The sequence below is a fragment of the Heteronotia binoei genome, chromosome 1 (assembly GCF_032191835.1).
Source record: "Heteronotia binoei isolate CCM8104 ecotype False Entrance Well chromosome 1, APGP_CSIRO_Hbin_v1, whole genome shotgun sequence".
NCBI lineage: Eukaryota > Metazoa > Chordata > Lepidosauria > Squamata > Gekkonidae > Heteronotia > Heteronotia binoei.
In genome coordinates this window covers 234,512,143-234,800,500 of record NC_083223.1, presented here as the reverse complement: position 1 = coordinate 234,800,500, position 288,358 = coordinate 234,512,143, and the positions used below count along the sequence as shown (strand labels likewise).

At 44.0% G+C, this 288,358-nt stretch overlaps 1 protein-coding gene and 1 long non-coding RNA gene across 7 annotated transcripts; both read right to left on the bottom strand.

Annotated features, from left to right (window-relative positions):
• Positions 1-9,051: 9,051 nt before the first annotated feature.
• Positions 9,052-9,522, bottom strand: LOC132587503 (uncharacterized). Its single transcript, XR_009556441.1, has 2 exons — positions 9,403-9,522; positions 9,052-9,288 (listed from the first exon to the last, which is right to left on the bottom strand). It is a non-coding gene; the product is annotated as an uncharacterized LOC132587503 (long non-coding RNA).
• A 61,946-nt stretch (positions 9,523-71,468) lies between these two features.
• On the bottom strand, positions 71,469-285,679 carry CCDC85A (coiled-coil domain containing 85A). 6 transcript variants are annotated; one of them, XM_060249465.1, is made up of 5 exons: positions 285,419-285,679; positions 277,364-278,291; positions 122,135-122,211; positions 87,903-88,025; positions 71,469-72,132 (listed from the first exon to the last, which is right to left on the bottom strand). In XM_060249465.1, exons 1-5 carry the CDS (start codon positions 285,668-285,670, stop codon positions 72,043-72,045), a joined length of 1,470 nt encoding a protein of 489 aa, XP_060105448.1. In that variant the 5' UTR covers positions 285,671-285,679; the 3' UTR covers positions 71,469-72,042. The 6 variants fall into 6 exon arrangements, 5 of the variants coding, with proteins under 5 accessions (XP_060105448.1, XP_060105470.1, XP_060105479.1 ...); XM_060249487.1 differs by lacking the exon at positions 285,419-285,679 and adding an exon at positions 280,523-280,611; XM_060249496.1 differs by lacking the exons at positions 87,903-88,025; positions 122,135-122,211 and adding an exon at positions 252,717-252,793.
• Between the last annotated feature and the right edge of the window lie 2,679 nt (positions 285,680-288,358).

Below are 288,358 nucleotides of genomic sequence, written 5' to 3'. Positions count from 1 at the left end.
TCAACAAGAGATTTCTAAAATCTTGAGATACAAATTTAACAAAGTTGCAGAGACTTTTCTGTTGGGATTACAAATGGAAAAATTTCCAAAAGAAGATAGAACTTTAATTTGGTACTTGCTCTCAGCTGCTAGGACATTGTATGCACAGTTGTGGAAGCAAGAAAAAATACCAGAGAAATGGGATTGGATTGTAAAAGTTATGACATGGCGTGAAATGGACAAGTTAACAAGAACCTTAAGAGACTATGATTTAGAAGTATTTAAAATGGAGTGGAAAAGTTCAGAAGATACGTAAAAAAGAGTGGAAAATAAAAGGACATTGGACAATTTTTGATAATGACTAACTATAAGAGGGAGGAGGATATTAATTTTGGTTCTTATTAATTAAGGGTATCTTTAATATTAAGATTTTAAGTATATAACACCAGCGGGGGTCAAGTAACGGGGGGAGGGGTGGGTAGAAAGTAATATATATGGATAGATTTTAAAAAGTAATTATTAATGATGTAAGAAATTGAAATTTATTACATGTTACTAATAAAATTGTTTGAAACGAACAAATGTGCAGCATTAGCACTGAATAGAAGAAAGATCATTAAACAAGAAGACATCAAACATCAAAACACTAGACTTTAAAGAGAAAGAAAAATATATTGGAATTTTGGAAACTGACAACACAAAAAATACCATTGTTAAGAAAAATACAATCAAGGAGTATTACCAGAGTTAAAAAGATACTGCATACAAAATTAAATGGAGACAAAAGGTAAAGGCAATTAACACATGACCAGTCCCATTTCTAAGATACACAGCTGGCATTATCAATTGGAAACAAGCAGGATTAGAAGCAAGAGATTACAAAACTTGCAAGAAAATGACAATGCATCACTCACTACTCTCTAGAAGTGTTATTGATTTGCCCCAAACTGGAGCAGACAAAGCTAGATCAGACACTCCTTCACAAGGCACCTGTATCTCACATGAGGGGTGCTGCAGCACAGTCAGATGGGTGCTGAGCACCATCCTCTTAGTGTGGTTTGAGTTTCTTTTGTTCCTTACATCTCTTTTGTCCTAGAACACATGTCCAAAATGGAGACCATGGGTCAATATGGATAGCTTAACTCTCCTGGGCTAGAGACAAAAATGGCTAAGAGCAACTCCCCAACTCTTTTGTGTCCCTAAAATGTGCAATCTCTGGTTGGGGTGCCTAACCCCTTATTGTCAGGCAGATCGTGAACTCCTGTTCAGTACGCGAACTTACTTGTTCAACACAGAAAGGGTGGATGCAAACTGAGCTCCCTGCTCATTTCCCCATCACCTGAGAGTTGCCTTCTGACCAGCAGGCAGATGTCAATTTAGTGTTCAGCAGCTGTTTGAGTTGCTTGATGCAGTCCAAAGATCACTGGTCAATTCAGTCTAATAATGACTTGAACAAGATAAGTACATGTGCTGAACAGGTTTGCTGAGAAATTCACACCATCCCTTCTCCTCTCAATATTACTTCTAATATAGGCTATGATGTACTGTGCTCACACTTGCACAGTGCACAGATGTGTTAAACAGATCCAACAGTCCAGATCCCTGTACAGAATTACTTCTGGGTAGGGTGGACATGCACTTGGGAATGGGAGTAGGATTGTACATGTTGGCACAGCCTTCACATTCTCTCAACAAAATGTCTCTGCAGGGCAGATGTGTCACTGGAACAATCCTACTTCCCCAGTTTGCACACTTAATCAACACATAAGTAGCGCCCACAAAGAGCTCTAATCTTAAGCGATCAGGTGATCTACATGCATGTGTCAATTGGCTCTTAGGGAAACCTTCTTAGGTGGCGTTCCTAATTTAAAAGAGCCTTGTTCCCCAACAAAATCCTAGTTGAGTTCATTCCGACATTGTTGGAGCTCCATAATAGTTTTATAGAAATACCTAGATACAGTCCTTCAAAATTATCCTATTTTTTTTTTATTCACTGTAACAAGGCTATATTTATTGTCCATTTGTGTCATGGCTTGAGTTGTTTGAGATGTTTGTCAAAACTCAGAATCTCTGGCACTGACACAAGAACAAAATGCTGAAGGGCCTGGCCTGCTTGGGGAGTGACCAGCTATACATAAACAGCTCTCCCAATCAATACTTAATGGTTTATTGAATTGAATCAAACAGCAGTAGCCAAATGTATATTTTTAAGAAGGCAGTGACCTTGGGTTTTGTCTCCTGGATGTTATCTGCTGTGTCAGTGTCTCTCAAATCAGATCAATAACTGACGCTGTCCTTTGAGGAGTGTTGTTATTTAGAAAGGTGATATTGTAAAACATGACAAGACCCCGACTAACAGATGACTCCACATTTCTGGTGCTGTGGCTGAGCAGGAGGACAGCAGGAACTATTGATACCTCTAAAGAAATTGGGGGGAAATCTATGGCAATGGACTGTGGCTAACTATAGCATTTTGTTTTTTTAGAAGATTAATAAACTGTTTTTCACAATGTTTGGAGTGGCTAAGGAAGGCAATCAAAAGATCATTATGGAACTATTTAAAATACCTTCCAAAACCAACAGTAGTAGAAAATACAAAAATTGCTTTACCAAAATTTTGTTTAAAACTTCCAAGTTTAAAGCAGTCCATAAACCATCATTAACCCACCTATTAAGCTAAATGCTGGCTTGAAGGGAGAGGTTTTACACCCCCTTCACAAAGATGACGAAGGAGCTAGCCTTTTTAGCATCATAAACTGTGGTGTGTGAACACTCTCCAATTATTTCTGAAAATATTTTCAGCTTCCTGGAAAGCAATGCTGCTTGTTGAGGAAGACTTACCCACACAAAAACAGAAATGGAATTTTAAAAGGGCAGGATTTTCTGAATTGTTATTTCATACTGTGTTTTGGATCCTACCTAAAATGTAACAGGCTTTCTGGCAGTCTATTTTTAGAAGTCCTGAGCTGTTTCTCATATTTGTTCCCAGCTGAAATAGCTGACTGGCTTGCAACATTGTACCTAGTGCTGGCCTATTGCTAATCAGCATTTCCAGTTTACCAGCTTGCTGTTTCACAGATTCCCAAGCTATTCCTTGCTTGGCTAAGGGCCAAAATATATGCTACAAGTGGTACAAGTTGAGTGGCATAGCTGTCTGACCCAGTTTGTAGCTGCATGCATGATTTGGGGAACTCAAAGTGTTCCACTGCTCCCTTCAGGAGCACTGCATGGCAGGAGGATGGGCTTTGGAGTCTTCTTCCGGCTCCCATGCCATTGCAGAAATCAGTGATTCTAGCAATGCATACCTGAATGATTCATTCATTATTTTTGGAGCCAAAGCCTTAAACCTGTTCTCTGATGCAAATATTTGCCTATGTATCTGCCACCTCCATAGCCTCCTGTGCTATCAGGGTTGTTATTATTAATAATAATCAGTCAGATAGTTGACTGGTGGATGGTGTTCTGCAGTTCAAGATCTAGCCAAGTTCTTGGGAACTGCAGATATATCTTCACAGGATTCTTGCTGTTCCAAGCAACACTGTCTTCTTGCAGCTGAGCTGGTGTTATTTGCTCAATGTACAGAATGTCCATGTGTTTCTTGAGACTTCTAGGCTTTGCTCCAAGGGCTCCAATGACAACTGGAACTGTGGTAACTTCTCACAGAGGTGCAGTAACTATTTGTAGGACTCTTACTATATCATGATCTCCTGTTCTTTCTTTTCTTTTCTTGATAGCCAGTTTGGTGCAGTGGTTAAGTGTTCAGACTCTAATCTGGGAGAACCAGGTTTGATTCTCCACTCCCTCCACATGCAGTTGCTGGTGTGACCTTGGGTCAGCCATAAATTCTCAGCAGAGCTGTTTTCTCAAGAGCAGTTCTATGAGAGCTTACAGGGAGTCTATTGTAGAGAGAGGAAGGAAAAGTAGATTGTAAGCAGCTCTGAGTAAAGGGCAGGGTATAAATCCAATCATCTCCTCCTCCTCCTCCTCCTCCTCTGTCTCCTGGTATTGCAGTATTCTGCCTGGCATTGCAGTGATATGCCTGATTGCAGGTTTCTGGGATTAAAGAAATTTCTAGTGCAGTTTTACCTGCAGCCATTAAGGGTGCAGGAATGGCACTGCATGGTAAAGAGCACAATCTAACACTGCTGACTTGGCCTTTCTGCAAAGTTTACTAGGAGGTGAAGGGAAACCTTTCCTTCTCAAATCCTGCTAAACCCATCAGCCAAGGCAGCATTGGAGCAAGGCAAGTCCAGTCAGGAAAAGCTGCAGTCAATGTCAGGATACAGCCTCCTATCAAGGTCACTACCTCCAATACTCTATTATTTCCTCCCACCCCCCTATAATTCCATCCATTTCCTGCACAGCCAGATCTTGCAATGTGTTAGCCATTTTCATGCTTGGTAGCAAGAAATATATTAAACTTTCATGTTCTTTCCTTACATTTCTCTAGTTTTCCTCCACACTTTTCTCCTCCTTTGTTTCACTCTCTTCCTTTCGCTATCTACCATTTGTCCATCCCCACTTCTAATTTTTCTTTCCCCTGCCCCCCCCCCTTATTTTTCAGTCTCAAATCCTTTTAATCCATCCTGATTGGCAAATAAGAACATATTCAGTATTAGGACAGCCGTAAACCTTTGTTAATATTATGAGCAGAAGGGGGAAGTTAATTTCTCCATAATCTATCAAAGCAGTAAAAAGATGCTTCCCTTGCCCTCCACCCTTTACATGCATGAGAATAAATGTTTGTCTGCCTCATTGGTAACAAATGAGGAACAGAAAATATAATTTATTTATCTATCTATATCTGAATCTCTCCCCAATGGGGACCCAAAGCAGCTTTTAGTATTCTCCCCTCCTCTGTTTTGTCTTCACAACAACCATGTGAGGTAGGTCAGGCTGAGACTGTGGGATGAGCCCAAGGTCACACAGCAGGCTTCCATGGCAGAGTGGTGATAACCTAGGCTAGGATATTCCAATTCCTTTAATTTTTGGCCCTGGAATTCTCATGATCATCCTGAGGTTGTCTGGGAATATATGTCTGAGGGCCCATGGGTGGCTCTTGGCAGCCCTGTCTGAGTGAAATGCATTCAAAACCTTATATTCCTGTCATGGTACTTCTTGGAAAGGGTTGTTCTTTCTCCCACTATAACTGAGCCACTTGTGGGAAGGGCGGGATATAAATCCTAAATAAATAAATAAATACCAAGCCCCAAGCCTACCAGAACCAACACTGACATCAGTGCTATCTGTTCCACTATAGGATATGTCTAGAGTGAGCTGGAAGCTTGCTTTTTGCTCCACTGGCATTCCTGAGGCAATTTTCCCCTATGCTGCAGTCTCAGGAACAGGATGAGGGGGTCTGTTGTTTTATTCAATGGTAGATTATTTAAATGTATAAATCAATTCAACCTTGCTTTTCTCTCTAATGAAGACGCAAAGAGGCTTATAGCATCATCCTCCCTGCATTGCCTCCAGTAGGTTAGGCAGGCAGAGTGAGATTGATCCAAGGTCACGCAGTGAATTTCCACAGTTGAATGAAATTTGAACTTGAGTCTTACAGATCCTAGCGCAGCACTGTTACCACTACACAACACTGAGAAAGAAAGAAAGAAAGAAAGAAAGAAAGAAAGAAAGAAAGAAAGAAAGAAAGAAAGAAAGAAAGAAAGAAAGAAAGAAAGAAAGAAAGAAAGATCATGCATGTGTTAACTAAAGTTCAAAAATTCTCTTTAGTTTATATGACCCAATATCCGACCACCTTTTATGGAGAAAGACCTCACAGTCATTTTGTTATCAAAACACCTTCTCTTGTCAGGATCTCAAACAGCCTTCTTTGAGAAAACTCCATTGAGAGAACAGTTTTGAGGGTTTTGTTTGGGGTTTTTTTTTTGGGGGGGGGGTTGTTTTGGGGGGTTTTGTCATCAAGTTACAGATGACTTATGGTGACCTCCCAGGGTTTTCAAGGCAAGAGACATTCAGAGGTGGTTTGTCTCCACATCCCAACCCTGCGTAGCTTCTAAGATCTGACTAGATCAGGCTAGCCTGGGCTATCCAGGTCAGTTCTTTGTATCAGGCATCACAGGCTTTCCCTGCAGTTTTATAATGTTTCTTTTAAAAAATTTTTGGATAGCTACTGGATATACTGTGAGTTTCCCAGTGCTGCTAGCAGCAAATGTATCATATGGCTCAACATTTTTTGTTGCAATTGTCAGCAGTATAAATGGCATTTCTCTGACAGGCTGGAAATGATATACAGAATAAACAGATCACAACCACAGGATAAGGCGAACATAGAGCTCATCTAGGCACCGATCAAAACAGGATTTTACAAGCTTTCGAACCCTTCAGTTAACAGAGATCTCAAATTGTTGAAGCAAATAAAACCTGCAGGGTTTCCAGCAAGCAAAGAGGCAGGGGAGAAAAATTTTCAACTGGTAGCATGGCAGGAAACCTGAGGGAGACAAAGACATGTCATAAAAATGCTAAGCGACATTTCATCCAATTCCTTTGGAATTGAGAGCAAGTGATTTTGCTGACAATTACATGGTGGCACAAAAATGAGAGGTTAAAATGGTGAGCAGAATTTCCTATGCTGCCAATCCTCAGAGACCGAGGTGGTGCCCAGTAGTCTTTGGTAGCAAAATAAACCGAGCTTGGGAAATGATTCTTGGGTGGCTGCTGGGGTCAGGAAACAGGTTTAGGAGTCAATGTGAGGTAGTAGTTAGAGCAAGGGTCCCCATAATTAGCAAACCTGTGGTGACATATGAAATGTTGAGAACAGGTAGTTTCTCAAATATGCAAAGCAACAAAATGGCTGCCACATGGATGGGACCAATCATAAGACTCTGAGAGGCTCAGGAAAATGTAAGTGGTTCTAAACCAAACTTCCTCCTATAAAAGCAGTTGTTTGATGACACCGTCTGTAAGACATCTTAAAAGGGTGTGACTCTGTGTAGGAACCAGTGTGCTAGAGTGGTTCAGAGTGGCAAATTCTAATCTGGAGAACCAGGTTTGATTTCCCACTCTTCCACATGAGGCCAGCTGGGTGACTTTGGGCCAGTCACAGTTCTCTCAGAACTCTCTCAGCCCCACCTACCTCACAAGGTGCATGTTGTAGGGAGAGGAAGGGATTGTAAGCAGCTCTGAGACTCCTTAGGGGTAGAGAAAAGCAGGATATAAAAAACCATCTCTTTTCTTCTTCAAGAATGGCATTGTGATCCTCTTCTCTGGTTCCCAAAACATCTCACTGACTCTTCTGCTAACATTTTTTCACCCCTGTTTACAGGTATGTAATGAAGTGGGAGTTAACAAAGTGGCTATTCAGTCAAATCCATTCATTCATAACAGGATCCACCAGTGATTAGGATTTCTACACCCTGACCCAGGTTCCAATACTACCTTGTCACACACCAGAGATCAGCACTTCAGTGACTTTATTCATTTATTCATTTATTTCATTTATATCCTGCCTTTCTCCCCAGTGGGGACCCAAAGTGGTTTACATCATTCTCCCTCCACAACCTTGTAAGGTAGGTTAGGCTGGAAGTATGTGACTCTTCCAAGGTCAGCCAGCAAACTCCAGTGGCAGTGTGATGAATGTGAGTCTCCCAGATCCATCCAACACTCTAACCATTACACCATACTGGTTCTTAAGAATTATTACAGGCCTTTCAGGGCAGTGTTCAGAAGCTGTTGGGTGAAAAATTGCTAGCTGTTGCTGCTGCCGCCATTGTGTCCTTTCATGATTTGAGTGAATGTAATTTACAATGCAATCCTAGGCAGAGTTTCTGTGGTCAAACACTCTCTGTAACATTAGTGTGTTAGGTTGCAGGCACAGGGCCAATGAGAATTAAGAATGGCATCACTCCACCTGGCCTGTTGTACACACTGAGCAAGCTAGTGTTATCTGGATTTCCCTCCACCATCTTGAATTTGTTCTGCTAGAGGGTTTAACATTATTTTAAAACTGGCAATATATCAGATGACAGTTGATGGCCATGTTGTGCCCAAGACCCTATTGCCCCCTTCCTAAAGTGACAGAGCTTGCATACAAAAGGTCCAGCCTCGGTCTTCAGTGAAGACTCTTCACTACCTTCAGCTAAAAGCTCTCAGTCATATGTACTGGGAAAGACCATTCTCTTTCTGCGAGCTAGTGTTCACTGAAGGAGACAAGACTGAGCTGAATGGATCCAATGGTTGGACTTCGTACAAAGGAACTTCATATGAACTGTCCTAATTCTGTCCTTCCTCCATGCTTGACTCACCATGAAAAACAACAGCCGGGATGCTTCCCTGTGTAAAAGCCAACAGGAGATGAAATCAAGGAGCTAGGCATGAGGAGCAGAATGAAAGAAAAGTTTGAACAAGGTGTGAAAATGAAGAGGCTTGAGAGAATAGGATGAGAAAAACAGAATAGGATTGGTGGGCTAGGGCAAGACACATGGAGAGATGGAATGCAGAAAGGATGGGACCCAGATGAGGCAAGGAGGTTCCTTTACCCAGTATTTTAATCCATGTCTTTCCATTGATATTTTGAAGACAGTGCAGAGCATGCAACCTTGTAATTTGGTACACACACCAGATTCCTTGTGCACACGGTATAAGATAATAATTTTTCTGCATATTAAATACCCTTAGAAATGGAATTATCACTGGGTTCTACTGGATGAAATCCATCCATGTAAGCATAGTTGTGATGACCCTTTTGGATTTCTGCCTCTGTTTTGCCAAGGTTCTTTTGTAATAGCTTCTCAGTTCCCCCTAGTTACCAAGTCACCAAGCTGAAGTACATTTCCCTCTGTGTAGAACTGTTAGCACCAGCAGTGTCTTGCAGCCTTTGTCTAGAACATCTCTTCTTACTTGTGTTTAGCCCATCTGGTGCCTGCCATACCTCTGTAAACTTGGCTGTTTTTTCATCCCTGCATGAAATAATAATTTTTCTCATTTTTTTTCTTCCTTTTTTCTGCTTTCAGAAACCAAATTCTTCCTCTACTGCAAATTCACAGATTCAATGGTTATCCTAAAAAGCTTGTTAAAAGCATTCATTTCCTTTATGTGTAAAGAGGAGTCCTGTGCTAATGGGAATCTGGTGTAGATTTACTAGGGTTGCCAACCCTCAGGTTATAGTGACAAAATGACTAATATATTACAAAGTGAAACAAATAATACAAATGGTAAATTCTAACGAATCCCTTTTGAAGGTCCATTGTAAAAGGATTAGTAGTAAATGTCTTCTTATCGATGTATCCACTGTGCAAATATCTCAGTGGTAGAATTAGAATTCCTTGGACAAGTCACTGACTTCTGCCACACCTGTTTATCAACAAGGGATATGCCACAGTATCACTACAATGATATAATATATAAATAGACAGACCTCAAACTAATGCATAACATATATAACTAACAGATATATACCGTACTCACAAGGATAATAAATATCACAATCTCTAGGCAAGATTCATAGGGACACAAAGTCTTCAACAACGTTCTCTCTATGATGGCTCACGCTCACCACTGGCTCAAAGTGGCAAAACACTACCTTCTGATGCATGTAAAAAACATTGATCTATTACACCTGGCACTTTTGTTAAAGGACCCATGCATCACATACATCGCAGAGAAACCCAAATACCATTAATCAGACCATACAGTTATACAAATCCATACAGTTAATCTGACCAGAACTATTTACATTTTTATAAAAAAGGTAATTCATACAGTTATATAATTCATACAATTATTCAGACCATAAAGTTATACAAATCCATACAATAAAATGTACATTATTATAAAAAACAGGATAAATCCATAGTTATTCACTTTAGTTTATATATCCAGTGGCATTCTTCCTGAAGCATTCATTTCCTGTATGTGTAAAGAGGAGTCCTGTGCTAATGGGAATCTGGTGTAAATTTACTAGGATTGCCAACCCCCAGGTGGTGGCTGGAGATCTCTCAGTATTGGTCTCCAGGCTACAGAGATCACATCTCCTGACGAAAATTGCTGATTCAGAGGGTGGAGTCTATAGCAGGGGTGTCAAACATGTGGCCGGGGGGGGGGGGGCGGGAATCAGGTCCCCAGAGGGCTCCTATCAGGTCCCCAAGCAACTGGCTGTCATCTGCTTCCTTCTCCCTCTCTCTTGCTTCCTTCTGCCTAACAGCTCAATCGCACAGAAGCTACAGAGCAAAGTCTCTGTTTTCTCCATTGGTTGAGGCTCCTCCCTTGGGGAGGAAGGTGAGGGGAGGCAGAGCTTGCTTTGCCAGGCTTTCTTAATCACACAGCAGAGCTACTGAGCCAAGCCTCTTTTCCTTCTATTGAACGAGGTTCCTCCCCCTCCTGGCCCCCTTGGGGAAGGACAGAAAGAACCAGAGCTTCCTTTGCCCAGTTCTCTGGATCTCATGGGAGAGATACAAAGAAGTCACCTTTAAGACCAACGAGTGCCGATGTTTTAAGCATGTTTTAAGTTTTTTTTTAAAAAAAATAATCTTTAATTGTGTTTGGCTGTGCCTTTTATAATGTTTATATCTCTGCTACCTAATCTTAAATAGGTACACACACGGTCCAGCTCGATATGGCCCGGCCAAACAAGGTCTCATTTATGTCAAATCCATTCCTCATAACAAATTAGTTCAACACCCCTGATCTACAGCATTATACCCTGATGAGGTACATCCCCTCCCCCAAATATGACCTCCATAGTCTCTGCCCCTCAAATCTCCAGGAATTTTCCAACCCAGAGCTGGCAACCCTAAGAATTATCAATATAAATGGGGGAATCCCATACCCATCTTCAAGGCCCTGTTTGCACAGGAGCCTATATGTGTACATCTGCAAGTGCTATCACCTGCCTATGCACAATGCTTACTGTGCAAAATTGGAGGGTACTGTCTAGGCTGCAATCCTAAAAGCACTTTCCTAAGAGGAAGCCTCATTGAATAACACATGATTAGACTTACTTTCAAGTAGACCTGCTTAGAATCGCTCCCTGTATGTATGTGGAACCTTTTGTGTGTAAACACAGAACTTTGAACACAGAGAGATTCTGACTGTGCCTTAATGTATTGTTAGCAGTTGGAAAATCCTTGGAGATTTGGGGAGGGTAGTGTTTGGGGAGTGGAGGAACTTCAACAGTGAGTCTGGTGGCACCTTTAAGACCAACAAACACTGGACTCAAACTTTGTTCTGCTGCTTCAGACAACACAAAAACAATGAAAAGCCCCATGATGACAAGAATTCTAGCATATTCAACCAATATTTCAATCAGAAATGTTCATAATAACTTCAAAGAGCACAATCATTCACAATATTAAGTACATACTAAACAGCCCCACAAACAATCCTCTGCTGTACAAAAATATATCAATGCAGTATCAATACTTGCAAAAGTTGCTCTATCAAAGAAAACAGTCCAAATATGGCTACGGTCCAGAAGACTCCTCCTGCCACTCTGGACTTCAGAAGTGCAACAATGGCTGAGCTGAACCAGTGACTGGTAACATCTGGTTTCGAATATTTTAGTCTTCAGCTAGCATCAATCCCAGAGCAATATTCCCACACCTGGAAACCTCCTCAAAGAGGAATGACATTTATAATAATAATAATAATAATAATAAATTTTATTTATACCCCGCCCTCCCCTGCCGAAGCAGGCTCAGGGCGGCTAACAATACGGTGACCAATGGTGCACCAACAATAAAACAATTACAGTAAAAACATTAAATTAAACATTAAATTAACCTTAAAAACCAGAATTAAACAATTAACTAAAACATTTTTGACGCTATCCTTGACACTCTTCTAGTTGATGTTGATGGCGGATTTCAGTTATTCATAAGCTAATTTAAAAAGGGTGGTCTTGCAGGCCCTGCGGAACTGATCAAGGTTCCGCAGGGCCCGCACCTCCTCTGGGAGTTGGTTCCAGAGATGTGGGGCTGCGGCCGAAAAGGCCCGAGAGCGAGTATTCTGTAGTTTAATTTGTCTTGGCCCAGGGGTAGTCAGTCTGTTCTTTCCTACTGACCTCAGTGCTCTCTGGGGTTCATACGAGGAGAGACGGTCCTTCAGGTAGGCTGGTCCTCGGCCATATAGGGCTTTAAAGAATGGGATTCCACTAGCATTCCATTGTATAATAATAACTTCAGTTCCTTCTCCTAGGCTTAGTGGTGGGTTTTTTCCTGCCTGTTTGATGTTGCCAAGTAAGCCAGAATACATGGTGGGAGGGTGGCATAAAGTTTGGTGGATTATGAACTGTGCATGTCTTTACATGTGTTAGTCTTGAATATAGCTACCTTATATTGAGTCAGACCATTGGTTTATCAAGCTCAGTACTGTCTACAGACTAGGGTAGAAGGTTTAGGGGGTGGGGATATGCCAATAGGAATTGTTCCAGCATATTCTCACTTCTGGTGTGACCCCTCAGAAGTAGGGCTGCCAACCTCCAGGTGGAACCTGAAGATCTCCCAGAATTTCAACTGCTCTCCAGAAATCAGTTCTCCTGGAGAAAATGGCCATTTCAGAGAGTGGCATTATACCCTGTTGAGGTCCATCTCCTCCCCAAACACTGCCCTCTCCAGGCTCCACCCCTAAAGTTCCCAGAAATTTCCCACCTTGGAGTCAACAACCTTACCCCTGAAGGAACACAGCAGAGTTCCAGAATCTCTTTGTGGAAACAAAATTCTCAAAAAAATTCTAAAAGTTCATGAGGGACACCCATGTGTTTCTCCTTCATTTCCCTCTTGAGAGTTCTGGCACCTCTTTTTTTCCAGAAAAAAAGTCCTGGACATCAGCACATTGACATGGCACTCGAGGATTCTCCCATAGAGTTTTGAGGGATTCCCAACACAATGTCATCAGATTGATGCCTATTCCCAATTCCCCATTCTCTCCCATACCTCTACTAAGCAGCATCAAGGTAACCAAGGCTTTCAGCAGAAGGATTTTAGCCACAGAAGGAATCCTGGAAGCCCTAGTGTACTCTGACTGGCATTTCCTCTCCAGGGTCCCAAGCTGAAGTCTTTCACATCACCCTATTCTTTTTGAGGTGGTTGCCTGGGATTGAACCTAAGACCTCCTGCATGTGAAATAAATATTTTACAACTGAGTCACAGCCCACTTACAATTGATCTCCAGGCTACAAAAATCACTTCCCCTAGAGAAAACGGTAGCTTTGGGGTGTGGGTTTTATGACATCATATGTCTGCTGCGCTCCCTCCACTTACCAGACTATGTCTCCAAATCTTCAGCAATTTCCCAGCCTTATCTGGAACCAGGGCTTTTTTATAGCAGAAATTTCTTTTCATATTAGGCCACATACCCCTGCTGTAGCCAATTCTCCAAGAGCTTACAGTAGGGCCTGTAAGAAGAGCCCTATAAGCTCTTAGAGGACTGGCTACATCAGGGGGGTGTAGCTTAATATGCAAAGGAGTTCCTGCTACAAAAAAGCCCTGTCTGTAACTAACTTTAACTAGCTCTCCCCCACCACACTCTTTACAAGTTTTCTGAACAATTTCCTCGCCTGTTACATGAATCATTTCAGGTAATGATTAAAGTTTTATTCTGCCCTGCATACAAGTGTTGCCTTCATGCAAGTTGCACTGCATCATTGGTTGTATACTTGTAAGGCTGCATAAACTACCCGTCTTCTGCATGTGTGTTTTGTTTGTAAGAAATGAAGATTAGTATGAAAAAGTTATGAAATATTGTTACAAGACAAAAAAATTTGGCTCTCATGTATGTGTGTTTGCCTGCCTGATGACTCGGGGCAAAAATGTTAATATATCAAAAGAAAAGATATACTTTGGCACAAAAAGCTTACATGTCAGGAGAATTAAGATATTTCAGTCTGCCAAAAGAATTCCAATTAAGATTTCAGTGTGATGGAACAGCAATACTCAATCTCCAGCATCTCTAAATCAGATGACTCCAAAATGCTTCAAACACCAAATCCAGGACATGACCAGATATAGTCATAGGACCTTGTTACCTGCAGTATAGAATAGGGGTGGCCAACGGTAGCTCTCCAGACGTTTTTTGCCTACAACTCCCATCAGCCCCAGCCAACATGGTCAATGGCTGGGGCTGATGGGAGTTGTAGGCAAAAAACATCTGGAGAGCTACCATTGGCCACCCCTGCTTTAGAAGTATCTTGATTTAGGAATGCTGATAACATGGAGGAAAAAAATGTCCTGTCCCTTTAATACCTGTAAGATGCTACAGAACTTGATGTTCTGTCCTTTTAACAAAGGCTTAATAGGATAGTCTTTACAAGGTGATGCAAATAACTTTTATAATGAAAAGCTACAACTTCCCATTTCCATTTCCACACACTAAGCCTTTGTTTTAGGGGCAAGACATTTTTTTTCCAGCTTGTTGACGAACCACTTATTATAACTGCACCTTCTATGTTTATCCTTCTTTCAAAGTAAGGTTGCCAGCCTTCCCACTACAGTAGGAGGCCTCCCACCACCATCCCTTGTTCCCCCCACTGCTCCAATTAGCAGTGTGACAAAAACAATTTTAAACTCCAACATCATGTCCCTTGTGGTGAAAACCCAAAATTGATGTTATGTAGTTCTAGGAATTGCCAGAAATTCTATGGTTTCAGCACAGAGTTTCCCATGATTCCTAGAATTACACGATGTCAATTCCAGTTTTTCCCAGAAATAACATCATGGTGCACGTGATGCTGGAACCCATGGCCCTGCCCTACAAGCTCCTGCCAATTGCCAGAAACAGCCTGGCAACCCTATTCCACAATGAATTATTTTTGTAGCTTGTTGAAGGCAAGGAGACAGCACAAACTAGAATTCTTAACAGCAGGTTTTATTATTCTGTTCCTTACAGACCCTGCTCTACTTTCTCCTCCATCTTCCTTCTGTCTCTTTAATCTCCTCTTTTTTTTTCTTCCTAGAAGGGGTCTAGTCTGCCCAGCAATGGACTATGTTTTCCTAACAGAACATATTTCAAAACATCAAAAATAAAATCGCTTTCAAAACTGCTATTAAAAGACAAGAGTTATCTACAAAGTTATCTACAGTTTCAGATTCTACTCTTGGTTATTTCTGAATTATGGAATTTCCTCCCAAGGATGATCTGCCAGGCCCCTCTGAGACCATACCTTTTTTTAAAAAAAATCAAACATTCTGTGAACACGGAGTTCAATGAACTTATTTAGATCCTGTTTCTTTTGATACGTTCATTTTAACAAATCAGACTGCAATTGAATGGTTGTTAAATGTTAACATGTTTTTAATGATATTTTATATTCCTGTCCCTGTGTTTTAGTTGCTGGCTGTAAGCCATATTGACTGATTGCCTCACAGTAGAAACATAAAGATAAATAAATGCTAAACAAACAGCAACACAGATTGGTTCATCCACCTCCCAAGATGCCTGAAGGCACTTTCTGCTCTGCCAGTGGTTTTCAAGCTGTGTTCCATGGAACCCTGGGGTTCCTTGCAAAAGGGGAGAGTGTCTTTGGTTAAGAAAACAAATAAACAAAAAACAATAAATGGCAGATAAGATTTCCTGGAAGACAGTTTCTCTACTGTATCCAGTTTTGTCATTCAGATGAAGCCAGAAGATATAGTGAGATATATTTTAGGTTAAAGGTAAAGGTAGTCCCCTGTACAAGCACCAAGTCATTACTGACCCATGGAGTGACATCACATCATGACATTTTCTTGGCAGATTTTTTTAGGAGATGGTTTGCTATTGCCTTCCCCAGTCATCTACACTTTACCCCCAGCAAGCTCGGTACTCACTTTACCAACCTCGGAAGGATGGAAGGATGAGTCAACCTTGAGCTGGCTACCTGAACCCAGCTTCTGCCAGCATCAAACTCAGGTTGTGAGCACAGTTTGGACTGCAGCTTACCACTCTGTGCCACGGGGCTCCTATATTTTAGGTTACTCCTCAGCAAACCTGGGCTCAGAGCCAAACTACACATTGAGCTCCATGATACTGATCAGACCATTGGTCTATCAAGATCAGTATCATCTGCTCTCTGGCAGTGGCTCTCCAGAGTCTCAGACAAAGGTCTTTCATATTATCTACTGGCAGATCCTTTAACTGGAGATGCCAGGGATTGAACCTGGGATCTTCTGCGCACCAAGCAGAGGTGCTACCACCAAGCCATGGACCCTCTTTAACTTTTCCACACATATAAGGCACTTCACTGGATCAAAATGTTCCTGCCTCTCCCTTCCCACAGCAGCTTACTGATCTCCCCAAAATGGTGCTCCTGGGGGACAGCAGAGCCTCGAAATTAGCATGAGAGGCAAAATCAGAGGTCTGAAGCAGGAAGAAGGAATTGGTGGGGATTACCCTACCTCTTTCATTAGTGGACATTTCAGTCTGTCTTCAGCCTCTGATATACAGCCTATCCAGTGCCCCCCATAAACTGAAATGTGCACCCCAGCTCATCATGCTTTTGTGGTGGCTTTATTATGATTTTCCCCTACACATTCTTGACCCCAAAACTGTCTCACAGAGTGGCTTACAAAAATAAAAATCTTGACTAAATATCAATTAAAATATAATTTTAAGGAGTGTTCAGATATAACAGAAGAATACCTCGCAGCAACTGCTTCTTCTTTTCTCAAGAGTAGCAGTTGGTGGTATTAAGGAGAGTATCCTCCTCTACTGCTGGCTCCAGTGGAGGGATACTCAGCAGCTGTCACTTCTCTGTCTGGCCTGATGGCAATTGGCAACTGGGAGACTATGGACTCTCACCTAATAACTTGGGTTGCCAGCTCTGGGTTGGGAAGTACCTGGAGATTTTGGGGTGGAGCCTGAAGAGTGTGAGGTTGGTGGGGAGGAGAGACTTCCATGAGGTATAACACCATAAAGTTCAATTTCCAAAGCAGCCAATTTATCCAGGTGAACGAGATCTTGGGGTCGTGGTAGATAACTCACTGAAAATGTTGAGACAGTGTGCAACTGCAATAAAAAAGCCAACACTATGCTGGGAATTATTAGGAAGGGAATTGAAAACAAATCAGCCAGTATCATAATGCCCCTGTATAAATCGATGGTGCCGCCTCATTTGGAGTGCTGTGTACAATTCTGGTCACCGCACCTATAATATCTCTATAAAGCATTGGAAAAAGTGCAGAAAAGGGCAACTAGAATGATTAAAGGATTGGAACACTTTCCCTATGAAGAAAGGTTAAAATGCTTGGGGCTCTTTAGCTTGCAGGAACATCAACTGGGGGATGACATGATAGAGGTTTACAAGATTATGCATGGGATAGAGAAGGAAGAGAAAGAAGTACTTTTCTCCCTTTCTCACAATACAAGAACTTGTGAGCACTCAATGAAATTGCTGAGCAGTCAAGTTAGAACAGATAAAAGGAAGTACTTTTTCATCCAAATAGTGATTACACATGGAATTCACTGCCACAGGAGGTGGCAGCAGCTACAAGCACAGACAGCTTCAAGAGGGGATTGGATAAACATATGGAGCAGAGGTTCATCATTGGCTATTAGCCACAGCATATTGTTGGAACTCTCTGTCTGGGGCAAGTGATACTCTGTATTCTTGGTGCTTTGGAGGGGAAATAGTGTGAGGGCTTCTAGTGTCCTGGTCCCACTGACGGACCTCCTGATGGTACCTGGGGGTTTTGGCCACTGTGTGACACAGAGTGTTGGACTGGATGGGCCATTGGCCTGATCCAACATGGCTTCTTTATGTTCTTATGTAGAAGCGAGTAGTGAAAGAAGGGCATAAAGTATGACCTCATTGAGCTAATTATTGTGCCAGCTGTGTTTCTAAACTGCAGTGAGAAGTGTTGGACTTCATAGAGAATTTACTCACTTCTAACATCACCATCTGGATTTTTCTACTTTAAAGAAATTGTGCATTTAATTGTGGCAAAGGAGCAAAAAACTGTGGAACTGTTTGAGTGGCTTGGACATTATGTTGTTCAATATATCTAATATAATTTGTAAAAAAAATTCTAAAAATTGTATCACATTTCTTTAGTATTTATTTGAATTTTGTGAGGCTGGATATATGGTAACCTGCGGGTTTGCATTTTTACCACCTGGAGGCTGGCAATCCTATTTCTAATTGTAGGCATAATAGAGTGATGTTTGTCTGCTGCCTCTTCTCCCTCAGATGGGCTCATGTGGAAAAACATTCTGAGCAAGAAAGTCTGAAAATTGCTTTTCTATATTATAAAGGTTTCTGCCTGAGAAGAGCTTTGGCCTAGCTTGGCTGTCCCCTCCTGCTTAGTTGGCTTTGCAAAGCACACAGTTCCTCCAACAAACCCACAGAGTTTAACTTTACCTCACAGCTGCAAAGGAGGAAGGGGGGAAAGATCAGTTTCCACCCTCCAGTTTTCTTGCTTGTCTTTTTGCATCAGCAGAAGTCTGTTGTATTTCACACATGGTGAGAGCAGTTTTCTACCTTGAAAACTAAACTGCATGTTACAGCAGAAGAGAAAGGGAAGCTGAAGGTCAGAAAGGAGGATTCTGCTTGCTCGGGCACATTTCTGCAAACTGAGTCTTACCCCCTGTAATCAGCATCACTGCATGAGGAGATGGAGGAAGCCAGCCAGGTGAGGGAGGGTGACAGGAAAGGGAGAGGAAGAAAAGATTGTTATGAGGGAAATTTAGGGACAAACTCTCCCACCACAGTTAGGGACCTGCCAAACAGAACTAGACACATCTCTTCTGAAGTCAGCATTTATCGGTGAGGAAAGGCTGTCAGCAATACTCCCTCTAAGCTGTGGAGTCTTGTGAGCAAAAATTCTACATTGCGAGCTACTCACATTAAAGTTGTGAGCTACTGCATAAATTAGTTTGCTCTGGGCTATTTTTCTTGAGCTATGACAAAAATGTTTCAGCCGGAGGCTAAAAAACTGTGAGCTAGCTCACACTAATTCAGCCTAGAGGAAACACTGGCTGGGAGAGAGAGGGGACTCATTTGCCCTACCTAAGCCTCCAAAAGGGACAAAGAAAGAGATGAGGCAATTTGAGTCCCCACATATATTTATTCATGTACTGAGAAAATGAATATCCCTCCTATTCAGAGGTCTGATTGAAGAGGTTTACAAAGTAAAAACAAACACAATCAAATTATAAGTAATCCGATATTTCAAAAAAAACCCCAAAATTTCCAGTACTAAAGCAAGTAACTAAAAACAGCATTGGCAGCCTAAAATGATATCCACAAAACAGTTCTCAGGGCTATAAGTAAACCATACAAACAGCTTTTTTAAAAAAAAAATGGAATACTTCAATTAAAAGTCTGTGTAAACAGAAATGTTTTGGTCTGACACTTAAAGAACAGTATGTAGGTCTGCCTTAGGGAGGGATTCCAAAGGCAAAGTGCTACCACTGAAAAAGCCCTGTCCCTGATTGCCACCCTCTGAAGATGGAACCACAGATAAACGGCCTTGAAGTTCTTTATTTGCAGGTTAGACAGTATGGGAGGAAGTGATCCTTTGAATACCTCTGCCCCATGAGTGCCTGCTTAACATATATATAGGGAAAGGTCATTATAATGTACTGAGTGACGAGACGTGTTGAAGGCAACATACTTTATTGGCGAGTACATCACAAGGGAAGGACACGCAGTCCGGGTCTTGATTATATACATTCCCCGGAACAACCCTCCGTCTGGCCAGGTCCAATCCTGGCCAGTTAAACTTCCCACCACATATCTTGATTGGCGGAGCGTATTAGCGAGCTACATCCGGGGACCTGTGGGCTTCCACTGGTCGCCTCTGTAGCGTTCGCTGTGTTGTAACATTAAGACTGAAATGCAAGACATAACACTCCTCCCCCCCTAGTTCAGGACACAAAGTCTTTCAAGTAGGCTGGCACCCTGCGTTCCCTGGTCGACCTCCTCGGGGTTATTTGGGAAGTTGGAGCAGCCGCCGTGGCTGGCAGGGCGGCTGGATCCTCGAGTTGGGGTGACGCCGGAAGAGGACTGTCTGCCGCTTGTTGCTCTTCCGGAATCCCCCCTCTGGGGGGTCGCTCCCACCTCTGTGGTGCTCTTCTGCCCCTATAGTCGGTGCGACCGGCATGGGCTGGGTAGCTTCCGGGGGTGTTGCTGTCAGTTCTTCTCCCTCCCCCAATTTCTGTCAGTTCCTCCGGCAAAGTGCGGTGACGCAGCTGGTTGATATGCCTCCTTAGGATCTGGACCCCTCTGACGAGACCTCATAGGAGCGGGACCCGGTCACCCGCAGCACCCGAGCGGCTAACCACTCTGGGCCGCTTGCAAAGTTCTTAGCGTACACCGGGTCCCCAGGAAAGAACCCCCTAGTGGCTTCCCTGGTTTCGGGGGAACTGCAGAGGTCCGTGGCCCGCTCAGGATGCAACCTGTCTAGCCTCATGATCAACTTCCTCCCCATTAGTAACTCAGCAGGGCTTAACCCGGTGACAGGGTTGGGGGTGATTCTGTTATCAAATAGGAAGGCTGCCAGGCAGTGGTCCCAATCTCCCTGTACAATGCGCCCCAGGGCCTCTTTAGTGGTGTGCACCATGCGCTCTGCTTGGCCGTTGGTGGCCAGATGGAAGGGGGCAGACTGAATGTGCTGTATGAGGTATCTATTCAAGAACTCCCAAAATTCCCGGGAGGTGAAAGCGGTCCCATTGTCCGTGACGAGGGTATCGGGAATTCCATGCGTGCAAAAGACCCTACGCAAGGCTCTGACTGCCGCCGCAGTGGAGGTTGAAGCTACGGGAATAACTTCTAACCACTTGGTGTATGCATCTACAAGAATAAAGAATATTTGGCCCTAGTATGGCCCCGCAAAGTCTAGGTGTAACCGGGACCATGGCCTCCTATTGGACTGTCAGCGGTGGGCAGGGGCACTGGGCGGATCAGGCCGGGACTCTTGGCACAGTCGGCGCCTTCGAATCCACCCTTCAATCTCTTTGTTTCATTCCCGGCCACCATACATAGCTGCATGCCAGGGCCTTCATCCGCACTATTCCCGGATGTGTTTCGTGTAGGGCTTCCAGCACTTGTTTCCGCAATTGGGGCGGGGGACCACCACCCTGCTTCCCCAGAGAAGGCACCCCTTGTGCATGGACAGTTCTCCTCTGAGTGATGCGAATGCCCTGAATTCTGTGTCTTGTTTGCTCGTGGGCTATCCCCTTCCCACCCAGTCTAAAACACGGGCGAGGATGTGGTCTCTACCCGTGGCCTTAGCTACCTCGGTGGCATGGAGGGGCCTCTCCGGTAGAGTCTCTGGCTGTTTTCCCACTGACCTTTCTCCAGAGCGACGTCCCTCTTCACCGCGCAGCGTCTGCGCAGATTTCCCACCAACTGCTGCGCACAACCAAGAAGTGCAGCGGCTTTTGCGTCGCAGATGTAAACCGCTAAAAACCAGTTTACATCTGCAATGCAAAAGCCACGGCTCTTCCTGGTTGTGTGCAGCAGTTGGTGGGAAATCCACGCAGATGCTGCACGGTGAAGAGGGACGTCGCTCCGGAGTAAGGTCAGTAGGAAAACGGCCTCTATAAGCATCACATGGTGGGCTGGGGCCAGGGCCGGGTCTATAGAGGGCAGCAGCAGGCGGCTGAGGGCATCAGCGTGTCCCATAGCTTTGCTGGGGCAGTGGACCAGGGCATATGTGTACGAATTGAGGAACTGATTCCACCGCAGGACGCGCTGTGACAGAATTTGCGGCATCTGGCGGTCTGGGGCGAGGAGGCCCAGTAGTGGCTTATGGTCCATGGTGATCGTGAAACGCCTACCGTACAGGTAGTCGTTGAATTTATGCACACCCGCCACTATTGCCAAGGCCTCCTTGTCTATCTGGGCGTAATTGCGCTCGGCAGCGATCAGGGTCCTCGAATAATAGGCCACGGGAACCTCCCTCTCGTCTGGGAGTTGGTGCCCCAGGACGGCGCCCACCCCGTATGGAGAAGCATCACAAGCCAGAATCACTGATAAGGATTCATCAAAATGGTGGAGCACCTCGTTGGAAACTAGTAGGTCCTTGACTGCCTGAAAAGCGGCAGCCTGCTTCTTTCCCCAGACCCACGGGGCGTTTTTATCTAGGAGCCTATAAAGGGGTTCTGCGATGGCTGTTTTGTGGGGCAAAAATGAATGATAGAAATGTAATAATCCCAAGAAATTTTGTAACTCCGTCTTGCACGTGGGGGCTGGGGTGTGGACAATAGCCCTGGTCTTGTCGGCCGTTGGGTGGATACCCGCGGCGTCTACTGCAAACCCCAAGAACTCTACCCTCGACACCCTGAGGGAACACTTCTCCCGCTTTACTTTATGTCCCGCCGCCTGGAAATGGCGGAGTACCTCATGCAGACGGCTGCTGAACGCCTCAGTGTCCGGGGCAACGATCAAAACGTTGTCGGAAAACGGCTGCACCCTGGGGATCCCTTTGAGAAGAGAATCCATTCTGAAAAATCCCCGGAGCCACACTAACCCCAAATTGCAGCCGCCGCACCCGAAAGGTCCCCTGAGGGTCACAACGATCTGGGCTTCTGCTGTCTTGGCGTCCACCGGGAGTTGCTGGTAAGCCTGGGCCAAGTCCAGTTTCCCAAAAACCTTAGAGCCCGCTAGTGCTGCCAGCACGTGGCTGACCACCGGAATGGGGTATGGATTGTTCTGAAGTGCCTTATTTATTGTGCACTTATAGTCAGCGCAGATGCACACATCTCCATTAGGCTTCACTGGAGTGACTATGGGTGTTTCCCAGGCAGCATAGGAAACTGGTTCTAGCACTCCCTGGGCCATGAGGCGGTCTAGCTCCGCTTCTATTTTTGGCTTAAGAGCAAACAGAACTCGCCTGGCTTTCAGCCTTATCGGTCTCACGTGGGGATAGAGGGGTAAGGTGATGGGAGGCCCATTGAAGCACCCCAGGAACCCATCAAACACTTCCGGAAATTCCCGGCACACATGCTCGAAATTTTGCATTCGCAGCTGCTGCACCCCCACTATCTGAATACCAAGCGGTTGAAACCAGGCCAGCCCCAGTAATGTGGTGAGCTGGCATTTGACAACGAGTATGTCCAGTTTGCCCCTAAAGTTCTTAAACTCTACCCTAACAGTGGCCCAACCCAAAATCTGTACAGGGCTTTTTTTTGAAGTCCCGCAGTATGAAATCAGCCGGTCGCAGCCTGGGCAGGCCACGGGGGCAAAGTTTTCTTAGAGACTCCTCCAAAATTATGGAGATGGAAGAGCCAGAGTCCAGCTCCATTAGGCATGGAGCGTCCTCGATTCGGACCAACACCCTGACCTTATTGGGGGTGTTGAGGGACAAGTTCATTACCTGCAGGCTAGTCGATGCGGTCGAGTAGTCATCGGTTGAGTCGTGGTGGGTGGACTAGCGTCTGTGGGTGGCCTTGGCCCGGCAAGCCCACGCTATGTGGCCCACTCTACCACAGTTCCTGCAGTCTACGTTGCGATAGGGGAAGTCCCGTCGCTCGTGTGGATCCCCACAGCTGGCGCACTTGGTGTTGGCTGCTCTCTCGGTCGCTCATGGCTGATTGGTTGCTCTCAGCCTCATTCTTGGTTGGCGATGGAGCTGGTGTGCCTCCTCCTTCTCTGGGTTGCCCGGCGCCATCTCCTCTTGGTGGACAGCTTCTGCTTGTGGGTTGTGGAAAGCTTTGGTGGCTCTCTTAAACACAGTGGCTTTGTTGAAGGCAAGTTGGAGGGTGAGCTCCTTCTTTGCGAAGAGCTTTTGCTGCAGTCTTTCGTCTCAGAGGCCCCAGATGAATTGATCCCTCAGGGCTTCATCCAGCTTGTCGAAGCTGCAGTTCCCCGCAAGTTGGCGGAGGGTGGCCAGGTAGACTGCAGCCGTCTCTCCTGCCCCTTGATCCCTCTTGTGGAAGAGAAATCGGCAGGCGATAATGGATGACTGGGGCAAGAAGTGCCCGGTCAGGAGTCTGACTATCTCCTCGTACATTTTCTCTGTGATCTTTGCCGGGGCCGAGAGACCCTTTGCGATCTCAAATGTGGCCTCCCCACAGACACTCAGAAGCACATCTCTCTTACGGCTGTCGTCCATGATCATGTTCGCTCGTAGGTAGCAGTCGACCCGCTCCGTGTAGGTCTCCCACCTATTGGGGTTGGCGAGGTCGAACTCTGTAAGGTGGCCTGTCATCACACTTGGGTTAGCCATGGCGGTGGTGGCGGGCACTTCAGTCTCCCTAGACTGCGTGCCTTCCTCGTCTCCAGCCAGGTCTGCGAAGTCCCGCTTGGGGAGTTACCTGGCTAGGATCCCATCCTCGTCGCCACTGTAATGTACTGAGTGACGAGATGTGTTGAAGGCAACATACTTAATTGGTGAGTACATCACAAGGGAAGGACACGCGGGCCAGGTCCCTATTATATACATCCCCCGGAACAACCCTCCATCTGGCCAGGTCCAATTCTGGCCAGTTAAACTTCCTGCCACAGATCTTGATTGGCGGAGCGTATTAGTGAGCTACATCCGGGGACCCATGGGCTTCCACTGGTTGCCTCTGTAGCGTTCGCTGTGTTGTAACATTAAGACTGAAATGCAAGACATAACAGTCATGCATTTCATTCTCCCTCTGAATTGCAATACTTGCCTAGTATATTATGTAGATCAAACCAGAGATCTGGGAAAGCAGTGTCTAACTGGTAAGAGGCAGGCACTCTGGGAAAACTGGGAGAAGCCCAAATTTGTTTCTGAACAATCCTTCCTTTAAGAATATGCAGAATTTTTTTTCTTGCCCTTTCTATATGGCCTTTTTAAAAACTAGAAACGGAGGAAAAAGCACTATGAAGCATTTCTCTGTATTCAGAATACATGTCCAGCATTCAGAAATGCTGAATACTTAACTGTGGTGCCTTGTTACTCCAAAGGCACTTTCATCCATCAGCAGGCAGCCAGCATTAAAGTAATAACAGGTATTTCTGTCAAGACTTCACATACAGCTCTACAAAGCACATGTACCATATGTTTACTAAAACAACTTCAGTCTTCAGCATGTCCTACTGAGGCCTAGACATAGGAGAAGCATTATGTGTGTGCTATAACATTTGTCTTTTGAATTGGCATAGGAGAAACAGCTGTGAGTTGTGTGTGTGTGTGTGTATGGAGAGAGAGAGAGAGAGAGAGAGAGAGAGGGAGGGAGGCCCTTTCAGTACAAAAAGGGGCCACAAGAGATTTACAGGGAAGGACAAAAGCTGTATTTCCAGTTTGGGAGCACCTGGGGAGAAAAGCAGAAACCAAGATTCTTGGTGTCATAATGATGTGAATGAGAAACAATGAAGCAAACTGCAGTCTTAACCAGAGATGCTTGCACTGAAGCACGCTTCCCCTTTGGGAAATTGGCTTACTCGGTGATTTTAATGGTCTTTTTAACTTCTTTTATCTGCTTTGCAAATTTATCTGCTTTGCAAATTCACCATGAATCTCATATTAGGTGAAATTTGGCAGCCACTTAGAGCTGGGAAGTTTCACACACACACCCCCTTCCCTCACCATTCCTACAGATGTTTCACCCATGTAGGACTCCTGAAAATTCAAGCTTGTTCAAGCCTAGACTATCCAAATCAGATGCAGATAATTAAATATTTGTATAGGGTTGTCAGCCTCCAGGTGGTGACTGGAAATCTCCCGCTATTACAACTGATCTCCAATCAACAGAGATCAGTTCACCTGGAGAAAATGGCTACTTCAGAAGATGGACTCTATGGCATTGTACCCCACTGAAATCCTTCCCCTCCCAAAAATCCATGCTCTGCCTTTCTGTCCTCATTGGGGCCACCAAGGTGGCTAACAGAATTCAAACATACACAATAAAAACATAATTGAAATACCATTAAAACTAACAAAACCATATCATTAAAACAATTAAAGCCAAAACTAAGTACACACATAAAAACATAACAAAAACAATTAGAACATAGGGCAGGAATAGGGTTGCCAATCCCCAGTTGGGGCAGGGGATCCCCCAGTTTGAAAGCCCTCCCTCCGCTTCAGGGTTACCAGAAAGTGTGCTGGGCACTCCATTATACTCTATGGAGACTGATTCCCATAGAATATAATGGAGAATTGATCAGTGGGTATCTGGGGCTCAACGGGAGGGGTGTTTTTTGAGGTAGGGGCACTACGTTTTCAGCATAGCATCTAATGCCTCTCCTCAAAACACCCCCCAAGGTTGGACCAGAGGGTCCAATTCGATAAATCCCAAAAGAAGATGCACATATCCTTCATTATTTCCAAATGTAGGAAAGGCATTTAAAAGACATGCAGTCCCTTTAAATGTGATGGCCAGAACTCCCTTTGGAATTCAAATATGCTTCTCACACTGTTACTCCTGGCTCCACCCCAAAGTCTCCTGGCTCCACCCCAAACTTCCCAGATATTTCCTGAATTGGACCTGGCAACCCTAGGCAGGAAGGAGGGTTTACTGAGGGAATGCAAGACAAAACAAAATAGTCTTCCCCCACTGGTGGAAGATGGTAACAGAAATGGACAGACAAGTACTCAGGAACTTGTGGATGTTAATTTCTGAGCCTCTGTCCATTATTTTTGAGATTTCTTAAAGAACAGGTGAGGTGCCAGAAGACTGCAGGTGGGCAAATATTGTCTCCATCTTCAAGAAGGGGGGAAAGGAAGATCTCAGTAACTACTGTCCTGTCAGCTTGACATCTATCCTGGCAAAGTTTTAGAACAAATCATCAGTCAGTCCTTGAGCATTTAGAAAGGATGGCTGTGATAGTGAAGCAGCATGGGTTTCTCAAGAACACATCATATCAGACTAACCTTATATCTTACTTTGAGAAAGTTACTGCCTTGTTGGATCAGGGGAATGCTGTAGACATAGTTTATCTTGATTTCAGTAAGGATTTTGATAAGGTTTCACATAATATTCTTGTTGACAAGTTGGTAAAATGTGATTTGGACCCTATGACTGTTATGCAGATCTGTAACTGGTTGACAGATCACACCCAAAGAGTGCTTGTGAATGGTTCCTCATCCTCTTGGAGAGGAGTGACAAGCAGAGTGCCTCAAGGAACTGTCCTGGGACCTGTTTTGTTCAACATCTTTATAAATTATTTGGATGAAGGAATAGAGGGAATGCTTATTAAATTTGCAGATAATACTAAATTGGGAGGGGTAGCAAATACAGTAGAAGACAGAGTCAGGATACAGGGTGATCTTGACAGGCTGGAAAACCGGGCTAAAACCAATAAAATGAATTTTAACAGTAATAAATGTAAAGTTTAGAAAGGAAAAGCTAAATGCATAATTATAGGATGGGGGAGACTTGTCTTGGAAGTAATTAATATGTGCAAAAAGGATCTAGGGGTCTTAGTAGACCATACACTGATGCGGTAGCTAAAAAGGCAAATATGATTTTTGGTAGTGTAATGGAAAAATGCGGAAGACCTTTGTATCTCGAGGAGACAGGGGTGGTGATATATTCATTCCAAACCTGTGTTTGGAATACTAAGCTGCAAAAGGGTTGATTGCCCTTAACAGGTGAATCATGTTTGCTTCAGCTAGAACTGCTGCGGAGCCCTGCAAATCAGTCCCAGCTGAGTCTGATAATTGAATAGGGTAGGGTTATGTTAAATTAAGCCTAAGTGGGCTGGATAGTGCTGCTCAGCCCTGCTTTGTGGAATAGCTGAAGGAGCTGATGACGGCTTGATGAACAGACGGTTGCGGTGAAGACAGATTCCCTAGCTAAAGCAACAAGCCTTTTTGAGAAATATCTTTGTAATTGAAGCCAGGATCTTATATTGTACTGAAACTTTGATCTTATGTTGTAAACTTTAGGATAGTTTGCCTTTGAGTTAGTGAATAAAACTGCTTTCTGTTTGCAAACCTATTGCAATTGGCCTGAAATCAATTAAAGAACATGAGCAACTACAGGCAGTATCAACAGAAGTATAGTGTCCAGATCACAAGAAGTGATGGTATCACTTTACTCTGCTCTGGTTAGATCTCACCTAGAGTATTGTGTTTAGATTATAGACAAGCTGGAAAGTGTCCAGAGGAGGGCAACAAAGATGGTGAGGGGTCTGGAGACCAGGTCTTATAAAGAAACGTTGAAGTAGCAGGGTTTGTTTAGCCTGGAGAGGAGATGACTGAGAGGTGGTATGATCGCCATCTTCAAGACATTGAAGAGCTGTCATATAGAGGATGGTGCGGTGTTGTTTTCTGTTGCCCCAGAAGTTTGGACCAGAATCAATGAGTTTGAATTAAATCAAAAGAGTTTTCACTTAAACATTAGAAAGAACTTTCTGACAGCCAGTGGAACAGGCTTCCTCGGGAGGTGGTGGGCTCTCCTTTGGAGGTTTTCAAGCAGGCTAGATGACCATTTGACAGCAATGATGATTCTGTGAACTTAAGCAGATCATGAGAGGGAGGGCAGAAAGGGATGCATCAGTGCTTAGTTCTTGTGGCCCTTTCTTACATGCCCAAGAAAATGCTGATCACCACTTTAGGGACAGGAAGCAATGTTCTCGAGACCAGTTTGGCCAGAGATTCTGGAGGTTTTGGGTTTCCTCCCCCCCCCCATCTTCTGGGCATGGAGCAGGGGTCACTGGGGATGTGGGGGATTTGTGAATTTCCTGCATTGTGCAGGGGCTAGATTAGATGACCCAACTCTGTGATTCTATGAATCTAGGTCTCCCTGGGGACAGAGTTTCAAAATTGTGGTGCCATGACTAAGAAGTACTCTCAGCCCTCAGACACCCTCAGAGACCTTTCCACACCTGCATTTCTACAAGAGGAACTGACCTTTGTAATCTGGAGATCAGTTAAAATTCATGGAAAATCCCTTGAGGTTGGTAACCCTACTCAAGGAGGGGCATTATCAGCCACCTAGCAGGCCATAATACATAGCTAGAGGGTTGCATTCTCCTGTGCTTTGTGGCAAGTGTTGCAGGCCTGATTTAGTTCCTCAACAGGAGTTGGAAAAAAGTTTCTTCAGGCGAAAAGGTGCCCTCAGCTGAACCTGCCCAAACAGAATGATTTGAGCTTTTTCCTTTGCATTTTGTATGCAGGTCCTGATCAAAGCAAGGGAATGAGCTGAGCAATGCAGGTGTAATTTGTAGACCTGGAGGAGAGTCAGGTTTCCCCCTGTTTGAATCTGAAATAAGAGCAATAATCACCAATGCCAGCTATTACTCACCAGACTGTCAACTTTAAATGCAAATAACAGGCCTTATATTTACCAACATTGCACGTACTGCCTTCATTGAGCATATTTACCATCTAATTACTTGTCAAGGAAGGCATACATTCTAGTTAGTTGAGGCAATTTATGAGCACAGAGCCCTATGTGGATAATGTTTCAATACTTATTTGTGTTCGTCTCCTAAATGGGTGATCCATTTGTATTATATAATGCGGGTGTTTTCAAACTTTCTCCCATAAGGAAACCATTTCCACATCTGCTTGTTTAATACCAACAGTGTGCCACAGAAGATCCAGGACATGCCGGCAGGTTGTGCACTCAGTTCTGATGAGACATTTGTCAGGCCCATAGAAACTTCCCCATTACCCTACATGAGCCCCCAGAAGGTGACCCGCACTTTTCTTCCACTGTGCCATTAAAACAATGGATCAACACAGACCCACCAATTCTCACCATTTCCCTCATTCACAGCAAACTCCCTCATTCTGTTGCTGCCCCTATCCCTTTAGGAGAAGCATGTTGTGGAGAGGAGTGGGCTGTTTTGCTGTGGGAGATGAGAGACAAAAGTTCTGTCCCACTAATGGAAAATTTACTGAGTAAACACAATTTTATTGATAACATATGGTAACCATATCCATTAATACCTTCTTTTTATCTATCCCATATGCTATTTTCTAGTCCCCCCTCCCCCCGTTACTTGACTCCCGCCGAAGTTATATACTTAAAATACTAACATTTAAAGGTACCCTTAAACCATAAGAACCTATATTCATATTCTACTTTTTTCTCGTATTATCATTATAAAAAAATGTCCAATATCCTTTTATATTCCATTCTTCTTCTACATAACATCTAAACTTTTTCCACTCCTTTTCATACATTTCCAAATCATAGTCTCTTAAGATTCTTGTTAGTTTGTCCATCTCACTCCATGTTATAACTTTTACAATCCAATCCCATTTTTCTGGTATTTTTTCTTGCTTCCATGACTGCGCATACAATGTCCTAGCCGCTGAAAGCAAGTACCAGATCAAAGCTCTATCTTCTTTTGGAAATTTTTCCATTTGTAATCCCAATAAAAATGTCTCTGCTACTTTCTTGAATTCATATCCCAAGATCTTTGAAATTTCTTGTTGAATCATCTGCCAATACTTTTTCGCTCTTTCACAAGTCCACCACATATGGTAAAAAGAGCCTTCATGTCTTCTACATTTCCAACATCTGTCTGGCATCTTTTTATTGATCTTTGCCAATTTTTTAGGAGTCATATACCACCTATACATCATCTTAAAACAATTTTCTTTTATACTCTGACATGTTGATAATTTCATAGAGTTCTTCCAAAGATACTCCCATGTATCCATCTGTATTTCCTTATTTACATTGATTGCCCACTTAATCATTTGAGATTTTACTACCTCATCTTCCGTAGACCATTTTAACAGTAACTTATATATTTTTGAAATTAATTTTTCATTATCTCCAAGCAGAACTTTTTCCATTTCTGTTTGAACTAATGGAAAATTTAGTGTGGCTCCAACCCAGGGGAAAGATTGGGGATGGTTATTCTGCCATTACGAATCCACTTACTGAGAAACTGCTGCTAAGCTTATGAGGAACCCCAACATTTACAGGAATGTACTTGGAAGCCTACAACTATAAATTGCAACAAAATGTACTATTCCAGCACAAGCAATCTCACAAACACAGCATCTTTTCAAAGATCATACACTGCCATGGTTCAAATACTGTTGGGTCTTAGGAGGTTCTCCCAGTTCCAGTTGTGTGGGTTTTAGTGATAATAAACAGAACAAGTGAAAGACACTGGCATGGTTGGCTTAGACAGCCTGTGTGGTGTGTAATGGTTTGAGTGCTGTACTAGGATCTGGGAAACACAGGTCTGATTCCCTACTCTCCCATGGAACATTGCTGGATGATCTCCAGCCAGTCATTCTCTCTCAGCCTAACCCACTTCACAGAGTTGTAGTAAGGATAAAATGAAGGGGGGGGGGGGGGGAGGATGTAAGCCACTTTGGGGTCTCCACTGGGAAGAAAGGTCAGACTGTGAATGAAGCTTAAGTTCACAGCCTGGCAGAAAGCAGTGAACTGGAGACACTGGGCTGATCTTGCACATCCTGATAGTGACATACATGCTTAGTGGCTGCAAAGCATGTCAAGGACAAGAGAATCATGATCTGTTGCTATCCTCAAGCACTCTTTCCACTTGGTATAGTGATTGCTGCAGCATCACAAAGGGTTTACAGGGCTCTTAGTACAGGGCCTACTGTAAACTCCAGCAGGATTGGCTACACCAGGGGTGTGTGGCCTAATATGCAAAGGAGTTCCTGCTACAAAAAAGGAATGAGAATTGTGCAGTAGCTTTGCCATCCTCTTGACAGGACACATGTACAGAAGGAAACTTCTTTAACTTTTGGGGCCCAGCAGAACTGAAGGCTTGCATGACCAAGCTTGCTTGAACCATGTAAGCAGACACTGGGAAGTATTATTTTTAACGCTTTGTCTCTGTGGGTTACTAGCAACTCCAGCTTGCTGCAAACCAATCAGATTCTACTGCTAGCACATTTTGTACTTGGTGCTTAATAGTATCAAGTAGTTTAGTACTTAGTTTACAGGACATTTTGGAAAGCATTCCTTTTTCTTGGCATCTTCTGATACATGATGAAAGCAGATTCATGCACATCGTGCTGTGTGCACATACTAGTTTGGCACAGGCTGGGAGCAATTTTTCCCAGCTTTAATCCGAATCAATGAAAATGAGATAAATGCGTACTCAAAAAGAATAATAAAAAAACTCTGAAACTTCCATATCACTAGAAAGCCATCATGATTTCCCAGTGGATTGTATTCAAGTACTACTTTAATGCTTAGCATATCGGTGGCACAACATCTAATGGAAATCTATTGTTATTTTTCCCCCTGTCAAAACATATCTGAGGGGGGAAATATGTAATAAACAAAGAACGCAGCTAATGTACAGTTTATACAGAAATCATTTAGAAAACATAATCATGTGCTCCTAGGCAAAGGATTCAGCAGTCAGAGTATTATTTTCCCCCCTCCCATCTATAATGGACTGCTTGGGATAATTAGACTAATTATGTTTCCATTTTGCAATTGCTCTGATTTATGAACTTGGCTGTTTAGCTTGTTTCTGTAATTAGTGAGAATGTCTTAGGACTCCAATTCACTACATATGATTTAGAATACATCTCTTTAAAATGATAGGCAGTCAATAGTCTTCTTTGACCTTTCATGAAGGCTATAGGCTCGCTGCTAATTCTTCTACGGTAAGACCAGCAATGCATGCTTTATTGTAGTTATCAACAGAGTCCTCATTTCCAGATGTAATTTGCTCACAGGAAGCCCACAGGAGAATGCTCAGGCTGATGCTGTGACTAGGAGGAGCAGGCCCAGAGGAGGTCAGGACTCCTGTGCTTCAAACAGAGATTGGGTCATTGCAACTTGTTCTGTGGTGTTGAGAAAAGCTGCTGTTCACTTTGGTTACAAGCAATGATTCAGCTGTAAAATGCACAATATTGTATCATTCATATGGCATACTGAAAACATTTAACTTCTGTTAGCATTTGTGATGAACAAGCTCCCATCAATTTTCTTCAATTCTTTTTTAAAGATACCACATTTGGATGGCTGCAGGGAGGGAGGGAGCATTTTGGTGCACCTCCAATGGTCCATGAATCCTTCACACCAATTGAAAGGACTACTGCTAGTTGGGCTGGTGCTGCAGTGGCACAGAGGCAGATGTGTGTGTGTGTGTGTTCCCTGATCATGTTGTTTATGCTGCATTCCAGGTGCTAGAGACCCTGAGAAAGGGTTTCTAGCAACTTGGATGTTGCTGGAGCACTGTTCAAGGTTAGAGAAGAGCTACAGGCCAGAAAATTGATGGTTCACAGAGTTTTTTCTCCAGTCTGGATTGGGCCAGAGAAGAACTCTTGGGTTTCAGAGTGCAGGTAGGCATTATGAGCTGGCAAAGTTTGCCTCCTGAGTCTAGGAATTCTCATTTCGGAAGCATCTCTAATGGTCATAGACATGTGGAGCTGCAATGGATCTTGAGGTCATCTAGCCCAAACCTTCTCAAGAGCTGAGTAGAACTGGTGAGAAACTAGAACACTGTTTGACAGGCAGTTGCAGCCTGGAAGAACCTGGTGGTACAGTGCTGCCTTTCCACTGTGAACAGAAAGAACATAGGAACATAAGAGAAGCCATGTTAGATCAGGCCAATGGCCCATCCAGTCCAACACTCTGTGTCACACAGTGGCCTCCCCAAAAAAATTACACACACACACACACACATATATAGATATATATTTATATATATTGTCATGCCTGCCCCTGACTCAGCACCTGCTAGCTCAGAGCAGGCGCCTTTAACAGCCCTGGACGTAAGTCCTGAGGAGGCAAGCCGGCAGCAGGAGCCACCTGGAACTGATCAGGCCACGCCGGGCCCCAGCTCATCCCCTCCTGAATCTCCACCACCTGTTAGCCGGCTCCGTGAAAGGAGACGGCAGGATCTTAGAAACAGAAGGAGTGAAGCACGCATGCGGGGGAGAAGAGATCTAAGCCCGGCATACTAATGGGTTAACAAGCCAGCACAGTATATCTGCAATCCTGGCCCTTTGGCAAACTGTGCTGGCAATGAACGATCCTCCTGGGACGTGACCACGCTCTGCACCCTCTTGACTCCTGTGAGAACCCGCATATTTCTGACCCGGCTTGGACCTTGGACCTCGGAACTCTGGACTGTGACTTTGCTCTGTGGACTTGCTTTGGTAATTTGACTTCATTCGGCTTTGCTCTCTCTGGGTACCCGACCCTCGGCATTCCTGTGTTTACGCTCTCTGTCTCATCCCTCGGCTCGGACTGATTTATGGTTTTGACTAATTGGACTGTTTAAGATAACGCCTGTGCTGCTCCCTGAAAACCTCAGCCGGCTGCAAGAGTTCTGGCTGACTGCCGGGACGCCAGCAGCCGTTGCCTACCCGAGGCTCGAGTCGTGACAGCTTGCCAGCACCCATAACTCACCAGGCTCCCCCATGACCGACCAAGCAGCAGGAGGGGCTGACCCACTGATGGGTCTCCTAGACCAGGTGCAGCAGCTGACGCAGGCTGTAATCACACTACAGCAACAAACGGCTTCCAACGCTACTGCCCTGGCCATGGCAGCAGCTCCTCGTTCCCGCTGCCCGGTGAGTGCCCCCGACAAGTTTGGAGGGAGTCTGGAAGAATTCCCTGCCTTCCTTGCTCAATGTGAACTGTATATAGAGATAAGGCAAACTGATTTTCCCACAGACAAGACCAAGGTCTGTTTCATTTTGAGCCTGCTAAAAGGGCAAGCAGCCAAATGGGCCACTCCCCTGCTGTTGGAACCATCGCCGCTGCTATCAGACTACCCACGTTTCAAGGCTCACTTTATGGCTACCTATGCCAACCCAGTGCGGCCTGAGACAGCCAACCGCAAAATACGGACGTTGCAACAGGGCCAAAACTCTGTCTCTCACTACACCACTGAATTCCAGTTGCTTGCTCAAGACCTGGCCTGGAATGAAGCCGCCCTAATGGACCAATATACAGAGGGACTCTCTGATGCCATCCTTGATGAACTGGCCCGCAGTGACCGACCAGCCACACTGCAAGACCCGATTCTGTTGTGCCTGCGTATTGATGGGCGGCTGCAGAGTCACCGCCAGAAACAGAAAGGGAGCCACGCTCCAGCAAGGGTCCCCACAGCTGCTCCCGCTCCAGGTACCATAGCTCTTCCTCCAGCTGCGAAACCCATGCAGCTGGGCGTCGCCCGCCCTCGCCTGACTCCCGAGGAGAAAACCCGGCAACGCAACTACAACCTGTGCCTCTATTGTGGCGAAGCCGGACATTTTGCAGGTACCTGTCCGGCCAAATTAAAGCGTCCCACAAGCTCTGCTGCCGCGGTAAAAGGCCAGCCCCAGGTCTAGTTGGAGCTCCCGGCCTGGGGCACTTCTTGAGGTCCTCCAGCTCCGTCTATCCACCACACACCCCGTTCCTGATTCCGATTCGTCTTCAGCTCCCTGACGGTCGGTGGATTTTTGTACATGCCATGTTGGACTCAGGGGCTGCCTGCTGCTATATGGACAACCTCTTCGCCAAGGAGCATGGCATCCCCATCCGGGAAAAGAAGATCCCTACCCTGGTCGAGGCCGTAGACGGACGTCTGCTGCGCTCTGGACCCGTCATTCACGAGACTCAACCACTTGTCCTATGGGTCCAGCAACACCAAGAGAAACAAACCTTTGACCTTGCCCGCATGCCACGATTTCCCGTCATCCTAGGCCTGTCCTGGCTTCAGGCTCACAACCCCCATGTGGACTGGGTACAACGAGACCTACAATTTCCAAGTGCCCCTGCGTCACGATCCACTCTGCATCCGGGTCCGGTTCCTGTGCCTCCCGATAGTCCATCCAGCTCCTCGCTCCCCACCATTCTCCTGGGGGCCGCCATCACACTACCCGCTCCCTACCAGGAGTTCGCAGATGTCTTTGACGAAAAGGAGGCAGACCAGCTTCCCCCACATCGGCCCTACGATTGTGCCATTGACCTGGTGCCCGGCGCCCCGTTACCAGCAGGCCGCCTATACCCCATGGCGGACCCGGAGCTGGCTGCCCTATGGGAGTATTTGGAGAAGAACTTGGCCCAAGGGTTCATTCGACCATCCACCTCACCATTGTCCTCACCTGTCCTGTTCGTGAAAAAGAAAACAGGAGACTTGCGGCTCTGCAATGACTACCGGGCACTCAACAAAATCACCATCTGGAACCGTTACCCTCTTCCACTGATCCCGGAGCTCCTCGACCGTGTAAAAGGGGCTACCATCTACACCAAGCTCGATCTCCGAGGGGCCTACAACTTGGTCCGTATTAAAGCAGGGGACGAGTGGAAGACCGCTTTTGGTACCAGGTATGGCCAGTATGAACACCTGGTCATGCCATTTGGGCTCACCAATGCCCCTGCCGTGTTCCAACGGTTCATGAACGACGTGTTCCGCGACCTTCTGGACCGGTTCCTGATTATTTACCTGGATGACATCTTGATCTACTCCACCTCCGTGCAGGAACACGTCCAACACGTATGACAGGTGCTACAGCGGCTCAGAGCTCACCGCCTCTATGCTAAGCTGGAAAAATGCGCCTTCCATCTCCCGTCGGTCGAGTTCTTGGGTCACATCATCTCTCCCCAAGGGACTCAGATGGATCCAAAGAAGGTTGACGCCATCCTTCAGTGGCAAGCCCCTCAGAATTGGAAGGACGTCCAGCGCCTCCTGGGCTTCGCCAACTACTACCGGCAGTTCATCGCTGGGTACGCCAACCTAACCAAGCCCTTGACTCGGCTCCTCCATCCCAAGGAACCTTTCCAATGGACTCTGGAAGCCGACCAGGCTTTCCGCAACTTCAAGCGCCGTTTCTCCTCCAGTCCCCTCCTGAGATACCCTGATCCCCGCCTACCCTTCATGGTGGAAGCCAACGCCTCCAGTGTGGCCATCGGGGCCGTGCTCTCCCAGCGGGACGACCCCAGTCAGCCATGGCAGCCCTGCGCTTACTACTCCCGGCAGCTCTCCACCGCCGAACGCAACTATACGATATGGGAAAGAGAACTCTTGGCCATCAAGGTGGCTTTTGAGGTTTGGCGTCACCACCTTGAAGGGGCAAGACACCCGGTCCAAGTATTCACGGACCACCGAAACTTAGAACACCTGCAGACCACCCGCCGGCTGAACCAGCGACAAATTCGGTGGTCCCTGTTCTTCTCCCGGTTCAACTTCACCATCTCATACATCCCGCACATCCAAAACCAGAAAGCCGACGCCCTGTCCCGCCGACCCGATTATGGCACTCCAAGCGCTACAGAAGCCCCCAAGGCTAGCATCCTGCCACCTACGGTCTTTGCCGCCACCCTGACTGTACCAGCCTTAGTGGCTGAGATACAGGCCAGTCAGGCTACAGACCCCTGGGCCCAAAAGCACCTGCAGGAACCACAGCAAGATACTGAAGGAGAATTGACCACCCGGGATGGGCTGCTCTACCATCGGGAGCAGTTATACGTCCCTCCTGGGCCTCTCCGATCCCGCATCCTCCACCTCACCCACGACGCACCCCCGCCCGGCCATTTCGGGCAACACAAAACAGCCCATCTGCTGACCAGAGACTTTTGGTGGCCACGTGTCCGAGCGGACATCAGTCGGTACGTGGCTTCCTGTGAGGTCTGCCGCTGAGCTAAAAACATACCTGCCAAGCCCTCCGGTCTCCTGCAGCCCCTTCCTACTCCCTCCGGTCCCTGGGACGTTGTGTCCATGGACTTCATCATGGATCTGCCCCGATCCTAGGGACACACGTGCATCTTCATCGTGGTGGATCTATTCACCAAGATGGCCCATTTTGTCCCCTGCGCCAAAGTACCGTCAGGACCAGAAACCGCCCAGCTATATCTGGCCAACGTTTTTCGCCTGCACGGGTTACCCAAGCAGATTGTTTTGGATCGAGGCCCGCAATTTACCTCCCGCTTTTGGCAAGCTTTCCAGCAAGGTCTGGGGACGGAGCTCCATTTATCTTCCGCATACCATCCCCAGACCGATGGCCAGACTGAACGCACCAACGCAATCCTGGAACAGTACCTATGCTGTTACACCAGTTACCAACAAGATAACTGGGCCTCACTGCTACCACTGGCAGAGTTCGCCTACAACAATGCCGTACATAGCTCCACACAGACCACACCGTTTGCGGCCAACTACGGACAGCACCCCCGATTTTTCCCTCCGCTCGGCCCCTCCGCCGATGTCCCCGCAGCAGACAACCGGATAGAGGAACTTCATGCACTCCATGACCTCCTGCGCGCCCAGCTTCAGCACGCCAAAGACCCGTATAAACTGGCCGCAGATCGGCATCGCCAAGAGGGACCATCCCTCAAGGTCGGGGACTCAGTCTGGCTCTCTGGCCGGTCCTCCAAGTTAACTGCTGGTTTCATCGGCCCGTTCCCAATCAAGGCGCAGATCAACCCTGTGGTGTTCCGCCTACGCCTTCCAGTCCACCTCCGGGTACACCCGGTTTTTCACCGCTCCCTCCTCCAACCAGCAGCTGCGCCGGACCCTAACCGAGATGTTCCACCACCACCTCCACCACCGGTTTTGGTGGATGATGAGGAGGAATATGAGGTCCATCAGATCCTGGACTCCCGGCTGCACCGAGGGCAGCTCCAGTATCTAGTGGACTGGGAGGGCTACCCCCCCGAAGACCGTTCCTGGGAACCGGCTACCCACCTGCATGCCCCTGACCTGCTCCGGCAATTCCATGAGGCCTACCCGGATAAGCCAGGCGGTTTGGATGAGGGGGGGCCTGAGGGGGGGGATAGTGTCATGCCTGCCCCTGACTCAGCACCTGCTAGCTCAGAGCAGGTGCCTTTAACAGCCCTGGACGTAAGTCCTGAGGAGGCAAGCCGGCAGGAGGAGCCACCTGGAACTGATCAGGCCACGCCGGGCCCCAGCTCATCCTCTCCTGAATCTCCACCACCTGTTAGCCGGCTCCGTGAAAGGAGACAGCAGGATCTTAGAAACAGAAGAAGTGAAGCACGCATGCGGGGGAGAAGAGATCTAAGCCCGGCATACTAATGGGTTAACAAGCCAACACAGTATATCTGCAATCCTGGCCCTTTGGCAAACTGTGCTGGCAACGAACGATCCTCCTGGGACGTGACCACGCTCTGCACCCTCTTGACTCCTGTGAGAACCCGCATATTTCTGACCCGGCTTGGACCTTGGACCTCGGAACTCTGGACTGTGACTTTGCTCTGTGGACTTGCTTTGGTAATTTGACTTCATTTGGCTTTGCTCTCTCTGGGTACCCGACCCTCGGCATTCCTGTGTTTACGCTCTCTGTCTCATCCCTCGGCTCGGACTAATTTATGGTTTTGACTAATTGGACTGTTTAAGATAACGCCTGTGCTGCTCCCTGAAAACCTCAGCCGGCTGCAAGAGTTCTGGCTGACTGCTGGGACGCCAGCAGCCGTTGCCTACCCGAGGCTCGAGTCGTGACATATATATACATACATATACATATATATATACATACATATATATATACATACACATATATATATACATACATACACATATATATATACATATATATATGCATACATATATATACATATATACACATATATATATACATATACATATATACACATATACATATATACACATATATACATATATACATATATACACACATATATATACATATATATATACATACATACACATATATACATATATATACATACATACACATATATATATACATACATATATATATACACATACATATATATATACATACATATATATATACATATATACATACATATATATATACACATACATATATATATACATACATATATATATACATATATACATACATATATATATACACACACACACATTTACACACTGTGGCTAATAGCCACTGATGAACCTCTGCTCCATATTTTTATCTAACCCCCTCTTGAAGGTGGCTATGCTTGTGGCCACCACCACCTCCTGTGGCAGTGAATTCCACATGTTAATCACCCTTTGGGTGAAGAAGTACTTCCTTTTATCCGTTTTAACCTGTCTGCTCAGCAATTTCATCAAATGCCCACGAGTTCTTGTATTGTGAGAAAGGGAGAAAAGTACTTCTTTCTCTACTTTCTCCATCCCATGCATTATCTTGTAAACCTCTATCATGTCACCCCGCAGTCGACGTTTCTCCAAGCTAAAGAGCCCCAAGTGTTTCAACCTTTCTTCATAGGGAAAGTGTTCCAGCCCTTTAATCATTCTAGTTGCCCTTTTCTGGACTTTCTCCAATGCTATAATATCCTTTTTGAGGTGCGGCAACCAGAACTGCACACAGGACTCCAAATGAGACTGTAACATTGATTTATACAGGGGCATTATGATACTGGCTGATTTGTTTTCAATTCCCTTCCTAATAATTCCCAGCATGGCGTTGGCCTTTCTTATTGCAAACACACACTGTCTTGACATTTTCAGTGAGTTATCTACCACGACCCCAAGATCTCTCTCTTGGTCAGTCTCTGCCAGTTCACACCCCATCAACTTGTATTTGTAGCTGGGACTCTTGGCCCCAATGTGCATTACTTTGCACTTGGCCACATTGAACCGCATCTGCCACATTGATGCCCACTCACCCAGCCTCAACAGATCCCTTTGGAGTTCCTCACAATCCTCTCTGGTTCTCACCACCTGAAAGCGCTGTGGATTTGGAGGGAGATGTAGTCAGAGACTTTGGGAAAGCTTTGCCAGATGGAAGGAAGAGCTGAGGATGAGATGAGCTCCCTCCCTGATATGAGTGGAGTGGTAGATTTGAAAGTTCCATGAACTCTGAATTGTGAGGCATCCACTTGGGTCAGAGTGTGGCTGAATGTAAGTGAGTGACTGGGAGAAAATGGGGTTTGTGCTCCTTCCCCCCTCCAAGGATTGCTCAGGTCCTCTTTTAGAAACAGGTGAGTTGTACATCCATTTGGGTGTATGGTACCCATGGGAAAAGCACCTCATATGCCAGAGGGTTTTCATAGGAATAAGTCATCATGCACAGGATTTTCTTGCAGTCAAGTCTTCATAAACATGATTTTGCAAGCCTTTGTGGTGATTTGCCAAAAGCTGAATCTACCTTGCTGCAATGAGGACACACATTTGGCCTGCCAGTGGGTAAAATCGAGCATCTGGAGGCCTTTCCTGCACATTCCTATATGACCTGGGACCTGTTTATCTTCGGGATCTCCTTTCCCCATATGAAACCCAGAAAGCATTTCGTTCAGGGTCCCAAAATCTTCTTAAGATCACCGTACCAAAAGAAGCTCAATTATCCATCATCAGAGTGTTCTCAGTAATAGCCCCCACTCTGCGGAATGCCCTCCCCGAAAACATTAGGGCCCTGCGGGACTTGTCACAGTTCCAAAGGGTCTGTAAGACCAAATTGTTTTAACTTGCTTTCAATAGCTATGGGGAGGTGGCTATTATTCCACAGCATCGGAAATCTCACTGAACTCTAAGAACTGAAACTAAAAACATCGGAATGATCAGAATATCAATGCACATCTTTAACATAATGATTGTAAAATGTATGGAAATGATTTTATTGTATATCTTGTTTTAAATGTGTTGTGAGCCACTCTGAGCCAGTTAGGGGAGTGCAGGATATAAATTTGATAAAATAAATAAAATAAATTCCCCTCGCTGCCTACTTATGTGGCCCATTGTCAAGTGAAAGTGGCTGCTGGATTTCACCTGAAGAGAATTTTCAAAGCAGAACTGGAGGTTTGTGCTTGGACATCATATCCAAAGAAAGGAGAAAACTGAATTTTAATATGACCAGCAAATTTTCTGAGGGGGAAGTTCTGCGCTCTCATACGAAGAATCCACTGACTTCTACAGTGAGTCTTCTGCGGAAGTTATTAGCTTCTCATTGGTATTATATATCTTGTTGGGAATTGAACTGGTAAAGAAAATCATCATTCATTTGACAAAGTTTTCTTCTAAATAGACATTTGAATCAAATGTAGTACCTTCTGCCTAGGATTAATCTGGGAAACTCTGAGCACAGCACAAAGAGTTTTTTGCTATGCTCAAAGACTAGAAAAACTCTTCATGATTGGGGTTTTTACTCACATATCCTAGGTCTACTAAATGCATCCTGAAAGTTAAAGACGAATATAATAGATAATATGTAGATCAGGAACCTATCTTGATGCTGCGACAAGCACCAAGCACCTTACAAACCTTCCTGCAATACAGAACATTGGCTGCTCTTCCTTAATACATATGGTGTGTTTGTGGAGGGCTCATACATTGATATCCTTCCCATTATCAAGGAATTAGACCACAGAGGATTAGAATTAGTGTCTTACATTCCTGATAATACTTATCATTAGTCAGGGGAGGGGAGGCTAATTCAGATATGATGGGGTATGGGGTTGCTGACCTCCATGTGAGGCCTAGAGGTCTGGAATTACAACTGATCTTCAGACAACACAGATCAGTTCCCTGGAGAAAATGACTGCTTTGGAGGGTGGACTGTATGGAGTTATACTCTGCTGAGTCCATTCCCAAATCTTGCCCTCTCCAGCCTCCACCCTAAATCTCCAAGAATTTCCCAACCAGGAGTTGGCAACCCTAAGACATTTAAATGATTGTCCAACCACTCCACCACATGACCACACCCTTCACACTCCTTGGTGTATCTGTGACCATGCCAAATCGGAAAGATGCAGAGCTCAAAATGTCATTTAGTACAGACCTTCTCCGCTCACACAATCATCACATCCTTTAAGCCAGATCTAAAACAGGAAACTCAGAGAAGCAGTAAATCTTCTTTTCATTCTCTTTGTTAAAGCTGGAAATCTATTAGACTGTTAGAGGTTCCCCTATAAGCCACTAGAGGTTTCTAAATACAGAATTGCCAAGCACAAGACTTCCTACCACCAATGCACTCCACACCCCTCAGGCAAAAGCCCTTCCAGGCATCGGCCCTTTTGAACTGATAGATGTGTGAGCAGAAGGGAAGTGTGATTCTGTCTCTCAGTCCCTTGAGCCTCATTTGACTTTCTTTTTTCTGCTTCTCATATGAAGAATTTGAACAGCTACAGTAGGCAGCCTCTGATGCCTACGCTGAGGTGGCGGAGGGAGCAGGAGCCTGACTGTACAATTTCATTCTTGAAAATTCTTTTGATGTAAGGTTAAAGAACAGGCCACTTGGTGCTTTCTCTAGATATGAGTTTGGCTTATATTTATATATCATATAATTTTGCCATTTTGGTTTGTCTTTCTTCTACTCCCCCTTCCATCTCCAGGTCAAGACCAAATCCTCTCCTCATGTCTCTAGATTAGCAAACAGCTCTTAGGCTATTGAGGACAGGGGCAGAAGAGGGGGTAATTCCATCATATTAACTGGAGTAGCATAGGCTGCCTTGAGGAAGAGATGCTGCAACAAGCACCTTACAAACCTGCCTGCAATATTGGTTATTCTTTCTTAATACATGATGACATCACTTCAGGGTCTTCACCCAGAGGTGATGTTGCCACATCAAATGATGCTTCCCTCATGACCTGTCCCACAAACTTCCTACTTTGGATCCATGTTGAGATCCTCAAGGGTCAATTTCATTGAGGAAGAGGTGTCAGTGGTGATGTAAAATGATATGTAATTGAGACTTTTGTAAATTACTGTTATCCTATCCTAACTGGGAAGAAACCAACTAGTGAAACAAACATCTCAGGTCAACTGTTAGTCATTAGGAAGGATAAAGTTTGGTCTGTTCATCTTGGATATGGAATAATTATCCTTTTAGAGGGTTGCTTTTTGTCACACCCCTGGTGGCCCCCGCCACGCCACACCGTGGCTGCTGCTCTGGGTGTGCCCTGACTCGGGGCTGAGCGTGTCCAGGCTTCCCAGAGGTCTCAGAATGCGGGAGGGCAGAGCTGGGTTACTTCACCCCTTTGACTCTTGCCCTCCCTGGCTGTGCTTGGGCTCCACTCCCTCTCTCTCAGTTGGCCGCCCATGTGCTGCATCAGCCTGCTTCCTCCTCGACCCCTCAGCCTCTGGCCTTTTATCCTTCCCCCGGCCCTCTCCCCGCCTCCCAGGTCCCAACCCTGGTTAGCTCTGCCCCTGCTCATAAGCGAAGACGCTGAGGAGGGGCTTCCTGGGGCGTGTCCTCTTTAGAGCTGCTGAGGTGGCTGGGGCGTCGGTGCTGTGCTCTGCCTTCCCCGCCCTCTCCGTGGGGTGTTGTTCCTGTCTCCCACTCTTTGCTACCGCAGCCATGGCTCTGCCAGCTCCCCCAGGCCCGGGGGCGGGCACACCGGTATCTTGAGCTGGCGGGTGTTTCAGCCAGTAGGGCCTTGCCGGGAGGCTTGAAGGTATGTCGGGGCCCCGGGGGGTGTGGGTCTCCCAGTGGAGTCCCGTCGCAGCCAGGACGGGATACTTTTGCATCTTGAAGTATTTGAAAAATTTACATAAACCACTTTGGCAGTCTCCAGGATTGTGTGTATGCAACAGTCCTGGAGGTTAAAGAGACTATCCAAGACTGTGTGAGAGATGAGTGGCTTGGAATGTTTAAAGAGACCATCAGCTGACTGAAATTATATAAAGGGACTGTTGAGTTGAAGAAACTGGGATTGCACTTTGATACATTTTGTACATTGTGAAAGTGATAATTAATATTGATAAAGGTTGTCATAGAATTCTTTGTAATAGAATTGAGATTTCTTTAAGAAATTTCGTAATAGTGATTGTGACAGCCTTGGGCTTCTTGTTATTCAGCTACTTTTCACAATCTCTCCCCTGGGTTGACTACCCAGAGGTTGGCAACCCTAGCTCCCTCACTTCCCTAAACTCCACTCTCCCAGGCTCTACCTCTAGATTTACATGAATTTGCCAACACAGTTTTGGTGATTGTATGGATCCATTGACAGATCCCCTAATTTATATGCCCCCTAAAGCCTTTGGGTACCAGTCACAGTGAGAACCATGGGAGGGGGGGGGCATAATTGTCCTGCTTCTTCTGCCTCAGCCATTATTTTTAGGGGGAGGTATTTGTGAGTTTCCTGCATTGTGCAGGGGGTTGGACTAGATGACCCTGGAGGTTCCTTCCAACTCTATGATTCTATGATTTTCTCTGATTGAAGATCCCACATATTAGATGTGATTGGATCCCACATATTAGATGTGATTTGGCCGAAAGAGGAGGGGAAAGAGAAAAATCATTTTCATATATTAATAGGAATATACAAAATCAAATGCAAATGGTCCTGATGTTGCCCCAAGACATTGTTCTGTCAACATTCTGTTCAGCCAATCATGTTCCCCCTGAAACAAATCTTCCACACATTAAATCACAGTTTTATAAGGCTGAAATTTTAATGTCATGCATGAGTTAGAACTACTTACATGAATGGGGCTTGTTCAGCTGAATATAAAACGACAACAGTGGCAATTTGAATTGGCAGAGCTGAGGAACTCACAAAAGCACAATTCACTTTTGTGACAAGTGTGAGTGCTTTAACAAAACCTTTCTGTTGTACTCATTTTTCTCTCCCATATTTACAAAGTCCCCCTTTGAAACAATCAGAGTGAGTTTTTTTCATGCTCATGCATGATGTTCCTTGTCATCCAAGGATGAACTCTTGCAAAAATCACTAAAAGGCGTTTTAGTAATTTGGTGAATAGTTTTATTGAAGTCCACTTAATAACTTTTCCCTCTCAATGTTAGCATTGCTTTCTTTTCCTGAAAAGCCTTTGAATTAAACTGTCATTCTTACAATTCCCTGCATCTTATCTTTTCTTTATGCATTAGGAGCCAGCCGGGTGTAATCCTTAAGAATCCTTAAGAAACCTAGCTGTGTGATATGTGACATTAGTTCAATTGGGGTCCTCTGATCTGACTCACAGTGACATATTCATCATGAGACTGAAGGGAGTCTGCCTTCCTTCCTGTGCCATTCTCACTAGTGGTTGCCCTTTCCTCAGGTCCATCCTGACATCAGGTGACTGAGGACACATGGAACACTAGAAAGGGGCACAGATGGAGATACAGATGCAGACTAGAAAGGGGCACAGATTGAGGACACATGGAGCACTAGACAAGGGCACGGAGGTCCCAACCAATGGCTGTTTCCACCTGGGAATAGGCATGGGAGTAAAGGCAGAAGCCCCTTTTGAGCACCAGTGCAGTGATTGAGCACATCTAGTGATTAAGCAGATTTTAAGGTGAGTCCCCCAATGCACATGTGGCTGTGAGCTGAGACAGGGGACCCCTGACCTGGCTTGTATTACAGATTACATATAGCTGGACCCTCCACTGTGACCCAGGGTCAAAACCCCTCTCTGCTATGAAAACTATCTGGGTGGCCTCAGGCCAATGGCTCTCCTTTACCTCACAGGGTTGTTGTGAAGATATAATGGAGGAAGGAAAAACAGTATGCTAAGCAGCTTTGGATCCTCACTGAGATGGGAAGTGGGGTATAAATATCTAAATAAAATGTGTTACTTAAGCAATTTCTGATACTTTCAGCATGCAAATCTCTCAAAATGAACATGTGAGCATAAAACGTAAGAGCCCAGCTGGATCAGACCAGTGGTCCATCTAGTCCAGCATCCTGTCTCACGCATTGAGACCAGTTCCTCTACAGAGCCAACAACAGGGCATTAAGGCTGAGACTTTCCCCTGATGTTGCCTCCTGGCACTGAGATTCAGAAGTTGACTGCCTCTGAAGAGGAAAAATTTACCTCAGTCACCATGGCTAGTAGCCACTGAGAGACCTATCCTTCCTGAATTTATCTAATCCCCCTTAGTTATCTCTTTTCTTTTCCTCATAGGGAAGGTGTGCTAACTTCCTAATAATCCTGGCTCCAGATAATCTTATTTATTTTTCCAGCACTGCAATGGCCTTTTTGAGATACAGTGACCAGAATGGTACGAAGTATTCCAAATGGGGCTGCAGCAATATGGGCCATTTTATTTTAAATCTCTTTCCTAATAATCTCTAACAGTATGCCTTTTTCACTGCTGCAGCACAGTGTGTTGACATTTTCATTGAGTTATCCATTACTATTCCAAGATCTTTTCCCCTTTTGGTCTCAGCAAGTTCAGACCCCATTAGTCTATACTTGAAACTGGGATCTGTTGTCAAGAGAGGGAGGGAAGGAAGGTTTGAGCCAGTGCTTGGCTCTCATGGCCCTTTCTTAAGTGCTCAGGGGAATGCTAATTGTCACCTTGGGGTCAGGAAGGAATTTTCTTTGGGGCTAGATTGGCCAGGGATCCTAGAGGTTTCCTGTCTTCTTCTGGGCATACAGCAGGGGTCACTGAGGTATTGGGGAGGGGGACAGCTTTGAATTCCCTGCACAATGCAGGTGAACTAGATGACCCTCGAGGTCCCTTCTATCTCTCTGTTTGTTTCTGTGGCATTCCTCTTTTTAAAATGATCTATTTGTCTTCTTCATTTTAATACCTAATTCTTCATTATCACAACAAGCATCTGAATTTGGTCTAGCTCATCTACAACCCATTAAATAAAATAAAAAATTAAAATATATTGTTATAATGCTGAAATTACTAACATCAATTAATAAATATTAACACCCAACCCTAACTCCTTGCTATAAAGCAAATATTGTTAAAACATCTACCCTAAAATGCACCATAATCCTAGATCTTCAGCATGGTCACCAGGGTATATAAATGAAGTGTGAGGAAGATGTATCAAAAGAGGCAAATGGAGGAGGGAAGACAAGAAAGACAAATTACTATCAATTTCCGGCTTCAATAATGCCTCCTTGGATATGACTTTAACAGCATTTGGACAGAAGGTAAAGAGGATTTCAGTAGCGAAGGAGTTATGCAATAGCTTCCATTCACGTTTTTCAGCCATTTGCTTCTGAACTGCTAGAAATATATCCTTTTTGGGTGAGTTTCCATCAGTTGCAGTCACCTAGGATGGAGTTCCAATCTCAGTTGAACAACTTCATTAATATATATAGATATAGATACAGATCATTCAGTAGGCAATGCTGAAGGGCTGAGATGTAATTTTTAATTGAACATGATGAGACACATGCTTATGTCAGCAGAAAGGTAAGAGAGAGAAGAAAAGGATGTTATCAGAGCGTCACTGTCATTTCCTTCCTCCAACTCCCTGATCACACTCCTTAAGTTGTCATTCACCTTGGCAGCCATCAAAAGGGAGGAGAGAAAAGAACAAGGCCAGTGTGGGGCCAGTGTGGAGTTCAGGATGTTGAAGTTAGCCTATAAAGACTGGGATTCACATCCTGGCTCAGCCGTACTTCCTTTCTCCTTCCTTCTCTTATGGTATTACTTAGAGCATGCTGAGGGCAGCATATTGTTATCATTTTGGAACAACTATATTGGCTACCAATATGCTTCTGGGAAAGCAAGGGTCAGTTGACTCGAAGTAGTAGCTCTTCCATTAGGAGTGTGCCTGACACTTCAGATCATCCCAAGGCCTCCTCCTCCTAGCTGACCCCTCCTTTCAAGTTGTCCATATAAGGCCCTATATTTTAGGCAAGTATTTGACTGCTAATTTAATATTGTTATAGATCAGTGGTGTTGCCTATACATCTGGGGTTTTTCTGAGCTGCCTTAATAGGACAGATGGCTTAATCTGGAGATCTCCCAGAATTACAGCTTATCTTCAAACTACAAAGAACAGTTCCTTTGGAGAAAATGGCTGCTTTGCAGAGTGGACTGTATGCCATTACATCCCCCTGAGGTCCCTTCCCTCCCTAAAGAGAGCCAGTTTGGTGTAGTGGTTAAGAGCGCAGACTCTAATCTGGGAGAACTGGGGTTACTCACAGTTCTCACAAGAGCAGTTCTCAAAAGAGCTCTCTCGGCCCACCTACCTCACAGAGTGTCTGTTGTGGGGAGGAGAAGGGAAAGGATATTGTAAGCTGTTCTGAGACTCTGAGTGAAGTTGTTGTTGTTGTTCAGTCGCACAGTCGAGTCCAATTCTTTGCGACTCCATGGACAAAGTCACGCCAGGCCCTCCTGTCTTCCACCATCCTCCAAAGTCTGCTCAAATCTTTGTTTGTTACATCAGTAACACTGTCCAGCCATCTCATCTTTTGCCATCCCCTTCTTCTTTTGCCTTCTGTCTTTCCCAGCACCAGGATCTTCTCCAGTGAGTGCTCTCTTCTCATTTGGTGGCCAAAGTATTTGAGCTTCAGCTTCAGCATCTGGCCTTCCAGTAAACAGTCTGGGTTGATTTCCCTTTGGATTGACTCATTTGATCTTCTTGCAGTCCAAGGGACTCTCAAGATTCTTCTCCAGCACCACATCTCAAAAGCAAAAGTAAAGGGCAGGGTATAAATCCAATCTCCTCCTCCCCCTCTTCTTCTTCCTCTTCTTCCCTCCCTCACCAGGCTCCACACCCATATCTACAGGGATTTCCATACCCAGAGCTGGCAACCCTATGGTATATAAATATTTTAATAAGTAAGTAAACTTAATTCACAGGATTTTTGTAAGGATGAAGAGGGGGGGTGGAAAACCATGTATATGGCTCTGAGATCATTGAATGGAGGATGGGGTCCATCATTCTTCATTTTCTCTTTTTTTGTGCTGGGTAGAATTTTAAGCACTTAATAAAGAATTCTCATACTGATGATAGAATAAGAGAATTGGAAGCTCTACTGGTTCTAAAACTTCAGTAAAGAAAGTTATATATATATATTTTCTTATGGAGATAAAGTTCAATAGTAGAGTATATACTTGATATGCAGTAGGTTCTGGGTTCATATCTCAGGTAGCAAGTCGTGGGAAATGACTGTGGTAGAAAGTGGTGGGAGCATCTATTGGAGTAGATGCTACTGAGTGAGATAGACCAATGGTCTGACTGAGGAAAAGCAACTTCATATGCTCATAGGTCTATTTCAGGTTGTCATCAAAAGAGTGAGGGGCTGTTCACATTTTTAATTTTCACTGTAACAGATATGATGATGCCACTGAACTTTCAAGAAAAGGAATGCAGGGGAAGTAAGTGAGCCATGCAATGTCAGCCCTGATTTCCTTTGAAATCATTTGGGAACCCATAATAAGCCATCTACATAGAAACTGGGGATGCAATAATACAATTCACTATAACTTGAACATACAAAAGTGTGGATCATTATGTATGTGAAATTAAATAACATTCTCTTGCATATTGCATCTTTGTAATCACTGAATCCACCCCTTATAAGCAAACCTTCAAGGAATATGTGCAGTGTGCCATATGTGGATGCATGTACATAGCTTGTAGTGTCTGAGCTATCTCACTTGGAAACAGGAGATTCTGAAGTCTTCCTATGCAGTTTATTCTGTTGTCTAGTTTAAGACCAACATGCTATACCATTGTCATCACAGCTAGTGGTCTAACACTGCATATTCACAGCAGTTGGTATTGCATGTGTTGCCCTGTTAAAAGAAGTTGAAATCACATTGATCAGTGGTTTAGTAAACAGGAGACCAAAACCAGCTTCCTTCCACTTACTGTCCATCCCTATATTCCCCTTCTGAACAGCTAATTGTTGGGATCAATTTTCTTTTAAAGTTTCCATGTAGGAAAGGGGATCAGATTGTGCTGGACACATCCTCGTCCAGCTAAGGATATATGTGCAGGATCCAGCTGGGGTAGGCTATGGAAGAAGTGGAACATTTCTATGTTCTTGTAGTATAAATTGATTGTTTTTAGTCTTGTTCACAGATACCAGTGTGACTACTATATGTAGTGAATGAGCTATGAGGAATAAGCCCTTAATTTAAATCTTGCTTCAGTCAAGAAGTTAGTGGGTAGCCTTTGGTTAGCCACTCTCTCTGCTTGGAATACCCTCCCCTCTCACACAAGTTCAGTTGACTAAGATCTCCTGATTTATCTATGCTCTTGATCTGCACCATTTTTAATTTGCTTCTTATTTATTTTGTTGTTTTGCTGCCATTTATGGTTTGGGGTCATTCATCTGTTTTAAATGCTTGGGTTTTTTTATTGCTTTAATTCATTTGTAAGACACCCTGGAGGCTGTGTAGCAGAAAGGTAGGATAGAAATGCTTTAATACAAAAATATAATGTTGGTAGAAGAATATTGATCTGCATACAGGATTGTTGTATGCAGATACATCTCAGAGAGGCCTGAGAGGAACAGAACAGAGCAGAGCAGCTCTGATAAGCTGAGACAGCTGGAGAAGTTGCTAAGAATTTCTGCGTTTTGAAAGACTTCATTCTGAGGCTTGGGTGACTGCTGAAAAGGCTGAGTTGTGATAGCTGGGGAACTGCTGTACGTTTGGGTGAGTGGGCTAAAGGTGAAAGTGATTGATTGATTGATTGATTGATTGAGAGTAATTGTTGATGATTGCTTAGGAGTGGTCTGCTCCACCCTCTTTGCATTTTAAGCTGCGCCTTGCCAAAGGGCTAAAGGGCTCTTGGCCTGTGGCTCTTTGCCTGGGGGCTTCCTAAGGACCAGGAACCCAGATCCCTGATTTCCTTGTTCTCCCAATAAGGTAAGTTTACCTTCCAGAAGGGGAGCCACGTAAACAACAGCATTTAAAGAGGACTGTATATTTAATATATATATCATGAAGGTAGAATGCCAGCAGGGGGGTGGGGGCTTTCCAGTGTTTTGCACTGAGTGTCACATGTATGACTATCTGCCCACAGGACAGAAGTCTTGGGTGTGTGCTCGATGCAAGGAGCTCCTGGTCCTCAGGGAACGAGTTTGTACCCTTGAGGCCGAGGTGACTGCCCTGGAGAAGCAGAGACGGTCAGTTAGGCAATTGGGGAAGACTCTTGGGGGCGTATTAGATGAGCCCCACTCTGAATGTGGCAGCCCCGTTGCTGCCAGAGAGCGTGAGGGTCTAGAGGGAACAGGGCACCTTGCTGAGGATAAGGGGAATGCGCCCTCAGAAGGGACCTCTTCTTCGGTTGGTGAGCGGGTATCCTTTCGCGCCAAGGAACCATCCCTGGCAGGGGGAGAGGGGGGGTCTTGGTAGTTGGTGATTCGATCCTTAGGCAAGTAGATAGCTGGGTGGCGAAACCGCGTATTGACCGTATGGTGACTTGCCTGCCTGGTGCGAAGGTAGCGGACATTACGCGTGTAGTAGATAGGCTGATAGACAGTGCTGGGGAGGAGCCTGTGGTCATGGTGCATGTTGGCACCAACGATGTGGGGAAATGCAGTCGTGAGGTCCTGGAGGAGAAATTTAGGCTGCTAGGTGGGAGACTTAAGGCCAGGACCTCCAAGGTGGCCTTCTCGGAAGTGCTACCTGTTCCACGTGCAGGGCAGGAGAGACAGGCACAAATTAGAAGTCTCAATGTGTGGATGAGACGATGGTGTAAGGAGGAAGGGTTTAAGTTTGTTAGGCACTGGGATGCTTTCTGGAACAAGCCGGAGCTGTACAAAAGAGACGGTCTCCACTTGTCTCCGGATGGAACCAGGCTGCTGGCGCTTAAAATCAAAAAGGTGGCAGAGCAGTTTTTAAACTAAATCTTGGGGGAAAGCCGACAGGAGATGGAATGTCTCTGGTTCGGGAGGACTCGTCTCAAAGAGATGAAGGGTTGGCTTCTATTTTTCTACCGAGTAACGGATCAGAGTTGTCCACTGTGATGGTGACAAACAGTATGGACTGTCTGCTAGAGTCTCGAGGCGGCAGGAGAGAGGTGGCGGGCCTAGCTTGCTTGGGAAATTATAAATGTTTGTATGCAAATGCTAGAAGTGTCCGAAGTAAAATTGGTGAATTGGAATGTTTAGTGTTGGGAGAAAACATAGACATTGTGGGAATTTCAGAAACTTGGTGGAATGAGGAGAATCAGTGGGACACGGTGATTCCTGGATATAAGTTATATCGGAAGGATAGGGAGGGAAGGGTTGGAGGTGGGGTGGCTCTGTATGTCAGAGAGGATATACGGTCCAGTAAGACTGAGGTCAGAGAATTAGATTCCCTTTTAGAAATGCTTTGGGTTGAAATAGAGGGCCCAAAAGGAAATTTAACTATGGGAGTTTGTTATCGCCCACCAAATCAAAAGAGAGAGGACGATTATAATATGATGGAGGGATTAAAGATAGCGGCTAAACGTAAAAACTGTGTCGTAATAGGTGATTTTAACTACCCGCAGATTGATTGGGTCAATATGTGTTCAGGTCGAGAGAAAGAGATTGAGTTTCTTGATGCTCTCAATGACTGTGCTATGGAGCAGATGGTCTCAGAACCTACCAGGGGTGGGGCGATCCTGGATCTGGTCCTAAGTAATGCCCAAGACTTGGTGAGAGACGTAAAAGTGATTGCGCCGCTTGGGAACAGTGACCATAATGTTATTGATTTCACCATTTGTATAAATAGGGAGTTGCCCAAAAAGACCGCCACAACCACATTTAACTTTAAAAGGGGTAAATTCTCTGAGATGAGGAGGCATGTGAGGAGGAAACTGAAAGGAAAGGTAAATACGGTCAAAACCCTTGGGGAAGCTTGGAGACTATTTAAAACTATAATCCTAGAAGCTCAGATAAAATACATACCACAAGTTAGGAAAGGCACAAACAGGTATAAGAAGAGGCCAGCATGGTTAACAAACAAAGTAATGGAAGCTGTAAAAGGTAAGAAGGACTCCTTTAAGCGGTGGAAAACCAGTCCAAGTGAGATTAATAAAAGGGAACACAGGCAGTGGCAAATCAAATGCAAGACTGTGATCAGGCAGGCAAAAAGGGACTATGAGGAGCATATTGCAAAAAACATAAAGACCAACAATAAAAATTTCTTCAAATATATTAGAAGTAGGAAACCAGCCAGGGAAGCAGTGGGGCCCTTGGATGACCATGGGGTAAAAGGATTACTGAAGGAGGATGGGGAAATGGCTGAGAAGCTGAACGCATTTTTTGCCTCCGTCTTCACCGTGGAAGATGAGAAGTGTTTGCCCGCCCCAGAACCACTAATATTGGAAGGGGTGTTGAAAGACCTGAGTCAGATTGAGGTGACAAAAGAGGAGGTCCTACAACTGATAGACAAATTAAAAACTAATAAGTCACCGGGTCCGGATGGCATACATCCGAGAGTTCTGAAAGAACTCAAAGTTGAACTTGTGGATCTTCTAACAAAAATCTGTAATCTTTCATTGAAATCTGCCTCCGTTCCTGAGGACTGGAAGGTAGCAAATGTCACCCCCATCTTTAAAAAGGGTTCCAGAGGAGATCCGGGAAATTACAGGCCAGTCAGTCTGACTTCAATACCGGGAAAGTTGGTAGAAACCATTATCAAGGACAGAATGAGTAGGCACATTGATGAACACGGGTTATTGAGGAAGACTCAGCATGGGTTCTGCAAGGGAAGATCTTGCCTCACTAACCTGTTACATTTCTTTGAGGGGGTGAACAAACATGTGGACAAAGGAGACCCGATAGATGTTGTTTACCTTGACTTCCAGAAAGCTTTTGATAAAGTTCCTCATCAAAGGCTCCTTAGAAAGCTTGAGAGTCATGGAGTAAAAGGACAGGTCCTCTTGTGGATCAAAAACTGGCTGAGTAATAGGAAGCAGAGAGTGAGTATAAATGGGCAGTCTTCGCAGTGGAGGACGGTAAGCAGTGGGGTGCCGCAGGGCTCGGTACTGGGTCCCATCCTCTTTAACTTGTTCATAAATGATTTAGAGTTGGGAGTGAGCAGTGAAGTGGCCAAATTTGCGGATGACACTAAATTGTTCAGGGTGGTGAGAACCAGAGAGGATTGTGAGGAACTCCAAAGGGATCTGTTGAGGCTGGGTGAGTGGGCGTCAACGTGGCAGATGCGGTTCAATGTGGCCAAGTGCAAAGTAATGCACATTGGGGCCAAGAATCCCAGCTACAAATACAAGTTGATGGGGTGTGAACTGGCAGAGACAGACCAAGAGAGAGATCTTGGGGTCATGGTAGATAATTCACTGAAAATGTCAAGACAGTGTGCGTTTGCAATGAAAACAAATCAGCCAGTATCATAATGCCTCTGTATAAATCGATGGTGCGGTCTCATTTGGAGTACTGTGTGCAGTTCTGGTCACCGCACCTCAAAAAGGATATTATAGCATTGGAGAAAGTTCAGAAAAGGGCAACTAAAATGATTAAAGGGCTGGAACACCTTCCCTATGAAGAAAGGTTGAAACGCTTAGGGCTCTTTAGCTTGGAGAAACGTCGACTGAGGGGTGACATGATAGAAGTTTACAAGATAATGCATGGGATGGAGAAAGTAGAGAAAGATAAAAGGAAGTACTTCTTCACCCAAAGGGTGATTAACATGTGGAATTCACTGCCACAGGAGGTGGTGGCGTCCACAAGCATAGCCACCTTCAAGAAGGGGTTAGATAAAAATATGGAGCAGAGGTCCATCAGTGGCTATTAGCCACAGTGTGTGTGTGTGTGTGTATATATATATATATATATTTGGCCGCTGTGTGACACAGAATGTTGGACTGGATGGGCCATTGGCCTGATCTAACATGGCTTCTCTTATGTTCTTATGTTGTACACAGGGGTGCACTAAACTCCTCCTTTACATGGTCCACTTGGGGGCGGGAATTGGGATTTGCAAGCACTCCTGTACTGTCAAGTGCTCGAAAAACCTTGACAAGAACACTTATGAAATTCAAATGAGGAAAGCGGCTCCTCCCTCTGTATCGGATCCCTTCCCAAGCAAATATAAATCCAATTATTGTTTTTTAAAAGCATCTTCTTTTGCACATAAAGCAGTTTACAGCATGAAATAAAGCAGCAATAAAACAACACAATCCAATAAAACAATCAGCACCAGATATCATGTGTTCAACAGCTCAAAGATAACTTTTTATCCAACAACAAAGAAGCAGAACCAACATGTCACTAAACAATATACCAACAACTACAAGAATCCTGATAATATAATTGAGCAGCTTCTGTAGTCACCAACGATGCAGCTTAATTTCCAAAGGCCTCTGGATTGCACAGGTCTTACAGTTCCAAAACTGGCATAGGAAATTTTTGGAGATTTGGGGGAGGATAGAATTTGGGGAGGGAGCTCAGCAGGACTGTTAATATCATAAAGTCCGCCCTCCAAAGCTTTTGTTTCCTCAGGGGAACTGATATCAATTATAATTCTGGGAAACCTACAGGACCCACCTGGATGTTACTAACCCTCCTTGCCAGTAAGATTCTATATGCACCTCTTCTAGCAGGTTATGCCAAAAGGTCAGTGTCACCACTGAAAAGGCTGTTGAATGCATACCTGAGTGCATGAAACCACTTTATATCGAGTAAGACCATTGGTTAAACATTGCTCAATCAAGGTCAGTATTGTCTACTGTGACTAAGACCAGTTTTCCCAGGTCTCATGTTAGGGTTGCCACCCACCCTCCCCCGGTGGAGGCAGGAGTCCATTGCCACTAGGCCCCGCACCCAGCCACTGAACAGCTGGTCTGCAGGAGGACTTACCAATAGAAGGAGGAAAGTCCAGACCACATTGTTGGCATCAAACTGGAAGTGATATCACCCCAGTGATTTCTGGGTGATGTTCTGGTATTTGGGCAAAAACTCTATGGTAGAAGCCAGTCTCACCATTGAGTTTTTGTCCAAATACCAGAGCATCACCCAGAAGTCGCTGGCCTGATGATGTCACTTCCTGTTCAATTCCAGAGAAGTGTCCAGGACCTTTCTTTTTCTCCTGGTAAGTCTCTGGTTACAAGAAGGGGCCTGGCAACTCTCTCTCAAGCAGGCATCTTTCACATCACCTACTATCTGATCTTTTTAACTGGAGATTGGATCTTGGGCCTTCTGGATGAAAAGCAGATACTCTGTCTCTGAGCCATGACCCTACCCTACTCTACCTCTAACTTTCTAACTAATCGTAACACTTACTCACTCACTAAAAAGAAGGAACCACTGAGAAGCAAATTAATTGTGACAGTGTCCTTTTGTCAAACCCATGGACAATGATGTCAATAATAAGGCAATTTAGAAATGCTGCAATGTATCGGATGCACAGAGCAGTGGATGAGACCCTCTTGTGCACCCTTGCAAATGTTAAAAGAGTCATAGGGTGAGTGCAGCCATTTTAGCACTTGAAAGGGGATGGCTCAATCAGGAATGGGCCCTCAGAGCATTTTAAAATCCCCTCATTAGGCTTTTAAATGGCCTAATCTAGTTTGGGTCTAAGGATAGGAGGAAGCTTCGAGAAGATCAAAGTTGTCAAATTTGTCTATACAGGGAGAGGCTTTCCTTCGAATTTGGAAGGGGGGACTCACCAAGAAGGTTAGCTAGTGGGGAGCAGTTGAATGCTTGCAGTCTGTCAACATATTTTTTTCTGAATCTCTTTTCCTTCTCCAGGCTAAACATTCTCTCAGCCATGCCTCATCATGGAATCAGCCCCAGAGTCACAGTACTCTGAATGTTTTGCTTTCTTTTTAAATTAATTAATGTGATCTGTAGAGAATGAGATGAATTATTCATCTTTCAATTTTTATATAAATGTTTCCTTTTAAATGTTTTAGCAAGACAGTTAAGATGAACATGTTTCCAGAAACCTAATTTACAGTAATAAGTCATTTCTGGGCCATAAAATTAAATTAAAGGCCCCCCTCCCTTGTTTTGTTTTTATTTGTTTCATGCATCACTTACATGTTATATTTGCAGGATTACTGCTCTAAGAAACAAAACAAGGGCTCTTAAATAAGGAGGAGGAAGAGCCAGACTTGAAGAGCTCTCATTATGTGCAAATAATAGGATGTTCTGAAGAGACAAGGATTTGTTTGTTTCATCTTCCACATCTAAAGCTTTGGCCAGTTTCATGGGGTTGGTCAGCTGCCGGCAGAACAACAAGCCTTAAAGCATTAATTCCCAGTGTGGTGTCCATGGATGTGGTGTTCATCTTTCTTCATCATCCTCATTATGATTATGATTACTTTCATTTACAGTCTGCCTTTCTCACTGGGCTCAAAGCAGATTACAAATATGATAAAAACTTTCCATAAGCCGATTACAAAATATGATAACATCAGGCAATCGGTGAGCAGATTAATAGATATGATAACATTTGAATCTAACAGCGAAGAGTCCTAGTAATGTGAAATAATGCAGTAGAACTGAGATTGTAGAATGGGGTTGGGGGGGGGGGGTGTAGGAAAAAAAACCCCAGAACAGTGCATGCAAACATATTTGTTTAAGGCAACAACACAATCAGTGTAGGAAAAACCTTATGCCTAATAGAAGTCTCCTCTTGAGCTGATGCATTACGCTGCAGCTATCCTCCTTCTACAGGAATGCCCTCCAGGTCAATTCAGTTGCACACATTTTGCAAAAGGATAGAAACATGAGGGTCTTCCTAACAATCTGAGGCTATGTGTTCTTGCTGATTTTACCTGTTTGCAGGGTGACACCCTAAGAAAGCTCTGCTCAGATGAACAGAGCTGTCACAGTAAAATATAGTGGGAGAGATGATCCTGCAGGTATATGGGCTCAATGTCTTTAAAGGCTTTTGAGGCACCCTGGTATGTGGGAATTGATTTAGGTATTCCTACCATAAGAGACTCACAAACGTAATGTGCTTTTTAAACTGAGCTCATTTTATCAGATACAATAAGTGTTACATTCAGTTGCCAGAATTATATACATGGGTATAGACAAGCACCTTGACCTGGATGGCCCAGTCTAGCCCAAGCTTGTCAGATATCAGAAGCAAAGCAAGGTCAGCCATGGTTAGTTGTTGGGTGGGAGACCACCAAGGGAGTCCAGGACTGCTATGCAAAGGAAGGAAATGGCAAACCACCTCTGTTAGTCCCTTGCCTTGAAATTGCTATGGGATAACATAAATTGGCTGTGACTTGATGGCACTTTCCACCACCTAAAAAGAAGCAGTGTGGGGAATATTAATGTTATTGCAAAGGAGGTCCATCAGTCCAAAAGACTGGTATTTCACAAATGAGGACAAATGCAAATGAGTCCCAATCAAAAGCATAAAAAAACGAGAGTGTATGTGGATCATTCCCAACTGGTGATGCATTAGAAAAATTATAATAAACATGAACCTCTTAAAAGGATAACTATTTTCTGTAGTGAGCTGTTTCCAGTCCCTGTTGAGACCAAGTCTGACACTGTCAGATCTTCATAAAGAGTTCAAATCAACAGGTTCACCTGCAGTTTCCCTTTGATTTTTTTGGGGGGAAGGGGGGTGAAAAATGGCAATTTTTGTTATTGAATGTGGGGTTGCAGCAAGCATTGCCCAAATATTTTCAAGATTTTTGTCACAGCTATAAGGATTAGTAACATGCTTCCTTTAAAAAAATGAAATAAAATGAAACTGATGACTTTTCAAAAGAACTTTATTCTGTACTCAATACCACATTTTGTTGCAACACTGAAATACCTTTTTTGAATTCATGGCCAAACTATGCTCTTTGCTCCCTCAGAATTTCTGCATCTATGCAACCCCTTACTCTTAACCATATGTTTGCAGGGAAGGGGAAAACACTACTCCACAAAAGAACAATTTAGGATCTGCTGTCTGTTTAGGACATTTATCCACAAAAGAACTGGAGTGGGAAATCATTGTAGCATTGTCACACTGCTAGTGAATCATTACAGAATTCGTTTGCCTGGCACTTATTCAGTAATAATGGCATCTGTGATGGATGCTTTCCATGTAACCTTACTTGCATCTGTGCTCTTTGATGCTCCAAGCAATGCTTCTGGAGAATCTGTACAGAGAGGAGACACTTTGTGGACCACTGAGCTAATACTTCCAGAGGGACTAAAGACAGGGATGTTTCTCAAGATAGGCTGTGGCAGATGCCTGAATTGCTGTTCCTCATGGCAGAAATGAAATGAAATGGCAAAACCCAGCATTTCATATACCGCCCATAAGGAAAAAATACATTACACTCTTGGAACAGTACTAGCCCCCCCTAAATCCATCCCTGCTTTGAATTTATGTCTTTGCTTCTGGAAAGACAATCTCAGTCAAGAAGTAACACCTGCTGTTAGGATTGCTAACACTGGGTAATGAAATTTCTGCAGATTTGGGAGAGGACCCTGGGTAGGGTTTGGAGAGGGGAGGAACCTCATCAGGTTACAGTGCCATTGACTTTACCCTTGAAAGTGACGATTTTCTCTTGGGAACTGATTTGTTGTCTAGAGATCACTTGTAATTCCAAGATATCTCCTGTTTCCTATGCCTAGTTGACATCAGAGCATCACTAGAACCCCACTGGTTCAGACTGTCATCATCAGCACCCAACTAGGGGACCCACAAGCAGAGCATGAAAGCAAGATCCTTGCTGTTTTCCCCCAGCACCTAATGTTTAGAGGTATGCTGCCTCTGAACATGGATGCATCATTAGGTTGAGTTAGTAGCTAACAGACGTTGATAAACCAGAGGGGTTAATCATGTTAGGCTGCTTCCACAAGATAAAACAGAAGTCCAAGGGCTCTTTGAAGACTGACAAAAATTATTAATAAACCATAATTACAGAAGGGAACAGCCATGTTCATCTATTGCAACAAAATAAACCAAAGTTGAGGGGTTCCAAAAAGACTGACTCTCTGGTTAAGCACTCATTTCTGTGAGGAAAAAGCCCCCTTTTTGAACATCGTAGTTACCAGCTTGGTTGCCAGAGCACCTGGAGAAGTAACTCACACACGTCTGGCCAGAGAGTGTGGGTCAACCTACCCAGGGGCACAAGGGACTTACACTGTACAAGCAACCATAAGCTACATAGGCTCTCTAGACTGGTACAAGAGTGCCTACCAGCAGCACGAACGTCTTCCCGTCGTTTCGTGTACCAGCCATGGAGCAGAAGAGACTGCACCGCCAGGAGCTATCCAGGCGAATGGTTATGAAGCGCTGACCATGGAATCCACCGTGGAGGGCTAACACCACATGTAGCCATCTTCCCGCCAGCCTTGACTCCAGTTCATCCCAGCAGAAGGCTTACGTACACACCAGATGTCACCTTTGGCCTACAAGCAACCTACCCACCCCAGAGTGGTTAATAGTCCAACTGCCACTTTCTTTGTTTAACGGAACTCTAGACAAAGACTGGTGCCCAGAAGAAGACAGAAGAAGAGGAAGACCATCTTCAGCCAGACCCAAGTTCCTTTGTACATGCTGGGTGTTACCTAGGCCACAATTAGACTCTATTGTCACCCTTTCAGATAAGTTCCCTAATCTTGAGTGTTCCCCACCCAGTAGTCACTTCTATTCTTCTTTCCAACTGTCACTTTGTAGCCGCCCCCTAGTCTATTTCAACCTGAAAGTTCTCTCAGGTATCCAGGATCCAGGCAAGTCCATTGGTCAAGAACAGGCACCCAATTAGGTGCCACCAATGAACTTTCTATTGGCTACTGCAGTAGTCTAGCCCTTATGGTCACTGCAGAGCCTCCCCTTTCTCCTCCCTCGTACCTCCCATCCCCTGAGGGCTCAAGAGAGTCCTTATAATCTGTGGACTAGCTACCCACAGGTGTGCTTCTATCAGTATCCCAACTTCCACTGCATAGATCCATCCCCGATTCCTGATCAGTTTCGGGTCCCTTCTCCCACTTCCTCGCTTGTCACCATTGGAGCCTTCCTTGAAGACTACGATAGGTAAATATCACCCTGTTTGTCTACCCATGTCTTCATCCATCTATCTATCTATCTATCTATCTATCTATCTATCTATCTATCTATCTATCTATCTATCTATCTATCTATCTATCTATCTATCTATCTATCTATCTATCTATCTATCTATCTATCTATGTTTCCTAGGACTGAATGTGTGTTTTTATGAGTATTTTATCTTGTATGGAAGCCTATATTTTTCTTAATAAATTGTAATTGATTTTACTTAATTAGAGACTTACGCATTATCTTTCTGGACGGTTAATCTTGTATACATAGGTAAAAGATCCCTAGTGAGCCAGGTGCCCACCTGACTATTCCCCAACCTCGTTTTGAGGGCATTTCGGCTTACATTTCTTTCTCCTCTTTCCTTTCCTGGAAGGGTTATTCTCACCATACCTGAACTGTATATACAAGAGACTCAAAAGATCCTTCAGAATCCATTTTTTGCTTGACATGTGGGGGACATTTTATGCATGTGTTAAATATGAAGATAAGTTCAGACCCATCATAAATGAGCCCCTCAGTGTTACAGAATCAGAAATTATTTATATCGCACCTTTATTTGATTATGGGGAACTATGTGGCATGGGAGGGGAGGGGTCTCCCATTTAGGACCAGACTTAGACCTACTAATCAGTCTTCTATTCTGAATTGCAGGCATAGACTAATAGGATCCAGAAACTTGGCCAAAGCCTTGCTGAACTGATATCTGTGGAAACATTAAGGATGTTTATAGATGGACATCATTCTCCATTGTTCTTAAACCGGCTTTTAACATCTAATGGAGGCGTCCAGTATTTCACCACCCCACAGCATGAATATCTTAATAAGAACATAAGAGAAGCCATGTTGGATCAGGCCAACGGCCCATCAAGTCCAACACTCTGTCACACAGTGGCAAAAAATTTTATATACACACATACACTGTGGCTAATAGCCACTGATGGACCTCTGCTCCATATTTTTATCTAAACCCCTCTTGAAGGTGGCTATGCTTGTGGCTGCCACCACCTCCTGTGGCAGTGAATTCCACATGTTAATCACCCTTTGGGTGAAGAAGTACTTCCTTTTATCCGTTTTAACCTTTCTGCTCAGCAATTTCATCGAATGCCCACGAGTTCTTGTATTGTGAGAAAGGGAGAAAAGTACTTCTTTCTCTACTTTCTCCATCCCATGCATTATCTTGTAAACCTCTATCATGTCACCCCGCAGTCGACGTTTCTCCAAGCTAAAGAGTCCCAAGCGTTTCAACCTTTCTTCATAGGGAAAGTGCTCCAGCCCTTTAATCATTCTAGTTGCCCTTCTCTGGACTTTCTCCAATGCTATAATATCCTTTTTGAGGTGCGGCGACTAGAACTGCACACAGTACTCCAAATGAGACCGCACCATCGATTTATACAGGGGCATTATGATACTGGCTGATTTCTTTTCAATTCCCTTCCTAATAATTCCCAGCATGGCGTTGGCCTTTTTTATTGCAAACGCACACTGTCTTGACATTTTCAGTGAGTTATCTACCACGACCCCAAGATCTCTCTCTTGGTCAGTCTCTGCCAGTTCACACCCCATCAACTTGTATTTGTAGCTGGGATTCTTGGCCCCAATGTGCATTACTTTGCACTTGGCCACATTGAACCACATCTGCCACGTTGACGCCCACTCACCCAGCCTCAACAGATCCCTATAATCTGACCCAAACAGAAATGCAAGGCACTCAATAACATCCAATAACATCACAGTAAACAGCGCTAATCAAGAAGTCACCTCAAGATTGGACTACTGTAATGCCCTCTACTTTGGGCTACCTCTGTGCTGGACCCGGAAGTTGCAGCTGGTGCAGAACGCGTCGGCCAGGCTACTATTGGGGCTTTCGAAATGGGAGCACATACGGCCGGGGCTGCGCGAACTGCACTGGCTGCCAATTACCTACCGAGTCCAGTACAAAGTGTTGGTTATTACCTTTAAAGCCCTATATGGCTGAGGACCAGCCTACCTAAGGGACCGTCTCTCCCCATATGAACCCCAGAGGGCACTGAGGTCAATGAGTAAAAATAAAGTGACCATCCCTGGGCCGAGAGAGGTCAAACTTCAAAACACCAGAACACGGGCCTTTTCAGCTGCGGCTCCGGCATTGTGGAACCAACTTCCGGAGGAAGTGCGGGCCCTGCGGAACCTTGACCAGTTCCGCAGGGCCTGCAAGACCGCCCTTTTCAGACAAGCCTATGCCGATATCGACTGCTGAGTTGCTAAGAATAAAGAACCGCCATCTATAATACGATCACGGAACTATCTAAACTGGCAGAACCAGCGCCAAACAATTTTATTGCTGCCAGATATATTTAATGTAATTTGAATTATGTATTTTATGAGCCCGCCTTCTGGTGGGGGAGGGCGGGATATAAGAATAAAATTTGATTTGATTTGATGATTGATTGATTGATTTTAACTTAATTAACTGGTTTTTATGTTTAATTTCTTTTTAATTGTTAAATTTAAAGTTTTATCTATTTATGTTAATTGTGTGAAATGTTGTTAGCCGCCCTGAGCCGCCTAGGCGGGGAGGGCGGGATATAAATAAAATCTATTATTATTATTATGCCATCTAGGGATTAAAATTGTATATGTTCAAGATGTCTGAATAACTTATTGTGATTTTATTGTAATAATGTAATTTTATGTTGTTTTAATTGATGTTAGCCACCCTGAGCCCCTCAGGGGAGGGCAGGATACAAATATAATAAAATAAATAAATAAAATAAATGTTTACCGACCCACATCCAGAAATAATGAGTAGGGACAGTGAGCTACCCATCATCTAATTTGTCAACTAATTTAGAATAACCAGATCAATTCCTTATAAACTGATGGGACATCCAAAAAGTTCATCTTGGTTTGGAATTAAATTAATAATAATAATAATAATAATAATAATAATAATAATAATAATAATAATAATAATAATTTTAAATTCAAATTGCATTTTGAGTAGATGGAAGTAGTGAGTGTGAGAGAGAGACAAAATAAATTGATTTCTAGGGAGGCAGAAATCAAGAGGAGATTCAGAATCATTCTTTCCCAAACACCAAACATCAAGACTGTTGGGAGGTAAGAGGAGCTTAACTGTTCCTCATGAAATGCCGAACTAAGAAAAATGGTAGTCTTGTCATCCACATTTTTAAAAAGGCAAGCTACAGAAAAAGACAACCAAGTGCTCAAGGAATTGAAGGAACTTCCCTACAAGGAATGGCTAAAGGGCTTGGAGCTTTTTGATATAGGTGATTAGTTTGTGGTTTAAAAATGCATCTGCTATAAAGAAAGGAGATAGTAGGCCTTGTTCTTCCTCTCTAGAACATGGGGAAACTGAGTGAAGATGGTGGGATAGACAGACAAAATAAGTTCTTTGTGGCCAAATAGGAAAATTAATGGAGAGAGCTCATTGGCAGAAGTTGTCTTTATGGTTACTTGCATAAACACTTAAAGGGGTATTAGGTAAAATCATGGAGGACAGGTCTTGCAATAGTTTTTAGCCCTAATGCATATAGGAAACATCCATCTACACACATATGTGTGTGTGTGTGTAATTTTTTGGGCCACTGTGTGACACAGAGTGTTGGACTGGATGGGCCATTGGCCTGATCCAACATGGCTTCTCTTATGTTCTTATCTTTAGAGGCAGTGTATCTTGGAATACCAGTTGCTGGGGAGCAGCAATTAGGGTATATTTTGGTGTCCGTACTCCTGCTCAAGGGCCTCTGGAATACTGGACAGATCCAGTTTTGTTATTACACTTTTAGGCTTGGGCTAGGGACATGCTCACGTCACCTTTGTGGAGTGTTGAACTGTTCCTCAATATCTATTTTGTACTAGTCATTGAGAATATGTAGAAATGAGTTAATATAGTTTTCTGTAGTGTCGTCAGTGGACATAAGTAAAATCTGATCACTGCAACAAGCTATACAAGTGTAACACAATAATCTATCAGGTTGGGTTATCATTCACTCAAAGGATCTGAACAGATTTTTTTCTCATAACTTTGCTGAGAGGTAGGTCTTTGGTACCTTTCCTCTCTTGTGACTCAAACCTGATAGAGATGACATAAAAGGAAGTGATTTATGGTGAAAAGCAGTAGGGTAGAGGTTGAAGAGAAGTGGTGACAAGGAGGTGCATAACGCACAGGTGCCTAAATTCCTCCTGTGCATTACAGATCCTGAAAGACTTCTAGATGTGACTTGGGCAATATGAGGCACAGGAAACCCTTCAGCAACCCTTCTTTGGGGCTCTGCTACTCAAAGCCACACATTCACAGTAGTGCAGATTCCTGGCTGCACCCACTCTGTAGAGTCATAGCTCACTGATTAGGCATCTGCTAGACATGCAAAGAGTCTCAGATTCAGTCCCCGACATCTCCAGTTAAAAGGGATCAGGTAGTAGATGATGTGAAGGAACTCTGCTGGGAGACCTTGGAGAGCTGCTGCTAGTCTAATACTGACCTTGGTAAACCAAGTCTGATGCAGTATACCGCAGCTTCATGCATATACTGTTGGAAATATCAAAGGAGCCAATGAAAAACTAGTTTGGCCCTGCACCACAATCAGTTTTGTGGCCTTTAATAAGTTCAGTGTGAACACACTTGGGGAAAAAGATGTCTTAATATCACTGGGAAAGGCATTTATTCCAGCTCACTCCTGAATGCAATTGATTTGGGGGTTCAAAACCTACCAGTTCTCAACTCACCAAGTGGACAAACCTTAAGGTGGAGAGAATGGCAATTTTCAGAAGCAATTTGAGGATCAGAACAAAAGATGAAAACCTGAACCACTAACCTTTACTGATGCCAAATGTGTTTCGTGTGGGTTTCGTGTATTCCTTTCTTTTAAAAATGTATTCTATTGCATACAATGTGGGTGGGAGTTCATATTCAAGAGCTTTCCAATGGCTCATTCATTTTGTTTCTTCTTTGTGCTTCTTTTCCCTTGGGTTCCATTGTAGCTTTTCATTGGGTGTTTTATTTTCCCCCAGTAATGAAGAAATCTGTTATTATATTTATAGCTTTGGCCCATTTCTTTGGGGAACTCAAGTCAGTCTTGTTCCCATGGTAACATTTCTACTTCATTTATGCAAGTCTCCCCTGTGGCTTGAGAGGGGGTGGGCTTGAGAATCCTTATTGTGCTTACGTAGCATTTAGTCTACCCCAAGTGGCTGCTGGGTGGGATGGGAAAAAAAGAAGTGAAGGCAATGCTAGCTGTAATATCAGTATGACAAGCTCTTTCTGTCAAGAATATCATTAGAGCTTGGCTTCTAAAGGTGCAAGTTTGGTATCCATAAGGAAGCAAATATTCAGTCTTGGTTGGCCACAGTCCATAGGGCAAAACCCATGGAAACTTCAGAGTAGAATGCATTGAGTCAAGCTCCTCCTTCTCAGCCATTCCTTAAAGGAGAATCAGGACTCAGAGTCCATTTCTTTTGTTCTTATAGTTATCAGGTGAAAGAGATGAAGCAACCTGTGGAGATCGGACATATGGAGGGGTGGCCCGCCAAAGGGCTTGAGCTATTTGGATGGTCAAAGTTGCTGAAATCTGGTTCGCCATCTGAAGGGGGAATCCCTCTCAGTAGTGAAGTATTTCACTAGCTCATCCCCAGTGTCACGTGAATCCTCTGATCCCTTCTAAGCCAGGACCAGGGATGCAACAGTTGCTTTGTTTCTAGTAGGGGCTACAGCAGTCAGAGGCCAGTACACTTCCACATTTACTCTCCGTCCAAGTTCTATGTATGCCTTTAAAGGCCTGGAAGTGAAGAGCTTCCCATTCCTAATTAGCAAATGTGAAGCAGGTTGGTCTTTGGGCCTACTTAGATCACTGGTTTTCTACTGGGGTTTGAGACCAGAACTGGGCTGTGCTTGATCTAAGATACCACCAATGGCACACAAATGGCAGCACAACTGTTTGAAATATGTAATGAAAATGTATAAGTTTAGGGAAAGGGGATTAAAACCGGGTACTATGTTACAGAGGGTCCCTAGTCTAAAATCCTCACAGGGAAATCCAGAGATCTATGAGAAAGTCCTATCAAGGGAAGTGCTAAAATTGGGAGACCAGGACCACTTGACTCATTCATTCATTTGTAGATACTCTATGATTACTCTTGGGACCCAAAAAACAATAATAGCAATGAGTTCAAGCTGAGGCCCAGACCAGAAGACTGGTGTAATTTTGCATATGATTGCACTATAAGTCTTGTCAGGATCTCACTAATGTACCCATGAAGATTGTAAGCATGGAAGTTGCAACCTGTTTATGCCAGTTCCTATTTGCAGCTGACACTTCCTTTGCTATTAATAGTAAGTACTTGGATCTCCAGGCCTTTGATCTAGCTTCTGACATGCCATGTACTGGTCTGGGCTGTACCTGGCCAGACCAGAAACAGGACACTAGATTAGGGTCTGACAGTTTGGCATCAGCTGTGACCAGGAAGGGACATACAAATGGTCATTACATACCTTGAGCATGAGCTCTAACATTAGGCAACATCAAACAAGCAAATCATCATGAGATTAAATAATTTATTACCATTGCTAAGATGAACACATATGCTTGGTACCCCCATTATATGGTGAATTGTAAAAAAATAGTTTTAATACAGTATCAAAATTTACATACATTTCATGTCAAAAGACCAGCATCTCTCAAATTAGCCCCTACAGAGCTTGGCCTGGATTCAAAGAACTTTTAAACTAGTTGCAAACAGTGCCGAAGGGGTAGGTTCTGGGATTCCACTTTGTGAACAGAAGCCTGTTCAGCCACATAATAAGCTCTTTGTAAGACCAGGAGGTGATACAACAGTGGTATCCACCATCCAATGAAAAAGAAGTTAAAACCCCATTGGGCACATTTCACACAGTTCTTTGGACCCCGGCCTTTGTCTGCAGATACAAATTCTTTGAGGGTTTCTCTTTTCACATTCTGTTCCTCTCATAGTTATAGGAATACAACAATTTAGATGAGTAATGAAAGCAGTGATCTTGATTAGCATGGCATAAGAAATAATAAAAGAAAGTCACCAAGTCACTGCAGCAAATCAACCCCATTGTGACCCCCATCCCCTGCAAAATGGCTGGCCAATTTTACATCGTGCTATCATAGGATAAAAAGGTTGTACTGCTACAGTGCCGCTACATTCCACGACCCACAGACCAATAACACAACATGTAACAAAGCCCACCAAAAGAAAAGAAAAGAACTGAAACCCCAGGAGAATATCAGCTTAGAAACAAATCTTATTAAGAAAAAACCCAAAACCTGGGAATTGTTGCATTCCTATTTTTTTTAATAGTCAGCTATGGTTAAAAGGTCAAAGCAACAGCATTTACTCACAAGCCTGTTGCACATTCATACAAGAAACTGGTGCTGCATTTTGATATATACACAAAATAGCTATCAGAGCATTTCAATACACATGATCTAATGGTATATGCTTTGGGGAGTGGGGTAATGTCAAAGTAAGCTCATCCAGGTCCAAAAACTCAATAACAGTTTTAAGCCTCAGATGAATGGTCATGCTTTCAAGAATATTCAAAGTTTCCTTGGAAAGGATGCAACTGTTGACAAGGAAAGCTTTTTTATAAATGCAGTGCTGTCTTGATGGCTCTTATAGATTCTTGTGACAGTAAAATCTCATGCGGAAAAGTAGATGGAAGAAATTACACCTTGATATTTGGAAAGAACTTGTGCTAGGGCTTGGGTTGGTGGTGTCAATTATTTAGTGTCTATAGCAGCTCAATCCTAAAGCTCCCTGCAGCAGCAATTACACATTTAGACAGAGTTGCATTGACCAGTGCATCACCATGATCCATACTGCACTGATATCATAATCCAGCCTAGAGCTCAGCAATAGCACAAAAGTAGGAGTCAGTGCTATGAAACCAGGAACAGCAGCCATTGCCCACTTGAGTTGGATTTATATACTTTCTACATGACACAAAAATGGGAGCACAGAGAGCTGGGGCAGTTGGGTAAGCAAAGGCACCATCCCACACATTTTCTGAACTATCTACACAGGAACAAATTCAACAGCTAGGACTGGATCGCATGCCTGCTATCATATAATAATGCCAGCTAATAAAGGTGTACAAAATTTGAGTCGAACCAACAAAATTTTCCATGGTATAAGCTTTCATGAGTTAAAGCTCTCCTCAGAAAGTGAAAGTGGTGTGTTCTGAAAATATGGATGAAGGAGGAATACAGATACCAGATTTTGGTTGTGTGCATTTTGTGAATCAAGACAATCCAGGATTTGGCACAACACAGATCTAGATCAGAGCTCTTTGAGGCTACCAGGTTTGGAAGCCACAACCATAATGCAGGCTTCAGGTTCTGAGAGAAACTCTCATTTTTTTTTCTCACTTTGTGCTATGTACCCAAGGTGGTGGGGAGGGCTCCAAGAGTGATAAAAAGGTTGTACAAGGAAATGTGACACTGGAAACTCTTGTGCATGTGATGTACTCAAAGGAGCTGGGCACCACAGCACCTGTAACTCACCTGAGACACAGCTGCTCAGGGAGCCACATTACACATGATCTAGTATACCCAGAGCCCTGGTGAATTTTGTGTCCTGTAGTTAACAAATTAAGCCCCCCTTGCTGCCATATCCTCACAGTTTATAGAGGCAGCAAATATTGCAGTCAAGGACCCAAAGGTTTTAGGGAAGTTCTTGATGTTCCAAAACAACATTTTGTGGGAACTATAGCTTTCCTAATGTTTACCTGCCCTGAACAAACATCCTTTAATCTACAGATGTAGCCCTCTTTTCCACCATGGAAGGAGAGATGGAGAGGTCCCTGTTTGCAAGTTATCAGTCTCCAGGTGCTAGAAAGCAGCAATGATTGTCATCAATGTGCGTCAGGTCTAAACAGCTAAATCTAGATACTCCTAATTGTTTCTGGAGCAGATATAGGGAGGTGGTTCCACCCATCACTTGGGACAAATTAGAGTTAGTGAGATGTGGAAGCAGAAGCCTTGATCAACTGACCAACATGAAAAGTCAACCACAGCTTTTTCCACACAGGGATTTTTCCCCACACAGAAAACAGGAAGCCCATGATTTAAGTGGGATAGTCCAGATGACATTGTACTCATTCTGAGCATGGCTCATAAATCTCCCAGGGCCTTCCCCTTTAGATCAGATCAAAAGAACTCCCCCCCCCCCAATCAGGCTCAATGGTGGGGAGAGGGGAAAGCAGTTGCAGCTAGAGAATCTGTGGATGCTCTACCTGCAGCCACTATGGGGAGGGGTGGAACCAAGCTAACCTCTGCATTTCCACAACACACCTTCTGGACCTTTAATGGGCTGTTCTTCTCTTTTCTCAGGTAAGCTGTGCTGTAGCTTTACAACCCAGAGAAAGGAGAAAGAAGGCTGCTGAGATAGGGAGGCAGAGAGACATGATATTGATCATTTATTTTGCACAGACATGATAAGAGAACTAGTGGAGAAGCAGTTACAAAAGCAGAGTGTGGACATTGTTCCTGCCCAGTTCTATGTCACTTGCTGCTGCCGCCGCCGCCAGAGGGAACACACTTTCACATCCTGTGTGGAAGCTCCCCAAGTAAGGAATCTGACCCATCTCCTCTGCCTGTGTTGTTTTTCAGCACATCCCATTACCTGATTGGTTCCAGTTGCATTCTGCTGAATACATGAAAGTCCACTTGTAACTTTTAAAATGGGCCATACCAAAAACGCAACTGCCAGAGCACTAGGAATACTCCCTTTACCTGTCTCACCAAACCCTGAGGGTCCTCCCTTGCATGCCCCTCACCTTTTTTTTTCAGAGTGCCTCATCAGTTTCTACCTGTGCAACTCAAAGGGCATGACAAATCCCCAGCTAGGCTTGGCAATGGATCCCACTGCAGTTACTGAAGAACCTGCCTCTAAACTACTGTTAGCCTGGCTCCTGATTAGTATGGATCTATCATGTCTTCAGCACACAAAAGGTCTTGCCTATTACACCAGCACATGTCCTTCTGTGCTGTATCATCAAGGTCACTTTAGGAATGGGCTGTAAAAGCACTGCATTTGCTGAAGGGAGTTTACCTTCTCTTTGGAAGGCATTCACTGAAATGAGTGGAAATTAAAAGAATTTTTCCCTTTTGTTGAGGGGGGGGGCTCTGTATTTTACTGCTGCAGTTTTCTTTGCTACACTACTGGCTGGTTAAGAGACTTGAAGGTTTTTAGCACCTCAGAATGCAAGTTTTCTACAAACTGGAAAAGGAAATGTTTCTGCTGCCATTTGCCTATGCAACATTACCTAACATTTGTCATGTTCAAGTGTAAGACTATCAGGGGTAACAGATTCTCCCCAAACTTTGAAGACCAAAGGCACAGTCCATTGGCATCTCTCCAATCTGGTGAAAAGTTCCTGGGAAAATCTTACTAAAAGTCCACTGCAGCTATCAAAAAAATAAGCATTTTCTCTGTGGATTCTTCTTCTGCTTTTCCAGGTTAGATTTTGAGCAGCCTTGATGATATCACCTATATTCTCTTTAGCATTTACACTGAAATGCTCCTGGCAGGATTAAAAGAAGCAGAGTTGGATCATTCTATACATATTGAACACCAGGAGATTTGGACACTTTACAGCAAAGTCTTTGTGAAAAAGTTGTACCAGTTTCAGAATCTATCTAGAGAGTGCATGGAGTAATCACATCGTCAGCGAAGAAATTCCAGTGAGCGGGGGTCAAATCCACCAGCAGTTAAAACTCTTCTTATTCTGGTATCCATTTACATTGGTCCTTTATACTGGTTTCCAGACATGTGTTGTCTAATTCCAGGACACGAGCCTGCAGCATCTCCAAGTTTCCTCCACACAACCTGTAAAAAACCAGGAAATGCGTCAGTTATCTTTCTAGAAAGTCGTAACTAGGTACACAAGGATATGCTTTCCAAAGGGTTTATACTGTACGTATTAAGCACAAATTCTACACAGAGATTTACAAGTCAGTCCTAAACAGAGCTGCACCCTTCCAAGTCCACCAAAATCAGTGCACTAAGAACTCACACATTAAAACTGCCATGGAGGCAATCCCAAAAATTGCAAACCCCACCCTTTCTCCCACTCACATCCTACAACATTTGCAAACTCTTATGAAGTGACACAACACCACTGTATTCTGAGTACTCTGTCCACACCCACAGATGCCATTTATTTCAGATGGGATATTCCATGCCAATATGATATTCCCTCCTCACATACCAGGTGCTATACATGAAGAGAGAAAAAAACTTTCCAAGGTGATGCAGCTACTAGTAACATCCTTTTCATTACATTAGGCTGTGCAGTATACCACAGCAACCTTTCTTGAACCTTTCTGAAGTTAAGCATCTGAAAGTCAAATAAGTGCCTCAACGAAAGACCTCCTAGGAACCCAACATATATCGCCCTGAGTTCTGTGATGGTAAGAAGGTATGATAGACGTGTAATATGCTAATAAACCAGCTCCAAGAGGATGGCTCAAATGGCAAAGTTACCACAGTCAGCTTTTTTAACATGGCAGCTAACTGTAATGATGACTTCTTCATCAGAATGAAAGAGGCCTACTGTAATTTGATGAGCAGTTATGCTACCCTTGTATCTTGTATATATGTATCTTAATGTGAATGTTTTCCTCTTAAATTCTTCTTGGGTATTTTCTCTGTTCAACCAAACAAACTAAAGAAGGGGACACAGTTATAATAGGAAACAAGAGATATGGCGAATAAATTACAGCTACTATTTATTAAGCCATTCTTTAAATGATTTGGTGGACTTTATCAAGGGGATTTATTCAGGAGTTAGCTAGGCACTTTTCTTTCCAATAAAACATCTGTGGAAGTTCTGTATCTCCAAACAGGACTGTGACCATGTTTGTAAACATGTTTGGAGCCTAGTTGGAAGGCTTGGCTCAGTTTTCTTGCAAGGAGATGTAATTTTTATCTAGGTAATTGCTGAATCAATTCTCTTGATGATGACAATTGAAATTCATTGGGAGTGACTTATTCAATAACAACTGTATCTAGTAGACCCTAAGCAATCCTGGCAAGGAGACATTCTACTCATTCTTTTTCCAGCATGTAGCTGAAAGTTATCTGCATAACAATGAGAGGAGGCGATTGGATTTATACCCCACCCTTCATTTGGAGTCTCAGAGCAGCTTACAATCTCCATTCCCTTCCCCTCCCCACAACAGACACCTTGTGAGGTACACGAGGCTGAAAGGGCTCCCCAAGAACTGCTCTTGAGCAGAATAGCTCTGAGAGAGTTATGACCAATTCAAGGTCACTCCAGCAGCTGTATGTGGAGGCATGGGGAATCAAACCTGGTTCTCCAAGATGAGAATCTGCAGACTTAACCACTACACCAAACTGGCTCATAATCATCAGAACATTCTGACATGTTATAGATCCATGATAAGGTCATGGATGACCATTTCCTGGATCAAAGCAAATGTGATACAACTTCCAAGAAGTGATGCTGTCTATTAAGTGTCAGAGTATCCAAGTACCAAGTCTCATTGCCAAAAGGAAACCCTTTGGGATGGTCATCTTATCAGTCACGAACTATGATGAAAGTGAGCAGCAACATGCAGTGCACCCACTTTACCAGTAAGCATAAAAGCACCATCTTGAAAAATGATGAAATCCACCTCCAGCACTAGAGGCCACCACAGCTATTTGTCCACTACTGTGTTAAGCAGTGAAAGTCTGAGGGACAAGCAAACAGTATGGAACAAACCACTAGTTCAAAGAATCGCACTGAATAATTGCTTTATCTTTTTGAATCAGAATCCAACCACTGGTCCATCTTGGTCAGTACTTTCTACTGTCAGGCAGTGGTTCTTCAAGGTCTCAAGCAATGAAAGGAGTCACCTGTTACCTAAGACCCTTTACCTGGAAATGCTAGTGATTAAATCTGACACCTTTTGAATGCAAAGCAGGAGTTCCCACCACTGGGCCATGCTCCCTTCAGCAGAAAGGAATTCTGCTGTACCTGTTATGTGAGATCCTTTAACTTAATGAGAATGAACTTAGGTCCTTTTGTGAGGTCCATGTTACACCACTGAGCCACAGCCCTTTTCTTTGGGTAGACTGGCTAAGGGAGACCTTGTTATGAGACTATGGAGAGATGCTGCCAGATAAGGCCCATTGATGTGACAATATGAGGAAACACACCTTAAAACCATCCAGTGCCCAGTAAGCCATTTTGTCTAGACTAGTCCATTCTTCAATAGTGAAAACAGGTTGCCTATATGTATAGACATATACAGCAGAAGTATATACTGAATTCTATTTTCCACGTTGAAAAAATCTATAGAAGCCAATAGAGATGCTACTGCTTCTGACAAACTCTAGCAATGTGCTATCAAAAGAACCAAGCTATACAACAGTCTGCTTCCTTTTTGTTAACAGGAAAATGTCAGTTTTCATTCATGGGAGCACTTTTCTGATGTTAGTAGAGTCCTCATGCAAACTGTTATTTGTGATGGGTGCACTGGCTACACTATGGGCTGGGCAACTCCACAGGCTTGGAGAAGGCCTTAAAAGAGCTGCTAGAAGGGAATTGGAATGGGACATTGTAGGGATATGAAGAGTGGGGAAACTACTCTACAGTCCAGCCCAACATTACTTTTTAATTGTAATACATGGAAGTAAAGTGGTGGTGTTTCAGCAACCTCAGCTGCCAGTGTGGTGTAGTGGTTAAGAGTGGCCGATTCTAATCTGGAGAACCAGGTATGATTCCCTACTCTTCCACATGAAGCCAGGCGGGTGATCTTGGATCAGTCACAGTTCTCTCAGAGCTTTCTCAGCCCTGCCTACCTCGCAGGGTATCTGTTGTGGGGAGGGGAAGGGAAGGCAATTGTAAGCCACTCTGAAACTCCTTCGGGTAGTGAAAAAGTGGGGTATAAAAACTAACTCCTCTTCTTTCTTGCACATCTGCCACACAGGAAGACAGCTGACAGAGCCGATGGACCATAAGCTATTATCCAGCCTGCTGTGCCCCACAGCCTTTATGCCCCCCACCAGTCCAGGCCCAAATACAGTGACTCTCAACTATCATCAACCTTCTGAGCCCTTTACAGAAGTAGGATTAAAGTTAATTGTAAAGGAAAATATGGGCTCTAGAAAGAGGCTCTGGGCAAGTGTCCTCCCTCCTTGCTTTCTTTCCATCCACCCAAGTGAAGGCATTCACTCCCACCCCACCTCCGGGAGAGCTGATGTCTGCCAGCTGGAGAGAAGTTGTAATTCTGAGTGATCTCCAGCCCTCTCCTGGAGAGTGGCAACAGTGGTTCCCCATGAGAAAATGGCTAGTTTGGAGGGTGGATGCTATGGCATTGTATCTGTCTGAGGTCCCTCCCCTCCTTAAGCCCACCCTCTCCAGGTTTCACTCCTCAAATATCCAGGAATTTTCCAATCAGGAGTTGGCAACTGCTAAGTCACAATGGCTGTCATAGTCTGGCTGCTGCTGAAAAGGAGTACAGATACAAAGAGAGAAGTCACTAGGACAATGTGTAAAAAACAACCTGACAGTTATAGTGACAAAATTTAAACCGTATACATAACAATAAACTATTTCTAACATCATATTATAAAATACATAATTCATAATACATAAATAGTAGAGTTCCAATGTATAGGAGGCCGACTAATTATCTTGAAGTTTTCTTCCAGCAAAGGTGCACTCTACATTAGTTCCACACTAGGGTTATACAACTCCCATAAATTTTACAACATTCCTTTGGAAGGTAACCTCACTCTCTTCCTCCTTCAACATTTAACATTCTTTGTATACAATTTTCAAAATGGACATAATGTCTTATCAAGTTTTACATTCTGGGACCAGCCTTGAGTTGTATTGGAGCTGGTCCCAGAATGTAAAACTTGATGAGTGTGAGGTTACCTTCCAATGGAATGTTGTAAAATTTATGAGAGTTATATAACCCCAGTGTGGAACTAATGTAGGGTGCACCTTTGCTGGGAGTGAACCTTTACTGGAAGAAAACTTCAAAGCAGAATAATTAGTCGGCCTCCTGTACATTGGAACTCTACTATTTATGTATTATGAATTATGTATTTTATAATATGTTATTGTTATGTACATAGTTTAGTAATTTTGTCACTATAACAGTCAGGATGTTTTTTATATGCTGAATAGGCGTAAGCAGCCAGGCCTAGTTAATCATGCCAATTAGGTGGCATCAAGTCACCCAGAGGGTGCTGCCAGGTCTAGGACAGCCAACCTCCAGGTGGAACCTGAAGATCTCCTGGGATCACAACTGAACTCCAGACAACAGATCTCTCTCCCCATCCTGGAGAAAATGGCTGCTTTGGAGGATAGACTGTATGCCATTCTATTTACCTGAGGTTCTCCCTTTACTGACATAAGTTGGTTGCCTAGCAACAGCCTCTGGCTAGGGGCAAGGCTGAGGGGACAAGGGAGAGAAACAGTGACAGGAAAGAGGTGGCAGCCATGGTCTCTGTGGAACCACTTCCAGTGGGGCCAGGTCTTGCTGCCTAGCTGCATTATGGCAATGTCTCCTTGGCTACTTCTGTGGCCTTTGGAGGCTACATGTGCTGGGAAGCCATCTGTGTGGGCTGTTGATGGGGCAGCAGAGATCTGTTGCCAATGATGCTTTTTGTGAGGCTGGTTGACAGAGAAGACAGGAGAAGAGTTGGAGATGTGTCTGTCTCTGAGGTAAGACTATGTTGGTGGTTTTTCAACATTCCCAGGCCTGCAGTAGACAGGGGCAGGGGAGTCAGCCAATGGGAGATCAGAGACGCTGACTGAGCCAAGATGGTCCAATGATTTGTCGAATGCATAGAATGCACCCATAAGCCAATGGGAAAGCTACATTTGGCCACCACCATAGAGATTTTATATATAATGATGATGATAGTCCTTATCAAGTAATTCTGGTTTTCTTTTTAATTTTGTAACTTCTTTTCTACATACCTGAGGAGCCTCCTGATATACTGAAAAACCAACTGTATCTGTAGGTAGCCTGTTCTGCTGACAGCTGCACAGCTGGATATCCTAGTATTCTCCTTTTCATGCAACAGGCACATTTACTGAAGTTTGGGGCTATTTCTTCTTCCTCTTATCTACTCTTTTGTAGAAGGTGTCTTCACTGTACCCATTTGTCAAACTAGCAAACAGCATCCTTACGTTGAGTTGCTAGAGGTACTGATGCTGAGACGAGTGGCTTTGACAAAACTGCTCATTATTCAAGCACATCTCCCAACAACCAGTTTTCTGCTCACTGAGCAATAGAAAATATTTACCAAGGAGATAATGCTGATGCAGCAAGAAAGTGAGAGTTGACACTTTCAATTGCCTTGCTTTCCATGAGAAGTGATGTCCCTTACGCTGATGGGAAGGGATGCACCACATAAAATCTGAGTGCAGACTGAAAGGCATCCACAATTGCTATGAGTAAATTACATCTTTTCCCTTCGTGCTTCCAGTACCCATTTGCATGGGAACAATTATACATGAATCCAAAAATGCCTCTGAAGTTTTAAAAAATGACACATTGTACTGGGAGGATCTTAGCCAATGGGCAAAGGGGGCACCTGGCCCACACTGGGAAGTGCTCTGAGCACTCACAACTGTACCCCCTGAAGAAGGGGAGAAGAAAACAACAGACTCCTGATGCCACTCATGCCTGCCCAATTTGGGCAGCAGGCTTATGGTAGCAGATACAGCTCTCACCTACCTCACAGGGGGTGAGGCCACCCCTTAATTGGTGCTGCTGGGGCAACAGTAGAGAGTTTGCAGTGATTCTGGAGCCTCATCCTGGGCTTTTGCCTGAGACCCCATATATGCTATGACTGCTCTTGACTGGGTATTCAAATTTAGCACTGTGTTTATCTATCACCATGTTTAAGAGCCCCGTGGCACAGAGTGTTAAAGCTGCAGTACTGCAGTCCTAAGCTCTGCTCACAACCTGAGTTTGATCCCAGACGGAAGTTGGGTTTTCAGGTAGTCGACTCGAGGTTGACTCAGCCTTCCATCCTTCCGAGGTCAGTAAAATGAGTACCCAGCTTGGGGGGGGGGGAGGCAACAGCAAACCACCCCGTAAAAAGTCTGCCATGAAAATGTTGTGAAAGCAATGTCACCCCAGAGTTGAAAATGACTAGTGCTTGCACAGGGGACCTTTCCTTTCCTTATCAATCACTATATGACTTCCACTTAATTGTGGAGATACCAAGTTATCCTGCCAGTGCCTGTACTATGATCAGATTTCTCCAGCTACTATTCAATACACAAATCATTATATTCATGAAGGATAGGACTCAAAATCATTTTTGGCCATGGTAGTTAATAGAACCTCTACATCCAGAGGCATTATATCTCCAAATATATGTCAGAGACAAATAACAATGCAGAACAGTTTCTTTCATGCCTAACTTGTAAACTTTATGGAGGCATCTGGCTAGTCCCCGCTGGAAGCTGAATGTTGTAGCAAGGCTATTTTTGTGCTCAGATGCTAAGGAGATGCCACGCTTGCATAGTGGGTTACTGAGAAAAACATAGTATTAGGTTATTTTCCCCAAGGACATTCTCAGATAGCTAGCTGCTATGAGATATAGACAATGGCTGGTAGATCCACTGAAATCCTGAGCTAGCTTTTGATGACTTGGATTAACTGTTGGGAAAATCCAGTTTTAAAGATTTGCTTTTTTCATGTTTTTTAATTATTCTTCCTCTTTAAAGAGAGGTGGGAAATTGAATAGACTGGGGATATTCATGTGGTGTCTTGTTTACATTCCCAGTGGTTTCTGAAAGCCCCCTTTTCTCAGCAGTAGCATTTGAGTGGCATTTTAGGCTGCAGCAGGACAGGAGAGCTACATTCTGTGGGCAGAGACCCCTTCTGTATACGGAAAGCTCCAGTACATCCAAGCCATTATCTGTGTGATGGAGGGGCAAAGAAATTCCATCCGCAAAAACAAATACATTAATAAACTGTGGGATTTGTCGTGTGCTTTGGACAACTACATGTTTGCCTTCTGCTCTCTTCTGCATCTTAGCCTGTCCATTCTTAACTCACAAGGGCACATTCGTGTTCTTGGTTGCAGATGCCAACAAGCTTTATGTTAATGCTTTAAGTGTACACTTTTGTTTCTCTCTCCTCAGTGCTCCTCAGTCATGAAAATGTAGATAAAGACTGTGACCTTAGTGAGACAGAAAAAATGCTATCGTCAGGGAAATGTGCAATGTAATTTTTTCATGCACTTCATTTTGTATTCTCTCTTTGAAGCCCAAAATCATATTCAGAGAAATGTTATGAATTTTTTAAAATGCTGACAATATGATGTGAATGTATTTTAATATGGAAATGAAACCAATTACCCTTTAATTCTCCTGTAGTGTGGATTTACTGACTTAGGAGAACGTGAGAGTTGCTGCGCTTTGGTCAGCTGCGCATGTTGTACATTCTCAGTGAACAGGAGGAGATACGAAGGCTAATCAGTTACCTTTGAAAACAGTAATTTGCATTTTATTCTCTATTTAGAATGTTGAGAAAGAAGGCACATTTAAAGGTGAGGTGAAATGTTTTTCTTTCTGCCTTCATAGTGGAAGAAATATGTGACCTTGACCTTAAGCGCTGGTATGGGACACCATGCTCACATGAGATATCCGTACAAGGGAGGGGGTAAACCTATTGTAGGAGTCTTGTGGCACAGAGTGGTAAGCTGCAGTACTGCAGTCCAAGTTCTGCTCATGACCTGAGTTTGATCCCGGTAGAACTTGGATTCAGGTAGCTGGCTCAAGGTTGACTCAGTCTTCCATTACTGGGGAAGGCAATGGCAAACCATCCCATTAAAAAAGTCTGTCATGAAAACGCTGTGATACAACATCACCCCAAAGTTGGAAATGACTGGTGCTTGCACAGGGGACTACCTTTACCTTTTTAAACCTATTTCGCCACCATGAAAGCAATAGTGCTGGGTTAGCAAATGTATAAATTGTAGCCCATGGTGCAAATAAGACAAATTGTGTGGAGCCACAAAAAGCAGCAATTTCAGTGATTCTGGAGCCTCGGGCAAAACTAGAGGATGGAGCCCCGGAACCACTGTGTGGATGGCAGAATGGCACAGTACCTGCTCAGCTCACTGCTGCCACTTTTTTGAAAAATAAATTTTATAATTTTACAAACACAAAAAATACACTACTACAATTATAAATAACAGACAAATGTGTTACATATGCATAAACACAGGCCTCAGATTCAGCAGAAGCTCATAGGAGTGCTGCTCTTGAACCTTTCTGTGGGTTCCCCCTCTTCCTCCCCGCCTACCTTGTCCATTGAATAGTAGATGCAGCTGTATAACAACCCCTGGATTAGGAAAGCAGGCAGCCAGCCAGCCACCATGAGTTTTGCCACACACCCAGCAGCTCTCGTTAACCCCTGGAGAAGCCCACGCCACCCTTTCTCCACTTCTTATGTGATTTTAGGTGGCAGGTGGCTTGCTGGCCTTTTGACTGGGGGGAAGGGCAGCCCAGGAGAGCCCCAGGCAAGTGAGGCTTGCTTGGGCTGGCTGGATCTCTAGCCAGCCCAATCAGGCCTCACTCACCTGGGGCTCTCCTTTCTTACATCAGGTTGCTTCTGGCTGGGGGGTGGTGGCATATGCTAATGAGTTATTCTAATGAGTCCCAACACCTATTTTCCTATAAAACGACCCCTGCATAAACGTAAACATAGACAATCATCTATGATTATCTCTCTCGGCTTGACTTCGCGAACGAAGATTTAAGAAGGGTGCAGTAGTCCACGTCTGCTGCAGGCTCGCTGGTGGCTGACAAGACCAATGCGGGACAGGCAGATCCGGCCACAGTAGCTGCAGGGAAAAGTCCCTAGATAAGGCTGCTTGGTCGTTCAGGGTGCTGCCGAAAGATGCTTTCGTCTCCGGGTCAGCATCAGGCGACCAATACCCTGAACCGCCTACATGCAGGATCGGGACTGCGGCTTCCAGTGGCATTTTCCACCTGCCGTTTCGCCCCTTGCCCATCGCTGCAGGACTTGGTGTGTTGTGGGTTGTGGATGTGGATATGCCCTTCAGGCCTGCGCAGAGGAATTTTTAGGTGAAGCACAGTGTGCGCGGTACTGGCTCCACCCTTTCACCTTGGGGTCATCTGCCATGGCCCAGTAAGCCGGGACGCCGGCAGCAAGTCCTCCAGGTGGTAGGTGTTACATTAACGAGCTCTATCTGCCCGGGTTATCTACATCATCTACCATATCTACTTCTAACATATCCTACAATACTACAGTAATGTATTTATTTCAATTGTCAATCACAATTTACTTGCTTGCATATGATTTATATATGCTCCAAATTTTTAAAATTTAATTTTATTCTTTTCTTCATTGCTTCATTTCTAACATTTCATTATTACAAACATATATTTGTTCTCTCACCGATGCTATTTAACATCTATATGCGCCCCCTTGCCCAGATTGCCAGGAGATATGGGCTTGGGTGCCACCAATATGCAGATGACACCCAGCACTATCTACTAATGGACGGCTGGCCTGACTGCGTCCCAGAGAATTTAGACCGGGCTCTGCAGGCTATGGCAACTTGGTTAAGGCAGAGTGGGCTGAAATTGAATCCAGCAAAGACAGAAGTCCTTTGCCTAGATCGGGGCGCCCGGGGAAGAGAAATACCTTTCCCGGTCTTCAACGGGGCGCCACTGAAAGCGGCGTGCTGGGTCAGGAGCCTGGGAGTTTTACTGGAGCCTTCACTATCAATGGAGGCCCAGATTGCAGCCACTGCCAAGTCAGCCTTTTTCCACCTGAGGCGGGCAAAGCAGCTGGCTCCCTTCCTAGAGCGTCAAGATCTGGCAACAGTGATACATGCAACGGTCACCTCAAGACTAGACTACTGTAATGCCCTCTACTTGGGGCTGCCTCTGTACCGAATCCGGAAGCTGCAGCTAGTGCAGAACGCGGCGGCTAGATTGCTGTTGGGGCTCCCAATGTGGGGTCACATACAGCCTGGGCTGCGCGAACTGCACTGGCTGCCAGTTGTATACCGGATTTGTTACAAAGTGCTGGTTATTACCTTTAAAGCCCTATATGGTCGAGGACCTGCCTACCTTAGGGACCGTCTCTCCCCGTATGAACCCCAGAGAGCACTGAGGTCAGCTGGGAAAAACCTGCTGAACATTCCCGGGCCGAAAGAGGTGAAGTTGCAAAGCACCTGCAACCGAGCTTTCTCTACCATGGCTCCACGCCTGTGGAACCAACTTCCAGAGGAAATGCAGGCCCTGCGGGACCTTGAACAGTTCCGCAGGGCCTGCAAGACTACCCTCTTCCAGTTGGCCTTCACCGATTAAGAGGGAAACTGCTAAAGAACTCGCCATCATAAATGTAAACGTAATCATAGCACCAGTATATATTTTATTAATTTTATTAATTTTAGAATTTTAATTAAACTGTCTATGTAGTAGTTCTATTGATTGTATGATTAATGTATGAAATAATGTTGTTAGCCACCCTGAGCCTGCTCCAGCGGGGAGGGCGGGATACAAATAAAAATTGTTGTTGTTGTTGTTGATATTGACTACTTGCACTGCTGATGTTTGACAATCAGGCTTAACCTGGCCAGCTCATTGCCCTACCTGCACTGCCTTTTCCTTTTATAATGTTGATATTCCACAAATGGTTAACAAAAGGGAGTGCAAGTGAGCTAACACATTTTATGAGCATTATCAGACTTATTCCAGAAGAAAGCAATATAAGCTTGTGTAGGGGGAAATATATAAATGTCCTGATTTAGAATATACAAACCCACCACCACCACCTGCATTTGCAGAATTACTTTAACACAGCGAGACCACATGGGATTGGGAACTTTCCAGCTTTCTGGTTCATCAAAGAAGGCATAGAAACACCTTGTTTTCATAGATGTTTCCATGTCCTATCGTATTTAGTGAATTATCTACAAAATGATATACATCATTCATATATGTAAAGGACAAAACAGGCATAACGTTGGAGGTTTTGTGATCACTGGACCCAAGTACTTTTTTATCTCCCTTGTGCATGACCTTGATTGAGATCAAGGTCACAGTGCAGAGGATTTAACCCCTCTCCCAGGTGTGTTTTCTCCACTTGAAAAGCCCCCCCTCTGTTTCCACTTCAATTACCAACTTGCCTGCTATTACACAATTTTATTGTTCCAGGTTGTTCAGTGTCATGTACGAGTACCTGACCGACTTTAAACTGACTTAACTACACATGCTCTTCTTTACAAGTCATTTCTCAATTTTTGAAGAAATATATTGCTACTCTCTGTCAGCTGCAAGTTTTGTTTCAGCCGTGGAGGCAAAAGGAAATGAGTATTTGCTGCAAATCCACATTTTGTCCCGAGCTTAAAATGCAGAAAGTAAGGAAATCATACCCAGCAAAAGAATGTCAGACAAGCTCAGGGTTTCTCCACCATCTCAAACTAGCCAGAATTAAATTATTGAGTTTCTATCCACAATTATAGTAGAGACTCTGACATTGGCTGGTTTTCACACCCATAAACTAATGCTCATGTTCTACTCTTAAGGACAATATATACCCATCTTGTTTTGTGTGGCAGTAATTTCTGATGTCCCAAAACACAAGATAGTTATGAGAAGCAAAACAAGTTTGCATTGCATTGCAAATGCATCCAAGCTTGTTTCAGAAGCTCAGGTCCCCTGCAAGGCAATCAGTGGGCCTGCTTTACAGAAATTAATGCAAGTAACAAAAACAGAAGTATAACTGAGATTTTCAATTTAAAAACTATTTGGAGTGCATAAAAAGACTGAGCCTACAGATGTTCACATGAGTGGCATCTCATTTAAACTGGGCTGTTGGTCCTTATTTGCACAGCATTTGCACACCAGGGATTTGTAGCCCATGTGCATGTTGTACTTGCACACTAATGCCACATGTACTGAAGTCAGCCAACAACCCAATTTAAAAAAAGGTTAGGTTGCATGGAACCCCAGGCATGTGTCTCTGAAGTGTCTAGAATCTATTTTAAATCAGGTCTCACAAAAGGCAGAGAAGTTTATAAGAGATCCTAGTGAATATTTATCATTAAAACAGTAATAAACAGTAGCTTTGTTTTAAATTTTCAGCTTCCCTCCTACCCCTCCCAAGGAAAATTGCAGATATTTAAAACATCTGATGTTAATGCAATTGGCCAAGATCCAAAGAGCAAGGAGACCGAAGAATGCGCCTTATATTGAGTCAAATCTTGGGTCCATTTAGCTCACTATTTTCTGCTCAGATTGAAAAGCAGCTCTCTGAGATCACAGGCAGGAATCTTTCCTAGCACTGCTGTCTCTGCTTTGCCACAGAGTTATGAGCCTGTATTCTCGCTAGGGCACAAATCTCCCTACTGCTACATAACAGATTAGCCTTATTCAGTCTAGACCTCTATTTCTTATAAGTTTAGAACAGATGAACATAGTAAAGGGAGTACAAATAGAGAGTCCAAGAATGTTCAAGCAAGTCAACGAATCCATTGGAAGGCAATCTCTTCAAAAGGTAAGGAGTTGAGGGTCAGTAGCATATATGAAATCACCTCCCTGGTCAACTCCCAAACCTGGTCGACTGAGAATGCCCATCAAGGGCTGGAAAATTTTGGCAAGTGTACTTTGTCATGCAACACATTCCAGGAAAACCTGAGGTGGGACTAGAGATGCCGATCTTCTCCTGGCAACCTTGCTCTTTGCCCACTGACAAAAGGCTCCAGCAGGAAGAAATGGGGGTGGGATTGCCAGCACACTTATGTATGGATTATCTAGCACTTTACATAAAGATGCTGCCACATTTTACAAAAACTCTATGATAAAACCACAGAATTTTCTTAAGTGCTAAAGTGTCCACAGATACCACTTCTGATTTTTACTGGAAGGGATGTAAGTGTGCCAGCACAATGCCACTGCTCTAGGTCCCAACCTGTAATTTTTTCCAGAGGTTGGGAGGTACAGCCTGAGTACCCTAGATGAGACATGATTTTACTATTCCCAAACCACTATCCCCAGAATGTAATCATGGTGCCTTTCATCATGCCCTCTAATAAGTGGTGTAGCATAGTGCTTTAAAAACCAAGCAATAGGGTTGTCTGCTGAGAACTGGAAAATTTTTGGAGACTTAGGGGTGGAGGCTGCGCAGGGCAGAGTTTGCAAGGAGGGATCTCAGTAGGATACAATGCCACAGAGTCCATCCTCCAAAGCAGCCATTTTCTTCAGGGGAAATTATCTCTGTCATCTAGAGGTCAGCTGCAATTCTGGGAGAACCTCAGTCCATACCTGGAAGTTGGTAACCCTAGCAAGCAGAGAGGAATGACATCTCTTGTTCAAATCTTACCACAGCCATGGAGACACTGGGCGATAGCAGGTAGCTGCAGTTCTTCAATCTCCTCACTGCAACTCAAATTCTCCAAGCTACCTTCCAGTGTTACTTCAAGGGACACTGAGTCAAGCTACCTTTTTCTTGCTAGGGAAGTTTGTGATCAAATTTCCTCATGTGTGATTTAACCTTAAAAGCAACTGTAGAAGGGTACATTTGGATTGGGGTGTGATGCTCCAGCAGAGGGTAATTCTCACATTCTAGGTCTTCTCCACTTCTCTTTAGCACTTCTACTAGCTTTGGTAAGGAAAAAAGACAGGTTCCTAGTATTGAACCAGCCCCTCTTCCTGCCAGGAGTAACAGCAAATTGGCTGGTGGGGAGGGAATGACATAGATATCAGGAGGAAACAGCACTGGCTAGCCCCTCTGTCCCACTATCTGGAATCCATCCCAAATGAGGGGGTTCTCTGAGGTCAAAGCACACTTTAGCAGATGCAGTCACTGATTATGTCCCCTGAGATAATATATATGAAGTAGCTAAGCTTGACAGCTCAGACACTGAACAGAAGGTGGCATTTGTATGTGTGGGGCAAGGATCTCAGGAAAGGAAACAAAAAGGTTGGGAACCCAGGATACAGTGGATGTGTGCAGTACGCTTCCTTTTTTATTATAGCATTAAATATTTTATTAGACTATGAAATATTTAAAACATTTACAGAATATATTGGAGACTGTCTTCTCCCCAGAAATGTCCCTTATCTGTTCCACCAGAAAAATATAATTAGAGACACTGTAACACCCCACCCCACCCACAGATAATTTTCTCCAAACCCCACTCCTTCAGAAGCACAACCCATTACATGTCATGTAAAAGAGGACAAGCTGCCCCACACATTAATGGAGTCCTATCAAGTACTGTTCTTTGCAAGGCCACAATGGCCATTTCTGTTTGCTTTGGGGTACAATAACCAGATATCTCTGGAAGCCACTAAGTAATGTCACTACAGAAGTGGACAACTAAAACAACAAAGAACTTCAAGCACCTTCCCAACAAGAAAAAACAAGAGACAAGGGATTAATGTTTCAAAGGATGCAAAATGCCCCTCACCCTGAAATCTTGTTAATGGGGAACAAGGTATTCCTAGGAACAGGACTGGGGGGCATTTCTGGCTGCCCAGGAGTGGGGTGGCACAGAAACCACGCTCTCTGGGTGGAAATTCTTGTGCCTGTAGAAATATTAGTCTGGATTCAAGCCAAGATAATCACATAGTGTACTGAACAGTGTAGCCAAGTGAAAATTTTATTGTCTCATTCTATGAGAACCAATGTGATACAGTAATACAGAAAGCCAGACCTGGGCTGGGACCTACTCTCCTGTGACTCAATACTGGGTGACCTTGGGCCAGTCTCTCTCTCACAACTCACAAGTTTCTTGGGAGGATGAGCTGGTGAAAGGAGAATCATGTGCATTGTCCTGAGCTCTTTGAAGGAGAAGGTGGGATAAAAATACAATAGGATTTACAGTAGGATTTGGGGGAGACTGGATTAAGCGGATTAGCAGCAGTTTCAGGGCAGACAAAAGGAAGTGCTTCTTCATACCGTTTAAACTTATGGAGTTAGTTAACTGCCACGAGACATTATCATGACCTGTAACACTGATTGTTTTTGGGGTTTTAATGGATTAGTACATTTCATAGCAGGTCTATGATTAGGTACATGGAAACTCCATATTCAGAAGCAGTATGGCTCTGGACACCAGATACTGAGGACAGATCACAGGAAAGTTTTCATGGCCTGTTTGTGAACTTCCTGGAGGCATTTGGCTGGCCCCTGTTAATGCCAAAAAACTGATATGAGTGCTGGATCAAATGACAGGCCAACTTTCTATATTGCTCTTTTCTAGAGTGATTAGACTCTTCCATGTTCCATCAATCTAAACATAGTTGTGTGAATGAAGAAGCTGGCCACATATAAAGACAGACAAAGTTCTTCTGCATGCCTGTCAGTTGTACAGAAGAGGGAATTTATGCAAGTACAGCTTTTTATACCCAGTATGAGCACACTGCAGCTACTGGCAAGTCAACATGGGTGACATATGATAGCTGACACACGTGGAGAAACGTGCAAGATGACAACAGCACTGGTAGTGGGTCTTTTTTGCTTTCCCTCTGAAATATGTTGATGTTTCAGGTGCAATGGATCATGGATGGTCACAGAACACAAATGGGAGATCTGGCACATACATGGCCACACAGCAAGGCATGTTACCTTGAGGGCATTAACCATCACTTCAGGCTGCTGAGAAGGTGAGGAGGCCTGGTCATTGAAGCTAGCTGGAGGCCTTGGAGAGCAGAAATTCCCATCTGCCCCTGATGGCATCCTAACGGGAGCCTTAGTAGAAAATCAAAAACTATTTAATAGCGGAACAAGTGCCATTCTAATAAAGCAAAACAATTCCCCACCATCAACGTCCTCCCACTCTACTTCAATTCCAGTTCCATTCTAAAAATATCATTCCTGCATCTTAGCACCTGTACAGCGTTTACCTGTCAAGAAACATATGAAGCTGCTTTGTACTGATTCAGACCATTAGCCCATCTTGCTGAGAACAGTCTAAACTGGTTTATCAAAGCTTTATTCAAAGGCTTTTCCCAGCCTTATTTCCTAAAAGTTAAAAAAAAATCTGGAGATACAGTGAATCAAACCTGGACAAAGCATATGGAGTAACAGGCCCTCCAGTGAATTGTTTCCATACATAAGGTCCCAAAATGTTCTAAGTCTTAATGGGCTGATGATAAGCTAAGGGTTTCACCCTAGGAAGTAAAAAAAAAAAAACCCTAGGGTTTCAGCCTAGAAACTGAGTCCCACAGAATTCAGTGGAATTTAAATTGTGCAGTAACTCAATAGTTTCAATTATTCAATGGGATGCCAGTTCTCTGGACTGGGGTCCAGGGTTGTATTCTCAAGAGAGCCAAAGAGACATGGGAATTCAACATTTGTGAGTAGGTTGCAATAATAATGAGAGGTGGAGATAGTCTTACTATCTGGGGTTGCTCTGCACTCTGAACCTCCTTGGTGCATTCATCCTCCTCCTTAACTGGGGGCCCAGAGATGAGGAACCAGGGAGGGAGCAGCAGAAAGCCCTCAGTGTGCCCACGGGAAGGGTGAGCTGAGCTCAGACAAGCTCAGGCTGAAAAGGGGGCTGAGCAAATGCAGCTCAGTGGAAGAGGTGCTCAGAGAATGCTGGCAAGGGCCAGCCCTACCCACTGCTGCTAAATGCACCGGCTTGAGCCTTAGCAAGCCAGCACTGAGCAAAAATGGAAGGGAGTGGAGCCAGGTTTCCCAATGCTCTTGGGCATGGCCAGTGGGAGCAGCCTGGGTCAGGAAGAATGGTGAAGGGATGAGTGAGGGGGAGGAAGATGAGCACTCTAGACAGGTCTTGCACAACTGGAAGGAGAAGAGAAGCAGCATTGAGGAAACAGGGGAAATGGAGGGAGAGCCAATTGGAGGCCATGGGGAAAGGAAATGGAGCAACTACCTTTTAAAGAAGGAAGTTCTTTTATAGAGGAGAGGAAGGTGGTTGAAGGGTTCACCAACATAGGAACCAGCCAGCCAGTTGGAAGGAAAGAACCCATTCTGAGGCTGGGGAAGAGGTTCAGAGACAGCTGAAATCATGACAGGGGGCAGCAGGGAAGGACTGGGTGCAGGACTTAGAAAAAAATCTCAATGCAAGCTACACATATTTAGGCCAGTATCTGTTCAACTTCATACCACACAGAGCACCAAACAAAGAGCCCCCATATAGCAAACATTGCATTTAAATGTGTTCTTAGGCCTAGTTCTCAAGGAGCTGTTTGGTTTCTTCCATCTTTAGACTACAGGTGGAGGCTCACTTGATAAATGGGGCCTCTATACAAAAACATACTGAAAACTAAGTCAATGCCATAGAGAAAGTTAAGCTAGAATCTTGCTTTCAGGCACCCGCGCTGGTTTTCTACATGCGATGATTCTTACATGGACTTGTAAGCAATATGAAGAACAACTATGCAGGTTTACTACTGCAGTGAGAAGCAGCCTTAGGGCTACATTAATCAAGATGCTGGAAATGGATCTTTGGAGAATTTTTTTATTAGTAAAACACAGAGGAGAGGGGCCCTCATTTGGATCAGAGGGGGCAGGGGATTAATGTTTTCCCACTGTGCCATTTTCCTAACAGCCACAGAGTTGATGGTAGTAATAAATTCAGAGAGCTAAGGTACACCATTTCACATATCAATTTACTATAAGTAACCAAAGCTTCTAGTTGCAGTTATAATTGGATTATGTAAGAACTTCTAATCCTGAGGCACTATACACACTCCTCTTTTCTTCTTGAACAAATTATATTACACAGTCTGTGGCTTAATCTCAGATGAGTGGGTTAATCCGTGGTTGTGGGTTAATATGAGAAGCATCCTAAGATTTGAGAGCCAGTTTGGTGTAGTGGTTAAGTGTGTGGACTCTTATCTGAGAGAACCGGGTTTGATTCCCCACTCCTCCACTTGCACCTGCTGGAATGGCCTTGGGTCAACCATAGCTCTGGCAGAGGTTGTCCTTGAAAGGGCAGCTGCTGTGAGGGCCCTCTCCAGCCCCACCCACCTCACAGGGTGTCTGTTGTGGGGGAGGAAGGTAAAGGAGATTGTGAGCCGCTCTGAGACTCTTTGGAGTGGAGGGCGGGATATAAATCCAATATCTTCTTCTATCAATATATCAAGGATGCTGCCCATCACAGGACTGGCCTTAGGAGCTAGCAACTGGAATAGCCCCATGAATAGCCACCTACCCCCTTCAGAACCACAAGGTACAAGAAAGCATGGAGAAGTGGAGAAGTAACAACCGACTGGATGCGGCTAGTCAAATTAGGAGACAGAGGGAGGGTGAAAAGTTAGGCTATGACCTCAAATTTGCTCCTCTAACTCACCTGCAGGAAAATAAGCTGTAGACCAATGGGCTATACTAACATTTCCTAAACTGTAGGTCTTGACTCAGAAAGTGGGCCATGAAGTCTATGAAAATGGGTCCCAGACTTCTGAAGTTTTATTATTTTGTGCATGATGTTTTCTTTTAAATGGTTCACCATGTCAAGTAAATTTGGAGTTTTGAGTCACCATACCAAAAAGGTTGAAAACCACTGTTTTGTGAGGTCTTCAGACACCTTCCAACCAAACTATTCTAACAGGCTTGTTTCAGATGCTCACCCTGAGAAACCCCCTACCCCACCCTGTGCACAATGTATAAATTCTTCATTAATGGGAATTTCCATCTCCCAATTGCCTCAGTGTTTTTCACCAGTTTCTTGCAAACCTCTCTGAAAATAAGGCTCAAGATGTTTCCTGCAGCGTTTGAGGGAGTTCAAGGCGATGCTGCAGTTGCTGGGGCAACCTAATCCAGCTGCCTGCTTTGGCAAAAAGCTAAAAATACCCTTGCCGCAGCTTCACAGAATCAGTCTGAACACCAACAGCCACATCACATACTGGGGAGATGCCAGTGACCTTTTCAAGCCAGACTTGCTTTTTACTCCCCAAAATAAGACATCTCTGCTTTTGTCCTCCTCAGTTTAAATAATGTTAGAAAGGGGAAGAAACTTGTTTGTAAGTCAATGCTCTTTTTTTTTTTAAAGGATGGCTTTAAACAATCAGCAGAACTGAAAAATAATTTCCATCTGGATTGCCAGAGTCTCTGTGTTTGTAGGCATTAATGAAGCACACTGCACAAACTGATAGTCTAAAATTTTGTGGAGGGAGGATCCTTATAAATCTGTGCAAAATAGTTTAAAATGTAAACATTTGGAATCTGCTATTTAGCAAAATAATACAAGTAAAATGAAATTTTATTTTAATAATTTCAAAAATTATATGAAAAGGCAGCAATGCTAAATCTACTTTTTCAATGGGGCTTACTCTCAAGCAAGTGTTCTTAGAATTGCAATGTACACAAAATAAGTGTTAATCATCTTAGAATCTTGTCATTCATTGGCCAGAACACAGGGAGAGGTTTATTTGAACAACTGGCTAGAATCCTGCTTGGATACCTTTATTAGGGTTATAGTACAGGATATGATTATTATAAATAAGTCTGCAAAGTTGGGGGTAGGGGTGACAGGGTACACTGTTTACGAGGTGCTGGTCCTCAGGTGGCCATTAACTAGACAGGTCATGTGATTTGTTTTCATTTGATATTCAGGCTGGGTCTGGGTGTGAACAGAGGCTAATTATTGTTTGGTATCCCATCATGCCTTTTCTGTCTGGGCCCCCACCTGGTGGAATGCGCTCCCGCTGGAGATCTGGGCCCTGTGGGACTTATCTAAGTTTCACAAGGTCTATAAGACAGAGTTCTTGCCAAGCTTTTAATTGATCCAGCGGGTGTTCCCTGAAATCATTGCTTCCCCCAGCACCTTTATCATCTAGGTGTTATGTTATGCTTAACACTACCAGTCTATGTGGTTTATGACTTGTTGCCAATGATGTGAATCATAGTTTCTGTTAATTCTGTAATTCTGAGATTATTAGTTGGATGTCGTTTGTTTGATGTTTTGTAAGGTTTTTTAATGTTGTAAGCCACCAAGAGTCCACTTGCGGGATAGGGTGGGGTATAAATTGAAAAATTAAATTAAATTAAATAAGCAAACTGCTAAAGTAAATGAATGCTGGCTGCCACTATGGAAGTCTCAACCTACTTTAGGCTCTTGAGTAATCCCATCCTTTGGGCCCAACTACCTGTCATATGAAGGAGTCTATTAGAATTTAAGCTTGCCAATTGCCAGGTGGGGCGTGGAGATCTCCTGGAATTACATCTAATAGCCAGACAATAGAGATCACTTCCCCTGGAGATAATGACTATTTTAGAGGTCTAGATCTACAGCACTAGACCCCACTGAGGTCCCACCCCTCCCTAAACCCTTCCCTCCCCAGGCTCCATCCCAAAATCTGCATACTGCCCAACCTAGAGTTGGCAACTATTAATCAGATCTCTGACATGTAATTAAGCTGCAAAGAGCATCTGACAGGGAACGCCAGACATATGAGTCAGGACCATGAAGCTAAGAAGGGGGAATTTAATTCTTCTCTACACCTGGAAATACTCCTTCCCAACACCAGTCACCTGAGAAATGACACTTTTGCAGAAAAGAGTTACCCTCCTTCCCAGCACGATAGCCCTGATTTGTACTTTTGATCCCATACTTTGCCTCCTACAATTGCTTTCTGTGGCTAAATTACACTTGGGAGAATCCCAAAACTGGATCCAGTTTTGGCCTACAGTTCCTGATTTAGTAGGTCTTGCATGCCTGGACACCTACTTATGTGTGTATCTTGGCTGGACTGTGGTAAGCATTCAGTGTACAAGACAAGCGGATCCATGTCAAGGAAGGAGAAATTGAGCTCTCACTGGCCCTCCAAAATGTCCACTGGCAAAAGAACTGTAAGTCAATAAGTACGCAAGCAAAAAGAGATTTTGAAGAGCAGGCTGCTAAAAGCATCAATACAAAGAATGAACATTTTTTAAAATAAAACATTTTAAAAAATATATAGCAGGAAACCAGCCAGAGAAGCAGTAGGGCTTCTGGATGATCAAGGGGTAAAGGAAGATGCTTCTGTGTTCACTGTGCACACCATTCCACAGCCCCTATTTTCAGAAAGGGAGTCTGAAGAAATGAGCTAAATTGAGGTGATGAGAAATGAAGTTCTAGGTCTACTGGGGAAATTAAAAGCTGATAAATCTGAAGCTCCTGAAGGCACACACCCGAGAGTTCTTAGGGAATTCAAATGTGAGATAGATCAATCTACTACCCCATATATGTAACTTATCACTCAATCCAAGAGGATCTCCACAAATTGAGTGAGTGGGTAAAAATGAAGTTCAGTGTTTAAAAAAATCCAACTTTGAGTATAGGCTAATAGGATCTGAACTTGCTGAGACTGAAAGGGAACAGCATCTTGTCTTGGGCTTGCACTGGATAGCTCCATGAAAATGTCAACCCAGTGTGCTGCAGCAGTGAAAAAGGCAAACTCTGTTTTAGGGATTATTAGTAAAGGGATTGAATTTAAAGCAGCTGATATAATGTTCCCGTATAGATCTATAGTGCAGCTATAGGGGGTGGACAAAGGAGACCAAATAGATGTTGTTTACCTTGACTTCCAGAAAGCTTTTGATAAAGTTCCTCATCAAAGGCTCCTTAGTAAGCTTGAGAGTCATGGAGTAAAAGGACAGGTTCTCTTGTGGATCAAAAACTGGCTAATTAATAGGAAGCAGAGAGTGAGTATAAATGAACAGTCTTCGCAGTGGAGGACATTAAGCAGTGGGGTGCCGCAGGGCTCAGTACTGGGTCCCATGCTCTTTAACTTGTTCATAAATGATTTGGAGTTGGGAGTAAGCAGTGAAGTGGCCAAGTTTGCAGATGACACTAAATTGTTCAGGGTGGTGAGAACCAGAGAGGATTGTGAGGCACTCCAAAGGGATCTGTTGAGGCTGGGTGAGTGGGTATCAATGTGGCAGATGAGGTTCAATGTGGCCAAGTGAAAAGTAATGCACATTGGGGCCAAAAATCCCAGCAACAAATACAAGTTGATGGGTTGTGAACTGGCAGACTGACCAAGAGAGAGAACTTGGGGTCGTGGTCAATAACTCACTGAAAATGTCAAGACAGTGTGCGATTGCAATAAAAAAGGCCAACACCATGCTGGAAATTATTAGGAAGGGAATTGAAAACAAATCAGCCAGTATCATAATGCCCCTGTATAAATCGATGGTGCAGTCTCATTTGGAATACTGTGTACAATTCTGGTCACCGCACCTCAAAAAGGATATTATAGCATTGGAAAAAGTTCAGAAAAGGTCAACTAGAATGATTAAAGGGTTGGAACACTTTCCCTATGAAGAAAGGTTAAAACGCTTGGGGCTCTTTAGCTTGGAGAAACGTCGACTGCGGGGTGACATGATAGAGGTTTACAAGATTATGCATGGGATGGAGAAAGCAGAGAAAGAAGTACTTTTCTCCCTTTCTCACAATACAAGAACTCGTGGACGTTCAAAGTACAGAAGAGGGTGACTAAGATGATTGGGGGGCGGGATTGGAGTACCTTCTCAATTAGGAAAGACTGAAAAGTCTGAGACTTTTTGGTTTAGAAAAGAGAGAACCAAGGGGGGGCATGATAGAGGTTTATAAAATTATGCCAGGGTGGAAACAGTTGACAAAGTGAAATTGTTCTCCCTCTCCCTAAATATTAGAATTCAAGGGCATCCAGTAAAGCTGATGAGCAACAGATTCAGGATGGACAAAAGGAAATAATTTCTTTACACATAGAGTGATCAAAATGTGGAATCTGCTGCCAGAGGATGCAGTCACGACCACAGAAATAGACAACTGTAAAGGGGGATTAGATAAATTCATCATGGAATACAGGTCTATCAGTGGCATGTCGACTGAGGTGAACCTCCATATTCAGAGGCAGTCAATCTCTGAATTCCAGTGCTAGGAGGAAACCTCCAAGGAATGTCTCAATCTCTATGGCTTGTTGTTGGCCCTCCAAAGAAACTGGCTGGTCACTGTGTAACAGGATGCTGGACTAGATGAACCACTGTTATTATCCTGCAAGGTTCCTGTTATTATTAACACATGGCGTTCACTACCACAAGAAGGCATGGTGGCTAAGCATAAACAACTTCAAGAAAGGATTTATTTATATAGTCAATTTATGAATTGCCTATTCCCTACTGGTGCAAGGCTCTAGGTGATGTAAAACCAATAAAAATAAAACTGAGATGGTGTCAAATATTGAAATCTGCCTCCGTTTTTGAGGACTGGAAGGTAGCAAATGTCACCCCCATCTTTAAAAAGGGTTCCAGAGGAGATCCAGGAAATTACAGGCCAGTCAGTCTGACTTCAATACCGGGAAAGTTGGTAGAAACCTTTATCAAGGACAGAATGAGTAGGCACATTGATGAACACGAGTTATTGAGGAAGACTCAGCATGGGTTCTGTAAGGGAAGATCTTGCCTCACAAATCTGTTACAGTTCTTTGAGGGGGTGAACAAATATGTGGACAAAGGAAACCCAATAGATGTTGTTTACCTTGACTTCCAGAAAGCTTTTGATAAAGTTCCTCATCAAAGGCTCCTTAGTAAGCTCGAGAGTCATGGAGTAAAAGGACAGGTTCTCTTGTGGATCAAAAACTGGCTAATTAATAGGAAGCAGAGAGAGAGTATAAATGGGGAGTCTTCACACTGGAGGACAGTAAGCAGTGGGGTGCCGTAGGGCTCAGTACTGGGTCCCATGCTCTTTAACTTGTTAGAGACAATTCATAGTTTTCCTTTGAAACTTGTTCATTAATGATCTGGAGTTGGGAGTAAGCAGTGAAGTGGCCAAGTTTGCAGATGACACTAAATTGTTCTGGGTGGTAAGAACCAGAGAGGATTGTGAGGCACTTCAAAGGGATCTGCTGAGGCTGGGTAAGTGGGCATCAATGTGGCAGATGAGGTTCAATGTGGCCAAGTGCAAATTAATGCACATTGGGGCCAAGAATCCCAGCTACAAATACAAGTTGATGGGGTGTGAACTGACAGAAACTGACCAAGAGGTCGTGGTAGATTACTCACTGAAAATGTCAAGACAGTGTGCGATTGCAATCAAAAAGGCCAACGCCATGCTGGGAATTATTAGGAAGGGAATTGAAAACAAATCAGCCAACATCATAATGCCCCTGTATAAATTGATGGTGCAGTCTCATTTGGAATACTGTGTACAATTCCGGTCACTGCACTTCAAAAAGGATATTATAGCATTGGAAAAAGTGCAGAAAAGGGCAACTAGAATGATTAAAGGTTTGGAACACTTTCCCTATGAAGAAAGGTTAAAACGCTTGGGGCTCTTTGGCTTGGAGAAACATCGACTGTGGGGTGACATGATATAGGTTTATAAGATAATGCATGGGATGGAGAAAGTAGAGAAAGAAGTCATTTTCTCCCTTTCTCACAATACAAGAACTCGTGGGCATTCAATGAAATTGCTGAGCAGTCAGGTTAAAACAGATAAAAGGAAGTACTTCTTCACCCAAAGGGTGATTAACATGTGGAATTCACTGCCACAGGTGGTGGTGGCGGCTACAAGCATAGCCAGCTTTAATTGGGGATTGGATAAAAATATGGAGCAGAGGTCCATCAGTGGCTATTAGCCACAGTGTATGTATATGTGTGTGTACACACACACACATATTGGCCACTGTGTGACACCGAGTTTTGGACCGTATGGGCCATTGGCCTGATCCAACATAGGTTCTCTTATGCTCTTATTTACTACCCTGCTCTGGACTGCGCCATAGACTCACAGGCAGGTGAGGAGTGAGCCAAAGCAAAGACAGATGAAGAAAAGGAGGAAAGAGGAAGGTGCAGCTATGATGGAACAGTCACTAAAATATGCATACAATGAATCAGATCCTTGCTCATATATATTTTAATGCACTCCCCCCACCCCCAAAAAAGTAAATTGTAATGTGCAGTCCAAATCTAACCTTCCCTTCTTAAGCAGGATTGCTGTAGCTATTGGTGGCCAGTGTTTTGCATCCTGCTAGTCAGACTTCCATGCAGGGTATGACAGTAAAACTGTCTACGTAGCTTTAATCAATGGTCATCAGATAGAGATCAATAGGAGTAACTGCATCAAATTGATTGTTAGACTTTTTCTGCAACCTGTAATACAGTTGAGCAGAATATGCTGATGGCCCACCTACAGATCCCTTGTATGTGTTCAGTCAGTCAGTCAGTCAGTTTATTGCGGCTCTAGGCCAATCAACAACAACAACAACAACTCATCAATAACAGTACAACACAACACCAAGCCAAAATATAACACAACAATATAAAACTATGTACAACCATCAAAATAGTAATAAAATTATCTGACGTAGGCAACACTTAACTAAGGGCACCTTCTTTCAAATACAAACAGCATTAAGTTTCTTCCTGTCAAGGTCGGCAACATATAGAAACTTAGCAAGATCCAGAGAAAGTTGATCACTCCCATCCCCTAAGAGGAAGTAAATGACTTGGGCCTGATTCAAAGATTTAGCTAGCATTAGATGGTTCCACAGAAGTCTGTACCTTGCCTCTGTGTGGAAAAGACAGTTCAGAATGAGATGGGGAACCGTATCGACCTCCTCCAGGCCGCACGGACAGATCCTGTCTTCTAACGGGATCTTGTGGAAACGGCCACTCAGTACTGCTGTGTCAAGAATGTTCAGGCGTGCCAAGGACAGCATCCGCCTGATCTTGATTGGCTGTATCTTTTCAAGATACCTGGCACATTTAAGATCACTTGTAAAAAAGGTTGGGATATACGTCCCCCCAACTTTGGCCAGAGATTGTTTTAACTCCAATTCCAGTAATCGGTCTCTGATAATTACTTTTGCCCCGTTCTTGAACATGAGGGCTAGGGAATCAATATTCAGATCACATTCCTCTAGTTTGGAATTTAATTTCCTCAACCAATTGCTAACAAATGAGTCATAGAAGATTTGATGTACAATATCATCCGGATTCGCCAGCACCCTTAGAAGGAGACCTTGTATGTGTTACTGAGACTTCTCTTAAGTTTCATTTGCCTGTAGCAAAGATGTCTCACAAGCTAATAAGGTTGCCAACTGATACACTCTGAAATAAAGAATACATTGTGAAAAGTGTAAGAAAATTAAAATATGGATACAGACTAACATTTCTGTCAGCAGAAACATTTCCACTCAGGAAGCATAATTTTCCTACCTCCCACCTCCTAGGGCAGCCCAAATGCTTGACATTGGTGGTTGCTATAAGAGAGGAAGATGGGAAAATTGAGCTCTGTGGGTGGAAATCCTTGCACCTGCGGAAAAAAATTCTGACTCAAATCCACTGTGCATTAGAACAGTCACAGTACTCCTTGTGACCGATTAAATTCAACTTGCTTTTTGCAAGTTACAGTTGATCTCTTCTTTACCATGACCACTACTGTAACAAATAACTAAAGAAGTGTTCCTTGAAATAAAAAACAGTCACACAATTATTATGAGTTTCAGGGCTTTTTTTGTAGACAAAGCTCAGGAGGAACTCATTTCCCTATTAGGCCACACCCCTTGGCATCACCATTGTGTCACACAGGGCTTTTTTGTAGAAAACGCCCAGCAGGCACTCATTTGCATATTAGGCCACACCCTCTTATGCCAAGCCAGCCAAAACATCTTGTGCATTCATGCCCCCCAAAAAGCCCTGGTGAGTTTCTTCATTGTTTGCTTCTTTGTTCAAAGTGAAGACGATCTTGTGGCTTGCATCTGAAAATTACACGATCCATTCACAATCAGAATACTAGCACCCATCTCCAAATCCTGGTTCATAACTATCACTAGAGGTACATTCTTCCCCTCCAATAGATGACATCAGTTAAGAAAACACACAACCTCATGGGTGAAGTGAGTGCTTCATTTGCACAGGTCATTGACATTATGGTGGAGTGCTGTCAGTAATATTTATGATCCTAGTCTCCCCAAGCACTGTTTGTTGGATATCTCATGTTATTTGCCTGCATAATCTTATGCTATGCAATCTGCCTTGAGGCTCAGAGAGTAAGGCAGGCTATAATTAATCAATTAATAAAAATGCAACAGGTGGACTGTCTCAATCACCAGACCCACATAGTTGGAACCCATACACGTTTTGTACCCTCTTCATCCTCACAGCCCAGCCCTGGTGCCCAAAAGAACACATTCAGAATTAAATCAAAAACAGTTTTTTAGAAACGGTCTGATACAAAGGCTTCTCCTTTCAAATGCAGGTTCTTCTGCCCCAGCAATTCTCTTGTATGCTTTTCTACCCTGATGCCACACAAATAATAGCACCTATTCCATTTTTAATTACTATTTTTAACAATATGTTCTAAAGCAATGAGTTTCTAACTTTTATCTGGAGTGAACACTGTTCACATTGCTTTTTAATACCTCTGGCAACTAGCATGAAACCCTCAGGTCTTACTTGAGTTCTAGGACATGATCTAAGGAGCACCTTCCGCCCATTCAGACTGCGAGCTAGACCCCATAAGCCTCAAGCACCCAGTGTAAACTGAAGTTACACCGTAGAATGTACCAAAGTCTGCAGTGTGACTAAGATTGGGAATGGAAGGCAAAGCATGAAATTTCCAGGACCTCCCAAGTTCTTTGGAACATAGTTTGAACAGCACTGTCCTAATATTTCTGGCACTGAATGAAAGAAAATGCTAGATTTGGATTGCTGTTTATGTACTGAAATATTTCTACCCCAAACTGTCAATACCACAGAGTTTCTTAAAGTGGCTTCCAGCTTGTTTTTAAAAATCACTAAAACTAATCATCATCATGCACCATCAAATCACAACCAACATACAGTGACCCCTCATGGGGTTTTTAAGGCAAGAGACAAGAAAAACTAGTTTACCACTGTCTGCCTTTGCATAGTAACCTTGGTCTTCCGTGGTGGGCTCCCACTGAATACTAACCATGGTCAATCCTGCTTCACATCCAAGTTCTTTGAAGGTTGGGCTACTTAGTTAGTAACAAAATAGCCAGCAGTAAAGCAATCAATAATAGTCACATATACAAACCATAATTAAAAATCATTTTAAAATCAATAGCTGCAAAACCACATTAAAATTATGAAGATGGGGGAGAATTAACCAAATGACAACCAAAATGTTTTACTTTGTGCCAAAACATACGCAGGCTTAGAAGGAAGTGCCAATATCAAGGTGCCATCATAGGAAAGACCCTGCCATGCCCTCCCCTCAGAAGATGGGGTAATAGCAGAAGTGCTCAAATGACTTTCAGAACTCAAATTGGTATGACCCAATATGATTTCTGTTGTTTATTTAAGACTGTTATATAAACTTTGATATGGATGGGTATATATAACTGGCTCTCATCTTCTTTTGACACAAAGTTGACAACAGACAAAGCCTAAATTAATAATATTGTGAAGCAATTCTTCATTGCATTATAAGCACATCTAATTCCTGTCACCAACAAGCAATCAGAAGCCGTTCTTAGTGAACAGGAAATTGTAAGCAGAATTTTTTTTTCCTGAAGAAAAAGGTCTTCATATCACTTTAGAAAGTCAGACCCTTTCCCCTAACTAAGATCTTTCTATTCAACTGTAGTCTACTGTATAGTGCTTTTACTTTTTTATCAAAAAGTATAATATACTTTTTTTTATCAAAAAGTATATTATTTTTTATCAAAAATAATATTGTGAAGCAATTCTTCATTGTATTATAAGCACATCTAATTCCTGTCACCAACAAGCAATCAGAAGCCGTTCTTAGTGAACAGGAAATTGTAAGCAGAATTTTTTTTCCTGAAGAAAAAGGTCTTCATATCACTTTAGAAAGTCAGACCCTTTCCCCTAACTAAGATCTTTCTATACAACTATAAAATCTTTCTATACAACTGTAGTCTACTGTATAGTGCTATCACTTTTTTTATCAAAAAGTGATAGGCCAAAATAAGAGTTTCCCAGACTTCTGATAGCTGAAGTATACTTTCTGCATGATTTAGTCTTCAGTGTGTTAAAAGGAAGAAATACCTGCCCTCAAGGCACACTTTTCATGACCATGCCTGAGTACACCATCTGTATCTTCTTCCCCCACCTATATCTTCTTCCCCCACAACAGACACCTTGTGAGGTGGGTGGGGCTGATGACAAGGAGCCAAAAGCAGGGCAAGAACTCAGGCAATGTCACAACAGACAGCCTCCTCTGAGTAGGTACTACTTTTGCTGTCTCTTTACAATTGGGAGAGATTTATCCAATTACACCCAACACAGAGATGAAGCAGAAATACCTGCTTCCACCAGTGTCTAACTGGAAGAATGCTGGACGGCACCAGTGAAGAAGACGACTGCAGATTTATACCCCACCCTTCTCTCTGACAGAGACTCAGAGCAGCTTACAATCTCCTATATCTTCTTTCCCTACAATAAACACCCTGTGAGGTGGGTGGGGCTGAAAGGGCTCTCACAGCAGCTGCCCTTTCAAGGACAACTCCTGTGAAAGCTATGGCTTACCCAAGGCCATTCCAGCAGGTGCAAGTGGAGGAGAGGGGAATCAAACCCCGTTCTCCCAGATAAGAATCCACACACTTAACTACTGCACCAAACTGGCTCTCTGAGTTATGCTAAGTCATGCTGAGATGCAACAGGAATCCTTCACTAGAGAAGTATGTTCCAAGCTGTCAGGAGAGTTCAGCTATTCAACTAAATAATTTCATATCGCCCATTAGTAGTTCTCTGATGTCTAGAAATTCGGAAGTTATTGGCCTCAAGATTTCGTGGCATATTTTTTTTCAAGATTTAAAACCTCATTTTTGCCTTTAAATGAGGCAAAATTATCCCTACATTTGAGAGAAGATTTGGCATGAGTGGAAAAACCAGTGTATATGCCTGGTACGCTGTCTGGGAGGCTGCATTCCATTTGTCATCCAGCCTTTGTCAGAAAGAAGTCTGGCCAGCTGCCGTCTCCCCGAGCACTTTCCCAGTGACATGCAAGAACAGCCAAGAACCAAGCAGACAGAGGAGTACATCCATATCTCCAGGACAAACCCTTCACCCTCTGTAGGAAGCTTCCCAAAAGACACACTCAGCTCAGCCGCTGGGTCCTGAAGCAATTGCTTATTTGGCAGAAGAGGATGTACAGCAAGCAGCCCACGGGGAAACAAAAAGACTTCTGCTACCCCGAATCCCTGATCGCAACACTGAATGGCCGGCCAAGGAGGCATATTGTGTACTGCTAGGCAGCCTGGCATCCCTTCACAATCACTCTTTGGTGCCAAACCCTGTCCCCCTCTCTATCACCCTCCTGCCACAGCTAATTTAACCTTTAGTTCAGCCAAAACAGACCATGTGTCTGTAGACTTGACAACAAAGAGGAGAAAAAGAGGGGGTGGGAATTCATTTGTGCACCCATGCTGGAAGAAGAAGAAGAAGAATGGTTTGTTGGCTGGATCCTTTAACCATTTGTGATGCAGCAGAGCTGACCCTGTAACTTTATGTCACATTTTAGATTACGCATGTGTTGGGGCAAGAGCCTTTCTTTTGATTGTTAGTTTGCAAAGTACCTAACATTAATCTTAATAGCATATTGTCAGGGATGATGGCTCAGTGGCAGAGCATTTGCTTTGCATGCAGAAGACCCCAGATTCTGTCCCTGTCATCTCCAGTTAGTTAAAAAGATCAAGGAGTACATGAAGTGAAAAACCTGAGACATTAGAGACCTGCTGCCGAATCAGACAATTCTGACCCTAGATATGACCTAAGAATAACAAAAGCTAATGGAAGACCCCTCTAAAGAGTGGGCTATTTAAACCACATTTATGTAAGAAACGGTGGATTGGTTTAAAACAAGGTGATTCTTCACCAAGAAAAAAGTTACTTCATTGATTATAAAAACATAACATTCCATTTAATAGTTAGACACTTTCCCAATTAAAGGGCATACTAATTGGTTGCTATAACTGTAAAATGTATCGATCTGGAACGGAATAATGCCACTATGCAACTTCAGGGCATACATTATAGATTTATTACAGTGCAATTCTAACTGGTTATACTCTTCTTAGCCCATTGACTATAACTGTGCAATCCTAGGCATATTTACTCAGAAGTATATTGGCTGACTACTTACCACCTATTCATAGAAACATAATCTTAGGTTTGTGTGCTTTTTTGTTTGGTTTTTTTTACAGAAGTCCAAACAATTATTGCTATAAGTTGGGAAAGAACTAAATGCTTAAAGCATCACATCTTTGCTACATAAAGTTTGGCAAATAGCAAAATTTATGAAATTAGACACAGAAAGCTGCTATTTGGGGGCAGGCAAGCAACAGGTTTCCACCTAAGGATGGCACACATTTCTGCTCCCACATAAGAAAAGTTCATCAGTTAAATAACTATGATAGTTTATTGACAGAGGGGGTTTCCAAGGAATTTCATTGTTCAGCAGTGAAATTACATATCTGATTAAGTCAGCAATGCAAACAGTGAAGCAGTGTCAAGTCTAAATTATCTTTGTAATGAAACTCACAACAAGTTATATTCATCAACACGTCAGTATTAAAACCTGCTGTGAGACAGAACTGCAGCCATTTTCATTCTGACCTAATCACAGAAGGTCTCTTGCTGTGGGCCAATAATTCACAAACAGCCACAAACTTGGCATGTACATAAATTAGTATCATCCAGTGGGAACATCTCACTCTAGATTCAAAGGAGAGGTATATGGGAAAGAACCATTAGTACAGCAGGGACTTGCACTACAATCCTCCCATTTCCCTGAGAATATGCCCCATCAAATAAAATGGACTTATTCTGAGTAGACCTGCTGATGCTTGCTACTACAGTTCCCTGTTTATAGGCTGCTGTACTTCCCTTGCTAAAGAGGAAAGCTATTTCTTCATCTGAATATGTGAATTATCCCATGATTTTTATGATAGCATAATATCTAAGGACGTGTAGATCTGTTAGAGATCTTCTTTTCTATTGTTATTGTTATCTCTGGGAACTCTCTGAAGTCCTGAAGTACCCGTATCTGCTCAGTAACCTGTAACATGGGATTAGTTACTTTCAGTGGTCATAAATAAACTAATCAGCCAAATAGTGGGCGTCCCATTTCTCAACTGCTCAGTATTGCTGCTCAGACAAGGACTCATAGGTCTAAGCACAGGCAGCTGACCAGTCAAATACTGGTCAAAGTATTTTAAAAGCATCAACATTATATGAAAAGCAAAAAAAAAGTTATTTTAGCCATCAAAAAGGTTGACCCTTATGCTTATTACAAAAACAACTTACTTAACCATTACTTTGACATAATAACCTTAACTTTCTTTTCTAAAAAGCATAATATGAACAATTCACTCAGCAGTTCTTCCATTTAGCTTTCATCCTGTAACATGAAAGTTAGCCTTCACTTAAAAAAAAAATTAAATAAAACCAAGTAAGTAACAGCAGATATTAAATATATGCTAATATTAAAAAGGAGTTATGCTCACTTGGTAGCAAGTCAACTGGTAGAGTTTGAAGAGCATCACACAGCCAGTGAGAGAAGGCTTGCCATGCCACTTAGGTGTGTCCCTGGTTGCTGCAGAGTCAGGGGATAAACACCCCTTAATCCTGCCCTTAACACATCACATTATCATGAAATACAAGGAAAGTAAGCTGCCTTCTACATTGCAGCATTCTTGGCTTCTGAGAATACTTAACCACAGTCAAATAACAAGTGGTTTATTGACAATATCTGACGGGTCAATTGACCAGAGTGCCGGCCTTACTTTAACCTGCTTTTTGCTTCCATACTCTGCTTCTTGCTGCCTCCTCCAGGCATAAATCCTCAGCCCAACTGGCACAGGACATAATCAACATTTAGGATTACAGACAGCCTACACAATCTTTCTTGTGATGTGCCTGAATAGGTTGGCCAACACCCAAGCTGTGTCGGCAAGCAGCCATATTCAATCAGCTTCTAAGTGGTGCTCTGGCATTAAGTGATGAAGTTGCGAGTCCCTGGTTCTCTGTAAAACAGAAAGGGAAGTACTCCGAAGATCCAACCACTGTTGCAAGAAAGCAGCGTGAAGGCTAATCGACCATTATCCATCTTGAACTTATACACATTATTAAAACTATGGGAGCATGATGACTCCTTCAAAAGTAACAGAGTATTGTATCAGCTTTCTAAATTGGCCTTTCATTGACAATGCACTGAAGACTTCCTATTCTTAATCTGCCAGTTCTACAAAAGGAAGGCAACACACAATGTTGGTCAAGGTTGGTCAGTGAACCAGTCTAGGGTCAAAGGTGCAAGGGACTTAGCCTCAGAAATATTCTAAGCTCCTCCTCTGAAGCGATAAGCACTATAAGTAACCCCAGTTTTCCCCAACAATCTGAGCTGAGGAAAGAAATTATAGGACCTGGGTTGATTACTTGATTGGGGGGAAGGGGGGTTGAGGTGAAAAAAGATGAAATAGGAAAGCCTCCAGCCCTCCTAACCAAAGGCTAAACAAAGGCTAAACAAAAGCTAAACAAAGGCTAAACAAAGGAAAATATGATTTCAAAAGCATTTCCCAGATCCTGTAGTCACTTTTCACTCTTCATAAATATAACTTAAAATACAAATTGGATTTATTTAATGAGGGGGGATGGGTACTTAGAATAGCAGAAACTCATTTGCATATTAGGCCACACACCATTGTTTCACACAGGGTTTTTTGGTAGAAAAAGCCCAGCAGAAACTCATTTGCATATCAGGACACACACCCTGAAGCCAAGCCAGCCGGAATTGTGTTCTTGTGCATTGCTGCTCAAAAAAAGCCCTGGACACACATATATAGCACTCAAACTTAGACAACTTAAAAGTTGGAACAACAGAGTCTTTTACCGTTTCTCTAAGGCCCTCTGCAAATTTCACATACTCAGTTTCCAGATCTGTCCTTTCAATGACATAAGAACTATCCAGGCAGTGCTCTGTCCAATTATTTAATAACAAGTAATCCTACTCCAGGAGAAGGATCAAGCAAACAGACTGAGGTTGCTGTAAGGAGCAGCCAGGGTCAGCGTGGTAAAAGGAACCACTTTAAATTTTTTGTCACCTTTACCCGATACCTCAGGAATCAGAATTTACCCTTGTCAGAAATTAACGAAACACCAAGACATTAACCAAGACTGTGGTTAAGTCAAAACAAAATATTATATTTATTAAATACATAAGGGAAGGAAGGGAGGAAATAATAATTGTTGAATGTTATGAAAAATCAGTTGGCAGGCAGAAATTATACTATAAAATAAACAAATAAACATTGTTTCATTAGCTCTGGAAAACACTCTTAATCAGAGAAAGATTTATTGAATAGTTTCAGGCTTTCTAAATATAAAAATCCACACACTCTTTGTCATTCACTCAGGAGTCGGACTGTCTGAACTTGTGACAGAACTATCACCACACAGACACTTTCCACTAGCATACAGGTACACTCCAGATGTTGAGTAATACTTAGGAACTAACAACCTTGAGTGCTATCACACTAGCACCTCAATTCCCTGTGTTCAGTCCCACACAGCTAGTATCTCTGTCTGACTTCTGGGATTTCTTCACAGCCACAAGAACTTTTGCCTTCCTCCTAGTTCTACATCTGAACCAGGAGTCTTTCCTTTGGCATTGACAGGACTCCTCAGCAGAGCCTTAAAGTTTTACTCTGCTATGTGACACAGTGTGCCACAACTCAGAGAGTTTTCCTTCAGAGAGAACCTTTAGTTTTGCCCTTCTGACAATTCACTCTCCTTCAGAAAGAAACTCTAAATTTCATTTCTGTCTCAGGAACTGAGCTGACAGTTTGCTCTTCGCTCCTAACTCTAGTCAATCTCCAACTGAACAAAACTCTGAAGAGATCTCCCCCCTCTGCTAGCCTCCTTCCACTGGATACATTTGCCTCCATGGAAGAGGCTCAGCCAATCAGAGTGAGCTTTTCACACTCACCCAGGCAAACTGCTTTGTCCATCACAATGGACTGCTTTAAGTCCATTAAGTGCTAAGCACTGCCTGGGAACTGTTGGGAATCCTAGGGGGCAGGGGCATGAATGGTGCCATTTGCAATGTCATGATGTCACCTCAGGGGGAGGAGTCCTGAAAATGATCTGATGCCTCTCTAGAAACTGTCACAAAGCACAGAGTTTCCAGTGATTCCTAGAGAGGGCTGACATACTTCAAGATTTTTCTCATACGTGACGTCACACTTTTGCCAACAGCCTTAAAAAAACTCATAAGAACATAAGAGAAGCCATGTTGGATCAGGCAAAGGGCCCACCCAATCCAACAGTCTGTATCACACAGTGGCCAAAAAAACCCAGGTGCTATCAGGAAGTCCATCAGTGGGGCCAGGACACTAGAAGTCCAGTAGCAGCAGCAAGAAACAGGAGTTGGAAATCCCTACAACCAGTGGGAAAATGGAAATCCTGATGTGGATACTTAGCTGTTAATTTTATTTTAATCTGTACTGCTGGTTTTTATTACCAGTTCTTGGTTTTAAGTGAATTTAATTTCTCATGTTGCTTTATTTATTTATTTATTTATTTATTTATTTATTTATTTTATTTTGGGGGGTTTTATCCCGTCCTACTCACAAGCGGTCTCAGGGCAGTTTACAGCATGTCATCCAACAATAAAACCATATACTAAAGTAATTCATTAAAATATTATCAGTAGCAGTTAACGTTAATTAACTGATTTAAATACCTGCTGGCTGCTTGGCAAATAGTTTCTTATTTCAGTACAGGCTGAGCTCATGCCAGGGAGGGCACTGACACACTCTAACCAGAATAGGTCAGTCACTCCTGATGCCCATGATGTAATTAGTGTCAAGGGTCACTTCAACCAAAGGGCAGGGACCTGCATTACTGCAATTTTTACTTAAATTGCAAAGCATTGAAATTTTTACTTAATAATAAAAAATAAGCTATATATCTACTAAATCAATAAACTGACAATTTAAACACATCAGACTGTTTATTGGCATGGACTCTGGATGCTTACCTCCCAATTACCTTTCCCACAGAGGGTCATGAACCTTAAGGTGGGACCTGAAGTTCTCCTGCAATTATAACTGATCTCCAGACAACAGAAATCAGTTTACCTCATGGAAAAATGACAACTTCTGAGGGTGGAGTTTGTACAACCTCTGGACTCTGTTCAGAGGATATCACATCCCCACTGAGCTTCCTTCTCTTCCCAAACTCTGCCCTTCTCTATCCCTTCCCTCAAATCTCCAGGAATTTCCCAAGGTTTACTGACAACCCTCTTCCACCAGGCTTTAAACTGATTCAGCAGGCATCCTTTGAAAGTAATCACTTCCCCCAGCACCTTATCACCACAATGCGTACGTTGTGTTGACAGTTACCAGCCTACATGCTGTCGCGTGGTTTTGCTGCCAATGTCTGAACTATTGTTTACTATGTTGCCTCCGATTTGATAGTACCCGTTTTTATGATGCTGTTTTAATCTTGAGATGTAGATTTTAATCTTAATATGTTGCTAACATGTTGCTTTATTGTTATAAATAAACAACTTGTGGGATAGGGCGGAATATAAATAGAATATTAAATTAAATTAAACCCTACCCTCAAAATTTTGCGTTATGGACCTAAGATAATCTCAGAATGATAAGAAGGCTACTCCTACCAAAGAAGCCCATCTCCTTTTGATAGACAATCCTCCCCCCTCCTGTTTATACTTCAGGAAGTTGCACATATTATTCACACTGTTAGACCGTTATATAGAAATGTATAACTTGAAAGCCTGGTTCTATTCAACAGCCTACCTTGGTGTGTAAGAACACTGAACAATCCAGGAAAAGGGGAAGTATACTGAGAGGCTGAAGTCAAAGAGAAACAGAGGCGGAAATTGGAAGTGATAAACTAATGGAAGGAAAGTGAGAAATGGAAAGTGCTAGGGTGTTGAAAGATAAAATAATGTGTGTCTGAGTCAGCCATGCTAACTTGTACCTCCATGTTCCAAGAGTGGAAAAGGGCAGCTAAGCATCTATACAACAAAGACAAAACACACTGTCAAAAAACATCCACACACCCCAAAACATGAGCCAAACAAAAAGAAAAGTAATAGGAAAGGAGCAGAGAAGCAAGAAGGAAAAACAAGGCCGATTCCCCACTAGCCTTGTCCTGGTCTCACGCTCCTCTTCTCTCTGCGCTTCCATCCGATTTTGCACAAGCTGCTGCAGCTGCCGCAGAGCTGTGACTCGCCCAGCCTGTAACTCACCCAGCCTCTTTCCTGCGGCAGGCAAGATCCTCTGAAAATAAGTTTTGGCAAGACAAGTTGCAGCCCCAAGGCAGCTCATGCAAAATCAGACAGAAGCACTGCAGAGAAGAGGAGCATGAGATCAGGACAAGGCTAGTAGGGAATCAGTCCAAGTCTCTTAACAAGTTAAGCCAAGAAGGCAGAGCTTGTAGAATGAGGCATGATCAATGAGTTATCTGTCACAAAGTGAAGGATCTAATATTGCAGAGAGCAAGATACAACTGTGTTAAAAACATTTAGTTCTTAATTAGAATCATAAAATCATAGAGTTGGAAGGGACCTCCAGGGTCATCTAGTCCAACCCCTTGCACAATGCAGGAAACTCATAAACGCCTCCCCCTAAATTCACAGGATCTTCATTGCCGTCAGATGGCCATCTAGCCTCTGTTTAAAAACCTTCAAGGAAGGAGAGCCCACCACCTCCCGAGGAAGCCTGTTCCACTGAGGATCCGCTTTAACAGTCAGGAAGTTCTTCCTAATGTTGAGCTGGAAACTCTTTTAATTTCAACCCAATGGTTCTGGCCCTACCTTCTGGGGACACAGAAAACAATTCCACACTATCCTCGATATGACAGCCCTTCAAGTACTTGAAGATGGTGATCATATCACCTCTCAGCTGCCTCCTCTCCAGGCTAAACATCCCCAACTCCTTCAACCTTTCTTCAAAGGATTTGGTCTCCAGACCACTCACCATCTTCATCACCCTCCTCTGGACCCATTCCAGCTTCTTAAAATGTGGTGCCCAAAACTGAACACAATACTCCAGGTGAAGTCTTACCAAAGCAGAGTAAAGCGAAACCATCACTTCATGTGATCTGGACACTATACTTCTGTTGATACAGCCCAAAATTGCATTTGCCTTTTTAGTCACTGCATCACACTGTTGACTCATGTTCAGCATATGATCCACTAAGACCCCTAGATCCTTTTCGCACATCCTACTGGTAAGACAAATCTCCCCCATCCTATAACCATGCATTGGATTTTTCCTACCCATATGCAGAACTTTACATTTATCCCTGTTAAAATTCATTTTTATTGGTTTTAGCCCAGTTTTCCAGCCTGTCAAGGTCATCCTGTATCCTGTTTCTGTCTTCTACTGTATTTGAAACCCCTCCCAATTTAGTATCATTGGCAAATTTAATAAGCATTCCCTCTATTCCTTCATCCAAAAAATTTATTAAGATGTTGAACAAAACAGGTCCCCGGACAGATCCTTGAAGCATAATTTTCTGGAGGTTTTCTTAGCCTAATAGATACATCAAATACATGGAATTTTTATAGTACACATCACCTTGTCCTAGGATGCAGATCATGCTGATCATCTGTGCAAGTCCAAATATTACTGGAAGGGTGTAGAATGAAGCCACGGAAAAGCAGACCTGCAAATTAAGAAATAGCCCTCAACAAAGAAGGAGAAAGGGAGAAGAGGTAATCACGTTGGTCTGAAGCAGCAGAACAAAGTTTGAGTCCAGTGTCACCTTTAAGATCAATAAATTAATTCACAGTATAAGCTTTTGTGTGCAAGCACAATACATCAGATCCCTAAGGAAGATGAGGTCTTTGTTAATCTGAATGTATCTGAAGAAGTATGTTTGCACACAAAAGTTTATACCTTGAATAAAACTTTGTGGTTTTAAAGATGCCACTGGACTCAAACTTTGTTAGAAATGTAACTCAGTTTCAGATATAGAGATGTAAATCTGGAAATTTTGAAGCCATAAGGAAAAAAGCATTTTCCCCTCCTGAAAAATATTGGGGGGGGGGGAATTGAAATATATGCAATACTTACTTTCCTATAAAACCTAAAATTATTTCACCAGTTTTAAACAACACAAATTGCATCCCTTATAATGTACTTAGTATATAACATTACACTATTTGGCATATTTATGGAATTTAAATGCCTATGTATCTTCATGATCTGTAAGAAAAATTACAAATAGACCCAATACTTAAGTAAGAGTTAAAAACAGATGCAACCTATTTTATTTACTTTATTTCTTTAAATTTACTTTAAATTTATATCCCACCCTCTCCACGAATGGACTCAGGGTGGCTAACAACCTCTGGACTCTGGACTATGCTACAACAGCTAGGGCTGCCAACCCCTCGGTCCGGGTGGGGAATCTCCTGCCCAGGAGGTTCTCAACCTGTCGGCCCACATCGGGCTGGCAAGGGGAACCTCCCCCTGCATCGCTAGCATGATGATGTCACCCAGAAGTGATGTCATCAAAATGGTGGCGCCCAGGCGGGGCCGATCTAGGCGTTTCCAGGAAAACTCTATGGTTTTTCCCGGATGCTCTAGTCATTTGGGAGGTAAAACTCTGTGATACTATAGGTACCATAGAGCTTTAACCTCCCAAATGGCTAGAGCATCCGGGAAAACCATAGTTTTCCCGGAAATGCCTAGAGCAGCCCCACATGAGCACCGCCATTTTGATGGCATCACTTCCGGGTGATGCCATTTCATCGCGTGGAGCGCACACGAGTGTCCCCTGCTGGGGGATGAAGAGGACTTGGCAACCCTAACAATAGCTCACATACAATGTTCCCTTGTTATACAGGCTTTTGGAGTTGTGGGCAGATTTTTTTTTCTTATACTGTAGCTGATGGCTAACCATGCCTGTCTTACATAGATGTCACAGAATGGGTGGCCAATGTTTCCTCAAATAGTGTTCATTGGGAGATAATTCTTGAGAGTTTAAAAAAGGTAACTGCCCCTACCTGAGAAGAGGGAGCAGGTGTATATGTGTGAAGGGGGGAGAACAGAGAATGTGGCAAACTGTTTAATTTTTTTAATTTGAGACTTATACCCTGGCCTATCCCGCAAGGCTATGTTCTGGTATTTGTATTTTTTTAAAAAAATACACCTCCCCCCAAGTTCTCTCTCCTAAGAATACTCAAATTAGTTAGCACAGCCCATTTGTCCTCCAAAGCTATATTTTTACAGCCACAAACTTCAAACATACTTCTGAAGCAAGAACTACGGTAATCTTCCTTGGGCAAGGTAACAGCTGAGATGATTCAGAGGTTTAAGAGTAACTGGATAAAAATAACAGCTGATAAAGAGGCAAAATCCACAATTCTTTATTGAAAAGGAGATCCAATAAATCTTATTATTACTATGTTTTACATAAAAAGCAGGCAATCTCTCTCAAATGCATGTGATAAAATACCATCCTCCAGGTGGTAGCTGGAGATCTCCTGAAATTACAACATATCTTGAAATAAGCCTTGAAATAAGAAGGGCCATGATGTCAGCTGCGAGCATGTTCCACCAGGATGGGACCAGGGCAGAAGAAGCCCTGGCCCTGGTCAAGGCTAAGTGAATGTCTCTTGGGCTGGGGCAACCAGCAGATGATGGTTCCCAAAAAGCAAGGCTCTTCAGGGCACACAGAGAGACAGGCAATCATAAAACAGGTGATGAGATAGATGTCAAGAGAATTCACTGCAATGGAACAAGGAACTTAAAATAAACTGGAAGAAAATAGACATGCTTTAACAGGTGAACTGTCTCCCCCGCCCTCCGCCGATAGAAGAATTATGCCTTTTAAAGAAGAAACATGGAAACTAAGTTGGTCTCTTTGCCTGTTCCAAGCAACACTACATCACAGGGCTATACTGAGAAAGCTACTCTCTTCAGTACCCAATCTCATGTTTATAGCTTAGAAACCTCTGACTGAAGAGGTCAGAAGTTTATTTCCAAGAGTCATGTGAAAACCTTGTATCCTAGCCAAGGATCACTCAAATTTATCTTAAGATTTTAATTTAAAATCAATTTAAGCAGCCTTGAAATAAGAAGGTGACAGTGGGGGGGCACCTTTGGGTGGCATTGGTGGGGAGGCGTCTACCTAGGGCGCCACGGGCCCACAGGGCAGCCCTGCCAGGAACTCAGTTCTGAACACGGCTGCACCATCTGTATCAGAACATTTTCCAATTATGCAGAATCAGATAACTTTCCACTGAATCTCTTGAGAAAATTCCTCTTGCACTTTCAATACATATGATGTCTGCATCATACAAGCAATGTTGCTTCATTTATCCCATCTATTTCCCAAGGAGTTCAGGATGGGTTCTATCTCATGTCATTCACAACCATCTTATAAACTAGATAAGATAGTGAAATCACAACCTATAAATGAACACACATTCAGTGTCACAGGCGAGTGAGAATTTTAACCCAGGTTTCACATCACTGTTGAGAGTTAGTATGCTGCAATAGATAAGTGCATTGGAATGAGCCAACAGAAAACTGATTTCAACCTTCTCCACTGCACTCAACCCTTGAAACCAGCACGTCACCCTGGGCAACTCAATGTCTCTCACCCTTGTCTGCCACCAAATTCTGATGACAGGTAACAGGGAAGGAAAAACTCATCATGAGTTTACCAGAGGAATCTGGATGTTAAAAACAATGAAGGCCTATGCACTTTGTTCTGATCCAGTATTTCATTCACTGCACAGTACTGGTTTTAGGTAGAGCTGAAAGAAAAAAAGAGGAGCCTTGCTGGATTAAACCACAGATACATTCAGTGTAGTATCCCAATACAGTGCCCACCCAGATACTTCTGGGAATCTAAAAGAAAGGGGTGGTTTGTTCCCCAGCAAGGTCAATTAGAAGTAGACTGCCTCTATCCATGGCAGTTTCCTTTGGCCATCACAGCTACTAGCTGAAGACAGACCTTGATATGGAATGAGCTACTTTTCTGTTGTACCCAAAGAAAAGTTCTATTGCTCAAAAGCTCGCCTTTCACCAACAAAAATTGCCCCCTCTCAACTTGCATCCTTTGTTCCCAAGGCCCAGAAGAAAACTGTTGTCTATTCCAAAATCAATAAAAAGAAAGAGACTTGAGTAGGAACTGCTATAACTTGCCCTATTAAGAACTAATTATGAAATATATTTCTGCTCTCTTTGACATAACTGCTGAAAATATTCTCCCCAAAGATATTCTTTTCCCGCTTCTGATTCATTGGCTAACCTCTGCATAAGCACATTCTGCTACTACCTCTGCTTTGTCCGACTTCTGCTGCGTTGCTATGGAAGTTGAGAATTCAATTCCTCCAGCTCCTGTGCATTTGCTTGTACTCTTCTAGTAACAAAGGTAGGATCGTTCTGTTTCTTTCAGATACTGTTGTCTTGGCAATATTCTTTTTACTGGTTTACTGTCCTATTAGGCGGTGGGACTTTAGGGCCAACTACATCACTAGCTTTTTTTTAAAAAAGAAAATAGGCTATTTCTAACAGGTTTTGTCTCAACATTCCCACCTCAAGCTCCCTAAAAAGGGGAGGACATCTAAAAAAAAAAAAATTGGTTTCACAGAAAGTTCATTTTGGAACACTGATAACATCCTCCTCAAATGGATCAGGAAACAATAAATATGTTCTCCTTCCCATTTTCCTTGCATGAACCTACAGTCTCCTAAGTTCTGTTGCTTCAAATACAACTCAAAATACAATTAGTTCAGATATACATAATTAGTTCTTCATTAAGAGCTAGTAGTGCTCAGTCAACACAGTGTTCTCACAGTACAAAGAAAATTTGACACACACTCTAAAAGTGATAAGCAATGAGCGTACAAGAAACATAACACACAAGTCATTTACGGAACTCCTGGGCAATAGGGTGTGGGGATATCCACTAGATCACAGAAATTTAAGAAGTTATTAGCTTAAATATGGCTTGGGACCTGTCTACCTGAAGGACCGTCTTTCCCCGCACGTTCCCCAGAGAGTACTGAGGTCGGGAACACAAAATCTCCTTACTATCCCTGGGCCGAAGGAAGCCCGTTTGAAATCCACCAGAGAAAGGGCTTTCTCTGTTATGGCCCCTACATGGTGGAATCAGCTGCCGGAAGAGGTGAGGGCCCTGCGGGACCTTGTTCAGTTCCGCAGGGCCTGTAAGACGACCCTCTTCCGGCTAGCCTATACCTAGCTTGAGAATTTTAACGTAACTTGCCGGATTTCTTTTATATACAGTTGAAATATTTATTAATGTTTATTGATAACTATGGTTTTATCTGTTTTTATCTGTTTTAAATGCTGATCCCTTTATATGTTTAAATATTGTAATTTTGCTGGATCTACTACCGGAAGCCGCCCTGAGCCACTCGTGGGAAGGGCGGGATATAAATCTTAAATAAATAAATAAAAAAATAAAAAATAATTTTTATCAGTGCTAAAACCCCAAAAAGAACAACCTCCATTTTCAGAGACAATTTTCTTCTGTTGAGCAGAAATTGGCGGTTAGCAATCAACAAGCTGAGGACTCAAGAGGAATGGGGGGGGAGGCCATCTAGAAATTTCCCCACAAACCTTTCCATGCAAGAGTCCATGAACTCAAGAGGGGCTTGATTAGGCTCATTCCCCCTCCCCTCAAACACACACACACACACACTTTCCTCTTTTTACTAACTCTGAGCTGGTTAGCGGTTGCTTCAATATTTCATCACTGTATCTTTGTCTTATTTACAAGCACAATTAAAGCACTTGTAAAAAAGCCAGACACAGGGACAAAACACCTAAGCAACCACTAGAGGGAGCAAAAATATGTATGAAAGGGGGAGGAACACCACAATAGGGCACACAAGCAGCAGGAAAGCCCAGGGTTAGGTCAGCTATTTTGCCATTAAATGCTGTAAGGCCCTATTTGAGAGCTTTTCTGAGAATGGCCACTGTTGGCAGGTTGGATGTTGAGCTAGACAAATCAATTATCTGATCCAGCAACTGAATGCCAGCTATCTATCTTGAGGTCCATCATAAAAATTTATATGTAAATATGTGACAGATGAAAGAGTTCACACTCCATTCAGTCCCCCCACTTTCTAATGACCCTGAAGCAGGGAGAGGGCCTCCAAACTGGGGGATCCCCTGCCCCCACCTGGGGATTGGCAACCCCACAAGTACTGACAGTGATGAAAGGAGTCAGTTTGTACGGCAATCTAAGTTTGGTGTAGTCGTTAAGTGTACGGACTCTTACCTGGGAGAACTGGGTTTGCTTCCCCACTCCTCCAGTTGCACCTCCTGGGATGGCCTTGGGTCAGCCATAGCTCTCAAAGAGGTTGTCCTTGAAAGGGCAGCCGCTTTGAGAGTCCTCTCAGCCCCACCCAACTCACAGGGTGTCTGTTGTGGGGGAAGAGGATAAAGGAGATTGTGAGTCGCTCTGAGACTCTGAGATTCGGAGTGGAGGGTGGGATATAAATTCAATATTTTATTATTATTATTCTGTGGAAATCCCTTTTTTTAGTATGGTTTGATGAATGCATGCCCACATGTGCATGCCTGGAAGTCATGGCAACTTTTGGAGACCCCTATTGGGGCACAGAGAATGTTCAGAGAAGCGGTTTAATACAGCTTGCTTCTGCCTCCCCAATATTCCAACGAGGTCTTCCATCTAAGTACTTGCCACAGTTGGCCCTGCTTAGCTTCCTGGGCTATCCAGGTCAGGGCTCTAAGTGGAAATCCTGATTTATTTATTTATTTTTAAATCTGTATTGGGAAAATTCTAAAAGGTAAATCAGAATGTTGCTTGATATGGAAATGACTGCTAATATGGAACACTAGAATCAGAAATAGGCATTTTAAAAAAAAAGTCAGCTGAAAATTTCAATAAAGCTAAGTTCCCTATGGCCAAGGAACTGGTATATTCAAAATATGATATTTATCTCTCTGTCTCTCTACTCCTCCCTTACCATCTTCTTGGTCCCTGTTGCTACTCTTGTGCTCTTCCTTTTACTTCTAGAGTCCTTTTTCTAGTTCCCAAGCCCCAGAAAACTACTCCTATTCCTAGGGTATGTGTGACACTTTATTTCCAGCCACAATCAATAACTTATACTCCCATCAGAGAAATTTAACTGCAAACATTCTGAAAACTGCAACATTCTGAAAAGATGGAATGTTCATGAACATTTTGTACTATACCATCACATTAACTCAGATGAACAAGGAAGGAGTTTCACAAGCACAATAAAATTATGGACTGTACATTCTTAAATGAGGTCTCAAGAATTTCTGATGCAGTCACAGAAGAACATATGTCAAACTGAATTAAAAATCATCTTGTTATGATGTTGCCCCATCAAAGTGGAATGCAGGTAACCAGACAAGAAGAATAAATATTCCAAAGAAACCACAGTCTTCTACTCCAGACATTTTCAAGATGGTGCCATTTGCAAGATAGTTTCTGCCAAGTGTACTTCTAGCCTCTCTGAAGACAAATTATACTATTTCTATGTATGAGTGTCTTGAGATGCAACAGGCTCACATAGTTTAACACTTGGATAAGCGCTGCCACAAAGTGATAATGCAAAAGTTTCTATGTGGCCAGCCCGTTAACTCAGACATGATCTCTGAAAGAATGATCTGGTGTCTACTGTGGCTCTGGAGAAGAGCCTGTTTTCTTGCTCCAAATCTTCCATTTATGGTCACAGAGAGAAAGAGCTTGGATGCTATCCAGTCTTCTACCAACTAGAAACATACACAATCATTTGTTACAACCCAGCCAATGTAAGCTACAGCATGCCTTCAGGCTCACAGAATGTTGTAATGTTCTGGGCTAGTTCACATACTGCAATTCTCAACACAATTATATATGCACGTCTGACTGCATGTGTGTCTCTTGACTGTACATATAATGTAATATTTGATGCACACTCAATTACAGGGATCATTCCATTTTAAACATCAGATATATGAGCACACAAATTATTTGGAATACATGATGTGAAGGGGCTGTAACTCAGCAGTGTAATGTGCTTTTTGTATGTAGAAGGTCCCAGGTTTACCCCTGATATTTCATGCCAAGAGGATCTCATGGGCAAATCTTTCCTTGGGGCTATGTGACTTCAATACACGGTATGTGGGGCTGCATTTGAAAGCTATCTGGAAGCTACAATAGTTATGGAATATCTATTGAAGGCTATCTGGAAGCTACAATAGATATGTTAGGGCTTGCAGAGAGGAGCATACTACTTCCATTACAGAAAAGCTACACTGACTGCCCATGTTTCTGCATGCAACTCTAGGTCCTGGTTTTGACTTTTAATGTTCTACATAATCTGAAATGTTCTACATAATCAGATTGTTTGAAGCTCCATCTCTTTCCAGGTCATCTCTCCAAGCTGTTTGATTAGTTACAGTGAAATTGCACTCTTGTTCAGTAGTGGCTATACAGTTAAAGCCTCCTCAAGGAAGGACACAGGGCTCTCATGCTATCTGCTTATCATAAGACATGCAAGATCTTTTTTTCCATACAGGCTTTTGAAAATTAATCTATAAGGAGAGTATCGTCTTTTGGGAAAGCTATACATCTCTTCTTTCTTCTTGTCTTTGTATAGTGTTTCTCAGTTATGGGTCTGGGTTCCTACATCCCCAGGAAAGATGGATTATAAAAATATTACTATATATAAATAAAAATACAATGCCTCAGTATGAATCAACTTCATACATTTCTCTCACCTCTGAAGAACACTCAAGAAGAAACAGTGGTTTACACAGGCAGGGATTACACTCTGGAGGGACCACACCCCTATGTGGTGGAAGAAGCATTTATGTGGTACAGTGACAGAACACCTGCTTCTTAATGTGAAGAAGATCCTGGTTCAGCCTCTGGCATCTCCAGTGAAAAGGATTTCAGGCAGTAAATTATGGGAAAGACACTTGGGAGCTGCTGCCAGTCAAAGTAGACAATACTAAATTAGATGGATAAACGATCTGCCTTGATAGAATGCAGCTTCATATTTTCGCATACTTTCCCACCCAAGTCTCACTCAGTTCTCCTCCTTTTGCCGCTGTCATATATGGCTTTTATCCATGCTGGTCCTAACTGAGTCTTTTTTGTCAAAGAGGACCACTCCTTCCTGTTTCACCAGAACAGTTGGTTGGATCTAACCTCGAACTGCCAATTATACAGGTATCTAAGAAGCATTTGTGCAATCTTCAGATACAAACAACACTGTATTTAGTGGAAGGAAAGGCCTTTTGAGGTCAACAGTGAAGGCCTTGAAGCTCAGAGTTTAAGATACTCCAGAAAAGTTTCTCATATCTTTCCAAATTTCTACAGAATATGAAATATGAAACAAATCTGTAAAATCTTTGAAGGTGGCTATTTGTTAGCTTTATCAAATTTTCATTCTCCAGCACAGGTTTGAGCTCCAGTGAGGTTTTGATAGCAAAGTGGGTGGGGGGAGAGATAAAGCATGAGAGAGAATTGAATCTTAACCCCCACTCAAATGTTTGTCAAGGTTCATTAAAGAGAAATTAAAACAAGGAGATGAGAGTATTTGATTGTTGGACTGGGAGGCTTTAGTAAGCACTGAGCTTTAAATGGCGTTTAGTTCTGCTTTCCTGAAAACGCCTCAGTTCTATATAAAAACAAGCCCAGCACTTGCATTACCCAAAACACCAGCATGATCAGTCATCATAATGAAGTTCTGAGGAAGTACAGGTTATAAGGAGCAGGTGGCTTGACCCTAGCTTATACCTGCTGATTCCAAAAAGTTTCTATTAAGACAGAGACATCAGCCACCTTGAGCCAAAAGAAAAAGCAGGGTATAAGTATTTTAATTAATAAATAAATAAAATGTCTAATGAATACAATGAGCAAATGAACTCCCTTGGCTCAATTCAGAACAGTCAGCCTGCAGTGGTAAAGGACCCTAACCCTTTGCCAAAGGACCAAAGGACTGTGTACCATACTACTGTATACAGTTTGTACGGTCTGATACCATAAGCAGGATCCCATTATGTAATTTTTGCACTGTCATGTTAATAACTAGTGCTTTTATTTCAGCTCTGTTCATATTTCTGCAATCCAAATCCTGCCATCTTGTTCACTGGATGCCCCATCCTGTTGATTCTATTGACTTAGTCTGTGTCATTTGCCTTGAATTCCACTGAGAAAGATGGACTATACATACCCTACATGAATAAATAAGAGAGGAGCATGTACTGTTCAAATCCAGTCATCCTTCTCTAATGACAGCATTTGTACTGCAACTAGACCAGAACAGTTTCCCTAGAGCCCACTCTGGGAACTCTGAAGTTCTACCATGTTTCCTTCACATCCCCAGAAACTTACTGGGAAGGTGGCACCTGAAGGCCTTTCTGAAAAACTTTTGTTCCTCTCTGGGAGACACTGCAGCAGGAGTGCCTCTGGCACAAAGAGGAGTGATTCTCCAGAGCACCTGAATCTTTGGCATGGACATCCAGTGCTCAGAAAACTATATCCAGTGCTCAGAAAACTACAAGTTGCTGTTATCTCTGCTCATGACAGTATCCTGCAAGGCACCTTGAGACACTAAGCTTTGAGATGCTGCATTCTGTGGTCAGTAACACATTCATGAGTCTGCAGGGCACATACATAGTAAGTCTACCTCTGCCATCCATCTGAGGCCCTTTGTGAATATGGATGAGAGTATTATCTTCATCTCCAGAAAACTCAGATGGATGGGAAGGTGACAGACTTTGGGGGAAAATATGAGAATTTTCACCTGTGACAATCCTTTTTATGTACATAAGGCATTTTTAACCTATCTGTCTCTTCAAAGAACTCAAGGTAGCTTACAATGTCCATTAAAATACATACCAATAAACCAAAACCAATAAAACAATACAATAGTAAAACTAGTTCAAACTGTCAGGGTTCATAAAATGCCAAACTTACTCATCCACAACCAGTAATCTGAAAAGTCTCTTCTGAACAACTCCATCTTGCAGTGGCATCAGTACACTAGCATAATACAAGAAGACCTTTCTGATATATTCAGAAAGACTGTTCCACGATATAGGAGCCACAGCAGAGAATAGGTCCAAGCTGAAGACTCAGTCTGCCTACATACTGGTACTTTAAGCAGGGCTTGATCAGAAGAGCCGATACACAAAAGTATATTGGGAGAGATGGTGCTGCAGATATCATGAATAAATATGAGCATACATAACTGAACGATAGTTAGCTCTGCTAGTTCTATGCATATATCCTTTGATGGGCATTTTGCTAGTGGAATATAGCACTGAAGAGTAACCTACATATCACATGCACTTTAGTAATGGGGCAAAATGCAAGTTCCTCTGTAGATATTTGGATACCTTTTGTTTCATTTTTGGAATGTCCAACACAGCAGTTCTACTGTTACAAGGCAAGAAGTTTTCAATAAATAAAAACTGGTATTAAACCATAAGAGAATTTCTTCAGAGAAGCTGTCTGTGCTGCCTCATCCCAACTCTAAGCTCCCTTCTCCCTCTGAGCTGTCTCCTAGTGAGAATACTCTACCAAACACACTACCCTGCCCTCTTTCTTGCCTCACTGAAGCCTCTGGGACTCGTTTTTTGGCCTGCCTGGACTATGTCCTTTGCCTTTTGCAGATGATTTACTCCTTTACTGATTTCTAGGGTGCCAATCCTGTTATCACTTGAGACGTTGATGCCCATTCCCCCACAAACTGTGACAGTAGCCCAATTCCTTACCTATCTCACAAAAAGCACTCAAATTTCACTGATGCTCAACCACTGGTTGCAAGTATTTCATATTCAACAGAGTGAGGCCAGTTCCAAGAATGGGCCTGCCCTGACGTTCTAGCTATGGGCCTGAGCTATAAGCTAGTGTACCTCACAACAGAAGTCACCCACCTGGGGCAGCATGCGATTTTCCTCCTCCAGCTGTCTTACTCTTGCTTCCAGCTGCCTAACATAGGACAAGGTTGGTTCTAAAATTAAAAAAGACAAAAGAAAAGAACTCATATTACATACACACATCTACTTGGGCATACCCGAGGCCAGAACCTCCAGAAGGCAGTTTCTGACTGGGTGTATTGACAGCAGTAGCTGCTAAGGCTATTATATAGGTTTAAAATATTCTGTTTTGTTGCTCTCCAGGTATTTATAGAACCATTCAAGAATTTAAGCCATAGTTTGAGCAATAAAACTTTTTGTAGAGAATCTTAATTAGTGAACCTGAGTGGCTTAATTTGGAACTTTCAGCTGGTTTATACAGAGTTATACCTCACAGATTATTTTTTCTCTGTGTATATAGATAACTGCACAGCAAGAAGAGTGCAACATTCAGAGACAATTTCTTTAAATTAGAGAAATCCTTGAAGGCAGTCTCAGTGATTCCGGGGCTTTTGGAAAAAGTCCAGGAAGTGGCACAGAATCACTGCTTAACCCCACCCCTGCTGTCCCCATGAGGCCAAGAAAGGGATGGCTCTCGCTCCGTGTGAGGCGGACAGGAATCAATGATGCCATAGGAAGCCAGATGACTGAGCTCCAGAGAGGGCTAGTGCAAGTGGTGGCAGAACCTTGTTCTTCTTCTTCCCACCCTCTTGAATGAGCAGTGCCATGGGCATTTGGGGGCTCCATTCACAAAGCATGGGGCAGCTGCCCCTGTTGCTCATTGGTTAAGAATGCCCCTGAATCCTTGAGGGTAATGCACTCTGATATTCCTCTACGAATTTGGAGATGCCGCCGGCCATGATTCTGCACAGGCTCTGAGTGGTGCGTCTTTATTCTTTGGCATCCATATGAAGAAAACTGAGGTCAGAGTGGCTGGGGATTTAAGTATGTCCTAGCATGAAAACATGTCTCCACATAATTCATTTCCATGCTATGATCCTTACTTCTGGATTTGAATTTAGAAAGCACTTATGCAGTCTATGTCAGATTACTGAGAGGCTTAGGCTCAGTGCCCATTTCTAAGCAAATAAGTAGGAGAGATCATACCTGCTTGGGAGCCATGATCTCAAACTTAGAAGTCCCTCTCCAGATCTAAATATCAGAGTGGTAGAATCTGCTTACTTGGCAGCAAGGTTAGGCACCTACATATATTCAGAAGTGCATACATTTGTTGTGGTTGTTGTTTGTGTTAGTTCCAAATCTAAGCTTGACTTGGAAAACAGGTTCCCAAGCAGAGGCTGAGCTGAAAACCTTGCTTAGATAAAGTCATCATCATTGCTTCATTTGTCTTAAATGGGAATAAAAATTACTTTTTACACAGAGGTGTTGAAAGGCTGAATCAAGGCCTCTTCTCACATTACACTTTCTAAGTGCACATCCAAGATTTTTTAAGTGCACACCTGACAAATTAAACTGTGAATGAGGCAGACACATTTGCAAACATATATGACAGAGATCTACTCATCAGGCAAAGGATGATAGCTACTGCTATTTAATATACAACAGTGACATTAAAAAGTGAGACAGACACAAATTTGTTCCCTTTGAATAGGGGGAGGGCAACAAGGCATCAACCCTGCCTACTCATTCCTCTCATACAACTGTCAGGTGATTGCAGCCTGATCAAGGAAAGTTACTATCAATTCCACCTCAGCATAGGAGGCAGCCTTGGCCAATGGGCAGCAGGGGCAGTCACCATGGGCTCCATAAGAACATAAGAGAAGCCATGTTGGATCAGGCCAATGGCCCATCCAGTCCAACACTCTGTATCACACAGTGGCCAAAAATTTATACACACACACACTGTAGCTAATAGTCACTGATGGACGTCTGCTGCATATTTTTATCTAACCCCCTCTTGAAGCTGGCTATGCTTATAGCTGCCACCACCTCCTGTGGCAGTGAATTCCACATGTTAATCACCCTTTGGGTGAAGAAGTACCTCCTTTTATCCGTACTAACCCGACTGCTCAGCAATTTCATTGAATGCCCACGAGTTCTTGTATTGTTAGAAAGGGAGAAAAGTACTTCTTTCTCTACCTTCTCCATAACCCATGCATAATCTTGTAAACCTCTATCATGTCACCCCACAGTTGATGTTTCTCCAAGCTAAAGAGCCCCAAGTGTTTTAACCTTTCTTCATAGGGAAAGTGTTCCAAACCTGTAATCATTCTAGTTGCCCTTTTCTGCACTTTTTCCAATGCTATAATATCCTTTTTGAAGTGTGGTGACCAGAATTGCACACAGTATTCCAAATGAGACCGCACCATCAATTTATAAAGGGGCATTATGATACTGGCTGATGTGTTTTCAATTCCCTTCCTAATAATACCCAGCATGGCGTTGGCCTTTTTTATTGCAATCGCACACTGTCTTGACATTTTCAGTGAGTTATCGACCACGACCCCAAGATCTCTCTCTTGGTCAGTCTCTGCCAGTTCACACCCCATCAACTTGTATTTGTAGCTGGGATTCTTGGCCCCAATGTGCATTACTTTGCATTTGGCCACATTGAACCTCATCTGCCACGTTGACGCCCACTCTCCCAGCCTCAACAGATCCCTTTGGAGTTCCTCACAATCCTCTCTGGTTCTTACCACCCTGAACAATTTAGTGTCATCCGCAAACTTGGCCACTTCACTGCTTACTCTCAACTCCAAATCATTTATGAACAAGTTAAAGAGCATGGGACACAGTACTGAGCCCTGCGGCACCCCACTGCTTACCGTCCTCCACTACGAAGACTGCCCATTTATACTCACTCTCTGCTTCCTATTAATTAGCCAGTTTTTGATCCACAAGAGGATCTGTCCTTTTACTCCATGACTCTCGAGCTTACTAAAGAGCCTTTGATGAGGAACTTTATCAAAAGCTTTCTGGAAGTCAAGGTAAACATCTATTGGGTCTCCTTTGTCCACATGTTTGTTCACCCCCTCAAAGAAATGCAACAGGTTAGTGAGGCAAGATCTTCCCTTACAGAACCCATGCTGAGTCTTCCTCAATAACCCGTGTTCATCTATGTGCCTACTCATTCTGTCCTTGATAATGGTTTCTACCAACTTTCCCGGTATTGAAGTCGGACTGACTGGCCTGTAGCTACCTGGATCTCCTCTGGAATCCTTTTTAAAGATGGGGGTGACATTTGCTACTTTCCAGTCCTCAGGAACGGAGGCAGATTTCAATGAAAGATTACATATTTTTGTCAAAAGATCCACAAGTTCAACTTTGAGTTCTTTCAGAACTCTTGGATGTATGCCATCCGGACCTGTTGACTTATTAGTTTTTAATTCATCCATCAGTTGTAGGACCTGCTCTCTTACTGTTGGAGGTCCTGAGTAGTCACTCATACTGTTGGAGGTCCTGAGTAGTCAGAACCCCATTCACTCCAATGGAGGGGGGGAAGGAAGAAAAACATCAGGCCCCCACTGCTGCCTTTTGCATCCATCCCATCCAGGGACTGGGCAACCAGAGGCTTATGCAGCTGGTGTGATTGCACTCTGTCTCCAGATCTAGAAAGGAGGGGTTTACGTTTCACATCCTACCAACTTATTTTGCTGTTTTTGCTTTATACTTTTATTTTTATAATTCAAGTTTTGGGGAGTGATTACTCTTCCAGCCCTCAGGGAGAAAAATGCCTGGACTCACCTGGCTTGTTATGAGGGGATTATAGGCTTGAAGGAACCACAGTAGGCTTGATGAAAACAACTAAGAAACAGATTCAGGTGGATACCCATGTTGGTTTGAAGCAGAAGAACAAAATTTTTAGTCCAGTGGCACCTTTAAGAGCAGGGGAGGCCAAACTGCAGCTCAGGAGTGACATGTGGCTCTTTCACACATATTGTGTGGCTCTCAAAGCCCCCACGGCCACGTCAGCTGGGTTGGAGAAGGCATTTCTTTCTTATGACATCTCCCTCCCCATCTACTTGCTTTCCTTCCTGCCTACATGCCTGCTCTCAAACATCTGGCATTCATGTCTTGTGGCTCTCAAATATCTGACTTTTATTCTATGTGGCTCTTACATCAAGCAAGATTGGCCACCCCTGTTTAAGACCAACCAAGTTTTATTGAAGATACAATCCTTCATCTGAAGAAGTATGCGTGCGCATGAAAGTTTATACCTTGAATAAAATTTTGTTGGTCTTAAAAGTGCCACTGGACTCAAATTTTGTTCAGCTAAGAAACGGGTTTATTTCAGTGACAAGATTGTTTCATTGTTTTCATTTTCTCCAGCCCTTTCAGAGTTACAGTAACAAAGTTTCTGGAGAACTGGGGCCTGGGACAACATAACAGTTTGAAAGCAGGTCTGATTCAGGTTTATAACACAGAGACTGAAACAGCACCCAAACCCTACCTGTCTTTAAAATACCTGAAGTCCCTAACAGACTCCCTACCAAAACCAGCAGACTGTGTAACACTTCTCCCACCAGAAACCAACAAGCCCCTACTCTGTCTGTTGGCCAGCAGTTAAACTGCCAAATGAATCCTCTTTTCTTTTTCTTTTTTTGCAACATTCCAATCCACCATTTGAAGGTGATTGGCTGAGACTCCTGGAGGGCAGAACTCGAAGGTGCATGCAATAAAGAATATCTTGTATGACACATAAATATTTCATACCCCATCCTCCTTCATTAAGAATGTTAGATTTTTTTTGGGGGGGGGGAAGGGGACACATTACTTATTTCCCTATGTTATTTACACTTCATTTCTGAACCATCATTTCCAGGATGAGCCTGCAACAGAATAAGGGGGATCTTACACCAAGAGGGCAACTGTTGTGTTTAAACAGCAGGTCTGTGGGCAGCAAAGCCATGGGCTCAACAGACCTTAGTAGGTCTTCATTTTGCTGCTGAGCTGGCTGCTCAATTATATCCAGATCACCTCATCCGCCAGGCAGCCTATAAAATAAAAATGAATGGCAGTAGATGAGACTTCCCTCATTCCCATTCTGAAGCTCACGGGTGATTTAAATATGCACTCACACTGGGAGTGCGTGTGAATTGCAAAACATAAGAAGGCAATCTAGAGTGGTTTGTCGGAAGTGATTAAAATACAGCGTGATACTGAACTAAAAATAGGTCTGTGGGCCAACAGGGAAAGAGGTGATTCAAGGTACTGTGTGCTCTGCTATACAAAAATTGTTATAGCAAGTGATGGATGAACCTGTGAGGCTTCAGAAATTAGCACACACAGCCTGTGAAGTTTTGCTAAAGTAACACCACTTTCTGGATGGCTTTAAAGCTGGGAACTAAACAAGCTGTTCTTTTGATACCTCTAGGCTACATAATTAAGAAGATCAGTCCTTTATGGTTTCCACTACAGTGCCATTAATCTGCCTGGAGTGAATCAAAGGATTCTCTAAGGGGGAAACCTCATAACAGCTGTGTTTCCCATAAGAATTAAAGGTAAGCTCGAGAGTCATGGAGTAAAAGAACAGGTCCTCTTGTAGATCAAAAACTGGCTAATTAATAGGAAGCAGAGAGTGAGTATAAATGGGCAGTCTTCGCAGTGGAGGACGGTAAGCAGTGGGGTGCCGCAGGGCTCGGTACTGGGTCCCATGCTCTTTAATTTGTTCATTAATGATCTAGAGTTGGGAGTAAGCAGTGAAGTGGCCAAGTTTGCAGATGACACTAAATTGTTCAGGGTGGTGAGAACCACAGAGGATTGTGAGGCAGTCCAAAGGAATCTGCTGAGGCTGGATGAGTAGGCGTCTACATGGCAGATGAGATTCAATGTGGCCAAGTGCAAAGTAATGCACATTGGGGCAAAGAATCCCAGCTACAAATACAAGTTGATGGGTTGTGAACTGGCAGAGACTGACCAAGAGAGAGAGCTTGGGGTCGTGGTCGATAACTCACTGAAAATGTCAAGACAGTGTACGACTGCAATAAAAAAGGCCAATGCCATGCTGGGAATTATTAGGAAGGGAATTGAAAACACATCAGCCAGTATCATAATGCCCCTTTATAAATCGATGATGCGGTCTCATTTGGAGTACTGTGTGCAATTCTGGTCACCGCACCTCAAAAAGGATATTACAGCATTGGACAAAGTCCAGAAAAGGGCAACTAGAATGATTAAAGGTTTGGAACACTTTCCCTATGAAGAAAGGTTAAAACGCTTGGGGCTCTTTAGCTTGGTGAAACGTCGACTGCGGGGTGACATGATAGAGGTTTACAAGATTATGCATGGGATGGAGAAAGTAGAGAAAGAAGTACTTTTCTCCCTTTCTCACAATACAAGAACTCGTGGGCATTCAATTAAATTGCTGAGCAGTCAAGTTAAAACGGATGAAAGGAAGTACTTCTTCACCCAAAGGGTGATTAATATATGGAATTCACTGCCACAGGAGGTGGTGGTAGCTACAAGCATAGGCAGCTTCAAGTGGGGATTGGATAAAAATATGGAGCAGACGTCCATCGGTGGCTATTAGCCACAGTGTGTGTGTGTGTGTGTATTGGCCACTGTGTGATACAGAGTGTTGGACTGGATTGGGCCATTGGCCTGATCCAACATGGCTTCTCTTATGTTCTTATGAGAGCTCTATTAGGTCGAACGAGTCCTGCATTCCATTTCGCACAGTGACATACCAAATGCTTCTGGGAGGCCCAAAAGTAAAGCATGGAGGTCACAGACCTCCCCTAATGTTGCCCTCAAGCAACTAATATTCAGAGATGCAATGCCTCAGAAGATGGATGCTCTATTTAAGTAGCATGGCAAATAGCTATTGATGGATACCTTCTCCAGGAATGTCCTTATCCCTTCCCTGCCTTTTAAAGCCATCTAAATTAGTGGCCATCATCACAATTTATGGTAATTAATTCCCCAATTAAATGCAAGTAGTTAAATGCTGCTGCCACCACCACAACTAATGGAAATCTGTTTTTCTTGTTTGTTTGTTTTTTTAATTAACTTCTCTCAATATTACTACAGGGCTGTTGTTGCTGTTTAAACCATACCTTTCCTACCCACAGAAATTTGCAGATCTTATCCAAATTCTTCTAATCTCATTTGAAATTCCTGTGGATATTTTGCCTGAAAAAGACCCTCCCTGTTTGCTTCTAATTTCAAAGTTCAGTGGCAGTAATGCTCTTATCCTGTGCCACAGATACAATACTCTTATGGGTCAGACTGATGATCTAATGCAAAGCTAGTCTGAAAACAAAAGAGAAAAGAACTCTGAGACATGTTTTTAAAACTGAGCTAGAAAAAGAATGCAGAAGACTCGAAAGGGAAAACAACTCAGGAAAACTACAAGACAGTGTTGACTGCATCCTAGGGTTTTGGTTGCTCCTTATTCCAAGTACTGAAGACCTCACCTTTCCTGTCCCCAGTCTTTAATTGCAACTCCCCCCAGATGAGCATATTTATAAAAAATGTGTTCTCTGCTGACGGGGTGTATCAGCAGCAATGGCAGAAACGCAACTCTAAGGCTAAGCTTATTCATAGTTCTTAACATTCTACAAAGGACTTTATAACTTCTGCCTCTATCAGTCTGATAGTTCTAAACTAATGTTATCCCCATTTTACAGAAAGGAAATGAAGGTTGAGAGATTATGGTTCAATCAGATCTATCTACCAAGTCCATAGTTGAGTGGAAATTAGAGTACAAAGATCACAGAATCAGTCCTGATATCTTCATACTGAATCATACTGACTTAGGAGCAGTCTTACATTACAATAGAGAATATGAACTTTGTGTAGAATGCAGCAATCCATCTCCTTGCTGAGATGTGGAAGTGGAGCTACATATACTGTTAGGCAACTACATTAGCTTCCAATTTAAAGTGCTGAATTGAAGCTGGCGGTGCCGTTCTGGACACAAGGTCAATTTAAGGCTTTGAGTTTCCAGATAATTTTGAGATTAATTTTACAATGGTAGTTTTAACCTTTAAAACTCTAAAAAGCCTGTAGCCTATATCTCTTTGAGAGTATCCCTTTCCATACAGACTTCTCTTCTACTTGTTAAGATTTTCAGGGGAGGCCTGCTCAAGGTCCTGCCAAACAGGAGTGATCAAAGCAAATCTAAGAAAGGGCTGAAGACTTCTCCATAGCCACCCAGCAGCTATTGAGTTAAAGATCCCTACTAGTTTTGGGGTTGACATGGATGAACCAAGCTAGCCCCGTTTTATCAACTCTTAGAAGCCAAGCAGGCTCAGCCCTGGCTACTACTTGGATGGGAGATCACCAAGGAAGTCCAGGGTTGTTTTGCAGAGGCAAGCAATGGAAAACCACTTCTGTTTTTCTCTTGCCTTGGAAACACTCTATGGGGTCAGTTTCCACCACAAATCTTCAGGAGTAACAGGAAGGCCAGGCTTGCCATTTGTCTAGTTCCTCATAGGGTTTTCAAAGAGAGGGGTTCAGAGGGGGTTTGCCATTGCCTGCCATGTGTCACTTCCTTGGACTTCCTTGGTGGTCTCCCAACCAAATACTAATCAGGACCAACTTTACTTAGTTTCTGAGATCTGACAAGATCAGGCTAGCTTGGACTATCCAGGTCAGAGCAATCTAGGATTATCCTCTATGAATATGAGAATCCTTTTTTCAAAGACTCCCAAACCTACAGAACAAAGCAAGAGTCAAGTTGCACTTTTAAGACCAACAAAGTTTTATTCAGAATGTAAACTTTCATGAGCACACTTCATCAGACAATAGTATGGAATGGCAAGAAGTCCTAAATATAGAGAAAGTGGGCAGTGAGTTAGTGAGTTGTTGTGTATATTGTGAGTTGTTGTGTATATTGTTTTATTTGAATCATGGAATGCCATGTCTGTAAGCCGCCCTGAGCCCGCCTTTGGCGGGGGAGGGCAGGATATAAAAATAAATTTATTAGTAGTAGTAGTAGTAGTATACGAAGTCATGGAAATGCTTTTTTAGCAGATTAAAAGAGTCACAAATTGGGGTCTGGTGTTTGCTGGTTTATGTTAACTGGGCTGAAACAACAATGAAGGGTAATTAAGTTGGAATAGCAGATTGATGTCCATGTACTAAACCCATTAAGTATCCTGAGTGTGAAGTGCAATAAATGAGAGTCTGTTGTAATGTTAGCTCTCTAGCAGAGCTCTTTCCTTGCTTGCTGCCAGAGACAGAGAAATTGAACAGGAGACCAGCAATATATATCTATACCACTAAGCCATTGCCACATATTAAGTTTAATTTACTTGCCCCAAGTCCTTGGGACTGGGCAGTATGTAACAATGAATGCAGAAAGGAAGGGACAAAGTATTTCATAACCCAAGAGATACTATTTTAACAATGTTGGATAATACACTCTATCTTTGTTTAAACAAAAAAACTATCCATCATCATGAGGTCAAACAAGGACAAGGATTACATCAACCATCTCATTTTTGCTCAAGACATAAAGAGGATTTCAAGACATTTTGGTAGGAATTAAAGAACAAGCCATCAGCTCACAGCACCACCTTGTCCTACATTCCACTTCAGATCCTCAAGTGTTGTCATACATTTAAATGCCTGCTCATGAAATATTTTATAGTCAGTAGCAGCTTTTTGCTTTTGTCTTCCTGCAAACACAAATTATAATTTAGTCAGTAGACTATAGCTACTTATTTGCCTTAATAAGACTGTTTATAAAAGAACTAGTGTGGTTTGGCATGAACAAGGAAACCTGGGTTCAAGCACTAGCTCAGCAATGAAGCTCACTCACTGAATTGTGGCAACTCACTGCCAATGGGAGGGATGAAATTTCAGGGGGGGGGGCATTACTTCTGGCACAGCAAGTAATAAACACTCCCTTTCCCCCATTTCTCAGGTACAAAGTCTCTTTGTGCCCTCCCCAAGGCATTTTGCAAGGGGAAAGAGTCAGCAGTTTTGGTATAATTTTTTTTTTTTAAGGTAAAGGTAGCCTCCTGTGCAAGCACTAGTCATTTTTTACTCTGGGGTGACGTTGCTTTCACAACGTTTTCACGGCAGACTTTTTATGGGATGGTTTGTCATTGCCTTCCCCAGTCATCTACACTTCCCCCCCAGCAAGCTGGGTACTCATTTTACTGACCTCGGAAGGATGGAAGGCTGAGTCAACCTGGAGCCAGCTACCTTAATCAGCTTCTGCTGGGATCGAACTCAGGACATGAGCAGAGGGCTCTGACTGCAGTACTGCAGCTTTACCACTCTGCACCACGGGGCTCTTCTTTACTGCAGCATAAAATGTATTTTGCTTCTTATTTAATCATGGACTTACAACATACTACAGAAGATTCTACCACAGGAGGAACTGGAGATGACGCTGCTAGCTGGCTAAATAACATCTAGATGATTTTATTCTCCTCTTGCTCCACAGGTCTACCCAGGGGCATTTTCTGGCAGAGGAAGAAACAGGGAAGAGCCTGATAGCTGACTAAAAATATCTGAATAAAATATAGCTGGCTTGTGAGTCAAAGAGCAAGAGCCAAATGATTCTTGTCCTCTGGCTCTTAGACTGAGGCTCACAGCCTTAAACTCATAGAATCATAGAGTTGGAGGGGACATCCAGGGTCCTATAGTCCGTGGAGCACAATGCAGGAATTTCACAAATACCTCCCCACATACATACTTCCCCAGTGACCCCTGCTCCATACCAAGAAGCTGGCAAAAACCTCCATGATCCCTTGCCAAACTGGCCTGGAGAAAAATTGCTGAATGACCCCAAAGTGACAAGCAGCATTTCCCTGAGTGTGTAAGAAAGGGCCACAAGAACTAAGCACTGATACAACCCTTCCTGCCCTCCTTCTCATGATTTGCCTAATTCACAGAATCAGCATTGCTATCAGCTGGCCATCTATCCTCTGCTTAAAAACCTTCAAAGAAAGAGAGCCCACCACCTCCTGAGGAAGCCTGTTCTGAAGAAGAAGATGATGGTGATACTGGATGTATATCTCACCCTATACTCTAAATCTCAGAGTCTCAAAGTGATCATAATCTCCTTTACCTCCCCCCCCACAACAGACACCCTGTGAGGTAGGTGGGGCTGAGAGAGCTCTCACAGCAGCTGCCCTTTCAAGGACAACTCCTATGAGAGGTATGGCTGACTCATGGCCATTCCAGCAGGTGCAAGTGGAGGAGTGGGGAATCAAACCCGGTTCTCCCAGATAAGAGTCCATGCACTTAACCACCATGCACCAAAACCACCACACTCGATCTGGAAATTCTTCATAATGTTTAGCCAGAAATTCTTTTGATTTAATTTCAACCCATAGGTTCTGGTCTGACCTTTTGGGGCAACAGAAAACAATTCTGCACCATCGTCTAGATAACAGCCTTTCAAGTAGTTGAAGACAATGACCATATTACCTCTAAGTCACCTCCTCTCTAGGCTAAACATACCCAGCTCCTTTAACCTTTCCTATTAGGACATGGTCTCCAGACCCCCCACCATCTTTGTTACCCTCCTCTGGACACATTCCAGCTTGTCTATAGCCTTCTTCAATTGTGGTTCCCAAAACTCAACACAATATTCCAGGTGAGGTCTAACCAGAGCAAAGCAATACCATCACTTTATTTGATCTGGACACTATACTTCTGTTGATACAGCCAGTAACTGAATTTCCCTTTTTAGCCACCATATCACACTGCTGACTCATGTTCAGTGTACAGTCAACTAGGACCCCTAGATCCTTTTTACATATACTATTACCAAGACAAATCCCCACCATCCTACCATGATGCATTTGATTTTAACTACCTAAATTAAGAACTTTACATTTATCCCTGTAAAAATTCATTTTATTTGTTTTAGCCCAGTTTTCCAGCCTGTCAAGATCATCCTGTATTCTGTTTCTGTCTTCTATTGCATTTGCAACTGCTTCCAATTTAGTATCATCTGCAAATTTAATAAGCATTCCTTCTATTCCTTCATTCAAATCATTTATAAAGATATTGAACATAACAGGTCCTTGAGGCACTCCACTTGTCACTTGCCCACAGGAAGATCAGTCAGGAGGTAGAGAGGACTTACTCTGACCTCAGAAGCCTCCCTTCCCCACCCCCCAGATTATTTTGCTGTGTTTTCTGTTTTGTAATGTGATCTACTTTGATTCTTCCTCACCAGGAAGAAAAGCGAGATACAAATAACTGAAAAAATAAATGCTTCAGAACAGTTCTTGGCTTGCAGGGGGGCTTAGCCCATGTGAACCTAGGATATCCCTGATTCTGTGGGTGGGTTTTCTCTCACCCTGAAAAGGATGCTTTTGGATACTGATTTTGACAGTGACTGATAGCATACGATGCAAAGATCTGCCTACTGTCCCCAACACTGCATTGTGTGGCACTGCCTTCACAGATTGTCACACTGGGATATGATGACATGGGGAAGTACAGGCTAGATGGCCATCTGACAGCAATGAGGATCCTGTGAATTTAGGAGGAGGTGTTTGTGAGTTTCCTGCATTGTGCAGTGACCATATTACCTTCCATTGTGCAGTGACCTTCCAACTCTATGATTCTATGACATATTTCAGGCCTCCACAAGTCCCTACAATAGACAAACCCTCTTGATCCAGATTCATCTTAATGATGCACATTTAATTATGAGGCAATGCCATGATCCCAGGAGTTTACATCTCAGGTCATACAGAGAGAAAAGAGAGGGGAGGGCAGAAAAGGAAATGAGAGATGAATGGAAGCTAATGCAGTTATGCATATTTGCATACTTGATCAGGTATAAATACATGGGAGCAAGTAATTATAATAAACCTGCAAACCATTTTTGTTAAGTACCACTGATTTATCATCACCTTCAAACTCTGTAATGAATGGACACATCTGCTATCACACCAGAGAGTCCACAGAACCCAAAGTGTGGCACATCCTCCATGTGCAGGAAAATGTTATGCATCTTATGTTATGCGTGTTTTTGTGTGAATGGAAATATGCAGAATTGCAACAAATGATGAATTCCAATGCTGTCTGCCCATGATGAACTAGTCAGGGTTCTCCCAGAACTGCATTTCTGATACGTACATTGTCCGCTTTAACTTTTGCCATGAGATAACCCACTTCTTTCTCGTGTCTATAATTACATGTCTGGGGCTATCTGATTTCCTCATTTCTTCCTGGAACAAATCTACAAATTTAGTACATGGTTAATTTTATAGAGACCAGTGCCAAGTATGTGTCTGTGATTATTGCTAAATGAAGCATTGGCACTCATAAGCTTTATCCTTTGCTACCCAAATTACATTTAGAATTACACTCCACCCCTCTATGCCGATTATCACTATCTGAGTCAAAACAGTTATTTTTATACCCCAGGCAACAGGTGCAGTTTACTCCTCCTTGGGATGTACATGCTTTCAAGACACTGCTGGTAATTATACCTCTCCCTGTAATTAGGTAATTTTTAATCCTGAATTCCTATAAAAGGAATTGACCTTTTTTTTATTATTGCTGGTCTTAATTGGAAATTCTACCTCTTTGTTGCAGTTTAATCTGAGAGGGTTTTTTTTTAACAGCCTTATACTGAATCAGATCATTGGTCTATCAAAATCAGTACTATTGACTCTGACTGGCAGCTCTACCCTTTTGTCACGAGCTGGGGCCAGGCCAGGCGAAGTCCAGGGGCAGTCCAAGGTCTGTAACCGGTAAGCAAGAGTGTCCAAGGTGCCAAAGCCAAATCGTTGTCCAGGTATCGTAGGTCAGAGGTTCAGAAGCCGTAGTCAGGGGGTCCAGAAGTCAAGCCAAGGTCAGGAGGTCCAAAGTCAAAAGCCGAAGTGGATGCTAGGACGTCAGGTAGATGACTAGTTGCTTCCACAAAGCCTCCTCCCAAAGCCTACAGCTATATAGCCCTCTGCTGGCTGTTGCCCATTTGGGCTAATTGCTGGCTCAGAGAGGCAGCCAGGATCCTGTTGCAACTCAAGCATCCTTGCTCTTAGAAGGGCCAGAATCCTCTCAAAACTCAGGGCTCAGGGAGCGTCTTGCTTGTGAGCGTGCCGCCCTCCTCCGATCCCTGAGGTCCTGACGAAGGCGGTCACGCACACGCGCCACCCGAGAGGGCGAGGCAGGGGGGCTGGGATCTTCTCCAGCAGGAGGCAGGGGCACTGGTGCAGGTGGCAGGGGCACAGTTTCTGCTGCAGGCTCAACTTCCTCTACAGGGTCCCCAGCACCCATGACACCTTTCTGGTAGAAGTCTTTCCATCACCTTCTAATGATAACTTTAACTGGGAAACCCAATGGAAACCTTTTTGCCTGCAAAACCAATGTTTCACCACTAAGCTACAGCCCTCCCCACTGTTGCATTCAAGCCAATTAGTGCTTTATTATAGGAATGGTCATACATTGTCTAAAACCACAGGGCTCTAAACTGAGAGTTCATCAAAAGCATTTTACAAGATCCATGATGAGGTCAGTAGCATTAGTCAACCTTTCCTAAAAACCTTGGTCATTATTAAGATTCTAGGGAATACTATCAATTTGAGCAAGACTAGGATGGATCCCCTCATGCTAAGCCAGTGCTCAGCATAACCTGAGCCCCCCCCCCCAATAATCTGCAATGCACACAAAATCCCTGGCAGATACATCAGTGTGGAAAAGGAGCTCCCCGATGGCTAAAAAAAAAAATTAAAATAGGGGTGTGTGGAATTGACAGACATCAAAAGTTATTGATTCAGGAGGACCAACTTCTAAGTCTCAAGAGACAGCCAAACAGCACACATACCTCCTGCAGCAACGCACTGTAGCAGGCGGGCTGTGGCAGCACTTCAGCTGGGTAGGTGGGCCCATCAAGTAAGATGAGGAAGGTATGGGAGCATTCAGAGGGTAGGGGAGCAGGAGTTGTCACTGCCCCCCACCACCACCCTGCAAACACTGCTACTTGGACTGCCAGGTGCCAAGAGGTGCAGATGTTCATGCTGCCATGCTACCAAGCTGACAACATTGCAGTTGCTTCCCACCACCAATCTTGCAATGCTGCAGGTAAGCATGGGGCACATGGGAGTTGATACTGCCACTCCACCAAAGAGTATGATGTGGGTGGGTGACGGGTGGGTGGGTGAAATCACCACTGCCCCCACCTGAAACCCAGCCACTGCGGAAGCAGCCTGGTGACTAATGAGGTGACACAGAAGGGTCGTGGAAGAGGTAAGGAAGCCATCTCAAGGGGAATGGAATCCTCCCCCCACCCCGCAAAAAAAAAGTTTCTTGTGAGTGCCCACTTGTTTCTTCTAAAGTCTAGTTTTCTTTCTTTGGGGCCTTGGAATGGAAGGAAGTTACAAATTTAAATAAAAAGTGGGATATGTTAAAAACCTGTGAAGGCCCACATTGCCTAAATTATTTAAAAACTCTGAACAACAAGAAAAACCATGTTAGCTCGGATCTTGACTTAAATAACTGCCACACAGTTAAATCTCTTGAAGAAATGGAATCTTGAAGCCCCTTGTGGCCTTTGGCAATTTTTAAATTTTAAAAATGAATGTAGTTACCTGGAAAACAACCTGGAGAAACCAAAGCCAAATGCACCAGGTGACAGAAAAAATATTCTCTGTTCTTCATGACAGCTGCATATTTGTTGCTAAAGCAGAGAGTTACTTCTGCATTTACACCTCTGATTCACAGATTGCTTTAGTCCAAGGGCTGACAGATGTGGTGTGATTCTTGCTGGCTCCCTTGCTATGTCCACCTCTCTCTCTTTTGTAACCTTGCTTCTTTCACTGAGCTGAATCCCTTTAAAATGACTAGAATGTTCTGTGAAAATTCATCTCACACCACCTTTGTTAAAACCACAAGTCTGCTGGTTTGTTGCAGAACAAATTGACTCATTCCAGCATTTTCTTTTATTTCTATTTTAGGAAATTTGCCGGCTCATAAGTGTCTAGGGAATCCTCTTATGCCAACATAATTCTCTTTATTTATCAGACCTGAGAAAGCTTTGAGCGCACATGATGCTTGTTACCTTGTCAAAAACTAAGCCCGTATCAGTCTGGTCAGTATCCAGAGAGAGCAGGGGTGGCCAAACTGTGGCTCAAGAGCCTCATGTGGTTCTTTCACACATATTGTGCAGCTCTCAAAGCCACTACTTCCCTGTTGGCCAGCTTAAAGAAAGCATTTCTTTCTTTAAAATTTCTCCAAGCTAGCCAGCAATTTGGACAATGCATTTAAAGTTAAAGTTGCTTTCTTTCCACCTCTCTCTCCTCCTTCCCCCATATGTTTGCCTTCCTTCCTGCTCTCAAATATCCGGTTCCTGTCTTGCGGCTCTCAAACATCTGACATTTATTCTATAATGTGGCTCTTATGTTAAACAAGTTTGGCCACCCCTGAGGCAGAGCAATACCCCAAATAAGCTGGTCTAAGTTTTCAGGCTACCATTCATATTATGAAGAACAAAATCCTCAGCAATGTTCAACCTTTTTTAAAAGTGTATGGAGATAATATTTGTTACTTTTTAAATATCATATAATAAGTACAGTAAATGTTACCCAAGCTAAAGTTACACCTCCTGTTTTAAACAAAGGGATTTGGACACTGGCATGGATAGGCCCATCTCATTGCTGTGAATCAGTGTGAACATCAGTGAGCTGATCAAAAACACAGATTGCACCACAGCTAGATTCCAGTCCAGTAGCTCCTTACAGACCAACAAGCTTTCGAGAGTCAAAGCTCTTTTTGTCAGAGTATCTTCGATTCTAGCTCTTCTACTGCAGACCAACATGGCTATTCTCCTGAAACACAGATTGTACCCATGATCCACAGGGTGGTGCCTGCCAATGCGTTTCCTGGCACCTGCTTACCTCTTCCCCAACCATCTCTTTGTTTCCTGGCACCTACTTGCCTCTTCCCCAAGCCAACTCTTCCCTAAAGCAAAGAGCCTACTCTGGCTTCCATGCTCCACACTGCGGTAAGCAATGCTCTGAAAAGGCTCAGGGACAGTTTTGTGATGCCTAAATCACTCAACTGGAAGTCACCTTGCCTTGGAATCTCCTAACATTCTGCAGAACCTTATATTTTGTGACTGGATTAAGTTCCTATGATATTGGATGCATTCACACACACTACATAATGCACTTTGCAAACTGGATTTTTACTGGGTAAGAATAGCAAAATCCTCTTGCAAACAGTCGCCATGTGAAAGCTCCAATTGATTCCACCCACTCCATGGAAGCCATTTTGTTATGGCACTCACTACCTGTTCTCAAAGTTCCAAAAGTACTCAATAGCATAATGAGGTTGGGAACCATTGGAACACACTTTGCATGGAACACTGGAGGGGAGAGGAAGAGAATGCCATCTATTATTTATCCAAATGGCCAAGCTTCCTTTAGAAAGGACAGGATATAATTAGAATATCATCATGAGTCATCTTCACCAAATATTCTCAGCGTGCAAGAAAAGAATGCAAAATTCTGAAAGGGTTCAGATCAACGGCACCAAGAAATCAATTGTTGTTGTTCAGTCGCACAGTCGAGTCCAACTCTTCAATACTGGTAATATATTTTATTTATTTATACCTCACCTTTCTCCCCAGTGGGGACCCAAAATGGCTTATATCATTCTCCTCTTCTCCATTTTATCCTCACAACAACCCTGTGAGGTAGGTTAGGCTGACAGTGTGTGATTGGTCCAAGGTCAACCAGCAAGCTTCCATGGCAGAGTGGGGATTTGAACCTGAGTTTCCCAAATCCTAGTCTGACACACCACACTGGTTAACTCATCAAACAATAAAGGTAAAGGTAAAGGTAGTCCCTTGTGCAAGCACCAGTCATTTCTGACTCTGGGGTGACGTCACATCACGATGTTTTCATGGCAGACTTTTTATAGGGTAGTTTGCCGTTGCCTTCCCCAGTCATCTACACTTTACTGGGTACTTATTTTACTGATGGAAAGATGGAAGGCTAAGTCCACCTTGAGCCAGCTACTTGAACCCAGTTTCTGCTGGGATTGAACTCAGGTTGTGAGAAGAGCCTGGACTGCAGCTTACCATTCTGTGTGGGAAAATTCTAGCCCAGGTGAGACAAACCCTACCATGCCACACTATTTGCAACTGAAGCTAAGGGTCTCTGTGACAGGTGTTAACTCTGAAAATGATGCTACATGTTTAAAAACTGGCCACCAACCCCAAAATGATGATGGAAGTTGCATATCTTCAACAGACAACATGTAATAAAAGTTTTTAAGCAATCTGAGTCTCTAAAACTCAGATCCCCAACCCACCATGGAAGGCTGCTGAGTGTTACACTCTCTGTCAGACCTACCTCATAGGGCTGTTGTGAGGATAAAATGCAGGAAAGGAGAACAATGCAGCTTTGGATCTCCATCAATTATGGTATTAGTTATAAATCTAATTTTAATAATATTAAAAATATTACATCATTTGTCATAAAACAAAATAGCCTTAAGGGTTTAATAAGAATCCAGCTGGTTTAGACTATGCAGCTTTGCGTCTCGTTTCCAACACTGGCCTGAAGGTGAGAGCAAAAATTCTGTCCCAGTTCTTTCCCAACATTTGGCATTCAGAGGGCTACTGCTTCTGAACATGGAGGTTCCCTTCAGCTACCATGACAGGCATTCCAGAGCCATGAATGATTTTGTCTAATCATCTAAACCATGTTATAATGTGGCAGTAAATGACACACCTGGTGATATTTTATTTTCTAATCCTTTCTTCACAACAGCAGGCCAGAGCAGGTCTCACAGTAAAACTGATAAAACCTCCCAGGTCAGGCGCTCTAATTGATCTGCAAAGCACAGGGACTCTGAAGTCTCATTGCCCGTGACAGCTTACTTCCACCTTGCCTACCACAATCTGACCGGGTCTGACCTCTGTCTCAGTGATGTCAGCTACATAACAGCAGCAGATATTTTCATTCTCAAGAAACTCATAAGATGCTTAACTTTAGTTCTCACCTGAGAGAGCGCTTAGAGCGGAGGTTTCAGAAACCCTTTTAAGTATTCCTTTTCAACTGTATTAAAAGCTGCCTGACCACAGAAACTGCCTGGCCTCAGACCAAGACACTTTAAAAAGCCCTTATATCACAAGGGCTCTGTCACATTACCTACAGACCTTTGAACAAAACTTAGCTCTGCATGGAGTCAAAACAAAGTGTTTTTGTGACGTCCACCCCTTTCCCCCAATTTTTTCAGTCTGGCTATTTACAAATTCAGTGGAATTAAAAAATAAAAGACAAGGCACACATACATTGCATGGGAGGGGAGACTAGAAGCTAGAGCCTAGTTATTATAGGAGAAGGAAGCTTATTTGTATAGCCAGCAGCCAACAAAATCCAAAAGTCGTGGCTAAACTATACGTTACATTTTTGGCAAGTTGAGTTGGGTTCCTTGCAGTCACACAGCAGCTATGCAGAAAGTTGTTTTAGAAAGCCTCCAGTAACCTGATTCAACTCAGAACTGTAGTATAATGGGAACAGAGGCTCCTGTCTTCCCTTCCACTGTGTTTTCCTAAGCTGAAACAGACCATGCAGAGAATTATTTACATAACTTTGAAGCAGCAGATAGAGTATTCCAAGCACATGAAGTTCCAAAGTTAGAGAAATAACTTTCTGCTGGGATTATTTCAGTTTGGGGAAAATGTGGAAGAGAAGGCAGGAGACTTTCTCCCCCTCCCACTGCAGTTCTGAGCTGAATCAGGTTCCTGGGGACTTCAAAATGCCTCTTCCTGTTGCTGCTGTGAGACTGCAGGAAAAGAATGTCAGGTCTGAGGAACCCCAACCCAACTAGCCAAAAATTATAATGTGTATCTTAGCCCTCACAGAGTTGGGAAGGGGCTGCAGCTCAGTGGTCAAGCATCTGTTTGCATGCAGAACGTTCCAAGTTCAATCCCCGTCATCTCCAGTTTGAAGGGTCAGTATGTAAATGATGTGAATGATCTCTCTTCAAAACTGGAGAGCCACTGCCATCAGTATAGAGACAATACTAACCTTGATAGACCAATATGGTGATTCAGTGTAAACCAGATTCACGTACTCAAAGTATATTACACTGAATTGTCAATTGTGATGGGCGGGTTCCCCCTGTTCTCCACTTTCTCAGAAGATGTTCAGGAAAAAAAAACTTGTGACTTTTTTCTGTGTAAGCATGAGTAAACTAAGAATAGGTGAGTGTGGCTCTAGCATGCCCCAGGAAACTTGCTTTACAAAGCCAGTGGCAAAAAGGGCTTGCTAGCAGTGTTCCCTCTAAGCTGAGTTAGCGTGAGGAAGCTCACAGATTTTTGTCTTAGCGCAGGAAAATTGATGACCCCAGAGTACACTAATTGATGCAGTAGCCCCATGTTATTCGATGAGGATTATTCTCAGGAAAGCGTCATTAGGATTGTGTGCAGAAATGAACAACCAGAACAATAAAGTTAAGGAGCTTCATCATGAATTGCAGTGTAGGGAGAGGGGGGAATCTTCAAAGGCTACCCACTAGCACTGAAACATGACCAATTATATTTAAACCAGCTTTATCTGTGCCAGTTTTCTGTGGTAATTTGTTAAAAAAAAAACAAGCAAAGTCAAAAGCATTTCTAGATCAATCAGTATGGGTAATCAATTATTTAATTGCAGATTTTCAGATTTAAAATATGGGTCTTTAATAAGATTTTAATTTGATCAGCTGATTTGGTGGCTGATTTGGAGCCTCTTCCTTGGAAGGAGAAAAGACAGGTAAATGGCATGAAGGAAATGGCAGTTGCTAGGCAACGAGCTTTGCTTACTGCTTTCACCATGGGCCACACTAGAAGCAAAAATTTGATGTCACAGAGGAAGAGAAGAACAATCATCTGCACAATCCTAGAGGGGGAATGTTTACTCAACCATTCAATAGCCTGGTTCCTTGGCTGGGAGAGGATGCTAAGCCAGTTAACTTCCCGCTGTCTTAAGCAGGCTCTGAAAAGTGCAACATCAACAGGCACTTTTGTTTAGTTCCTGAATTAAGAGCACAACCAAGAGAGTGTGATAAGGCTTCTACTCCAGACATGTGCTGGACAGGACTGCAAAGCAGGAATCAACAATCCCTGAACATTAAAATGTTAAGATGTAGAATTATCTTTTTCTAGTCTGTAACAGACATCTTGCCAAAACAGTAAATTAAAAGTTTCATTTCTTAGATGACTGGTGAGGCAGAAAGCAAAGATACATAGCACCATCCTAAACAGATCTACCTGAAAGCAAGTTCCATTTCACTTGATAGGAAAGAGTCCAAGGAAAATGTTCTTAGAACTGCACCCACTGCCACTTCCAATTGTATCTGGACAGCCACAACCATCTGCCCAACCCCTTCTGAACCAATTCATTGTACAGCAGCAGGCCAGATTGGTATAATACATGTTTGGTACTGGGACTGTGGAAACTCAGGTTCAAACTTGCACTCAGCCTACTGGGTAATCTTGGGCCAGCCCTTCTCTCTCAGCCCCACCTACTTTATAGATAACGGTAAAATACAGGGTGGGAGAGCAATGTTGCATTAAACACATTACCACCGAATTTCAACAGGATCATCTTTAAAGATTTCACCTGTTATTATTCATTACCTATTAATTCCTTGCAAATAAATGAGTCCTATGGTGCCTCCTAAAAACTTCTTATGATGTCTCTCCTCACCTCCTCAGTAGCCTATTTTAAAATGTGGAAACCACAATACAAGAGGTCTGGGCTCTTGTAGACAGCAACAACCAGAAAGTATGGTAGCAACCAGAAGATGGCAGTTGGCAGATGGGGACATACAGAGGAGTGAGACAATTTCTTTGATTATGTAAACTATATTTTGTTGATATTTACTTTTTTATATTTCAGATTATTTGATCTAATTGCTATTTACTATTTGTTCACTGCCCTGTGAACTGTTTCATTCGACAGGCAAGGCAGAAGCAATTTAATTAACTAATTAACAAAGAAGGAAGAAATACCTACCACAATATAGGTCTCAGTACAAAAACTTGCTGAAGTGACATGGATATTGGGGATGCTAGACTGCCATTTACAGCTCTCTTTGTTTAACCAGACATTATTAGTGCTATTAACATAGTAAATAACAATAGGAGGAAGGGGGAGGAAGTTTCCTTACTGAGAGATCAGCATAAGGCAGCCTTCCATCTTGAACAAGGATGTACACAGCAAGATAAACTTTCTGAACAAGGCAAGGAGCAACTTCAAAGTGCCTCCTTTCTCAGACCCCCTCTAATAGTAGCAATTACTGAGCACTGAATCAGAGACAGCTGAGATGCATACACTTTTCTCCCCAGAATGACACTAGCATCTGAAGAAAATTACAATTTTCTTTTTTCCTGTATCATAAACAAAACTCAACAAGACTATAATAATAACCAGAGAAGGATGATCAGGCAGAACTGATGCTGAAAAGCCATTTCCTAGTTTGTCAAAGACTAGACTTCCAGTTGTAAACAATGAGCTGCCAAGGAAAGGCTAGACCAATGTTTCCAGAGCATCTCTCACATACACACAGAGCTTCAAATAATTGGGAAGCATGCCCTTGTACTCTAAACACGTTGCCATCAGTGTTCCCTCTAAGCTGAGTTAGCATGAGCTAGCTCACATACTTTTAGCCTCCTGATCACACATCTTTGTCTTAGCTCAGAAAGGATGACCCCAGAGCACACTAATTTATGCAGTAGCTCACAACTTTAATGCCAGTAGCTCACAAAGTAGAATTTCTGCTCACAAGACTCTGCAACTTAGAGGGAATACTGGCTGCCATCTCTTTGGTCTCCAAATGAGCCACTATTCTGGACACCTACAATTTGAGTATTTAACTGAAGATTTAATTTGATACCTTTTTTAGGCCAGGCAGCCAAGAAAGCTGACTGCATGTGGAGGAGTGGGGAATCAAACCCGGTTTTTCAGATTAGAGTATGCCACTCTTAACCATTACACCACACTGGCTAGGAACCATCAACTATCTCATGGATGTATTTCTCAATAATTCTTTAATGTACCCTGATTGGCAATTTCAGGATTACTGAGGTGAGCTTTGGTGAAGTCCAGATTGACTTGTCGATTCATTTAAATGGACACCCTAACCCTGCTCTTAAAGCAGAATAGGCAGAACAACAGATTTTAGCCAACTCCACCCCTTTTTCAGTTTACTGGATGATAGTAGATAATATTGGATTTATATCCCGCCCTATACTCTGAATCTCAGAGCGGTCTCATTCTCCTTTACCCCCTCCCCAAAAACAGACACCCTGTGAGGTAGGTGGGGCTGAGAGAGCTTTTACAGCAGCTGCCCTTTCAAGGGCAACTCCTACGAGAGCTATGGCTGACCCAAGGCCATTCCAACAGGTGCAAGTGGAGGAGTGGGGAATCAAACCTGGTTCTCCCTGATAAAAGTCTGCAAATTTAACCACTACACCAAACTGGCTCTCAGCACACAATAAAACTGTTCAACTGATTTGAGCTACCAAGTTATGCAATCAACATGTATGCTGCTTGCTCAGAGGGAAACTACTTCTGGAACTGAGAATTAGGCTTCCCCATAGTCCCTTTTTGGTGCCCAGCAATCCAGCTCTTGCTTGACCAGTTGATTTCAGGACTGTGTCAAGAGGCTCACCTCTGGCATCAAAGCCCCACTGAGAGAAAAGGACTACCTGCCCCCATATGAATGTTCCCATTCTCTCAGATCATCCTTCAAGGCCCTTCCCTGTCTTCATATTTGTGGCAGGCCACTATTGCAGAGAAAGTACCTTGATTGTGGGAGGTAAACTTGCTCTCCCCCCCACTCTGGTATTATCATAAATACTCACTTTAAAGCCACCAGGGCCTCTTATGCATGGGCAACTTACTGTAGAGCATCTCAGCAGTCAAGCCTTTCAAGTATGCCCCATTCTTTTTTCTCTGGTGTATTCTGTGAATTGATTCTGCAGCTACAACCAAAAAATGCAGTTTTTCTTGATTGTGGTTGGGATGTCACTTGTGACATTTGAGGGGTGGGGTCCATTTTAATGTTAGGCTTCTGGAGACCATCAAAATGGTCCATGCCAAAAAACTGCCCACTGAAGCATTAAAGGGATGTTTTCAAAGCCTTCCAATTTCAGTGTCTCCTTCTCCTACATTTAATGTCAATTTCATTCTGTTCTGAGGATCTCCCCCCCCCCCCCTTATTTTGTTTGCAAACAGATATCTTATTTAAAAGGCTCTGGTCATGTTCAGAATAATCCAGATATGTTCCTGGAAGTTATACATGCTTCTGTGTTTCAAACCAGCACTGTGTTGTTTACACAAAGTTTCAACTTTATCCATTCCCATTCCACCACTTACTCCTTCTGTGTCCACAGTCTCCCATAATCAACTCAGGAGGTTTCTTAGACATTGGCACCACTGCCCTATGCCCCAGGTAGCCACTGCTGCCATGCCCCAGTGAGACAGTAACAGGAGAAGTGGCAGAGCCTGGCAGGAGCCCAAACAGGTGGCGGAGGTGGTGGTGGTGATGCTGGGCTCCTTGTGGAAGAACTGGCACTCCTCGCCATAGAAGCACAGGTAGAAGCATGAGATGGAGCCTGCTACAGCAGCAACAAGGAGGAACAAGGCCACCTCAGAAAGCACCGCCACTGCCAACCTCGGCGCCATAAGGGAGGCAAGGTGGGGAGCAGCTACTGCTGCCACTGACACACTCTGAGGGCTACTGACAGAGAGAAAAGGGAGGGAAAAGGAAATAAATAGGTGCTTCTTTCAAGGGGAGGTCAAGCAAGCCACGATGGTGGAACTGATCAGAAAGTGGCCTGAGCACTGAAGAAGTGGAGGAGATCAATGCAGAACAGAAAACACTGTGTGGACATGAGTAGGCACATTGATGGACACGGGTTATTGAGGAAGACTCAGCATGGGTTATGTAAGGGAAGATCTTGCCTCACTAACCTGTTACATTTCTTTGAGGGGGTGAACAAACATGTGGACAAAGGAGACACGATAGATGTTGTTTACCTTGACTTCCAGAAAGCTTTTGATAAAGTTCCTCATCAAAGGCTCCTTAGAAAGCTTGAGAGTCATAGAGTAAAAGGACAGGTCCTCTTGTGGATCAAAAACTGGCTGAGTAATAGGAAGCAGAGAGTGAGTATAAATGGGCAGTCTTTGCAGTGGAGGACGGTAAGCAGTGGGGTGCCACAGGGCTCGGTACTGGGTCCCATGCTCTTTAACTTGTTCATAAATGATTTAGAGTTGGGAGTGAGCAGTGAAATGGCCAAGTTTGCAGATGACACTAAATTGTTCAGGGTGGTGAGAACCAGAGAGGATTGTGAGGCACTTCAAAGGGGTCTGTTGAGGCTGGGTTAGTGGGCATCAACGTGGCAGATGCGGTTCAATGTGGCCAAGTGCAAAGTAATGCACATTGGGGCCAAGAATCCCAGCTACAAATACAAGTTGATGGGGTGTGAACTGGCAGAGACTGACCAAGAGAGAGATCTTGGGGTTGTGGTAGATAACTCACTGAAAATGTCAAGACAGTGTGCTTTTGCAATAAAAAAGGCCAACGCCATGCTGGGAATTATTAGGAAGGGAACTGAAAACAAATCAGCCAGTATAATAATGCCCCTGTATAAATCGATGGTGCAATCTCATTTGGTGTACTGTGTGCAGTTCTAGTCGCCGCACCTCAAAAAAGATATTATAGCACTGGAGAAAGTCCAGAAAAGGGCAACGAGAATGATTAAAGGGCTGGAACACTTTCCCTATGAAGAAAGGTTGAAATGCTTGGGACTCTTTAGCTTGGAGAAATGTCGACTGTGGGGTGACATGATAGAGGTTTACAAGATAATGCATGGGATGGAGAAAGAAGTACTTTTCTCCCTTTCTCACAATACAAGAACTCGTGGACATTCGATGAAATTGCTGAGCAGACAGGTTAAAACAGATAAAAGGAAGTACTTCTTCACCCAAAGGGTGATTAACATGTGGAATTCACTGCCACAGGAGGTGGTGGCGGCCACAAGCATAGCCACCTTCAAGAGGGGTTTAGATAAAAATATGGAGCAGAGGTCCATCAGTGGCTATTAGCCACAGTGTGTGTGTGTGTGTGTGTGTGTGTGTGTGTGTGTATTATTTATTTATTTATTTTTTGGCCACTGTGTGACACAGAGTGTTGGACTGGATGGGCCATTGGCCTGATCTAACATGGCTTCTCTTATGTTCTTATGAAGCAGGAGGAGGAATCCTTGGCCAGGCTGCTCAATAGTTCAGCATTAAAAGTTTTTACTTTTTTTTTTTTTACAAGCAGTGTAAGTCTAGTGAATGGAGTATTTCATTAGACTTGGATCACTGGAAGAAAAAATAAGCCTCTCTTGAATGCTCTGAAAGGTGGGAGGGAGGGAAAGATAACACTAACCTCAATGTAGGTTCTGACCTTCCAGGGCCAGCAAAGGGGCAGGTGGGAATCCAAGCACTCTTAGAAAAACGATGGTGGAACTGATCAGAAAGTGGCCTGAGCACTGAAGAAGTGGAGGAGATTAATGCAGAACAGAAAACACTGTGTGGACATGCACAGTGAACATGAGGAAAAATACCCATGAATAAAAGTACAGTATTACATAAATGCTGCCAGGTGCCTTGAAAGTATCATATAAAATGGTGGGATATAATTATTCAAATACATCCCCAGGAGGGATAGGCCAGATAAAAGTGGCAGACATGGATATGGGTTCCACAACCTCTGTCCCTTGGGCCCTTTAAATTGCACCTCCATCCTCACTTTAATTGTGAATGGGGTCGCCCACTGTTTAAATTACATGATTGCCACTACCAATGCTTATTTGTGCCTTATATCCAATTTGTGCCTTATGTCCAATTTCCAGAACATATCTCAAGCCTCTAGGAAGTTTTATCTGTTATCCCTAAATGGTTTGGCTGGGAAGGGATTGGAGAATCAGCTGCCTTTGATTTCTAAAGTTGAAGATCAGGAAATCTGACCTCAGTTTAAAACTACAAGTGAAACAAATCAGCTCCTGGCAAAAAAAATGTACTAGGTATGCTTAGAAAACTGAAGGAAAAAAATAAACAAATAGCAGCATTTTATATTTGAGATTGTAGACATCTTCTCTTTATCATTCAACAGAACACTTATTACATTTTGACTGGGAAAGAATTGCCTATAATCCCCTCTTCTCCTCTCAAAGCAGCACTTTATTTATATACACTTGCAGTACAATCAGAACAACTGACAACATGATCCTTCTAGGCATCAAAGCAATTGGATTTATAAAAATCCTTTTAAAATGTAGATAGCCATTTTGAATTTATTATATGCCAGAAATCTGATATTAATTCTTAAAGCAATTTCTACAATACTATGTGAACGACCTTTTTATTTCAATAAACAACCACTCCATATCACAACTTTAACATCAGATCCCTTTACAAAAAATATTTATTTAAAATACCGCTTTTACAAATTGTTGAGATGAACATGCAGTTTCAGCTTTAATGTCACATCATAATTATTTCTGCAACATATTTTATGCTAATATCTTATAAAGAATTTAGCATCTCTGTACTGTATGAACATAAGAGTCCCGCTGGATCAGACCAGTGGTCCATCTAGTCCTTCATCCTGTCTCACACAGTGGCCAACCAGTTACTCGAAAGGGCCAACAACAGGGCATAGAGAACAAGCCCTTCCTCAGTGTTGCATTCTGGTATTCAGAGGCTGACTGCCTCTAAATGTGGAGGTTCTCTTTAGTTACCATAGCTAGTAGCCACTGATAAGACCTCTCCTCCATCTAAAGCTGTCTATGCCTCTGGCCATCACTACATCCTCTGACAGCAAATTCCACATTTTAATCACTTGTGTAAAGACGTATTTCCTTTTGTCTGCTGTGTACCTACTGCCACCCATCACCCATTTATGGAATGTCACTGTGTTCTAACATTTCAGGTGAGGGACAGAAAGTTCTCCTCAACCCTCTCTCCCCTGTGCATGTTATAAACCCCTATTATGACTCCTCTCCCCGCAGTGTCACCTTTTCTTCTAAACTAAAAAATACCCGACTCTTCAGTCTTTTCTCATAGGATAAGTTTTTCAACCCCTTAACCATTTTGGTTGTCCTTCTCTGTACTACTTCTAGCTCTGTGGTGTCCTTTTTGAGATACGGTGACCAGAATTGCACACAGTATTCCAAATGAGGCCACATCAGATCTATAGAGAGGAACTACAGCATTGGATGATTCGTAATATTCCTCTGCTTAGTTTGCCTTTTCACTGCTCCATGGGTTGACATTTTCATTAAGCTATCCACTATCACCTCAATGTCTCTTTCCCCCTAAGTTTCAGCAAGTTCAGAGCCCACTAGAATGCACTTAAAGCTGAGATTTTTTTTGTTGCGATGTGAAACATTTTACACGAAACTTCCTGCACAGGAAGTTTTTATTGTCATTATGACTGAATTCATACATTATTGCTATTGCACAGTAGCTTAACACAACTGTCTTCTATAAAACAAAGTTGGAGTCCAGTAGCACCTTTAAGACCAACAAAGTTTTATTCAGAATGTAAGCTTTCGTGTGCATGCACACTTCACCAGACAATTAAATGGGGCACAGTGAGCAGTGTTACATATAGCTGGTAGGCAGTGATTAAGCACGCAGTCTGTTTCTACATGTATTAGTAATATGTATGGAGCCACCAAGGTTCATAAGATAAATATTGACAAAATGAGTTAAACCCTACCAAAGCTGATACCATGATAACTTTCTCACTAGGACTATTTGTTACTTGTTTCTGTTAACAGTGTAATAGGGCTATCCTTTTAGAATCTAATGACTCAGGCAGCCTGCATGGCCATGTCAGAGATCAGCATGGTCGAGTACCTGCTGAGGTCCAACTGGAGTCAATTTCCCATTTCTCAACAAGATAAATGCCTGAAAGCACAGCAGGTTATAAGAAGCGAGGAAGAGAGCGAGGAAGAGAGAGAGAAAGAGAGTTGGCTGTATTTTTAAAGAAAAGATTTTGCAGGTTCTGTTTTAATAGAAGGGCCTCTGGTAGCTCTGGAGGTTTCCAAAATCTTCTCAAAATATGGCTCTCAGCCAAGGTGTTTATTGATGGATTCTTTGGTTGGTTAATTTCACTTTGCACGGTGTTTCCTTACATGATGTAAAAATTAATTTAATGTGGCTGGATAGCCCCCAGTGGAGACATATGCCTGCCTAAAGAGAACCAACACTGGCCTAATAGTGAAGAAAGAAGAAACACTGATTACGGCACAGATTTCCCTGTACCTGCTTTGAAATAGAGAACAGGGAGAATAAGCAGGAAGCCAGATAAGATGAGCATGACAAAATCATGCTATTCCAGATAACGTGACCCATCTCAAGGTGGGCTATCATGCAAATAATGCAATAATTATTTGTGTGTGTGTGTGTGTGTGCGCATTAAAAACAGAAGGCATGATCCTGCCAAAATTAGGCATCTAACAGCACAATCCAAGGGGGGGTGGGGTGGAAAGTCTTTTGGGAGCAGACGAACCACTACGTAGGCACAGGAAGGGTTTGCATTGATGTACGATCGGTGCCGCTGCAGCGGAGTAGAGTTACGTGGGAGGGGGGGGGGTCACCCAAGCGCCACTCCGCCTGAGGGCAGCGGCACCTGAGGGCTGCGCCCGAGCATGGGCGGAAGTGAGGCGGAGCACGGCGTTCAGGCGGCGGAGGGGGTAGAGTTGGGGGCACGGCCAGGCTTAGGCGGCTTCCTGAGCCGTTTGGCCAAGGACACCCCCCCCTCCCAAGAAACACAACGTTACACCAGCAAAAATAGCGGCGTGTCCCATAGGCACTCATTGAAACCAAAAACAAAGGTCACCTCCGCCACTGAGGAAGCTCACAAACCCCTTAGGGAACGGCGTGATTGCCTCGCCAATCCCGTTGCGCCTTGGGCTGACAAGCCCCCTCCCCAGCACCCAATCGCAGTCTCCCTCCTCCTAGAAATACTTCCACTCTGGCCTCGCACAACTCAGTTGTTAGGGCGAGGAGCAGGTGGCGAGCTCCCAGCCATAAAGACTTACAGTGAGGGACAGGCAGGCACATCGGTGATGGGTTTTGCACTGCATGATTGCTTTGACAGTATCTTTGACTTGCAAGGGGGAGAGAGAGGTCTCTCCCCTGGGGCTAACTGCTCGTTTCCAGATCTCCACAAGTTCTGGTCTCCTGGAGGCTCTGCATGCGAGGACTGTTGCCCATGGTTGGGTAAGTTCCACTGTCTCCCCCCCCCCCCAGCCTCCCCCTCACCTCACTCCCAATTGCTTGGGGTGCTAGCGTCGCTGGCATTTGAACCAGGCAGTAGGCATTTACTGACCTCGCTCCCCTGTTCTTTCGCCTGCTCCCTTCCCTTTGTCTGCCCTCTGCTGCATTCCCAACCCCTGGCAGGGCACGGTGTGTGTGTGGCAGCTGTCCCGTTGCGGGGAGGTGAGTCAGAGACTGCCCTTTAAGAGAGCGCCCAGCTGAAATGCAGCCTGCTCTTCCAGCGGCCGCCCCTGCAGGTGCTCTTGATCTCTATCTCCATTTTACAGGTGGGACTCCAACACAGAGGTTTCCGCGTGTGTTGCTCCACCACCACCCCCACTCCCTCAGCTGTTTCTGCCCACCTCTCTGAATGGAGCCCTGCCCATGGTGAGACTGCCCAGCGTGCGCCAGGGAGACTGTTGCACTCTGTTCCGGAAAAATAAAGTCTGAGCTATGCCCTCTGTTGTCTTTCTTGCTTGGCATCTGCTGCATGTTCCCTGGGCAACCCCCTCCCCCTGTCAGTGGCCTCTCCGAGGGAATGCCTGGGATTGTGGGCAGACTTGGTTTTGGAGGGGGAACAGTCTATGAGCTGCCACGCTGCCCCCCCATGTGGCTGGGGAAAGGAGTGCCGCCCCTCAGCCTGCCCGGGCTGACACCTACCCGACCCCACAGGGCTGTTGTGCGCAGGGCACTAAGAGGGCCTAATGAAGTGGACTCAGAGTTCTGCGGCTGATGCACTCGCACTCTGAGTTCTGTGGCCCCCGGGAGAGGTGTTCCGTGCATATGGCAGGAAGCGTCAGGGCAACACAGGGGGTCTCTGGGTGGGGGGGTGTCTGCTGCTGGGCTGCTCACTCCCAGACACACATTCCAGCCGCTGTCTATGTCAGCAAACTGCTGCACTTGATACTTGCTGCTTGTCTGCCTGCCATTGGCAGAGCCTCTGACATCGGGAGGGTGTGAGATTGATGGCTTCTCCGTGGTTCCATGCCAGCCTGTCTCACCCCCACCTCGCCACCAAGCCAGGCTTCTCATGCGCACATGCCCAGCCTCACTCCTGTTCCCTCCCTGTGTTAGTAGGATGTCTCTCCTTTGCCTTTGATGGTCTGCCCATCATTGGCTCTGTTCTCTGTTTGGGGGCGGGTTGGGGATGGCTATCAGCCTCTCTAGGGCCGCCTCTCCCCATCCCTGACTATCATGAGCCGCGGTGCATGCGCCAGAACTGATGGGGTGGGTGGGCTGGCCCTTCCCTCCGGCTGCCTCCACCTCCCTTGTATGCCTATGCCAGCAGCGTTGCCATGGCAACCGTCTCCCTCATGGCAAAATACGCCTCTCCCCTCCCCATGCTCCAACGTGCTGAAGTCCTCAGGAAGTGTACTAGCGGCGCGGCAGCTACACCACAGCCGGTCACCACTTATGTCTGGATTGGGCTGCCCGTCTCACCAAATTCAGTGGAATAGTCAGTGAGACTTAAAGTTAAACTTGTTTGGAGTAACTGGTACAGTTAATCCAGTATCCTGTCTCAATTTAGACTATTGAGCTATTCTAATTCTCTTCTCACTCCTCCTGGAGGGTGAGACAAAGGGATAGTACCTTTCTCTTCCAACAAGACAGACTTGAGTGCTTAACTTTGATTGGATTGTACTCAACTATATTTTTAAAGTACTCCTTTCCATGGAAAAATAATGTTTCATTACATATTTTTGTAGGTTAGACTTATATTGTCCTTTCCACTAGGGAAAATTGCTCCCTTTTTAAGTTAGAAAAAGACCTTTTGTTCTACCCTTGCTTTCCACATGCACCAGCAGGCACCAACTGGCTATCCTAGTTTTTCATTCTTAAGACCCTACTGCAGGGACGCCCAACACTGTTGAGCTTGTGAGCAATTTTTTGAATTCTGAGAACAAGCAGCAGGTGCCACAACAATGGGCTGCTATGGAAGCTAGGTCCAGTGACAAAATGCTGGAAGGTTCTACAAAATGCTAGAAGGTTCCAAGCTGAACAATCTCCTATGATGGAGGCTGCTGAATCCAAATGGAAATTCCTTGCAGAAATAAAGTTGATATCTCCTGGATTCTTCTGAAGCATCTCCTACGTGAATGAAGCAGAGCAAAGCATGTAGTGTCTGTGACACCAGGGCACCCGCTAACATTTTTCTGGTGCACATCAAGTGTTTTTAGAAAATGAGCAGAGACAGGTGGATCTTTTGCTCAGCAGGACTTCTGATTGGCTGGTGGAAGTGTGACCGGCTGTGTAGATTTTTTTTTTCTGGACAGGCAGTAGCAGCTACTGCTACTGGGCCATGTGGAGCCTCCCATACCCATCAAGTGACACCTGGCAGGTAGGACACTGAATCTCAGATATGGCTCATGGACATCAGAAGAGCCAGTCATCAGAAAAATGCCCAAAAAAAAAGCTGGACAGAAAAAGAAACAAGGCCATGACCAGAAGGCTGCAGCAACGGTTGCTCTAATGTACACCTGCACCATCTATAGGACACAAATGCAAAATATCAAGACCTTCAAACAGCACTTTGAGAGCAGGCATACAAAACCTTCCCTTCCTGGGTAAGGTCATAGAGCGGGCGGTGGCAACTCAGCTGCAGGACACTGCAGGACACTGGAGGACACTTCCACACTGGATCCATTCCAGTCCGGCTTTCGGCCAGGTCACGGGACGGAGACAGTTCTGGTCGCCCTCATGGATGATCTTATGCGACATCTGGATCAGGGCGGCTCTGCAGTGCTGCTGTTATTAGATCTGTCAGCCGCTTTTGACACGGTTGACCACCAGCTACTGACTGACTGCCTCACCGATGTGGGGATACAGGGATCTGCCTTGCAGTGGCTGACTTCCTTTCTCCAAGATCGGGGACAAAGGGTGGTGATAGGGGAGGAAGCATCCCAGAGGCACTCCCTTAGTTGCGGGGTGCCGCAGGGAGCGGTCCTATCCCCGATGTTATTTAATATCTATATGCGCCCCCTTGCCCAGATAGTCAGGAGGTATGGACTGGGTTGCCATCAATATGCGGATGACACCCAGCTCTACCTAATGATGGGTGGCCAGTCTGACTGTACCCTGGAAAATCTAGACCTGGCATTACAAGCCGTGGCCTCCTGGCTCAGACTGAGTCGGCTGAAATTGAATCTGACGAAGACGGAGGTTCTCTACCTGGGTCGGGGCGGTCCGGGGAGCGAGATCCAGCTGCCGGCCCTTGACGGGGTGCCACTAATACCGGTCCCCAAGGTCAAGAGCTTAGGCGTGCTCCTTGAGTCCTCCCTTACAATGGAGGCTCAGGTGGCAGCCACTGTTAGATCTGCCTTTTTCCATCTTCGGCAAGCACGGCAGCTGGCCCCTTACCTGGACCGCAGCGACCTAGCGACGGTAATCCATGCTACGGTCACCTCAAGAATAGATCACTGTAATGCTCTGTACATGGGGCTACCCCTGACGCTAACCCGAAGACTACAACTAGTGCAGAACGCTGTGGCATGGCTGTTAATGGGGCTACCACGACGGGAGCACATTCGGCCAGTGCTGAGAGAGCTGCACTGGTTGCCTGTTGTGTTCAGAGTTCGCTTCAAGGTGTTGGTATTAACCTTTAAAGCCCTTTATGGTCAGGGACCTGCCTATCTACGGGACCGCCTTTCCCCATATATCCCCCAGAGAGCACTGCGATCAGGGACAAAAAATCTGCTGTCTGCCCCTGGCCCAAAAGAAGCCAGCCTATGCGCAACAAGATCTAGGGCCTTCTCGGTGGCAGCACCAGAACTCTGGAACACCCTCCCAGAAGCTATAAGGGCCCTGCGGGATTTGTCGGCGTTCCGCAGGGCCTGTAAGACCGAACTGTTTAGGCAGGCTTTTCTGGTTGACTGAAAATGGGCTGCCACCGGACATCCTACAGAAGCTGGTGGTCATAGTCAGAACCCAATACCGCCAGACTGGATTGAGATAGCGTAATAGTTTTAAACTGATAAATGTATTATGGTTTTATATGTTTTATGGAATTGATTGTTTTTATGATACTGTAAGCCGCCCTGAGTCCGCTTGCGGAGAGGGCGGGATATAAATGTAAAGTAATAAATAATAAATAAATAATAAATAAAAACTCCACTTCCTCCAGAACTGGCTAATGTTAAGGAATAAAATTCACAAGTTAATTCATGGATCCTGTCAACTCTTCTACTGTCAGACACTGCATAAAAAACTTGCAGCTGCTTTTCTAACTGTTGATCATCAAAATGAAAGGGCTATGGAAGCATTCATATTTTTATGCTGTTCCTCGGGTTTTATGTAAAGACAAATCTGTAACTGTACAATTGTGCCATACTTGGAAATCTGAAAATTGGTTCATTCTTTAACATTTTACAGTTGTAATTATATTAATGTTCATAGTGTATAAAAGAGCTTTAATAAAATAGTACTTTGATTTTACAACATTACAGGTCAAATGTTTGAAGAATTTGCTCTCAACATGTTTTATCTGATGTAAACAAAAAGTGGATTTCTTCCTGTGCCAAATTTCAAGCAGTATCATTATTCTAAAATGAATCTTTGTTAAGAGTTCAAATTATTTAGAAAGCTTTTCAGTCCACTATGCTATGTAATTCCGGATAGGTTATTATCTAAAAACAAAAAAATTAGGCATGATTCAGGAAACCCATGATCAGAATCTCTGCTAAAAGAAATTAACAGCCCCATATGTGGAAAAGTGACTGGAAATAGGTCTTAACATCTCCTACCGCATCTACTAATTGTTTTGAATGGCCTCTATAAAGCTGCAATGGTGGTGGAGGGGGGGGGAAGTGTGCCATTTGTACACTAACTGCATCTTTGGAGGGACACTTTAGATTGTTGAGGAGGCAAGGGCTCCAGTGACCCTTCCTTGAGAGTAGCCATATATGGCTGTTTCAAAAGGCCATAGGAGATCATAATATGTATCCCTTCCATTAATGTTTTTGACCAAAAGTGTTCTCTCATTTCTATTAGTTTGGAGTGTGGAGGCCAGCATAGTCATCAGAGTGTAAATATGGCTACTGTCAGGGCTTTTATGAGCAGGAATGCACAGAAACACAGTTCCGGCTGGCTTGTTGTCAGGGGGTGTAGCCTAATATGCAAATGAGTTCCTGCTGAGCTTTTTCTACAAAAAAGCCCTGTGTGAAACAATAGTGATGTCAGGGGGTGTGGCCTAGTATGCAAATAAGTTCATGCTGGACTTTTTCTACAAAAGCTGCCCTGGCTACTGCAATGTTTTTCCTGTTGAAAACAAATACTAAGAGACCATATTGCAATCAAATGAATAAAAAAAACCTCTTAAAGCAAATTGCAAAAAGTGATTAGTTTTTGGGCTGATGAATTCAGAGTAGTTGATACATTTGTGCTATCCAGAAATACTGGTTTGTTTGTGGTTTGTGGACTACTCAAAACATGTTTTAAACTAGATTCTAATCTCAGATCAGAGTGCATAGAGTCTCACCTAGTTCTTTTTACTGATAATCCTATTTAAAATTTGCAACAAATAACTTGTATGTTGGTAGCTGGATACTAAAGGAAATACTGACCAACCAAATTGTCTTAGATTTTGTGCCTGAGGTTGTGTGTGTGTGTTTACCATGTTTATAAACAAGACTTTATGTTAAAGGAAACTACGTAAATGTTCCGTTGAAACACCATACACACAAATTGGCCATTTGGTGCAAACAAACAGATTATAAACATCAGTTCAGGTAATTCTTTTCACCATCAAGATGAACAAAATAATTTAAACTGTCCTTGCTTCTGTCACCCTAGGAAAAACTTTGCTTCTTGCTTATCCATCTTGCATTTGTAAACCTGACATTAGAATGTAGTTGGTGGCTTTGTTTTCTTATCTGATAATATCAACCGGCTCATAGACTAGAACCCAGTTGGCAAGAAATCTGCCTACCAGACTGATGTGGTGTACCTGCGACTAGGGACTGAAGAGCTGTTTTTGTCTTTTTGAAGCAGTTAAATGAGACATTTTGTTCACTGATTTAATTTTACCAGTTTGTCTTTGAAAGGCATTCCAAGAGGTTACTTTCAAATAAATTCATTCCTAACTTTCAGGATACATGTTAGCTAAAGGGGGTGGGGGGAAGATCTCTTAGTATTTCTGTTTGGGAACCATAAACCATAATTTTCCTACTGGCTGTAGGACAGATAACCTGCTTTATATTCATATTTCACATTTCCTGAGCTACTGTCATCAATAGATGTAGACTAAGCAAGTTATCTTGGTTTTATGCACTTACTAAATGCCTTTACAAACCTGTAATAGTTGTTTCTAATTAGTTAACAGCACAATCGGGGTGGGGTGGGGGGGACGGAAACTCTTTTGGGAACAGACGATCCGCTACGTGGGCACAGGAAGGATTTGTGCCCACATACAACCGGCACCGCCACAGTGGAGGGGAGTTATGTGGGTGGGGGGCCGTCCCAGCGCCACTCCGCCTGAGGGCAGCAGCACCTGAAGGCTGAGCCCAAGTGTTGGCGGAAGTGAGGCGGAGCACAGTGCTCAGGCAGAGGGTGGGGTGGAGTTGGGGGCGCGGCCAGGCTTAGGCAGCTTCCTGAGCAGTTTGGCCCATGACACACACACACCCCGAGAGGCACAACGTTACGCCTGCAAAAACAGCGGTGTGTCTCATAGGCACTCAAACCAAAAACAAAGGTCACCTCCGCCGCTGCAGAAGCTCGCAAACCCCTTAGGGAGTGGTGTGACTGCCTCAGCAATCCCCTCACGCCTCTGCCTGGAGATCCCCCTCCCCAGTGCCCAATCATGTTCCTCCCCTCCTAGAAGTACTTCCACTCTGCCTCGCACAACTCAGTTGTTAGGGAGAGGAGCGCATGGCGGGAAGTTCTGCTGGCGAGCTCCCTGCCATACTGACTTAAGAACGAGGAACAGGCAGGCACGTTGGTGATGGGTTTTGCACTGCGCTGTAGCTTTGACAGTATCTTTGACTTGCGCGGGGGAGAGCGAGGTCACTCCCCTGGGGCTAACTGCTCTTGTTTCCAGCTCTCCACAGGTTCTGGGCTCGTGGAGGCTCTGCATGCGAGCGAGGACTGTCGCTGGATAAGTTTCATTTTGCACCCCCACTATTCTCCCCCTCCCCTCGCTCTGGACCGCTCGGTGTGCAAACGTCTCTGGCACTCAAACTCAGCAGTGGGCTCCAGCAGGGGGCATTTGCTGACCCCGCTACCCTGTGCTGCTGCCTGCTCCCTTCCTTTCATCTGCCCTCTGCCACTTTCCCAACCCCTGGCAGGGCACGGTGTGTGTGTATGTGGCAGCTGCCCCGTTGCGAGGAGGTGGGTCAGAGACTGTCCCTTTAAGGGAGTGCCCGGCTGAAATGCAGCCTGCTCTTCCAGCCGACACCCCTGCAGGTGCTCTTGATCTCTGTCTCTGTTCTGCAGGTGGAAATTCAACACAGAGGCTTCCGCATGTGTTGCTCTACCACCCCCCACCACTCCCTCAGCTGTTTCTGGCCACTGCTCTGAATGGAGCCCCGCCCACAGCGAGACTGCCCAGTGCGCACCAGGGAAACTGTTGCACTCTGTTCCGAAAAATTAAAGTCTGACCTGTGCCCTCTGTTGTCTCTCCTGCTTGGCATCTGCTGCACATTCCCTGGGCAGCCACCCCCCACTCTGTCAGTGGCCTCTCTGAGGGAATGCCTGGGAGAGTAGGCAGATTTGGTTATTGAGGAGCGAGCTATGAGCCGCCATGATGCCCCCGCATGGCTGGATGGGGGAGGGTGCCACCCCTCAGCCTGCCTGGGCTGACGGCCTACCTGACCCCACAGGGCTGTTGTGCACAGGGGGGCTGATGAAGTGGACTCTGAGCTCTCCGGGCCCCGGGGGAGGTGTTCCGTGCCCATGGCAGGGGTCGTCAGGGCAACACAGGGGGTCTCGGGGGGGGGGGTCGGCTGCTGAGCTGCTCACTCCCAGACACACATTACAGCTGCTATCTATGACAGTGAACTCCTGCGCTTGGTACTTCCTGCTTGTCTGCCTGCCATTGGCAGAGTCTCTGACAGCGGGAGGGTATGAGGGGATTGACAGCTTCTTCATGGTCCCGTGTGGGCCTGTCCCGCCCCCACCCCCACCTCGCCACCAAGCCAGGCTTCTCATGCGCGCATGCCCAGCCTCACTCCTGTTCCCTCCCTGTGTTGGTGGGACGTCTCTCCTTTGCCTTTGATGGTCTGCCCATCATTGGCTCCATTCTCTATTTGGGGGCGGGTTGGGGATGGCTATCAGCATCTCCGTGGCTGCCTCTCTCCATCCCTATCATGACCCGCAGCACATGCGCCAGGACTGGCCCATGGGGGGGTGTGGACTGGCAAATGGGGTGGGGGCTGGGCTGGGCTGGGCTGGCCCTCCCCTCCGGCTGCCTCCACCTCTCTTGCTTGCCTATGCCAGCGACGTTGCCATGGCGACCGTCTTCCTCACGGCAAGCTACGCCTCTCCTCTCTCCACGCTCCAGCGTGCCAAAGTCCTCAGAAAGTCTACTAGCAGCACGGCACTTACACCACAGCTGGCTGCCATGCATGTCTGGATTGGGCTGTAAAGCCACCAGAGAATTCTGAAATACAACATCTGTGGGAATGAAAGGGGCAGGGGGGAATGTAAGTGGTAGGAACTATGAATATTCTTGTGTCTTGATGTAAAGAGATGGGGATATGGCACTACAGAATCATAGAGTTGGAAGGGATCTCCAGGGTAATCTAGTCCAACCCCCTGCACAATGCAGGAACTTCACAAATAGCTCCCCACCTCCCCACACACACATACATCCCCAGTGACCACTGATAGGTATGAGAAAGTTTTTTCCTCTTTCCAAATCTTGTGGGTTGTGCCCTTTTAATTCTGTTAATACAACTGTGCATTGTAATTTGTCTAATTAAAATCTTTTTAAAAGCAAAAACAATCAACTCCCCCTCCTGATTTTTAAAAAGTTGTTTTGGCACCATCTGCCACCACAGCACAAAGATTCCCTCAGTGTGACTGAAGACAATCTGTGTACATTGCAAGAAAATGTTTTAGAACAATATGCTCCCACTTGGGATCAAGGTCCTGTGAGAGCTACCCTTCCACAGGGCCTGTAAGATGAATCTGTTCCACCAGGCCTAAACCATCCTTGCCTCCCATGCCATTGGTACCTGCCCCACTGCCTTCCAGATACTATCTATTTCTTATGGAGCACTGTACATTAGGGTACTTACCACCATCTGATTAAAAAAAATGTTATAAATCTAGCTATCTACTACCACCTGTTAAAATATCACAGTAGATGTTGGACTACTAATGTTCTAGTAACGTCTTGTTTTAATTGTTTAACTGTTTTAATATTATCAGTTTTTACTCTTTTACTATGTTATGAGCTGCCTTAAGCCCACTTGTGCGGTACAGCAGGATATGTCAAATAAATAAATTAATTAAATATGTTCATTTTTAAAAGCATCCTGTTAAACAGAGCTTCAATCTGAAATGGTGAGAAGTTACTATTAGAGTTATGTATTATCTCACTCCATCACATTGCATGGATGACTGCCTCTTGAGCCAACCCTTCAGTTGTTGTGCCCACCAACGTCTGTCAGAGCTTCAAAGTTGCCCACAGGCTCAAAAATAGCTAGGGACCCTTGAAGTAGAGGAAAGCCAAGGTCTTTGGGAAAGAAGCCAGGAAAGACCAGGAAATACACTGGCAGGCACCATATCAGGAATTACTGCCCTACTAAATTCTGTACTCTTGCAAGATTCTTTAAGTGTGGATTTTGGGTTATCAGCTTGCTGTTTTGTCATCAAATGTTTACTCTCTAAAGTATTTATTTCCAACTGTACTTCCTTTGCAGCATGGAGACAGGAAACCAAAGAACCAGTGTTGTGATGTAACCCTTCAAACTATTTTTAGATGTCACTAACACTCTTACAGTGCTTTCTATATCAAATAAAATTATTTCTGAATGCTGACAAACTCTACAGCAATACCTAGTGACAAACTACTAACATTACAGCACACTATTAAAACTTCATGTAGGTAATGGAGAACTTGAAACACTCAAATATCCCAAATCAGACAGGATCTATGCTCAAATGTAGTCATGCCAGCTAAGCAACAACAAAAAGACCATGGCCGTATAATTTATCTTTCAGGATCCAGGAAGATGTCCCTTAGCTTTATTCTTAATGTAATATTCTTACTGTATATTCAAAACAGGTATAAAATCAGTTTTCCTTTCCTTCTTTACCCTTCCAAACATTTATTTACTCTTGGACCTAAGGTATAAGATTTACCCTGACTCGTTTTATTCTCTAGTAGGTCATTTTTTTAAAAAGAAAGATCTGACACAGCATAGATGCAACCTAATTAGCAGCCTGTAAGAGCCAAAATTCTCTAATTATTCTTCACTGTCTAAGTTGCTGGCAGAATCTGGAACAAATGGCTTCTGTTAAGTGTTGCCAATTATTAATTATAAGTTTAAATGTCAATTTATTCCAAGCTTTGCTCCAAAGCAAACTATCACTTTTATTTAGTGATTTCTAAACTTTCTGGCTTCAGGAAAGCCTTTTCACCTTGAATTGTCTGCCAAAGAACCCCTTCATGCCTACCACATATGTCCAGTGTGTATTGTAAAGGATTCTGAGAGTGTAACAGAGCATGCACATTGTTCAGACCAGGTTTGTTGGGCCTCAGTATTGTTTCATCTGCGCATCCAACACCCCCCTTTGAGAAATGCATTTCCAGAGAATGATGGTTACTGGCAAGTAAGCTGATCTTCAGGGGAACTTTTTCATAAATGCTGCTCTTCTCATTGGAAAACTCTCATTGGAAAAAAAAAGTGGTTTTCAGAGGTGCCCCACAGTTTTGTGAAGCACAAGTCTGAAATTCACCTGATTTTCACGCATTTCTGTATTTGGAGGATTTATATGCCACCTCTCCAGAGTCTTGCTCAAAGGGCACTGAATTAAAACAGGAATATGTATGTAATATTCAAGGGGAAAATATCCAAACTGCCCTGCATCAAACTCTAACCAAGAAAAAATGAGCACAAAGCATATACAATAGCGACCACTGATGTTACTCCCCATCGCCACAATTAATCAGATAGATAAGAATCTACATCTCTTTAATATAATTTTAGATGTCACTATAACACTCTTACAGTGCTTTCTAGATCAAATAAAATTATTTCTGAATGCTGACAAACTCTACAGCAGTACCTAGTGACAAACTACTAACATTACAGCACACTATTAAAACTTCATGTAGGTAATGGAGAATTTGAAACACTCAAATATCCCAAATCAGACAGGTGAGGGCCCTGCGGGACCTTGCTCAGTTCCGCAGGGCCTGTAAGACAACCCTCTTCCGGCTGGCCTATAACTAGCTGGCACAAGAAACTAAGTGTGGTTTTACTAGATTTCTGCTGTCCTTAATGTTTTAAATGTTTAAATGTTTTAATTATTTTAACTGTTTATATGCTTAAACCTTATTTATGTGAGATTCTATGTTGTGAGCCGCCCTGAGCCACTTGCTGGGAAGGGCGGGATATAAACCATTAAATAAATAAATAAATAAATAAATAAATAAATAAATAAATAAATTTCTGTTAATGAAGATCTCCATTCACATTCTACCAGGTGGTTTCTTAGAGTTTTGCTACTCCCTTGTTCACTCAGAATTTTATTCTTTTGATAGATTACTGATTGTTCCAACTGCTTAACTGTATTGGGGCTTTTCCTAAGTAACTTTATGTGGTTTCTTCAATCAAGAGGCAACTTGGTCTGAAAATTCATTTCTTTAATATTCCTGATTAGGAGACCCATGGGTAGTGATTGGAAATTAAGGGTTTACTAATCCATGAAAATGTAAAATAGGAAGAGAACGTATGATCCTCCAAACAGAATCTGACACTGTTCAGGTCTAGTGATAGTGCTGACATTTGTAAGAGGAAAGGGGGTTGTAATTTCAAACTTCAAAGTTCTGAGTCCACTATGAGTCCATAATGGGTCCATTATGAGCTGATTCAACATCTGTAGCTGATTCATAATTGTCTCGCCCCAAAGCCTGCACTCTTTGCTAACAGCCAAACTGCATGGCCAATCACCTCCTTTCCAACACTTACCCAGAACAAACGATGGGGAGGTTTTCCCCAATACTCCCCTAAAATTTCCTATATTTTAGTAGGTCCTCAGACTTTTTCATGCTACATGTTTTGAGTGATCTGTATTAACTTTAACAGCATTTTATTCATTTCGAAAAGAAATAAAAACATGATTTTTTCCAGTGCTCCCCCAAATGTCCATCGGAGAATATTGAAGGAGGGAAATCTTTTTTTTTTTTAAAGGGAAGGCTTCCCTCTCCTTGCAAATTTTTCCATCCCGCCCCCCCTCACAAGACTTCAAATCTCTAGAGGTGAGTGGGTTCTCTTCCAAAAGGGGTACACAGCCAATGGCCATGCCTTTGTCCTTCCCCCTTTCTGTGACACATCAGCCAGGCTGGGGTCATACTGGGTGCCAGTGCATCTTCATCTTCTTGGACACTGGGCCAGTAGGAAGACTCCCATCCAGTTTTTCTTGCTGGTACCAAGCATAATGAGCCTAGCTCAGACTTCACCTACAAATCCATGCCCTATATTGATTAGTTACGACTGATTTAGATTTCTAGCATATCCCATTTTGAAGGCTCAGAATGAACAGGATTAATTTAAAATAGATGCATGCAGAAGGAAAATTCTGAAAAGATTTTTTAAAACTGACATAAAAACCTACACTTCCTCCTTATACTACATGAAATGGCTGGCTTACCTGCTCACTGTCATTTGCTCAAGTTGCCATCAGCATTCCAGGGTCACAGGCAGAAAAAAGCCTCCAGCACCTGAGAAGCTTTAACTAAAGCTGCCAAACACTGAACCCAGAACCTTCTGCATGTGCTCTGCTGCTGAGTAACAGATCTTTGGCACAGATTAACTTTGCCCAGTCCAAACTTTTTTACAAGTCTTCACTTCCTAAAGATTTCTCACTTTCACGCTGGCATATCTCCTGAGGAACAAAACTGTACAGTTTGGGCGGGAGGGGGCACCAAGAACATATCTCCCTATGTCTTACTTGTCCATGTTAGGTTTTTCCCAGATATGTTCTGGACCAGGTCACAGAGTTCCAAGCTTCCAAGAGCCAGTTTGGTGTGATGACTAAGTGTGTAATCTCTGGAAGAACCAAGTTTCATTCCCCACTCCTCCACATACAGCTGCTGGTATGACCTTGGGTCAGTCATAGCTCTCTCAGAGCTGCTCCTCTCAAGAGCACTTCTGGAAGAGCTCTCTCAGCCACACCTACCTCACAGGGTGTCTGTTGTGGGGTGGGGAAGGAAAAGGAGATTGTAAACTGCTCTGAGACTCCAAGTGAAGGGTGGGGTATAAATCCAAACTCTTCCTCCTCCTTGTACAGGATTCAGATTCATGTCAGGCCTATGGCACACATACCTTTGACGTTTCATTTGCACCATTTTCTTAACCTGAACTCACCCCACCCCCAGAGTCATTATCTACCCTGCTGGGGGCTGCAAATGTACTGAGATGTCAGTTTCCCAGATGAGCAAACAGCTGCTCTCTGGAGCCCTTTCAAGTCAGGAAATGATGCAGGATAAAGGTCTACTCTCCTTCCTCCCATGTATGAAGATCCCAGTCCAAACTGGGCTCCCATGAACAGGGAGTTTCCAGAATATGTCTGTGATCCAACGTAAAGAAGATACAAAGAGGAGAAAGCATTATTAGGCACCCTTGTTCAATCCCTGACACCTAGTAGATAAGAACATAAGAAGAGTCCTGCTGGATCAGACCAATGGTCCATCTAGTCCAGCATCCTGTCCCACACAGTGGCCAACCAGTTTCTCTGGATGGCCAACAACAGGGCATAGAGGCCAAGGTCTTTCCCTGAAATTGCATCCTGGCTCTGGCTTAATGTCTCTGAATATGATGCTTACCCCTCAGTCACTATGGCTAACAGATAAAAAATGATCAGGTACAAGGTGGGAATTATTAGGAAGGGAATTGAAAACAAATCAGCCAGTATCATAATGCCCCTGTATAAATCAATGGTGCGGTCTCAATTGGAATACTGTGTGCAATTCTGGTCACTGCACCTCAAAAAGGATAATATAGCATTGGAAAAAGTCCAGAAAAGGGCAACTAGAATGATTAAAGGGTTGGAACACTTTCCCTATGAAGAAAGGTTAAAACGCTTGGGGCTCTTTAGCTTGGAGAAACATTGACTGCAGGGTGACATGATAGAGGTTTACAAGATAATGCATGGGATGGAGAAAGTAGAGAAAGAAGTACTTTTCTCCCTTTCTCACAATACAAGAACTCGTGGGCATTCAATTAAATTGCTGAGCAGTCAGGTTAAAACGGATAAAAGGAAGTACTTCTTCACCCAAAGGGTGATTAACATGTGGAATTCACTGCCACAGGAGGTGGTGGCAGCTACAAGCATAGACAGCTTCAAGAAGGGGTTAGATAAAAATATGGAGCAGAGGTCCATCAGTGGCTATTAGCCACAGTGTGTGTGTGTGTGTATAATTTTTTTGGCCACTGTGTGACACAGAGTGTTGGACTGGATGGTCCATTGGCCTGATCCAACATGGCTTCTCTTATGTTCTTATGTAGGTGATAAGTAAGAATTTTTTTCTGCCTGAGAGCCTGGAAAGTTGTTGCCAATATGAATGGATAAAACCGAAGTGGTCATCCCAACCATGTGGATGTGATTTTGCTTCTGGAAAGAGTAAAACATGGAGTCATTCTCTTCCCTTAAAAAACAAATGAGTGCTTGCCCACAATCAGTAAAAACCCTCATAAATCTTTACATAAACTTCACCATTCCAAGAGGAAATTATCAGTGCTTTTTATACAAAAGCGTCACTTTGCTGAATGTCATGTTTTCTCAACTGTAAGATCCCCTTCACAACACATCTTCTGCATTTGTTGTAGCCCTTTTATTCACAGGCTATACAAAGGGTGATGCTTTCTTGAAATGTCATATTCTTCGAAGTTTTATAAAGCCAGGCCCACATTAAAATCTGATTACTTAAAGACATAGAAATCAAGAGAGCACTGTTAGACCAAAAATGGGAACCAAAACACAGAAGGAAACAAAGCATTCACAATGCGAATAAATAATGAGACTCAAAAGTAATTCATGATACATTGATTCAAGGATCCACTGCTGGTTGTTAAGTGTTGTAAAAATAACTTACAACTGATCCTCTTATTAAAGCAATAAAATGAATGGTATTGTTTCTGAGAGGAAATGTTAGGGTTTTGCTGGGTCCTAAAGAGCACTTTGTTCTTTTCACTATTGTCCCTTGATCCCATTTTCCAGTTTGAACTATCCTCCACCATTCATAATGCTCCAAGAGAGAGACCGCAGCCTATAAGTCACACATTCAGAGAAATAACATGATACCACCAAACACTGAAGGTGGGAAAATCTCTATGTTTGAATTTCCTCACTTTAAAAAAAAAAAAGAAGAATATCAGCAAAATGCCATGCAAAACGAATTCTACTGAAATTGCAGGCATGATCACATTAAGACTTCTTTTTGGACAGTGTTATAAATAAACTCACAATGTATGGAAAGCACTAAATTAATTAAAAGAGCTGAAAACTGCATGTGAGCGTAATGTTCCATACAAAAATTAAGAACCAAGGGAATGTATCAGTTCCTCTTTGATGTATTTAAAAACTTAATCCTATGTTAGAACTTTTGTGTTGTGAGCCGCCCTGAGCCGCTTTGGTGGGAACGGCGGGATATAAACTAAATAAAATGAAATGAAATAAGGCCAATTAGTTCAGAAGTACACAACCTGGAGAGAAATCTGGATAGAGAGAATTTTAGAAGGATCTCTAGTCAGTCATAAGTTTTTCAGGCCTGAAATAGAGCATAAGAGAACAACCCAGAAATGATCTATAAAATACAGAATGCTGAACCTGAAAAGTACTTTACAGTCTTTATTACTTTTGCCTTCAAAACAACCCTGCAAAGTGGATTACTAGTATTCTAATTTGACATACAGGGAAATGAAAGTATGTCATTTGCCAAAAGTCACTAAATGGGTCCACGACAGAGGAAGGAGTTCAATGCCATCTCTCCATTGACTCCAAAGAAAATCTCTGAAAGCGATTTAAAGTGCATATTTTAATTTTATAATTAAATCACTCAACTGACCCATCAATTAATACCTTGATCCTTGCTATCTCACCACTTTTCTCCCTTCAGCATCAATGGACTTCAATACTGTCAACACTGATATATCATTTTTAACAGAGACAATTTTATAGCCAACTAATATTAATTGCTTAAGCATTTTCACAATCATATTGGAGGGAACTTTTCACCCTGGCAGGCTCTTTCCTTTAAAGCTGCAGAGAGATTATGCTGTTTTATGGTAATAAAGTTGAAATACTGATGACATCAACTGATTTTGCTGTCTAATTTCTTCCCCTTCTGAGAGCTGGGTTCAACCATGTTTGAGTTTTAACATTGCTTTTCAGATGCTACTAGTCCTCAATTTCACATGCATCAGGAAGAAAAAGCAAATGTGCTGGCAGAAATGTATTGTTGTATCTTTTGGTCTGGCAAAAATGACGGTTTAACTTAATAGATTAACGCAAAGCAAAAAGGAAACAAATCTCTTCTAGAGAAGCACTACAATATCTCCATGGTTTAATCAAACAAACCATGCCCCAGCATGGCATAGCAGATGGAATGTTGGACTAGGATCCTGAGAGACCCCGGTCCAAATCCTCTGTTCTGCCAAGGAAGCTCACTGGATGACTTTGGACCTCTCACATATTAGCCTGGCCTACCTTACAGGGTTGTGAGAGAATGAGGAGGAGAGAAAAACAATTTTCTAAGTCACTTTGAGTCTTAGCTGGGGAGAAAAATGGGATATAAATAAATAAAGGAAGACAAAAAAGCAAATGGATCCCTCTGTGTTGGGACTCAGTTTCCAATCATTATCTCCTGCACCTACAATGGGGCATGTAAGAGACTAGGGTTGCCAAGTCCAATTTAAGAAATAGCTGGGGACTTTGGGGATGGAGCCAGGAGACATTAGGGGTGGAGCCAAGATCAAGGCTGTGACAAGCATAACTGAACTCCAAAGAGAGTTCTGGCCATCACATTTAAAGGGACGGCACACCTTTTCAATGCCTTCCTTCCATAGGAAATAATGAAGGACAGGGGCACCTTCTTTTGGGGCTCATAGAATTGGACCTCCTGGTCCAATCGTTTTGAAACTTGGGGGATATTTTGGGAAGAGGCACTAGATGCTGTACTGAAAATTTGGTGTCTCTACCTCAAAAAACAGCCCCCCCAGAGCCCCAGATACGCACGGATCAATTCTCCATTATTTTCTATGGGAATAAATCTCCTTAGGGAATAATAGAGTTCCCAGCAGACATTTCCCTCCCCTCCCCCTGCTTTCTGACGACCCTGAAGCGGGGGGAGGGCCTCCAAACCGGGGGATCCCCTGCCCCCACCTGGGGATTGGCAACCCTATAAGAGACCAACAACAGAACTGCTGATCATAACAGTCACATTTCAGAATGAACCATGTCATACTATAGATAAGATAGGTTCTGATGTGGTTCTCAGAATCATGTACAAAAAAGTACCACAAGTCTTTGCCAGCCACACAATTCAACTGAGGGTGCTTTTAATCAAAAATTAAAACTTGTGTTGTTTAATGGCAAAATTTAACACTCACACTTGCAATTCTATGAAAGAAAATGGCTTGGATCCCACAGGTGCAAAAAGAAGGCAGTTTTCACTACTCCTGCCCTCAGGAGAGACCTCTGATTAACCCCAAAGATATTCCTAGTGGTCCCCCATTCCCCAGGAGAAGTATTTTGGCACTTCTGTGAGAAGGGTGAATTGGTGGAACCTGATCCGTCTCCTTGCACCCACAGGATCCAAGCCCATGGTCTTATGCTCAACTAATTTGTGATTGGATTTTTAAAACTAAACTATTACAGAATAAATTTTACTTTTAAAAGACCCACAATCAGCACACAGTTTCTTTACCACACTAACTGTGCAGTCAATGCAAAGTGACTCCACTTTAAGGTTAGACTGGAATAATTCTGTGCAGGGTGGCAATGTTAGTAAATGACATTGAAGGGGAGGAATGGTGCATGAGAGAAATCACTTCTCTCACCTGCAACTTCCATCGGCCTCCAGAAAATACAGTGTCATGTCAAAGCATGATTAGGGAATGGGGATGTGACCATTGTAAGGGGTTGCAGTGGGTGTCAGTAACCTTCTATAAAAAAAGAGCCAAACTACATCAAAATTCAGAGCAAGAGACCAACAAAGAGCCAGGATGAAAGAACTTCTGCCTACCTGAAAATTTATTTTATTTATTTATTTAGTAGGCTTATATTCCGCCTTTTCCCGTAAATGGGCTCAATATTAACACTACTGATTAAATTAAAATTACAGATAACAGCTGCACTGATTACTAATTCTTCCAGTTTCTATAGCCCAAAGACAGGTTGTTACAAGCCTGTCATTGGAAAGCGGCGCACACAAGGTCTTACAATAAGTAATAATACACAGAAATACCTTGCACAATGGTCTGAGTGCACTGGCATAAATCCACTGGCATAGTCACACCTGGAATTACAGACAACCCTTACCCCCCTATCTGTTGATCATCAATAAGAAGCCTTTCAGTCCCATAAAATCTTCCCTTCACATACTGGCTATTCAAAGCATCCTGCTTACCCCTCCAGGACAGTTTAACTTAAAGATTTCATTTTTCTTTTTTTTTAAAGCCACATGTGGTTCCATACTGAACCACATTTGAGCTGTGGAGCTATAGGATGCAAAGCCCTGTGAAAAATTCATTTAAAATCATTTGGTGCGTAAATCCTCTCCCCACAGATCAAAGCTGTGTACTAACAGACACCCCTGAATAAAGCAACATTACTGACTATATGGAATACAGTCAATGACAGTGTCTAAGCAAAGTAAAGTCTCTGTTTTGTACAAAATTAAATAGAAATACAACTATTTGAAGAAGCAGAGGTACCCTCATAGATATGTTCTGTCATTCAGCACCTGCACAGAACACCAGCATTCCATCCCACTCCCCCCAAAACACTTCTTGCATAAGAGAACATAAGAGAAGCCATGTTGGATCAGGCCAATGGCCCATCCAGTCCAACACTGTGTCACACAGTGGCCAAAAAACCCAGGTGCCATCAGGAGGTCCACCAACAAGGCCAGGACACTAGAAGCCCTCCAACTGTTCCCCCCCTCCCCAAGCACCAAGAATACATGCAGAGCATCACTGCCCCAGACAGAGAGTTCCATCTATAACCTGCGGCTAATAGCCACTGATGGACCTCTGAATACTCCTCAGGCAAAACATCAGAGGATTTGGGAAAGAAGTCAGAAGCACTCAGACCAGCAAACTTTATTGCAAACAGACCCTCTTTTTCCAAAGGATTCTCCCTCCCTCATGGCAGATACATAGTCTGTCAGTATCATATAACTGACACTTTTTGAGAAGTTGAAATGTTTATGTGGAGTCCATCACATCACCTCTCTTTATTCCATTATAAGCCTGCAGGTAGGGTGCTGTCAGATTTTATCATCATAGCATGATTAGATATTTTAGGCACATTATGTAAATAATAAATACTGTTGCAACAGCTGCTTTATTACAGACCAGCAAAACACCTGTCTTTAATCCTGTGAGGTAGATCAGACTAAAAGGTAGTAATCAACTCAAGGTCACCCAGTAATGCCGAGCAGGGACTGCAGTCCAGCTCTCTCCAGTCAAAGTCTAGTTGTCTAGCCATTACACCACACCAATTCTCACATACTTCTAGCCTTACTAAAACCTGTTATCAAATATATACTTCTTGGCCTCCTTGGGTCAGCTTCAGAGCTCCATTTCAGCAGCCAATCCTAATCCATGACCGCACTGTTATGCAAATTAAGAAACACTGATGTGAAAAATACTGACAAAAGCAAATCCCTTTTAATTCAGTGGGAGTTCTCTCCATTGATTTCTCCAGGCTTCAGATGCAATCCTCAAGTCTGCCCTTAGCTGTGTCAACAAAAATCTACCAATTCTCCCAGAGAGCATTCTGCAGATGCTTTAACTGTGTCTACTCCACAAGGACAATATTTTAATGAGCTTCTAAATTTAACTTTTCAGAACTGAAGTTTACTTGTGACCTAGAATCCACTCCACCAGCAACCTCTTCCAGGAGCTTGTTTTCTTGCAAAGTCTAGCAGTTAAAGTACTAATTCCCCCCCCCAAAAAAAAAACCCCAACAGTAAAATGAATGTTATAAAGACAAGCAGGGTTTGTGGGAGGATATGCTGCATGTGGCAAGGACCCTGGGATGGGATGCTGTGCATTGTGGTGCGATCTACATATAGCAGCATATTGTACCCCATCCTGTTACCCTATGATCACCCCTTGCCAGAAGCCATCCTTTAGAAACCCAAAGATCCTCAGTCCTTGCAAAGCCAGAGGTACAGAGAGAATCTACCTTTTATATATTGCCAGGGAATCATGAGCAAGCAATGCAGAATTATGATCAGGCAGACTCAAAGACCCAGTTTCTTTCTTCTTAACTGCCCTCTCATCTTTTTAATGCATAGGTCCTGTACACCTGAATTATTGTTGAACACAAGTGGCGCTGCAAAGTCTAGGAGCCACTAGCCTTTTGACCTCAACAAAGCTTTTGGTTCCCAACCCCCAAGAACTGAAATAAAAGTGTGAAAGAATTCTGTTTCATGTATCCACTGCCAAGACACACTGGCAGCGGGAGCAGGGTGGGGGGTGAGAGTGTGGCTCAAAACATTGTTTCTCTCTGAAGCTAAACAAAGAGGTGACACTACCGAGCATCCAGAGGCATATCCAAGCAGTCTTTATGGAACACATAGCCTTTTGCTCTTGCAAAAAATACAAAAAGACCCAAGGCACAGCATTCACTGTTGAGACCTGAACAGCCACTGAGACTGATTTTTTAAATTCTAATTAAAAGCTCATAAACAGGCCTGCCTTAAGAACATAGGAAGCCTCAGTTCATTTTGAAATATCCACTGATGGACACAATAAAAACTGCAGCTTACGCTCAAGCAAGTTTGAGCTAATGGTACAAAAACTGCTTCCTTGCATTAGCTGCTATAGAGAAGTCACCAAGAGGTTAGATTCATGTAATTTGTCAGTGTCAAAAAGAGGAAGTCAACTTATGCCTACCACTACCTTTAATACCACTTGGTAGTCTGAAGTCAAGACACTTGGCCTATGGGTCACACTAGAAGAGACAGGGAAGGGAAGCAGGCATGGTAAAGCTTGATCTTTCCACTTCTTGAAAGCTAAAAGGGTTGGTACTTGGGTGGTAAGGCCACCAAGGAAGACTGCAGAGGAAAGCTATCTCTGCTTCTCCCCTTCTCTGAAAGTCCCTTGGAGATGGGCACTATAAATCAGTTGCAACTTTACAGCAATTATGTACTTATATAGAAGAGACATGGGAAAATTCCACGATCAGATCTTCACAGCATTGTAAAATGCGAACAGAAGCTGCATGGTGGAGGCTGATTCAGGCTGGAAGATCCCCAAAGACAAAAGGCCATGTGGCACTGGGAGAGGGGTGGTATCAGTGAGGAACAGGAATTGGGCAAAAGTACCTTCCCCTTTCTCTTCAACCAGCAGACCCAGTTGCACAATTTATTTATTTATTTTTAATTCCAGTATTTTATACATCACATTTGTCCCCAGTAGGCACCAGAAGTGGCTTACAAGATTATTCTCCCATCCTCCATTTTATCCTCACAACTACAATCCAGTGAGGTAGGTTAGGCTAAATTCAAGGTCACCCAGTGAGCTCTTACAGTGAATAGAGATTTGAATATGGGCCTGCCAGATCCTAATCTGATGCTCTCATCAGCAGCAGCAGGAGCCCTGCTGGTGCAAGAAGCAGGAGCAGCAAGATTGCCTTATTCCTCCCTGTCCTCACTGCTGCTCCCTGGACCTGGTAGCTTTTTTGTCAACCGGGGTCTGTAGGGGAAAGGAGGCTGCCACAGACTGCTGTGGGAAGCAGAAAGCAATGGATGATCATAAGCATTTCTTGTATCCCAAAAGGTTTACATATATAGACTTGTACATTTTCAACTAACAGGACTGGCTGCTATTGTCTATTCTAATCTTATCTCTCTGGGAACAGCAATTATCACAACCTATTCTCAGAGTTTATTACTCTCTTGGCAGATGATGAATAATCACCCTGCTCTGAAATCCCCAGTTTAGCTAATACAGCTGGACATTTTGTTTTGCCTTACCCTCAGAATCACAAGGCATCTGTCGAAACCCCCTACTTCAACCACAGCAAAAGACCAGGCCAGGAGGGAAGAAGAGAAGTAAGGCCTAATGCAGCCATGACATTCCCATTATTTTCTTGCTGCCACTACAAAGTTTTGACATGTATTTACAGTAACATGGGCATAGAGATGCAAATTTGGGTCAGCCACAAGTTCTCCAGCAGAGCTGTTCTCTCAGCTCCACCTACCTCACAGGGTGTGTCTTTTGTAGAGAGAAGAAGGGAAAGGAGATGGTAAGCGGCTCTCAGACTCCAAGTGAAGGGTGAGGTATAAATCCAATCTCCTCCTCCTCTAAAATTTCCATGTATTTTGAAGCCACCAAAAAAACCATTTTCTTCTAGGTTTTTGTTTTTGGGGGAGGGGGGGTAAAATTTTGTGAAAAGTGAAATAATATGTGTACATGCAATAGTACTTTCCTATCAAACCTGAACCATTTTTGCTACTTTGTCAGTATAAAATGCATCATTTAACTTAGCATATTAAATTGTGTTAATGGGCATATTTATGGAATTTAATGGTATAAATACCTCCATTTTCTACAAGCAAATTGCAAATGTACTCAATATTTAATCAAGCGCTTCAAACATATCTTTCTGCGATTGTAGCACATTTCACTCATTCCATAAGAAATGAACACATTTCACACAAGTTCTGATTAAAACATTGTCTTTAAAAGCTTGAAAACTGATTTCAAAGGGGAATAAAAGCACATTTTTTTTCCAGTGCTACCCCAAATTTCCCAATTTTTCCATTAGAAAAAATTGTCTTGGAAGAAAAAGAGGAAAGGGGGTGAGGTCCTGAAGGTGTATTTTTCCCACCAGATTTTTTTCTTGGCCTTCACACCCCTTAAAGGGCAAACGCATATAACCAAATCCATGGGAAAAACTGCCTACCTCCAAATACGAAGAGCTGGATAGCAATGGGACACAGCCACTGTATTTATGGACTGACTGGGGGCTTCTAACTAGGTACTATTGGAAGCAAAATGTCGGGTCAAACAGGCATTGGCTCGAGCCAGTTCTTGTGTGACGACAGCAAAGCACTACAGCAGCAACCTCCACCTTGTTAGACGGTTGAAACATAAAAATATCCATGCTGCATCAGACCACAGGTCCATCTAGTCCTGCATTTCCTCTCCAAGGGAAAAGTGCTATTGGAAGCTTTTAAATCAGATATGAAGACAATGGCTGGCCCCTGTTGTTTACCTGTTTAGTACAGCTGTCTCCTGTCCTTTTTCAAAGGACCTCAAAACAGCATACATTCTTCTTCATTTTACCCTCATGACAATCATGAGATAGATTAGGCTGAGAGAGGTGGACCAGCTCATGGTCACCAGCAGACTTCAATGGCAGAGTTGGGATTTGAACCCAGTCTTCTGGATCCTAGTCCAGTATACAAACTAGGACACTACTCTGGCTCATATCATCCAGTACTTAGATGGTTCCCATTTTGCTAGAATGACTAGTGCCAGCCAGACATTACAAAACGTACTAATGGACCTGTCCAATCTCTTTTTTTTAAAAAAAATGTTATTGGATCACCTCTTACAATAATGGATTCCATGTTAATGATGCGTGTGTGAAGGAATAGCTCCTTAAACTGCATTGGTTTATTTCAAAGTTGTAGAATTATGAGGGGGGGAGGAAATTACCTCTCCCCTGTTCTCGCCATAATTTTCACAAAGTGTATAAACCTCAATCGTGACCAGTGCTAGCTCACAAGGCCTGGTCTACAGGTGAAGAATCAAGTTAGAGCAGGGTGCCAGAATGGGGAAACAGACTGTACCACTTCAGACTACAGATGAAAAATCACATATTTCCAAGTTTCTCTATATTAACAATCTCCAGTCAGTCAGTGGAAACTAGCACAGCATGCAAAGGGATAGAGCAGAACCATTCTCCTTGATCTGCTGGTTTTTCATTTGCAAGGAGTTCTCATACAAAGAAGCATTAATGATGCAACCCCTCCACATACATGCATTCTATCAGAAGTCCATCACCTCCTGTATGAGTAGAGTGCAACCCCGGCAGTTTTTCAAGGCACTGACAGGCTACACACACACACCATGAAGCCCTATCAGTTTAAAGTTCTTCTTCTTTCTTAGAACACATCTGTTTTATAACCACCTTTTCCATCCCACTGCCATCTATCTTAATACAGCCTCCACGTCTTTGGAATATACCAACATCTGGGAAGACCCTAAGCTAAGCAGGCACTCAATCCCCTATTGGTCTTTTGCTTCCAGACTTTACAGCACTCAAAGCCATTGCCCACTTCAGCCCTTATTAACAACCAGCTTTAGTGTTATTATTGTGTTTTAATCCTTGCAGCTGCCAGAGAAAATAGCACAGATTGCTCAGCACATCTTCCAGTGTGTCTTTTCCCCTTTGAACATAGAATGTGTGCCCTGCTGGAGCTCAACATATGGGCAAAGCCTGCCCAATTCAGCACTGCAGATACACCCCGCCCCACACACACACACACACACACACACAGTTCTTGAGAAACCCGATTGCTTTACTCACAACTGTATCATTCCTGCTCAAAGAGTTAGAAGCAAGCATTAACAGACTGCCCAGCTTATTCAGGTTGCACCACCACTCACATCAGGGGCATGATACCCACATCCGCTGAAGCTTTCTGTGTATATAGGTGATAGGACCTCTACTCCCCAAACCCTGTATTCTCCAGGTTCTACTCCTAAAATCTCCAGCTCACCCAGGACTAGCAACCCCAGCTGCAATAAGAAGAAAATTCCAGTAACTCAGTGTCAAACTGAACAGAGTGGGTGATTGGCTCACATATGATCATCACAGTTGAAAATAAGTTTGACTGCTGAATAAGTTCATAGCAAAATCTGTTGCATCCCTATTTCTTGGACAAATATAGTGGAATTCCAGAGTCTGGCATTATGTGTTGCATATGTAGGGGTCAGCACTTGGAGGCTCCAGAGGCAGATCAGTCCCCCTGACATCAGCTTGTCCCCCCCCCCATTGGTTTCGTGCCATTTCAAAGGCAAGAAAAGTGGCTTTACCAAAAAAAAAATATTGATGGTACCTGCTTTGGAAGGAAGGAATGGTTCTCAGTCCTCTCTTCAAAGTGCCCCTGTAGCAAAGGTAAAGCAAAAACCAGGCTGTAAAGCAAAAGTGTGTGTGTGGAAGCTTTTAGGCATTCCTGGAGCAATGTATCAGGCTAGTCTATATTCCTGTCCCACTCCTCCTCTAGCAAGCTCAGGACAACATACATGTTTCTCCCCTTCTCCCTCTTACCCTTTCTACAACCCTGCAAGGTAGATTAAGCCGAGAGATATGTGCGGACCAAAGTCACTTAGTTATGTTCATGGCTGACTGGGGCATCTGAAGCTAGGCCTCCCCCAGCCAATGCACTAAGCATTACTCCACAATGTCTCCATGCTGCTTCAAAAGGAAAGCTAATGCCATTTGAGAGACAATGGAGATACCAATCTGCCATCTGCATCAGGGACAGTGTGCAAATTTCCACTCCCAGTTCCTCCGGTGGGTATATCCCTGGTACCCTGAAAACAAAGAGCATGAGCCAGTTGTGATACTGAGATAGGGCACATGCTATTCTAAGAATTCTCTGGAGTGACTCCAGCTTAGAAAAGCAGCATGGATGTTGAAAGGAAACTGCACTTTGGTTGAAGTCCAATGCATAATTGTGCCTCCATTCACAAAATAACCCAATCCATTAGTGATCAGATATGCCTGAAGGTGGTGGTGTGTCCAGCAGAAGCTGGGCAGCCAGGAACACCCTGGAATCTGTTAATCTTGATCCCAAAGAACAAGCACATGCTCTGAAGTAAACTCAAGAGTTTGCAGATTTTACTTGTAATAAAAACTGTAGCTCAAGGGCAAAAGCTCTGATGTGTCAATCGAACAGCAGCAAATGAAAGTTTCCGGAATGTGGAAGCCCCAGCATTTTCCAAAAGTATAAAAGCAAATCCAGGAAGGCCAATAGTGTCACTTCAGCAAATCTGAGCAGCTAATGGTTCCAACTGTTGTCTCCACTGCACAGTGAGGAAAGGAAGGAAGGCAGAAGTCTGGCTCAATAAGTCCCTCACCCTTTGCTCCTAAGGACCTGCTTCTTTCCCAAATACTATTTCTAAAAGTCCTGTCCTTTTAACAGTTTTTGGAGTGCTGGCCTGTGGAGCAAATGAACCCTTCCTTTCTTGCCATTTTGGTTCCCCAAAACCTCGTCATTATACAGTAAGGGTCACTGCTTTCTCCTGACATGCAACAGATCTTTGATCATAATAAACTCTGACTGCTGCTTCTTTCTCCTTAATTCTATTCCTGTGGAGAGATTTTTCTAAGAACTGTCCACATATTGTCCTCACATTGGGGCCAGAGAGAGCATGGAAGGGGAGCCAGAGTTGCTTCAAAATGAGACAAACCCAGATTCCTGCAGGGGGAGAAGATGGTTACTTCTGCCACAGTTACCAGACAGGTCACATTTATGCCACAATATACTGAATTGGTTTCACGTGACCCTTGTGTTTTGCTGCAACACAGCTGTGTTTCTGGAAGCAATGATACAAGTGGCCATTTCTGCAAGACATGACCACAATCACTCAATGGGCAATAAATGGAAATATGTGACTGTGTTCTAGTGCTGAGCACTGTTGCCACTTTACTGACAGTAGGTTTATTCCCACTGCTAATGTATTAGCAGTGCTTTGCACCAGAGCTGAAACATGATATTTACTCAAGTACATCTCCAGGCATACTCACACACGACAGCTGTGCTCTGCAGACCTGTGGTACCCTCTTTTAGGACTGTCCTAACAGCAACAACTAGGTAGTGGGCTTTCTAGATACGGCCAACCCTTTGGAATGCGACATGAAAGAGACTATGGAGGGCACCTTCATTGGTTATGGGTAAGGAAGGTCTGCAAGACACTTCTGCTTTAGAGAGCATCTGATGGACAGTGAATTGATCTGGTAGAAGTGACTATGCATTTTTAAATTCATGAGCCAAGCTAGATGTTACAGCAGCCATTGGTCCTACCCGGCCACAAGTATCACTTTAGGAGACAAATTCAGCCATCCAAAAATGATGTAAGGGCCTGAACCTGATCAGGTCCATGGCACAGCAGGGACAGAGGATCCTGTCACCCTTGCACCTTTTCAAGTGCTGAAACAGCAGGGGTGCAAAGGAGAGACAAGAATCCAATTTCCCAGTTCCTGATGCACAGCAGATCTGATCGGAATCAGACCTTTGTGGCATTTTTAAATTGTGGAATTTTTCTCTAAAATGGCATCAGCAGCCACAGATAGCACTTGTGGCTGCCCTAAAATATTGGGTTTGGCCCTGTGTGTTCTTTTGTTTTTGGATAATTAAATGCTATGCCTTTGCAACTTGTTGCTTTTTTAAGCGGCACTGACTCCGAGGAAGTAAGTTGGGATATAAACATTTTAAATAAGTAAATAATAAACCATGACTGTCTCAGCTGCTGCTGTGCTAAAAAAAAACCAATTCCAAAACAAAAAATGACAGCTCTGTTAACTTGCTGAATGACAGCTGCTTTTAAAACATCTTTTGTTTCTTCATTTTAGGGACAAACAAGATGCGACAGAAGCAAACGATTTTGTTTAAATTATCTCTTTCAATGCAATAGCGGTTTTTAGAGCAAAAGGAAGACATAAAAAAGGAAATTGAGCTCTCTTCATATGCACTACTTCAGCCCCCACAGTCTTAGTCTAAGTGTAGACTAAGTAAAAAGGCATATCTCCTGTACATCTGCTATATAATCAACAAGCAAGGACACTGGCCAGTTTTTCATTCCCTACTCCTCACTAACAGTGTATGAAAAGACTCACAGCCTTGTCTTCCCACTATAGGCACCTATAAACTTCAGGCTGGCCAAATACCTTTAGCAGTATAGTTGCAGACCTCAGATAGCTATCACTCTGCTAATGTCTGTATTAGAGGAAATAATACAGAACAGGCATATGGTATGTTCATATGCTTATGTTCCACACTGAAAATGAAATCCTAAGCAGAGTTACACTCATATTTACTGCCCTGCTTTGTGAGCATTCCAATGACATGTCCTTGGGCACTGACAGATACAGACAGATAGCCTAGTCTAGAACCCGCCAACTTCAGTGAACTAAGGAAGGTGTGATTCTGTATAGAACTGTAATGTTAAAATGTCAACTCTCCAAGCAGTGTAGTAGTGATGTGAAGAACAAATATGTTATATGTCACATATGGACTCGTGTTTAAAATCAGCCCAACATATTTACAGTCTGCCTTGAATATTCTTGACAAAGACTCATAGTTATATTGGCAATTCTGTCACAAGTCAATAGGTGTTGCTGAACCCTTTTTGTGACCTGCAAATCAAAAGACAGTTGCCTATTACTCATCTGACGACCTATGACGCTAACCATTATGTAACAACAAAAGTGATTCTGTGATATCATCAATGTGTGTCAGTTCAGTCGATTTCTATCCAACTCCATTTCTTGCAAGCAAGACTCTGGGCAGCTTACAACATGTGATATACAACAACACACAATAAAATATATAAAATGTAGATAAAATTCTTAGATGATAGTTATATCAATGGCTATTAACCATGATGGCTCAGTGGGACAGATGTCCAGAGGCAAACTGCCACTAATCAACTGATGAGTAGTCACAGCTGTCATCTTTGTGCCCTGCTCTGTGAGCATTTAAAATGTATTTAAAATTGTTTTAATATTTTAATGTTTTATTTTAATAATTTAAATCTGTTATCAAATTGTTGACTGTTGTCAGCTGCCTTGAGCCCGATATAATAAAATAAATAAATAATTCCAATGACACGTGCTTGGGCACTAAGATACAGAAAGATATACCTTTAGCCTAGTCCAGGGTCAGAACTCTTCTTGTGTTCATATATTTGTTTTACATACAGTTCCCAGAGATGTATGGGGAGAAGCTATACAGGTGCTGCAACAATCCATCCTTCTTATTGATAAGCCAAAGTACCAGGTTCATGGAGGATTCATCTATCAGTCACCAGGATACCGCCATATACAGTTGCAATTATACTATAATACTATTAGGGTATCCCAGTCTCTTCAAATACATCAACCTGATAATCTCTGACACTCATGTAAAGTTACAAGCAGCGTTCCCTCTAAGCTGAGTTAGTGTGAGCTAGCTCACAGATTTTTAGCCTCCAGCTCACACATTTTTGTCTCAGCTCAGGAAAATTGATCCCTGAGTGCAATAATTTATGCAGTAGCTCACAACTTTAATGCCAGTAGCTCACAAAGTAGGATTTTTGCCCACAAGACTCTGCATTGGTTACAAGATCAATATATTCTTCCTGCACTGCAGATGGAGAACCAAAGCTGAACAACAGTGACCTGTTTAAAAACTATTTAGTAACTGAATTGCAAAAGTGAGATCTAAACCAAAGATTTTATGCAGCACTGAATATCAAATGCTAGGAAGGCACTGGAGAAGGCCATCATCTTCATCTATCACTTCTTAACTTCCAAGGAAATCTACCCATGTTGTTGCTGAAAGCAAAATGTTGGACCAAGCAGACTGCACTCTTATTCAGCAACAATTCTTACCTTGTTTTCTTTTTCCAGCAGACAGGCTATGGTTAATCTTCACCTTTTACTTGGGTTCTCCCATGCTGAACAGCTCCTTCCTCCCCAATAAGAACCAAGGAGCATTCTTCCTACTGTCTGTTGTTCCCATTCAAGTATGAGGAAGCAGAAACATTCCTCAAGATGACACATTACAGCTCCCAGCAATTCTGACATCCAGATAGAGGCATGTGAATGAACATCAGTTTCTGGGCTTGCCTGTCAGCGTTCTGAATGATCTCATAAAGCAGCAGAAATGAAGCACCTGTACTTTCGTTCAGACACAGCTGTGGTTATACAAGAGAATATACCAGGAAACTAAATGAGCAATTCTATATATGAATTACAATAAAGAAACAGGAGAAATTCAAACTGAAGGAGCATGAACCGAATTGCAAACTGAAATTTGTCATGAACTGGGCCCAGTTCATGGTTTGCGAACCTCAGTTTGTGCCATCTTGCCCCCATGAACTTCTCATAAAGGAGAAGATAACCAAGAATGTTGAAGAAAAAGAAGCCAGTGTTGTCTAGTAGTCAAGAGTTTTGGACTATAATCTGGGAGCAGCAGGTTCAGGTTATTTAAGTAAATAACTAAATAGTGTTTGTGCTTCCCCTCCCAGCCTACATTTCAAACCATCTTCAAATTTTGGAGGGTAAGTTCAAAGCATAGTTTGTGAAGTAAGCTGTGGTTTATACTATCTAGAAGTCACTAACTGACTGGCAGATCGCAAAGGGAAGAGGAAAGCACTGAAAATGGTTTGCCATTATAGCACTAGAGTATGGATTGCAATTATAGCTGTAACAATAATGAGTGTTCACTTTTCAAGGAGCTACATTTGTATGATCATGTGAAGGCTCAACTGGGATACTTGCCCCACTGGGCCCACTGCCTGCTCACCTGGCAACCTGGCGAGAACTGAAGATCTGAGTGCCTAAGACATAGTCAGCTCCCCACGACAGCAGAGGAGGCAGGTGACACCGCATAAGGCTCGGGGTGGAAAGGTTGGCCCAAGTCGATTGTGGTTGCAGACAAGGTTGGCCATCACTTCTTCCAAGCAGGTGTGTTGGAGGGGCATAACCCTTGATACTGTAAACCCAAGATGCAATAAACTGATGCATTCTCACTTCATGCTGTTATGTGTACACTTGGAAAAAAAGATGTACACCTGAAGTTATATCAGGTGTCTAGGTCTCCTTGTTATGCCCTCAAATAATGAGATGTAGATCACCCCAAATAACATTTGCAATTCCATGGCTAGCCCTTTGGCATGCATCTGAATATCCAGAGCTGCCAATGTGCATCAGATTTTTCTCAACTCTGTCAAGGATAAAGGCAAGACTGCCCAAGGCTTGTTAAGAAAATCTGTCTCTTGTGTACATACATACAGCTGTTCATCAAACAAGCAAGGCAGATGTAAAGCTGAAAGCCCAAAGACTGATCAGTCAGACAAATCCAACTTGACAGAGCAAAAATAGGAAGACTGGAGGGAGAAAGGGGACAGCAGAGATTTCAACCAAATGAGATTTGTTTCTTACTTATGGGCAACAAAAGACAGCTTCAATGAATGGGCAGTGAAAGACTGGTTCAATGTTTGCTACACTGGAAGAAAATGATGATTTAGGAATGCTGCCAAACTTTATTCAGTTGCCCTACTCCCTTACCTTTCTGCGACCATATATGTCACAGACTTATAGTGGTTTTGAACTGGTCTTAATTAGAATCCTGGGAACTGTAGTTTGGAAGGAGTACTGAGAATTCATAAACAAGAACAAAATCAGTTTCTGGTTGGTAGCCATGTTGGTCTGCAGTAGAAGACCATGACTCAAGTCTAATAGCACCTTAAAGATCAACAAGTTTTCCAGAGTACCAGCTTTTGAGAATTAGTTCCCTACATCAGACACCTGGTATCTGATGAAAGTAGCTTTGACTCAAAAAGTTATACCCTGGAAACCTTTTTAGTCTTCAAGGTGCTCATGGAAAAGAACAGCATCAATATAATACATAGGAACATAAGAGAAGCCATGTTGGATCAGGCCAATGACCCATCCAGTCCAACACTGTGTGTGCCACACAGTGGACAAAACCCAGGTGTCATCAGGAAGTCCATCAACAGAGCTAGAACTCCAGCAGCCCCCCCTCACAAGCACCAAGACACAGAGCATCTCTGCCCCAGACATAGTGTTTCATCTGTACCTTGTGGCTAATAGCCACCTATGGACCTCTGCTCCATATGTTTATCCAATTCCCTCTTGAAGTTGTATAGGCCTGTAGCCACCACCACTTGCAACAATGAATTTCACATGTTAATTACTCTTTGGGTGAAAAAATACCTCCTTTTATCTAAGCTAACTTACTGCTCATTAATTTGATTAAGTGTCCACAAGTTCTTGTATTGTGAGAAAGAGAGGAAAGTACTTCTTCTCTACCTTCTCTCTCCCATGCATAATTTTGTAAACTTCTATCATGTCACCCTTCAATTGTTATTTCTTCAGGAAGAAGAGAAGGGGGAGAAGAAGAAGAGTTGGATTTACATGTCACCTGGTTTATAATCTCCCTTCCTTCCTCTCCCCACAAGAGATTCCCTTGTGAGGTGAGGTAGGTGGAGGTTGAGAGATCTCTAAGAGAACTGCTCTTGAGAGAACTGTGAGTGATCCAAGGTCATCCAGTTGGCTGCACGTGGAAGAACGGGGAATCAAACTCATTTATCCAGATTAGTCAATCACTCTTAACCACTACACTAAATTGGCACCCTCTAAAGAGCCTTAAATTCTTTAACCTTTCTTCATAGGGAAAGTGTTCTGACCTCTTAATCATTTCAGTTGCCTTTTCTGCACTTTTTCCAATGCCACAATATCTTTTTTGAGGTGCCTATGGTTTAGCCTTACCTGTGAACTCACTATCCCTAGTCTCTGGTATTAGTACTTTAATCTATAAGAATAATAAAGTTTCAAAGTGATATTGTAGCTTGAACTAGCTCTGTGCTCTCATTTTTAATCCTTGTCCTCTGTTTGACCCTCCATTTAACCCTTCCCATATTGCAGTAAAACTCGCCAAGAATCTCTGAGACTGTTTAGAACTAAAGTTAACTACACCCAGTGGCTACAACACTGAGTAGTTTGAGCATCTACAACAACCTTTTTTTTTTTTTTGAAAAAATTTTTTAGATTTTATTGATAAGAGTAAAGAAATCAAAAGAAACAGAAAAACATATATAGGACAAAAATAACAACATTCTCAATCACCCAGAAAACAAATCAACACAAACAAGTATAACATCTAACAAACAAAACACCTACCCAGCCATACACGCTGGGAGATGGAAAGGATTAAACATCTACATATTGAACAGAAAGAATGTCCCATATTTACTCAATTCCAGCATCTCTACTTTTAACCCATTTATAAACAGGATCCCATTCCTCTTGACATTGTTGGACATTGCCATTTCTTAATCTTGTAGATAGTAAATCAGATTCTGCGGCAGCCAACAGTTTGTTAATAAACTCATCTCTATTAGGAATTATGTCATTTTTCCAGTACTTAGCATATAGAATTCTAGCAGTAGTAACTATATACAATAATATTTTCAGTTTAGGAAGAGGCAAACTCTTTTATTTGGACCAACAACCTTTTATTTGGACCAACCAACCTGACACAAAACATTGTGCAGACTTTCAGCTCACCAGAACTCTCCATCAGGCTGAAAGTTACAAAAATTTAAAAGATAGAAGGGCAGAAAGCATGTTCTTCAGGGAAGGGTGTCAAGGTCTGATCTTGCATGCTTCCAAGCAGGTGATTAGCATAATTTTATTGCTGGCATGATGTCACCTTACCACTCCATCTCAGGGATTCTGCAACAACTAATAAAGATGTACAACTTTCTCTGTTGAGAATTCAGACAGATCTTCCTAGCCTCCTCTTATAGCTGTTGTCCTGTTGTAAGCCACCCTGAGTCCACTTGATGAATAGGGTGGGATATAAATCCCAAAATTAAATTAAATTAAGCTATGTTTCCTAGGATTCCATGGGCAGAGGGTATGGTGTAATCTGACACCAACAGCAATTCAAAATGATAAACCTACACAGCATCTCACATTTTGGCATAACCCAGTTTTGAGACTGTGACCTGAGGAGTCTGCTTTTTCTTCTCCCCTGTAATTTTGTAACATCTAGTTTTATTAAGAGTTACTTCTAAGTTCACTGACTTCAAATGACATAGGAAGGTGTAACTTCCCTTAAAGAGCCCCACGGCGCAGAGTGGTAAAGCTGCAGTACTGCAGTCTGAACTCTCTGCTCACGACCTGAGTTCGATCCCAGCAGAAGCTGGTTCAGGTAGCCGGCTCAAGGTTGACTCGGCCTTCCATCCTTCCGAGGTCAGTAAAATGAATATCCAGCTTGCTGGGGGAAAGTGTAGATCACTGGGGAAGGCAATGGCAAACCACCCCGTAAAAAGTCTGCTGTGAAAATGTTGTGAAAACATCATCCCAGAATCGGAAGCGACTGGTGCTTGCACAGGGGACTACCTTTACCTTTTTAACTTCCCTTAGTAACTCCCTTCTTACAGTGCCAGCCTAAGCAATCCTACTCAGAAACCTGAAAAGATCTATTCAGTGGGGCTTACTCCCAGGAAAGTGTTCTTAGGATAGAATTGCAAGAAAGCTAACAACTTTTACAAAGCAAACACTAAAACAATCAACCGTAAAAGGCATGACAGAAGCAAAGCATAAACTTAAAAAGCAAAAACAGCTGAAAGAATAGTGACTGAGAGGAGCAGCAATCTAATTCTCCATTTTTCCCAAGGCCATTCTATAACAGAAATGTCTTCACTGTGCACTGTTAAAGCCAAAAAGAATAAGACCTAATGAGCTCCCCAACAGCTCATTAAAAATATTTATATATCCCATCCCACTCTTCTGTTACAACCAGTTCAAGCTGCAATCAAATTATAACCATCAGCCATCAAGCAGTTCTTTGTCCCCCACTTAATAATCTCATACAACCAGCTTTAATTAAAAATAAAGTTAATTAAAACCACAGTAGTAAAAAGACATAAAGCCAATTAAGCTACCCATTCCATGAGGAAAGGCCCTTTCTTGTTACCATATTTGCATTAAAACCCGGTAGTGTCTCTGACTTAGATGGCTCAGGCTAGTCAGATCTCATAAGACCTCAGACAGTAAACAGAGCAGGCCCCAATTAGTATTTAGATAGGAAACCACCAAGGAAGTTTAGTGTCACTATGCAGATGCAAGCAAGGCAAACTACCTCTGTCCATCTCTTTCCTAGAAAATCCCATGGTGTCACTGCAAGTTGGCTATGACTTGACAGCACTTTCCACCACCAGTGTCTCCAAGAACCAGATATGATGTTTCCAAGAAACATATCTGTCTTAAGAGCTACCGAAGTTTGAGTCCAGTGGCACCTTTAACACCAACAAAGTTCAATTCTGGCTATAAGCTTTAAAACTCTGCCTGCATTTTAGGTTTCACAAGCCACCTGGAAAGCTAACAAATGGGATATAAATTATGTTAATAAATAAACAATTCTACTCCGCATCCCCACCAGGCAATGTATCTTCAAACTATACAAACTGCTGGAATGGGCCCATCTATTTCATGCATGAAGCAACCCTTTATCATTGTAGAGTTAGTTGAATTTTTTATTCAACTGATTGCAGCCTCTGTACTACTGTGAGGGGGGGGGGTTAACCTCCAAGATTAAAATAAATCAAAACCGCCTTCAGATTCATATGCAACTGGCTTCCTTGAGTGGGAAGTGGGAGGAACAAATCACAGTAACTATTTCACCGAAACGACAGATTGAAAATCCTACAGCTGCAACCCTACATTAACAGCTATGTTCCCTATTGTCAACCTTAAATTAGAACTCCAATCTAATACAGGGTTCATCTGAAGGTGAGCTATAAGCACACTCTCTCGGGGAGATCTCTTGTGCAAGCCCCAATAAAACCATAAAGTGAAACTGCAACCAGGGTTTTCCCACCTCGAGTTCAAGCACCACACTAGTCCAGCTCAAAAACAGCAGACTTCTGCATTCTCTGTGGGGTAGTTTTTTTAAACTAAGAAAAGCTCAGATGTAACATTGTTAACAGAGAGTTTTCCACCTGCAGGTGCATGCCTTCAAGACTTACTTTAAAGGTAAAGGTAGTCCCCTATGCAAGCACAGAGTCTTTACCGACCCATGGGGTGAGTCACATCACAACATTTTCTTGGCAGATTTTTTACAGGGTGGTTTGCCATTGCCTTCCCCAGTCATCTACACTTTACCCCCAGCAAGCTGGGTACTCATTTTACCAACCTCGGAAGGATGGAAGGCTGAGTCAACCTTGAGCCAGCTGCATGAACCCAGCTTCCACCAGGATCAAACTCAGATTGTAAATAGAGCCTGGACTGCAGTACTGCAAATTACCATTCTGTGCCATGGGGTTCCTAAGACTTACTTTACACACAATCATATATGGAAGCTGATTGCAGGATCAGCTAGCTCTGTGGTTGGGATCCTGTTACCGTTAGGTGGATCTGTAACTGGTTGGCAGATCACAACCAAAGAGTGCTTGTGAATGGTTCCTCATCCTCTTGGAGAGGAGTGACAAGTGGAGTGCCTCAGAAATCTGTTCTGGGACCTGTTTTGTTCAACATCTTTATAAATTATTTGGATGAAGGAATAGAGGGAATGCTTATTAAATTTGCCAATAATACTAAATTGGGAGGGGTTGCAAATACAGTAGAAGACAGAAGCAGGATGACCTTAACAGGCTGGAAAGCTGGGCTAAAATCAATAAAATGAATTTTAATGGGGATAAATATAAAGTTCTGCATTTAGGTAGGAAAAATCCTATAGGATGCGGGAGACTTGTCTTAGCAGTAGTATGTGCGAAAAGGATCTAGGGATCTTAGTGGATCATACGCTGAACATGAGTCAACAGTGTGATGCGGTGGCTAAAAAGACAAATGCAATTTTGGGCTGTATCAACAGAAGTATAGTGTCCAGATCATGTGATGTGATGGTATCGCTTTACTCTGCTTTGGTAAGACCTCACCTGGAATATTGTGTTCAGTTTTGGGCACCGCATTTTAAGAAGGATATAGACAAGTTGGAACCAGTCCTCTAGGGTCATAAACACCTCCCCCTTAATTCACAGGATCTTCATTGCTATCAGATGGCCATCTAGCCTTTGTTTAAAAACCTCCAAGGAAGGAGAGCCCACCACCTTCCGAGAAAGCCTGTTCCACTGAGGAATCGCTCTAACGGTCAGGAAGTTCTTCCTAATGTTGAGCCAGAAACTCTTTTGATTTAATTTCAACCCACCGGTTCTGGTCCTACCTTCCGGGGCCACAAAAAACAATTCCACACCACCCTCTATATGATAGCCCTTCAAGTACCTGAAGATGGTGATCATATCACCTCTCAGCCGCCTCCTCTCCAAGCTAAACATCCTCAGCTTCTTCAACCTTTCCTCATAGGACTTGGTCTCCAGACCCCTCACCATCTTTGTCGCCCTCCTCTGGACCCGTTCCAGCTTGTTTATATCCTTCTTAAAATGTGGTGTCCAAAACTGATCACAATGCTCCAGGTGAGGTTTTAACAGAGCAGAGTAAAGCGATACCATCACAACACGTGATCTGGACACTATATTTCTGTTGATACAGCCCAAAATTGCATTTGCCTTTTTAGCCACTACATCACACTGTTGACTCATGTTCATTTGTGGTATAAATGTGAGTGTTGGGAAGTGGGGAGATTTCTACTAGAGAGCCAGTTTGGTGTAGTGGTTAAGTGTGCAGACTCTTATCTGGGAGAACCAGGTTTGATTCCCCACTCCTCCACTTACAGCTACTGCAATGGCCTTGGGTTAGCCATAGCTATCGCAGGTGTTGTCCTTGAAAGGGCACCTGCTATAAAAGCCCTCTCAGCCCCACCCACCTCACAGGTTGTCTGTTGTGGGGGGAGAAGATATAGGAGATTGTAAACCGCTCTGAGTTTCTGATTCGGAGTGAAGGGCGGGGTATAAATCCGCAGTCATCATCTTCTTACTAAAAATAAAAACCATGCCAAAAATCCTCTACAGAAGCCTTTGGGCTCACCTAAGTAGCTTCTGGGATCCTGGCTTAAGAGTTGCACAAGCATGGGGTGCAGGAGGGTTCAAGTCACAGCTGACTTACGGCAGCCCCACATAGAATTTTAAAGGCAAATGACATTTTATAGGTGGTTTGCCATTGCCTGCTTCTGCATCACAACCCTTGTATCCCTTGGTGGTCTCCCATCCAAATACTAGCCAGGGCTGACTCTGCTTAGCTTCTGAGATCTGATGAGATTGGGCTAACCTGGGCTATTCAGCTCAGGGTACAAGAATTCATAACACTGAGATATTTCTCACCTGTTTGACAAGATGCAGATAGACAACAGATAAGAAATGTAAAGTAATTTAGACACTGCAAAGTACTAAACAACTTACTGGTTAATGACATCATGGAAAAAATCCTTCTCCTATGCACTTTAAGGCTCTTCCAAACTCATTTTCACAAGAGCTTCCAGTAGAGGACAGAGAAAGGAGTGACCACACACTACTGACCATTACTGTACCCCTGCACTTATTACTGGCAAGCTCAGACTTACAGAACATATGACATACCCAAGGCTGCCCATCTACCATAAGGCTTTCCAGGTGCTCCGCAACCAGCCTATAAAATGGAATACTGGTGGTTTACCTCTAAAGTTGCTATAAAGATGAAAACTGAAAGGTTCTTTTAAAGCACAATGAATAACAACAACACTGCAATACAGTTATAGGATTACCAATGATGGGGATCATGACAATGATAAAGACAATGTGAAAACCAACACAAGATCCTTAGCATTCATGCACCCAGTGGCAAAAGGCAGCTTCTCATCCTTTTGTCCAGTAAAAATTGTCAGAAGTTACACGCCTTGTCTGAATGTAATTACACTGGAGCTCAAATACCATCTTTTACATTATAAATTTAAGGCTACTTCAGGGCAGTCTCAACAGTAAAGGATCCTCAAGGTGAAACAAACCTGTTTGCATTTTTATGAGGAACGTTAGTGTGCCATTTGGAGATGCATTAAAAAAGCCCAGCACTTGAGAAAGGCCTCTGTTGTTCTCCCAAAATAACATTCTATCAGCAATGTAAGCCAGTGACGCCAGACTTCTATTTCTCCCCCGGATGCTGTCTACACAGCATGTAAATATTGGTTAAAAAATTATTTTGGGGAATGTCCCTTTCAATTTCATCACTTTTTCTACCAATTGCCACTGAACAAAATAGCGTTTTAAGGAACCAAGGAATTTAAAAAAAAAAATGAGACAGTGAAGAGGAAAGATGAGAAAGTGACTCTAACAGCAGAATGAGATTTTGTGGGTTTCAAAAAGTAGAGGGCAAATTAATGTCTCCTGACTGAAGCCATAGAAAATATGTGTGGGTTTGATGCCATTTTAGTGCATTTTATTCCTCATCCTGGCAATTTAACTGAGAGGTCATTCATTAACTCACGCGGCCTATAGATTTGGGGTTAACTAATTCTCCATTGCCATGCACCGGCACTGTAGTAATTGAGATGAGGTTTGTACCTCAAGTTAACAGCAGATCCTGAAGGCAGGATGAGAAGGAAGTCACAAAAAGATCTGTTATGCACATCATGCTCTGGTTGCAAGAGAGACTAACAGGCTGTGCCAACAAGGAAGCTTTTATCAGCAGCAGGCCAGAGAGTATTATGTGGCACTCTCTCTAACTCATTTAAAAAGATTTTAGATTAGTTTTCTTCATCAGCCTTAACAAAAAGGGGTCTCTGCTATAACACACCAGTTGTCTTCAACCCATGAGTCAGGATTCTTGGTATGTGTCAGGGGGGATGGTTTCCCATGGACAGAGCCACTATTTTTGTTGTCATTTGAACAGAAATCAAGAGTTTATTTATTTTATATCCCACTCTCCCTGCTGGAGCAAGCTCAGGGCAGCTTACAAGGCCAAATGGCATCAACGAAAACAATAAAACCATTAAAACAACTATTACAACAACACATTATAAAGTGCTATCCATGATGGCAGGATGCAGCAGGTCATCTTCGTATCTTTAACAAACAGATCGTCAAATAAGATGAAATCTAAGGTCCCAGCTCCAAGGTAGCAGTCCCATGCAATTCAGGTGGCAATCTCTAAATTTAACAGTCAAAGGCTGGGTGGGAGAGCTCCATCTTATAGAACTGTAGAAGATCCCACAGGAGCTCATTCCACCAGCAGGGAGTTCATTCCACTGGTGTGGAGCTGCGACTGAGAAGTTTTTGCTCTGGTTGTGGCCAACCTGGCATCTCTAGGGCCAGGGATTGAAAGAAGATTTTGAAACACTGACTGTAGTACTCTCTGGGGAATATGTAGGGAAAGGCAGTTCTATAATTATGCAGGTCCCTGGCCATAAAGGCCTTTAAAGGTAAGAACCAGCACCTTGGAACGAATCTGGTATCCAATAGGTAACCAGTGCAGTGCTTTCAACACAGGCTGAACGTGTTTCCACAGGGAAAGACCCAATAACAGCCCAGCTACAGCATTCTGCACCAGTTGAAGCTTCCAGATTTGAGACAAGGGCAGCCCTGTGTAGAAGGCATTGCAGAAGTCTAGTCTCAAGGTGACCATAGCTAAGTCACTGCATTCAAGGAAAGAAACCAACTACCTAATTAGCTGAAGATGGTAAAAGGCCAATTTGTCAGTGGCTGCTACCCGAGCCTCCACTGTTAGAGAGAAGTACAGGAGTACTCCCAAACTCTTAGCTCTCAGTGCCAGCATTAATTGTGCCCCATCAAAAGTCAGGAGTTCTATGCCTTCTATGTCTCTTTCCACACATATTGAAAACAGCAACAGGGCAACAAGGCAAGGGCACTCCGTAGTGGAGATTGTTCCTTTTTCATAAGAGTAAGTCTCCTCCCCTTCCTGTCATGTGATTCTGATGTTGCCTTTGATGTCACATATTTGCAGACTGATCGGTTCCTGCTGCCACCTAGAGCTTAACAATGAATCCCACATTTGGAAAAGTGGAAGATCACTAAAATAAACCATCTTCACCTCTGTCTTACTGTTGCTCCAATTTACTCATTCCAACTTAGGTCTGATATAGTATATGAAAATCATTGTTAGATAAATACTCAATAGGAGTACTAACTTGCCTAGCATCTACCTACACAGATCTTTGTAAGAAATTTGGCAAAATCTGAAAAGTGGCCTAAAATCCTTGATTCCCAACTTTGATTTTGGAAGGAAAAAAAGCAAGTGTAGCATCTGTATACTAACTATACCACAGGAAACAATAGTGTAGAAACGGGGAGGGGCATGACAGGGCCGGATCTAGGGGGGGAGGTGAGGCGCCAAATTGGGTATGGAGTCCATTGTATTCTATGGGACCATAAGATAGAATGGCCCATAAGGGGGCATCATTTTTTAATTTTGCCCCCCCCCCCCTCAAAAAACATGCAGATCCAGTCCTGGGGCATGAACAATGTGTAAAAGTTTTAAGTTTTACTACATGTGACAATGGAGAAACGGGGTAAAAAACCATACTTATTATGAGAAACACAGGGATATCACTGTTATATTACCATTTGAGTTTACCGTTTTCCCATTATCACTGAAAATGGTAAACTCAATTGAGTCTGCCATTTTCATCCATGTGTTTACCATCCATGTGTTTCCCTAAGTACAATTATTTGGGTGGGAACTAAGCCATGGGATAATCTGTTGATCCGCCTCAGAAGCAGCTGTTTGCTTGCTGCAAAGGCAAACTTTTATAACCTACCCTCAAAATTACCATCCCTTTCCTTTTACTTTCTTGGAACAGTTGACACCCCCTCCCCTCCAAACAGCAATGAAAAGGAATTGGCTATTGTGTTCCATTTTTACTGTTATGAGGAAGATTATTAATTGTTGTAATTTGAGACATTTATAAAACACACAAAGAATGTTGGGAAGTGTTTTGAGACCTTTGCTGAACAGGAGCAAGCAGCCAGGCCTAGTTAAGTCATGCCAGTCAGGTGGCATCAAGTCACCCAGAGCTGGCAACCCTAGTGAGGACTGGCCTCAATGAGTTATCCCTCAAAAGCCAAAATAATCTTGGGAAGGGCGTCTTTCCCCCAGTGACAGAATTAAGCTGACAGAACTAAGCTCAGCATACTATAGTTACCTAGCAACAGCCACTGAGGGAAAATGGAGGACCTGGAGGGACAGGCCAACAGGATGTGAAGGCAGCTTCCCCAGTGGCCCAATTCTCACCTACACTGGCTTGAGGAGGGGAAGAAAAGGCGTTTCCACCCGTTTGCTCACCCCAGCAGCCAAGCAGGAGAAGGAGCAGCAACAGCAGCCTCTTTGTGCTGCCCAGGCCTCCTCCAGATGGCCACTGAGTGCCAGACCTATTGTTACCTGAGGAGAGACAGGCTTTTTTCTGGCCAGGGAGAACATGACCAGGAAAAAGGAGCAGACCCAACCAATGGGACATAAGTACAGCTTATTGATGTAGTACAGTGATTGATAAGTACAGTGGTTGATGGACTAATGGGTGAGAAGGTGAGCATCACAGGCCAATGGGAGAGTTGGCAAGGACCAATACACCTGGGCTTTTATATACATAGGATGGTTGTACTTTTTTGGTTATTGTGGAAAGTCTTAGGCAGTGACCTTCACCACTGCTTGTGCTCCTGTTCTTGTCTGAAGACACTTCCAGTTGTAGTAAGTAGCCAACAGACTTCTCAGCTTTGTTAAGTTGCTAGCCCTACTATTAGCTGCTGCAAGGCTAAGCGGCAAGCATCCAACACTCTTTCTCAAGCTCACAAATGAAAGCATAATGACATTTTAAAAGGTAAGGTGCCATTAACACCGTGGAATTCATGACTTCATGGACTACACTGAAATAACAGGTGACTAGTCAATTAACAATACTTAACTGCTCAACTGACCAGCATAACAAAAATGAAAAGTCTATGGCAAAACCACAAAAACTCACAATGGGATCTCATTCCTCCTGCCAATCTTCTCTACAATATCTCCATTTTTCTTATTTGCCTCCCCTGACAGCAAGGCCAGCGTGAAGGAGTAGGTGAAGTAGACTACTGTCTAGAGTAGCCTACTTGCCACAGGCAGGCTCCCAGCACCCACAGGCTGGAAGGACTAAGGATAAGGAAGAAGCGCTGACCAGAAGAAGTCAAGCAGGAAGCTGTGCCTGTACTGGCCGCTGCTGCTCTGAGTTCTGCAGAGAAGCAGCAGTAACACCAGGGGCCATGCCCATAGGAGTCAGAGAGGAGGATGGAGGGCCGGCAGTGGCGCCCAATGAGTAGCTGGTCTCAGGTTTAGCTAGGCAGGGTTGGGTCACGCTATGCTGGGGTGGTGGTGGAGGCACTGCCCAGACAGGGGTCAAAGGAAGGAGGAGTCGCCTCAGCAGGCGCTCACACACAGTCACCACTACGATCAGCAGACACAACCAACTGGGAAAGTTCATGGCTAGAGGTCCCAGGTAAGAGAGCCAAGTGGCTAGCAATGTTTCTGGCAACTCTCCCTCACAGAAAGGGTGGGTGAAGTGAGGCAAGACTTGCCAAGGGTGGGGGGAAAGGAGGACTGCTCCTCTCCTATCTCTGTGCAGTAATTTCCCACAGCTGGGTCCGGAACTGCAGCCTGTGTCGGGAAGATCACTTCATGTGAGAAGAGATGGGCTATAGTAAGAGACTTTCTGTGTGTCCCACCAGGCCCCCAAATGTTCCTTAGAGAAACATACAACCACAAAACACCCCCAGCCCATGAAGCCCTGCCCCCCCCACACACTATTCTTGTAAGTATCCTTTTTCTCTCCATTTTTTTAAGCTCCATGGAAGCCTCTTGCAACCTACTGTGCTTGGGGTGGACAGAATAACTCCTGTTGTTTCTCTGCAATTCTTGGCGCAGTTACATACCCCTCAGTATCTTCACAATTTAGGAGACCCAGAAAACAGGTAGAGAAACTTCACATTGGGTGAGAGAATGCATAAGCTTTAAACAGCAGGGCTCATAGAGAGAGATCTTCATGGAACAGAGTACTTTAAACAATTTACTGATGGCTTTTGGATAGGGATGAAGAAGAATACATTTTAAAGGTGTTTATTTAACTGTTGGTGCTTTTTGATGTAAAATTGTTAATGGAGAGATATCTTTACTTTGGCAGAATATCCTGAAATTATATGCCTTTTAAATAAGTGATAGTGAAAAAATCCCCTAAGGGAGATGAGATAGAAGTAATGTTTTAAAGGTTGTTTTGACCTAGGAATATGTGTTTGAATATCCTTTAGAATAAAAACAAAGGAAGTTATTTTACAAGGGCAAGTAATAAAATTACATTGGCTTTCTATTCCTAGTGCATAAAAGGCAATTTGTCATTATAAAAATGGCAGTTGCCAGCTGAACTGGAGTTCTGACATCTTCAGAAACTAACATGTATAAATGTGTTAATTGAAAGCTATTAATCAGTCCCATTCACTGCTTGGGTGTGGTGCTGTGGAACCATGAGGAGGACTATGTTGCATATACATGAGTTGCTGGAGACCTCCTTCATCTGCCATTCTGCCCCAAGCACTGAGAAAATAATCTAGGCATGAGAAGCACTGTAATCCCATCATGTAGTTAGTTATTTAATGAATGTTATATTTAAGGAGACCTTGACACTGCACAGGGATGAAGATAGTCTTCTTCAGAGACTGATAGAACCAAATGACTTTTTAACAGCTCTGGGGATTTGCCTATTAATGCTACTTGTGGTCCTTTGATAACACCTAGGTGTCCCCCACATCTGCCTGCATTCCGGCCAGTCCCTGAGTAGCCTTGGTTAATGAAATGGAAAGTGACAGCTGCAGCAATATTGGCAGGGAGGAAATATGAGCAAAGTTGTTATCTGAAAATCTATTATGAATTGATGGTTGGGGCGGGGGGGGGGGGTTGGGGGCTTGTGTGTCTACCACCAATGTGTCTGCAGGGTACTGCCAGTGAACCATTTCAACTATTCCTTAATTTGTTTTGTCTCAAGGAAGGGTAGAGTAATCCTCCATCAGCTGCCTGCTGTGACCACTTTGTTGGGTATTTCGGTGCTAATATAACTCTTAATTCATTCTCACTCTGATGCCATGTTATTGAATTAGAAGAAATTAGATACTAGGGATTCTGATTTTCCTATTATTACGTATGTCTTTTGGTTGATTCAACTTGAGGATATGAACTAGATTATAAGAGCTCTGAGAGCCAAAAGTGCTTGTTTTGACTTACTAAAACTGCCAGAGAGGGTCATGGAATAACCAATGCTAGTCGTGTAATTACGGATGGGCATAAACTGGCTTATGAAGTAAAGTTCATCACAAATTCTGGCCAGTTTGTGGTTTGTGAAAGGCACCTATATGCTCAGCTCCACACCTTTTCCTCTTTCAGCTGCTTCCATTGCAGTTTCACAGAAAGACAGGGAACTTGATAAAAAAAAAAAAAGAACGACTAGCAGAGCACATTCATTTATTCCCTCCTGATTGTGAACTCCTCTTCCCTGCTGGGATTTGGGTGTTGGGTAGACTCAAGGCTCTGAGCCACCCCATCTCTCCGCTCATATTGAGCAGAGGGGTTTAGCTACTGCATGCCTTGGCTGAGTGAGGACCCATGTTTTACACCCTCCTGATTGCGAACTTCTCTTCCTGTGGAGCTCTGAGCCACCCTGTCTCTCTCTGCAATGTAACTATATCAATTGAAAACACTGAAGCATCAGCACTTGACCTGAAGGAATTGGTGAGAAAATCTGCAGAGAAAAAGGCACACAAAGTAAGATTTTGACATGTCTGAAATGAAAGTATGAAAGAGGCTTATATTTTGACATCACAATTCACAGGATTATTCAAAGTTATTTGTGTGCTCAAACGGTTTTCTGTTTGAGAAAGAAAAGCAAAGGTTGATGATGCTATTGTATTACTTATTCTCACAATTTTTAATAAAAAATAAATTTAAATTTTAAAATAAATTAAAAACGTAAAATGTTTCAAGTTTGGTGCTTTTTATTTTTCTTACATTTTTTCTCATACAAATTGGTGGAGTGGGCAATAGGGAGCTTCACCTAGGGTGCCAAAAAGCCTGGGACCAGCCCTGCCTGACAGTCCTCCCTGTCTCTCCAACCCGCTTAATTTTTCTTTCCTCCCAGGCTTCAGCTTTACCTCCTTCACCTCTCCCCACTTTCTCCTTTTCCTGTCTCCTGTCTTTTACCTTTTATAAACTCTTTCTTTCTCTTTGCCTCTTTCCTCCACTGGCTGACATTAACAGAAGTATGGAAGCCTCACAATGGTGTTTTGGGTTGCTTAGTAACCTTCAAAATGACTGCTGATATCTCACAACAGTCTTTGAAGATCTTGGCCAGCATTATTTTCTTAAAAGTTGCAAGCATTATGTCTACTATTTGGGGATTTAAACCCCCTTATTTTTTAGATTTCATATTTTTCTGCAAACCTTGGCCTCCCACAAAATTGTTAAACCCCCATTCCTTCTGTATCTGGTCCCATTGTGCAGATTTGTGATCCATGTGTATCAGATTTGTGTATCAATGAACAACAGCTGCTAAATTTTTTGAGTGGGAGCCGATATTAATGCTCACTGAGATTTCATATGTCTGCTACCTATCCAACTTTGTACCATAGGGATTTCACTGTTATTCCAGGTCTAAATAAAGTTCAAAGAAACTTAACCTGATTTGTATTTGAGACTATTTATTATAAAATAAAGAATGCAAAACCAATTTCCGTCTTAGTACACATTTCTGAGCAATGTCCCATAACATTGTTATCTTAAGATGTTGCTTTTTTAACTTTTAGTTTTGACAGGTTGAAAGATCAGTGGTGAAACAAATTACTTTGAACTTTTCTTCCACTTCTCCCTATCCCATAATGTATTACATATTATTTAAGAAAGCTAAAAAATGACTGCCTTGAAAAGATTCGGGTAGTTTCTTCATAATATTCAAACAAACATCCTTTTAATGGACAAAAAGCCTCCCTCTGTTTCCTGAACTGAAGAAAATTGCTTTTCAGACCTTGGCTGAAACAGACCGAAATTTGTTCAGGGGCTGCTGCATTCAAACACACTGTATAATGAGAGACATCCATTATTTTCAAAATTTGCTGTTGATGTTGGATTTTCTTCATGCAGATCTGCTAACGTGGGTGGATATTTCCAGAATACATGCATAAACAGCAACTTGAAACAAATATATTACATTACACTGACACTAAACAACCTGGAATTTCTCAACTAGTTTTTTTAATTACCCTTTAAGGCTAGAAAACCTGTGCTCCAAAACTAATTATATATACACCACATGCCAAGAGATTTAGAATTTAGTATGTATAATAACAACACAAACTTAAGATAATACATTAGGTGAATGGAGTAAACCACGCAAATTTGCAAAAATATATTGTTTGCACAGGCTTGATTCTAGTTACCAACAGATACCATTAGAGCTGTTGTATTCTGCCTCAAACATCATGGAGGGCGACAGATTAAACTGATTTTGGTCCACGAAACTATTGGCTGAGTTTCTGAAATACAAAATAGCATGGTCTCCACACATGATGTAGTGTGATAATACCATATTGTAGTACCATTTATTTTCCCTTTGGCAAAAAAGGGGGATTTCTGATGTAGTTTTTAAAACAAGACACCTTATCAAATTGCTTCCAAAAGATGGTTGTTTCCTCTCTGCTTCTGTTTTACAGGTTTTGATCCCTTTAATAGTATAATCACATCAGTATTTGCTGGTAGTTTCATTCTTTTGTATGCTTCATTCCTATCTGCCTGCCTGCCTGTCTATCATCTATCCATCCATCCTTTTAGTCATGATATAAATGAATTCTGATGCAGCCTAAATTCTGTAGCTAGGGAGGATACTGTAGTCCTTCCCTACTGGAAGAGGACAGATTGGGGAAGGTCCCTGATGTTAAGGATTTGCTTCAGATGTACCAAACACCACAGAGTTCTGGTCCTTTGAGGCTGTTGTAGGTCTTCTGTCCAGGAAAGCCCCTGTTTTTGCTCATTCTGCAACAATATGATGTACTACCCCTACGCTGATCCTAGGTTGGAACTTCATACCCTCCTTATATGTTCTGTTTTTGCCATGTTGAGCACCATTCCCCTCAGAAGAGAAGACTGAGGAAAAGTAGGAATTGAGCAGTTCCGCCCTCTCTTCACTACCTGTTTCAATTTCACTTTCTTGCCCTCGCAACGGGCCTACCATGTCCTTGCTCTTTTTCTTACTCTGAACATAAGAAAAGAATCCTTTTTTGTTGTTTTTAGCATCTTTGGCCAGCCTAAGCTCATACTGAGCTTTAGTTTTCCTAACTTTTTCTCTACAAGCACTGGTTATTTGTTTATATTCATCCTTGGTTATAAGGCCCTCCTTCCAATTCCTAAAGGAGTCCTTTATTTTCTCAAGTCCTTAGAGAGCTGTTTATGGAGCCACTTCAGCTTCTTTAGGCTTTTTCCATTTTTTCTTCTCATAGGAATCGTCTGTGATTGTGCTTTCAGTATTTTGCTTTTAAGAAACTCCCACCCCTCCTGAACCCCCTTCCTCCTAAGTATTTCTGACCATGGGATTTTACCCAGCATAGTTTTAAGTTTATCAAAGTTTGCCTTTCTTAAGTCCAACCTATAAATCTGACTACGTATAGCTTTCCCCTTCCCTAAGACTGTAAATTCCAAAATCACACAGTCACTACTGCCCAGGGTGTCCACTATTTCCATCAATTCTTCCTTGTTGGTGAGAATCAAATCCAAGATAGCAGATCCCCTTGTTTCCTTCTTCACTTTCTGGAAAAGGAAGTTGTCAGCAAGGCAAAGCAGGAATCTATTTGACTTTTCATTTTTAGCAGAGTTGGACTTCCAACAGATGTCTGGGTAATTGAAATCTCCCATGATCACTGTATCCCTTCTCTTGGAGAACTTTGCAATCTGCTATAGAAGCATCTCATCCAAGTCCTCTGCCTGACTTGATGGTCTATAGCAGACCCCCAGAATAATATCACTGTTATTTCTTACTCCTTTTATTTTTACCCAGAGACTCTCAACTGAGCTGCCATGCTCCAATTCACATATTTCCTCACAAGTATATACCTCCTTCACATATACTGCTTCGCCTCTGCCCTTTCTCATTTGTCTGTCCCCTTTAAATAAGTTGTACCCCTGAATCCTAATATTTCAGTTGTGTCATCCCACCACGTTTCAGTAAGGCCTATTATGTCATAGTCTCCTTCCTTTATTAGGACTTACAGATCCTCCTGTTTGTTTCCCATACTCTGCATTAGTGTAGAGACATCGGAATGCACATTTTATGCATCCCGAGGGTTTGGTTTCCATACAAGCCTGCAAGTTAACATTACCTAGCATATGTGCTACTCTCTGCAAATCTTTAATGTTCTTATCCCCAGTTTCTGGCATCATACGAGGCTTTGAATTATTGCCTCACTCCTCCATACAATTTAGTTTGCAAAGCATTCTTCAGTAGTGTCTTCAACAAGGATCCACGTGGGTCACAGCTAGGATCCTACAAAGCAGATTCCCTAGCAGTCTCTGATCAGGCATAAGAGGAAAGAGGCCTGCAGATCTCCCCCCTTCCCAAGACATCAGATCTTAAATCTTTGGGATGAATTGGAGAAGAAAAAGTCTTCTGCCAACCCTGAACAATTTAGTGTCATCTGCAAACTTGGCCACTTCACTGCTTACTCTCAACTCCAAATCATTTATGAACAAGTTAAAGAACATGGGACCCAGTACTGAGCCCTGTGGCACTCCACTGCTTACCATCCTCCACTGTGAAGATTACCCATTTATACTCACTCTCTGCTTCCTATTAATTAGCTAGTTTTTGATCCACGAGAACCTGTCCTTTTACTCCATGACTCTTGAGTTTACTAAGGAGCCTTTGATGAGGAACTTTCTGGAAGTCAAGGTAAACAATATCTATTGGGTCTCCTTTGTCCGCGTGTTTGTTCACCCCCTCAAAGAAATGTAACAGGTTAGTGAGGCAAGATCTTACCTTACAGAACCCATGCTGAGTCTTCCTCTATAACTCATGTTCATCAATGTGCCTACTCATTCTGTCCTTGATAATGGTTTCTACCAACTTTCCCGGTATTGAAGTCAGACTGACTGGCCTGTAGTTTCCCGGATCTCCTCTGGAACCCTTTTTAAAGATGGGGTGACATTTGCTACCTTCCAGTCCTCAGGAACGGAGGCAGATTTCAGTGAAAGATTACATATTTTTGTCAGAAGATCCACAAGTTCAACTTTGAGTTCTTTCAGAACTCTTGGATTTACAGGCAAGACGGAAGATTGACAGCCTCTAGGACTAGATTGGCAGGGGAAAGGGCAGATTTACAGTCTCTAGGACTAGATTGACTGGGGGAGAAGGGATATTAGCAGCCTCTTGGGCCAGATTGACAGACAAGAGGGGAGATGAACAGCCTCTAGGGCCAGATTGTCAGGGGAAAAGGGAGACTGATGGCCTCTTGCACTAGATTGACAGGCAAAAGGGGAGTGGCAGCCTCTAGGTCTAGATTGACAGGGTAAAGTGCAGATTGACAGCCTCCAGGGCCAGGTTGTCAGGGGAAAGGGGAGATTGACAGCCTCTAGGACTAGATTGACGGGGGGGGGGAGGGAGATTGGCAGCCTCTATGGCCAGATCAACAGGGGAAAGGGAGATTGACAGCCTCTAGGGCCAGATTATCAGGGGAAAGGGGAGATTGACAGTCTCTAGCACTAGATTGTCAGGGGGAAAGGGAGATTGACAGCCTCTAGGGGCAGATTTTCAGGGGAAAGGGGAGATTGACAGCCTCCACAATACAAGGGAAGTGTAATTATGCCCTTTCCCAGCTTCACCTTTTTATCAACCCCACAGCCCCTATCAACCAGCCTAATGTGTTTGTTGAGCTCTGCTCCTGCATGCTTTGCAAGGTCTCTCTGTAGCATTTGCAAACCTAGGCTAGTTTAAGCATTTAGCAATACACAAACTTTACACATCTAACTGTTTTCATCCCTACCTGCTAGTGCAGCATTCAACTTACATATAAAAATAAATATGTTCTTGGGTCATGCATCAAAATGGAATGGACATTTTGTCTTCTGCTGAAACCCAGCACAGAGTTGTAAATTCGTTTTGCTGTTGGATTTCACAGACAACTAGCACTTTCCACTCTGCACCATGCAAACTAAATTTTGCAAATGTGATCACTTTTTAGTTTACAGAGTACCAGCTCTATAACCCTTTTTGTGTGCTTCTCCAGATTGCAGAGACTCCACCTACTTCCTTGATGCTGGGCTGCTCATTACAGTTTCTGGAACCAGAATATGAAAGTGAAACTTTCCCAGCTTTGGGAAATGTCCTACTTGTCAGCATTCAAAGTTTACTTGAAGTTTATATCTTGGTGTAATTTCTGGTGCAATTGAAAAACAGATGTTGATGCAGTTAATGTTGAAAGAAGCTGATAGTAACAATTTTACTCTGACAAATTTTGTTGTAGTTGAGAGGCACTTGTAGAGTAGAAATTTCATTAAGCCTTGCATTAATGCAACACGACCTATTCATTTTTTAACTTGTGGTTATACTCTAATGGTGGTCAGGGAAATTGTCAAATGTTGATCATTAGTTCCCCCTAATTGGCTAACTGTGGAAGGTTCATCCCCCTCTGCGGACCCGGGAAAGTTTAGTGTCCTTTTCCTGTCTGTTTTACAATCCTTTTTAAGCTATTTGCTCAACATGGTGACCCAAGGGGATGTGTCTGTCTTTTCACCTCACATCCATAACTTATAAGAGCCACCTGATGGCAGGACGCAATTGAAGGCACATTTTAGAAGACAGGTTCTGTGACTGTTGAAAGAAAAACGACCCTTGTGGAGAGCTTGAGTGCGAGTTATTGGGGCTTGAGCACAAAGGGAAGGCAGTGAAAGAAAAAGCAGTGTTACCAGCGGGGCCGGGCCGCGCCGAAGCGGAGTGGAGAGCAGCAGTGGGCGGCATGAGTTGCAGCGGGCTGTGCTCGAGCAGTGGGAGGTGCGAGCCGAGCCGGCCGAGGGCATTGTGTTGAGCGTGACTGAGGCTGAGGAGTTGAGTCGTGGGCCGGAGGAGACCAGCGAGGGGCCGGTGGCGGTGTCGACGGTAGTGGCAGTAATAACACCGAACTGCGGGCGACGACGGAGTTTGGGAGGGGAACGGGACGACTGCCTCGGATCCTCCACCCACTCCCCCCCTCCCCCGTATGTGTGAGCGGTATGCGTGAGTGACCGTGAACGGCGAGCCGGGGCTTGACGCAACTAGCTTGAAGGGACTGGAGGAATATCTGAAGGGGGCTGAGTCGTTGACAGGCTGGTAAGACGTCTGAGACCCTCAGGGTCCCTGAGGGCGGCAGCTGTGTGACGAAGGGGTGCAGGGAGGCTCATACCCCCCTGGGGCCCCGAGGTTGCACAGTAGGTCGCCTAGGCCTGCCAGTCAGCCAGATAACCAGCATAAGAACACCCTCAACGACCTCCTACCTATCTATCTACCTACTTCTCAACTACCCCCCATCTACCGCCCCAAAAGAACGGGCTCCATATGGATACCAGTATGCCCAAAGACAAGGACAAGACAAGAATAAGAACACTGCACTTTATAGGCACCATCACTTTAAAACTATCGCACTTTATTCAGCCTGTTTACTTCCCCTGTTCTAATCCCTTACCCCAGTGGATCTAAAACTGCCAACTTAATGATAATATAGATTGTGGTTTTGCTGGTTATTTAAATTAGATTGTTGATTATTGGCTAAATTGGAAGATTTGAATTGTGGCAAATTAATTAGGGAAGAATATTTATTGGGAGGGTTTTTCATAATTGATGAGCTTTTAGAACCAAATTAATTAAATTTTAGCTAATGATTTTGTGGGAAGATTTAGGGTGGGGCTTTTAGTTAAATAGCTATTAGATTGATTGGCAGATCAGCTTTTTATAGATAGACTGGCTGGAAGGAGGAGGGTGGAGGAGAGGGCAGGTGGACATTAACAGGAGATGACTGGCCTGGGGATTCCAGTACTCCTGGGGAGGGGAAGGTATGACGGTGGGACTAGGCAGAATTATAAGGGAAGGAGACCAAGACATAACAGTGCTTGACCCCCTTCCAGCCTCCGTCCCATCCCGACAGTGACAGGTAGCAGGACCAGGTTGAATCACTCGCCTCCGTCACTGGTGTTATGCAATGTCAGGTCCATTAATAACAAGACCTCTGTCCTTCAGGAGTTCCTGTCTGAACAGGACATGGACCTGGCATGCGTGACCAAGACCTGGGTGCGCGAGGGGGAGACTGTAGCTCTCTCCCAGATGACCTCCCCAGGATACTCAGTCTTTCACCAGTCCCGAGCTAGCGGGCGGGGGGGGAGGAGTGGCACTACTCATACGAGAGGCTTACTCCTTTAGGGCTCTCCCGGCCCCGGAGATCCCGGGCATTGAATGTGCTGGCCTGATGTGGGATGTTGGGGAGGGGTTGGCGATCTGGCTGGTGTACCAACCGCCTAACGCACCGGCCGGCGCCTTACCATCCCTGGTGGAGGCCGCGGCGGGCTGGGCGTTGGAGTGCCCAAGGCTATTGGTCTTGGGTGATTTCAATGTTCATGCCGACGACGCGTCCTCCAGCCAGGCGATGGACCTAGTGTCATCCATGGCGACACTAGGACTCTCCCAGGTTGTTACAACGCCCACCCATCAGGCGGGACACATGTTAGACCTGGTCTTCGCAGCAGGAATATCAGTGAACGATATTGCAATGGAAGCAGTGCCATGGTCAGATCACTTTGCCCTCAAGGCTCGTATGGATGTGTCACCCCAAGCTGTTTAGGCGGAGAGCATATTTTAGCTCGCCCACGGAGCTTGATGGACCCGGAACGGTTCCTAACGGCCCTGCGGGATACCTGGCCCACTGGCGATTCCCTGGATGACCTGGTAGGGTCCTGGAACGATGGACTCTCCAGAGCCATCGAGGTGATCGCACCTAGGCGCCCTCTGCGCCCCCGCCTGAAGCCGTCGCCCTGGTTCAACCGGGAGCTGCGGCAATTAAAGCGGGGACTCAGACGACTGGAGAGGCAATGGTGGCGTACTCGAGACGAAGTGACCCGAACATCTTATAGAGAGAGTTTGAAGGCCTATGAGATGGCAATCAAATCCGCAAAGAAAGTATACTTTGCGGCCAAGATTGCATCCGCAACTTCGCGCCCGGCACAACTGTTCGATATAATTCGAGGACAGACCAAATTCTATTGAATTGGAAATAGGCTGTGAGGCTTTTGCGAAATTTTTTGCGGATAAAATCGCGTCACTCCGCCTCGACCTCCCTGCCACTTTTGAGACAGTTAGCAAAACGGGGCCCCGAACCTGTCTTCAGATTATACTCTGGATGGTTTTAGCCCCCTCAGCCTGGAGGAAGTTGACAGGATTCTCTTATCTGCATGCCCAACAACTTGTAAATTGGACCCATGCCCCTCCTGGCTTATTAAATCTTGCCAGAGGGACCTCAGATATCCTGTACGGGATATCATAAATAGATCCCTGATGGAAGGGCACTTTCCAACACCGCTTAAAGAGGCAGTGGTCCGTCCCCTCCTAAAAAAAACATCTTTAGACCCGGTCCAATTGGCACACTACTGGCCGGTTTCAAATTTGCCCTTTTGGGGCAAACTTATTGAGAGGGCAGTGGCGATGCAGTTACAGACTTTCCTGGAGGACGCTTCCGTTCTTGACCCATTTCAGTCCGGCTTTCGCCCAGGTCACGGGACGAAGACGGTGTTGGTTGCCCTGGTAGATGACCTTCAACGGCATCTGGATCGGGGTGGGTCGGCAGTGCTGATGTTGTTGGACCTATCGGCTGCATTCAATATGGTCGACCATCGGTTACTGACGTGCCGCCTTGCCGACGTGGGGATTCAGGGGTTGGCCTTACAGTGGCTTTCCTCTTTCCTTGAAGGTCGGGGACAAAGGGTCGCAATTGGGGGGGAGCTATCCCGGAGGCGCACACTCGACTGTGGTGTGCCCCAAGGGGTGGTTCTCTCCCCGATGTTATTCAACATCTATATGCGACCCCTTGCCCAGATTGCCCGAAGGTATGGGCTGGGATGTCACCAGTATGATGACACCCAGCTCTATCTGCTTATGGGCGACCGACCGGCCTGCGCCCCGGAAAATCTGGATCGGGCATTACAGGCCGTGGCTGAGTGGCTCAGACTGAGTGGACTGAGACTAAATCCTGCGAAGACAGAGGTCCTTTGCTTGGGTCGTCAGGGACCGGGGGGCGGAATCCCCCTGCCAGTTTTTGACATTGCGCCGCTGATGGCGGCGGACAGGGTCAAGAGCCTGGGGGTACTATTGGAGCCTTCCTCAAAGATGGGAGGCTCAGATAGCAGCCACTGCCAAGTCCGCGTTTTTTCATCTTAGGCGGGCAAGACAGCTGGCCCCCTTCCTGGATCGCGACGACCTAGCAACAGTGATCCATGCTACGGTCACCTCAAGGTTGGACTACTGCAATGCCCCCTAAATGGGGCTGCCCCTGTGCCGAACTCAGAAATTGCAGCTGGTGCAGAATGCCACGGCCCGGCTGTTATTGGGCCTCCCGACATTCGGCCGGGACTTCGGACTCTGCACTGGCTTCCAGTAATGTACCGAGTTCGGTACAAGGTGCTGGTCATTACCTTTAAAGACCTATATGGCCTGGGACCTGCCTACCTGAAGGACCGTCTCTCCCCACATGTTCCCCAGAGAGTACTGAGATCGGGAACACAAAATCTTCTCGCTATCCCTGGGCCAAAAGAAGCCCGCCTAAAATCCACTAGGGACAGGGCCTTCTCTGTTATGGCCCCTACATGGTGGAATCAGCTGCCGGAGGAGGTGAGGGCCCTGCGGGACCTTGTTCAGTTCCGCAGGGCCTGTAAGACAACCCTCTTCCGGCTAGCGTACACCTAACTGATGAGAAACTAAATGTAGCTTTGCCAGACTCCTGTTATACATATTGTTGTAACGTTTAATGGTTTTAAGGTTTTAACTGTTTTAAATGCTTATATATTTAAATACTTGTTTAATTTTATGTTTGACTAATTGTTGTGAGCCGCCCTGAGCCACTTGTGGGAAGGGCGGGATACAAATCATAAATAAATAAATAAATAAATAAATAAATAAATAAATAAATAAATAAATAAAAATAAAAAATCAGGGAAAGTTAGGGACATGAAAAATAAAATTTTTGTGGCAACTGTATATTGGCTGTGTGAAGAAATGCTTTGCCTCCTGGAGCAGTGCTAAACCTACTTTAAAAGTTTCTGTATCTGAGTTCAGAGACTGGCAGGAAGCGGGGGGGGGGATGTAGCCCCTAGCATTTGGGCTACCTCTTGAGAGATACTAATGGCGCAACTGGAAGAGACCATGGGCAACCTTCTCCTCCATGCAGAAAAAAGAGTGAAAAGGACATTGGGCTAAACCAGCCCCAGGAATGAGGTGGAGGTTTCCCGGAACGCATGGGTTTTCCCTAGAATGCCTTCCACAGAAGAGGCTTCCTGGGGACAACAGGAAAAGAAGCGTAAACCTAGGTGGGCCAGGTTACAAGGGGTTGAGAGTGATGTGAAGTGGGTGGAGTCAGAGAATAAACAAAAGTGCTTACTTTGAAGAGCACAAGGCTGCCTCTCTCTTGCAGCTGGGACTGGAAGACAGACTGCGACTCTCCAGGCAGTAGCCAGCAGCCAAATTTGACCATGTGGCTGGCCCTGACTGGATGCTTCAGATGGTAGTCTGAAGCAATGAGGTGGCATTACAAGATGTTGTAACTAAGCATAAGTGGGCGGGCCTGCTCTGCTTAAACATCTGGTAGGGCAAGTCTTCAATCCAGACATGGAAGGATGTGTTTCAAACCAACCTTTATTTGATCTGGCAGTTTATCGTGTACTGCGCTAAGATTATGTTTGTAATTTTTCACTAGTTTAAAAAAATGAACCTCTAACTATTTGAAAGGTTGGCAGCAAAATTTTGTACCACATAATTCCCCAACAGCCTTCAACCATACTACTGTAGGGAGTTCTGGGAAAAGGAAAGGCATGCAGTTGCCAAGGGTTCCAATCCTCCAGGTGTCTCCCAAAAAAGGACTTTGGTTTCCATGACAACCAGCTCCTGAATACCAGAGCACCTAAAGGCAATCTCCCTTTTCTGCTGGTGATCCACTCTCTGAAGCTGGGGATCTAACATCTCCCCTGACAATGTAGCCCTAGAGGATGTCAATCTCCCTTTCCCTCTGACAATCTAGTGCTAGAGGCTGTCAATCTCACTTTCCCCCTCACAATCTGGCCCTAGAGGCTGCCAATCTCCCTTTCCCCATGACAATCCAGTCCTAGAGGCTGTCAATCTCCCTTTCCCCTGACAATCCTGCCCTAGAGGCTGTCAATCTGCCCTTTCCCCTGTCAATATAGACTTAGAGGCTGTCAAACTCCCCTTTTGCCTGTCAATCTAGTGCAAGAGGCTATCAATCTCCCCTTTCCCCTGTCAATCTGGCCCTAGAGGCTGTCAATCTCCCCCCTTACCTGTCAATCTGGCCCTGGAGGCTGCCAATCTCCCTTTCCCACCATCAATCTAGTCCTAGAGGCTGTCAATCTGCCCTTTCCCCTGTCAATCCAGTACTGGAGGATGGCAAAGTACCTTTTCCCCTGTCAATCCAGTCCTGGAGGCTGGCAGACTACCCTTTCCCCTGTCAATCCAGTCCTGGAGGCTGGCAAAGTACATTTTTGCCGGTCAATCCAGTGCTGGAGGTTCGCAAAGTACATTTTCCCCTGTCAATCTAATCCTGGAGGTTGGCAGACTACCTTTTCCTCTGTCAATGCAGCCCTGGAGGTTGGCAAGGTACATTTCCCCCTGTCAATCCAGTCCTGGAGATGGTCGGAGGACTTTTTCCCTTAACAATCCAGTCGTGGAAGTGGGCAGAGCACCTTTTCTCTTGGCAATCCAGTCCAGGCGGTGGGTAAGAGGACATTTCCCCTTGGCAATCCAGTTCTGGAGGTGGGCAGAGAACTTTTTCTTGTGACAATCCAATCCTGGAGGTGGGTAGAGGAGCTTTTCCCTTGGCAATCCAGTCCTGGAGGTGGGCAGAGCACCTTTTCCCTCAGAAACCCAGTCCTGAAGGTTGGCAGAGCACCTTTTTCCTTGGCAACCAGCCCAGGAGGTTGAGAGCACCTTTTCTCTTGCCAATCCCATTGTGGAGGTGGGCAGAGGACTTTTTCACTTGGCAATCCAGTCCTGGAAGTGGGCAGAGCAGATTTTCCCTTGGCAATGCAGTCCTGGAGGTGGGCAAAGCAGATTTTCCCTTGGCAATCCAGTCCTGGAGGTGTGCAGAGCACCTTTTCCCTTGGCAATCCAGTCCAGGAGGTTGGCAGAGCACCTTTTCCCTTGGCAATCCAGTTCTGGAGGTGGGCAGAGGAGTTTTTCCCTCGGCAATCTGGTCCTGGAGGTGGGCAGAGCACCTTTTCCCTTGGAAACCCAGTCCTGGAGGTTGGCAGAGTATCTTTTTCCTTGACAACCCAGCCCAGGAGGTTGGCAGAGCACCATTTCCCTTGCCAATCCCATCGTGGAGGTGGGCAGAGGACTTTTTCCCTTGCCAATCCAGTCCTGGAGTTGGGTAGAGCAGAATTTTCCTTGGCAATGCAGTCCTGGAGGTGGGCAGAGCAGATTTTCCCTTGGCAATCCAGTCCAGGAGGTTGGCAGAGCACCTTTTCCCTTGGCAATCCAGTTCTGGAGGTTGGCAGAGCAGATTTTCCCTTTGCAATGCAGTCATGGATGTTGGCAGAGCACCTTTCCCTTGGCAACCCAGTCCTGGAGGTTGGCACAGGACTTTTCCCCCTGACAATCCAGGCCTGGAGGTTGGCAGAGCACCTTCTCCTTGACAATTCAGTCCTGGAGGTTGGCAGAGCACCTTTTCCCTTGGCAATCCATTCCCGGAGGTGGGCAGAGCACCTTTTCCCTTGGCAAACCAGTTCTGGAGGCGGGCAGAGAACTTTTTCCCTTGGCAATGCAGTTCTGTAGGGGGGCAGAGCACATTTCCCCTTGGCAATGCAGTCCTGTAGGTGGGCAGAGCGCATTTTCCCTTGACAATCCAGCCCTGGAGGTTGACAGAGCACCTTTTCCCTTGACAATCCAGTCCAGGAGGTTGGCAGTGCAGATTTTTCCTTGACAATCCAGTTCTGGAGGTGGCAGAGGACTTTTTCCATTGGCAATTCAGCCCTGGAGGTTGGCAGAGCACCTTTTCCCTTGACAATCCAGTCCTGGAGGTAGGCAGTGCAGATTTATCCTTGACAATCCTGTCCTGGAGGTTGGCAGAGGACTTTTTCCCTTGGCAATCCAGTCCAGGTGGGCAGAGCACCTTTTCCCTTGGCTATCCATTCCAGGAGGAGGGCAGAGGACTTTTCCCCCTGACTATCCAGTCCTGGAGGTGGGCAGAGCACCTTTTCCCTTGGCAATCCAGTCCAGGAGGTTGACAGAGGACGTTTTCCCCTGACAATCCACTTCTGGAGGTTGGCAGAGGCTGGCATTGTGCTGTGTCCCCTTGCAATCCAGTCCCAGAGGTTGGCTCCCCACCCTCCCTCTTGGGAATTCCAATCCAGAACACCTGCACCAGTCCCAGGGTCTGGAAATTTGTCCTTCCCTTGTCTATCCGTATCCAGGACACTTGTAGGTTGTGTTGACTTTCCTGGAAGATCCATTCTTCATTTTTGTTGGAGCCGTTTCTGTGCTTCAATGGAGCCCATGCAAGTCTATTGGCAATCTTCCCTCCCATTATATCCAATGGGCAATCCAGGCTCTCCCATTGTTTCCTATGGGCAATCTTGTCATTCATTTTAGTACATCCCACAGCATTCAACAACTTTCATGGAAGGTAAATTGCCCCAGTGAGACCACAAAGTGGGCGTGAGAGAGAGGAGAAAAAAAGAGAGGAGAGAGAGAGAGAGAGAAAGAGAGTGTGTGTGAGTGAGTGTGAGCGAGCATGTGTGTGTGTGTGTGTGTGTGTGAGAGAGAGAGAGAGAGCGCAGCTGCTGTGAGATGAGAAAATTAAGACTGTATTCAGGGGAACAGCACTGCTGTATTTTTATTTATTTTTGAGAATTGGAAAGTCTCCTGGCTCTACCCGCATGGTCTCCCTGCCCCACCCCCAAATTCCCCAGGTATTTTTTTGTTTCGGGCTTGGCAACCCTAGGTGGGAGGGAGGATAAAGAATTCTGAGTGCCAGGGAAAGTAAGAATGAGGTGCAAAAGCAATTTTTTGGGAAGTTTTTCCTGAGGAATCCACCAGAATCATGGCTCAGACCCAGTTTCTTCTCCCTGCTGTCCTTGAATGCTGTCTATCAGAACACAGAATGGGAGCCCTGGATAACATGGGGTAGAGAAAGTGCGGAAAGAGAACTTCCCTCCCTCTATTAATATTAAAACTTGGAGAGCACTCACTGAAGTTGAAGGGTGCTAGATTCAGGATGGACAAAAGGAAATGCTTATTTACTAAACAAGTTTTTAAATTGTGGAATTCACTGCCAGTCAACATTGTGATTTCTAGGAGTCTGTAATGCAGTTAGAATGGTTAAAACAAACAAACCAACCTGTAGCTGGCTTGCTTTTTAGTATGTGCGTGTGCACCGGGAAGTCATGGTGGTAATTTATCAGTTTTTGAAAATTGGTTACCAGTGCGGGGGGGAGGGGGGGCAGAAGTTAGGCTTGCCTAGGGCACCAGATAGGCTAGGGCTGACCCTGACTTTATTAACCCATCTCCTACTAGCTGGTAAAATAATATTGGCACAATGATGGAATATTAAGAATATACCAACTTTCGCACAATGGTATGATAAAGTCTGAGACCTGATGGTTCAGAATAAGATAGTTTCACAATTAATACAAGTTGAGAATCCTAGTAGAAAAGATATGAGACATGGTATACATTTTTGGAGTATATGAATCGTACCACCTGCCAGACTTTTTTGACTGGTTTTTTGTTTAGTTGTAGTCTGTCTGATAAATAATGAAATTTGTTATTATCTGGAGAGGAAATAGCCTCTGTATTAATGTTACAAGTGTTTGGTTTTATATATATATATATATATAAAGGCCCATTCTGGTATAAATAAAAATCTGACATTATTCCTTTATCTGGTCAACAGAGCAGTGTCTTTCACCTGTTGTACTTCAGTCACCAGCTCTCCACTTCCAGCCTCTAGCAACTGACTTCCAAGACCCTAAGCAGCAATGTGGCGGCAATAATTTGATTCCTATTTAGAGTAGCTGCTATTAAACTGATTTTCCTCCAACATCCTAACTGTGTCACCAAACAGCTTCTCGTTTTTCTTCAATTACATTTTACTCTGGATTCTCTGCCCAACAGCTTTCAATGTCACTTTCACGCACTGCAAAACGAACTGTAACTAATAGGTATCTGCAAAGATACCATGGACAAAAGCAAAATGTGTGTTGCCGTCTTCAGCTTGATGGCTCATTCCGATTATGCTTAGCTACACTCTCCTAAGCTTTTAAGCAGCTATACAATGCCGAGAGAACAATGCCATGCCAGCCATCTGTATTGAACATATTCTTCTGTAGCACTGCAGAGTCCCAACATGGCTGGAATGGGGCCAAAACATCTCTTGACACCATTTTGCTAACTCAGGACTACCAGTTTCAAATGTGAGGTTACAAGAGGGCACCCAGGCATAAATTTTTTTTGCTAGAAGGGCAGTGGATGAAACATCCATTCCTGGCTGGAAATGTTTCAAATAACTTCATCCTCATATCAGCTTGGTTCAGATGGGTCTGGGGTCCTGCCTACAATTTCTGGTCCATGGAAGGAGAGATGTTTGGCAATTCCTCTTCCTGCAGCAAACTTCCAATCCCACCCCCCAAAGCTATTCCTGGGAAATTCCCCATCTGCCACAAGCAGCATTGGGTGAGGGGGGGGGGGGGAATTTCAGACTGCAGAGGGAAGTCAGGAAATCACACTTCTGTGGATGGAAATACTTTCATTCATGGAAATTGTAGGCAAGATCAAAGCAATGGTTTATGTGAACAGTAACTAATGAAACTAGAATTCAGGCTGTAGTGGATCATTCAAATTCAGGTTTGATTTGACAAATACTAGTTTAATTACCTTCAGTCTAGGGAGGGAGGTGCTGGAGTAGGGTTGTCAGACCCCCTGGTATGCGTGGGGGTTCTCCAGTTTCTGGTGCTCCTCTCCACCACTGGCCAGCTGGCTGCTGGGAGGAATTACCACCCCCCAAAACAAACAAGAAGCCAGAAATAAATGTGACATATCTACAACACCCAGAAGTGACACAGGCATGTAGGAGGAAGCAACGCTCTTTTGGGGCAAAACTCTATGGTTAGAAGCTAACTCTATCATAGAGGTTTTGCCCACAAACCAGAGCATCACCCCTGACATCCCCCACTTGCTCATGTCACTTCCAGGTGATGTAGGCACATCATGTTTATTTCTGGCTACTTCCATCCCTGCTCCAAATAACTGCACCTCCAACTTCCCTCCCTGCTCGCTTATCTGCTGGACCTGGCAACCCTAATGCTGGAGAAGCAGCCATGATTAAGCCACATTGTTAAGACTGTGGTTAATAAATGAGCCTAACAGTCATTTCCAAAGCAAGACCAATGCTTTTGGGAAGTGGGGTTTTCTCCTGCTTCCATACAATATTATGTGCACCTACTAGGATTTCATCAGCTTTTCTCCCATCTGCTCTCAAACCCGCTTTTGGAAACATTGCAGTAAAGCCTGGACGGCTGATGTGGGGGTGGGAAAATTCAGATTTTCCTGCACATGGCAGCCATTTTCCCTGATCCTGTCCCCATGGAGGCTGTTCCATCCTTGTAACCAATAATCTGCAACATCAGTATATCATACAATGTTATAACAATCTAGGCAGCAGTTTCTCTGAAGCCCTAGCTATTAAAAAATAAGTCTCTAGCCCTTTTCAACTGAAAGCTGGAAAGTATATTGTTACAACATGTGTGCGTGTGTGTGTTTGATCATTTGATATGACAATATTCAACTGCCAACTTTTAAAACTTTGAGAATCAAAGCCCCTTTTGTCAGATACAAGATGGAATAGAGGCCTCTGAGTCTTATATCCCTTCTATCTTCCTGCTTTAGGTACATTATAAAGCTTAGTCATGATCCAAGGAGTAAGCTAAAAGCTTCTTAACTCTGTTTTTTTTTTTAATGATGCAACCAATGCGTCCAAGATGCAATTTTGGTTTATCAAGTTTATACAGGTTTTTCCCCTGTTACAAACTACTTTGGGACTGCCCCTTAAGAGGGAAAAATGGAGAATAAATGATTCAACTAGATATCTACAACAGACCTTTCTTTTTCCAGTCTTTCCCAATAGAAAAAGGGCTCAGTGAAAGAAAGTGGTTGGCCTGGTTAGTCACTGGTTTGCTTCAGAATTTTCTGCAAAAACTGGCTAATTAATAGGAAGCAGAGAGTGAGTATAAATGGGCAGTCTTCGCAATGGAGGACGGTAAGCAGTGGGGTGCCGCAGGGCTCAGTACTGGGTCCCATGCTCTTTAACTTGTTCATAGATGATCTGGAGTTGGAAGTGAGCAGTGAAGTGGCCAAGTTTGCCGATGACACTAAATTGTTCAGGGTGGTGAGAACCAGAAAAGATTGTGAGGCACTCCAAAGGGATCTGTTGAGGCTGGGTGAGTGGGCGTCAACGTGGCGGATGAGGTTCAATGTGGCCAAGTGCAAAGTAATGCACATTGGGGCCAAGAATCCCAGCTACAAATACAAGTTGATGGGGTGTGAACTGGCAGAGACTGACCAAGAGAGAGATCTTGGGGTCGTGGTAGATAACTCACTGAAAATGTCAAGACAGTGTGCGATTGCAATAAAAAAGGCCAACGCCATGCTGAGAATTATTAGGAAGGGAATTGAAAACAAATCAGCCAGTATCATAATGGCCTTGTATAAATCGATGGTGTGGTCTCATTTGGAGTACAGTGTGCAACTCTGGTCACGGCACCTCAAAAAGGATATTATAGCATTTGAAAAAGTGCAGAAAATGGCAACTAGAATGATTAAAGGTTTGGACCACTTTCCCTATGAAGAAAGGTTAAAACGCTTGGGGCTCTTTAGCTTGGAGAAACGTCAACTGCGGGGTGACATGATAGAGGTTTACAAGATTATGCATGGGAAGTCATTTTCTCCCTTTCTCACAATACAAGAACTCGTGGGCATTCAATGAAATTGCTGAGCAGTCAGGTTAAAAACGGATAAAAAGAAGTACTTCCTCACCCAAAGGGTGATTAACATGTGGAATTCACTGCCACAGGAGGTGGTGGTGGCTACAAGCATAGCCAGCTTCAAGAGGGGATTGGATAAAAATATGGAGCAGAGGTCCATCAGTGGCTATTAGCCATAGTGTGTGTGTGTGTGTGTGTGTGTGTGTGTATTGGCCACTGTGTGATACAGAGTGTTGGACTGGATGGGCCATTGGCCTGATCCAACATGGCTTCTCTTATGTTCTTACGTTCTTATGCATTTCATTTCAGTTCAAAGCTCACAATAGTCTCAATAAAGTCTGCAGACCAGAGTGCCAGTGCTATCTGCAGTGCCTGAAGAGGCCACTGAGTATTTTCTTGAGGACACTGGACTGATTTTTCAATTAATATTGCAACCTCTAGCTCTTAAATACATAAGCAGCTTAAGGCAAAACACATTTGTATTCCAGTGGTTTTTCAGCCAATGAATGCAGGCAATAGTTAGACCCTGATCTCACAAACTACACTATGTATAAAATATCAGTTCACTAGGGTAACCAACCTCAAAGTGAAATCTAGACCTCTCTCAAATGACAACTCATCGCCCAACCACAGCACTCCATTTCCCTCAAGGAAATGGCAGTTTCGGAGGGTTATAATATCATGTCCCCACTGAGTTCCCCCACCTCCCCAAACTCTGCCCCCCCCAAGCACTGGAATTTCCCAAGATGAAGTTGCTAACCTTCACTGACATGTATAAATATGAACATTAGGCAGTAGGGCAAGCCCAGGTAGAACACAACACAGACTGTAAAAGCTCTGTCAAAGAAGATTTGTTTTCCTTAAGAAACAATTCACTCTTGAGGTCTTTTTTTATTTTAAGCATTTGTTATTTAAAATGCATTACTGGGGGGCAGTATTATTATTTTAGTTCCTTTTTTGTTTCTCAGTTAGATTGGTGAATTTTTATTGTTTTTATCTGCTACAAAAGTACGCATTTTTTTTTTAATTCCAATTCCCAAAACCAGCACTATTCCATTGTCACAGGTTGGGTCACACACGTAATCAAGGCACACACTGGAATTTTAAGTGAAGTCCAGAAAGCAGTCTAAGAAGAGGGAAATGAAGATGGTTTGGGGTCTGGAAATGAAGTTCTATAAGGAAAGATTGAAGGAGTTTGGTGTGTTCAGCCTGGAGAGTAGACAACTGAGAGGTGATATAACCATCTGACTGGCTTTTCATATCTATCTGCAGAACAAGCCCTACTGAAGCCAAATACTTGAGAATAACCCTGCAACTACTCATCTTCAGCAAGCAGTCAGCATTAGGACAGGAGACATGCACTCTGCCTTCTCTCCTAAAGCTCTGCTATAAGTCTTAGCCTCTTGGGTTCCAAAGGTTGAGGTGAAGCCAGAGGGCTGGTAACGAGCACTTGAGCGTCACTTGTTATAGCAGAGCTAAAGAGTGCCCTTGGTTTTGCCCCAGCTTTCTGCTGCAAGTTCTGATAGCCCTGTTGCTTGAACTCTACTGCCTCAAAGCTAATTCCCTGAAGTTCTCCTCCCAAGGAGTCTCTTCTCCCACAATGTCCCCACTGTTGTAATGTTCTGGCTGAGATTCTGACTGTGGTTCTGGCTGACCCATGACCTTTTTTGCAATATGGATATGTTAATATTGGACCTCTTTAACAACATGAAGCATGCCTAATTTACAATATGAAACATGACTTTTTTGCAATATGTTAATATTGGACCTCTATTGGAATATGAAGTATGCCTAATTTACAATATGAAATATATGAATGCATATTTATTATGATATGAAGTTTGTAAATTTTAAAATGTTGAGCATTAAAATATATGAGAGTCTTTTTAATTGGTTATTATATTCTTTGTTTACCATCACAGTAGTTGTTTAACTTCTATTGCCTTTCCCATTTACTGTGTTCTCCCCTTTTTCCTGTTACATTGCCCCTACCTGTGGCAGCAGCTCCTGCTCTTCTTTCCCCATCCACGTGCAATGCTGTCACCTTCCCCAGCCCAGCTGACATGGAGGGTTGGAGACAACTCCTATTCTCCCTCTCCACCCCCCAAAAACACAACAACAACAACAGGAAGGAAAGCCATGAGAAGGACCTCAGCTGGCATCTCCATCAGAGAGCTGGTGGAAGCACCTGGGCCCAGTAGGGACATACAATAACTACCTTATATTCTAATACCTGTGATCTGGACCCATGCCCTTCCTGGTTAATTAAGGCCTGCAGGGAGGAGCTAAGATGTCCTATATGGGACATCATAAATAGATCTCTTTCGGAGGGCTCTTTTCCAACACCTCTGAAAGAGGCAGTGGTCTGCCCTCTCCTGAAAAAGGTTACATCAGATCCGGCCGAATTGGCTCACTATCGGCCGGTCTCAAATCTGCCCCTTTTGGGCAAAATCATTGAGAGGGCTGTGGCGTTGCAGTTACAGGGCTTCCTGGATGACGCTTCCACCTTAGACCCATACCAGTCCAGCTTCCGCCCGGGCCACGGGATGGAGACAGTGTTGGTCGCCCTCATGGATGACCTCCGGCGGCATCTGGATCGAGGCGGCTCGGCGGTATTGCTGTTGTTAGACCTATTGGCTGCGTTCGATATGGTCAACCATCAGCTGCTGGCCCGCCGCCTCACCGACGCAGGAATTTGGGGGCTAGCCTTACAGTGGCTTTCCTCCTTCCTTGAGGGTCGGGGACAAAGGGTGGCGATTGGAGGAGAGCTGTCCCAGAGACACCTACTTAATTGTGGGGTGCCTCAGGGGGCAGTTCTCTCCCCGATGTTGTTTAACATCTACATGCGCCCCCTTGCCCAGATTGCCCGGAGGCACAGGCTGGGTTGTCATCAGTACACTGATGACACCCAGCTCTATCTATTGATGGGCGGCCGGACTGACGATGTCCCTATAAATCTGGACCGGGCGTTGCAAACCGTGGCAGGTTGGATTAAGCTGAGTGGGCTGAAGCTGAATCCAGCGAAGACAGAGGTTCTTTGCATAGGTCGCGGCGGGCTGGGAGAGGAGATCTCCCTACCAGCCTTTGACGGTGCGTCACTGATACCAGTGCGCAGGGTCAAGAGCCTGGGAGTGCTACTGGAGCCTTCCTTGACAATGGAGGCACAGATAGCAGCCACTGCTAAATCCGCCTTTTTCCATCTTAGGAGGGCGAGGCAGTTAGCCCCCTTCCTGGAACGTAGCGACCTGGCAACAGTGATCCATGCAACGGTCACCTCGAGGTTGGACTACTGTAATGCCCTCTACATGGGGCTGCCCCTGTACCGAACTCGGAAACTGCAGCTAGTGCAAAATGCGGCAGCCAGGCTGTTAGTGGGACTACCTCGGTGGGAACATGTACAGCCTAGGCTGTGGGAACTGCACTGGCTGCCAATTGTGTTCCGAGTTCACCTTTATCACCTTTAAAGCCGCCCTGAGCCACTTGTGGGAAGGGCGGGATATAAATCCCAAATAAATAAATAAATAAATAAAGCCCTATATGGCCGAGGACCTGCCTACCTTAGGGACAGCCTCTCTCCATATGTTCCCCAGAGAGCACTGAGATCTAGTTCTCAAAATCTTCTAAAAATCCCTGGACCAAGGGAGGCCAAACTGAAAACAACGAGGGAGCAGGCCTTCTCAATAATGGCTCCCCATTGGTGGAATCAGCTACCAGAGGAGGTGCGAGCCCTGCGGGACTTCAATCAGTTCCGCAGGGCTTATAAAACTGTCCTCTTTCAACTGGCTTTTAAGGTGGAATCCTGAAAGTGACATCTAGCCATCTTGATATATATGTATTGTACTGTAGCACCTTCAATTTATAGTGGTTTTAATTTATTTATCTAACTGTGTTTTAACTGTATTTTATTGTATTAATTGTATTTTATTGTAATCATGGTACACACCATGTCTTGTGAGCCGCCCTGAGCCTGCCTTGGCGGGGAGGACGGAATATAAATAAAAGTTTATTATTAGTAGTAATAATGATGACATCCAATTTTTTGGTATTTATATCCAGTAACTAGAACCGTGAATGGGCAAGACAGACCTGAAGTGGGCCCCATGTTTGCAGAAAAATGTGTAAAAGGGCACCTGTGGCTTCTCAAAACATTGTTCCATAAGGTTATGCATTTACATAAATGGAAATATAGAAGTCAAAATAGGGAATTCTTCTGCAATGTATTTTGTGTACATACCATCCATAATCACATCAGCTATCTTATAATACTGTATACTGACCAGATCAGACTTTAGTGATGTTCACCTTGGTTTGCTCCCAGTCTAACTTATATCACAGTATTGTGATAGGGATGTGCATTTGGGTCTACCCAAATCAAAAGTACACCCCAAAAACACCAGGTATTTGGGGGGTATATTTTGGCATTCCAAATGTATCCAGGATTTTTCAGGAAAACTGGGGTGAAATCCCTGAAAAAATCCCAGATATATTTAGGAGTTACCATCAAACCTAAACATGTACGGAGCTGGAGCAGATTGTTCATGCCACATGGTATTAAATGACTGTAGAAGACAGCCTGCAAAATAGCCGGGGGGGGGGGAGGGGGGCAGGACACTCAGCTGGGATATTTTGCACTATTTGACCAAACCACTGAAGAGATCCTCAGTGAAGCCTGCAAGAAGAGTTCCACCCCACCCCCCAGGATCAGCTGTTTGGTGGGCTCTTTGGGGCAGTTCAGTTTAAAGAGACCACCCAAAATAGCTCCAAGCTGCCTCTTAGCTTTTTTTTTTTTTTTTTTGCATGTTTGCCACTGCTTTTTTCCTGTATTTTTCCATACAGGACCACTGGATCAAAAAAACCCTGGGATTTCTGAAAAATCCCAGATTCAAATATGTTACCAGTACTGGAATCCAGGGTGGGGTTTTCCCCCTCACAAAATTGGGGGGGGGGGGGCGCAACAGACCAGAACTGAAAATACCAAGGAAAAAAAATTGTACACCCCTATATTATGAGAGCTAAATAAGGTTGCCAGCTCCAGGTTGGAAAATTCCTGGTGGTTTGGGAGTGGAGTATGGGTAGGTCAGGGCCTGGGAAGGGGAGGGACCTCAGCAGGGTATAATGCCATCAAGTCCACCCTCCAAAGTTGCCATTTCCTCCAGAAGAAATTATCTTTGTAGTCTGGGGATCAGTTAAAACCCCAGGAGCTCTCCAGGCACCACCTGAAAGTTGGCAACCTCAGATCTAAATGAGAGAGGACCATATACACCTCCCTGCACTCCTGAGAAAGGGTAGCATTAAAAATAAAATAAATATTTAAATAAATACAAATCCCAGAGTTCCTTTAAAAATATCACGAAGACTGGGAAAGGAAAATAGGTTTGAAGCTCGGACCCAGAGCACAACTGGACTTCCCTGCAACAAGAAAGAGCAGATCTCTACAAAGCTGCCTTTATCAAAGAACAAGATCTTCAAGCTAATAGCCTTTTTAAAAAATTCAGCCAGTACTTCACAGCACATTGATTAATGTTCAAGGGACCTTAAATTTCTTCTTCAAAATTAGGTATACCTGAGTCTGGCAGTAAATACATGAACTAACCTTTTAAAGCGACACACTTGAACAAAACATACTGGCTACGTTCACCAGAGACAATTGATGAAGCTAATTTTTTTAAAGAAAGTCACCTTTGGTATTTGCAACAGAAACCAACAATACAAGAACAATACAAAAAATGTCTGAAAGCAACCAAGAGCTTTTCAGCATTTTTTAAAAAAAAAAAATTACTATCCAGTTGTGCACAAAGGACAAGAAAGGTCAACTCCACCGTTAAGCTAAGCCAAATAATCAGAATCATGCATGATGAATGAGTTGTTAATTATTAATAACAGTTCGATAGGCTGCCATTTGAAAAAGTTTCAGAAACTGAAGAGCATCTTCCATCCAGAGTATCGGCTCTAAAAATTAATATATTTCTTTAATCACCCAGCCTGCCAGTGGGAACAGCTTGTTCCCAATTACTTTGCTCCAATAAGGAACATCCCCCAACAGCATTAACACTCTCGCTAATAAGGTCAAGAGGTTGCAGCCCTACTTAATTTGCTGTTATGCTAAACAAATTCTAACTTACTGCACTCGAAACATGTGGCTAAGGTCAGTTTTCAGATCGGGGAAAGGGCAAAGTTTTACTTCTTAGCACTTTCTTGGCCTTCCAAGCAGAGATCATGTGAAGTCTCTCGAATTTCAAGGAGAAGAGCTGCCTTGGCACTTAGATGCTCAACAAGGCTTATCCTGGGAAGGGGAGGGCAGTCACAGGAGTGCACCCGCCAGCATCTTGTGCTGAGGTGACCACTCAACTGCTGGTCATGTGCACAGAACCATCCTGTGGGCTGTTTTTTTCTTCTGCCTGATACTGCACACAAGGCTTTCTGAATTCTGACTACAGCATTCAGAAGAGCTGAACAAGGCAGAGCTTTCTGTGTTGCAAGCAGCACATTCTGGCAAGAGCACACAACCATTAACAGACCCAAAGCAGCTTGTCACTTGGATTTTCCGCACTCGCTCAGGCTGAACTGGACCCTAAACCAGAGGAATAAGAACCCTGAAGACCAATCACAATCAGGAACAGCACATGTTCTTCACCTGGATGCTGAGGATCTCCCTGCCCATCCCTCCCTGCCATCCCCCACATCCAGCTCCTTTGCTTCCTCCATGCTCTGAAAGGAGGGGAGCTAAAAGGTAAAAGATAGTTCTCTGTGCAAGCACCAGTCATTTCCGACTCTGGGGTAGTGTCGCATCACGACGTTTTCATGGCAGACTTTTTATGGCTGGTTTGCCATTCTTACAGCAGTTCAACTAAACAAAAGACTGGGAAAACCCCTGCTCCTCACTAGCAGCTAGTGTGATACAGCAGAAAAAAGGGTAAATGCCATCTTGGAGTGTATCGACATCCAGATCACAAGATGTCATTGAGAGCCAGTTTGGTGTAGTGGTTAAGTGTGCGGACTCTTATCTAGGAGAACCAGGTTTGATTCCCCACTCCTCACTTGCAGCTGCTGGAATGGCCTTGGGTCAGCCAGAGCTCTCGCAGGAGTTGTCCTTGAAAGGGCAGCTGCTGTAAGAGCTCGCTCAGCCTCACCTATCTCACAGGATATTTGTTTGGGGGGGGGGAGGTAAAGGAGATTGTGACCATTCTGAGACTCTGAGTATAGGGCAGGATATAAATCCAATATATTCTTCTTCTTCTATAGCTTCAGTGTACACTGCATTGGTCAGACCACAGTTGGAGTATTGTGTGCAGTTCTGAAGGCCTCACTTCAAGAAGGATGTGGAGAGAATGTAGTGGGTGCAGAGGAGAGTGACAAGGATGTTCAAGGGCCTAAAGACCAAGCCCTATGAGGAAAGGCTGAGGGACTTGGGAATGTTCAGTCTGGAGAAGAGGTGGCTGAGGGGTGACATGATTGCTCTCTATAAGTATTTGAAAGGCTGTCACTTCGAGAAGGGCAGGGATCTGTTTCTGTTGGCAGCAGGGGAGAGGACTCTTAATGGGTTTAAATTAAGGTTGGGAAGGTATCAACTGGATATTAGGAAAAACTGTTTTACAGTAAGAGTTGTTCAACAGTGGAATCAGCTACTGAGGGAAGTGGTGAGCTCCCCCTCACTGGCAATCTTTAAGCAGCAGCTGAACAAACACTGGTCAGAGATGCTCTAGGTTAGGGGTGTCAAACATGCGGTCTGGGAGCCAAATCAGGCTTCCAGAGGGCTCCTATCATGCCCCTGAGCAACTGGCTGTCATCTAGTTCCTTCTCCCTCTCTACTGCTTCCTTCTGGATAACAGCTTGACTTGCAAGGCTTGCTCAATTGCACGGGGGGCTATAGAGTAAAATCACTATTTTCTCCATTGGCTGAGGCTCCTTCCTTGGGGAGGCAGAGCTTGCTTTGCCAGGCTTTCTCAATCGCACAGCAGAGCAACTGAGCCAAGCCTCTCTTCCTTCTATTGGCTATCCCCCTCCTGGTCCCCTCAGGAAGGAAGGAAAGAGCCAGAGCTTCCTTTGCCCAGTTCCCTGGATCCCATGGCAGAAATACAAAGAAAGTGCCTTTAAGACCAATGAGTGCCAATGTTTTAAGCATATTTTAAATTAAAAAAAAAACTAATTGTGTTTGTGTCGTTTTTATCTCTGCTCTCTCTCTCTCTCGGCTTGACTTCGCGAACGAAGATTTAATAAGGGTGCAGTAGTCCACGTCTGCTGCAGGCTCGCTGGTGGCTGACAAGACCAATGCGGGACAGGCAGATCCGGCCACAGTGGCTACAGGGAAAAGTCTGATTTGGGGTTGGTGCTGTAGCAGTGCGATTCTTCCTCAATCTCCTTTTGTCCTCAAGACCAGCTATGCGTGCGTTCTCAAAGGAAGAGACAGCCTGGTGGTTGGTGTGCCTCCATGCTTTGCAATCTGAGGCTAGGTCAGACCACTGGTGATGGTTGATGCGACAGGTGCCAAGGGATTTCTTCAAAGAGTCCTTGTACCTCTTCTTTGGTGCCCCTCTATTTCGATGGCCGGTGGAAAGTTCGCCATACAGAGCAATCTTGGGAAGGCGGTGGTTTTCCATCCTAGAAATATGCCCTGCCCAGCGCAGCTGCGTCTTCAACAGCAGTGCCTCGATGCTTGTAACCTCCGCCCTCTTGAGGACTTCAGTGTTGGTCACAAAGTCACTCCAGTGGATGTTGAGGATGGTGTGTGAACACAGCACTGATGAAAGCGCTCAAGGAGTCGCAGGTGATGACGGTATAAAACCCACGATTTGGAGCCGTAGATGAGGGTTGTCATCACAACCGCTTTGTAAACATTGATCTTTGTGCCTTTTTTCAGATGCTTGTTGCTCCACACTCTTTTGTGCAGTCGGCCAAATGCACGGTTTGCCTTTGCCAGCCTGTTGTCAATCTCCTTGTCGATCTTGGCATCTGAGGCGATGATGCACCCCAGGTAGCTGAACTGCTGGACTGTCTTCAGAACTGATTCACCCACAGTGATGCAGGGAGGGTGATAATCTTCCTGGGGTGCAGGCTGGTGGAGAACTTCTGTCTTCTTCAGACTAACTTCTAGGCCGAATAGCTTGGCAGCCTCTGCAAAGCAGGACGTCATATGCTGCAGAGCTGATACCGAGTGGGAGACGAGTGCAGCATCATCAGCAAACAGTAGCTCGCGGATAAGTTTTTCCATTGTCTTGGAGTGAGCCTTTAGTCGCCTCAGGTTGAACAGGCTGCCATCGGTGCGATAGCGGATGTAGACACCATCGTCATCATCTAGATCTACTGCGGCTCTTTGAAGCATCATGCTAAAGAAGATCGTAAAGAGAGTTGGCGCGAGAACGCAGCCTTGCTTTACACCTGTGCCTATTGGGAAGGTCTCCGAGAGGTCGTTGCAATGTCTGACTTGGCCTCGCTGGTCTTCATGTAGCTGGATGATCATGCTGAGGAACCTTGGGGAACATCCTAAACGTTCCAAGATTTGCCACAGGCCTTTCCTGCTAACGGTATCAAAAGCTTTGGTAAGGTCGACAAAAGTCACATATAGACCCTTGTTCTGTTCCCTGCATTTCGCTTGGAGCTGCCTGAGAACAAATACCATGTCGGTGGTGCTCCTGTTAGCTCTGAAGCCACACTGGCTCTCTGGGAGGAGTTCTTCTGCAATGGTGGGCACCAGTCTGTTCAGGAGTATTCTGGCAAGGATTTTGCCTGTGATGGAGAGCAGGGTTATCCCCCGGTAGTTGGAGCAGTCTGACTTTTCCCCTTTGTTCTTGTGTAGATGATTGCATTGCGAAAGTCCTGTGGTAGTTTGCCTTGTTCCCAGCAGGTGACAAGTACTTTGTGAAGTGTGCTATGTAGTACTGTGCCCCCATGCTTCCAGATCTCTGGTGGGATTCCATCAACTCCTGCTGCCTTGCCACTTTTCAGTTGCTTGATGGCTTTAACAGTCTCTTCTAGGGTGGGGATCTTATCCAACTCTGTTTTCACTGGTTGAAGTGGGGTGAGGTGGATTGCTGAATCTTGAACTACGCGGTTGGCACTGAAGAGAACCTGAAAATACTCCGACCACCGGTTCAGTATGGATGCCTTGTCTGTGAGGAGCACTTGGCCGTCTGCACTACGCAAGGGACTCTGAGCCTGATATGATGGGCCATATACTGCCTTCAGGGCTTCATAGAACCCTCTTAAATCACCAGTGTCTGCACACAGCTGGGTTCTCTCTGCAAGCTTGGTCCACCACTCGTTCTGAATGTCTCGAAGCTTGCGCTGGAGGTTGCTACATGCAGCGCGAAAGATTGCTTTTTTCCCGGGACAGGAGGGCTGAGCAAGATGTGCTTGGTAGGCAGATCTCTTTTTTGCTAGTAATTCTTGGATCTCTTGATTGTTCTCATCAAACCAGTCCTTGTTCTTCCTTGTGGAGAACCCAAGGACTTCTTCAGAGATCAACAGGATGGTAGTTTTTAGGTGTTCCCAGAGTGCTTCTGGAGAAGGGTCTGTGGGGCAACTGGGGTCCTCAATTCTTAACTGGAGTTTTGCCTGGAAGGCAGCTTTAACTTCGGCTGACTGAAGGCTGCCAACCTGAAGCTTCCTCCGAGGGATACCTCCTCTCCTGGGTGTGGGTTTAAAGTGAAGACTGAGATTGCAGCATACAAGACGATGATCCGGATGACATTCCGCACTGGGCATTACTCGGGTGTATCTCTGCTACCTAATCTTAAATAGGTACAAACATGGCCCGGCCCAATAAAGCCTGGCTCGACAAGGTCTCACTTATGTCAGATTCGGCCCTCATAACAAAAGAGTTTGACACCCCTGCTCTAGGCAATTCTGCATAGAGCAGGGGGTTGGACTAGATGGCCTGTATAGCCCCTTCTAACTCTAGGATTCTAATACACAAGAATTGTCCAGGACTTTAGTGTCAGCTGTTTGGAAAAGGCAACAAGGTTGGGAATACTCAAAGAAATATTCTAGGGAGCTACAAAATGGATAGTTTTGCTTACTTCAGAGGAGTACGAGTTTTACTAGAGCACTTCCTTACTAGAAGCAGAGTTGCCAGCTCTGGGTTGAGAAATAACTGGAGATTTTTGGAGTAGAGCCCAAGAAGGGTGGGGTTTAGGGAGGGGTGGGAACTCAGTGGGGTATAACGCTATAGATCCCATCTTCCAAAGGGGCTGTTTTCTCCAAGTGAACTATCTCTGTTGCCTAGAGAGCAGTTGCAATAGTGGGAAGATGTAATCTGGAAGATGGCAACCCTCATTAGAGGCCTCCACATGCATCAAGAGTATCCGAATGTGTGGTAGAAGACTTCCTTCCATTCCATTTGGGCAGGCTGAAGTCATCCTCAGCTGCCTCCATACAAGAGCAAACCTTGCAAATTTGGAGGCTTGGGTTTCTAACTAGCCACACTGCTCCTCAATCCATTTTGTGAATACACACAGATTTTGTAGTAGCAGTGAAGCTTCTGGCAATGACTGGCTGAGATGCCTGAGGTAATGTATACACACAACCCCACCTGCAAAAAATAAAGCCTCCGTTCCTGAGGACTGGAAGGTAGCAAATGTCACCCCCATCTTTAAAAAAGGTTCCAGAGGAGATCCGGGAAATTACAGGCCAATCAGTTTGACTTCAATACCAGGAAAGTTGGTAGAAACCATTATCAAGGACAGAATGAGTAGGCACATTGATGAACACAAGTTATTGAGGAAGACTCAACATGGGTTCTGTAAGGGAAAATCTTGTCACGCTAACCTGTTAGAGTTCTTTGATGGGGAGAATAAACATGTGAACAAAGGGGACCCAATAGATGTTGTTTACCTTGACTTCCAGAAAGCTTTTGATAAAGTTCCTCATCAAAGGCTTCTTAGTAAGCTCATGAGTCATGGAGTAAAAGGACAGGTCGTCTTCTGGATCAAAAACTGGCTAATTAATAGGAAGCAGAGAGTGAGTATAAATGGGCAGTCTTCGCAGTGGAGGACGGTAAGCAGTGGAGTGCCGCAAGGCTCAGTACTGGGTCCCATGCTCTCTAACTTGTCCATTAATAATTTGGAGTTGGGAGTAAGCAGTGAAGTGGCCAGGTTTGCAGATGACACTAAATTGTTCAGGGTGGTGAGAACCAGAGAGGATTGTGAGGAACTCCAAAGAGATCTGTTGAGGCTGGGTGAGTGGGCGTCAACATGGCAGATGAGGTTCAATGTGGCCAAGTGCAAAGTAATGCACATTGGGGCCAAGAATCCCAGCTACAAATACAAGTTGATGGGTTGTGAACTGGCAGAGACTGACCAAGAGAGAGATCTTGGGGTCGTGGTAGATAACTCACTGAAAATGTCAAGACAGTGTGCGTCTGCAATAAAAAAGGCCAAAGCCATGCTGAGAATTATTAAGAAGGGAATTGAAAACAAATCAGCCAGTATCATAATGGCCCTGTATAAATCGATGGTGCGGTCTCATTTGGAATTCTGTGTACAATTCTGGTCACTGCACATCAAAAAGGATATTATAGCATTGAAAAAAGTACAGAAAATGGCAACTAGAATGATTAAAGGTTTGGAACACTTTCCCTATGAAGAAAGGTTAAAACGCTTGGGGCTCTTTAGCTTGGAGAAACGTCAACTGTGGGGTGACATGATAGAGGTTTACAAGATTATGCATGGGATGGAGAAAGTAGAGAAAGAAGTATTTTTCTCCCTTTCTCACAATACAAGAACTTGTGGGAATTCGATGAAATTGCTGAGCAGCCAGGTTAAAATGGATAAAAAGAAGTGCTTCTTCACCCAAAGGGTGATTAACACATGGAATTCACTGCCACAGGAGGTGGCGGCGGCTGCAAGCATAGCCAGCTTCAAGAGGGGATTGAATAAAAATATGGAGCAGAGGTCCATCAGTGGCTATTAGCCACAGTATATATATATATAATGTATATATACACAGTATATATTTGGCCACTGTGTGAAACAAAGTGTTGCACTGACCTGATCCAACCTGGCTTCTCTTATGTTCTTAAATAACAGGCCATGTCAAATCTATATAGGTCAAATAAGGACAGGTTTCTTACCTGTAACTGATGATCTTCGAGTGGTCATCTGTGCAATCACACATATGGGTATTCCTCCGGAATGGCCCTGACCTCGGAGAGTTCAAAGCAATCTTGATCGTAGATCTGGCGCGCCTCCCCCTCGTCCCGGGGCGGAGCCACCGTTTGCGCATGCGTGGACGAGGGGGGAGGCGTCTAGCCACTCAGTTTCTTCCCGCCACCGGACAGGTGGAAGACGTGCTAGATGAGTGTCCAGCAGCGGGGAAGGCTGGGTGGGTCTGTGTGATTGCACAGATGACCACTCGAAGATCATCAGTTACAGGTAAGAAACCTGTCCATCTTCTTCGTGGTCTCTGTGCATTCACACATATGGGTGATTAGCGAGCTATCCCTTTGGAGGCGGGTGCTGGATCTGTAAAAAGTATGCAAGGTTAGACCAGAATGTAATGAGAGTGGTACTTACGGTGGTCAGTCGAAGATGGAGCGAAGTACAGCCTGTCCGAAGGAGGCATCACGCCGGGCACGAACGTCAAGAGCGTAGTGCGAGGCGAAGGTAGATGTGGAGGACCAGACCGCGGCATCGCAGATGTCCTCTATAGGGATGCCCTTCGTGAAAGCTGACGAGGTGGCGACGGCTCTGGTAGAATGAGCTCGTATGTGTTGCGGGACTGGTTGTTTCGCCAGTTGGTAGCAGAGTTCTATGGTGGCAACGAGCCACTTAGAGAGCCTCTGAGTAGATATTTTGCTGCCCTTATTATGGGTGGCGTAGGTGACAAAGAGTCTCGGATCCTTACGGAATTCTCGAGTTCTGTCTATGTAGAAAGCTAGCGCTCTGCGCGCGTCCAAGTTGTGGAGAGCCCTCTGGCCTGCGTCCGAGGGGTGCTGGAAAAAGGCTGGTATGGTTGACTGTTTCCCTAGGTGGAATGGAGAAACGACCTTTGGTAGGAAGGTCGGGTCGGGGCGAAGGACCACCCTGTTACTGTGAAAGATTGTGTAAGGTGGGTCCGCCCTCAGGGCACAGATGTCGCTAGCCCTCTTGCCTGTGGTGAGAGCCGTGAGTAGTGCTGTTTTCCACGATAGCAGGTGCAGTGGAATAGATGCCATGGGCTCAAAGGGTGGTTTCATGAGCTGGCTGAGCACTAGAGAGAGGCTCCAGGTTGGGAGGAGTTGTCTGACTGGAGGGTGTAGACGAATGATGCCCTTGAGGAATGCTTTCGTGGCATGATGAGAGAAGACTGTTGTTCCCCCGATGTGGGGGTGGAAGGCAGAGATAGCTGCGAGGTGTACCTTCAGGGAGGAATATGAGAGGCCTGTTCTTGAAAGTGCTAAGGTGTAAGTTAGTACCTGAGAGATGGTAGCGCAGTTAGGGTCAAAGTTGTGTTGAGAGGCGTAGTGAGTGAAGCGCTTCCATTTTAGTAGATAGGCTTTCCTAGTGGATGGTTTTCTACAGTTCACTAGGACTTGGCGGACGTCCGGGGAAAATTCTAAAAACTGATTCTCCAGGCCGTCAATTTGAGGGATGCCGGGTTGTGGTGTAGGACCTTGCCGTCCTGTTGGGAGAGGAGGTCCTGTGTTTGTGGGAGGATTAGGAATGTCCTGTTGGACAGGAACAGGAGGGTGGTGAACCAGGGTTGGCGTGGCCACCATGGGGTTATGAGGATGCAGTTCGTGCGGTCTGTTTGGATTTTCTGCAGGACCCTTGTGATGAGTGGGATGGGGGGAAACAGGTAATGTAGTTTTCCCTTCCAGGTTTGGAGGAATGCATCCCCTCTGGAGAGCTGGGATGGTGGACCTCTCATGTAGAAGTGGGTGCACTGGGCATTTGATGGTGAAGCAAATACATCTATGCTCGGGGTTCCGAAGGTTCTGAAGATTTGTCGGATGTATTGAGTGCTGATAGACCACTCGTGGTTGTTGGTCGAGTGGCGGCTCAGGGCATCTGCCTGGGTATTCTCGGTCCCTGGTAGGTGAACGGCCGTGAGGAAGATGCCCTGGGTGATGCTCCAATGCCACAATGCCAAGGCCCTCTTGCAGAGTCTGATGGAGGCGGTTCCTCCCTGCCTGTTGATGTAGAAGACCGTGGCGATGTTGTCGGAGGTGACCTGGACGTGCTGATTCCGTAGCGATGGGAGAAAGGATCTCAGCGCTTTGTGTACTGCAAGGAGCTCTAGGCAGTTGATGTGAAGGGATCGCTCGTAGTCCGACCATTGGCCTTGGACTGTGAGGGTTCCTAAGTGGGCTCCCCATCCCCACCTGGAGGCGTCCGTGGTGACGATCACTGATGGAGGGGCTTGTTTGAACGGCATGCCCGTGCGGAGATGATGTTCCATAGTCCACCATTTGAGGGATGTTGCGATGTGCGATGGGAGGGTCAGGAGTGTGGACTGGTGCTGTGTGTGAGGATGAAAGGTCCTGACGAACCACATCTGCAGGGGTCGCATGTGAAGTTTCGCGAAGCATAGGACTGCGGTGGTTGCTGCCATTAGGCCTAGCATCCTCTGAAACGTGAGAGCTGTCTGGGAGCGCCGGGCAATGATGGTGCTGGCCAGAGACTGTATGCTGAGTACTCTGTCGTGCGGTAGAGAAGCTGTTTGGGAGACTGTGGAGATGTCTGCTCCTATGAACTGAATTCTTTGAGTAGGGATTAGTTTGGATTTTGATAAGTTGACCTGGAGACCGAGTGTGGCCAAGAGGGAGAGGGTAGTGGAGACGTCCAGTTGGAGTTGTTCCCTTGAGTGGGCGACGATCAGCCAGTCGTCTATATATGGGTATATTGATATGCTTCGTTGGCGTAGTGATGCGGCAACCACTGCCATGCATTTGGTGAAGACTCTCGGGGCCGTCGATAGGCCGAATGGGAGAGAGCGGAACTGGAAGTGCTGCTCCCCGACGGCGAATCTGAGAAATCTTCTGTGATGGTGGTTGATTGTGATGTGGAAGTAGGCATCCTGTAGATCTATGGATGCCATCCAGGAGCGTTCTGGAATAAGCGGAAGGATTGCCTGGAGTGTGATCATACGGAATTTCTTGTAGGTGATGTGGAGGTTTAGTTTGCGAAGGTCGAGGATCGGGCGAAGACCTCCATCTCTTTTCGGCACCAGGAAGTAGCGGGAATAAAACCCGGTGCGATGGTATTGAGGTGGAACTGGTTCTATCGCGTTCTTGTTTAGCAGGGACGCGATTTCTGTCTGTAGAGGTGCGGACGGGGGGGTGGTAAGAAATCTGTGATGTTTCGGGGTGGATGTGAATTCTATTAGGTATCCTCTCTGTATGATGGCGAGGACCCAAGCGTCCGATGTTATGTCTCTCCAGGCAGGGTGGAACTGTTGTAGACGGGTGTATGAGTGGGGATTTGGCTGAAGGAGGGAAACTGGACGTCTCGTGGCAGGGTGGTCAAAGAGACGGTTTTGAGGTAGCTGCGGTCTTTTTGGAAGTTTGAGTGCGTGGTCTGTATTGGGATGACAGTTTGGACTGGGGGGTTTTTCGTCTCCATGAGGTTTGCTGTCTGGGAGACTTGGTACCCTTATGGTAGGTGGACTTCCAGTTCCTCTGCCTGTTGAACTGGGGTTGGTGTTGGGAGACCCCCAAGCGTTTCGCCCGTTTCCTGCCGTCATCGACTGATGTGAGGATGTCGTCTGTGGCCGCGTTAAACAGGCCAAGGCCGTCGAAGGGTAGGTCCTCAATCTTATATTTAATATCCGGTTGGAGTGACGAGGACCTAAGCCACGCATGTCTGCGTAAGGCTATAGCTGAGGCCAAGGCTTTGGAGGAGCACTGTGCAGCATGGCGAGCTGTGTTGATCTGCTGCTTGCTCAGTCTTGCTAATTCCTGTAGGGCGTTAGTGGCTGGTTTTTGTGATTCCTCGGGTAAGGAGGGTATCAGGGTGTTGAGGTAGGTGGTTAGATTGTATGCATATGCTGAAAAGCATGCCGTGTAGTTTTGTATCTTTGTTGCAGCTGTAGTGAGCGAGTATATCTTTCGCCCTATAGTATCGAGCTTCTTGCCCTCTCTTTCCGGGGGCACTGGATGTCTCGTCTGCTTTGACTTCGAGGAGGAGTGAACTATTATGGAGTTGGGAGCCGGGTGGGTGAACAAGAACTTTGCGTCAGGTGCGTGGATCTTGTAAAGGGCTTCGACTCTTTTGGAGGTTGGAGGTACCGATGCCGGCTTGTCCCAGGCTTCCTTGAGTGTTTCGAGGAGGACGGGAAGCATAGGAAGAGAGGAGCTTGATGGGAGGTCTGCATGTACGAGGTCAAAAACGACATCAGAGACCCTGGGTGCGTCTGTGTTGAGTTTCAGATTCAGCGAGTTCGCCATATTGGAGACTAAGTCAAGGTAGGATTTCGGACCCTCTGATGGAGACAGGTCCGCTGGCTTAGCTATGTCGGAAGCCGGAGATTGTAGGTCCGATCCCGAGGAGCGGTCAGATTCGGAGAGTTCGGCTTCGGAGTCGTCGTCGGTTCCGTGCTGCAGGTCTGGTTGGGTTTCTACAGGTGGTAGCTGTTTGTTGGGCGCAGTGTGTATGGAGCCCGATGGTGAGGGCTGTTTCGGTTCGAGGTCGAGGCGACTGCGTTCGTCATGGGGCTGAACGAGCCTGTCGTAGTCGAGGTGGTGTGCGCGCGGGGATGCTTCGTAGTGTCGGGTTCGATCGCGTCTGTCCGCGTGGTCTCGGTATCAAGGGGAGTCGTGGTAGCTGTGGTAGTAGCGTCCTCTCGAATCCGAGCGGTAGCGGTCGTGAGAGAGGGATCGTCGGTGCCCTCGTCGGGTCCGGGGAGAGCGAGATCTAGACCTCGACGGGGAGTAGTAGGAGTATCTCTCTCTACGGCGGCTGTGGGAACGGTGACTGCGGCGGCTGCGGGAACGTTGACGGCTGTCCCTACGGCGGCTGCGGGAACGTTGCCTACGGTGGCTGCGGGAGCGTCGGCGACTGCGTGAGCGTTGGCGGCTGTGAGCTCTTGGTGTGGGTTGCCGGGGTAAAAGGACTCTCGGAGTCGAAGGTTCCCTGATCAGGGATTGGGCTTCCAGCGGCTTAGAGAGGTCTATGAAGGCGCGGGGGTCGAGTGGTTGGTGACTCCTTGCAGGGGAGTGGGCCTCGAGTATTTGGTCGGGTGGAGAGTTCGTGATTGACGGCGACTTGGAGGAGATGCGCACAATCTCCAATGGTGTGATGTTCGGTGTCGGTGTCAATTTCACTGTTGGTGTCTTGGGAGCCGAGGCGGAGCTCGTGGTCGGGTTCGATGTCGATCTTACTGCGGTCGAGCTCGTGGTCGGGTTCGAGCTCGTGGGTTGCCCAGATTGGTCGGAGGGTCGGTGCACAGACTTGGGTTTCTTTATGCTGGCGGTGCTCGTCGGATCCACGTGGGCGGACTCGGAGCGGTGACGCTTTTTGGTGCCGTCCGACTTTGTGGTGTGTTTACCGGACTTAGGCTTGCAGGGACCTTGAGCCACGGAAGCTGCCGGCTGCGCCGTTCCCACGTGGAGTGGGGAAGATGGCGGAAGCTGGTGTTGCGCGCCATGCGGTCGGAGGGAGGCTTCCATTAGATGGCTCCGGAGTCTCGCGGCGCGATTCTTGCGGGCCTGTTTGCCGAACTGGCTACAGTGGACGCAGGAATCCGTGTGGTGGGTCTCCCCAAGGCAGAAAAGGCAGAGGGAGTGCCCGTCAGACGATGGGATCTTGGCGGAGCAGTGCGTGCAGCGTTTGAAAGTGATCTTGTCCCTTCCTTCCATCCGCTCGCGGGGAGGGGGGGGGTGAGGGAAAAAGTCCGAAAGATAGTGAGGGAGGTTTTTTTTTTTTTTTTTTTTTTTTTTTTATACGATACCAGGTGAAGATGAAAGACTGAAGTTGGAGATTTGAAGAAAGAAGTAGGTTCGCTGGAGATTGCAATGAGGAAGTTGGAGATCAACGAGGTAGGTGCGATCGGGTCAGCGGTAAGGAAGAAACTGAGTGGCTAGACGCCTCCCCCCTCGTCCACGCATGCGCAAACGGTGGCTCCGCCCCGGGACGAGGGGGAGGCGCGCCAGATCTACGATCAAGATTGCTTTGAACTCTCCGAGGTCAGGGCCATTCCGGAGGAATACCCATATGTGTGAATGCACAGAGACCACGAAGAAGATCGTTTGTAAATCAATATTAGTTAATCTGATACTAACCTAGCTTTCAGGGTACTTGCTGCTTACAACAAGAAAGGTTTCTGTTGAGAAATTCAGAGGGAAGGATATTTTGAAACAGGGAGTTCCCTCCTTCTGTAAAAGAGCCTAAGCACAGAGGGGAAGGCCAGGGCTTAAGAAAATAGCAAGCTAAGGGAAGGAGGGTCAGACTGGCAGGGAAGAGGTGTCCAGAAGAATAAAAGGAAAGAATGAGAGAGAGAGCTGAAAGAAGAAAGGTGCATACTGCATAATCTGTGGGGGTGAAGAATGCTGATTTCTGCATACTGGTTTGAAATAAGCAGCCAGACTGGGGCTGAAGGCCTCTAGTTTCTATGGAAGACTATGGGGATTTTTAACCATACCACCTGCAGACACTCATAGTACCCAATTAAACATTCCTTAATGTCGTGTTCCCAACACAATGAATCTTATGTCTTTCTTTTCCCTCTTTTTTAAAAAAAGAAGGAACCTACTTGATCAGACAGGCAACTCCCCTCACCGCTGCTTTAGCAAACTGTGTTTCATGCTCTAAGAATAGCTGGGTTCCAGGACGCAGATGTTGCTTAGCCCACATGCTCTTTTGTAGAGCCACAAGAATCAATAATTTCCAAAGGAAGCAGATCACTTAGTGTATCCTGAGATGGATTTATTTTAAAGTGAGCCAGGTATTAATAGATTCACTCAGCTCGTGACTCCTCTGAAGGCCTCTCGAGAACTTCCTGCAGCACTAGAGCTTCATAGCTTACACGAACAAGAGTAGAGGGCTATGTATTTGTTTACAAGATCCAGATTCAGGCCTCGCTCACATGTGTCTATGAAACATTCATCCATGAATGAGGTCTCAGAAGTTGCTGTTTCTGAACTATTCTTATCTATCCAAACAAGGAATGCCAAGATTTTTCTGGCCATAGCCCATCAATGGGTCCATTTATAGCTCTTTGTGTCCATGCTGTGTTCATCTCATGATGTCTTTAACAACCAGTGCCACAGACAGGATTCACACATCCTGCAATATAATATTTATCAATGCAAACAAAGCAGGGACTGGGGGGGGGGGGGGAGCAGGGGTCAGCAAGGGTTTGCTGTTAAGTCATATTCAAAAGTAAATCAAGGGAAAACCTGTGTATTTTAAGTGTTCATACCTTTTAATACATGAAGATACTGTAGCAGAGTTATTCTCCCCTACCATTTTCTTTTTAAAAGGAAAGATTCTTATGCCCACGGCATGAATAACTAATGCACGGATTCATTTAATTGTTTGAAACAATAGAGTCATAGAACCACAGAGTTGGAAGGGACCTCCAGGTCATCTAGTCCAACCCCTTGCACAATGCAGGAAAATCACAAATACCTCCCTCCCCCCCCACACACACACCCATTTATCCTTGCTCCACGCCCAGAAGATGGCCAAAAAAAAAAAAAACCCTTCAGGATCCCTAGTCAAACTGGGCTGGAGAAAAATGGCTTCCTGGCTCCAAAGTGGCAATTCCTATCAGATGGTCATCTAGCCTCTGCTTAAAAACCTTCAAGGAAGGAGAAGCCTGTTCCACTGAGGAACTGCTCAATCAGGAAGTTCTTCCTAATGTTTAGCCAAAAACTCTTTTAATTTAGTCATTATTAATAATAGTAGTTAACAATGTGTAGAGCCTGCAAGCTGGCCAGCTCAGGAATTGCAACACTCTATATAAAGCTGGGAAGAGTCCTCAAGCCTTGCTCATCTAGCTTGGTTCAAGACCTGCTTGAGACAAATGCCCATTTTCAGCTAGAAATTTTAGTAAACCTACAAGGCAATCTGCCTCCAAAGTTTGGGGTGAGGAGGCTTTGGAACACAGATGAACATATGAACATATGAAGCTGCCTTATACTGAATCAGACCTTTGGTCCATCAAAGTCAGTATTGTCTTCTCAGACTGGCAGCGGCTCTCCAGGGTCTCAAGCTGAGGTTTTTCACACCTATTTGCCTGGACCCTTTTTTGGAGATGTCGGGGATTGAACCTGGGACCTTCTGCTTCCCAAGCAGATGCTCTACCACTGAGCCACCGTCCCTCCACCGATGGCTTGCTTTGTTCATCTGTAACTTGGAACTATATATCCTGGACCAGGGTGGCAAAACTTGCTTAATGCAAGAGCCACATAGAATAAACATCAACTATTTGAGAGCCACAAGACATGAACATCAGATGTTTGAGAGACGCAAGAAAGGAAGGAAAACAGATAGGGAGAGAGGGAGAGGTGGAAAGCAAGCAACTTTAACTTTAAATGCGTTCTCCAGGGTGCTGGCTGGCTTGGCTTGGAGAAGTGATTTAAATAGATAAATGCCTTCTCCAAGCTGGCTGATGGAGCGGAGAGGGCTTCGAGAGCCACACAATATGTGTGAAAGAGCCACATGTGGCTCCCTAGCCACAGTTTAGCCACCCCAGTCCTAGACTGTACCTTTTCAGGTTGCTGGTAAGGGGAATCAGATGGTTCAATGAAAAACAAAAATCCTTACACAGACAAAAGCAGCATCTTCAGCATGTTCTCCCCAATCTCTAGTTTTCTCTATTTATTTTCTTTAAATATGTAACATCTTTATCCCACTTCTGCAGGAGTACAGCCCAGGAACAGTTTTACTATCACATTTGCTGTCTAAATGAACTAGGCTCCCTTATTTAGGTCTGAAGCACCAGTTACCCTGTGAATTCCTCAGTTCTTCCCCACTTTTTTATTGTGGCAAGGGAACTGTGTGCCAGTGTCTTCCGCCCCCCCCCCCTACTTTAGCCACATCATTTTTCTCCAGCTCACAGATTTAACTACCATCTTTAAACTTATGACTTGCAAAACTGTTTGGGTATGCTCAATCAGTCTCTCCTTGCCCAGTCTCTTATTTAAGACTGTCTCTCTCTCCCCGACGCTTCTACCTGGATGCTCGCTGCCTTCTCAAGCAGAAAGTCTATCACTTGAGCTATTTAAAATCAGACATCCCTCCAGATCTGGAGCAGCTGCTTAAAGCCTGCTCAAAGAACAAAATCACAGGGTGCAATCGTAATTGTCTCTCTGGTATTTCCATATGCAGAGGTCAAACAACATGGATTAAAAACCATTTCTGCTTCTTTGAAAGCCTGTAAGCTATAAAATCACAAGAGAACAGTGGGACTCTAGGACATTAATACTAGAGTTTCCTTGGAAATAACAATATACAATAAGATGCTGCTGTAGCAACTCAGGGCCCAAGTGGTACCACCCGATGCTACTCTCATCATTTACACCAAGCAACAGCACAGGGAGTAGGAGGAGAACAGAGTTAGTGATCTACCAGCTCCTACTTCTGAGTGGTGAAGGAAGGGGAACAGCATTGGGGGGGAACGATCCCGGAGGCGCACACTGGATTGTGGGGTGCCTCAGGGAGCAGTTCTCTCCCCGATGTTGTTCAACATCTATATGCGCCCCCTCGCCCAGATTGCCCGGCGGTTTGGGCTGGGTTGCCATCAATATGCAGACGACACCCAGCTCTATCTGCTAATGGACGGCTGGCCCAACTCCGCACCAGGGAATCTCGACCGGGCTTTACAGGCTGTCGCGACATGGCTCAGGCTGAGCGGGCTGAAACTGAACCCAGCGAAGACAGAGGTCCTGTGCGTGGGCCGCGGCGCCCTGGGAAGGGAAATAGCTCCCCCGGCCTTCGACGGTGCGCTATTGAAAGCAGCGCGCCAGGTAAAGAGCCTAGGTGTTTTACTGGAGCCTTCACTATCAATGGAGGCCCAGATAGCAGCCACTGCCAAGTCAGCATTCTTCCATCTGAAGCGGGCAAGGCAGTTGGCCCCTTTCCTCGAGCGCCGGGACCTCGCAACGGTGATCCACGCAACGGTCACCTCAAGACTAGACTACTGTAATGCCCTCTACTTGGGGCTACCTCTGTGCCGGACTCGGAAGCTGCAGCTAGTGCAGAACGCGGCGGCCAGGCTGTTGTTGGGACTTCCAAAACGGGAGCATATACAGCCGGGGCTACGTGAACTGCACTGGCTGCCGATTATATACCGAGTCCAGTACAAAGTGTTGGTCGTTACCTTTAAAGCCTTATATGGCCGAGGACCCACCTACCTGAGGGACCGTCTTTCCCCATACGAACCCCAGAGAGCACTGAGGTCAGTCGGGAAAAATCTGATGACCATCCCCGGGCCGAAGGAGATTAAACATCAGAGCACCAGAGTACGGGCATTCTCGAGTGCGGCTCCTACTCTGTGGAACCGACTCCCCGAGGAGGTGCGGGCCCTGCGGAACCTTGAGCAGTTCCGCAGGGCCTGCAAGACCGTCCTTTTTAAACTGGCACATCCGGACTGTTAGGAAGATCAAGAATTAAGGAGCCGCCAATGCGGTCTGAAGGTTCACACAGCAGAATAATTATATCATTGAACTGGTTTTTAATGTTAGTAGTTTCATTGTTGATGTTTTATATTGTTGGATTTAAATGTTTTTATAATATCACTGTATGTTTTGTAATATGCTGTTAGCCGCCCTGAGCCCGCTAAGGTGGGGAGGGCGGGATAGAAATAAAATTTATTATTATTATTATTAGCAACAATCCACATATGCAAGAAGCAGAGGAAACTAGATTGCACTTGCTTTTTCTAACCTATGCTAGCATCAATCTTGTTGTAAAGGCAGCAAGAGGCCTCTGGACAGCCCTGCACCACACAAAGTGAGACAGGTATCTCCCCCAGTGCCCCTGCCCTGGCACCTGATGGGCTGGTCCTGTACAACCTGTGGCCCACCAGATTATATACACTCCCCAAGTCATGTTTCCTGGTTGCCGGTTGATTAAAAGTTCCCTTTGCAGTCCCAGACAGCCAGCAAAATCAAAGGCTTTGTTGAGTTCCCATACAGACTGGTGGTCTCCATGTAGTTTGGTGGCCACAAATGATGCTGATTTGTATAGCAGACATTGTAACTCTCCCCATAAGGGTCCTGTTGGAAATAGAAGCTGTAATGGAGGACAAAAAATATGAAAAAAAGAAAAACCCAGCCACACATCTTTGCCAAAAACGGACCAGCCATAAAAATTCACTTGACATGACATTAATAAGTGGCTTTGCTCAAATACGAACACATAACAAGAGCTCTGTTGGATCAGATCTGTGGCAGCTTGGGGGGGGGGATAATCACACATAAGCAAGGAAGCTTGCTAACATACCTGTTTTCCCCCTGGTAGCTTACTAAATAACAGCAGTGGCTTATGAGGCAGGGCACAGAGAATCCCTCAGTGTGCATTGCTGAGAAGAAGGGGAGGCCTTACCAAAAGGTGACTGTGGAGCTGCCAGGAACAAATATTTCAGTACCATGCAAGTACCCAACTTATGAGCAGGCATCAGCAAATGATATCACCCTTAACTCACAATTGATTCCATTACCCACTCCGAAGCTGCACACCTACACAGTCCTGTAGCCCTCAGATCCATCATGACCTCCCTTCACTTGACAGAAATGGCACCCCCTTCCTCTTTAGCCAGTGTGCAGTAGTAAAAATGGGGGTATGTCCTATGTGAGCACCAGCCACTTTTGCCTCAAAATATTTTTTATTTGGTTGTTTAGCATCCCTACCATCCATTACATTTTTATCTCTTAAAAAGGGATGCTTGGGAACTGGAAGTTGTGTTAGGATACAAAGCAATGCTGACTAGTGCATTATTTGAAGACAGTGGCTCAGTGGCAAAGTATCTGCTTGGCATGCAGAGGGTCCCAGGTTCAATCCCCAGTAACTCCAAATGAAAGGATCAGGTAGGAGGTGATGTGAAAGACCTTTGCCTGAGATCCTGGAGAGCAGCTGCTAGTCTGAGTAGACAGTATTGAATTCATTATAAGGTAATTACAAGATAATGCATGGGATGGAGAAAGTAGAGAAAGAAGTACTTTTCTCCCTTTCTCACAATACAAGAACTCATGGGCATTCGATGAAATTGCTGAGCAGACAGCTTAAAACAGATAAAAGGAAGTACTTCTTCACCCAAAGGGTGATTAACATGTGGAATTCACTGCCACAGGAGGTGGTGGCGGCCACAAGCATAGCCACCTTCAAGAGGGGTTTAGATAAAAATATGGAGCAGAGGTCCATCAGTGGCTATTAGCCACAGTGTGTGTGTATATATAAAAAAAAATTTACCACTGTGTGACACAGAGTGTTGGACTGGATGGGCCATTGGCCTGATCCAACATGGCTTCTCTTATGTTCTTATGTAGCTTCATATGTTCAAGACATGTTTTATGTGTTCAAAGATCTTTCCATTTCTAAGAGAGGATTATTATTCAAACACTTTGTAATAACAGGGCACTTGGTTTAGAAATTGTTTCCTAGAACTTGTATCTTAGAAAGGTTTTGTTTTGAATGACATCCACTTTGTAACTCCCAGTTAATGCTGTCATTTCAGCTCACTTCATCAGAGACGGCTTTTTAAAGGCGGAAATAATGCATCTGTTTGCAGAACCTTGGCTAGTGAAATCATTTTGTCCAAGACAGTGACAGCTTGCCTTATGTTTCCACATTTAATATGCAAGGCACAGAGTATGCAAGGTAAAACCTAACTAAAGTCTTTTCCAAAAGCCATGTCAGACAATCCTTGAGATTGTCAAAGATTTTGTGAAATCCACAATCTGCCTCAGAAATAATATGTAAGGTGCAGTCTAAAGCAGTCTTCAAACAAACTAACAGGCTGGGCAATTAAAACATAAGATGTATGCCACAGCAAACATATTAACTGGGCTCAGACAAAAGATTTTATGTACTGTTCTCCAGGCATTTAAAGCCTTTAAGGTTAAAAAAATATTTATGGATTAGCCACAGCAAAATGCTGGTGGTGTCAGGTTTCAATAGCAGATATAATGCACATATTCTGGGAGAGTCCAGTAATAACTAACTTTTGGGACCAGTTCCAAACTGTGATCAGAGATATGACAGGTTACATAATATTAAGAGACCCAAAAGTGGTATTGTTAAACTCTCTTAAAAATTTTGTGGGAACGGATGATATAGAACTGGTCACAGCTCTACGTAACAGCTGCAAGGTATATTGCTGCAACATCATCATCATCATCATCATCATAATAATAATAATAATAATAATTTTTATTTCTATCCCGCCCTCCCCACCTCAGCAGGCTCAGAGCGGCTAACAACATTTTATAAAAACATACAGTGGTTAAAAGCCTTTAAATTTAACAATATAAAACAGTAAACACTAACTTAACAACATTAAAACAATCTAGTAAGTACAATTATTCAGCGGTATAGGTCTTCAAACCGCATTGGCAGATCCTTAATTGCCGATCTTCTTAGCAGTCCAGGTGTGCAAGCTTAAAAAGGGCGGTCTTGCAGGCCCTGCGGAACTGATCGAGGTTCCGCAGGGCCCGCACCTCCTCGGGGAGTCGGTTCCATAGGGTAGGGGCCGCGATTGAGAATGCCCATACCCTAGTATTCTGATATTTAGTCTCCTTCGGCCCAGGGATGGTCATTAGATTTTTCCCAACTGACCTCAGTGCTCTCTGGGGTTCATACGGGGAAAGACGGTCCCTCAGGTCTGTAACCTCGCCCTTGATGATATGGTATCACCAAGAAAGAACAATCAAAATGACAGATTTGTGAAGACCTGGCTACTACTGGTTATAGAATATGAAATTTCTAGAAAATGTGCAGCCTTATGTATTATTTTCTCTTATATAAAATAATTTTAAAAGCCTCTATGTTATGTTGAATTAGAAACAGAGGTGCACCCCTCTCTCAAAGAACCTATCCCATCATTGAGGCTACTGGACATTCACAATTTGGAATTCCAGTAACAAACTGCCTCGGTATTCCATTTTAGTAACTGGTTGCTAATGGATTTTTTTCTGTCATTTCAGACAGACTTGTTTTAGTAACCAGCTGCTAGTGGAATTTATTTACCTATTCATACAAATTTGCTTGCATCAGGTTACTAAAGCATGGTTGAGCACTTTTGATGGAAACTGCTTTCTTCTGTTTCCTACCTCTTCATCGCGCTTCTGAATCGCTGTGGTGTGCTGTTTAAAATGTCCATAGCATTTCCTACAATGCTGCTCCCCCACCACCACCTTGACTCAATGGAATCAAGGCATCTCAAAGTCAATGGCATCACTATAGCACTGAAATGCTATATTGGTTTAGTGTTATAGTGCTCAATGTAGAATGTTAAAAAAAAAAAACCTCAGAGGAAGATCATATGGCAAAAAAGGGCAGGGAGGAACCCTTATTTAAAATGACCATAGCATTTCAGAGATGGCTCACTGACAGAAGGATATTTGGTGTATGAAACTTCATCCCTCAAAATTGGGCCAACAACAAATAACATCTGGTTTAGAATGGAAATGTGAAAACCTTCAGCACACTCGCAAAAATGACCAGCATTTAGGCCCTCAATAATTGGATTTTAAAGCTGATTTCAGCAATCTACAAGCTAAAGAACTGTGGAGCTTTCCTGAATTCCCCTCCCTCCAACATTCCTTTCTAACCCAATGCTGTAAAGCCCACATGAATTGAGGGGGAAGAATAGCTCTCATCTTCCTTTCCTCTTAGTGAAGCTCTCCTGGTTCAGCCCTTTCCCCAAACTGACATTCTACAGTTTAATCATGGAATCACATAAGAACATAAAAGAAGCCATGTTAGATCAGGCCAATGGCCCATCCAGTCCAACACTCTGTGTCACACAGTGGCCAAAAAAATTATACACACACACACACTGTGGCTAATAGCCACTGATGGACCTCTGCTCCATATTTTTATGTAACCCCCTCTTGAAAGTGGCTATGCTTTTGGCTGCCACCACCTCCTGTGGCAGTGAATTCCACATGTTAATCACCCTTTGGGTGAAGAAGTACTTCCTTTTATCCGTTTTAACCTGTCTGCTCAGCAATTTCATCGAATGCCCACGAGTTCTTGTATTTTGAGAAAGGGAGAAAAGTACTTCTTTCTCTACTTTCTCCATCCCATGCATAATCTTGTAAACCTCTATCACGTCACCCCGCAGTCAACGTTTCTCCAAGCTAAAGAGCCCCAAGCGTTTCAACCTTTCTTCATAGGGAAAGTGTTCCAGCCCTTTAAACATTCTAGTTGCCCTTCTCTGGACTTTCTCCAATGCTATAATATCCTTTTTGAGGTGCGGCGACCAGAACTGCACACAGTACTCCAAATGAGACCACACCATCGATTTATACAGGGGCATTATGATACTGGCTGATTTGTTTTCAATTCCCTTCCTAATAATTCCCAGCATGGCGTTGGCCTTTTTTATTGCAAACGCACACTGTCTTGACATTTTCAGTGAGTTATCTACCACGACCCCAAGATCTCTCTCTTGGTCAGTCTCTGCCAGTTCACACCCCATCAACTTGTATTTGTAGCTGGGATTCTTGGCCCCAATGTGCATTACTTTGCACTTGGCCACATTGAACCGCATCTGCTATGTTGACGCCCACTCACCCAGCCTCAACAGCTCCCTTTGGAGTTCCTCACAATCCTCTCTGGTTCTCACCACCCTGAACAAAAAAACCCACCCTGAACATAAAAAAAACAGCTCTATGAGTTTATGATTCTATTATTCTAGTGAAGAAAATCAGTTTGGGGACAGGGCTGAACCAGGATTAAAGGTCTAGTGAGGAATTGGCCAGAGCAATATTTTCCTCTTTCTCACAGCTATCAGTTCATGTGTGTCCCACAACCACTGGAGTCAACATCCCTGAAGCTGGAAATTACTGCTGGGGGAGGGGAATGCAGAACAGATGTATTAGTCCCTTTGATTTGTGGATTTCCAAATCCAACTGTTTGTCTATAGTCTTTATCCAAATATGACATACAACAATAGACAGAGGAAGGTAGGAAAATACAATGTATCCTGCTTCCAACTTCATGTAGATTCTGCATATTCATCCCAGTTGGCCATTAATTCAAATGGCTGATATAACAATTGAGATATTTTGTAACAGTCTTTTTCCAATCCCATACTAACCACATATTGATAAGCACAAAAAATACTGCCCACTGACAACAATTCTACATTCCAATCCAAGAGCTTGATCAAATATTGTGAAGTTCTTTAGCAGCTGGTCCCTTGCTGACTTCACCCACTTTAGTTTCAAAGCCAATCCATATATCATGACACCACATTGTTGCATGCCCTGAGTTAACTGTAGCCCCAGTACACTGCTTATACCATGTCCTACTACAACCCTGTCCTGAATGGTCTAGGCTAGCCTGATCTCATCGGGTTTCAGAAGCTAAGCATGGTCAGTCCTGATTAGTCTTTGGATGGAAGACCACCAAGGAATTCTATGATTGCTATGCAGAGACAGGCAATGGCAAACCACTTCTGTTTGTCATACCTTGAAAAATAATATGAGATCACCATAAGTTGGCTGTGACATAATGGCACTTTACACATGACAACCTGAAGACACACAATGTAGCAAAGTTGGTGAAACTAAGCAGATACTGTGACTGCCTGGTTGGGAGAAGTTACACAGAAGGGATGTATTTCATTATTCTTATTGTGCTCATTTTGCATAGCTCTGTGTGCAGATGTATTTATGAACAGTTAAGTGGAACAGTTGCTTCCCTAGACCATAAAAATAGGTCACTAACAGGATTTAAAAAAAAAAAAAAACCTCTTTAGTACATACAATCCCAGCATCAAAAATCTTACTTTATGCTTCCCTTTTCATTTCCCTTTGCATTTTCTCCTTATCTTGTTACAAATGCATTACCTTCTTTTGATATTACAAAAATGAGGCATGTTTCACCCAGAACTCAAACTCAGTTAACTTGGAAGTATGTTACACTGTGTTTAACAGAAATTACTTCCAAACTAAATGGGTTTATTATTCTAACCTTCATTTTTCCAATAACTCCAACATCAGGCAGGACTAATGTTCCCTCTAAACTATGGAGTCTTGTGAGCAGAAATTCTACTTTGTGAGCTACCAGCATTAAAGTTGTGAGCTACTGCATAAATTAGTTTGCTCTGGGGCCATTTTTCCTGAGCTAAGACAAAATGTGTGAGTGAGAGGCTAAAAAACTGTGAGCTAGCTCACGATAGCTCAGCTTAGAGGGAACACTGGGGCAGGACCCAAGTATGAAATGTAGTTGAATACAGGCAAAAGTTTTACATGCAGGTCTTTACAACAGGATTGGAGAGCATGCTTTCCAAGTACTGTCATCCTGTTTGACACAGACTGAATTGGTACTCAATGAGCCTTTACAAATAACTTCAATTTTTGTTAATTTAATCATTTAGAGAGGCCATGGCTCAGTGGTAGAGCAACTGCTGGCATACAGAAGATCCCAGGTTTAATCCCCAGCATTTCTGTTGAAAAAAATCAGGAAGTAAATGATGTGGAAGACCTCTACCTACAACCCTTAAGAATCACTGCTAGTATGAGTAGACAATACTGACTTTAATGGTCCAGTTGTCTGATTCAATATAAAGACTTGGTGAGAGATGTAAAAGTGATTGCACCGCTTGGGAGCAGTGACCATAACGTTATTGATTTCACCATTTGTATAAATAGGGAGTTGCCCCAAAAGACCGGCACAACCACGTTTAACTTTAAAAGGGGTAAATTCTCTGAGATGAGGAGGCATGTGAAGAGGAAACTGAAAGGAAAAGTAAATATGGTCAAAACCCTTGGGGAAGCTTGGAGGCTATTTAAAACTACAGTCCTAGAAGCTCAGATAAAATATACAAAGTTAGGAAAGGCACAAACAGGTATAATAAAAGGCCTGCATGGTTAACAAACAAAGTAATGGAAGCTGTAAAAGGTAAGAAGGACTCCTTCAAGCATTGGAAAACCAGTCCAAGTGAAATTAATAAAAGGGAACACAGGCTGTGGTAAATCAAATGCAAGACTGTGATCAGGCAGGCAAAAAGGGATTATGAGGAGCATATTGCAAAAAACATAAAGACCAACAATAAAAATTTCTTTAAATATATTAGAAGCAGGAAAACAGCCAGGGAGGCAGTGGGGCCCTTGGATGACAAAGGGGTCAAAAGGTTACTGAAGGAGGATAGAGAAATGGCTGAGAAGCTGAATGCATTTTTTGCCTCCGTCTTCACTGTGGAAGATGAGAACTTTTTGCCCGCCCCAGAACCACTAATTTTGGAAGGGGTGTTGAAAGACCTGAGTCAGATTGAGGTGACAAAAGAGGAGGTCCTACAACTGATAGACGAATTAAAAACTAATAAGTCACCAGGTCCGGATGGAATACATCCAAGAGTTCTGAAAGCACTCAAAGTTGAACTTGTGGATCTTCTGAAAAAATCTGTAATCTTTCATTGAAATCTGCCTCTGTTCCTGAGGAGTGGAAGGTAGCAAATGTCACCCCCATCTTTAAAAAGGGTTCCAGAGAAGATCCGGGAAATTACAGGCCAGTCAGTCTGACTTCAATACCGGGAAAGTTGGTAGAAACCATTATCAAGGACAGAATGACTAGGCACATTGATGAACACGGGTTATTGAGGAAGACTCAACATGGGTTCTGTAAGGGAAGATCTTGCCTCACTAAGCTGTTACATTTCTTTGAGGGGGTGAACAAACATGTGGACAAAGGAGACCCGATAGATGTTGTTTACCTTGACTTCCAGAAAGCTTTTGTTAAAGTTCCTCATCAAAGACTCCTTAGAAAGCTCGAGAGTCACGGAGTAAAAGGACAGGTCGTCTTCTAGATCAAAAACTGGCTGATTAATAGGAAGCAGAGAGTGAGTATAAATGGGCAGTCTTCGCAGTGGAGGACGGTAAGCAGTGGGGTGCCGCTGTATAAATCGATGGTGCGGTCTCATTTGGAATACTGTGTACAATTCTGGTCACTGCACATCAAAAAGGATATTATAGCATTGAAAAAAGTCCAGAAAAGGGCAACTAGAATGATTAAAGGTTTGGAACACTTTCCCTATGAAGAAAGGTTAAAACGCTTGGGGCTCTTTAGCTTGGAGAAACGTCAACTGCGGGGTGACATGATAGAGGTTTACAAGATTATGCATGGGATGGAGAAAGTAGAGAAAGAAATACTTTTCTCCCTTTCTCACAATACAAGAACTTGTGGGCATTCGATGAAATTGCTGAGCAGTCAGGTTAAAATGGATAAAAGGAAGTACTTCTTCACCCAAAAGGTGATTAACATGTGGAATTCACTGCCACAGGAGGTGGTGGTGGCTACAAGCATAGCCAGCTTCAAGAGGGGATTGAATAAAAATATGGAGCAGAGGTCCATCAGTGGCTATTAGCCACAGTATGTGTGTGTGTGGATAGATAGATAGATAGATAGATAGATAGATAGATAGATAGATAGATAGATAGATAGATAGATAGATAGATAGATAGATAGATAGATATAGATTTTTTTTTTTTGCCACTGTGTAACACGGCCTGATCCAACATGGCTTCTCTTATGTTCTTATATGACCATATTTTGGTTCTGCTCCCTTTGTTTTCATCTTCCAAGGGATTTGTATCCAGCAAAAAAGAGAAATAAAACCTTCTGGTTACTTTTAAAGCTTTCCCAGGTGTTCTCCCTCTTTGCCCTTATTTCCCACCATATACCTGTTCTCTATTTTTTCAAATCTACAGCTGCCAAAGTCTGTTAAAAGATTATACCCATTCTCCCTGCTAATTCCATCCTCACAACAGCTCTATCTTTTTTTTCAAATTCCTGCATTTTCCATGAAGCCTTCTGGTTTTCATCTCCATCTAAAGGCCAAACACATAGTTTTAGAAAACTTTGATAGTCTTCTTTGATGTATTAGTTTAGTTGCAAAACACATCCATGGAGAAGCTTGGTATGAACTGAGGTGGCATTACTGTGGAAGGAGATGTTCATTTATCTCCCCCTGCAGTATTTGTTCAATTGAAAAAGTCTCATCCAAATAGGGAAAACAGACAAGTACCCATATATGAAGTGCCAGTGTGGTGTAGTGAATTATAGTTCTGGACAAGGATCTGGAACACCGAATTCTGAACTCCACCATGATGACTTGTTTAGTGTCACTTCGACTAACTTGCCTCACAAGGGAAGGGATGGTGGCTCAGTGGTAGAGCATCTGCTTGGTAAGCAGAAGGTCCCAGGTTCAATCCCTGGCATCTCCAACTAAAAAGGGTCCAGGCAAATAGGCGTGAAAAACCTCAAATGGTATTGCTGCGTCACTTTCCCCTTTAGTGCAAAGTTCCAGAAACACAATAAAGCTACAGGAATGCTATGAAAGTGTGTACACTGGAAATGACTGACTCTATTAGAAAAGGCCCTACTGACAATTATTATTGGGTAAATAGTTTATAGATTACAAACTAATATATTCAGAAGTGAATTTTGGGTCACAGAACGCACAATGGTGTCAGAGGGGCAACATTACATACCTTGCTGATTTCCTGAGGATCTATTAACACAATTAAATCTGATGACCATTATTTAGTGAGGATTTCCCTCTGCCAGATGTGCATGTATTTAAAAAGCCTTAAGTACAGTGAAAATGCAACAGTGGCACAGCTGAAACACATTATTCTGAAAGCCTCTGGAGTGTCCAAAATTACTTGCACGCATGTGCACGTTATATAGTAAATATTCTGTTCAACTTTCTACACATTACAATTGTTGGCTTAGTCAATTAAAATGGATTATTTTGTAAAGGAACTGGTAATTTTAAACAATTTCATATTGTATAGTTCTTTCAGAATGCTGAAGAATTAATGAAAGGTGGAGTATAGCCTGGACTTAGACCAGGGAAAGGACACACGCAGGAACCCCCAAGACCCCTGCCCTGGTGCACTGTGAAAGACCTCTTCTTTCAATATAATTGTAAATCTAAAGACATAAAACATGAATATAACATAGAAAAGTTTGCAAATATGCAAGTTATCATGCATGTTCATCAGAGATAACTCCCTACTGATTGCACTTTTGGTAGCAAACCAGAATTTGTTGTTGTGAGGGTGTGCAAAATAGCCCTTAGGAAAATGCCATCATCTATATTCCACTGAATCTGCCATCTTTGCATCTGTATCCCTTCTGAATCATTCATTATGGCATGAAGTACAGAAATGCCAGCAGACAAACCACCAGAGATCTGCATTTCAGAACCAAGACAAAATAGTGAGCCAACATTCTAACACAGCTGAGAAAGGATTAAAAGGCATCACTGCTGACAACAGGAAGTGCTCCAGTGGCATGAAATTAACTAACTGAGCCAGCAGCAACATCTCAAAATGCCTGCAGGACTCTTTCTAATCCACAAGGCTAGAATATACCCATAACAAGCCAATGGGGCACATTATACCCCCCTCCAAGTACTGAAAGGGGCATTACAAAAACCATGATCTGCACCCTAAGTCTGATATTTGACCAGATACAAAATTAGGATAAAACAAATAAATGTATCTGATAAAAGGACTCTTGGTTTTTGAAAGCTCATACCCTCAAAAATCTCATTGTTCTTTAACGTGCTACTGAACTTGAACCTAACTGTTTTACTGCAGATCAACACATCTATCCTCTGAAACAAATATATGTGTACACCATGGATAATGCTGAACCTATCACACAACCTTCAACTCTGCAATTATTTTGTCTCCAGTCATAAGAACAACAGTTGGCCTGGAGAATTCTAAACAATGGGTGGCACTGAGCAGGTACCGTTAGAAAGATTAAATAAATCTTCCTGCCTCGAGAGTTCCAAGGACAAACAATTCCATGCATACCCTTGTTTGTGTTATTACTTGGACTTTGTACAAAACCACAAAGCTTTTTTTTAGGTAGATGAACTTTGAATGGTGCAGTCTGTGCTAAGGATCATGCTGTACAGAAACTCATTGCAGAATTGTGTTTTTTTTCTGGCAGCACAGAAAGAAATTAAGTTAAATGTAAAACAAGTGGAAAACTGAGGGATATCTAAACAAGCCAGAATGGAAGCTCACAGTGGTTTCATGTTACATATACATTCATGTGTATCTTTGGTCGGTGGAGTTCAAAGACTGGCTACTATTTATGTGATCCTTCAGATGAAAAAAGGGAAGTTCAGAGGCCCCGATTTCATCAAGTGGTGTCAGCTCTCCTTCAGTCTCTGGTTCACCTCTTGAACATAACAAGTTAGAGGTTACAGTGAGACAAGAGAGTTACCCCAAGGTAACCTGTCCACTGACATAAACACAGCTAAAGAATTCAGAGTAGTTTACACCTCAGTTTTCACGAACTTCATTTTCTGGCAGCAGTTATTACTCCATTCAGCTGCAAAGACATTTTCATTGAAATCTGAAAATTAACATGTCATTATAAAGGTAGCAAAGGTTTGGTTTCTTTCTTTCTTAGACAAAATCATCCAGCGAGCTTCATGGGGATTTTAAAATTCTTCCTGGTCCAGATCCAACACCCTATCCACCATACCATTTGGGTGCCAAGGCATGATCACATTGAACCCTTTGTTCAGAAATGTCCATTCTAAAGTATGGATGCTATCCTTGCAACCTCTCTTGGACCCAGCACTCCAGACAAAAATGACTACCAAAACCCATAAGCTAACAGAAAAATCATACAACTTCTTCTCCAAAGCGGCAATCAGTTCCATAATTCCACCATCCTTCTCAAACACTATGAACTAGCCTGCAATCAGCTACTTCTGTTCCCAATTTTTTCTAAAATGTAAGGCACCTTGGTGGCAGCAAAGGAAGAGCAGACATGCAGAATTTGAGGATCATGCCACTCCCAAATTTCTTCTCCACCTGATTCCCACAAAGAGCAGCAAAGCAATAAGCATTTCTGGCTGTAGGACGCACAGCTGCTCTCTTGTTGGAAGTCCCAATACTAGAGAATAGAGTAAGAGATACCAAGAACCTGTACCTGATGGAGGCACCGATTCAGTTATCTTCCTCCCTTTAGTTAAGACTGCAGCATCTTTGATCCTGGAGGCAGGCAATCTGGTTAGGAAAAAAAACTGAATTGGAATGTTATGCATTGACATTGCATATGGTTTTTAAGGACTTATGTATAATCAGAGAGTAAGGATGAAAGTCAGTTGACATATTGTTAACTAACCCATCAACTGACTGTATGTTGTTTGTCGGAACTCAAAATACTGTCAAATATTCCATGAATTTAGCCATGCCCTTCTGCAAGTGGCAGCCTTTCTTTAACAGATCTGGTAGATCTGTTAACAATAGCAGAACTGAAGGCTCCATGTACCTTGCAGCAAACAAGATCTCACAAACACACTGACCCTTCATTTAAGAGCAGGCACACACACACACACCCCTTCCCTGCAGCTCTGCCTCACCCCAGAAAACTTGTACTGCACTTTCTCTTATGACATCATATGGCCTAGCTTCTCCTACTGCCAAAAGCTATAACCATGGTATTTTCTGAACAGAAACAGGACAAAGGCTTGAAGAAAACACCCACACTAGTCATCTGAGAAGAATATCACTTGTGCTCAGAAATCACAAACAGTGTTTGCTGTGAGAAGGACTCAGTGTGATCTGGCATGATGCTCTAAAAAGCTTCTAAGAAACAGTGAACTCTGGAACCCTCAAGAAGGCAGTCATTTGTGTAACAAGTGTAATTATCTCTGTTTATTACTGTTCAAATACCTTACTGCATCAAATTCTTTACTCTTATTTGACAATGTTTGACCAGTCAGTTGATAGAGTTTGTTTGCTTCATGGTCATATGTCAACCTTAGTCATTCATGCAGTTCACATAACCTAAAAAGTCCCACCTCCACAAAAGCCCCAAAAATCTCATAAAATAAATCAGCAAGATGATCACTGCTGACCATATAGCCTTCTGTACGCTCCCAGCCTTACACCCTCCCACCCATAATATTAGAACATCCATCTTCAAACACACTGTTGCAGGCCAACTTTCCTAATCCCGATCATAGCTCTCTGCAAGACATGAGAGTTAAATACAGCATATCCCAGGAAGATGTCAAGAGTACAGATGATTCTAACTGACTCTAGAAAAAGAACTAAATCATATTGGCTGACACCCAACACACACAAATACACAGAGATAATTTTCCTTTGGAAGAAAGTGCCCATCCACCTATATCTATATCATATACAAATGCACACTGCCTGAAGTGCAAGCCACTGTCACCACTATAAGACTGTAAAAGCCAGAACATGAGTAAAGATCTGCCCAATGCTATTGGTCTCGCTTTGTAGACCACCTACAGAAAAGCTGGTGTTTCAATATGACACACTCTCCATAGAGACTTCCAAGTAACCATTCAAATAACACCACCTGGTCAATGTTTATTTCGAGTCTACTAATTGAACATAAATACCTCTCTCTGTTGTCATAATAAAGAGGAGATCATATTTGGATATGGTGCATGGAGAACTAAATTCTGTAATTAAAGCAAAGCTGTAATTAAAGCAAAGCTTCCTAGCTCTAAAACCAATAAGTAAAATCAATCCAGCAATGAAAGCCAGGCATGCATCACTTTATTACCAATTGCTAGAGAGATCTATGCTTTGAAATGCCTATGCACAATGAAATAGCAAAACAACCATCTGCACAGCATGTTCTTACAGTAGGAAGGGGAGAAGCACTGCCAGTACTTTTATTTATTTATTTCTCGCATTTATATCCCGCCCTCCCCGCCAAAGCAGGCTCAGGGCAGCTAACAACAGTCAAACCCAGACAATAAAACAATAGCAAAATTAAAATTAACAATAATCATTGACGATCAAACAATTTTAAAAAGTTAAAACAATTTAAAATGATCTAAAACAATTTTGGTGCTAGTGTTGGTACTACTAAATTCAGCGATGTTGGGCATCTACTTATACTGTAATTTAACTAAAGGCAAATCAAAATAGAGCCATTTTACAAGCCTTTTGGAATTGGGCAAGGTCCTGCAAGGGCCTTACATCTTCTGGGAGTTGGTTTCACCAGTGGGGGGCTGCAATTGAGAAGGCTTTTTCTCTGATATCCTTCAGTCTCGCCTCCCTCAGCCCAGGGATTGACAGTAAATTCTGCTATCTGGATCTGAATACCCTCTGGGGAACATGTGGGGAGAGACAGTCCCTAAGGTAGACAGGTCCTCAGCCATATAGGGCTTTAAAGGTAATAACCAGCACCTTGTAGCGAATCTGGAATACTATTGGCAGCCAGTGCAGTTCCCACAGCCTTGGCTGTATGTGCTCCCGTATAGAGAGATCCAATAACAGCCTGACTGCTATGTACTGCACCAACTGCAGTTTCCGGATGCGAGACAAGGGCAGCCCCATGTAGAGGGTATTACAGTAGTCTAGTCTTGAGGTGACCGTTGCATGGATCACAGTTGCTAGGTCGCTGCGCTCCAGGAAGGGGACCAACTGTCATACCCACCTAAGGTGAAAAAAGGTGGATTTCTCAGTGGCTGCTATCTGGGCCTCCATTGCCAATGTGGGCTCCAGTAGCACCCCCAAGCTTCTGACTTTTGGCACCGATATCAGTGGTGCCCCATCAAAAGCGGGTAGAGGGATTTCCCTTCCCAGACCATAGCAACTCAGGCAAAGGACCTCTGTCTTCATTGGATTCAGCTTCAGACGACTCAGCCTGAGCCACCCTGCCACGGCTTGCAGCGCCAGGACTAAATTTTCTGCGGCAGAGGCCAGCTGGCCATCCATCAGCAGATAGAGCTGGGTGTCATCAGCGTACTGATGGCAATCCAGCCCAAATCTCCAGACAATCTGGGCAAGGGGGCGCATATAGATATTGAACAACATCGGGGAGAGCACCGCCCCCTGAGGCACCCCACAATTAAACGGATATCTCTGGGACGATTGTCCCCCCATTGCCACCCTTTGTCCCCAACCGAGAAGAAAAGAGGACAGCCATTGCAGAGCCAACCCCTGAATCCCTGCGTCGGCAAGGCAGTGGACCAGCAACTGATTGTCGATCGTGTCGAACGCCACCGACAGGTCCAACAGCATCAGCACTGCCAACCCGCCTCAATCCAGATGCCGCTGAAGATCATCTACCAGGGCGACCAGCACTGTCTCCGCCCCTTTCACGACAAATGTACTATACTGACCATTTAGTTCAACTGTATAGGTAGCCCATACAACAACCATCCATGACAAGCAGTGATTCCAGTTTCCAAGTCACATTAGGTAGACAAATACAGCCAGTCATGTATTTTTAAGCCAGACCTTTTGTTCAGTTTTCAGTACCTTCAGTTCATCTTCATGCTAAGAATGTCCATATACAAAAAGAATAAAGGCTAAAAGAACAGTCTTGACAAAGTTGCATGTATCACAAGTTCCTGGATGTACATGATTCTACGCACATGGAGAGCATGCTTAGGAGAAGAGTAGACTAGGCTCCTTCTCCCCATCATCTAGTTTTCTATGCATGCAGCCTTTCCTGCGGACTGAAGCACTACAACCCAGTCAGTGCCTAACAACCAACACTTCAGGCTCTCTAAAACCCTGCTCCCTGTATGTAGAATGCACTAAATAAACTTTATTTTTTTAAAAAACCCTGCTCTAAATTTCTCCACTCTCTTCTTTCTTCCTTTTAATTCTCCTTTTCCGCAGTGGATCATATTAAACTGTTGGTTCACTCTGTTCTAAACAAATGATGGGCAATCCAGTATCTAGTAACACAGTTTTCTTTTATTTTTAGGCTTTAATGATAAAGTTGGATACCAAGTCACTGAATGCCTAATGGTCCTCAGAAGCTCTATTACTGTGTGCAATAATCTTCACTTTTAGCATAACAAATAAAAAGAGATTCATGTTTATGCTTCTGCAAAAAAAAAAGAGAGAGAACCTCACATTTGTTTCCACAAAACAATTTTTTACTACGAATGCTTCATAACACCTCGTAGCATTTTTATCATTATTTAAAACTTCTAAGATCTACAGTGAAGGTCAAAACTGTAATCTTTTAACTGGTTATTTATTTTAATTTTACTTTGTAGAAATCATAATTATAATTGTTGTGAACTGCCCTGGGACTGGTTTCAGGAAGGACAGTCAAAAATTCAATTCAATTCAATAAATAAATGAAACCCATCCTTGCCCCACAACCACCTTGAAATAAATCTTCCCCCATCCCATGAATATCCACTGAACAATTAAAAAAAATCAAAAGGGTTTTGCAAACATGCAATAAGGACACTCAAAAACAACCCAACAAAACTATCAACTTCTCCACTCTGTAGCCAGTCCCCACTCCCTAAAGGAAAAAAACAATGCCTTAGAGAAGAAGAGGAACAGAGAAAGTGGGCCTGTGGGACCAATTCCTCTAGTAGTTATAAATCCCATCTTCCCCACTTGTCACTTCTTGCCAACAGATTGGAAGCTGCATTTTTCTCTGCCTCCAATTGTTTAAAAAAATCCTACAAAGCCCATAATAATTTGCAAGAAACAAGGAGAGGGTCCAAAAAACCTATGCCTAAGAACCTCACCCCCTCTGAGAGTCTCCTCCCTTCCCAAAGGTATGGCGTTTTACTTCAAACTGGAAGGGGAGAACAGCAAAAAAAAAGATAAATAGTAGAGTATATAAGTCTCAATTTGAATTGGTTCCAGATTTTTAGGGGCCTAGGCGCTAACTCAAGATGGAATGAGGCTTTTTTAATGTTCTGGGAGTTTGTATTATGAATTCATCCACGCACCTTGACCTTCAACAACATTGTTATATCAACTTTCTGTTAACCTTACAACAGCCTTGCAGGGTAGATCAGTACTATTGTTCCCATGTTGCAGACAAGAAGCTCAGAGAATCTCTTTGCATAACACTACTTAGCTTAATAACAGATAAAAGGCTCCAAGAAGTGCCTTCCTGACTTGTAGCCATTATTCCACACCAGATATGGGCCGGCAGGTAGCCTATTTATGGATCAGCCTTAACCAGCAAAACCTTGCGTTAAAGACATCCCATTCAAGGGGATTGTAATAAATAGTGTTGCCAAATTTTACAGGCCTATTCCTGTCCTTTTAAAAAGCAGCTGGTAATATGAAAAAAAACCTAAACAGATATATCTAGGGTTGCCAGTCCCCTGCAGGGGTTCCCTTAGTTTGGGGAGCTCCCTGCCCCCAAAAATTGATGCTGCTGTGCAACATCCCCAACACAATGACATCACCCACAAGTGACACCATCACGTAGGGGATGTTGCTTGGCAATGCTCTGGTTTGAGGGGGAAACTCTATGGTTTGAAGCCAGTTTTGCCATGGACTTTTGCCCCAAAACCAGAGCATCATCGGACAACAGCCCCAACATGATGTCACTTCCAAATGACATCATTACATCAGGGACATCCCAGAACACACACCCACACCCAAATCCTCCTGCCAAAGCAACGTGGAGACCTAAAAAATCACCACAGAGTTCATTTTAAGTGCCAAGCTGGTAATAAAAGTACAAGAGCAAGAACCAATAAAGTAAGTTAGCAAGATACACATCTTTTCTTCTTTTGGGAAAACCCTGCTCTGAAACATTTCCACTTCAGGAAAGCAGTCTGAAGATAACAACTGACAGCCTATGTGCCAAGGAAAGATGGAAGGAAGCCTTTTGATTAATGTGCCTTATAAATCCTAAAGGAACAAGAGGTTAAGCAAGCAGTAGTTACAAAAAATTATATTAATGTAGTTATGCATTAAAATCAGCATTGCTCAGTCAGGCTTTCTAATCACTGCTATATTTCCAGGAAAACCTTGCCAACCTCATGCTTTGTACTTCATTAACTGTACTAAGCAGGAAGTCAGGTTATTTTGAAAGGGGTTCATTATATTAAGACCCAACCAGACAAAATCTTAACTTCAATCGGGGGGGGGGGGGGGAGGGCAAATTCACCATTCAGGATTGCCACCAAGTTGACAGACCAAGGTGCTATGCCTTTATTAGACACCTCACAGGCAGTAATCAACAGGCAGTAATCATCATTAAACTTCTGCAACTGCAAAAGTTTTCACCTGCCGTTTATACATGTTATACAGCTACTGAAAGCTGTTGAAAGGCCTTGGCCTCTATGATGTTTGTTGGCCCTCCAGTGCATTTGGCTGGTCACAGGATGCTAAATTAAACTGACCACTGATATGACATATGTAAAACAAGGAAGTTCAACCCACCGTGATGTAACTGTTTTAGTGCAAGAATGTCTGGTTAGCTGACATATATTACAACTGGAAGCTGAATTGCTTGTATGTAAGATTATTATTAACAATAACAACATGACATCAAGTAGCAACTGACTTACAGCAACCCCTCATTGGATTTCCAAGGCAAGAGATAAGAACAGGTGATATGCTATTGCCTTCCCCTTCACAGCAACCCTGGTCTTCCTTGGAAGTCTCCCAGTCTATTTGACCCTGACAGCTTCTGAGATCTGACAAGCTCAGGAAAGTCTGGGCTATTCAAGCATATTGTTTTGCAGAGAAAGGAAGAAGGTATTTTCATCCACCAATCTTGGTACCCAGCTCTGCAAAACACCCTACAGACTATAAATTGCAGAAAGTCACAGAACAACCAGCACATTCCACAGAACAACCAGCACAGTCAACAACCATCTTCCTTATCTTTAAACCCCTTCCAACCCTCCCAGCAATTAACACAGAACAATGGTCACATTCAACAGCCAGTTTCCTTATCACTACCCTTCCAGGAAGCCCCACCAAACAATGGGCACATCCACAAACCAATTGCCCTTTCATCACACCCCCTCCAGCCTACAAATAGCAGCTCTCCAGCAGCCCTGGCCCCATTCAATGCACAGCAGCCAAGAAGGTCTGAGTGCCTGCTCCGGCTGCAACGCCACTGAGGATGTTCTCTGCAGCTGAGAACGAAACGTTTGGAAGGAAAACTTTCTCCAGTAGAACACGGCACTTGATCCCGAAAGACTCTACAAACCCTAATGATGTTACCAGCCGTGAAAACCTGAAATCTTTGATAAAAGCTCACTTTGTTTGACAATATTTACCACCCCAAAGGCAAGAGCTGTCAGGCTGCTCAGATACACAAACTTCATGAAGCCAACCATCTCAGTAAGAATGGACTCTTAGGGCCAAACTAGACAGTACAGTGTCCTCATACTGGTCACAAGGAAGCCAACACATCTAGATTGACCCTTACACTTTTTGGGAAACACAATTCCATCTTTGCTTTGATCCCTTTGAATTTATGTGCAAAGAATTCCACATCATATCTGTTCTTGAACTGCATGTAGATCAGTACCCATGGAGATGTGTACTGTTTGCCCAGCCTCAAAAGTTCAGACTTAAGGCTCCAAATCCTACTGAAGAGTATCTCAGTGCAGATGTGAGTTCACTTACATTCAAGTGACTGGTGCTGTCAGCAAACAATTGTTTCAAAAATCTATTTGCTGTAAACCATTGGTTCTTAAACTTGTTGCACAGAGGATGATTACCATATTTACCCCAACAGATGACCCTGAATGTAAAATGCCCCCCACCCAGCATGTCTTACACATGAAGTTTTTTCTACTGCACATACCTGGATGTGAATGTAAGACAACTGCTTTTTTTTTCTTGATGCACAACTTGAAAAAGAAATAATCTTTCTTCTAGATAAATAAAATATTGTAAAACTTGCTTTCCCACCTTTTCATATCTTTCAGCTGCCAAGTGAGAAGATGCTTGAAAAATTTCCTAATAAGATTCAATTAATACTTTTCAGCTCTGCAGTTGTGAACCAAGGAATACAGTCAGGGACATACAATGTAGTTACTAGTTTAGTCCTCTCCTTTCTTTTCCATCAGGAGAGAACTGTGCTGATGGAAAAAATCTGCAACCATATTGACAGATCACAAGATCCAACCCTCCACTTGTTAAATATTGCTTTTTCCTCATGCTGATAGTCTCCACCAGCAGTGTAAATGAGGTAGTCCAGGCACAGATTTACCATCTCAGTGAGAACTAAATTTCTGCTTAATTTGGAATCAAGCAGAGCTCTTTCCAATAGTCTATAGCCCAAAAGAAACAAGGGTAACTCACAGGGACTAACTTTATGCTCTTGTTTTGTCCCATGCCAAGTAAGAGCCACTGCCATTGTGCATATTGTCCACCTTCAACATGGCCAACTAACTATTTTTAAAGAAACAACTCTGCCTTCATTGGCTGCTTTACCCCAGCAGACAAAAGCAGTCCTACTCCTGTGAAAACCAGCCTCATATTCTTACAACAACCCTAGACATCAGACTGGATTTTGGGGGGCTGAGCTACATCTCTCCAAAGCAAGTGCCCCCAGGTGGTTTGTTAGTTTGGAAGGTGATAGAATGCCCCCCCATGGGCTACAGATGCCAAACCAGCAACAAGCTCTTCAGTAGGCTCTCCTCTACTTGCTCTAAAAATTGGAAGAGAATTGGATTTTGGGGAAACAAGCTACAGCCCTCCAAAGCAAGTGCCCCCCAACACAGTGCACAGCTGCCCTCATGCATTCTTACAGCCAAAGCAGAAGACTCCAGGTTGTTTGTAGATTGGCTTCCTGGGGGGAAGGAGTTACTAGGGTACAAAAAAAGTGCAAATGGGGCAGGGAGTAGAACTATAGCGATCCCCCTGAATTCATATAACTTATACATTAAAACAAAATAAAACCACTATTAGACCACCTATAATGGTAATAGCCACAGACTAGACAGCAAAATTTACACATCCCCATGGTTTTGAAGCATGGATCCTCCTGGATCCCCAAGGTTTTTGCATGGGATCACCCCAACATTGCCATCGAATCACATATTGTGTCCATGGCCACAGCTTGCAGCACAGAAATCAGGAATCCATGGCTTTGTGGCACCAAAGTACTGAAAAAACATGGTTTTGATTCACAAAGCCATGGACCGCTGATTTCTGTGCTGCAAACTGTGGCCATGGACACAACATGAGATTCTCTGGTGATGTTTGGGGGACCCATGCAAAAACCCTGAAGATCCATGAGGATCTGTGCTTCAAAACCATGTTTTTTCATTACTGTGGTGCCACTAAGCCATGAACCCCTGATTTCTGTGCTGCAAACTGTAGTCACGGACATGACATGAGATTTGCTGGTGATGCTGCGATGACCCCATGGAAAAACCCTTGAGGATCCATGCTTCAATGCACTACAAGCTGTGGTCATGGACACAACATGACATTTGATGGTAATGTTGAAAATACTTCACCCAAAAATTGATTAACACATGGAATTCACTGCCACAGGAGGTGGTGGCAGCTACATACACAGACGGCTTCAAGAGGGAATTGGATAAAGATACAGAGCAAAGGTCCATCAGTGGCTATTAGCCACAAGGTATATGGAACTCTCTGTCTGGGGCAAGTGATACTCTGTATTCTTGGTGCTTGTGTTAGCCAAATTGCCTCTGAAATCGATGATCAGGCATGGGTCCATTATTGTGAGATCCGCTGGTCAGTTCTTGCTATCCCATTCCCTCCTGATCGTTGCTGTTGAGAGGGGGGCACAACAGTGGGAAGGCTTCTAGGTACCAGAGATACAAACTTTATAAAGGGCCACAGGCAAACCCAATTAACTATCTTGTTTTTACTCAAAATACAAGCATGATTTGATCATTAACACTCTTAAATTATTTCCTTAAAGTATCTTCCTGATGCTTACCCTCCCACTTCCACCACCCATTACTCATTAGTACTAGGACAGTATACAGGGACATAATGCACAGCCTCTTTCATCTGGCAATAAAGGTAATGACCAGTTGCTTGCAGGCAAGATAAGAGCCCTGGATGTGACAGTTCTGGTCCACAAGCCATATGTTTGACACCTCTGCTCTAGAAATTTCCCCTAATCCTTTTATGAGGGGAAAGAACGATAAATATAGGACCTATTCACACAATGTATGCTTTAAAACCTCATGATGCATGCCTCCTTATACATATTGTAATGTGAACAGAATCAATAACTCATATAGTATATGAATTGCCCCATAGTCTTTCAACTTAACCTACTACAGAAGGCATCATTTTAAAACTTCTTTAATCAAGGATGAGAATTACAAATTGTAGTCTATATCTATATGCTGCTATGCCAGTTCTCATGACAGTGAGGACACTACAAAGGAAATAAACATGGAAGAGATTATGCTGATTCCAAAGGCTTTTTTGTTTTGTTTTTGCACTTCTGAGAAGCAGATTTGTTCCAGGCCAGGAGCCTCAAAGCATCTTACTTTTTATTAACATTATTACAGAAAAACACACAGGGCGCTTTCCCAATTTGATCGCTACTATCCTAAGTATTAAAATGCCGCACTCCCTATTTGCCTGCAATATTCTCATGATTTATTTGGTGCTTTCCGAACTGAATAGAACAAGGTTAACCAGTAGGTTTGTATGCCAAGAAGCAGATGGCAATAGTAGGGCCATACTGCACGGGCAAAATTTTCTGGCTGTAAAACCAACTGTAAAGTCCATCCATTCAGGGACTTAGGGCAGAATAAACTAGCAATTTAAGGAGGAAAAACCAGACTAAAATGGGAAATACAGTGTATAGGTCCCAATGGATAGTTTGGGGACATAGAATACGGCCTCCTTATGAAAGCTAGCCACTAGAAGGCCTGAATAGTCTATGTACTGTGCCTCTTGGATATCCTCTGTAAACTCACTTGAGTTCCATGGTGGAAGGAAGGCAAGGCATGAATGCAATCAACTACGTGGACTAAATTATTTAGGGGCAAAACTACATATTACATTTTCTCCTGGTCTTCTTGCAACTGATGCAAGTTCCAGGTGCATGTGGGCCTCATTCACACTGGGAATGTGGTGCACAACTGAGAGCCAGTTTGGCGTAGTGATTAAGAGTGATGGACTCTAATCTGGAGAACCGGGTTTGATTCCTCACTCCTCCACAAGAAGCCAGCTGGGTAGCCTTGGTTCAGTCATAGTTGTCTCAGAGTTGTTCTCTCAAAAGCAGTTCTCTCAGAGTTCTCTCAGCCCCACTTACCTCACAGGTTGTCTATTATAGGGAGAAGAGAAGGAGATTGTAAGCCACTCAGAGACTCCAAGTGAAGGGCAGGGTATAAATCCAATCTCTTATTACTATTCTTCACAAGAAGGAGCTTCCCTGCACTGTTTCCTTGAACAGAAATGGTCCTAGGGGCACTATTTGCTCAGCTCGGAAAATCTAGGTGCTACAAGCCATGGCTGGATGGCTTAGGCTGAGTAGATTGAAGCTCAATCCAGCGAAGACAGAGGTCCTTTGTTTGAGTTGTGGCAGTCGAGGAAGGGAAATTTGACGGTGCACCACTGGCAATGGCGCACAAGGTCAAGAGCTTGGGGGTGCTACTGAAGCCTGCCTTGACAATGGAGGCCCAGATAGCAGCCACTGCTAAATCCGCATTTTTCCATCTTAGGCGGATAAGGCAGTTGGTCCCCTTCCTGGAGCGCAGCAACCTGGCAACAATGATCCATGCAACAGTCTCACCTCGAGGCTGGACTACTGTAATGCCCTCTACATGGGGCTGCCCTTGTGACGAACCCGGAAGTTGCAGCTAGTGTAGAACACAGCTGCCTGGCTGTTATTGGGGCTCCCACGGTGGGAGCACATTCAGCTGGGACTGCGGGAACTGCACTGGCTGCCAATAGTATACCGGATTCGTTATTACCTTTAAAGCCCTATATGGCCTAGGACCTGCATACCCTGGGGACCTTCTCTCACCACATGTTCCCCAGAGAGTACTCAGATTGGAATCACAAAATCTATTAGTAATCCCCGGGCCGAAGGAGGCCCGATTGAAATCAAACAGAGACAGGGCCTTCTCAATTGTAGCCCCCTGCCGGTGGAACCAACTGCCAGATGAAGTGAGGGCCTTGCGGAACCTTGTGCAGTTCCGCAGGGCCTGCAAGATTGTCCTCTTCCGGCTGGCATTCAATTGACTCAGCACCGGTGTTTAAGAGAAATGGAAGAAGGCCGTAGCCACCAGAATAGCACCAACTCAATATTCTGTTTTAACTGTTTTAATTATTGCATATCTATTTTATTATTGAATGTGTAATTTTAATACTAATTAATTTAATTGTTTGTGGGATTTTATGTTGTGAGCCGCCCTGAGCCTGCTTCAGCAGGGAGGGCGGGATATAAATCAAATAAAATAAATAGGTGTACTCCATCCATATACCTGGAGCTACCAACAAGACAAATGGCTGCCCCACAAGTTGGAAAAACTTTGCAAGATGGGGAAATGCACCTGCAAACCTGAGTTCCCAGCACAAACTCACAATGCATAACTGGAGGTCCAAGGTACCCAGGGAAAAATGTAATGCACAGTTCAGCCCTAAGGCAATGGTTTCAAAGAGGTCAAGCCTGCTAAAGAACTTTTGGTTTACAAATCCTAATGGCCCATATCTGCAGATACAAATATTATGAAAGTCATGGGCCTGTAAAAGGCAACTGTACACACATACAGCTGTAGTACAGTTTAGGACAACACATGAAATGGAGAGAAGGAATTTCACCTGTTTCTGCTGTTTCATAAAAGGCCTACTTCCCCTTTCCTCTGTAGCCCCAATCTGAATTGCAGCTGCACAAGCACACAGAGTTTACCCATCACAAATGGACGGAAATCCATGACGTATTTGTCTGAACCAAACTGCATAAATCTTGGGATTATACCTTCATGTTGTGAGGTGACCTTTATTTACAAAATGTATGCTCTCTTTTTGTCCTCATCAGAGTCAGCAAGGTGGCTAACAAATTAAAAACATACATTAAAAACACAAATCTTAAAAATTGTTAAAGCCAACCAGAAACATGTAGAATCATAGAGTTGAAAAATGCCATACATGTCAACTAGTCCAACTCCCTGCTCAATGCAGGATCAGCCTAAAAGTATCATTAAAACAAAACCAAGCTAAAGCACACATATGAAATAGAAAAACAATTAAAACATAGGGCAGGAAAGAGGGATCACTGAGGGAATGTCAGACAAAATAACATCTTTACCCACTGGCAGAAGACAGCAACAGAAGGGGATGAATGAGTCTCCCCAGAGAGAGATTTCCAGAGTTTTGGTGCCACCACTATGACTGCCCTCTCCTAGGTTGCCACCTTAAGAGTCCACTTAACAGAGTTGTGCCAGATCAGGCCAATATTCCTTTTAGCCTAGTACACTGCTTCATACTGTGGCCAACTGAACGCCCTCAGAAGACCTGTAAGAAGCACATGGAGGCTACTGTATTTGAAGAGTTGCTGTTTCTGAACACAAAGATCCCTATTAGACATTGTGGCTAATAATCATTGATGGACAACATCCATCAATGTGTCTAATCCTTTTTTTGAAAAGCCAAATAAAACTAAAGGCCATCACTATATCCTGCAGCAATGAATTCTACAAGTTAATTGCTTTCTACATGAAGAAGCACATTCTTTAGCTGAATACTGCCTATCAGATTCACTACTAACCCATAAATTCCAGTATTATGAGACAGAAAAAAAGATCTACTTTTTCTACCTGAAGCATGTTACAAACCTTTATCAAATCCTTCCAATTAGTCATCCTTCTTTAAATGAAGAAGCTCCAAAGTTCTTTGCCTCTCTTATAGAAGCTCCAATCCCTTGATCCTTTTAGGTGCCCTTTTCCAGCACTACAAAATACTTTGAGATAACCATCAGAACTGAATATAATATTTCAAGAGTGACTGCACCACAAATCTATACACAGTAAAACTTACAAAATATTTAGCAGATGATATTTTGCTGAGATTCCTTTCAATTTTTTTCCCGTCATTGTTTTGTGATCAATTTAAAAACAAAACAAAACTGAACTCCTGTTTAGTCTGTTCAGTCTGAGATATTCACGAACGAAGTTGTTTTAAATGCCATTATTCCCATTCAGCTTAATGATACAATGATTGGAAAAAAATCTTTTAGCATAGTTTTAAAAGTGGGAGGCACGCAAACACTTAAAAAAATGTGTAGAACTGAAAGTATTTTGAGAAAAAGGCAAACTGAGAAATTGTGGGGGGGGGGGGAGGGAGTAGATGAATGTTGGCCATTCCATTCCATACTTGTTTCTTAGCATTCTGTCAAATGTTCCATTCTGCATCCTTTCCCATGAGCCAGGGCAAATTTCTATAAATTGTGTGGTTGAACAAAAAATACTACCCCACACACACAAAAAAAAGGGAACAGAGAGGCTCTGCAGGTGGCCTATAGATAGAAGAGTCCCGGTTGTGGTAATTTATAAACTGGGCTATTGGGAGGAGGGAATGTGGAATGGTATGGCATAGCTTGATCTCATCAGATCTCAGAAGCTAAGTAGGGATGATACTTGGATGGAAGACGACCAAGGAAGGCTCTGCCAAAGAAGGAAATGGCAAACCACCTTTGCTTAATCACTTGCCTTGAAAGCCCCCTGCTGGAGTTGCCATAAGTCAATTGCAAGATGACAGCACATATATATGGAGAGGAGGCTTGGAAGCGGCTATAAAAGGGCTTGTAGCCTCTTTCCCCAATGGAAAATTCAAGAAGAATCACGCAAGCCGCTCCAAACTTCTTGGAGGAAGGACAGAATAAAAATGTAATAAACAAACAACTCTATGGAGTAAGATACATAAGATTCAGTGAGATTCACACATGTAGAATCAGGCTGTATCAAGGCTTTATGGTTATGGGCAGTGAGTTCTACAAATATAGGAAACCATCCGGAATGCTTCTGAACATGAAGCAAAGGCTAGAGCAGTATGACAGGAACTGGCAGGAATTTTGTCTGGATCAGCCCCATATATTTTTGGAAGGCAGCATTCTACTTGGTGGGGCACAAGTTGCACAAGCATGCTCAAAGATATGTTAATGAACATGGTGCTGAGTGCTGCAAATACAGAAACCTGTCCATTCATGTATCCAAGGTAACCCTTTGAATAAGACTATTATATAGAATATGGCACTTGAGCGAAGAGGGCAAAAAATTAATGTGACTATCTAAAGTGGCTGAGGAGAGAGCTCTTTGCAGGTGGCCAATTGCAAAAACATTTCTTATTTGTGTAGCTTGGTGAGGTCAAGCACTGGAAGTGCGGCTTATACGCAGCCTCTGCTAATCTTAGTGTCCTTGGAAAGCTTGCTTTTTAGGAGATTTCAGCACCATATGTCACAATGCAAAATACTTCATTTGTGTTCTCAGTGTTTTCAGTATCTGGCAAACTCCTTTGCCAGAAAACAGCTTCATTATTTTAAAGAAAAGATGGGCTGTCTATTTTTCAAATAGCTCTGCTCAGTTGAAGGCATTTGGCCATGCCTGTTGGCAAAATCTCAAGACAAATAATAAAACATTTAACTGAATATCAAACTTTGCTTCTCGGGCCTTTTGGCTAAGATCAAGCATTGTAATATCAAACTTGATATTATACAAAGCATGAATGCAGAAGTGCTGCACTCTGTATTGGGCTACTGTTAATTCTGCAACAGAAGACAAGGCCGGTTTTACTGAGCAGCTACTCTGCCCTTTGTGAGCTAGGAATGGGTGTTTCCTAAGAGGAGGAACTTCACATAATGGGCTGGATCTACCGGTTCTCTCACACCCAATGGCTGTGAAGTCTCCCTCATCCTTCCCTTCCAAAAGTCCCTTTCATACCTGGGAAAACTGGTCCATGAACATGCAGAATCCACATGGAATACTAGATATGCAAATTGGTGCACTGCAATGAAGAGGGGGAAAGTAAATAAATGATACCCTCTTCCCATCAGTAGAGCTCTGATGGTGGAGGAGGCAAGGAAGACCAGGTTGGAAGGGACTGCTGGGTGAGGAGAATGGAAGATTCACGGCTGTTAACACCTTCTGCTGATGAATCACTGGATCCAACCTCATGTCCTTTGTGATCCCTAAGTAAACACAGCCTTTGGCACAAACAGCCTCCCATAACTTCCAGGTGCCAGTCTCTGGAGTCTGGACTGAAGAAGTTAACAAGTTGGACTGAGGTGGGACCCCAAGTTCATGGCTGACTTCTGAAGCAACACTGGACAACCACATTCTAAACAAATCTGATAGCCCACACATCTGTTATCAAAGTACAGGATTTCTGTCTCTGATTCAACCATCCAAGATCAGGCTCTCCTTGAATTTTCCAAAAAGTGCTTTTATTTCTTAACTCAAATGTTCTCTAATTACCAGCTACCCATCTTAGAATAAATCTTCTCACTCCTCAACATTTCCACTCAAACTCATTCAAGTCCAAGAGCTTCTCACCTAAAATTTACTCATATGTTAAGTTCCTTCTTGCCAGATGAGATTTTGCCTCATGGTCCCTCAGAGGGGCCCCAGCCAAACTGGCTCATGCAAAAGCCATCCTATTGCTCCTGTCATTCATCCAGCAAAGCCAGGATACAGAGAGAGCACTAGATTTTAGAGAAATATCACCCAGAAGTGCATGCTATTTGACTGAACACAGAGGGATTGATTTCTGAGCAAATATGTCTAAGATCAGATGGCTGGCTCTCACTTCACACTAAGAGCACATCCAGAAAGCTCTTGTGTCAGAGCACAGGGCTATCATTTCTATTACAGGTTTGGTCCACAGTATTTCCAACACTACTGCAAACCTAGTTCTACATGCTAGTAAGTTAACATGAGCTCTACTGGACTTCCTAGTATCATACCTGGAAGACCTGTGGGACAGGAACAGCTCTGGGCTTCTACGCCAGAGCTTGTCATCTGTTCCACTCCCAGACTGGAGTGGGTCCTTCTGGAGAGGGCTTGTGTTCTACTGTGCTGCTATCCCTGAGATGGTATGTAATGTAATACTACATTCATCACTAAGGGAGAGCGCAATTGCATCAAGATCCCTCCTGTGAGGATTCCACACCAGGCGTTGTCCTCCTGATGCTGCAAGCGACTCAGCAGATCTAAACAGTAGAAATGCAAGATCTAAATGTTTGAAACAAAAAACAATATAAATATTCCCAAGCAGACATATTTACAGATCAGGCTGTGAAATACTTGGAAGGGAAAACACACACACACAGATTCAAATCTATTTATATATATAATATTGAGACTCAGTTTGGTGTAGTGGTTAAGAGCACGGACTCTAATTTGGGAGAACCAGGTCTGATTCCCCACTCTTCCACATGCACCCGCTGGTGTGACCCTGGGTCAGTCCGTTCTCTCAGAGCTGTTCTCAAGAGCAGTTCTCTCAGAGCTCTCAAGTCCCATCTACTTCACAGGGTGTCTGTTGTGAAGAGGAGAAGGGAAAGGAGTAAGCCACTCTCAGACTCTGAGTCAAGGGTAGGGTATAAATCCAATCTCCTCTTCTTCTAGTACTACTCGAGTCTTTTTCACACAGAGAATGATGTGAGGGATACTTCCCGGTGAGTTGTAGCCACATACTGTGGGGAACTTTTGCACCTGTGTAGTACATTCCCTCTCAACAGGATAGCACATATCCTCACTATATGACTGTAATATTCACACACAATTCCCAATTGTTCCACAAAGATACCTGACTGCATATGCATGTGCAATATGTTAATGCTGGCTTGTGAAGCAATGCAACTCTGAACAAGCACTCTAACAATTTCCAAGGGTAAAACATTTGTATTTTCTTTCTGGAATGAAACCACTCACAGTGGAAGACAGAAAATATTATAGTATTAATGTAGATATTTGTGATGACTCAACAGAAATTTAAGTAACATTTTCTGCATTACAGGTGAAACTGGAATACACAACTACAAGAAGATGTAATGGCCACTTTAGCTCAGGAGGAATTTTAAAATGGGTAGAAAAATGCATAGCTCTACCAACCAGATGTGGTAACTAAGCGATCTCCATGTGTCTGAGAGAGCAGAAATAACTTCTCATCAAGCAGATCTGGGTAGCTCTCTGCCAACTGAATGTCACACTTAATGGACCTGACAAACAGGCATTTTGACTCATGAAAGCAAATGCCACAATAAAGTTGTTGATATTTAAGATGGTGTGGTGAAAAATGCCATCAAGTTGTAGCTGACTTATGGAAACCCTAGAAGGTTTTTCAAGACAAAAGAGAAACAGAGATGGTTTGCCTTTTCCTGCCTTTCGTAGCAACCATGAACTTCCTTGGTGGTCTCCCATCCAAGTACTAACCCAGGCCAACCCTGTTGAACTTCTGAGATTTGATGAGATTAGGCAAACCTGGACAATCCAGGTCAGGGTGTTTTTAAGATGCCATGAGACTATCCTTTAAAAGTTTGGACTACATAAGACATGGGATTTCCAAACCTGGATTTGCTGCATACTTTTAACGGAAAAAGGACGTTTTGCAAGGAAGAAGAACTGAGAGGAAGTATTTAACCCTTTCTCATCCCCTATTCCCTCTTTGCAATCCTTACTTCTTAGCCATCTTTTTCTTACTTGTTTCCCCCAGTCAGGCTACAGGACTGAAAATGAGTCCAATTTTGTAGAAAGCGAGACTTGAGGAGGAGGGGGGTTGCAGGGAAGAATCAATGGGCAAGGGCAGCAATAATTTATGGAGCATCTACAACTGTCAGAACTTGTACAAAAATTCAAAATAAAACAGACTATATTCACAACCTTACAAAATAAAAGAAAAAGACAAGAAAAGGAATGGAAAATAAAGCAAAATGGAAGGAGGGATCACATGGGAAATGCCAGGACGACTAGTTGTGCCTTAAGAAAGGAGATGGTTAAATGTAAAGAAAGAAGTAGAGAGTCAGAGGTGAAAAGGCGTTCCAAGATTAGATACAGCACAGGGCACAGGCAGTGAACAGAAAAAATCATCTTACAGTTAACTAGAAGTCTGGTCCCTAACAAAGATAATGGGGAGGAGGCAGGCCACAGAGAAACTTAAAGTGAAGAGAGGAATCCAGTGAAGAGAGTAGCACAAGGAGCAATATGATCAGATACCAAACAAGCAAATGAGCCAATCAGATGAGCAAATGCTAAACAAGCAGCAGACAGGGAAGGCACAAAAGTCTAAGCAGGAAGACCAACAAGACTAACATTACAAGAATCAATATGGAAATAAGAATGAACTAAAAGTCTGGCAATGTCTAACAGCTAGAGAGAGAAGAGCCTTGCCACTTATTCTTCCCCTGCAAAAGACCTCTTTGCCTACATTATCATTAACCTGCATTTGCCCGGGCAACAGTGTCCAATTCTATAGCAACAGGGAATGGTCAACATCTTCATGGTTGACATTTTGGCTGGTGAATACCTACCTCTCTATAAAGGAAAGCAAAACGCTGCCCTTGATCAGATCCAGCAAAGCAATCCTTCAGTTCTTTGGTAGTAAAAGGAGTAAATGCAGAGCAGAGAAAAGGCGCCCAATCAGGAGCAAAGGAAGTATGTAGATTAGTGCTCAGTGGGGTGAAAGATATGTCCCATATTTCACTGGCATCCTGCAATTCTCCCAAATCCCCTGAACCTATTTATTAGCACAATTTCTTCTTCTCAGCATACAGTGAGTTGCTGTTGTTGACAATGGTAGCCAAGTTTCCATTTCACCCACATGTATATGTATTCTCCCCCTCCCCCACTTGAAATGAATGCTGGTCCTCTCAAGCACTTGTTTCTTTTCTGATCCATCTTCCCTCCAGCAGTTCGTGCCAGAGAATATTAGTCAGCAGTTTTGCTTCAGCTCATTAATAACCTCAGCGGGTAGTAAGAAGCAGAGCCAAAAGCCACTGGTATTTTCCTCAGACAAAAAAAACAGAAAAGGGAGAAAAATTAAGCAGAGTTCCCAGTAAAACAAAATATTTCTTTAAAAAAGAGAAAAGATTTACAATGTTTTAAAGACCACACACAACCTATCCATTTGTACATATTAAATAACATTAATGCATTGCTCCTGGTTCTCAGTAATCACCCAAGAGCAGAGTGAGCTACATAATGATTTTTTTGGACTCCTGGGCATGTATACATGAGCAATACCAAGGACAGAATGAAATATTATCCAAAATGCAGCCCCTCTGATTCTCTCACATAATGTGAAGCAATAGAAACTAGCAATGTGACATCATCCAACAGTTTCTCCCAGGGCCTTTCAGAGAACGAGAAAGGCATGTGCCATTTCCTTTTTTAAAGACATCCAGTATATTAAAAAAAAAAAAAAGGAAGAAATGCTAAAACGGGGTGACAAAATGTGGTATGAATACCTTCTTTCAAATCCATCTCTATGACTGTGTATAACCACATCTGGCTATAACATCAAAAGTCCACATTTGAGGCCCTTTGTGAATGTGACGCCTGGGCCAAATAGCTCCTGCCGCCACCCCACTCCTTGAGATTGCATGAAAAAATCAGAGCCTACCACCACCTCCTAGTGGCAACCAATGAGGGTGAGTGGGGTTAGGAAAATACACTAGGATGTTGCATCACGCAATTCAATCAATGCATGTTAAGAAGCAGACATCAAACTGCCATTTCTGGCCATAACTATCAGTTTGGGGAGTTTGTCTAGTTCCACCCTTGGCAGTGCTCTGGCTTACACATCTAAGGCCTACTGATGTGCAGATCACACTCATTCTATTGTTCATCTGCACAAAAGTGCAGAACTCCTAAGCATGACTAATCTGATCTAAATGCAGAAAGCTGTAAGTAGCCTCATTCTACATCCTTCTTTTCTCTGGAACTATTTCTCATTCCACTTTTAGCACATTAGAGCATGTGCAGGCAATGTCAGAGTTCGGTCCACAGCCAGCTTTGTAAAAAGATGTCAGCATCCATGGTTGGAGAAGGACAAGAAGCTTCAGACTGATTAATATGATTGTTTTGTGACAGGGGGAGAGATACACATGCAACTCCAACCGCTTTTCCAACTCCAGGAAAGTTTTAAAATAATTTGGTGGCACAAACCATTTTTTCATGTCTTCCAAAGTAATTATTATTGGGGTCTGTAACCATCAGAACCAGCCTAACAAAGATCTTTTTTCCCCCAAAGGTTGGACCCTGCGGACTCCAATCCTTGATTTTCATATGTCACCCATGCAGAACCAGTCTTTTTGCAATTAAAAAGTAGCAAACCTAAAAACAGCAAATGGGTAACTGGGCATGTATAACCTCTGGAGTACCCAGGTAAAAGACATATCAAAAGTAATTTCTACATGGGTTCAATAGTCTGAGTTCAATAGTCTTTGCTGAGTTCAATAGTCTTTGCTTTCTTTCCACTTCCACCTCCTCCCTCCCCCATCTACTTTACTTTCTTCCTGTCTTGCAGCTCTCAAACATCTGGCTCTCAAACAAGCTTGTGGGCATGCCTCAATCTCTGCCGCCTTCTCCAACCAACAATTGTGGTTAAGTACTAACTCAGGTTACCATCGAAGTACAAATACAGGCTAACCAGAATTATTCCTCTCCCCCCCCCCCCCAATAACAGGTATCCTAAAATCTACATAAGGACCCCAGTTAATAGAGTGAAATACAGCTCTAGTTAATCTGCCTGCATTGTGGGAAACGGAAGTTACTGCTTAACTGCAGTTCTTATTTATTATACTTATTTATTTTATCAAATTTATATCCCACCCTCCCCTAATGGGCTCAGGGCAGCTAACAGTAAGAATGATGTAAGGAGGGAAGAAGGAAGAGCAAGCTACTCAACAAACTGAGTTTATACACATATTTCCTATTACAAGAAATATCTTGATATATTTGGAAATTAGTTTACTAAAGTTAGAGAAATAGGGAGATTTTTCTTATCAGCTTTGGTAAGTTTACACCGAGGCCCTGATTTTGCCACAACTATCCCCCCCAATCCCAGAGAATTCCTGCTGAACCACCCCTGACACAAGCTTATATCATTTCCCAAAACAGAGTTCACTGAGAACACACAGATATTACTTTCATTGCTCTTTCAAATTGCAGAGTACTGAATCATAAAGCAATACGATTAGAAGTAGGCAATTTATAAGCATTTAGAGTCACAGTGATTTTACAAAGTCAATCCAGAGTTATCAAGAATCTATCTGATTTTTCTTGAACCACAGACTATCAAGATGTTCACCCCTGGTCTCCAGGGCTTGCACATGAGACACTATACTCTGTGATTCAGTTTTGTCACCATCTTTTGCTCTCTCTTGGATGAACACAGTGCAGCCAGAACACTTACTTCCTTTCTGGTCCATGAGCTTGAACTTGAGCACAACCCAAAGTAACTCATCTACTCTGCAGCTCTTGAAAAACAGGAAAGATCTCAAGAACAAAATATCAATTGTAAACAGCCACTGTTTTTTCATTATCCTGGTCACAGGAGAAGGATGGTATTTTCAGTGCTCTCCCACATTTAAAAAAAAAAAATAACCTCAATGCAAGTAGAAAACTAATACAGCAATGAGAAGGCTGAATCAGATTTTTTTTTCACCCCAAAGGATTTTTTTCATATCTTTAGGATAATTCAAAACAGGTGTTTGCAGCCTGAAGTAGCACAGCTCATTTGATCACTTCCTTTTGCTGCATGTGTAGATCAGGCCAGGTCCCAATCCTATAAAGCATTTTCCTACCAGCTGGGCTGCTAGCATCAAGCCTTTATGCACACAACAGAAATATAAAACTCAAAAGGAAGATTGTTTTTCCTTTTCTCTTTTAAGCTGTAATGCAAGATCTATAAATCACTGAATGACCATTGTTGTAAAGAATCGATCAGCCATGCATTAATACTAGCTCCTATCTAGGAAAATGGATTCAGACTTAAATCCCTTGCATTGTGCAACTGTCTAGAATACCCTTTTTAAGCTGGTGGTAAGAAATAAAATAGAGAAGGGAAGACAGCATGGGTAGAGCCTGATATCACCAGGTCTAGGAAGCTAAGCAGGGTTGGTATTTGGAAGGGAGACCACCGAAGAAGACTCTGCAGAAGATGGCAATGCCAAACCACTGCTGCTTTTCACTTGTCCTGAAAGCCCCTTGCTGGGGTCACCATTAGTCAGCTGCAACTTGATAGCATTTCACACATACACACACGGAATAAATACATATTTGAAAAGCAATGGTTTCTTGTGCACTGTATCCCAGAGGCTAGAAGTCAAGGAATCTATTTCTAAAGATGCTAGGAAAACATCAGTAAGCTACCACTCTTATGACTTCATACACACCACAAAAACAATGTGAGTGCAGAAGACATACCCTATGAGTCCACAAAGACTGACTGGATGCTTCCCCTCAAGAAAATACCCTCCACAATGAAGCCACTGATTGCTGCTCAGAATCACAGAACCTGCATAAAAAGAATCCATCCTTCCAATTCTGTTATGTCCCTATTTCACTAGAGAAGAACTGACAAGAAGAAAAGGACAAAACATACCAGTAAGGGAAAAGTCAGAACATTCCTAGGCTCAAATTAAGTCACATCAGGGTTCTTGACTCAAAATGGCCCTGTATCGCCTCTTTCCCTGCTCCATTCCAGGTTGTGAAAATGGCATAGGACAGAGGTGGCCAAACTGCAGCTTGGGAGCCACATGTGGCTCTTTCACATATATTGTGTGGCTCTCAAAGCCCCCATCACCCCATTGGCCAGGTTGTAGAAGATATTTCTCTCTTTAAATCACTTATCCAAGCCAGCCAGGAGCTTGGTGAATACATTTAAAGTTAAAATTGCTTTCTTTTCACCTCTCCTTCCCCCATCTATTTTCCTTCCTTCCTGTCTTGTAGCTCTCAAACATCTCACATTTATTCTATGTGGCTCTTACATTAATCAAGTTTGGCCACCCCTGGTATAGGGGTAGCTGAAGTCCATTCCCCCCACCCCACCCCCATGCCATTGTCCAGATCCAAATCAGGCCCTACAGCACTTGGAAAGTAAGTTCTCACAGCTGCTGTCTAGTTCCAGGGGATGAAAGTCAGCTGAACCCTGTCCAAAATGCAGCATCTAGGCCCCCCAAATCCCCTACTCCAGGGGTGGCCAACGGTAGCTCTCCAGATGTTTTTGCCTACAACTCTCATCAGCCCCAGCCATTGGCCATGCTGGCTGGGACTGATGGGAGTTGTAGGCAAAAAACATCTGGAGAGCTACCGCTGGCCACCTCTGCCCTACACCTTTGAGAACTGTACACAGAGGGAGAAATTCAGTAAACGTGCATTGTCCCTTCACTAAGCAGTTTTTTTTCACTATGAATCTATCAAATCAAGAGAAGTTTGTAATGCACCCTTCAGCCTGAAGGCAGCAGCTGCAGATTAACCTTGGCTGCAGATCCTGCCCTGTAAATTTTATTCTGAATTGTGCAAGAGACACTTGCATTCACCAATCCCCTGTCTTCCCTATCCACCCTGTGTGCATTCAGGCTTTATACTTTATCCTCAAGGGATATCCTCTTTCCAAGGCTCCTTGTTTCCACTTCCACATAAACCCCACGAGACACAACTGCCATGCAGCCTATTTCATCACTCCATGTCCACAGCATCCCCTTCCGCTTCATCTGTGCTTATCCTCCTACAGTATCAATGGGAACAACTGCAGCCATAGCAGTGATTTCTGCTTCACTTTGGAAGAGAAGTGTTGCATTGTGAACCCATCATCATCCTGAAAATGACCACCACAAAAATGGCAATGCATTGCCAACTATCTCTAAAACCATCATAGTTATTAAAGGTAACCCATTGAAGGACCCACCATTCATGCCATTGTAGAGGCTCCTGTGATGGGGGGACAGGTCATCCGTGACTTGCCTCCTTAAAGTGCCTTCTCTGCTGCCTCCACTCAAGTGCTTGTGTTCCGGGCTTCCCAAGTAATGCTGTTTGAGGTGCTCAGGACTGGTGCCCCTCACTTTGGGGAGATGTTCCATGCTTCCACTCAGAGTGTGCTTCTGAAGATGCTCTGGGCTGCTGCTGCTGCTGCTGTGCTTCTGGTGCTCCGGGCTGCTTCCAGGCCTATGTTTCTGAAAATGTTCAGGGCTACCACTCACCATGTGCTTGGGCAGGGTCTCCGGACTGCTACAGCTGTGCTTTTGCTGCTCGGGGGCCACTTTACCAATTGTTTTGTGATGCTCTGGGCTCAGTCCTTTCAAATGCTTCTGGGGATCTGGGCTTGCACATCTCCTGGGTTTGTGGAGGTGGTCTGGACTAGCGCTCATGTGCTTCTGATGCTCGGGGCTCCCTTCACTCCTTGTTTTTTGGAGGTGCTCTGGACTTGAGTTCAGGTGGTGCTTATGATGGTCAGGACTATCTGTGCTTCCAGTGCTGGAGGTGCTGCTTCCATCCCCAACATCCCTGATGTACGTATTGGTGGCACTGAGCTGGCAGAGACTGGCCTGACTATCCACTGAGTTCCGGCACCCCGCAACACCCCCCTTCTCTTCATCCAGCAGGACACAAAGCTCCTTCAGCTCCAAGTTCTCCTTCACAACCTCTTCCTGCCTCACTTCCAGCTCCTTCAGCTTCTGCAGATACAAGGCAACCTCTTTATGCATGACACCGGCACTGTAGCGGCCAAGTCTTTGCCACTCTCGGGAAACCTTTTTGCCTTTCTGCCGGTCATCATCCAAGAAACAGCAAAGGTCTCGCAGCTCCTGGTTGTCTTCCTGCAGTTTCTGATTGATGTCCTTTGAAAGAGACAGGCAAAGAGAGAAAACAACAAATACATTACCAAGGAAAGACTGTGGTCTAATAAACATCCTCTGCCACAGGCAACACATTAGGGCAGCCAAGATAACAGGGCTTGCAAACCTTTCATCTACCATGCCCTCTTACCATGGAATTACAAGTCTAATTTAGGATCAACAATGCTGCACAAGAACAAGGCCAATTCTGGATGCCTGGGGACTGCGGATGCGAAGTATGAGCACTGGTATAAATTACTGAAATTATTTTTATGGCCATATTTAGGTTTACACAGAATATGCGTAAGTTTATTTTTATTTACTTTCTTTACAGCCCACCTTTATCACAGGGACTCAAGGTGGATTACACAGAGCAAGCCAGTACAATCAACAAAATGGGACATTCAGTACCCAAAGCATTAGGATTTCAGAAGTCTGGAACCTCTAGAAAGAAGAAGAGCATAACTTAAGTATTCACATGAAACATTAAGTGGTAAAGAAGTCACATAAATATGATGCTACTTACAATAAGCTAAACACAACCATATAAGCCACAGTCCATAATAAGAACATAAGAGAAGCCGTGTTGGATCAGGCCAATGGCCCATCCAGACCAACACTCTGTGTCACATAGTGGCCAAAAACACCAAGTGCCATCATGAGGTTCACCAGTGGGGCTAGAAGCCCCCCAATGTGCCCTCCGCAAGAACCAAGAATACAGAGCATCACTGCCCCAGACAGAGAGTTCCAACAATAAGCTGTGGCTAATAGCCACTGATGAACCTCTGCTCCATATGCTTATCCATTCCCCTCTTGAAAATGTCTATGCTCCTGTGGCAGTGAATCATTTATCCAAGCAGGTTTGCAAAACCCTTTTGTGCAGTGCAACCCTACTATCTGTGCAGAAAAGCCTTCTTGAATTATTCCATTTTGTATACTTTGCAGAAGGCCAGGCAAGTTGGAGATTTCCCGACCTTAGGCAGGCCATTCCACAGGGCGTGAGCCACAACAGAAAATGCATATGTACAGGCAGCTGTTGATTATGCCCAGAGATGCACCGTACTTTGACAGCCTCGGAGGCTCTATCTGACATCAGAGATAAAACCTTGTTCTTTCACTGTCAGGGGAGAGACAAGGTGCTGGCAACCATACCCTTCACCTGCTTACCGAGACCAGCCAAAATATATGGCCCTCTCTCACACAGAAAGGATGGCTCTTTTCTCAACAATGTCCATTACATTCTAGGAAATGTATGAATTGACTGCAATCTAGGATATAGCAGAGACCTTTGCCAAGGTCTACCACCTACTCTAATGACAGCTGTCAATTTATGCACAAGGGAAAATACCATCCTGAATTGGAGGAAAGCATTGTGATGAAGCTAGCCCTACCAGCTACCTGTCTTTGAGTGGACTAGCCCAAAGGAGAGTGGATACATGTGCAGTGTCTCTCTCTGTGTACATCGAAAGCCCATCATGACTAACAAGTGCACCGCAGCCTCTGCCTATACAATAATTCTTCCATTTTTTCATGCCTGGCTTGCCTCTACAGCATCTGAGTCTTACAGTGCAATGCTAAACACAGTTACCCCTTTCTCAATCCATCCAAGTCCATTGGCTTAGAAGGGGGAGACTGGGCAGGCATTCTGTACAGCCCCCTAAGCATCAGCCCTGCCCCCCTGGACTCCAAGTCAAGAAGATTTCAGTCTCCTGAATTCTGGTCAACTGGTAAAAGTCCACAGTTCATCCTGAATCATATCCCAAGTTAGCTCCACTTCCAAATTAAAAGTATCTTCAATTTTTTTTTAAAAAAAAACTTTTTATTTCTCCTCAGAGGCCCAAACACTTGCCACCAAGAACATTTTCCCCATCAACCTGACCACTTGAAGAAGTACCTGGATACAAATAAGTTTACTTGCAGAAAGGCAGCCCAAGGGAGGCTGTAATGCATTAAATTAATTCAATTCAGAAGACAGAGTAGGCTGTCCTGCTTTTGCAGCTCCTAGCCAGCTGCAACAGAATGACCTGGATTGCAGATATACATCTGCCAGTGCACACTTTGCCCAGTCAAGGGTTCTGATAAGCCTAGAGTGAATCCTTTTTGCAGAAATTTGGAGAAATAATCACAGGTCAGGTGATAAGCATGAGATCTGTTCTTAGGAATCAAAATAAAAACCTTATGAAGGCTTTTTTATCTCCCTCGCAAAATAGATTGAGGAAGAGATTGAGTTTTACCCTTCTAGCCATGGGGGTTAAATTAATCTTCCACTATTTGCCTCTCCCTTGCTCCAGAATTCAGGTAGACAGACAGAAAGCCAGAAGGAAAAGCTTGGGCCAAGCTCCTTCATTTTTCTCCCAAATAGGGCCAAACCCTGTCAGCCCTCCACCATAAAAGAAAACTAGGAGTAAATTGCAAAATGAAGAGAAACCCGTCTGAATGCCCCTGTCCATCTTTGTCTCTACAACAGTGTTCCCAAGGCTCTGGCTCAAATGATGCATGGTTACATGATGGTCTATGAAGCCTTCTTCTGTAGCATCTTCGCTTTTTAACCCAGAGCAGCCAGGCTGGGGGCTGGAATGGAGAACAGTAGTACACAGGGTTCATTTAAACCTTTCTTATCAGGTCCTTTTTCTGATCAAAATCTCCCTATCCTGTTGGGGAGGGAGAATATACAAAGCCCCCCATATGTTTCTCATACCTTCCCTCCAAGGGTTAAAAAGAAGCTGGGAGGGGTAAATTTGAGCTTGGGGGGAAAGTGACAGAAGGGTTTTTTTTTTTAAAAAAAGAAAACAACCTTTCTCCAACTGCCCTATTTTGGGTTGTAAAAGAAAAAAACATAAAGGAACAAATTATGGAGCCCCACAAAGGCATGTCGCTGGAGCCTTAGTTATCGCCCTTCCTATCACTAGGTCAATTGAGTGCATCATTTCAGAGTTTTATATCCTTCCTCCTCTAGGCAGATCAATAGCTGGCCAGGGCTACCACTAAATATAAGCACCCAGAAAGAGTAGATGGCAGGTTTTTAACCCTTTTCTCTCTGTATAAGGGACATCAGAGCACAGCGCATGGATATATATGGGGGGGGGGGGTTGCAATTCACCAAGCAATCAATCAATCTGCAAACCATTTGCAGTGTAATCGGAGGAACTTTTTTGCCACATACAGCCCACCACCTTGAACAGAAATAGAAACTGCAAAGAACAGCGTAAGCTGTCTGCTGCAAAGGCGTCACCTGGCAGGCGATCTGGCAATGAGAACCACATTTTAAAAAGAGAAAAAGAAGTTTAGTAGCAGCTTATGGACTAACACAGTTTACTCCTGCACAAGTTTTGAGGAGCCAGAGCTCACATCAGATGCACATTGGAAGGAAATATGGAAATCGGAGGCCCTACACATTTGATGCAAGTGAGGTCCAACTCCCCAAAAGTGTATGCTGGAATAAACTTTGTTAGACTTTAAGGAGCCACTGGACTTCCATTTCTTTTTGCTACAAAAACTTGTTCTAGCATGGCTACCCCTCAGGAAATTATAGAAGTATAAAAGCTGCAAACTTTGTCAAAGTTTATTAAAGAAATCAGGCTAGGACCCAAATAGAGGCCCAACAGGTAGAACAAAGAGTAATTCACATCCTGAAAAGGCTTTTTAAAGTTTACATAAGTAAGATGGCTATGGGCTATGTTCTGCCAGTGAAGAGTTATGAATTTACTATAAGCAACCAGATAGGAAAGCTTTGCAAAAACAGACAACACACAAACCTTGAAGTCCACAAAAGATGGATGTGGGGATAGCTACCTGCACTCCCTCCAAAAAGCTCAGAGTCCCATGTACAGCTCTCCCATCACCAACTTTATTCTCACAACAAGCTTCAAGGCTTGTTCAAAGTGAATGGCCCAAGGTAATCCAGTGAAGAACTGAGGCCAGGTGTCCCAGATGCCAGTCTGGTAATTTAACTGCTATTCCATAATGGCCCTCCACATGTAAAGTGTGCAATGCAAAACTTGTTGTGAGTGTATTTCCAAGGCTGGCTGAGCCCCCACAGCTCTTCTGACTGCCCCACCTGCACTCCTGTGAACAGAACTAAGCCTCAATCAGCCAAGGAGGAGGAAAGGAAGGCAGAAGCCATGGAGGGATCCAAGTGGGCATTCTGCACAGAGAGACCTGAAGGACACAAGCCATTTCACCTGCTAATGCTAAGCAGGTCAAACTCTGTCCTCTTACTGTTAGACTGACCATGAAGACCCTAAAGAAACCATTCTGTCTCAAAGCCTTCTGGGAGAGATGGGCCCTCTGCATAAATCAACGCCCCCCTGTCCTTTGAAAGATTATTCAGTTTAGTGTTCTATGGCTATGCCCTGACCTGGAGAGCCCAGACCAGCCCTATCCTGTCGGACCTTAGAAGCTAAGCAGGGAAACCACCAAGGAAGTTCAGAGTCACTATGCAAAGGCAGGCAATGGCAAACCATCTCTATTCGGATCTTGCTTTAAAAACTCTACAGGGTCGCTGCAAGTCGGTTGTGACTTTGACAGCATTTTCCACCACCATGGCTATCCATCACAGATCAAAAGCAGATAATTCCCATGCCAGTTTCTCCTTAGAGCCATTTCAACAGCAATGAGAGACTTCAGTTGCTCTCTCTTGCACTGCCTGAACACTTTATGTACCTATAATATTTTATGTACCTACAATGCAAATACCGTTCACAATTTACAGGGAACGCATGTACATCCTGCATGTATATACATATGTTTGTAAGGGAGAGCCAAAGCATGTTCACTTTGCAACTGAAAATCCAGACCAGTACTTGGATCAATCACACATTCAGCTGTACATGCATGGAATATGAGAATTATTCCACGCATATAGAAAGAAAAATCAAGTGTACACTGTACATGGATGGTGCATGTGTTCACTGTAACTTGTGAGCAGGCTACAGTTCTAGGTTTTTTAAGTGCCAAGAAACTTGGTTGTTTTCTCCTCTTGAGTGTCATAAAATAGCAAAAGGGAAGATGATGTAAGCCCCTTGGTGTCCCCACTAGGAAGGGGATATATGTTAATTATATAATAACATTCCCATTTATCAGGAAAGTCCCTGTTTTGGCTCTAAGTCTTCACATCATCCCTCAGTTTTCTCACAAACACCCCCCCTTCCTGCTGATTCTTCATTCTCCCCATCTGTTCTTTCTCTTCTCAATTTGCCAGGTACCTGTTCTGACAGAGCATCTTTCCTGTATTCATGGTTTTCTTTAAAAAAAAAAAATTATGCAGCACTGTAAAATCCACTGGGATTTTGCAGGAAAGCTCTGTGAGCAGATGGAAAAGCCCAGCCTCCTGTTTGCAGGCAACACTTCCTACAAAATCAGTGGATACTAAACATTCCAACATTGTTCCTCCATATGTGGTTTGTTCCCCAATATTAGTATTATTCCCCAATACTGTTCTCTGAAGTGAAACAAAATAAGTGACGTAAGACTCAATGCTATGGCCCCAATTCTGCCAAGGTGCTCACAAAGTCCCACAACTCACATTATTTACTTCATTTACATCCCACCTTTCTCCCAAACAAGGAATCAAAGTCTTACATTATTATCTTCCATTTTAGCCTCACAACAGCCTTGTGAGGTAGGATAGCTGAGTGTGTGCCTGGTCAAAGGTCACCTAACAAGTTTTCATAGTAGAGCAGGGCTTCATATTTGCATCTTCCCAGAGCCTAGTCTCACACTCTAACCACTATGCCACACTGGTTTTTAACCAATTAACAGGTGATCACTTGCAGGGCTCTCACGGGGATGGAGAGCAGATGCTGACCTGAGTTTCACACCACATAAGTGTTCAATGCAATGCAATACTAGGACTCCTTGTAGGATTCCTCCCACCCAGAAGGCAAGACCCCTAAGTTTGCTTTTGCTTGTCTCTCACTGGAAGGAAAGGAAGATAAAAAGGTCATCAAATCACTCAGGGTTCATTTTAGTTTGGGGGCAAAGGCAAAGATAAATGAAACAAGCCTGAGTGTAAAACAGATCAAATTCCAGTCAACCAAGTTTTGTCAACTTTCACCAGCAACTGCTCTCCACAGCCTCAGGAGAACCTTACACTGACTCAGCCTACTGGTCCATCAAGATCCATGCTATTTACCCTGTCAGTTACTCTGAAGCAGAGGTCTTTCACATCCCCTGACCCTTTCAACCAGAGACTGAACCTTCTGCATGCAAAGCAGATACTCTGCCACTGACCTACAGTCCCTCCCCAAGGGATCATGGTTGCAGAACAGAACTGGAATCCCCATTTACAGAATTTCCCCAGGATGCTCCTGATTATGCCAAGGTCCTCTATCCAAGCCCTGCTACTCAAGACCCTTTAAATGGAGATGCGCAAAAGACTGAAAGCATATATGTACAAACGCATCAATCTGTGATGTACCAGCTGCAGATGTATGCATTTTGCCACGAGTATGCACTGGAAACCCAGAACAGGCTGAGGCTTTCTGGGTGGTGTACTTCAACACAAGAGCAGTGAAACACATGAGCAAGCCCCACAAGCCAGTGTTGCAATGTTGAACATACATGGATTCTTCACTACTTGTGCAAAGGAATACACTTCCTGGAATGCTGCAATCAGGCGGTGAAGTGATGCTTAGTAGTGATGGAAATAAACTCTGCACATCCTCAGAGGGCTTCCATTACTGAACAAATCCTAAAGCTGAGCCCTAACAGCAAGGAAGGCCCAGTCCTGCTTTCATGGCAATTAAGCAAAGATGGCACTATCCTGAGGCAAGCAACTGCCCTGGCCAGCAGTTTTTGAGGCATCAGTAAAGATGGCAGATGTGGAGAGCCATTGTACCAACAATGGACAACCAACTGGGAGTTCTGCAGCAATAGTGAACGGAGGGTTGAGCTCTGGTATCATTCATCATTTCAATCCAGCTTCAACTGGGGGGATAAGAGGGGGTTGGATTGAGCTCCCTGTTAGTTAGCGAGAAGGAGGTGTCCCATTTGGATTTTCCACTCCAGGTACCAAGATCCCTTTGACCAGGTTTGAGAGAGTGCAAAACTTCAGGCTAGCTGCAAAGAGGACACTTCCCCCTCCCTCCCTCCCCTCCCCGGCTCCAAGGGGGCGCGCGTCGTCGGCTTACCTTCAGCCCCCGGATCTCGCCCAGGTGCAGCTGTAGGCGCCGGTTGACCTCGCGGATGAGGTTGCTGTGGTCCAGCATGGCGCTCATCTTCTCGGCCTCGGCTTTGCGCAAGCTGCGGATGAGCTCTTCTTTGGTCCACTTCAGCAGCTCCTCGTCCGACACTTTGGAGAGGTCTTCGGCCGGCGCCGCCCCGCAACTTTCGGCTCCGGCCGCCGCGGCTGCAGCTCCAGTCGCCGCCGCCACTTTAGACATGCTGGCGGCAGAAGGCACTCCTCGGGGTCTCCCAGGAAAGCGGAGCGAGTCTGGAGGATCCTCTCTGGTCTCGGGGCGAAGGACGGACCTTGGCGATCTTGACGCCCCGATTCCAATTCGGGCCAAGAATCCTTTTCCCCTCCAGCAACACAACCTCCCCTGCTCTGACCTCTGCAAAGCAACCGGAGTGACCTCGGAGTTTAGCAAGTAGATCTTGGCAGTGTAGGGGATGCAAAAGGTTCAATTAAAAAAGAGGGGGAAGTACTCTTATTCTGTGCTTCGAGTTTGTTTAAAGAGAGAGAGAAACTCCCTTGGCAGAGAGAGACATTTTGGGCGGGGGGCGCGTTACGTGAGAAAGCGGCGGAGAGCAAGTCAGAAGGGAGGGCACCTTCCAGCTCCCGGTGCAGCCGCCTTCAAGTTCTCCGCCACCGCGTGTTTCTGGATATGCCGGCGCCACACTCCGCGAGCCGGACCTCTGGCAAAGCGGAAGGTGGGGAGGCGATCCGAGCCCCGCCTTCCCCTCTAGGCAGTCCGCAGCCTCAGACCCTTTGCCGGGCAGGCTGCACCGAGCGCCACAGGAAATCCTCCCAAGGGACAGGCGAGGTCTTCGCGCCCTCCTTATCTTGAGTGACGCCACGCGAAGCGCAGCCTGCCCGACGAATCCTGTGGGGAGGCGCCCCACACAGCACACCTCCGAGCCCGCCACGTGAAGGCGGGGCGCGCGCCTCCCCTAACTCCTTCTCTTGCAAAGAAATTAAGTCCCTACGGTAGGCGTTTCCTTCCGCCTTCAGACGCTCGCCAGACGGCAAGCGGGTTCTTCCAAAGACCGGAACAAATTGGGGTTGCTCTTGAAAGTTGCGCGAGGACTCCTCTTGCCTTTGGCTCCCCAAGACGCCTTTGCCCTTTCCTACTCGGGAACTTTCAGCTCCCGGGCTTAGCAAGAGCCAGGCGGGGCTCTGAACTGGCACCCGCGACCTGTTCCTAGGCTTTCCTAGGGGTGGAGAGGCACTACAATGAAGCGGCTCCTAGGCGAGGTCTTCGTCTTCTAGCTACAGGAGACAACGCTGCGCCTTGCTCAGACAGCAGCAGGGCAACGCCGGGAGCGGTGCGATTCCACCCTGCGCAGCCTTTGAGGTGGGGCAGCTCTCACAGCACAGACACCAAGACGCGCCCGTCACAGGGAAGTCAAACCAGTCAAAGCTTTCTGGGGCGCCAATACCGCCGCCGCCGCCGCGCAAGGAGGAGACAGGCGCCCCCTCCGGGTATTGGGCAGGTCCTCCAAGGGGGGGGGGGGCTGGGTATTCCCACGCCTACGAGAGCCACAGTTCCCTCGCGGAGGAAGACGCGGGGCTTGAAGGGTAGCGCGTGCAAGTAGCACGAGACAACCGCCCCCTTCGCCCCGTCAGGCTGATGCCCCTCTCCGCGCGATCGGCTCCTGCAGAAGTGGGCTGGGCTCCTTCAGCGGAGTGTGCAGTTGGCCGGGGCTGCTGCAATCCGACGCCGCAGCCGCCTCTCCGCGCACCCCGAAAGAGCCCCTCAGCAACGCGTAAGGTCCCCCTCTGCTCCTCCACGCCTTTCCTTAACTGGGCTTATCCCTCGCTGCCATCCTCTCTTCGTCCCGGCAGAGGATCCTTCTCACTGTGCGCCGCTGCGCTGACTCTTGAGCTGGGCTCCACCCGCGCGCCTCGCCTCTTCAGCCAGTGCAAAGGGTTCCTTCCGGCGGTAGCCTGAGGCCACGCTGCTGCGGCTGCTCCCGCGAACGACAAAGGGCGCGCATTGGGGTTCCGGCGCCCGCGGCAGACACGGCGCTGTCCACTTTGCAAAGCCGAGTGAGCCCAGCCCGACACGGCTGGCGGCTTTTCACCCAGGAGGCGGCGGCCACGTGCGAGCCCAAAGGGAGGCAGCAAGGCAGGCGGTGGCGCCGTGCGGCTCGCAGGCGCCACCTCCCGGACGCGGCCCGCATCCTTCTCAGCGGCTTGTTCTTAAAAGGGCTCGCAAGGAATTCTGTTTTCCTCAGCTAAATTGCTGGTGCTTAATTAATTCATTAAGATCTCAGTGGCCGAAGACATGGCTTAATTTAACTTTCAGTGTTTGCACAGTGCTTAGATTGTTGGCTGAAGTTGAACCCAGCGAAGACAGAGGTTCTCTCTGTGGGCCGTGGCACCCTGGGGAGGGAAATATCTCTCCTGACCTTTGACAGTGCGCCGCTAAAGGCGGCGCAGCGGGTAAAGAGTTTGGGTGTTCTACTGGAGCCTTCACTATCAATGGAGGCCCAGATAACAGCCACTGCCAAGTCAGCATTTTTCCATCTGAGGCGGGCGAGGCAGCTGGCCCCTTTCCTAGAGCGCCGGGACCTAGCAACGGTGATCCATGCGACGGTCACCTCAAGATTGGACTACTGTAATGCCCTCTACATGGGGCTGCCTTTGTGCCGGACCCGGAAGCTACAGCTAGTGCAGAACGCGGTGGCCAGGCTGTTGCTTGGTCTCCCAAGATGGGAACATATACAGCCGGGACTATGCGAACTGCACTGGCTACCGATTGTATACCGGGTCCAGTACAAAGTGCTAGTTATTACCTTTAAAGCCCTATATGGCCGAGGACCGACCTACCTGAGGGACCATCTCTCCCCGTACGAGCCCCAGAGGGCACTGAGGTCGATGGGAAAAACAGATTGACTACCCCTGG

What these genes read in the sequence shown, in the direction of transcription:
- CCDC85A (XM_060249465.1), bottom strand. Translation starts at nt 285,670, where the DNA reads ATGTCTAAAGTGGCGGCGGCGACTGGAGCTGCAGCCGCGGCGGCCGGA. An exon ending in CCTCTACAATGGCATGAATG is followed by an intron (nt 122,212 to 277,363) that starts GTGGGTCCTTCA and finishes TTTTAATTTTAG; the next exon opens with AACCAACCTTGTCCTATGTT. An exon ending in TGATGGTTAATGCCCTCAAG is followed by an intron (nt 72,133 to 87,902) that starts GTAACATGCCTT and finishes GGTTTTTTACAG; the next exon opens with GTTGTGTGGAGGAAACTTGG.